Here is a 288,358-nt window from a genome sequence, read left to right as displayed (position 1 = left end):
ATATGAGGTAGATAATTTGGTATCTGTCCCTCTCCTGTCCAATTTTGCTTATCCAGGTATTCTCCAGCATCAAATTGTACAATATTGTCTTATTGCTAAGTAATATTTCATTGTATTTATGTGCTCTACTTTCTTTATCCAGTCATCTGTTCTTGGATACTGGATTGTTTCCAGATTTTGGGCTATTATAAATAGAGCTTTAATTGAACATAGGAAAATAGATGTCTTTTATGAATAGAGTTTTTGGTCTCTTGGGTTATATGGCAAGAAGTGAAATTGTTAATTCATATGAAAGATCAAGTCCTAACTTTTTGAGAATTGTCCATGATGTTTCAAAAAAGACTGAACCAGTCAAGATTCCTACCAGTCAGATTGAAGATTCATATTTCCACACATTCGTGCCAACACTGTAATTTTTTAATCTCTGTGATGTGCTTCAGTCTCATTGGTATGAAATTATTTTTCTCATTATTTTGATTTGTATTTCATAAATGATAAGTCTTGCAATTTTTTTCATATACCTTTTGATCATCTGTATGTCTTCTATGAGAAATTTCTGTACATTTCTTCCCCTGTTTTTCTATGGGGTTTGTTGAGTTTTTTTCTTGTAAAGCTCTATTAGTGCATTACTTTGCTTAAAGAACCCTAATGCATTCTACAAAATATTCACTCCAAACCCCACAAAAATCTGGATTCAAACGTTTAATTAAGTCTTTCACCATGATTCTGAAAAGTGGGTACTACCATTTCAGTGGGAAACTAAATTGTTGAAATACAAAAGTTATTCCCTAAGAACATACAATAGGACCCGGTAGGCTTCAGTTTGAATCCAGATTTTCATATCATAACAATAAATTCATTCCATTATGCCCAGCTCCTTTCATCATGGGCATCATGAATATTTTAAAAAATGGACTACAGTCTGTACACTTGTTCTCCTAGAAGCATTAGCCACAATACCAAATGGTTAAAACAACCCAAATGTCTATTAGCAGATAAATGGATAAACAACATGTGGTATATCTATATACTGGGATATTATTCAGTCTTAAATAGAAATGTAAATATTTTACATGCATATATATTAGAATGTATATGAATCTCAGAGACATTATGCTTAGCAAAATAAACCAAACCTAAAAGGCTTTATTGATGACTCCAGTTACAGGATGCACTTAGAGTCCATTGTTGAGATATAAAACAGAATTATGGGTGGTTTCCATGGGTCATGCAAGAAAGGGGAAATAAAGGTTATTGTTTAATGGACACAGAGTCTCCAGTTAGAGATGATGCCAAATTCCACAGATGAAAAGTGCTGGAGCTTGCACAAGAATGTTAATGTACTTAATGCCAATAAATTTTATGATCAAAATGGTAAATTGCATTTTGTATATATTTTACTTTACTGATATAAAAGTAAATACTGGGCTATAATTCAATTGGAAGGCCATAGAATATTATTGTAGAGATAATAGACTAAGGTAATAGGAAATAGTTACTCATCTGAAGGTCCTGAAATCTAAAGCAAAGGTATGTATATCTACTTTGATTCTATGCTTCTGAGTTACAAACATTTTGCATTCTTCAAAAAAAAAAGTCACATCAGGGCCAGAGCCAGAGTGGAAGTTATGTATTCACTAGGAAATACTTTCATGCAAGACATGAGAGATAGTCTCATCAGTAGTACCCGAATTGTATGTAGCAGGTACAGCAAGGCATCCCAAGAGCTGCAAGTAATACTTTATTCACCAGGGTTCAAAGTGGCTCCTAGTGAGGCTTACTCAGTGTTTGCTTCCCAAGGAGTCTGCTGAGGTGCCCCAGGATTGGCCCTGCTGTTGTTGTTCAACGCTTGATTATTGTTCACTGATGTGGATGAGTACCCTGATCTGGGAGAAATCCAGCCAAGTGCAATGAGTCAGATACAGTCACAAGACAACCTGGAGTCCAGGCTCGCCTAAAGCCAGTCCACTTCTTCGACTTAGCAATGGCATTTAAGGAGTAGAGTGCTAGAAATGTTGTTTCCTGAGCTATGCAGGGCTCTGTTACTTTGCTTATTACTTTGGTGAGATGTGTGGTAACTGTGGACCCCTAAGATATATTATCATCTTGTGATCTTGTAAAATAATGTTACCTAAATGAAACTTAAATTAATAAAAATCTAAGTAAAAGTTATACAAATTATGCTAAGAAAAGTTGAATTTAATATTCAATGTACCAGTGTAGAAATAATTTTAAATTATTCAAGTGACAATAGAGAAGACAAATTTATGAAGTATTAAATTAACTTATTTTATTTTCTATTCTATTTCTAAATAACAAAATATTTTGTGTTTAGTGAATTGAAAGTAAATATATCAATCAATAAATATATTTTTAAAATTCACCCTAAAGTTACTTTCTACTATTATAAAGAGAATAAGAATTTAGTTGCTTTAGAATTGAAAATATTGTATAGGGGCCGGGCGGTGGCGCTGGAGGTAAGGTGCCTGCTTGCCTGCGCTAGCCTAGGATGGACCGCGGTTCGATCCCCCGGCGTCCCATATGGTCCCCCAAGCCAGGAGCGACTTCTGAGCGCATAGCCAGGAGTAACCCCTGAGCGTCAAATGGCTGTGGCCCAAAAACCAAAAAAAAAAAAAAAAAAAAAAGAAAATATTGTATAAGGGAAGAGCTTTCCTTGCATACAGACCACCATGTTTGATCCCCAGTATCCCATATGGTACCCAAGCACTGCTAAGAGTGATATGGTGATCAGAGTGAGCAGTGCATTGTGAGAGAGCCAGGAATAAGCCATAAGAACCACCAGGTGTGACCCCAAAATCAAGTAATAATAATAATTTAGTTGCCTAGTTTTGTATGGACAAATTCATATTAAGTCTCAGAAATTTACTGTATTGTATTACAGGGAAGCTTCATTGTATATATATTTAGAGATGACTAAAGGTATAATAATCATACAGGTAATTATTATTTTCAACTAAAACATTGCTCAAATACTTTGCTGCTACTATCCCCCAAATATCTTTGCTAGCTACATAATTTCACCAGTTCTCTAATTTCACTACTACTAAAAAAAAATGTTAAAAAACTATGAACATTTTGTTTTATATTAAAAACCATGAGGCTTAATAATATAAAATAAATATAATTTTTAAGGGAAAGTCCTTTGTTTCTCTGACTAACCCATATGGCTTTCAGGTCACAGTGCTGATGAATGTAATGTTCTTGTTCAGTTCTTGTGGCTCAAGCTTCCCTCTATGCTTTTACTATTAAGGACACTCTGTACCTTAATTTTCCTCTGCCTTTGTCTTTTTAGAGTTGGAACCCAACACTGTTCCTCCCAATACTTGCTTCAGAACCATCAAGACCCATTTCTCCTAGTGTTCTCTTTCTGTCAGCTTCACAACTCCCATGACAAGTTTCTGTTTTCTGTTCACTTTCCAAATATACAGGAACAGAGGTAACGCAACAAAGTTTCACTCGGAACGCATTGAGGGGTACTGACCATCTCATTAACAGCTAGGGAGGTCATCTTTCTCCCTTTAAAGGCCTGAACGGGTACTTTCCAGAGAGGGCACCAGGCACCACAGGCTCAGAAAGGATAAATTGTTTGCCTTGTGACTAAGTGACACCCCGCCCCCACATTCATCAGAGTGTATGCCTATTTCTTTTCACATTGCTCTACTTTGTATTTTCTCTTATATTCTTGTCCCCTTTCTATCCCCTACACTAAAGGCATTGCTTGGTTTCATCACAATTCAAGCAGGTAAATCTTTCCTTCTCTTAATTGTATAATGCACCTTCTAAAGTCATGCATCCATTTACTCATTTATTTACTCATATTCGTGAAGTACCTACTTTGTAGCAGGTAAGATAGATAATGATAGCAAAATTCACCTATTTACTCAATAAATATTGACTCCTCACAAAGTTCAATACGTTATGGTATTTGCTAGGAATACAAAGATAAGTAAGGCAAAGTCTCCCTGCCCAAATGCAGACTACAAATTCAATACTTATGCCTTAAAAGATTCACTGCCCAGTATGGGTGAGAAGCAAGGACTAAGCAAAGGATTTTGGGTCCAAAATTATCAGAGTGAAATTGTCATCCCGAGGAGAAGTAGAAGGACAGAAGGCCTGGGCAGGGGGTGGGTAACCAAAAGAGGCTTTGCTAAGGGCACTGATGTCCATACTGATATCTGGATGGGAAGATACCTTAGCCAGTGAGAAAAAATAAAATGGAACCAATTGCTTCCAAGAAACACAAGTAGTATATCCAAATATTTAAAAGTAAGAAGTCATGATGACTGAAGAGGTCACAATTTTAGGGACTGGGATGGAAGTCTGAATGTGGGATGCAGAGGATCCTCAGCTTAAACTCAGGATCAAATTCATGGTTTGGAGTTCTCCAAGGACCCTATGGCTGCTGCCTGCACCCAATTGGTGAATGGCATAGATATAATTTGGAATAAATCTATAGCACTCTTATTCATAAATCACTGGCAAGAGCTCATAACTGGAATATAGTCTTTGATCCCAAGGAGAAAGTCATTTTTGGAGACAATTAGAACCAGAGATGTTTCTCGAGAAAGAATAGAGAGAGTTGTGCTGGCATCACCTATCCCAGCTCCTCCAAATTACTTAGATATGACTTCCAGGTAAAATCATTGAGCAGAGACAACTAAGGACCTAAGAAAACTGGAACCCAGGGGTGTATTAATGAATTTAAGTCACTTCAAGTAGTCTTGTGGAATATAAGATCTAAACTTCCAGAATGGAGTTTGAAAATTGCATGTTCAAACACTCGGAAGTAGATTTTAATTATGGAGACTGTGAAAACTAAGGGCTATACCTTGTTTGTAAGCTAATAAGTAACTGGTCACAGATTTGTAGGTGCCAACAGAAACAAAAGATGCCTAGGTCAGAGATAAATATTTTTTAAATCACAAAAAAGTACCATGGACCCAGCACCTTCTCCCCATTACACCAATTCTCAGATGTGAGTCCAAATGGAGGAATTTGCACCCACCTACCTGGTGGATTGGTTTCTGAGAGGAGAAATCTGGAGAACCCACATTTTTTATATGGGCCATATATATGCATGCTTCTGACTCTGGAGAAAGGCACAATCTCTATCTGTTGTAGCTTTAAGCAATTTTTCATTCTAAAGATAGACAATATCCCTATCTTCAAATTCTCATTTTGCAAACATCCTTGTACAGATAATTAGTATTAAATACTATCAGTTCCTTGGCTTGTGTGATACACAAACATAGGAAATTAGAACAAAGATATGTTCTTTTTTGGGGGGGCAGGAAAAAATGTTCTTTGAAGAGTAGCTTCTTTTTTTTTTTAAATAATATATTGATTTAAACACCATGATTGTGATTAGGTTTCAGTCATGCAAAGAACACCCCCTTCACCAGTGCAACATTCCCACCACCAATGTCACAAATCTCCCTCCATCCCACCCCACCCCCACCTGTACTCAAGACAGGCTTTTCACTTCATTCATTCACATTGTTACGATAGTTCTCAGTGTAGTTTTTTCTCTCACTGCACTCACCACTCTTTGTGGTGACCTTCATAAAGTGAACTGGAAGTTCCAGCCCTCCTCTCATTGTCTCTGAGGATTGTTACAAAAATGTCTTTAATTTTTCTTAAAACCCATAGATGAGTGAGACTATTCTGTGTCTCTCTCCCTTCCTCTGACTTATTTCACTCAGCATGAAAGATTCCATGTACATCTATGTATAGGAAACTTTCATGACTTCATCTCTCTTGACGGCTGCATAATATTCCATTGTGTATATGTACACAGTTTCTTTAGCCATTCATCTGTTGAAGGGCATTTTGGTTGTTTCCAGAGTCTGGCTATTGTAAATAGTGCTGCAATAAATATAGGTGAGAGGAAAGGATTTTTGTATTGTATTCTGTGCTCCTAAGGTATATCCCTAGGAGTGGTATAGCTGAATCGAATGGGAGCTTAATTTCCAGTTTTTGGAGGAATCTCCATATCGCTTTTCATAGAGGTTGAACTAGACAGCATTCCCACCAGCAGTGAAAAAGAGTTCCTTTCTCTCCACATCCCTCCAGTACTGATTGTTCTCATTCTTTGTGATGTATGCCAATCTCTGCGGTGTGAGATGGTATCTCATAGTTGTTTTGATTTGCATCTCCCTGATGATTAGTGATGAGGAGAATTTTTTCATGTGCCTTTTGGCCATTTGTATTTCTTTTTTTTTTATCAAAGTGTCTGTCCATTTCTTCTTCCCATTTTTTAATGGGATTAGATATTTTTTTCTTGTTAAGTTCTGTCAGTGCCTTGTATATTTTGGATATTAGCACCTTATCTAATGAGTTTTGGGTGAATATGAACAGTAGCTTCTTTTACTGCATTCTTCTCCTCTTGCCTGCCAGACTTATACAGTTCTCAGAGACCCTTATTTTAAACAAGTCCTTACTTGGGGATCTAATTTGGCCCCAGATTTTCAAATGTACAGTTTATAATTTAACATTGTCCCCATTTTCAGACTAAATATGAAATAGCCTATGTAATCTCTTCTAAATGTGAATCTCTTTCTCCCCATGAAACCTAACCTTTCTCTAATCCTTCTCAGTCAGTAGAATCAGAGAGTTTCTCAGGTCCTCAAAATCTTTGTTACATTCACCTCTAACTCACAAGCACATTATTTTATTAAAATACTCACACTAACATAAGAGTTGTATATCTCATAGTATTAAAATTTAAAAACACGAGTTGTTCAAACATTTTATTAAATTATTGCTATTGAAATAAAAAATTATATTGTTTATCATTAGCACTTTTTCCTTCATCAACAGCAACAGCATCCTATACCAAACATCTAGCTTCTGTCTTGAACAACTCAGTAGGATCTGGTCTCCCATGTTCCAGTCTTGGCCCTTAAACTGACCTCCATAGAAGCTATAGTGATTCTTTTTAAAATGTAAATTAAATAGTCATTTAGCCTTTCGTGACCTCCCAAGATATTTAGAATAAAAGTCAGGGTCAGGAAGACATCTGTTCTGCCTCTGTCCCTATAGCAGACCTCATTGGCTATTCATTCCCGTCCTTCTTATTTTCCACTATCCTTGCAATCAGTTGCTAGTGTGAGATAGATGCAGGCCCTCTGTGTTTTGTCACCCAAATAACTTAGGATCTGTTAGATGTCAACTGATCAGAAATGTTCTTCCAAAATAAAACAAAAGACCCTCTTGCCCTATTTTTAGACACTTTTTGGAGTCCTTATCATAGCCTAAATTTAAGAATCTGCCTTCTCCCACGAATCTATCTGCCCACCCATTTCTTCAGGCTACAATACATGATTCATGAGAAGAAATTTGTCTTGTTAAATGACTTATTTCCTACTTCTAGTACAATATTTGGCTACAATAGATGCTCATTAAATATTTATTGAATTAATGTATCATAGTTGTTACTTAATTTTTTTAAGTTGTGGCAAGATGAGGGTCACAAATTATTTGTACCTCAATCATTTTTCTTCATGAAAAAACTACTAATATTATAGAACTTTTTTACTTTCAACTCTTTAGCAGTTTTGTTTTGTTTGTTTTCCCTTACAGGACTCTTGTCATGTTCTTCCAAGTTTTTATAGAGATGGCATTCAAAACTGAACTTAGTCTTGTGAGAAGAAACTGAGCAGTCTGAGTCTTCTCTTCATGGGTTTCACATGCTTCACTGAAAATAGACCTTTAATATAGTGTTCCAAGACATAAACCAAGCCTCAACAAAGTATAAGGTCAGAAAGTTTGAAAAATGGCAAAATTAATATTTGATTATTATCTATTTGCAGTTTCTACAAATTCTAAAATTTCTCCCAAATACGTTAGGGTAAAAGTTAAAAACCACATGGCACCAGAGAGGCAACAGAGGGGTTAAGGTGCTTGTCTTGATCACAGAGGACTCCAGCTCAATTCCTAGCACCACATTTGGTCTTGAAGCATTTCCAGGAGTGACAGCTGACACAGAGCCAGGAGTAGACCTTTAGGTATGGCACCAAACAAAACTTGACAATAAGTTTACAGTATACTTTTTTTTTTTTTACCTTTTTTCCCCCAAGAAATAAATACCTTCTGTATTCCAAGTGGTGAGTTTGAAGCTGCGTGAGCTGGTATGTGAATTGGTATCTATTCGGAGGGATTCCGGTTTATTGCTGTTGCTTTAGAATTAATTTTTACCTAATTTGATTTTCCTGTGTCTTTTTTTCCAATAATGTATCTAAATCAAGAACTCTAAGCTTATAATAGAAAAATATCACACATCTGTATTGAAACACAAAGGAATACTGTGTTTAATTTTCCCTAGTTTGTTTTCTAATTTGACTATAAAATAGTAATTTTTGCTTTTCAGAGCTCATTAAAATTTTCTGCAACGAATTTAATGATGGAAAACAAAAATATCAGGTATTTTCATTTAGCTCATTTGAAAAAATGTGCCAGATATAACCTATAGACTTGTGTTTTATTTCTATGCTCATTAGTTATTATTTCATTAGTTAGAAACAAGTTAGATCACATTTCAGTTATTCTTGACATTTCACTGATCAATATTTCACTTAAGATATTAACTTTCTCTAGGCTAGAGAGAAGCTAACAAGAATTAACACAAAAATATCTAGTGAATGAATTTCCCCACCTTCTTGTGATTATACACCTGCCTTCCTTATAAGGAGAACAAGGAAGTAAATCATGTTGAAGTTGCTTTTAAACACAGCTTTTCTTCTTTACCTGTTCAGGCAGCCTCTGTTTTCATTTCAGTCTTAATGAAAACTTTATTTACGTCTCAAGCTTCTTTTCTAAACAGTGTAAGTAGTACTTAATTTTTACACTTCGAGACAGACAGATTTCTTTGACGATGTTGAGATTTGGTTTTGTAATTTTGAAGATAATTTATGTTTTACTCTGTTTGAACAGCGAGAACTGAAACGAATGGGGATCCAACTGCTTTGCCTGTTCTTTCTAATTCTAGGAAGGAATGATCACGTACAAGGTAAGACCTGAGTTCTCTGATATATTGCTTTTGTGGTATACTTGACAAACCTGTCATTTGTTTCAGAAACTAGATCGGACGTCATTTTTACTTGATCTCTTTCGATTACTCTTTTGCCATTGAGCGAACACTGTAACAATTACAGGTGAACACCGAGCTGTTCCCACAGTGAAAGCTCTAGGCTTAAGGTAAATAAATACAAAGGTTGCGTGGGCATTCTAATGAGGAGAATTAAACAGCATTACTGCACAATAGGCCTTCTTAATACCTCTGTGGCAGCTATTTCAATAACTTTTCCAATGATTATATTGTAGAACAAAGTCTTCTACTTAAAAACTTACCTGGAGAGAGAAAGGAAACTTATTAAAGAAAGGAGAATTGGTTTTTTTTTAATAAGAGAGAAGATTTTCTTAACCAGTGCAAGTAATGTTTTAAGTGGATGATATAGAATGAGGATACTTAAAATGATTCTGTATTTGTGAACAGTGAGATAGTTTCATAGGTAAAGGACGAAGAGAAGCATCATGATTTTTTGACTAATAAGATGTGTGTTTTCAACATTAAAATTACAAAATAACTATATAAACTGCTAACATTCTGAAGGTTAAAATTCAGGCTGATATTGCTTTGTTCAAGTACTTTATGAGCCATAAGTCTCAAGAGATGAGGAAGAATGTGTTGAATTCCTGTGTCTTACTGGGTTTAAACATAGGTGGCTGTGCTGCGGGAGGTGCAGAGACCTGTGAAGACTGCTTACTCATTGGACCTCAATGTGCCTGGTGTGCTCAGGAGGTAAATGAGCTCAACATGTTTGTAAAGGCCACACGTTCATTTCACCTGCCATTGTTCTCTCGGTAAGGTACTTTCTGTGCAGTTAAGGAGGAAAACAAAGAAGGAAGGGAAATGTAAGCATTCCCAGAGCCAGTCACTTGTGACTACTTTTCAAAGTAATCTGCGGAGGGAGTGAATGGTAATTAACTGTAAAAACTTAACGCCTGGCCCTTTATTTAACCTAATCCCTCCTCTTCATTTTATGGCCATTTCTAACTGGTTATATATAAAATGTCAAGGCTCTCTCTGGGTAATCAAATTGCTTAATGTCATTTTTTTTTTAGTTCCTCATGTATTTAACTTTATTATCACAGGGAATCTCAGGTGAAAAGTAGATTCATTTTATATTCTACTAGATTCTAAGATAAGTTTTCTAAGTTTGGGGATAAATTATTCAGAGATTATGCTGTTTTCTGTACAGTTTTGTTGTCAAAATATATTTTTATGGTCTTAGTTACTTTGTCATACCAATGACAAAGCCCAACATTGATAGTATCTGATCAAACAGAATGATGGGAAAGTAGATTTGGGGGTCTGGGGAGCACAGAATAAGCTATCCTGAGTCACTGCCTCCTACTTCACTATCTTTGATAAGGAAGAACTGCTTGCCTTGGTTCTTTCTGGATTTAAAACACTTTTCTGTTGAATCTTGTAAATAGAATCTAAACACAAATCTAATTGTCTTTAATGCCAAATTTCACAAGTATCAAACAAATTTGGATGTGCCACTCAGGATGACACTGTAACAGTTAAAACCCAAATATCAGCTAAGGGAGTATTCCAGTTGGAGGAATATCAGAGACAACTGAGCAAAAAATTGAGCTCCCTCCCTCACTGAACAACTGCCTATACCCAGCAGGTACTAGTGAAAAAAGAAAAAAACTTGGATTTTCTGAACTTATGTTTCAAAGGCAGTTTTGAGAATATATAGAAGATCAAGTCCCACGTTTTATTGATAATTTTAAAATCAGTTTCATATCACAGATGAAAAAAATTATCAAATGTCTCTAATAAAATTTTGGTCTATACAATTTTTGTTTAAATGAGTTTTAAATATTCATTACTGCTGAGAACTTTATTTGTGGCGGATACTCGGTAGTCAAGTTATTGTCAATATTTTTTGTTTGTTTTTTTGGTCACACCCAGCAATGCTCAGGGGTTACTCCTGGCTATGTGCTCAGAAATCGCTCCTGGCTTGAGGGACCATATGGGATGCTGAGGATAGGACCCAGATGCATGCAAGGAAAATGCCCTACCACTGCGCTATCGAGCCAGCCTCAATTATTGTCAATTTTAAGACACTTAATCTAAGTTCACACAAGCAATAGTTATAGAACTCAAAAAAGTTGAAGCAAAAAAAAAAAAAAAAAGATCAGGCTTTTGTTGAAAGCTGACAGAAAACAGGCTAGAGGGCTCTACCACCTCTGATCCTTTAGTAGACATTGCTTATACATATGTAATAACAGAGGCACCATATTGAGCAGGGTTCTGAAGTCTATCTAGTTAGTCATCACTTGACTCTGTGTTTTAAGGAAAGTTACGGAATTTGCTATGACTTGCCAACAGTCTCAAATATACACAGACACATGACTGGTAAATAAAAATATGATCTCAAAGATAAGTTTTATAAGTTATAAATTTTCTGGTTGGTAAAAAAATGTTGGGCCGGAGAAATAGCATGGAGGTAAGGCATTTGCCTTTCATGCAGAAGGTCATCGGTTCAAATCCCGGCGTCCCATATGGCCCCCCGTGCCTGCCAGGAGCAATTTCTGAGCATGGAGCCAGGAGTAACCCCTGAGCACTGCCGGGTGTGACCCAAAAACCACAAAAAAAAAAAAAAGTAAAAATGATTTAGAAACCTCAGGGACAAGACAATAATGAGCATAGCTTTGATTTTAAGCACGAACGTCAATAGGTCTCAAGTACATCTTGATCTAGATTTCTAGAAAGACCTTAGCTGTCGAATAAAGAATATTTTTATGTCTTGATTTCATTTGTCTGTTCTGGAGGTATTGTAGGGTTGAAAGGCCATGCTTATATCTGGCAACAATTCACCTTACAGTTTATTTAGGTGGATGAGAATAAAGACAGGAAACTTTTAAATCCTAAACATAAAAAGTCTCCTTCACCAAATTCTTTTTTATTCTCCACCTCCAGGCCTTAGAGAAGGTTCTAAATACTTTAAATAGAAATACTTTAGACAACAAGCTTAAAGCCCAAGAGTCAACTCTAGTAAAATAATGCTTATATGCAAGTGTCAGACATTTATAATTGAACCAGGACAAATAGCTACCAAGGGAGATGTCACAATTCTTGCCTTTTATAAAAACGTTTAAAAAATTGTCACTTAGTTTGGCAAATAGAAAGTTTTTGATGAAGAATTCCATAAACCTACGACCACTCTGAACATATAAAATCACTGGTTAATGTTTACCCTGACTCTTTCAAGGATCTGGCTATTTACCCTTAAAGAAGCGAATATTCAAAAACAGCAGTTTTTCAGTTACAAATACAAATTTTATTACCAGAATTATTTTGTTCTACAATGACTTTAGACCTACATTCAAATGTCAGGCACATGAGGATATAATACACTTGGAATGACAAGCTGTCTAACCAGCAATGAAAAAAAAAATCAATGCAGGGTTTTCTTATTTTCTTTCTCTCTCTCTTTTTTAGAATTTTACTCATCCATCTGAAGTTGCTGAAAGATGTGATACCTCAGCAAATCTTTTAGCTAAAGGATGTCATCTAAACTTCATAGAAAACCCCGTCTCCCAAGTAGAAATACTTACAAATAAGCCTCTCAGTATAGGCACACAGAAAAATAGTTCTGACATTATTCAGATTTCACCTCAGAGCTTGATCCTTAAGTTAAGACCAGGTATGTTATTATTTCACTTGGGCCTTGGCTTATGCCAACACATCTAATGTCAAATATAAGGAACACTGTGCTATTCCACTCATATACCGTGTATTCGGTTACAGATCACTGATTATGGGGAGTCATATTTCCCATTCTTAGGAGAAACAATTGCTAGGTTAATACTTTATTATTATTCACATTGGTTACTTATACACTCAAAATGTGTTACTATTTAGCCTTTATCTGATAGCAACCATTTGAAATACTCAAATGTCATTAAGGCTTACCTCATTTCTTTGAAGGATGTAATGTACCTTCAAATCCTTCTTTATTTTGCTCCCTTTTCTAAAATCACCTACCAAAAAAATTCAGTTTATCTTTCATCTAAATGGATGCTTGTTCTCCCAAGGAGATATAAAATATCCCAACTTTTACCTTCTTTAGTAGCTGTACACTCACTGGTACAAGATTTTCATGGGCTCTCCCACTTATATACTTAACTACAGAGTTTATTAAATTTTAAGTATCTTTAGCAATTTGTCTTATAAAGGGGATAGACATTGTGGCTAGTCATAAAGAGTCTAGATGCATTTTTGTAGATTTGCTTTCCTTGGTGGGGGGCTTTGCAGGTAGCGAGCAGACTCTGCAAGTACAAGTGCGCCAAACTGAGGATTACCCAGTGGACTTGTATTACCTCATGGACCTCTCAGCCTCCATGGACGATGACCTCAACACAATCAAGAAGCTGGGCTCCCTTCTTTCCAAGGAGATGTCAAAATTAACAAGCAACTTTAGACTAGGCTTTGGCTCTTTTGTGGAAAAACCTGTCTCCCCTTTTATAAAAACAACACCAGAAGAAATTGCTAACCCTTGCAGGTAAGTAAATGATTCTCTGGCACCTTTAAATACTTATTTGTGGTAGGAGTAGCCCTGCTCTCTGCTGCACTTGGCAGGAGTTCTGTAAATGATCTCCCTACCATTGCTCTCCTGTTAGGTGGTAAGTCAGCAGTCCTTAGCTCCCTAGGTTTGGCTGTAGGGTAATTTTTTTTCTTTATTAATGTTTTTATTTATACAATTTGGTTGCAAACATGATTGTAGTTGAACTTCTAGGATAATATCATCTTAACCACATATTGATCCTTCAAGAATCTGTGAAGAGACGTCTGGATTATTCCAGTTCACCTTTGTGTTAAGAATTTTTTTATCTCTCACTGTAGATTATCTAGCTTGTGCCCATCGCCTAGTGCTCAGAGACCTTTTTTTTTTATCAATTTTCTGAGAGTACCCCCACACTTTCTTAGAGGATCCTTCACTACTGTAATGATGTCTGTGAAATGTTTTGCAGTTATTTCTTACATATTTTAGAAATTATAGCAATCCCTTATTGTCTAGGAACAGACTTTTTAGTCCTTAACTGACAAATTCAGTAGAATTTTTTTCATTAATGCTATTACAATATACTATGATCAGATATATTAAAACCATGTGTTATCCATGGTTAAAGGCAAGATGCTTTATGATAGCTTACCTATACTGACAATGATATGTTCACAGTCAAAAAATCCAATGTCTTCTGTAGAAAACATACAATTAATTTTGCACCATAGCCTATGCTTTTACATTTATCTTTGTAATAACAGCAGGTTAAAACAGGTTTCATCTCTATATAGAAGCTCAGCAATTAGTAAAGTTTTTCTGTACTGCCTGAAAGAGTACTCCTGGTAGATTGTTTTGGGATAAACTTACATGGAAATATTTGAGTACTTTCAGATTCCCAGATAGCCTACCAAAACATAACACACAAGAGTATTCAACACAGAAAATACCTGTAATTTGCCTAAGGTCACTTGACTCTTAGTCATCTATACTAAAATTGGATGAGCCTCGAACCAAGCTATTCACTATTCTGAATTTATTGTATATAGACTTTAAAAACAGATTTTAAACTTTAAACACCCATTAAACATTAACCTATGCTTTACATTTTGTTATGTCTTAAGATGTTTCAGAGTGGTTTTCATAGTGTCTGACATAGTTAGAAATAATTTGACCATGAAAGGAATTCATTTCTGATTATAACTCTTAGGAATTATGTTTGGTTGTAAATATCTTATAAGATAATGTCTCCCTCCTAATTCCCTTTTTGTGATATATAATTGACATTAACTAAATTGTATACTTCAGAAATGTTCAGTTTGATTAGTTCTGACAACCAAATGTACCAATATAATCATCTAAAACAGGACGTAGAACATTTCTACCAAGTTATAGTTTCCTTATGCCCCATTACAATCAGCTCTTCGTCCCCGGAGGCGATCACTTCCTGATTTACCAAGTTTTAATTTTGTTGCTGGTGTGCTATATTTTTTGTCTTAATATATCTTTGCCTTTCTAGTGTCAATGATTTCTCTTACAATTTCTTTTGGAAATTGTATGATTAAAATTTTTTAACTATGATCTCTGGTCTCAAATTCACTTTCTATTATTTTATTAGTTTTAATTTGTATAAATGGGAGAAAAGCCTCAGTTGATACAGATAATCCTATTGATTCACACTAGTTACTAAGAAAGATTTTTGTTCCCCCATAGGATTATCTTGAAAGAGCTGTTAAAAAGCAATAGACTGAATAGTTGTCTAATTCTAGACACTATCTGTTTAATTGAAACTCTGAATATAAACCTGCCAACAGTTCTAATGACTATTGCTTTACAAAAAGTTGCAAAATAAAGAATGTCCTCTTCGTTTTTGTACCTTTGGCTTACCCAATCTTCTGTATTTCAAAGGAAATTTTGTAATAGGCTTATTGGGGTCTTCAAAACATAGTCTTATTTTTTTTTAAGATTTTCACTATAACCAGAAATAAATTTTGGAAGAAAGGCTATCTTAAATTTTAAAAAAATATTTCATTCATTGCATGTGAACTATATTACCACTTATTTACATTTTTCTCATTTCTCTCAGCATTGTTTTGGCATTTTTAGTGTAGTAGATTATAATAGACTACATAGGTCATAGGGAGCCCACACATCCATCTTTTTTTTTTTCAGGGTTTGGGGCCACAAATAGTTATGCTCTGGGGTAGCAATACTCCTTGCTGGCTATGATCTCAGAAATAACTCCTGGCAAGGTCAGGGTGTGCTGGGGATCCAACCTGGGTCGATTGTGTGTAAGGGAAGAAATATGCCTGTTATACTATCATCATTCCTGACCTGTTCTTTGTTTTATTTCTAGTGTCCTTTGTAAGCTATTAATGGTAGTAAAATATTTTTTATTTTGTACTATTTTTGATCACACAAAAATGAATATGATTTTATATTAAATAAGTTTAATTTCATTGCCCAAGTCTTAGTTATATGGCCACAGCTAGGAACAAATAATGTACATTGCTAAATCAAAACAAAATAAGAATTCTGTAAGTAGGAAAGAAAGTGATTAGAATTGTGTTGCATCTACTAGTTCTTGCACTGAACAAACAGATCCCTATAGTGTAATAGAGATTTATACCTTAAAAAATGCTGCATAGTAAATAGTAAAGTCTCATTTCTGTTATTAATTGTTTGATTCAGTTGTAAAAGGAATAATCTATGCTCAGAATCTTCTAATCATTTAATACATCAGTAATGATTTTTACTTTTTTAAAAAATCATAGAATTGTATACCTGTTTAAAATTATGTTCAGTTTTTTACATCTTACTTTTCTTTACCTGCAAGATACTTCAGTAGAGTTAACCTAAGATTACAAATCACTACCTTTGCCCCAGAAGGTTTGCTTCATTCTTTCATAGGCTGAATAAATTGTAGCAACTATAAAGAATAATAATAACCATGGGAAACATGAGTATGGAATGTTACCAAAGAAAATAATTAAATTGAGAGTTCTGCCAAACTGGGAATCTGTATCTTGGACAATACAATTCTGTCTTTAATCAGGCTTCTGGAAAAAGAAGACTTAGCTTTTGATAGCTCTGACTACATTTCATTCACACATTTGTTCATTCACCAATTCACCAAAAACTCACTGAGCTCCAACTATGTATCTGAATTTTGCTACCTGTGGGTAACGTGCAATAAAAGCAGATCTGCTCTATCCCTTAAGGAGTCTATCTCTTAAAATTCTTTGGGTGACCAGATACATGGCACATAGCATGGTGATTAAGAACATGGTCTTCAGAAAACAGCCACATGTTTTAGGTACCAATGAATCTAATCACTTAGAATGTGATCTTTGATAAATCATTCCCTCCTCCCAAGCTTCAATTCAGAAGTACAATCAAGATCAAACAGAATGATAGAAAGAATTGATTGAGCCAATGAAATCATTTGGTATTGAACTTGATCATAGACTTATCAATAAATAGTTACTATTATCAATGCTTAAGAGAGTGAGGTTAGATGAGATACAAGTACTACACATGTATCCTGGAATGTTGACCCAAAAATGATAATTACTTTTAGCTGTTAAATAATCTGTTTTCTTATTTTCTAAAGTACTTTCCTTTTATTATTTTTTTACTCTTACTCGAAAATTTTTTCATGCAAGTTATGAGCCATTTTTAATTCAACTATACATGAATACTAGTTCTGAATTAGGGATGGTGTATAGACAGAAACAGAAAACATCTCCAGAACTCAAATACCAAATACACATGTCAATAGTTTGATTTCTCTAAGCCCTATAATTATGAAATAAATGTTCCTTATTAGGAAGGCAGTGAAAGAAAAGACTAGGAGCTTTTCCAGTCATTTACTAGTCATTATCTATACCAAATAACTTACTTGCTTTGAGCTCAATTAACCTATAAATAGGAACAATACTCTTTATCACCTAGAAATAGCAGTATTAAATTTATATTATTAATATTAATATTTATACTTATATGATATTTAATAAGAATTAAATATGCTCAGAACATAACAGACATTCCCAACAAATCTCGATTTTCTTTCTCTGATGACAATAAATAGTCATTTTAATTGAATTGTGTTAAAACTTTTAAATACTGTAAGTCTTACACTCTGAAAAATTAAGATTTCAAAGAACTAGAATAGAGCAGCCTGGTAAAACACATGATATATTTGCATAAGGATCTAATCAGCACCTCTCATACAAAATTAAGATTACAAAGAACTTTAGTTTATGTAGATTATGACAATATTCAGCATATAAGAAAGTAAAACAGATAATTTAAAAATAACTACCTATAACTTAATAATTGCAATAATACATTGCATGCTATTATAAAAGCATTTTCTGAAAATTAACTATTCTACAAAACAAAACTTAGCAAAGAGAGAAGTGTTTCACATTTTTACAATTTTATTAAAACATTGTTTAACAGATTTTTATATCTGTCCCACACTTAATAGGTTTTAATATATGTTTTGGTTTAATTCCATGAAGAAATCAAGTCTTACATAAATATATAGTTGTAAAAAAGAAAATAATTTAATGATTTTACTTGAAGACTATATACTTTATTTTAATATTACATTTAAACTAAATAAAAAGTAAAGGGTTTCCGTTTTAATTCTGAAACTATCAGTGAATTTTTCATATTCTTTTACAGAAAAACCATTGATCTGCCTTGAATATGAATGACTTATTATTGTGCATGATTTTGATTCTAAGAAACAAGTACTTCACTGAGTAATGGCAGACCTTCCAAATTTTCATGATATAATATTTAAGAAATTCACATTTGAAATATCACTGTAAACAAAGTATTGGGAAGCCTTTAATCTGATAAAACATAGCCTAAAGTTTTCCAAATTTTTAATTTTCTACTTTCTCCAGTGTTTATCATTGACAACAAATACTAATAGCTGTTTTCTTGAAGTAACAGGCTAACTTCCTTCATTATTTAGAACATGCCTGCCTGCCAAATACAAAAATTGGATTCATAGTTTAGCTGTCAAGTGTTCTTTCAGGTAAAAACAGTGTTTAAAAAAAAAAATCGCTAGAAGCTCAAACAATCCCAAAGCACTTTCTACTACAAACATTATTCTTAGATGTATGGCAAGATAGTTCTGTGTTCTTTTCCCCTGTGCTCATTTAAATCATGCATTCAAGGGTATCAGCTTAATAAAATTACAACTTTTACAGTTTCATCAAGGACACTCAAGTTAAATCAGCATTGTGTTAGTATGTTGGTTGTAATAATAATGGTGATGGTGGTGGAATATGTTATCAATAACTGCAAGAGAGTTTTGAGCTAGTTCCCTAATCCATGCTTGTGTACCAGCAGTATACTCACCATCATTTTTTGTGTCATTGCAAGTGTCTCCCCTGTACAAATACAAATGATGTCTTTTATGGTCAAAATAGGTTTGTTTGGGTTTTGGGGGGGGTTGGGCACACCCAGTGACGCTCAGGGGTTACTCCTGTCTCTGCACTCAGAAATCTCTCCTGGCTTGGGGGATCATATGAAACACCAGGGGATTGAACTGCGTTCCGTCCTAGGTCAGCCACATGAAAGACAAATGCCCTACCACTGCGCCACTGCTCCGACCCCTGGTCAAAATAGTTAACCTTAAGGACTCTTGAAAGATCTCTTCAGAGACCTCTGGTATCTGTGCACAGTGCTTCAAAAACTTCTGTTTTTATCTAATCTCCAGTGCTTTTTGGAGAGCTTTATCTTCACTGTATAGTGAATTACTAAAATTTATTTTACCCTGTAAGAATGCTGAAGTGGCTTGCATTGGTTTATATGAGAGAGAAGTTTCCCTTATTCTGGTAAAAATACAGCAACAAAAGTATTTTTTCCATTTTCATCATTGTAGATTATCTATATGCACTTAAAAGTGTTTAATAGCACAAAGGTTACATTTTCTCTATTAGCCAAACATTTTGTAAGGGATTTAAAAAAATAAGAGTCTGATAAAGCCAAGAATCAAGTCTTAAATGTCAATTGAGCAAATGCTAAATTACTGCTCCTAGGGGAAGAGTCATGCTTCTGCGAACCTCGGGTCCTTGTTCTTGCCAGCTTATCAATATAAAACTTTGTTTTGTGTGTTTCTTTAAAAAAATAACATCTTAAATATGTGTAGATTTATTAGCAACAATTTTACAGCCAACATTATATTTCTTGTCAGAACAAAGTTTCACTGACACACATATTTTCTCCAAATGTTACATCACTCTCCTTGCACTTAAGAACACTGACAGCTTAACACTTGGAGGCTGTTTTAAAGAAAAAAATCACCAATCCTAAACAACCACAAGACACCAAATTGAACATGAAAATAATATTTATTTGTAGTAAATGTGCTGAAGCTAGAAAGAAGAGACTTAACGGTATTTGACATCAGAAACAGGTCTACTAGGTGTACCAGTTTTTCCTGTGATATGCATGATCTTGAGAATATTTCAAGTAGTGATTAGGGTTAAATTAAATGTAAGTCAGGCCCGGAGAGATAGCACAGCGGCGTTTGCCTTGCAAGCAGCTGATCCAGGACCAAAGGTGGTTGGTTCAAATCCCAGTGTCCCATATGGTCCCCCGTGCCTGCCAGGAGCTATTTTCTGAGCAGACAGCCAGGAGTAACCCCTGAGCACTGCTGAGTGTGGCCCAAAAACCAAAAAAAAAAAAAAATTAAATGTAAGTCAATATACTCATGGGCACATGGCCTGTAAACAATGAGGATTGACGGTTCATCAGGTAAACTTGGTGAAGAGGAACCTTTGTGTTAAAGACAAGATACACAGCTGAACCTGTAGATCTGCTCTTTCAAGAGTCAACCAGCGCTCTCCAGCCAGCACACTACTTCCTTTACTGGAACACTCTTATTTGTCTATTCTCTTCTACACCAAAAGCTAATGTTTCTGAAAGTGTTGCTTGTGTCAGAAAGACTTGGTACAATACAGCTAATTTAGGGATCACTCCTAATGTTTCTAACTCAGAGTATTATTTTGCATTTTTACTAAATATGCTTGTGGTGCTCACATGACTAATCCATGTAACACACACACACAAACTTTGCTGTGCACCATGACTTCCATTTTTCAAATGAAAACCCAAAGTTTAGAAAGTTTGAGTAACTTGTGCATAGGCACTAACTGATGTTCATAATAAGATGTGGTGAAATTTATGATCAGCATTGACAGTCTATTACAAGACTTTTGGGTATATTCAATAAAATGGTATTTTTCCCCATATGTAAACCATTTTAAATAGTGGCTTTATTCCAAGTCTGTCACACAAGAACCTGTTCTGTCATAGAGGAATTGGACTCTTGAACCAATCAGTTCTGATTTGGAGGGTGTTTACAGGGCAGGGCTGGGGCAATAGGAGTGATTAGAGGGGAGAAACATATTCCTTTCCAGTAATTTTATAGTGTTATTAACATTTAACAGTTTAACATATTATAATAAGGGGAGATAGCACAGCAGTGGGGCATTTGCCTTGCATGCAGCTGATTCAGGACAGGCTGTGATTCGAATCCCGATATCTCATATAGTACCTCATGCCTACCAGGAGTGATTTCTGAGCACAGAGCCAGGAGTAACCCCTGAGCGTTGCTGGGAGGGAGGGAGGGAGAAAGGAAGGAAGGAAGGAAAAGGAAGGAAGGAAGAAGGAAGGAAGGAAGGAAGGAAGGAAGAAGGAAGGAGGAGGGAGAGGAGGAAGGAAGGAGGGAAGGAAGGAGGAAGAGGAGGAGGAAGGAAGGAGGAAGGAGAGAAGGAAGGAAGAAGAAGGAAGGAAGGAAGGAAGGAAGGAAGAGAAGAAGGAAGGAAGGAGGGAAGGAGAAGGGAAGGAAGGAGAAGGAAGGAAGGAAGAAGGAAGGAAGGAAGGAAGAAGAAGGAAGGAAGGAAAAGGAAGAAGGAAGGAAGGAAGGAAGGAAGGAAGGAAAGAAGCAAAGATAAAAGCCTTACTGGCTACTGCTTAGAAAGCAATAAATGATTGACACACACAAATGATGAATGAATAAGGAATCGGATCACCTAATACGTTATCAGAGTTTAAGCTGGTATAAGACACAAAGAAAGCTTTAAATGCTAGCTAATATGGTCATTGTGACAGGAGTGAGTTTGTGACCTTAATAGTGAACCTTAATAAACTAGAATCAGGCATGTTATGAAAATCCTTAATTTTTTTTAGAAAATGTTGCTAGGCGATCAGAACTATTATGTGTGTGCTGATTCATTTTATTTTACTTTTGCAGTAGTATTCCGTACTTATGCTTACCTACATTTGGATTCAAGCACATTCTGCCATTGACAAATGATGCAGAAAAATTCAATGAAATTGTGAAGAATCAGAAAATTTCAGCTAATATTGACACGCCCGAAGGAGGATTTGATGCAATCATGCAAGCTGCTGTGTGTAAGGTACATTATGGGAATTTGCATTTTATTCTTTATATATAAAATATGTTACATATATACCTTATTAAAAATCTACTTTGAAAAGCTTAATTAACTTCATCTGTATGAAAACTGCTCTATTTCTATATTTTGATAATTCTCTTTAGAACAAGCTTTCTGTAGATGTTTAATTGAATCAGGCTAAAGTTGTTTTAATATTATATAAATACAATTACAGTTCTGTCAAATATGGGTTAAACAATAGTTGTGGTGTCTTGTTCTTGGTTTTTGAGGGACCACTTGTAGCTGGACTCAGGACATACCTAAGGGTCTGTGCTCAAGAATCATTTCTGGAGTAGTTTGGGGCACCACTGGGTCTGGTGCCAAGTTTCAAATTGGGGTTGGCTGTTTGCAAGGCAAGAACCTTACCCACTGGATTATCTCTCTAGTATTGATTCACTTTCAAAGGATGCAATAATGTTCAATTATCAAGGTGTAAAAAAATTAAGGACAAATATTATTTTGAAAAGTCAATTGATCAGCTACATATTAGGTAGATATTATTTGAACCAACAAAATCAGCAGGTCATAAGAGGTCATAAGATGTCCACAATAATGCAGGAACATGTATCTTCAGCAAAAATTTTCTACTTACAGTTCTTTACGGAAAATATCAGGTTATGGGTAGTGCTGAAGATCTTAGAAGGTGAATATTAGGGAGTAAAATGATGGCTAATGTGGAATGGTAGGACTAAGATGAACTTTAGTTCCACTAGTTCATGAACTAATAGTAATGAGAGTGAAAAATTCTATTAAAAACAGACCATATTAATAAGAAATTACCAAAGGTAATACTTTTAGAAGCAACCCTTATTCTAGTAATACTTAGATATTTTTATATCATTAGGAAGAGAAATACATGTTCCAATGTTGGGTGATGACTACTTTGAATTTATTTTGTATTTCATTCTTTCTAATTTTGCTTTAGTGTGGATTTGGGATATAAGGTATGACTTACTATACTACTTTCCCACATTTTTCTATTGAAGAGCTTGACAAAAAAATAATCATGTACAAGACAAGGCTGTCCACTCTCACCACTCCTATTCAACAAAGCGCTGGAAGTACTTGCTATAGCGATTAGGCAAGAAAATGATATCAAAGGAATCCAGATAGGAAAGGAAGAAGTCAAGCTCTCACTGTTTGCAGATGACATGATACTCTACTTAGAAAACCCTAAAGGCTCTACCAAAAAGCTTCTAGAAACAATAGACTCATATAGCAAGGTGGCAGGCTACAAAATTAACACACAAAAATCAGTGACCTTCTCATACACAAATTATAATAGAGAAGAAAGGACCTTAAAAAATAATCCCATTCACAATAGTGTCATAGAAACTAAATTATCTTGGAATCAATTTGACTAAAAATGTGAAGGACCTATTCAAAGAAAACTGTAAAACTCTGCTCCAAGAAATAAGAGAGGACACGCGAAAATGGAAGCACATACCCTGCTCATAGATTGGCAGGATTAACATCATTAAAATGGCAATACTCCCCCAAGGCATTATACAGATTTAATGCTATCCCTCTAAAGATACCCATGACATTCTTCAAAGAAGTGGATCAGGCACTTTTGAAATTCGTTTGGAACAATAAACACCCTCGAATAGCTAAAGCAATCATTGGGAAAAAGAATATGGGAGGAATTACTTTCCCCAACTTTAAACTTTACTACAAAGCAATATTATCAAAACAGCATGGTATTGGAATAAGGACAGGCCCTCAGATCAGGGGAATAGGCTTGAATACTCAGAAAATGTTCCCCAGAAATACAATCACCTAATGTTTGATAAAGGAGCAAGAAATCCTAAATGGAGCAAAGAAAGCCTCTTCAACAAGTGGTGTTGGCACAACTGGCTAGCCACTTGCAAAAAATTGAACTTAGACCCCCAGCTAACATCATGTACAAAGGTAAAATCCAAATGGATTAAAGACCTCGATATCAGACCCGAAACCATAAGATATATAGAACAACACATAGGCAAAACACTCCAGGAAATTGAGACTACAGGCATATTCAAGGCGGAAACTGCACTCTCCAAGCAAGTGAAGGCAGAGATTAACAGATGGGAATGTATTAAGCTGAGAAGCTTCTGCGTCTCAAAGGAAATAGCGCCCAGGATACAAGAGCCACTCACTGAGTGGGAGAAACTATTCACCCAATACCCATCAGATAAAGTGCTAATCTCCAAAATATATAAGGCACTGACAGAATTTTACAAGAAAAAAAAATCTAATCCCATCAAAAAATGGGGAGAAGAAATGGACAGACACTTTGACAAAGAAGAAATACAAATGGCCAAAAGACACATGAAAAAATGCTCCACATCACTAATCATCAGGGAGATTCAAATCAAAACAACTATGAAGTACCACCTCACACCCCAGAGATTGGCACACATCACAAAGAATGAGAACAAGCAGTGTTGGTGGGGATGTGGAGAGAAAGGAACTCTTTTTCACTGCTGGTGGGAATGCCCTCTAGTTCAACCTTTATGGAAAGCGATATGGAGATTCCTCCAAAAACTGGAAATCAAGCTCCCATATGATCCAGCTATACCACTCCTAGGAATATACCCTAGGAACACAAAAATACAATACAAAAACTTCTTCCTTACACCTATATTCATTGCAGCACTATTTACCATAGCAAGACTCTGGAAACAACCAAGATGCCCTTCAACAGACGAATGGCTAAAGAAACTGTGGTACATATACACAATGGAATATTATGCAGCTGTCAGGAGAGATGAAGTCATGAAATTTTCCTATACATGGATGTACATGGAATCTATTATGCTGAGTGAAATAAGTCAGAGAGAGAGAGAAAAACGCAGAATGGTCTCACTCATATATGGGTTTTTAAAAAAATGAAAGACATTCTTGCAATAATAAGTTTCAGACACAAAAGAGAAAAGAGCTGGAAGTTCCAGCTCACTTCAGGAAGCTCACCACAAAGAGTGATGAGTTTAGCTAGAGAAAGAACTACATTTTGAACTGTCCTAATAATGAGAATGTATGAGGGAAATGGAAAGCCTGTCTTGAGTACAGACGTGGGTTGGGTGGGGAGGAGGGAAACTTGGGACATTGGTGATGGGAATGTTGCACTGGTGATGGGTGGTGTTCTTTACATGACTGAAACCCAAACACAATCATGTATGTAATCAAGGTATTTAAATAAAAAAATAAACAAACAACAAAAAAAGAGGTACTACAGTGGCTATTGAGCATTCCTAGCATGTGCCCACCTAGTTTGATTCCTGGCACTGCATGGTCTCTTGCATCATCAAATGCAGCTTTGAGGATCCCAAACACTTCTTTGATGACGTAGTATCAACAAACCATTCTTGTACTCAATGACTTCTCAGGTTGGTAAGAGTCACTTAGGTGCCTCTAGACTCTCTAAAGCACTATTTAGGAGACACCTTTCTCCCACTCTCAATATCAAAATTAATATGAAGATGTCCTAAGACTAAAAAATTTATATTGAAACAAATCACTTATATTTCTGGTAATTTCTTAGGAAGGTTCAAAATTAAGACAGCATTATGCCTATTGTAATTCAGTATATTTTGCAACTGTACCATATTTCATTATTTAAGAGTTGATTTTTATCCTTGTTCATTTTATTAAAAACATACTTTAAAAAAAACTGAAAAAAATATCATGTAAATGTCAAGATCAAGAGATCACAGATACAACTATTAATTTAATGGATCTAATTTTTTGAAGCTTATCATCTAAAATGATATCTGAGAATATAAAATGTCATTTTAATTTATTTTAAACTTATTTATTTATTCAGACCAGAGCGATAGCACAGCGTTAGGGCGTTTGCCTTGCATGGTCTGACTCAGGATGACTCAGTTCGATCCCTGGTGTCCCAGATGGTCCCCATGCCAGGAGCGATTTCTGAGCGCATAACCAGGAGTAACCCCTGAGCGTCACCGGGTGTGGCCGAAAAATAAAAAAAAAGAAAAAAACTTTATTTATTGATTGATTGATTGGTTTTTGGACTTTACTCTGCGGTGCTCAGGGGCCACTCCTGGCTCTGCACTCAGAAATCGCCTCTGGCACACTGGGGGGCCAAATGGGATGCCAGGAATCGAACCGGGTCCTTTCCAGGTCGGCCACATGCAAGGCGAACGCCCTACCACTGTGCTATATCTCCAGCCCTAAAATGTCATTTTTGATACAGTATCACCTCACAATAAATGAAAAAGTTTAAAAGTAGATTGAAGTAGTTCTTTTTTATAATCTAAATGTGTCCCATCATAACTGATTAATACTTCACTGCTACTTCTAATGCAGTACAAACCAAATGCCTTTTAATGCCATATTTGGTGGTTTTAAGGAACATCTGGGGTGCTAGAAATCAAACCTGGGACAGCAGCAATCAAGAAAGATCCCTTCTCTGGTACTATCTCTTCAGTCCCACCTTGTAAATTCTTTTTTGTTGTAGGAAAAAATTGGCTGGCGGAACGATTCCCTCCATCTCCTGGTTTTTGTAAGCGATGCTGATTCTCATTTTGGAATGGACAGCAAATTGGCAGGCATTGTCATTCCTAATGATGGGCTCTGTCACTTGGACAACAAGAATGAATATTCCATGTCAACTGTCTTGGTATGTGACCTGTACTCTACATTATTGGAGGGACACAGGAGATAAATAAAGTGGTGATTTTTTGCCATGCGTGGCAGAATAACTCATTCATGGTGAAGGCAGTACATAGTTGTTTTGTTTTTGTTTTTTTGATGGGCCACACCCAGCATTGCTCAGTTGCTTAGGGCTTGTTTACTCCTGGCTCTGCACTTAAGAATCACTACTGGTGGGTTCAGAGGACCAAATGGGATACTGGAGATTGAATCTGAGTTGGCTGCATTTAAGGCAAGTGTCCTACCCATTATACTTTTGCTCTAGCCCTACACATATATCTTGTTTTAATCTGAGAAGAAAACCTTTCCTTCTCCTCAGACTCATCACACCTTTGAAGGTTTTCCCAGGAGCATTAATCTGTGTTAGGCACTAGTGGAAAGTTAGGATCTTCTATGGCATAAATAATCATAGAACTTCTTCGATTTTTCTAAGTTCTAAGGCCACAAAAAATAGTCTAGTTAAGTTTATCCTATTATTCACTACAGCCCTGGAAAGGGATGCTCAGACCAGAGCAACTGTAATGTAGGAAGCATTGTGAAGAATGGTTCCAGAGTCATGTCCCCTAAATACTATAATGTTTTTATCTAGCACTGGAGTCCCAGAGAAAAGCTGAATAATCAGGAGCTACTTGTTAAATGGCTATAATTTTGTCATTTCAAAATTTCTGATGATATTCAAAAAACTTTTTTTTTACTTTGTAAAACATGGTAAGATCTATAGAGCTCTTCACAGACACAATCTAGACACCAGAACAGCTTTCCTCTAACAGAGTATGAGGCTACCACTTTATGCTCTCATTATTCCTTGTGTATGAAATACTCTTCCCTTCTAGGCTGCTGAGAAACTCATAATGGGCCTTTAAAAGCTACTCAATCACAATACTCCCAAACTGACCTATTTAGCTTCCCCTAGCCTCAAAACAATCACTTAGGCCTCTCATATCTAAAGGCCTATGTAACCATCACTATATGAAAATATATTTGCACATACTCTTCTCCCTAATGCAGTCCCTTCAAAAGCCAAGAATAGTCATTATCTTTATTTCTTAATGGCACAATATCTGATACACTGTGTGTGCTGACTAATATAAGAATGAAAATTAAGGAACTATTAGGAAGGCCAAATTGTCTTCATTTGCATCTGGGTGAAATATGATACAAATAATTTAATATACTAAAAATTACAATAGTGTAAATGCATCTGTAAAAGAAAGCAAACTTCAATTTCTAGAATTCCTATACCAGATTGTAAAAATCATTATCCCTAAAACAATTTGGTTAAATTATATATAGTAATGCTTAATACAGTAATGAAAACAAGGTTTTATTATTTTTTATTTTTAATTTCTTATTAAAATTTTAATTCATAAATTATCTACCATTCTTGATCTAATTTTTAATCTTCAACTTATTTCCCATAAATTTTGTTAAAAGTAAGAGTCCTGGGGCTGGAGTGATAGCATGGAGGTAAGGTGTTTGCCTTTCATGCAGAAGAATGGTGGTTTGAATCCCGGCATCCCATATAGTCCCCTATGCCTGCCAGGGGTGATTTCTGAGCATAGATCCAGGAGTAACCCCTGAGCACTGTCAGGTATGACCCCAAAACCAAAAAAAAAGTAAGAGTCCTAAAACATGTATTGATCATCTATATTTTACAGTATAATTAAATGATTAAATTATTCTTTAATCATAAAAATAAGATTTTATTAAAAGGTAAATGCAGATAGCCATATTTTATCTTTTAGCCAAAAGACAAAAAACTGAGAAATTGATTTTTTTCCATTGCCTTTTTTTCTTGTTACTATTCAAATGTCCCACAATAGACATCTCCAAAAAAGTAGTATCACAGAAACAACATCATCTGTTGCCCAATAAGACCTTCTCATCTAAAAAATATTCAACTGATTCCTACAAAATAAGTTGCCACATTGCCTGTCTGCCATATAACTGTTGTATCCTTAGCATTCATTCACCAATTAGCCTACATTTAATGCCACTAGATAGCAGGACATAGGACATGTTCCATGATGATAAAGAGTTTACAATTGTAAAAATTAAGTTAATATATATGAATTAAATAATAAACTACATTTCTCCACCAACATGAGTAATGGTATATCCTTACCACAGTGTTCTAAAGGCTAGGGAGGTGTGGACACAGAATTGGAGCAATTCAAGTTTTGAGTAGCTAAGAAGCAGAGGAGAATGAAAATGCCGGCCTCTTATCTGACTCCTTTGAACATTTACTGGTAAAAGTACAAATACAAAGGAAAGTACCTATTTAACACATTTGCAGCTGGGTCAAGTGACCTAAATATTGTAGAGAAAAATTTATCTTTTTCCCTAGCCTTGAAACTTGCGCCTAAGAAAGACTTGAAAGTACTACAAAATAAGCTAGCATTTCACATTAGTGTACAGAAAGTTTTTTTTTTTCCTTCAGGTTTCTTCACCTGGGTTACTTGAGTCATAATGTATAAATTCCTAGTGTAGTTTGCTACTAACTCCTTCATTTGACTTTATTCTTTGTATTTTTCCTACATTTGGAATTAGATAACAGATAACTGTACTCCATATTTCTCCAGCTTTGAAAAAAACATAGGCTACCTTAAAATTGATAATAACTCTTTTTTTTAAAGTAGGGATATCACCTTGGAATGTATATGTCAGTAGAAAAGTCATGTTTGAATAAAAAAGTTCATATCTCATAAAATCAATTAATGATATATTAAAAAAACAAAATAACAAAAAGAACTAAGACTAAATCTAGGAATTGACTTAGCAGTGCCTAGATCAGAGACCTTTGAGGAATTCTGTCATTCTTTGGCAGGCTGTCTTTGTCTCCTTTTATTCCAGTAAGTGTTTAGAAACATCTCAGTCATATCTGTCAGTCTTAGTGCTCCTCTCTCAATTTCTTGAACCTGATGACATGTGGCACTTAGAAGAAAATAAAGGTGTCCTGAACACTTGGTGTACTGTAAGTCTTTATATAAACTTTAATTTGGATTTTCTTTAAAAATAGAATCTAATGTATATTACATTGATAGGAAGAGTTTTTTAGGAATTAATTGCCCTCATACTATTTATAAAATAATTATTAAACCTAGTAAGTGAAAATGTTAATATATATTGTTTACTTAAAATGATAGATACAATTACACCCACGAGCATTGCAATTTCCAAAATTAGTAAGATAGCTTTGAATTAAGTATTTCCTTATTTTTTCATACTTCTGTTAAGATACTTAAAATCTACATGTTAATTCTAGGAATATCCAACTATTGGGCAACTCATTGACAAACTGGTGCAAAATAATGTGTTACTGATTTTTGCTGTAACTCAAGAACAAGTTCATTTATATGAGGTAAGCAAACCTAATTTGGAACATTGCTCCAGGGAGACTTTCAATATGAAACTTGAACATTAATTCTGAGTTTAACATGTGGGGTATCATTAGCAAATAATTAACATATGAAATGTATAAGACCCTTGAAGTGAATTTAATGTCTATTTGCAATTTAAATTATAAATACAGAGGCACAGTAGGGAATGAAAGAGAGATATTGTGGAATAAAGAGGGAAGAATTGTGAAAATAAGAAAAATAAGTTGGAAAAGAGTGTCAATATAAAAATATGCATATCTACATAGGAGAAAAAACCCATCTGTTTTCCTTGAACTATATCATGTGATGAGAAGAATGTTAACAAAGAACAAAGAAAAGTATAAACAAGAGAACTGACCTTAAAATAGATATTTTAAACTAAGTACATATGAAATACATAAGGGGCCAGAGTGGTGACACAAGCAGTAAGGTGTCTGTCCTGTGTGTCCTTCCTAGGACAGACTGTGGTTTGATGCCCGGTGTCCCATATCATCCTCCATGCTAGTAGCAATTTCTGAGCACATACCCAGGAGTAACCCCTGAGTGTCACCAAGTATGACCCAAAAACTAAAAAACAAAAACAAAAACAAAAAAACAGACAAAAAAAAAAAAACCGTAAGTAGAGACCCAACTGCAGTTATCGAGAAGCGAAAAGTTGAAAAACAAAACTATGAGATGGAGAGATAGTACAAGGGCAGTTGCCTTGCATGGCTAAAATGGGTTTGAGCCTCGGCATTCCATATGTTCCCTGAGTCCCACCAGGAGTGATACCTGAGTGCAGCCAGGAGTAAGCCCTGAAAACCGCATAGTATTTGTATATATATATAGATAGATAGATAGATAGATAGATAGATAGATAGATAGATAGATAGATAGATAGATAGATAGATAGATAGATAGATAGATATAGATATAGATATAGATATAGATATATAGCCTAAAAATTAGAAAACAAAACAGAACCAACAAAAGTACCAACAATAAAAGAGAACCATCTCATTTATTCATAGATCACTGCATAAACTCTAGGACTAAAAGACTTCTGAGGCTTCTTTTTAGAGAAAAACACTGTCAAAATACTATGAATTGAAATTCTAATGACTGATAAAATTCTAGTACATAGTTGTACCCAAGAACTAAGTAGTCTCTAGCATGGGTTTGGAAACTGAAGAGAAATAAGGTGTATATTAAATTCTTTATACTTTCTCTGCTGAAACTTCAGATACTTCCAATTTCAAAGTCTGATCTCCCACTTCTTTGTAAAGGACCTCTTAATACCCTTAGTTGAAAAGAAAATGATTATTTCCAAGCAAAACTTTACAGAGTTCAGAAAACCCTAAGATAATTTGACAGAGAACTTTTCATCAAATGCCACTTAGGGCTAAGGCCAAGGCCGACCTTGAACTCCTATCCAGTTCTGCAGAAAGGATCCAGAAGGAGATGCTATCTTGCGTTTTTAATGAGAGGAATGCATTGTACTCCAGGTAAGATTGACTTCTGCTGAAAACCAAAGACGTTCCTTGCAATCCACCCACATACTCAAGGCCTTTGTTCAACTCAGAGTCCATATGGGTTTACCTGATCCTTTTTTTAAGATACTTTTATTCACAGTACTTATTTCTAGTGCTTTTAAGTAGTGGAGCTGCAGTATATAGTTTTTAAAATAAATATCCCCAAATACAATCGTGACTCTTATCTTGCCTTTGATCCTTAAGGTTAGAGGAAGTCTATCTTCTCTTAAGTGGGCTCTTATTTAGAAGGGGAACAAGGAGTTGCACAAAACTTATCAGAGTTTGGAAAATGCAATTAATAGTCATGAACACAGGTATCCATAATTCACTTTGGGATTGGTTTTTAAGACTAACAATGCATTTATATACCTACTTAAGACCACTATTAAAGAGACTGAAGAGAAAGAAATACAAAGCAAATCAAAATCTAGAATTTAAACTAGTTGCATCTAAGATTCCTATGTCATGAAGAAAATGATTATTTCTGAGGAAAATACTAGATCAGAGACTGTCTAGCATGTAGCAGCAGGACATTTACTTTGCCTGCCTGCTAATCTCATTATGAGTCAAATTTATGTTCAGTCATGATGGTGGTCTTTACGATCCAGATTCTGGTGAGTTTAAACGGACATTTTCAGGAAGCCCTGCAGCACAGACTAGGCAGGTCAGCAGTGCACTCTCAGGCTCAGATCCTTTTACTACTTTATTTTCATGTTGATGTACTCGTTAGTTTTAGCCTATATTGGTTGGGGCAGGAGGCAGCCCCATCTAAAGATAATGATAAAAATACTGCACTTCCTGGAAGTCGTCACACAGCACGGAAATGCTGATCTCTTATTTTATTTATAATGAAAACTGAAAATGTACAGATAATGGTTTGTGTTGCCTTTCCATTTAGATCTCTTAGAAGGAGTCGTGTGTTTACAGGAGTCCCATGCAGCCTCATATTTCAAGAACAGTGGTTAGATAGAACAGAAATACAGAAGGCAAGTGGCACCAGTTCTGTGAAAAGGATCTGGGCATAAGCAATACCAGAGTTGGCAGGGATTGGGGTTGGGTGAGTTAATGGAAGCTTTCTCTTATAGAAGATAAGACTTATTACACCCATATGTAGGAGAAAGTGATTGTTTTTAAAATAATTTTAGTAAGTGCTTTGAACTGCTAAGGTGTGCAGTATTGTTGAACTTTATGGCAACAGAGATGAACAATGAGGAGAATAAAACAAACAGTTTTGTCTTCAGTGTGCACCCGACTCCAACAGATCATTTTAACAAACTTATTATTATGAATAGTTTCCTGTTTGTCCAATTATAGGGTTCAAAAGATAATGATAGATAATAGACTGTGCAGTAGGTAGTATATTATATTCTAGTGCTAAACACCATTTTGAATCAGGATTCAATTACCCAAATGTAAAAACAATTTTTATCTTCACTGTTATTTCCAAATGTTTGTTAATTTACATTAGATAGTATCAGAATATTAAATTGCTGAATTTAACTAGTTTTGCCCTCCTGGTGTGAAACTGAGATAAAAAGCAGTTAGGTCAGTGTTCTTTACTGTCAAATCATATTATTAATCACCTGGGATTATTTGCAAGACTTTCAAAATGTCTATATCTGGCTGGGTAGGTTTTGTGAAATTAGCAATAATAATCATTATATGACTCTAGTTTTATGATGTAATATTGAAACATACACTTAGAAAGTGAATTAGATATGCTGATAAAAGCACTTTGTTTAATGACTACACCTGTGACATCTATAATCGATGTCTCTGTGGTTATCGGGACAGAATGATGTGTCTAAATCAGTGCTTTTCAATTGTTCAAAATTGTTCAAAAAGTTCATAGGTGTAAAAGGGTTGCAAAGTCCAGCATGGAAATAGGATTTTTCTACTATCAAAGAGTCCTGGAGGCAAAAATACTCACTTGTTAGCTCTCCTGGGTAATGGTGGGTGGGTCTTAGTCACTTCTCTGTTTACAATTCTCATTACAGATATTCTAGTAAATACGTTTTGGGTGAATATTTTAAGCAACTCAGATTTCCTCCAAAAGGGTTAAATTTTCTGAAGAGGAAACTGGAGTTGGGGTAACAAACAGCTGTCAAGGGTGAGGAGCTGCAAAGTAAAGGGCACGTGGGAACACCTACCCATTGTGATCATAATCTGCAACCGTTAAGTTACTTTTCAATTTCTTCCACTTTGTACCTATAGTGAAAAGGGACAATTGCCATGTACAAGTACATTATGGTCAATTTGTTGTATAAGCTCCAAAACCTTACATGGACATGACATTGCTGGTCATTTCATCTAAAAACAAGAATAATGTTCTATGACCCTGGTGTTATGTTAACTAGCCTGTGAAAATTATCTACCATATGCAAGTTTCAATTTTTCAGGAACAACCCAATTTTTTCCCTACTCCTTTTTTCCTCATTTTCACATGATATTAAGAGATTTGAAAGGAGGCAGAAATTAGAGTGGAATATAAAATGGGTTTTTTTATTTACTTATTATTTGGTTTCATTATAGTCACAGTTGGAAAAAATCAAAATAATTTTTATCAGATTAAAATATCTTTATCTTTTTCTCTTTCCTTAGTTTCTAGAATACAAAAAGTCTGGGCAAAATAACCCTAATAACAATGATTCAGTCTGGAAGGGGATTAGGGATATCACCAAAAATTCCAGTGGTCACCACATAATAAACTAGAGCTACCCATTATATAGATTATTTGGGGGCATGTTTAAAAGCTATTTTATAATCTACCAATTACTTCCTACAAAGGAATATTCCAAACTCATGATTTTAGTGAAAATAAAATCATCCAGGGATATTTTTAAAAAAGACAATTGGATTATAAATCAATAAATTGCTTTGTATTTAAGTATAATGGAAAATTTGTTTAATTTTTCTGGGAGAAAATGGGAGGAGACTGAGCTGCCTACAATTCATTATCAATAATTTCCAAAAGGGGAAGAAAGGATACCCTAAAAAAATTCTATCTGGAGGCCAGAGTGAAAGCACAGTGGTAGGGAGTTTGCTTTGCATGCATTGAGCCAAGACAGAACCAGGTTAAATTATCAGCATCCCAGGTCCCCTGAGCCTTCCTGGAGCAATTTCTGAGCGCAGAGCCAGGAGTAACCCTTGACCATCACCGGATGTTACCTAAACAATAAATATAAAATAAAATGAAACTATTATTTAGTTATTATGCTGTATTCCAACCATAAAGAATGGAGCCATAAAATTAATACCCATGTCCCACTTTCACAAATTTTAACATTTTATGACATTTTAACATAAAAAAATGAAAAAAACTTAGTAGTTTACAAAGTTATTGATAGTTTTAAATAGATTCAGTCATATAATACTTCAACACCAGTTCCACCTCCAGTGTCAATTCCATCACCAGTGCACCACTCCATCATCTCCCATCCTTCATACCATTCCCATAATCCCTCCCCCACCTGCCACTTTGGTAAGCATGCTACAAAGTTCTGTGGTTGCTGCTGAGATCACATGTTTTCAGTGTTATTGAGTCTGTGCTTTAGATATATGGCTATTCCACTCTCCCACGTCACCAACAAGGCTCCAACCCTTGTTTCCCCATTATTTCTTATTCCCATAGTTTTCCTTCCTGCCTTGATTTATTTTCTTCTGACTTTCTCCTCCCTAGGCTCTGGAGTCCAGGGTGATCTAGGCTTCACCCTTTGCTCATTACATTTGATTATTCTATTTAGCAAAGACAAGTAAGATCATTCTGTGTTTATCTTTCTTCTTCTGACTTACTTCATTCAACCTGATCTCTTCCAGTTCCAACCAGGTTGCAACAAATTCCATGATTTCATTGTTTCTTGCAGCTGCATATTATTTCATTGTGTATATGTACCACATCTTCATAATCAATTCATCTGTCATTGGACACCTAAGATGATCCTATATTTTAGCTATTCTAAGTGCAGCAATGAATAATTGTGTATCTAAGTCCTTTTGAACAAATGTTTTTTAATTCTGGGGATATATACATAAAAGTGAAATTTATGAATAAAATAGCCACTCAATTATAAGTTTAATGAGAACTCTCCATACCATTTTCCATAGGAATTAAACCAGACAACATTCCCACCAGAAGTAGGTGAGAGTTTCTTTTTCACCACATCCCTGCCAATACAGATTATTCTGACTAGTTTTGATATGTATCAGTCTTATTGGTGTGAGATGATGTATCATTGTTGTCCTGATTTTGTTTTGTTTTATGTTGTTGTTTTGTTGTTGTTTGTTGTTGTCTTGATTTTGCTTTCCCCAAAATAAGTGGTGCTGAGCACTTTTCCATGTGTTATTGGTGATCTATTTGCCTTCCTCTGAGAAGTCTCTATTTATTTCCTCTTCCCCTTTTTGATAGGATATTAAATTTGTTTATCTTTCTAAATATTTTTATGGAGGATAGTCATGATTGTGAATCTTATTTTTTTTACAAGTATTTCACAGTTATATTTAAGTGCATAATGACAGTGAATTGGGGCAATTCCCACCACCAGTGTTGATCTTCCTCCGAACCTGTTCCCAGAATGCTTCCCCTGTCTCTACCCTTAGCCCCCTGGACTGCTAGTGTAATGAGTCTCTTTTGTGTATAGCTTATTTTAGTTTGGGTCTCTTGATTCTATTGTCGTTGTATTTTATATATTCTGAATATCAAGCCTTTATCTGAAGTGCTCAATGTAATTTTTCCATTAATTTAGCTATATTTTAGTTTTACCCTGTGTTCCCTTTGTCATGCAGTAACTTTTGATTTTATATAGTCCCATTTATTTATTTTTTTATGTGATTGCCTTTGCTAGTGGTATCAGATACTTGAAGATACCTTTGAGATTCAAATCTTGGAGTGTTCTGCCTATGTTTACTCAATGTTCTTTATACTTTCTGGTTGAATCTCTAGGTCTTTAAACCACTTTTAATTGACTTTGTGTAACGTATGAGATATGGATCAAGCTTTAATTTCTTACCTGTAGTTATTCAGTTTTACTAGCACCATTTGTTGAAGAAGGCTACCTTTACTCATTTTCATGTTCTCAGCTTCCTTATCAAAGCAAAGTTGTATATATATGGAGGGGTTGTCATTGGATACTCAAAGTTGACCCATTGACCAGAATTTCTCTTTATTCTAGTACTATGCAGTTTTGTTCACTATATCTTTATAATACAATTACATATTAGGTAAGGAGATACCTCTGCATTTTCTTTTTTCAGGGGGGAAGTTGGGCCACACCAGGAGGTGCTCAGGGGTTACTCCTGGCTCTTCACTCAGATGTTATTCTTGGCAGGCTTAAGAGACTAAGATGGATGCCAGGGACTATATGGGTCTGCTGTGGTCAAGGTAAACACCCTACTACTGTGCTATCACTCTGACCTCAGCTCCCAATTTCTTATTTTTTCAGCATGACATTGGCTATTTGGGATATCTTCTAATTACAAACTTAATTATTGACTTTTCTAATGAGGAGTATTATCTGAATTTAGATGGAAATTGCATTGAATCTATATAATAGCTTAGGTAGTAGAGTCATTTTAACAATATTAATTCTCCTAGTCCATAGCCTGGAATATTTTTTATTTTCTAAGGTCTTATTTTATCTCTTAAAGTGATTTAAACCTATCATAGTTTGGTTTTCTACATCTTAGATTAAATTTATTCCTAGATATTTTATGTTTTTGGATGCATACCTATATGTGATAGACTCCTAAATGACTTTCTCACCTTATTCATTTTGTATATAAGAATGCAACCAATTTTTGTTTATTGATTTTATAGGCAGTTGTTTTGCTTTATTGGTTTATTTTTTCAAGGATCTTTATTGTAGAATCTTTGAGGTCTTCTATGTATATTATCATGTCATCTGCAAATAGTGATCATTTGACTTGTTCTCCAAATTGGATCCCTTTGACTTATTTTTCTTTCCTGATTTCTTTAGACAGCAATTCTAATGCTATATTGAATAAAAGTAGAGAAGTGTGCATACTTACCTTATTCCTAATTTCAGATTAATGTTTTCCTTTTTGTTCACCTTTATGAATGATACTGACTGTGGGTTTGTCAAAGATGGGCAATACTAGCTTGAGAAAAGTTTTATCTATAACCATATTGTTCAGGATTATTTTCATGAATGGATATTAAATCCTGTAAAAGCTTTCTCTGCATCAATTGATATGGTAATATAGTTCTTATATTTTTTATTATTGTGGTATATTATGTTAATTTATTTTGCATGTTTAATCATACTTGCAGCTCTGGGGTGAATCCTACTTGATTGGGATATCTGAATTTTTGTATGTCATTGGATTTAGTTAGCTAAGATTTTTTTAAATTTCTTTATTTATGGGCCAGAGTGATGGTGCAAGCAGTCAGGCATTTGCTTTGCATGCACTAACCTAGACAGACTGCAGTTCATTCCCTTGGTGTCCCATATGGTCCCCCAAGCCAGGAGTGATTTCTGAGTGCATAGCCAGGAGGAGTAACCCCTGAGATCATTGTGTATGGTCCAAAAACAAAAAAAATTTTTTTACTTAGGCACATTGGTTATAAACATGTTTGTAGTTGCTTTTTAGTCATATAAAATACACCCCCTTCACCAGTGCAACCTTTGTGCCACCAATGCCCCTCATTTCCTTCCTCCCCCACCTCTGCTTGTCTTTGAGACAGGCATTCTATTTCTTTACTCACTACCGTTGTCTTGATAGTTATTGGTGTAGTTATTTCTCTAACTGCATTCACCAATCTTTGTGATAAGCTTCATATTATGAGTTGGTCCTTCCAAACCTCATCTCTATTGCCTCTGATTATTACCATACTGTCTTTTATATTTCTTAAATCCAACAGATGAGTGAGACTATTTTATGTCTATATCTTTCCCTATGACTTATTTCACTCAGCACAATAGTTTCCCATGTACATCCATGTATAGGAAAATTTTATGACTTCATTTTTCCCGACAGCTTTATAGTATCCTTTTGTATATATGTGTCTATGTACCACAGGTTCTTTTTACTCATATGTTGTAGGACATCTGTTTTTTTCCCCCCAGATTCTGGCTATTGTAAATATAGCTGCAATGAACATAGGCATGCAGAGGACATTTTTGTATTGTGTTTTCATGTTTCTAGAATATATTCCTAAGAGTGGTATTGCTGGATAATATGGGAACTCACTTTCCATTTTTTTGAGGAATCTCCATATTGTTTTTTGTAAAGGCTGGACTAAATGGCATTCCCACCAGCAGTGAACGAGAGTTCCTTTCTCCTCACATCCCCACCAGCACTGATTGTTCTTGTTCTTTGTGATGTGTGCCAGTCTTTTTGGCATGAGATGGCATGTCATTGTTGTTTTGATTTGCATCTCCCTGATTACTAGTGATGTGGAGCACTTTTTCATGTGCCTTTTGGCCATTTGTATTTCTTCTTTGAGAAAGTGTCTGTATATTTCTTCTCCCCATTTTTTTAATTGGACTAGAAGTATTTTTCTTGTTAAATTCTGTCAGTACTTAGTGTATCTTAGATGTTAGCCCCTTATCTCATGGTTCTTGGGTAAATAGTTTCTCTCATTCCATGGTCCGCTTTTGTATCCTAGTCACTGTTCACTTTGAGTTGCAGAGCTTCTCAGTTTACTTTAGTCCTATTTGTTTATCTCTGCTTTCACTTGTTTGACAGTGTTATTTCCTCCTTGAAGATGTCTTTAGTCCTAATGTCATGGAGTGTTTTACCTACGTGTTTTTCTATGTATCTTATGGTTCGATCTGATATCAAGGTCTTTAATCCATTTGGATTTGACCTTTGTGCATGATGTTAGATGGAGGTCCTAGTTTGCTTTTATACATGTGGCTGAGAAGTTGTCCCAATATCACTTGTTGAAGAGGATTTCCTTTATCCATTTCTTGCCCCTTTTTATCAGATATTAATTGATTGTATATCTGGGGAATAGTCCCTAATACTCAAATCCATTCCATTAATCTGAGGGTCTGTCTTTATTCCAATGCCATGATGTTGTAATGGCTATTGCTTTGTAATACAATTTAAACTTGGAGAAAGCAATGCCACCTATCCTCTTTTTCCTAAGGGCTGCTTTAGTTATTCATGGGCATTTATTATTTCAAATAATTTCAGGAGTATTTGATCCACTTTTTTGAAGAATGTCATGGGTATCCTTAGAGGAATTGCATTATATCTATACAATGCTTTGAGGAGTATTGCCATTTTAATTATGCCAATCCTCCTAATCTATGAATAGGGTATATGTCTCCATTTCCTTGTGTACTCTTAGTTAATGAAGCAATGTTTTTTTTGTTTTTTTTTATTATTATTTATTTAAACACCTTGATTACATACATGATTGTGTTTGGGTTTCAGTCATGTAAAGAACACCACCCATCACCAGTGCAACATTCCCATCACCAATGTCCCAAGTCTCCCTCCTCCCCACCCGACCCCCGCCTGTACTCTAAATAGGCTCTCCATTTCCCTCATACATTCTCATCAAAGATTCAAAGGGTAATCAGAAGCAATGTTTTGTAGTTTTCTTTGTATAGGTCCTTAACATTTTAATTAAGTTGACTCCAAGATAATTGAGTTTCTATGACACTATTGTGAATGGGATTGTTTTTTAAGGTCCTTTCTTCTCTATTATAATTTGTGTATAAAAAGGCCACTGATTTTTGTAACTTAATTTTGTAGCCTGCCACTTTGTTATATAAATCTATTGTTTCTAGAAGCTTTTTGGTAGAGTCTTTAGGGGTTTCTAAATATAATATCATGTCATCTGCAAACAGTGAGAGCTTGACTACTTCCTTTCCTATCTGGATGCCCTTGATATCTTTTTCTTGCCTAATTGAGTTAGCTAAGATTTTATGGATTTTGGCATGAACGTTCATCAGGGAGATTGGTCTAAAATTCTCTTTTCTAAAAAATCTCTGTCTGCTTTGAGTATTAGTATAGTGTTAGCTCTATAGAAAGTGTTCCTTTGATGTTTTAGGTGTGCTTAAGAAGTAAAAGCATTAAATCTTCTTGAAAGGTTTGATAGAACTCGGGGCCAGAGCGGTGTAGCTAGAGGTAAGGCATCTGCCTTGCAAGTGCTAGCCTAGGATGGACAGTGTTTCGATCCCCCTGCATCCCATATGGTCCTCCAAGCCAGGAGCGATTTCTGAGCGAATAGCCAGGAGTAACCCCTGTGCATCAACCAGTGTGGCCCTAAAACAAAAACAAAACAAAACAAAAAAAGAACTCACCAGTGAACCCATTTGGACCAGGACTTTTGTTTTTAGAGCAAGTCTAAAGTTCTGATTCAACTTTCCTTGTTTATGATTGGTCTGTTTAAGCTTTCTATTTCCTCCTCATTCAGCTTTGGGAGATTACTGGACTCTGAATCCATCCATTTTTCCTAGGTTATCCAGTTTAAGAGTAGAAACTTGTTCATAGTAACCTCATAGGAACCTTTTGAATTACCGAAAGATCCATTGTCATTTTTCTCCTTTCATTTTTGATCTGACTTATTTAAACTTTTATTCTTTTTTTGGTTTTGGGGCCACACCCGGTGACGCTCAGGGGTTACTCCTGGTTATGCGCTCAGAAATCACTCCTGGCTTGGGGGACCATGTGGGATGCACGGGAATCAAACCACAGTTCGTCCTAGGCTAGCACAGGCAAGGCAGATGCCTTACAGCTTGAATCATCACTCTGGCCCCTATTTAAATATTTTCTAATTTTTCTTCATGAGTGTAGCTAAAGGTTTATCTTATTTATTCTTATAAAGAATCAACTTTTCATTTTTCTTTGAATTGCTTTCTTGGTTTCTATATTGTTGCTTTTTTCTCTTGTTTTGACTCTATACTATCTTTTGGATTTATTTACTTTTTCATCTCAAGATTTTTGTTTATGTTGTTGAATTGGAATTTTTCTTTATTGTTAATGTAGGCTTGCATTGCTATAAATTTCCGGTGCTATTCAGTTTTTGTTGTATGCCATAGGTTCTGTTACTTGTATCTTTAGTATCATTAGTTTCCAAGAATATTTTTATTTCTTCCTTGATTTGAGTTGTGACCTTATATGTGATCTATCCTGGAGAATGCTCCTAAAGAAGAAACTGTATTTGGTAAATGAAGAGCCCTACATATGGCAAAATTTTAAAAAATTGTTATTTTTGTTAGCTCCTCATTTAGGGCTCTTATCTTTTTACTGGTATTCCATCTGGTTGATCTGTTTAGTGGTGAAAGCAGAGTGTTGAAGTTTCCCACTACTGTTAAATTTCTGTCAATGTTTCTTTAGCTTTGTTAGCAGAAGCTTCATGATCCTTTCTGGGCCTTAATTTGGCTCATAAATATTGATGATAATTATTACTTCTTGGTCTATTGTTCCCTTAACCAATAGGTAGGGTCCACCACTGTCTCGAACTACCTTCTTTATATTGAATACTATTTGGAGTGATATAAGTATGACTTCCGAGCTTTTATTTATTTTTTCTGTTAAATTGTATTATTGTTTTCCATTCTTTCACTCTGAATTTATGTTTATCCTGTGACTTTGGGCATGTTTTCTGTAAACAATAGATAAATAGATTTTCTTTCCTGATTCATCCAGCTATTCTGTGCCTTTTAATAGAAGAGATTAGTTCATTGACATTAAAAAATATTCATGAAATTAAGGATTGTGTTGCCATTTTTGCTTATGTTTGTGCAACGTCATTTTTCTAAGAGCCTGTTAAACAGACTTTAGAATTGCTGCAGGATTGGTTTAGCTGTTACAAATTCTTTCAGCTCATTGTCTCAAAGGTTCTGATCCATCCTCGTCTAAATGATAGTTTTCTAGTGTAGTGGATATAGTCTGGAAGTTTTTTCCATTCAATAATTTTAATATATCATTCCAATATTCTTGGTTTATAAGTATAAGTATTATATGTTGCAACTCTTTTGTTGTCTCCCATATATTTAAGGATGTTTTTCTTGTTGCTGCTTTAAATAGTCTGTTTTTGCATTTGATTTTATCATTTTGATTAGTATTTATCTTAGGGTTTTGTTTGATTCCATTTTATTTGGTACTCTGATCCACTTAAATCTATAAGGATGTCTTTCTCCAAAGATCAGGGAAGTTCTTGGTAATTATTTGTTCCACTGCAGTTATTCCCTTTCCTTTTGCCTTTCCTCCTGATATTCCTATAATCTAAAGGTTATTTCTCTATCACATATTTTTTTTTTTTTTTTGGTTTTTGGGCCACACCCGGTGACGCTCAGGGGTTACTCCTGGCTATGCGCTCAGAAGTCGCTCCTGGCTTGGGGGACCATATGGGACGCCGGGGGATCAAACCGCGGTCCGTCTCCTAGGCTAGCGCAGGTAAGGCAGGCACCTTACCTCGAGCGCCACCGCCCGGCCCCCTCTATCACATATTTTACATTCTTTTCCAATGTAATAAGTAATATTACATCACCTATGTAATAATTCCCTCCACCCTGGTCCATAATTTCTCAGCCTCCCCAACGCCTGCCCTTTGGCAGGTCTGAAAAATTTACTTAATATATGATTTGCACAACTAAATGGTAATAGAACTATTGCAAAAACTGCATTAAAAGAAAAGTTGTGGGCCCTGAGAGATAGCACAGTGGCGTTTGCCTTGCAAGCAGCCGATCCAAGACCAAAGGTGGTTGGTTCGAATCCTGGTGTCCCATATGGTCCCCCGTGCCTGCCAGGAGCTATTTCTTTTTTTTTTTTTTTTTTTTTTTTGGTTTTTGGGCCACACCCGGCAATGCTCAGGGGTTATTCCTGGCTGTCTGCTCAGAAATAGCTCCTGGCAGGCACGGGGACCATATGGGACACAGGGATTCGAACCAACCACCTTTGGTCCTGGATCGGCTGCTTGCAAGGCAAACGCTGCTGTGCTATATCTCAGGGCCCCGTCCAGGAGCTATTTCTAAGCAGACAGCCAGGAGTAACCCCTGAGCACCACCGGGTGTGGCCCAAAAACAAAAAAAAACAAAAACAAAACAAAAGTTGTGAAAATTGTCATATTTTTCAATGGGGCTTATGTTTTTGTCTGAAGGTCTAATATACTAAACTGTATATTGCCATTATGCAAATGAGTTGTGTGTTGAATTTATGTGGCCTCTATGAATCAGTATTAAAATTGTGTGGTGTTGCACACTGCATAAATGACTGTGCAGTCCCTGTATCTGAGGATCTATGGAACTAGGCTGTTGAGCTCATAAGCAACAGTGGTGATTTGTAGGGGCAGCAGTTGGGTGGATCTGTGTGTGCAGTCCCCAGGCCTTCAGGGCATGGGGGAAAGGGTTGGGACAACTTTCCCCACTCCACTGATGAAGTGTATTTTTATGATTCAACAAAGAGTTACTCTCTGTAATCTATTAATCTAACATTGTTGTTGCCTAAACATGCTGTTCAATGTTTATACAGGTGAATAACTAATCATCTAATTTGCATAGAGGGTAATTATGGAGGTATTTGAGGCAAGATATCAAAACCTGAAACAGAGTTAGTGAGGTAGTTAGCCAGGTTGAAAATATGAAGTTGAGTATTATGTTTTGAATTTGAGAGGTGGGCAGTGACTTGGGACTTTCTGGTGCAGGAGAGCTGAGAAATGGCACAAAATGTAAGGGCAAGGGGTAGGCCTCAAATTTCAACTTTTCTCATCATATTTGCTGATTATGTTTTTTGAAAGATCTCAGTATTGTTGTCTGTTTTGTGTCTACCTAACTCTGACAATATGCCTCTTTCCTTTCACCGAAGTAATTAATATCCTGAACTGGCTAATCATCCAATATATGATTTTGCAATATTAAAAATACATGTATATCAATAAATAATTATGTAGTTTAAACTTCGGTTTAAATTTTCATGTTGCATAGAATTATAGAACTTGTTATTTTCTATAATGCTATATTTTAACTTTAGTTTTTATATTATTTATTGGGTGGAGTATGTTAGTCCACACCTGATGATGCTCTGTAATGCCAAGAATCAAGCAGGTTTGTCTGTGTCAAGACTAATGCCTTATTCTTTGTCCTATTTCCCCATTCCTATTTTATTATCTTATTAAGGTAAAAACATGCTTTATACACAATTTGGCATTTAACCTTTATACAGTCTGCATAACTGGATCATTAAATACACTTACCCTGCTACAGTTCAATGTTATGCTTTTTTTTTTCAAAATATAAATTACTTTAATTAAAGACCATGTATCACATAGTTGACATAGTTGATAATACATTTGCTTCCAGGCAAGTGGGTGCAAAATTATTAAGAAAAGAAAAGGGAAAAAGAAAAGAAAGAAAGAAAGAAAGAAGAAAGAAAGAAAGAAAGAAGAAAGAAAGAAAGAAAGAAAGAAAGAAAGAAAGAAAGAAAGAAAGAAAGAAAGAAAGAAAGAAAGAAAGAAAGAAAGAAAGAAAGAAAGAAAGAAAGAAAGAAAGAAAGAAAGAAAGAAAGAAAGAAAGAAAGAAAGAAAGAAAGAAGAAAGAAAGAAAGAAAGAAAGAAAGAAAGAAAGAAAGAAAGAAAGAAAGAAAGAAAGAAAGAAAGAAAGAAAGAAAGAAAGAAAGGAAGGAAGGAAGGAAGGAAGGAAGGAAGGAAGGAAGGAAGGAAGGAAGGAAGGGAGAAAGAGAGAAAGAAAGAAGAAAGAAAGAGCAAAAGAAAAAGGAAGAAAGAAGGAAGGAAGGAAGAAGGGAAGGAAGGAGAAAGGAAAGAAAGAAGGAAAGAGATAGAGAAAGGAAGAAAAGAGAAGACAAAGAAAGAACAAAAGAGAAAAAAGAAAGAGAAATAAAGAAAGAAGAAAAATTTGTGAAAATGTATTATATCTCACAAATGAGGTCTATTTTGGACCACTAGCTTGCTTCAGATACACATTGGTGTCTAAACTGGTGTGCTCCTACAGGGATGACAGTATTTTAAAAATTAGAGTTGCTACAATCACATTAACCTTTGCAGGCCTTTGAGGCCTTGTGGTCCAAGAATTTCAAGCACCATTGTCGATACTGTGGCTTTTGAGGGGTGTATTTTCAGCTGCCAAGGCTTCCTAGAATAGGCAGGAGATGGGGAAGAGAAGGTGCCCTCACTTACTCTAAAAAAGTCCTGGTGACTATTTTTGGTCAGCTCAAATACTGGCATAACTGGAAGTCAGATTGATGTTTCTGCAGAGATGTAGAGTTGTGAAGCAGGGCCATTGGCAAAGTGGCAATTGTAAGTGATGGGTGCAGCAACTATGGCTTTGGCAGGGCAGGGACTTGGCTTGCCTTCTCCTTCCAAGATTGCCAGTTTTCAGCTTTGTGGCCTGTCAGTGTCCCCATAATTTTTCATGGCTTGGTTATAACATTTCTTTCAAGAACAGAGTAAGTCTATGGAGCTAGCTGAATGCAGACATAGCAAATACATTTGTCAGGATGTTTTTTAAGTTAATCCATGAAAACTGTATCATTCTATTTTCCTCTGTTTTATTACTATGCATTTTCCATGAAGATCTTGTGCTCATTCTATTATCAATGTCATTGGATCACTTCTGATTGTGCAACATTACATTATAAATGTTGCAACTATCACATTCTTGCACTAATTTTCTCTTCTTAAAATGTGTGAAATCCTAGGAACACAGAGAAATAGCACTTTTAGGGCAGGAGAGATAGCATGGAGGTAGGGCATTTGCCTTGTATGCAGAAGGAGGGTGGTTTGAGTCCCAGCATCCCATATGGTTCCCCGTGCCTGCCAGGAGCAATTTTTGAGAGTAGAGCCAGGAGTGACCCCCCAAAAAGAAATAGCATTTTTAACTCTCCAGGTTCTTTCCTAAGTAGTTATAGAAGTTTAATTTCTACCAATAATGTAAAACTATAATGTCACACCCCACTCCATGGCAAAAACAAACACTATACAAACTACCATGCTTTACATTATTATTTCCCAATGGCAAATGTAATCCATACTATTTCAAAAAAAGGGAGGGGAAGAGAGTAAAGCAGATAAGGTGTCTGTTTTGCATGAGACCAGCCCAGGTTCAATCGCTGGTACCACATATCGTTCTCTAAGCACTGTTAGGAGTGATTTCTGAGTACAAAGTTGGGTGTAAGACCTGAGCAATGCCAATTGTGGCTCCCCCAAAATAAGAGAATACATGATCAACACAAAGGGAATATAAAACCAGTCATGGCTAAACATTCTTGATATTTTAGAGTAACATTTTTCCTTGAATATATTTTATATATTTTATTAATTTATTAATTTATTTATTCTAAAGTCACAGTCTAGAACTGAAAACTGGCTGTCATTTATTTTTTTAATGGTAGGGCAATTGGGCCACACTCAGTGAGTCTCAGAGGTTTCTCCTGGCTGTGGGACTCAGGAATTACAATTGGCAATGCTTGAGTGGACCATATATGGTGCTGAGGATGGAAACCAGGTAGGCTGCTTACAACCCTTATTGCTGTACTCAGGGCCCCAATATTTAAATTCTTTAACACAATTGACACTATACTAAACTCATTAAGTATGCTAAATTTTTAATGAGTTTACATATTTACAGTCTTAGAAAGACAAAACTAAACTACATTTAGTTGATATTGACCCAATACTTTTATTGACAAGAATAATATTAGATGAACTCATGGTCTTTCTGTGAAACTCTGAATCTATGATTCCTATGCTGTTAAGGTGCCTGCTTCAAAATTACAGCAAACATTATCTTCTCACCAATAGGCCCCAAACATCCATTTTTGTTGCCCAAGTTTCTCTTTTTTACCTAAAATTGTATTACTTCTTGCACATATATGTGATGAATTTAATCAGACCCTCAATTTATTTCTCATTTTCTTATTCCTAAAGTACTTCTTGGCTGGGTACTCTAACAATGGTAAGGAAACTGGTTTTTTTTTAATGTTTTTTTCTGTACCAGTAAATGCTAAAATTTGTCTAATTAACCTCTATAGACTCACTCAGGGTCCTTAAAGAGAATGACTCCATTCAACACTGTAAATCCTCTATTTCTGGAAGCCTTACCTCTGGTTCAGCTGGTCCCTTTTCTCCAAGTTCCCTAGACTAGTCCAAACTATAGCTGTTCTTAAAGGGAGTGCATCCTGGCTTGAATTACCATCTAAGAATCTAAGTATAATCAAACATTCTGTGTGCACTTTTAAACATTTACACCTAGTTTCAAGGCAAGAGGGCCAAGTTGAATGAACAATTTCCAAGATATAAGACAGTTTAGGAATTTTTGTACCCAACTATCTCAATGGGTATTAATTATAAGATAATATTAAACAGGGGCCGAAGAGATGGCATGGAGGAAGGATGTTTCCCATTCATGCAGAAGGATGGTGGTTCGAATCCCAGCATCCCATATGGTCCCCCGAGTTAGGAGCAATTTCTGAGCAGAAACCCAGGAGTAACCCAGAGCACTGTCAGGTGTGACCCCAAAAAACAAAAAAAATTATAACATAGCTAGATATTTTATGCCCCTGCTGAATTGAATCTTCAAGAAGTAAATAGTTTGCTTTAAAAAATATTTTATATATAGTTTATGTAACATGGTTACATAGTATTCATATTTATGGTTTTAATGTACAAAGTTACTATACCAATGTCCCAAGACCCTCCACCACTGTCCTTATGCCTCTTTTAGTCTTATTCTTCATTGCTACCTTTCCATTGCATGGATATCTGAGTTTTATAATCCAAGGCCAAAATTTGTCATTTGATACTAGCTTGTATTGTTTTTGTATTGTTTCCTGTACTGGTAGTTTCTTGTATTGTTGCTCGAGATAGCACAGAAAAGTGAAATTATCAGTATTTGTCCTTTAAATGACTTATTTAGCATGATGCCTTCCAATTTCATCTATAATGCTGTGTACGTCCAGATAATAGCTTATATTAACTACATATCATTTCATGTATACAACAATTTATTTATCTGTTTCTTTATTTTGAACACTTTGTTTCAATATTCTGGCTATTATACTTAGGGCCATAAATATATGTGAGTATATTTTGTGAATTATTTTTTTTATATTTTGGAAAAAGATAAAATGTAGGATCATTAGATTATTTGGAAGTGCAATTCTTATAAAGCAAATAATTTTGGAAACAAAATTATTTTGAAAAGTTTATACATACTTTGTTCAGGTGTTGGCATTTTTTTCTATGGAGATGCCAAATTAAGCACGTAAAAGTAGAGGATATCCATTAAAATTTGAAGTACAAATAAAAATCAATTTTAATATAATTATATCCTATGCAAATATGTTCATGCTAAAGTTTTGGGAGATTTTATGAAAACTAGAAAAGAATAATATATAGTGATGGAGAATAGGAGGGAAGAGAGTGAATGTTTACCTTGATAAGATTCTTTAGGAAAGGACCTCTCAAAAATTATCTTGAAGTCACAACATGTTGGCAAAGAAATTCTCAAGAAAAGGTAGGTGCAAAGGCCCTAAGGTAGGAAAGACAGAATATTTGGAAAATATCTCAACTGACATCAACTGTGATACAGGTGATGAAGTGGAGGAGGTAGACTAAAGGTAGTCAGTCAGTCTTGAAGGTCAATGGAAGTGTGCTGCTATTGTAGGCAATAAACTTTCAAACACACTCCTCTTTTTAAGAGAATTAATATTACTGGTGAACAATGTTGACGACTCTGTGGGAATAATGTAAGCACAAGCTTTAAAACATTATAAATTTAATTTTTAATGTGCCACAACTATTCCTGAGTACATCATTTCTTACTCATCATATAAATTAAACAAGTCTTCCTGAGTACACCATTTTGGACGCATCATATAAATTAAAAATGTTGATGCTCAAACTAATCTAGGGATCTTCCTAAGGATGAGAAAATTCCAATGATTAGACCATACTCTGATCCAATTAAATCTTTTCTCTAGGGCTGAGACCCAAGCATCAGCGCTTTATTTTTGAAGCTTGCTAACTTTATCTATTCTCAGAGCAGCTCTGATCCAAGCCCTGATGCAGAGGGTCTTGGCTGGGGACTTACAGCTTACACAGTTGGGTTGTTTCCCACAAAATATAGGGAGTAGAGTAGTGAAGGATCATCCCTCTATAGCAGTTCTTGTTCTATGCCTTCTATTTTCAGGCCCTTTTCATTGTGTCCTTAAAAGTTATAGTTCCAAGTACCGACTGTTTGGTCTGCAAAGCACATAGGCTTCCAGTAAACCCAACATCCCTTCCCATTTTAAAAGAGTTTTCCAAGTCTTTGGGACATGCATTTGCCAGCAAAGTCTATAATCTCTTTCAAAAGGCAGGGTAATCTTAAGCAAAGATCTGAAGTATCCTCACTAACAAACACTCAATGTGGCTTCTTTGTTCTCGGAGTCTCTGTTCTCCAGTGTCTCTCTGTGCATTTGTTTATCTTAGAAAAGTCATGCATGGTGGGTCCATTCGTCTTTCCTTATCACTGTTGCTGCTCTGGAACGACTCACTCAGTTGTGCACTACATTTTCTTGGCTGACAAGATAATTACATTCCGAGGCAGACTGAGAGAAAGACAGGTAGTGCTCAAAAGTTCCAAAGCCGACTACCTAGTCATTGTGGGTACAGACTCCAAGATCAAGCCACTGATCTAATTAGCACACTCCCATCACTGCCTGCCTGCCAGCCTGCCTGCCTATGGAATGCTGACAACTGAAAGCCTCAAGGCAAAGCAGATACCCTGAAACCCAGAGACAGACAGTCAGATACCTTGTGCCAGAAACAATTACATATTCTTTCTGGAATCTTGGGTGTCCTAGTAACGAAGTGAGCCTGGGGGTAAACTTTTGCATAATACTAGGAGCCCTGCATTTACCGATAATGAACATGAGAACCAATGGAATAAACCGCACACGAATGAAAGACCTCACGGGAAGAAAAACCTTCTGATTGCCAGATGAAGAACATTTTTCAGCAAACCCAGCCTGCCCCTAGCCCCATAAGACAGCACAACAAAAACCAGGCGTCACCAGCAAAGGGCTGTTTTCCTTTGACCAGATAAATGACACCATACAGTGCCCCTAACTGGGGAAATGTGTGGTGATATGGTTTTGCTACTTCTGTTTTTTTCTTTCAAAATGAAGCCTTTCAGTTTGAAAGTGATTACAGCTCACAACCTCTTTTCATCTTTTTGCTTTGTGCTGAAAGTGCTCAATAAGCCCTAAATCCCAATACACAAATCACAGATACTATTTATTATCTTAATTTTCTGAAGAGGCCTTTTCCCCACTGCTTCCTATTTGATTTGCAACACTTCTCTGCACAGGCCAGCAGGGGTCCCAAAGGAGTAGAATGAGCCTTGGCTTTGGAGACAAGACCTGTTTCCGCTAGCGAATGCATTTCCGTGACAAAGCCAAGAACTCCTTTGGTTCTCCTGCTATATCTAAGGTTTTAAAGCAGAGGATTTCAACTGCAAGACCACAGGTATAAAGAAGTGAAAGCCCACTGCTTTAAAGGTTAAAGGAATCAAAGAACTCAAAGCTGACTGTCTTGTGTTCAATTGTATTCCCACATGAAAGTTGATAGAGGCCTCCTACCTCAGACGGTGACCTTATTTAATAACAAAGTTTATTTGGGACAATAGTTAAGATTAAATCATACTGGAGTGGGGTTGTCTTTTTTTTTTATAGCTTTTAGGGAACAGTTGGCTGTGTGCAGGACTCACTGTGGGCTCTGCATTCAGGAATCATTCCTGGAAAGCTCAAATGACCATAAGAGATGCTGGGATTGCACTCCAGGCGAGCTATGTAGAAGGCAAGCACCCTACCTGCTGTACTTTGCCTAACATAGTCTTTGGTGTGGCATATTAATCCACATATGCTGGGTTCTTAGGAGACACAGAGACAGAATGAGGGAGAACCCCATTTGCCTATGCTGTCATAGAATGGGACAATATATTGACAAGCTAAGAGTTGAAACTCCCAACAACTGGAGAGGCAAGGGTCAATCTCTTCCCTGCACGTTTCAGAGGCAGTTCCACCAATACATTGGTTTTAACTTCTAGCCTCTAAAATTGTAAAAAAAAAAAAAAAACACAAGGATAGTATTTGAAGTAACCTGCTTGGAAAGGCATGCATCCAATGTACCGAAATCCAATGTAAGAAAGACATACCTCCAGCGAATTGGGGCCAATCACTCAACTCAATCCCATTTCATTTTGGGGTGGCATTACACTCTAATTACACATCACAGCAACACAAACAACTACACACCAGCACCATGACAAACTAGTCCCTAAGGGACTTCAACTAACCAAGAGCACCTTTGTCAAACACCCAACTTGGCAGACTAGCCAAGTGATCTGGCTCTAGACAGAGAATAAAAGGTAGATCCAACTCCTTTACTTCTTACCTGAATAGCCAAAGGCAAGAAATGACCTCAGCCTCTAAGAAGTAAAGAATAATAATAATGGTGTATCCACATAAAAGAGCTCTGCGAAGAATGAAAGAAATGACCTTTCCAGAAATAAATGTTAGCTCTGATTCTTCTTTCCCCACTGATGATGGTAGGACACCTCTAGCCTCTAATTATTAGTGATGTAGAAGGCTTTTTGAATACTTGTTTATCAAGATGTCATTTACTGTTTGTTTTGTGAGAGTTGCTTAAAGAATTTGGCATTAGATCAGATACATATATTATATTTACTTTCTTTTACTCTATGGTTCCATTTTCCTCTAAAAATTAAGAATTCCTATTCTCATAATATACCTTGAAGATGACACCTACTGTTATAGTGAAAATGATGGTATTGTTCTTGGGGGAAGAATAATGCCTGGAAGACAGTACAGAGAAGATTCTGGGGGATGATTACATTATATTTCTTTCTTCTTAGTGTTACATGTACTATTTTACTTTATTTTGGGCACTAGAGAGCAAACCTTGCATGTAAAAGCAAGTCTTCTACCAATGGAGCCACCATCCCAGCTCTCTTAACTTCTGTATACTTTTACTCTGGGTCTTTTGTTTCCTTGTTTACTTTTTAGAAATTAATTAAACTGTATGCTTATAACTTGTACACTGTGCAATGGAATCACTTAATGTAAAGATGCAGATAATGACACCTCTCCAAAATACTTTAAGAGGTTAGAAAAATAATTATGAATAGATTATATCACATCATAGATTTTCAATTTACATGTAGCAATCATTTAATAAACAATAGTCAAACACATTAACCTAATTTAAGACCATAAATTATGGTATTGGTTAAAACATGGAATTGAACATAAACTGTGCTGAGAAAAATATTTCTCATCTTCAGCAAGATGTCACAAAAGATCTGAGCAAGCAAGATCCTCCAGAGAAGCAGCAGGTTGTCTAAAATAATTGGCCCTACAAAATTTTTATTAGAATGCTTCTAGTGAATATGTGATAATTCTACTTCTATTTTACTAGTGCTGGCTGAGGGGATGAGTGATATGTTCCCTATAAAATGATAGCTAGTTGGAACCAGTGAGACATAGAAGTCAAGACAATTAACTTGCATGTGGCTGGCTCAGTTCAATCTCAAAAACCACATGCTCTCTGAAGCACTGCCAGATATGACCCTATGCATAGAGATGGGAGTAGCCACCAAGTATTGTCAGGTATTGCCCCAAATACATACTATAAAACAAATGACATCCAGAATGCCTGTTGAGTGAGCAGTCAGAAACTACAGTAGAAACTTTAATAGACAGAAGGTCAAATAAAATTACTATCAATGTAGAAAGCAAATTAAGAGCCCAAACAAGGAAATTGTTGGAGCAAACCATATCCTAAACACAGTCAAGTTCTGGACTTAAAGATGAGAATGAACCAAACAGGAAATATAAATCAAAGTACCAGTGGAAGCCACATTAGGCATTGCATCATCTATAGGTAGAAATGCCAGATGGCACCCCAATCCAAGGGTGAACTAAGTTTTTTTGAAAAGAAAATCAACTCATAGCCTGATGACAGCTAGCTGGGGTGCTAGGTGTGTGCCCTCGATCTGGTTTTTGTAACTAGACTCCAAGTAGCAGTGAACATGAATGTGGTCTGAGAGGAAGCTATGTATGCAAGTGGGTTCTCAGGATACATTCTTCTGTACTCTTCTATGCTTATGCACTCAAAGAATACCCGTACCTCCTGTCTGCTCATTTTCAGCCTCTGTGATAAGAGAGAACCTTTCAGTATGCAAAGGTAAACTATTCCAAAAAACAAGCCCTATTTTTGGAAATGGGAATAGAGTGAACAAATAGATAAGTATAATGGAAGGAAGCTAAAGGAGGCCATGAGAAAAGGGCAGCCTTGCAAATATGAGTGAGAAAAGACACCTCAGACCCTCCTGTGTAGTATTTTGGTGGGAAGAGAAAATCTATAATTAGGATAATTTGTGAACAGATAACAGGGAAATCAAGCTGAAGAAATTCAAGCCCAAGCAAATTTTGCATTTCTAATCAGCTCACACAACATGATGGTTTCAGAGTTCACCATTTCTAATATCCAGACATTGTCTTTAGAATCACAGTGCTATAATTTATCATACTCTTGCATGCAAAATCTTTCTTTTTCTAACATCAAACATGTTTAATCAGGACGACTTATAATAGCATTTAAGGACTTTAATGAAAGAAAGACATTTGATACATGATATTTACAGTAAGCATAATGTCATAAGTTTAAAAGTATTTTAAAATATTAAATGTTTACAGTATTAAGGGCCGGAGAGTTAGCATGGAGGTAAGGCGTTTGCCTTTCTTGCAGAAGGTCATTGGTTCAAATCCAGGCTTGGTCCTCCAAGCCAGGAGCAATTTCTGAGCATGGAGCCAGGAGTAACCCCTGAGCACTGCCAGGTATGACCCAAAAACCACAAAAAAAAAATGTTTACAATATTAGATGAGAGCCAAATGGTTTATCTCTTTAATCTGTTGCTTGAATGCTTTGGGGAATGAGAACTCAGGAATGAATAGTTTTTCTCTACACAATTATTGTTATTACTGGTTACAGCTATTGGTCACCAACTTATTTAAAGCCTATTTTCCAGTAGAAATCAGCAAATATGATTAATGTTAAAATCCTTGTTCTAACAGCCAGATGCCAAATGTTTAGAAACCCCTCATATGCTTTAGAAAACCTATGGGTTCATTTTATTAACCAAGAATTTTACTTAAGATCTACATACCATTTGAACTGGTGCTTGTGAAAAATACTCTCAATAGCTCAGCCATTGGGATCCTAGGACATTTTTTTCAATAGTAGTCACTTCACACAAAGCTAAGAGACTTGAAATTCTTTCCAAAAGAATCTAAATCTTTGTCAAGCTCTACAGATTCTCCCACTGACTTCTCTTCTGGAACCAGTCAAATTTACACACATTCCAGGTCTACTTGAGTGAAATTCAAGTTCCTATTTAGATACTCACTGCAAACCACAGATCTCATGCTCCGTGGCCCTTTTGACATGTTTTTATTTGAAAAGGTGAATAGATGAGCTTGTGCCTCTCTTGTATCTGACAAATTCTACCTGACTCAGGGAAACAAATTGGGGCCTAAAATCCACAGGCAGAGATATGGGGTGCACAATAAAGCTAGAATGTCACAGCTTTATTTATGTCACAGCCATAGCTTATGACTACAACCCATAGTTCCTTCATTAAGAGAAGACAGTCTCAAAGTAGAGTGACAACTGACACTGCTAAAAAGTTGAGGTTTCCATTGACTTAATGCTTAAACACAATAGTGAGGGGCCGGAGAGATAGCATGGAGGTAGGGCGTTTGCCTTGCATGCCAGGAGTGATTTCTGAACATAGAGCCAGGAGAAACTCCTGAGCACTGCCAGGTGTGTCCCAAAAACAAAAAACCGCAAAAAACATAATAGTGAATACTGTAATAACAAAACATGACAAAACCCACAACTTAAAACCATAGCCCACTTTTTAAATATAGGACCCTGTAACAAACTTGAATATCATCAGGTGCCCATCTTTGGATTCTTAAAATATGTTTGATCTCTAACTTATTTAGGTCTCATTGTCATATTGATGGTTCCCTTGTCTTTATTTATTTTGGATTATAATAATAATAACAACAATAATTTGGAGATGGACAGGACCATACCCAACAGTGTTTAGGAGGGAACTAGATGTATTATGAGACTCAGACTGAAATGGGCCACATGCATGTGCCTTGCCTCTTGTACTATCTATAAAGCTCTCAATGATCATTTTATTTAGTTTTGTGCAGTCTTTAAGTATCCTAAAGTGTCTTTGACATAAGATAGTGTTTGAACTCTAGGAGGTGCCCTAAATCAAATTCAAAGTTTGTTTACTTCTTTCTATATACAATTTTAACAGATTCAGTCATATAATTTCATTACACACAGCAATTTGGAAAACCACAGCTGAGAAAAAGAATGAATTGTCTCTTTGATGATGCACTTCAGATTAAATCTAACTAATAGACATTGTTGAAAGCAACAATAAATTAAAAAAATGAATAAGCCTATAGGGGTATTATATCTTACAGCTTAACCAAAAATGAACAAAATAAAAGCAAAATACTAGGGGTTATTTGACCAACTTTCTATGCATTATTTGTTCTAATTAAAGTGAAATTTATGCCAATAATCACACACCAGTTAGATACCTAAGGATTCAACTCACTACTAACATTATCTATAAAGAGCAACAGATACTACAAATTAAGAAGTCCTATAAGACTCCCCTACACTGCAGACTTCAGCTACTAGTACAAGTTAACATGAGTGCTTCTGGTTAGATAGGAGAGTCCAATGACACCCTTTTGTTGGGTTTCATTTATTGCTGGCAAGTTCAAGTACCTAGACCACCTGAAGTCTGAGATTCTCAAGGTCCCCCCAATGGATTTTATTAAGTGTTGGAATGGTTCACAAAACTCAGAGAAATATTCACCTACAATCTTACCATTTAATTATAAAATACTTTTGTTTTATTTTGGGCCATATGCAGCTGTGTTCAGGGATAACTCCTACCAATATCTCAAAGATCTCTTTGGGCAGTGCAAGAAAAACCATTTGTGCAGGAATCAAACCCAGTTCGCTTCATGCAAACAAATAACTTAAGTCCTGTAACATCTTATCTCACCAGTTCTGGAAAAATATTTGTGTCTGAAAATCTCATATAAACCTAAGATAGAGGGAAAAGGTACAGAGCTCTTATACCCCTCAAAAGTGTAAAATTCTCTCTAAATTTCAATGTGTTTCCCAACTCATGAAATCTCCTTCAGCTTTTATAAAGACTTTATTACAACTCTTAGTTATTAAGTTATTTACAACTAATTCAATCCCCAGGTCCACTCCCCTCTAAGAAGGGAAGAGGCATGGGTGGGGAGAAAGGAGGAAAGTGACTTTGAAAGTTCCAATCCCCACATTAATCAGTCCCCATCTTTTGGTGGGTTCCGAAATACATTTTATTAAGCTAACAGGAGTCAATTTATTTCTCTTATCACTAAGTAAGTTAGTGTAAGAGAAGAATCAAGAGCTTTAGGAGTTTAATGTCAGAAATGCACACACACATATGTTGTAATAAAATGCAATATCACACAAAAGTACAGTATTTAAGTCTACTTGTTACAGATTAATTTTTAAAGTCTTGAATGATTATAGGACTATAGGTAATATTGATGCTTGACAATTCCTGTAAGGAAAAGTCAAAGCATGCTTAACAAAATAATGATGTAAAACCATATGCTCTAGAAAAATTTTTGTTTGAAAATAGTGTTGTAAAATATAAGACTTGCAGGCAATTTTCAACAGTCTAAAACATTCCTTTCTCTGAAAGGCCTCATCCCTTGGCTCTACTTGACAGTTGGAGTCTTAAGAAATTAATATTGTGAATTTTTGTCAGATGAAAGAACATCTCAGGATAAAATGGAGGGGAAGAATGCAGATCATTTTACAGGAATACTAAATCATGATGGGTAGTTCATGACACTAGTGAACCTAGCAATGTGTTATAATACTGAGTAGTCATTACTTCTGATAAGGAATAGTGAGAATCCAAACAATTCCCTCTTTTCACCATCAAATGACTGACAATGGTGTGTGTGTGTGTGTGTGTGTGTGTGTGTGTGTGTGTGTGTGTGTGTGTGTGTGTATTTGGGGTCTTCCACACCCAGAGGTGTTCAGAAGAGACCCTTGCCAATTCTTATGTGGTGCCAGAAATAGATAGATCCAGGGTCTGCGGCAGGTAAGGCAAATACCTTAACCACTATATTATATCTCCAGTTCTGTGACTGACACATTAATAATCTAGATTTCTGAAAGATGGAGAGATGATACATCAGGTAGGGCATTTGCTTTTGCTTGTGGCTGATCCAGGCTCTACCCCTAGTATCCTACATAGTCCCCAGATTCCTTCTAGAAGTGATCCCCAAACACAGTGACAGGAGTAAATCCTGAACACTGTTAAGTCTGGTCCAAATGCAAAAAAAAAAAAAATTGAATTTAATGGCATTGTGAGTGACCTGATGGTAGTAAGGGGGCTATGGGTGAGGGGGAAAAAGTATTACATGATGTTACAAAAGAAAAATAGTATACTCGAAATATGTTAGATAAAGGATGCTTACTAGTCTGGTGGAAAACATTACAAACATGTTTTTGAGACTTGACTCCTGCCATCATTTAAATAATAGATCTTTACTAATGCAACTATGAATGCTAAATTTCCACAGTGACAACTCTGGCTAGTTTATTTCTCACTTAAGTGCAGGAGGCAGGCCTAGAGTTTCAGGAGAAATGCCCATTTGTTATCAGGAGCCTGTTTCACCCAACCAATTAATTAGAGGCCATCATAGCTAGCAGGCTGAACCCTACATTTAATATGGCTCAATTATAGCGAGCAAAGATTGACTTATTTTTTTTTTATTTTCAGAATTATGCCAAACTCATTCCTGGAGCTACAGTAGGACTGCTTCAGAAGGACTCTGGCAACATTCTCCACCTGATCATCTCAGCATATGAAGTATGGTATTTTACGGTTGAGTTTTCGCTGGGCTTTGCTTTTGTGTGTGTGCTTATTAATGTTTTAGTTTTTATTTTCACTTAACATTCAAAAAGTAGCATTTTTAAAGCAGAAAATGCACTTACATTTATTGTTAGAAAAAGCTTACCTACAGAAAACCTCTGCAGCACTTCAGTCAAAACATAGACTTCATTCATTTTATTTGCAGGTATTTTTCTTGAAAGGTAGAACAAAAGGTAGAAAAATTATGAACTTGGTGCTAAGATTGTTATAATACTAAGGCTGCTCTGATAATAACAAAGAGTAGTGGGTCCACCAACTAAAACTTGTTGACTTGAGTGAAAACAGTTTAAATTGTCAATGAGTAATAGTTCTGTGAAGAATTAACTCCTATAGCATAATGAGACTCCTTTATACCTCAAAGAAAACACTAACAGTAAAGCCAGCAACAAAAGCCCACTTTGTAGAATAGCTACTTCTGAGATCCAGAGAAATTTTCTTGGCTTTATGGTTTATATACAGTCACCACACATATGCATGCTCCTATTTATATGAACATCTAAATGTATACATAGATTTTTGCCCTGGCTTTGTAATCAGTACAGAATTCCTCAGGTCAGAATTCCTCCTTTAAATTAGTTACACAACTATAAGATTACTATGTTCATTTTATTTATTTTTTGATTGAGAGTTAGGGATAGAAATGAGGAGGAGATAACTACAAGTGACACTTTGCCAAACTAGCCGGTAGTTCCATGGAAGGGACCAAGGATGCAGTGCCACTAATCCCAGTCATTCTCGGGATTACTAGACACGCTAAAGATTATTGATAGGGGAGGAGAATGTCTCAACAACACAACTATCAGTACTCAGGGGTCTCCTCCAGGACAGCATCAGGTGATTTTCGGGAGATTGTATTGTTGTTGTTTAAATATAAAATATTGAGTCCTAGGGTTGGTGGGTGAGGCGACTCTGCCCTGCGCCTGCAGCCCCTTTGCCTGGCAGGTCTGTAGGTTGCAGGTTAACAGTGGAGAAATGATCCACAGGCAGTCAGATGAAGTTTCATGAGATATTCAGCTTTATTCCATGGCTCTAACCACCATGTGCATATCCCACATGGCTACAAAGCTAAAACTTTCATGCAATCTCTCTCAATCGCCCTCCCAGCACCCCTGCTCCTTTGTCTCTGTCTCTCTCCTTCTCTCTTTACCCCTTCACCCAGCTCTCTATTATCCCAAACAGCAGCCCCTCCCAGGTGTGGGTGGGTCTGACCATCCGAATGACATTAGCATATGGATTTAGAGGAGGGGTAACACTGTGATTCCAGCCCTATGAGGCAGACATGTCCTAACAATTGTACTATGTCTGCAACTCCTACTTCTTTGGGGTTTTTGTCTCATTTTGAACTCAATCTATGGTGGATAACAAGTAATTACCAACTCTTATTTTATTGTGGTTCATGAATATCACCAGTTTTTGTCTTACACTGGGGAAGCCCCAAGTTCCAGTTCCAGCTGATTCCTGCACGTACTGGGGTAGCTCTGATGGCTCACAATGTTAGATGTCTCAAAATTACAAGTGATCCATGCACAGTGTGCACACTACTTAGCATATACTAAACCAGTGTTGGTTAATTATGTGATCTTTCATAATAATCTGGGAAAATTTCCAAAAACATGTGTGTCCAAATTTTCCTCACAGATTTCTTAAAAGAACTAGGGGGGCAGGAAGAGCTACATTTTGGGGTGGGGTGAATGAAATCCTTCAAATAATTTTGACATCATTTCACTAGTTTTAAAATTCACCCTGAGGGAGTAAAGCAATTCTTCTCAATTAACTTTTCTCAGTGAATAAAATACAGATGTGTCCATTAAAATTATAGCATGAAGCATTTTTTGCCCTAATTTTCAGAAACTTCAGTTTTCTAAGCTTACATCAAGAATTAATCACCACATTAGCTCATGCTTGAAATTCTTCCAGACAAGAAAGCTTGTCAACAAAATACTATAAAAGCCTTCTTCCCTCTCGTGCAGTAATTAAAGTTTTAATGTGTAGCATCAAATAAAATCACATAGCAATTCTTTACTGAATTAGAACACTCAGTTTTCTTTAACCCCCAATAAGTTCAAAGAGTTGACCACTAGCATCTAAACAGGAATTAAACAAATTAGGAAATACTAAATTAGTAAAACTATTTCTATTCTTGTCTGGCCAGCTCTCTTTAGGTCTCTGTTTACTGTGTCTAAAGTTAGGACTTAGTTTATGATCCCACACTACTCCTAATTTACTGAGTTGTTGAAATCAAGTCATCAAACATTTAAATTGAACTTTTTGCCCTTGTTTTACTGTTTAATAAAATATTAAATTTTAGTAAATGTTACTTATTTTACTGTCTACTAAAATATAAAGTGTATCTATTATATTGAAGAAATTTGCACTGGAATAAATTCTTGGAACTTTCTGGCTCATTGGATGAAGTAGACAACAGATCTTGGCACCAATTCAAGTTATGTTCCTATCACTTATTTTTTTAGTGTTCTAAATGGATATTTAAATGTGAAACTCCATAGACTGTATTGCAGTCTGAAAAGAGAAAATATCTGGATAAAAAGCCTCTGACTGACTTCTAGTGTGGCAGAATTAGTGACTGAACTTTAATTCAGTATTTTACAGTACCATGCTGGCATTCAAAATAAAACACCTATAGAGTGAGCAAAGACACAGAATGAAAGTTAAATCTCTTATCTTTCATGCAGTCAACATTGTTTTTATTATTAGCACCATATGGTCTCCAAGAATTTCCAGGTGCAGCCCCCCAAAGGTCCCTGGAGCACCACCAGGAAGGCCTAGGAAATCCCCAAGCCTCCTCAGACTCCTTCACTGAACAACTAGCTAGACTCCCTAGAAGAGATCCTCAGGTATCCTTAGTACTGCTTGAGAATAGGCTACCCACCCCCAAATAAAAAAATTTAGATCTCACATACTAATATTAACTTACTATTCATTAATTTTTTCCTTCCCAAAGAAAACTACTGGCATATCAATGACATCAAGAAGATAAACTATATTTTACATTTTACCACTATAATTTAGTTCCCCTCAAAAATGCAAATTTTTTAAGTTCATAGTAACTGCTCAATGAATTTAATGAATCAGAATATTATTAATCTGATAAAATATACAAGTAAATGTATATAGTATGTCCATTCTTTGAACATTAGAAGACCACATTGAATTATCCTAGATAAAATTTTCAACAAGATATTTTAATTATAAACATGCTGAAATTTTCCTTTTTTTTTTTTTGCTGGTTTGTGTCACCCTCTACTCCGAATTGCTTGACAATAGACATGCCTGTCATATTCCTTATTTATTTTTTTGTTTTTAATTCATAGTGCCACTCTACCCAGAGCTACTCCTAGCTTGATTTTATTTCACTAAAACCGTATATAAACACTTAAACATACATGTTTTAGTATAGTTATGCAATGTGTGCATGTGTAAAGGCAATATAATAGAATATAAATATATCACTCTCACAGCCTCTGGTCTCTTAGTTTCTTCACATACATTCCTAAAATAATGTTGTGTCTTCCCTAATATACACACTATTAACTTTTTGTACCTTCATCCATTTATCATATCTGAAACCTTGTCAACTGCCAACAAATTCATCCTAATCCCAAATGTATACAACTTGTTGTATAAACTACTGAAATTTCATATCTTTTTATCTTACTTCTGCTAGTCCCCCTAACATTTATCCCAACCAATCATAACCTCTAATTATCATACAATACCCTCTCTTCACAGAAACCTAACCTCTTGATATTCTCTCTTTCCTGGTCCCCAAATTTAAGTTCTATGGCCTATCATCATAGAAGGCAGCTATGCTCACCACTAGACCACCAACACTCCATGGCCTATCATCATAGTCAATATATATCATCATATATCATCCATTATATGTGCCCTCGACACACCACCCTGAAGAGATCTTTGAGTTTACTTGGCAATCAGTGTCCCAGTTAAATATATCTATTCATTCTGCAGAGCTGAGTGAGATTCATGCCAATTCATTCTCATTTACATCCAGTAAGCCTTCAATCCTGCACAGAAATAAAGCCATATTTTTCTGCAGGTACATAGGTGGAGATATCCTGGAGTTAGCACAATAGTTGGCAATCCAAGAGAAAAATCCAGATTCTTCCAAACATATTTCACAGAAAATTTTCTCCTTTCCAATTAATGATGCTTGGCTCATGTTTTAAATGGCCCATAACTCACCTCTTTCTCATACTTTACATGCAAAATATTTCATTGACATAATTTTACATATTACCTAAAATGTAGTTCAACTACTATCTTTATTGCTATCATCCTAGTCAAGGCCACCTATTGTCAATTACCTAAATTATTAAAAAAAAAAAACCCTGCTGAAACTTTTTTCCATTGCCATCATTGGTTACCTATATTTTATTTTTAATAAAACAGAATTTTTCTTGAAAAATATGAAAAACATCACTTCTGTAAATAACTTCTCTCTCTCTCTCTCTCTTTTGGTTTTTGGGTCACACCTGGCAGTGTTCAGGGGTTACTCCTGGATCTATGCTCAGAAATCGCTCCTGGCAGGCTCAGAGGACCATATGGGATGCCAGGATTTGAACCACTGACCTTCTGCATGAGAGGCAAACGCCTTACCTCCATGCTATCTCTCCAGCCCCAACTTTTCTCATTTTATATAAAAACCAAGTTCTTTGTAGCAGCAGTCTGCTGGAACTTTAGCATATTAATCCCCACCTTCACTACCCTGACAACTTTCAAATACTCTCCTCTTGCACTGATCTTGTCAGAAACGCTGGCCTACATGCTACTCTTTTCAAAAATCCAGGAATACATTCTTCTGCATGGATCTTTGTATCAACTGTACCCTTCATATACATATGCATGAGAATTTTTCTTTTATGGTCCTACTCTGACCACCTAATATTTTATTGTTTTGGGGCCAACCCAATGGTGCTCAGGGCTTACTCCTGACTCTGTATGTGGGCTTACTCTTAGCTTTTCACTCAGAGATTACTTCTATGTGGCTATGAGGACTATGTGGAATGCCAGGGATCTAGCCTAGGTTAGCTACATTCAAGGAAAAAACACTACCAGTTGTACTATCTCTCCAGGCTCTCACTCTGACAACTTTAAGAAAAACTATAGGGCCAGAGAGATAAAACAATGGAAAAGATGTTTGCCGTACATGTGGTCATACCTGGTTTGATACCCATCATACCATATGGTCCCCCAAGCACCACCAGGAGTAATTCCTGAATGCAGAGCCAGGAGTAACCCCTAAGCACAACGGGTGTGGTCCAAAAACAAAATAACAAACAATATGGCTTGCAATATTTTTTTAATTTTTATTATCCTATCCTAATTTTTATATTTATCACCTAGCTAGCTATATATTGAACTTTCTGATTGTTATAGTCTTTTTGAAGAGCATTTGATACATACATAGTGAAATGTCAATAAATGCTTTCTAAATCAAAAAGCTAATAAAATAGCTAGTAGAAATACACAGGTTTTCAAAAATTTAAATGATACATGGAATGAACTTAACGTGAAGTCATGATGGACAGCTCTTTAGAATTGAGATTTGATGCCTTAATTTGATGCAGAAAAATAAGCCTCAGTTTATTTACTAAAAAAAAATGGGTGGAGAGACAAGATACACTTATTTAAGGAAATAAAAGATGAAAAGGAAAGAAGAATGACTGGAATGTATAGTCAGCAACTTAGAATTTAGAGGAACACATCTTATTATGTAGTTGACAAAATTATACTAAAGAAAAACTTGAAGCTGAATATGCTAGTTTTTAAAATGCCAACAATAAAATAGTATATACATTTCAGGTGACTTGAAGTATAATTTATAATATTCTATAATTCACATTTATCATTTTATTTTTAGCAATGTAGTTTGTTTCCCAAATGCAGACCTCATTTTTTCTTTAAAGAAGAAGGACTGGACAAAATCTAAACAGCAATGTTAATGCTCCCCCAAACAAAATACAGCACTTTATCTTCCTTGAATTCTCTAGAAAACCTTGACTTGCTCTGCTTGACTGTCCCAAACAAAGGCCAAAGAGCCAATTTTCTTTGCCTTCATGCCATCACATACATACATACCCCTGTTCCTGATCCTCACATCTCAGACCAGCATGAAGGCAACCACCTGTAGGCTAAACTTAGGTCTAAACCCCTCTTCCCAGTTTGCCTTGCCATTAAAATGTAATTAGATTGGGTCCCTGCATCAACATTGAAGAAATGTTTCCCACATCACTAGTTCTCAACTCATCTTCCCAAACCTCCAGGCTCAGGCTGCCTGATATGTCCTAGGACAATATAAGTACTGGCTTGGCACTGTTCCTATACTTCTGAATACAACACAGCACCTAAGGACCACTCACCTAATACTTCAACCTGCACTGACCCCCCTTCTTTTCTGCTCATTTAAGTGCAACTGCTTGATTTTTTTCCAATAACATTTTTCCAATAATCATTCTGAGGATAGACCAGCAGTCTTGTTCTAAGTTCCTCAGCCCAAACTCAACACTAAATGTACAGTAGGTTCTTTATAAATTAAAATATAGGTTTTAAGGCAGGTCTAGTTCACATTTTATTATTTATGAGGTTGGAGTTCCTTTTATAAGGAATGATGCCTTAGAATTGTTGTCAATCAGGCTAAATGTAGTTCATGTATGAATTTCCCTCTAATGGGAATACTGTCGAGTTTAATTGCCACTTCAAAAAATTTCAAAATAGATCCTCAAAATATATTCAAAACAGATAATCAAAAATATCTTCCAAAAATGTGCACTGTGGTTCAATATTGAAATCAAGAGTTATTGTATATGCTGAAATATACCAAAACAGAACAAGCAGCATGGCGGAAATTTGGTAGCAGTGAAGCAAATTTTCATTGCTGGAGAAATAACTTTAATTTTACTTCTTTTACACATCCATAACCAGCTGTCTTATATCAGTAGAATCTAAGAAAGGATGATATGTATAAGTAAATTAAGCTATTTTTACACATTGTTAATGAGATACAAGAAAATTCCCTTTTGTTCTTATTTCATTACTCTTGTTTGGATACCAGGAGCTAGAGAGAGGAAAGAAAGAAGGGAGAGTTTGTATGCTTTACTTTGTTTTTTGATGTTAGTGACTGAGGCTAGGGCTTCACACATGAAAGATATATTCTCTATTACTGATTACAATCCTATACCCAAGAATATCCTTTTAAATGCTAAGCAGTGAGTGCTAGGGAATTGTTCAAGTCCCTTAAAATATATAAAATAATTTCAAAGTCACAAAAGACTGATGGGACTGATTCATTATTTGGCACACAACATTTTAAGGGTATTTTGATAAAATTTTATATCTTATAATTAATTTCCATTATAAAAGAAAATATGGTTTGTGTGTGTATATGTTATCCCTTGCTTGACTAATACAGTGATTTTTTTTTGGTAGACCCAAATTTATTCATTTATAGTTGAATGAGTATGATTCAGGTTAATAAATAAGATTCATTTTCTGGCTCTATTCTGGGTTGTGAATTCATTTAACTCCTTATGTCTTACCTAAAAGGAACTACGGTCTGAGGTGGAATTGGAAGTTCTAGGAGACACAGAGGGACTCAATCTGTCATTCATGGCTATCTGCAACAATGGCACAGTTTTTCCACACCAAAGAAAATGTTCCCACATGAAGGTGGGAGACACAGTAAGTAATGGCCAATAATGGTCTAAAAACACGTTGAAATAAATCAGAAGCTACCTGAATATTCTGAAACTAACTGTATTTTTCCTTTCAAGAATTTTAAAAGCTATGTTCAAAGCCTTCCTAATAAGTGCTTTTGGCAAAGCTGATCCTCCTGCAGCTTTTTGCTTCCTCCCATGTATTCTGTGGAGAAGAGAAGCAGATAATTAGTATTTTCTTTTGCAGGCCTCATTCAACGTGACTGTGAGCATTCCCAACTGTGAGAGAAGAAGCAGGCACATTGTCATAAAGCCAGTGGGATTGGGGGACACCCTAGAAATCCTTGTCAGTCCAGAATGCAACTGCAACTGTCAGAAAGAAGTGGAAATGAACAGCTCCAAATGCCATAATGGCAACGGTTCCTTCCAGTGTGGGGTATGTGCGTGCAACCCCGGCCACATGGGTCCTCGCTGCGAGTGTGGGGAAGACATGCTGAGCACAGATTCCTGCAAAGAGACCCCGGAGCACCTCTCCTGCAGCGGAAGAGGCGATTGCTACTGTGGGCAGTGCATCTGTCACTTGTCTCCCTATGGAAACATTTATGGGTCTCACTGCCAATGTGACAATTTCTCCTGCGTGAGACACAAAGGGCTGCTCTGTGGAGGTAGGCTATGTCTGAAATCCACCTGACACCATGGGGATCCCGTATCAGGAAGGTGCTTTGCATCTATTGTTCCTAGCACAATTGTCTATGCCTAGCAGGCCACTTAATCAATACTTGCTGAATTGCTCAATGAGCTAACCTTGATACCAGTGGTGACTGATGGTCCCATATTTCTTCTTGGTCTTACTTTCACTTAAGATGAGAACTTTATCAACTGAACCTACATCTTTATAATGATTGTTTTTCCCAAATTAGTTGAAAGATTGGAATGCCTTCTTTTTATTGTCCAGACACCACAAAGTACATGTAATTTGATCGTCGTTATCTTCCACTTTTCTGGATCAGGCTTCTGGGTACCTGACCCAACTTTAAATGCTTTTACATTTTAAATGACCCAAATCTGTTAAAGGCACATACTACCAGATGAAGGAACACAAAATATTAAACAACCTTTCAAGTCTTCATTTACTCCACAAAAATTACTTATGATTTTGAAAAAAAATGTGATTTGCACTTATTACTTATATATTATGTGATAAATACTAGGTAGGACTCTAGGCCAAATAAAGATGAAGGCTATAGAAAATAAGAGATTAAAGTATTTTGATATTGAGGAAGTCCTACTAGCAGAAATATTTGTATTTTAATGCACTTTGTAGATGTGAAATATTAATTCATAAATTTGCATATCACTCAATTAATGTAAGATCATTTATTATTCACATACCCAAGCATAAGCCACCCAAACAGAAATTATAAATTGAATACACTAATACACTACTATACTAATACACTAATATACACTATATAACATACTAATATATAATATAAAGTATATGTAATATATAATATAATACTAATATAACAATATACACTAACATATACATTAATTACTAATATATTAATACACTAATATACTAAGATAATACAAATGTATGTTACAATTGAAATATCAACTGGCTGCATAATTTATGACCCAGTGTCTCTCTATTTCACAGTGTGGAAGCAAGTTAACTCTTTGAATAAGACAATTATTATTTTGAGAGAATACTAAATCAGTTTTGTTTTCAAACCAGTGTCAAAAACATAGAATAGCGATTGGTTTTCAGAAGAAAAAGTAAAGAGGTATGAGAAAAGAATTCCCAAGCTCTTATAAAACCACTCCACCTCCAAGGAGTAAAAAAATATAGGATCTATCCAAATTGAGATAGATTTCTCACTCTTATCTAACAAAAGTATATTTTATAATTTAATAGCTGTATTTCCAAATCTATACAAGTCCTCTTGTCTTGAGATACAGATAAGGCATAATTTAAAACAAATGTCTATTACTATGTCTTAGAAAGAACATATTCAAAGGAATGCTTGCGTCCATTTTAATAAGTCATTTCATAAGCTGTATGCTCAAAACATTAAAAATTACCTTTTAGAAAATTATAATTATAATCTAATACTATATAATAGTAATTATCTATATTTTTTAAATAATTTTTATTTTGACAAAAATGGATTACAAATCATTCACAGTAGTATTTTAGGTACATAGTGACTTAAATCAGGGACATTCCCACCACCAATGGTGTCCTTCCTCCACCCTTGTTCCCAGCTTGCATCCCATATCGCCCCTTCTTTGCTCCCCTGGCTGTTGGTATAAGTGGTCTCTTCTGTGTCTAGCTTGTTGTAGATTACGTATCGATTCTGTTGTAGTTGGCTTTGGATTTGGTGTTTAAGTCTGATTATTTTTTATTTCTACTGAATGTTCATACAGCTGTTTGGTCTTGGTGCCCTCCATTATTTCCCTTTCAATTTGTGAGGCAGAACAAGATGGTTCAAGTTATGTGTTTTCTTTGAAGGTAAGAAAAAAAAAGAAAAAGAATAAAGGGGGGCAAAAATTCAAACAAGCAAAATATGAGAGGAGATCTTCTAGAGACTATAAAAATCAGCTTAAAAAAAAAGAAAGGGAAAAAGGAAGGAAAATATAAAAGTAATACAAAAAAATCAGCCCCCCCCCCCCCAAAAAAAAAAAAAACAAACAAAAAATCTGAAAAGCACCACAGCAATAAAGACAACAACCAAACACTAACCACAGTCCTGAAATAAAGATGAATCAAAGCACAGGGGGAAAAAAAGGCAAAGAAAAGAAAAAAAAAAAAAAACAAGCAACAACAATTACAAAAAAATTTTTTTAAATCAAATTTGTGTTAATTTTTTTTTTTGCATAGGCACAGTAAAAATTGGGGAGATTAGAAAGGGAAATCCCCTGGCCTAAGAGATACAGGGTTTCTATCTTTAAGAATTTTCTTTTTAGAGAATGAATTACTGATATCTAAACTGTAAAAGATCCTTTATATTTTAGATATTAAGTCAAACACTTTTATGACCATTAGCTTGTCAAACTATGTTTAGCAACACATTCCTTATACTTTTTAGACGGTCTTTCACTTTATTTTAAGCTTGTAATAAGCAATAGACTCAGTAGTAATTCCTGAATGCAGAGCTAGAAGTAACCCCTGAGAATCTCTGGCTGTGGCCGCAAAACAAACAAAAAGCATTGTTTTATAAATATAAAACAAACAAAATATAATACAAACATCTGCACATTGCAGCTTGGAAGATCTGATTATAGTACCTCTCTAAAGTAGATAAGTGATTGCTAAAGCAATTCTACTTAGAAAATATAATTATTCTTCGTAATTCACTTTGGTCACAATAAAAATTATTAAAATAAAAAGAAAATATAAATATTCTTGGACATAGAAAGCTTTATCAACGTTATTTTCCTTCTTACTTTTAGGATGCTTTAAAATCATTAGTCATTATTATTTCTTATAAACTTTCAGCAGGGATGACCTGAGCTTAGAGTCAGAAAAAAGCCCCAAACACTCAAAGCTGTATCCCAAAACAAACAAAAAAGCTACTTGTTAAAGTAGTAACACAAAATAAAAAGAATGTCACTTTATTTTTTGTTGTTGTTGTTGTTGTTGTTGTGGTTTTTGGGTCACACCCGGCAGTGCTTAGGGGTTGCTCCTGGCTCCATGCTCAGAAATTGCTCCTGGCAGGCACGGGGGACCATATGGGACGCTGGGATTCGAACCGATGACCTTCTGCATGAAAGGCAAAAGCTTTACCTCCATGCTATCTCTCCGGCCCCAAGAATGTCACTTTATTAATAGTAACTTTTCTTTTTAAATAGATATAATAGTAATCAGTGCAATTATAATCTTCTGTGTCTTGCAATATGCTTATTGCCCAGATTAATATTTTTCATGCAGCTGTGTGATTATACTTTTGCTATTGTTTGTAACAGAGGATGGAATATGCCACAGTTTCACTTTTATCAACTAATTAACTGCAATATTTCAATTATCTGAAGACTTTCTATCATAATGTCTTCATCGTGTACCTTCTTGGGTCCATCTGCAAACACTCAAAGATATAGGTCTCCATTGATTATTTTCTTTGCCCAAATTCCATTAGTCTTTTACATTCTGATTCTAAAAGACTGGCAACTTGTAAGAGGCAGATGGTGTAGTAGGGAAAAAATAAACAACTACCTGTCATTATGTACTTACAGTTATCAGTATATGGCATTCCAGAAAGTTCTACCCCTCTGTAGAGTCTGATTTTGGTTTTCACTCTTTAGTTATCATCTTGAACCTACTTGAAAACATAAAAAAATTTGTGCTTTTATATAAACAAATCTTTAACTGTTTGCTTAAAGATATCAATTGGCAATTTTTGTATTCAATTTGATGCTCCTGAAAAACACACAGAAAGGAGGTTTTCTAAATTCTGAAAAATTTTGGAAGCACTTTTTAATTTTCTTCCAATTCTTACATACAATGATATATATATTTTTTACTTGCAACACTAATGACTTGTATTAATTTTTCTAATTCAATTTAATAGGAATATCTTCCTCTGATAAAAATATTGCCCCTTTTTCTAAAGAATTAAAAAGGTACAATAGTTTACATATAAATAGTTTACATATAAAATGTTAAGGATATGGTCTAATACATCCATTTTAAGCTTTTAATTCATTATGAATAAATAGGCTGTAAGCTGCAGTTGGGATGTTTTAATGTCATAATATGGATATATTATATGTTTTTCTTTCATCGTAGGTAAAAATCTATTTCCTGTGCATGCACATGTGTGTGTGTGTGTGTGTGTGTGTGTGTGTGTGTGTGTGTATGTGAACTCTTCTGTCCTCTTTTCTTTGTTTTGTTTGGTGACACACCTGGCAATGCTCAGTCCTGACTGCACTCAACAATTATTCTGGTAGTGCTCAGGAGACCCTATAGGATGCCATGGATCAAACCAGGTTAGTTGTGTGCAAGGCAAGCATCTTCCTCACTGTTCTACCCTGTTTTAACCAAGCAGAACATTAAGTCAAGGATTACTTCACTTCTTATCTTTTAAGGCCAGATCTTAAAAACAAAGAAAGTCACTGTCTTTAACATCAAAGATTTTGAGAGAAAGATAACCAAGATTCTTTCTTCTACAGTAAACTTGACAAAGTATCCTACAATGAGCTTTCTTGAGGTTTATTTTACATCTGTTAAGTTTACAATTATTGGAATTTTAACACTGATGCATCAATTTGCTTTCATTATTTTTCAAATGAATTATTTTACAAATAAAAACAATAACTTGCATTTATATATGATTTACTCATGAGTTGAACATAGTTTCAAACAAGTTTATATGACCTTACCAATTTTGGAAACTGAGGCTAAGAAATGTTAAGAGATTCCCCTCAGTTGTCACCCAACAAGGCTATACTGCAGCCAGGATTTAAGACTGAGCTGCTTGGCTGTGCATGGAACTATTGCATCAACACCATTTCTAACCACTTTTGGGATGTTACTAGAAATGCAAGCCTTGTTCACGAGGCCCAATGTATAGTCCTTTTTATGCATAAAAGTGTGACTTAAAAGAGTTTGGAAATAAGTATTATTTGTTAGGAATATCTTATACCTGTTTTAGTATCTTGGGTATGGTAAGTATTCAAAATTATTATGGAAAAACACAAATACATAATCTTAATCTATTATTTTATGTTAATTAATATTACTCTGTGTGTACATGTCATATTTGATGAGGTACCTGTCTGCATTGTCTCCACATGATTCCTTTGATCTAATTATTCTACCTTCTTTGCCACATTCCATGCCTACATTTTAGGCTTAGGAGTCCTCTTTCTGATCACATTTTAAATGTAGGCCTTTTCTCAAACTCTCTGCTTTTCCTGAATGACCTGATTCACAGTGGCTTCACTGCCATGTACTTCCAATAGAACTCTAACCAGATATATCTACATCCATATACAACTACAAGCATGTGAGATTATGTATCTACATTATAGACACATTATGTGTCATGTATATAGATGCCCACATTTATAAATCATATGCTTTTGTATGTACTTAGACACAAGCCATTTACTATAATATTCCAAAGTTTCTTCAAACTCAAAGCTAAAAATGAACCCTTTATCTTTACCTATAACTGCTTTTCCTTCTCTACAGAATTATAAATTTATTTTATAGCTAAGTATGATCACATGGAAGGAATTGGGGATTAGGTCATGAGCATGAACATGAACCATCCTCTATTCTCAGTCAGCTCCTCTAGCATTCAGACTGGCCACTTGTCACTTGAGCTTTTCTTTCCTCTCTCTCTTTTCCCTCTTCACTTCAAAAGAGTGGCATATACTCACTGTGCATTCTGTTCTCTGAACTATACACCTTTTCTCTTCATTCTCTGGAGGGTGCCTTTTGGGCTCCCCGATCTTCCTGATTTATAGCTGCACCAACATGCTACATAGTTTTCCTAATTCTAGTTTAACCTTCTCTACCAATACCAGAGTAGAGTGTCCTATTCATGTCTCTATACTCTTTAAAATGGAAGAATTTAAGAATAAAAGTTGCTACTTTAAAGTTCCTACATTTCTGACTTTGATGACATTTCCCTCTTCTCCACCTATTATAATACAAATGCTCCTTTGGCTCTATTCATCTAAATATAGCGTGGAAATATTTATATCTCACACAGCTATTCTCTTTTCATTTGCCTTTGCCTTCTTTTTCTGCTTAAATGGTATGTAGCCCTTTACTTTTATTCTCTTACCTTTATCTTCCAAAATTCAGATCAAGTATCACTTCCTCTGGAAACATGTTTCTCCGAATTACTCTAACACAAAAACTTCCTCTGCATTAAAAGTATTCATCACATTCTATTGTGTTTCTCAGTATCAGTGGTTATTTGTCTCCTATGCTTGACTATAAGTGCAGTCAATTTTTTCTTTTATTTTTCTTTTTTTCTTTTATTTTGTTTTACTTTGTTTTTTTTTAGGGTTTTTTTGGGGGGGGAGGGGGGACCACACTGGTGATACTTAGGGATTACTCCTGGATATGAACTCAGAAATTGCTCCTGACTTGGGGGACCATATGGGATGCCGGGGATCAAACCACGGTCCATCCTAGTTCAGCCACCATATGGGATGCCGGGGATCAAACCACGGTCCATCCTAGTTCAGCCATGTGCAAGGCAAAGGCCCTACCACTGCACCATTACTCTGACACCAAGTGCAGTCAATTTTTTCTTACCTAATTTTGTATCCTCATGCCTAATATACATGATATATGAACAATTAACCTTTGTTAATTTTTTGAGCACTGTAAATCATCTAACTGGTAAACACAAAAAGAGTAGAGTCACACATCATCTCATCTGACCATAACCACCAGAAATAGATTTTGTTCTATTTAGTGGATTTTGCCATCATTTCATTACTTGAGTGGTTGGGATGTTATGCATCTTGATTATAAGCAAAATCAAATGTACATATATTTATACATGTAATTATAAATGTTTACATATATGCATATTTACATTTATATATAATGTTTGTAATTTTTTATTATTTATAATTTGTAATTATAGTCTTCAAAACAATATTATTTCATCTGATTATGAATTGTTTTGATACATTATAAAATCAAATTGGTCATCAGTAAAGAGACCAAATCAATAAATATGTACAGTTGGCAAAACACATTCCATAAAATCTATTCATTCTCACTCTGTAATTCCAGTGCCATGTCTGGAAGTGTTCAGAGAGTACCACTGGTTCTATGTCCAAGGGTTATTCCTAGTAGCATTTTGAATACTATAGAACTACCAGGATCAAATTCAGGCAAAACAAGTCCCTTACATGTTGTATTATCTCTCTGGCGCATCTTCAGGATTTTGGGTGGTGTTTAAAGGCAAAGAGGAAAAATGGCTTCCTAAATCTAGAAGCAATGTGTCCTTAAGAAACTGCACTTTGTTTTACAGACAATGGCGACTGTGACTGCGGTGAATGTGTGTGCAGGACTGGTTGGACAGGCGAGTATTGTAACTGTACCACTAATACAGAGACCTGCCTCGCTGAAGATGGGGTGCTGTGTAGTGGGCGAGGTGACTGCATCTGTGGCAGGTGTGCTTGCACAAACCCTGGTGCCTCCGGACCAACCTGTGAACGATGCCCGACCTGTGGTGACCCTTGTAACTCTAAACGGTAACACCTCTACTTTCTTCCGTGCCGTTTGTTCTAAGGCTTCATAATGATCAGAGAAATAGTGACATTTTAAAAATTTAGATCTCTGATAAGTTTGGTGTGTGTGCTCTTGAAGCATCCTTTCATTCATAAAAGCCCCTGGGATCATAGGGTGGAACATCAGTCTCTCTGGCCCCTTTCTCGCTTCTGATTCCCAGGACCACAGTGTCGCTTTTCTGCTCAACACCAGCATAAGGAAGCAGAGCTGATATTCCATACTGATATCAAATCACTATCTCTCAAAACAATAGTAACCCACATAATAGTGCACTGGAAGGAGATATCCACATTGAATCTTTTCAGGGAAATAGACAAGCTTTTCTCTTACCTAGAAGTTTATAGTTTGGCCCTACTAATTCTTTTCTATCTATTGCCTAGAGGAAAATTGGCAGAAAAATGATCTTATATTTCATTTCCTTTTCATTCCTGCTCTTTGGCACCTTTGTTTGGTTGTCTTTCTACTTGGTTATTGTTGTTTATAGCACCAAAGAAAATACACAAAAATATTTTTTCCTGAGTTTAAAACTTTTTTATACTTAGTTGGCAGCTAACTTCTTAATGATATTGGGGTCATATTGTAGGTCAAATGAAGCAAGCTCCTGGAAGCAGTTATAACACTGCAGTGTCTAATTAGGAAACAAACATGCTTACTCAGTTGATACTTTCATTAACTCTGGTCCTCAAAATGGTGACATTTGCTTTTCTGAGGTAAAACATGTTAAGAAAATCAATATTCACCCAGTGATCATGACCAGTTCAGGTATCAAAACTTCCCTCTTGTGTTTGAATATATGCCAGAAAACATGTGGCAATGGTTAGATTACTGAATAAAATTCAGTGTATAATGTCCTTTTAGTGCATTTCTTTTTTTTCTATTTTTTTTTTTTTGAGGGGAGGTCACACCCGGCAGCACTCAGGGTTACTCCTGGCTCTATGCTCAGAAATCACTCCTGGCAGGCTCGGGGGACCATATGGGATGCTGGGATTCGAACCACCATCCTTCTGCATGCAAGGCAAACACTCTACCTCTGCGCTATCTCCGCAGCCCCTTTTTTCTATTTTTTGTTTGTAAACAGGATCCAATATTAAATCTGATTTATAAGAGAGGACATTAACAAGAAAAATAGTTTCAATTTGGAGAGTTAGGTAGGGTGACCTCCTTGATATTTATATTGGTTTACAGATGAGACACTCTTATTTATTCATTCATGCATTCATATATCAAATAGATTTAAGTTCCTGTGTTTACCAGGAATAATGTTAAGCTATGGACATGCAGAAATGACAGAAACCATTATATTTCCTGTTGTTTTCATTGTGTGCTATGAATCTGGTGGTAAAGACAGATTCTTTAAAATTAATTATGTCCCAGAGAAACAGCTCAAAGTGCCAAAACAGTGCTTTTCAAACTTTCACATCCAAGGACTTGCATCCTGTCCTGCATACTTATTCACAAACTAGCAAGACATCAAAGCAGTAAACCAGTGGTTTTCAACCCTTCTAAAGCAGAAAATCAATACCAGTTAATGGACTAATGGTTGAAGACCAGTTGGCTAGAGTTCATGTTTACTGGAAATACAGATTCAAAACTTAACACTATGGTTCCATAAGCTCATGGGATCTGCCCTAATGAACTAGTGTGTGTTTGGTCCCAAAACAAAAATAAAATTTTAATGATACTAACAGGTGTAAGAGAAAATATAGAGGATGATAATATCTGGAGATAAACTTAATACCAGTTTGAGCAGTCACCAGTGAGAAAAACTGAGAAATAAGGGTTCCTACAATCTTCAGTGAAGTCACTCAAATAAATTTATACGTTAATTTTAATATATTTGCAATACAAAAACAATCTGTAGACAAGGCCTCTGTTCACATTTCCACATAAATTACAATTCTGAGTCCTTTCCTCTGAGGACTTAGTTTCCCTGCAAAGGAACTACTAGTTAAAGGGCTTGGAAAACTTCCTAAAGAAAGGCAGTTTCAACTGCATTTTCATAAAGTAAGGTAAAGTAAGTATTTGGGAAGTGGACAGGGGAATAGTTCAACAACTTAAAAGATTTGTACATTTCCATGGCCAGAAAAAGAACTATCAATATTTCTTTTTAAAAAGAAATTGTGCTGTTTAATGTGACTTGAAGCACTATCTATTTGTAAAATAATTTTCAGCACAAGATTAACATGGGGTCTAAATTTTATTTTGCTACATAAACTTTATTAACTTAGTTTAGTTTCAATGTTATGCTCTTGGAAATATACTTTTCAAAATAGGCATCTTTTATTTTAAAACATCCTATAATAATACTCTGAAGTTTTCTGTAATGCTCAGTTTTTGAAAATTCTTCTATCAAGGTTCAGACTTATTCAAAGGAGTTACAGAAAAAAATTTAAGAGTCATTTGAGTTCTTGTTAATAACTGTAACCCATTTCTGTGTTTAAAAAATAAAGTCAGACTTTGAGACTGGAGAAACAGCAGTGGGATTAAGGTGCTTAATTTGCTCATGGTTAAACCTAGTTTAATCCTCAATACCTTCTATGATTCCTTCCATCCCACCACTACCAGGCAGGAGTGATGCCTGATCACAGAGCCAGGAGTAAGTCCTGTGTACTTCAGGGTGTAACCCAAAATAAAGAAAAAATTATTCAAACTTTATATGACCAAATTCTAGCGATATCAACCTCTTATAAAAAATCCCAGAAACATAGCTAAATTAAACAGCAAAGCTCAATAATCATTTTGGTTTGGGGACCACACCAGCAATTTTCTAAGCTGTTTCTGGTTCTGTGCTTAGAGATCACGCAGCTGTGTTCAAGGAATCATATTTTCTGAAAATTGAACTTGGGGTTCCCACCTGAGAAGCATGCTCCACCATTTAATATTTTACTTAACCAATCAGAAGCAATCATTATGATAAATAAGTATAGTAATGCTGGTTCAGGTAACATTGATTACTGAGTAGAATTCAGAATACAGAAGTTCCTCTTAGACCCCATGTAACAGCTTTCTGCAAGTAACTAATGACAATGTTTTCTGAGTCAGTCTTATAGCAAATCACAGAAACAGCATTAATGCAATATCACAGCTACAGATCTATTTTCTACAAGCATGAACTGATGATATACTATGTTGAATAATTTACAGAAGCTGTATCGAATGTCACCTATCTGCAGATGGCCATACCCAAGAGGAATGTGTTGAAAAATGCCTACTGGCTGGTTCAATCATCAATGAAGATGAAGGTTATACTTGCCTTAACTTTCTTTCATTTTCTCTTTATATGTCTTGAAAGGGGTTTTCAATAGCTTGTTCCCATTTGTTGCAGAGCATTAGTTCATTCACATGCATTTGCAAGGGTAAATGCATTCCAAAAGACTAAATATGTAACAATTTGGGGACAAAGACATTTAAAGTCATAACTACAGTACTCAATGTAAGTTCAGGTGGCAAGTCACCTATGCTTAACAAATGTAATTGTAGAGATTCCAGATTATTTTTCTAATTAGAAGAAAAGTAAATTGAAGAGGCAGTTAGCAATGTTAATACTTAATTCAAAATACCACCTTTATCATGTGATTACCCTATTTCAAGCTAATATAAAGTAGGGTATAAACTGGGTTTCCTTCTAACAGCCCACTGGCGTAGTACGATTTCTGGTTAGTGCTCATTTATCCTCACCTCCACTCTAAACACCTTTCCTTTCTTTCCTTGACCTTTCTTAGCATCCTAAAAACTCAGTTCCCTAATTAGGAGCTTGTTGTCACTCACTGCTAAGCAGTTGTATTCAGTGGCTTTGATTTCACCTGTACCTATCAAATATATTCATTTCAAATATATTCATTTCAAGTCAAGTTCTTTCTACTTACTGTCTCAAATATTACATGTACATATATATATATATATATATATATATATATATATAATTTTCAAATGTATACATCTGGTCTTGGACCAAACTACTGTTGTCTCAAATATTTTAAAATTTCTATTTATTTGAGAGAAAAAACACTTTGCAAACTTTAACACGAAGAAGATAAACTGACTTCTACTGGGACAATCTGAGTGATGCAGTTTTGCATTTTCATACACTCTGAATTACCATGCTGCTCAGGTCAGAGGCTGTCCTACACACATTGGGGACATATACAAGATGTATCACGGGCAAAGTGGAATAATCAAGACCATAATTCAAGATCCTCTAGAAAGTGGGTCTTGAATAAATGAAATTAGAATACAGAAATTAATCCATTCCCAAAATGGGATAAGTTAGTGACATATATATTGTTTTGTAAATTACCTACATTGTTTCAAAATTGAGATTTCTGACTGTGCACAGTTGAATAGTGCTATTTGGAAGGGCCTAATTAGATAGGAGCATAAAACCCCTCATCTATTTTTCTGGTGACTAAAGATAAATGTGCCAAATAGCAGTAAATTGTACAAGCTGGTGTATCTCTCACACTGATACCGAAGGGAAGCAGTAGCACTGATTGAAAGAGCATTTTGTCTACTGTTCACATTAGTAACCAGTACAAAGTCTCAGTTTATCCTTCTGTACTCATTTCACAACAAACACTGGCGATATTTATTAAGTGTTCCTGAGAAATGAGTAAAAATTGAAAAAAATGCCAAATAATAAGAACTCAATCCACATATAACATGGGAAATCTAATGTACTTTGTGGGGTAGGGTAATAGAAATATGTAAATCATAAATTTGAGATTATCGTATCTAATTACAGTTTTAAAGATGTTGTAAGTACTAGAATTTGAATGTAAGACTAGGTCTGAAATGGCATTTTAAATGTATACTGTCATTTTATCTAATTTACTAAAAGATCTTCAAAACAGATGAACACAACACTAATTGATTATACAGATCAGAGATAGGTTAAGACACTTGGCTTGCACTGAACGCTGGGGTTTAATTCCTAGCACCACATATGACCAATCTGGGTTTGATCCTGGTACTACATAAATTCTCCCAGTCCCCACCAGGAGTGATTCCTGAGCACAGAGCCAAAAGTAAGTCCTGGGACTTCCAGGTGTGACCAAAAACAAAGTACTGCTGGCTTGACACATCAGCAGAGGTCTTCAACACAAAGTAGTCATAATTCAATAATTCAGAACATTGATAGTCTCCTCATCCTTCCTGGACCTTCCCAGTCTCCCCATATTCTCGCTCCAATTCTCATCTAGCTTCTTTTTCCAGGTATGATTTTTGGACTCTCATGAGATCAAATTTTTATCATGTTAAACTAGACCAACACTGTGGAACTCATAAAGATGGTTTAAAATAAAAGTCATGTCTTTTATGTCACAAGTGAAAACTTGAACAGCCAAATATGAAAATTTCCATCTAGACCTTTCAGTTGCACATTCAGTAATACCATTTTTTTAACCCAAACATTACAAGACAGGCTAAACCTAGGGCTATGAGAGTCATCCGTTAGAGTTAAGTAATAAAAACAAAGCAGGGATTCGTGACTTAGAAGTCATAAAGCAATTCTATTTAAACTTAAATAATCCTGGTCAGATAAATTAAACCTGCCTGTGCTTTGGTGCAGTTTTTTAAAAGAAGAGGAAAAATTAAAGTAGTATTAACATTACTGAAAAGTATTGTAAGCCATTTACAGACTTTCTGCCTGAGAATAAAATGCTCTAGTAAGTTTTAAAGGAAGAATGGGATTGGACTTGAAGAAAGGGGGAGGAAAAAATAACCATTCAGCAAAACAAACTATATTTTTCTAAGTTTTCAATATCTAACAGGAGTGAGATGTTGTAAAAGGACATGCACTGAAGTCATATAAGAACCCCCAATGTATTATTTATTAACTATTATTGCTATCAATCAGTTGTAATTCATTAATGTAACACTAGACAAGTGTTGCTTAAAAATTCCCAGATCTCTTAACAGACTTTACATAGGTAAAAATCTTACTAAAATATAAGTTCCTAAACATATCACTGACCTTAATTATAATACCTGGTGGTACATCCTCAGATTCTCAATTTGAAACTAATTAGGTGATTTAAAGGATCATCAATATTAAGAATAACCAAAAGAAAATTATTTTGTAATTAGATTTTATTCCTTATGAACAAATATTTCCAATAATTGAAAAACAATTCACCACTCAGATCTACCATTTGAAGTCTGAAAAGTATTGAATTCTGAGCAAAAGCAATAGAACAAATGGATTAGGGTATTTACCTATCACACAGTCAACCCAGGTTTGTTCCCCAGCATCTCATATAATACCCTGAGCCTGCCAGGGCTAATTCCTGAATATAGAGCCAGGAGTACCCCTAAAAAATGCTGAGCATGGCCTTTAAAAAATTCTTACTAGTTTTCAAACACATCACAAGCATACTTTTCAAAGATCTTTACATTTTATTCTTTATGTTAAGTACAATAAATATGATCGTATTTCTGTCTTTCTATGGTTATGGCATTTTAAGTCAAGAATACTCCTTTTGGTTAGAATCACAGGAATACATGAAGATTCTATTTTGTAAATGTCTTTTTTAAATTAATAAGAAAAGGTACAAGTCTAGCAGGCATATATCTGAGATTATCTTGAATAGTTTCAGTTTTAATATTCTGATCATTGTGTCTTGAAAATTTTGGTTAGGAGAAATATTCTATTTATAGTTAGAGTATATTAAAATCTTTAATTTTAGAAGCTAGGAATTTAAGTTTATTTTTGTTTTATAAAGAAAATGTTACATAATTTTAGAGTACTGCTAGACTACTGGAATACTACCAGACTACTATAATTAATAAATATAGCATTGATATCTTAAATAGGCTACAATACAATTTGGGGGATGTTTGGGCCAAACCCAACTGCTCTCAGGGGTTACTCCTGTCTCTGATCTCAGAAATTGCACCTGGCAGGCTTGGAGACCAAATAGGATGCCAAAGATCAAACCCAGGTTCAACCAGATCAACTGTGTGAAAGGCAAATACCCTATTACTCTGGCCCATATTAATACATTTTATATTTCTATCATGACAAAATTTTCTGCCTTTTGAGTTATCTTAATGAATAAAGAATTCTTTATTTAGAAAATACTTAAAAATTTAGACCACATTGTTGTTTTAAATTTAAATTGGGGTTATATGGGATTATAATTCTTATAAGTAAGGTTATAATGTAAGCAAATTGTCTTCACAGATCTCTTTTAACCTGGGATGTATCTTGATCCTGTTGGTCTGAGCTACAGGACACTTAAATTTTTTTCTTGATATTAATTTATAATATTGTTGTGGAAATAGATTATCAGCAATCTTGACTATTGTATTGTTATTTAAAAACTTTTCTAGAAATTATTATAAAATTGATACTTATTCCCTCTGAAATATAACCTAGGCAACCTCTCATGGGCTCTCATTTAAGAATATATAATCCTGGTTACTTCTTTTTTTTTTTTTTTTTTTGCATCACACCCTGCAGTGCTCAGGGGCTACGCCTGGCTCTACACTCAGAATTCACCCCCGAAGGCTCGGGGGAACATATGGGATGCCGGGATTCGAACCACTGTCCTTCTGCATGCAATGCAAACACCTTACCTACCTCCATGCTTTCTCTCTGGCCCCTGTCATTCAATTCTTAAGGCAACTGTCTTGAGAGTAAGATATACTTTCACTCTCTTGAAATCCTTCCCCCATCGATTCAGTAAGTCAATGCATATGATGGTAAGTCCTGATTGATTGCATCTGGAACTGTTCTGCAGCATGAGTAAAATCTAATATCTTAGTAGAGAAAATCCTAGGATTTTTTTTTCTATTTCTATTCTGTAATGTTAAAATTCCAATTAGCATACTACAACATACCACAAGTCAATTATGCTGTTTTAAAAAAATTATGGAATGTCATTTAACCTAATGAATGACTTATCTGCAGATTTCTCAAAGGATACTTCTGTTTCCTGTTCTCTGCAAGGAGAAAATGAATGTCTTATTACATTCCTAATAACTACAGATAATGAGGGGAAAACCATCCTTCACAATATCAATGAGAAAGGTGAGTGCTTTATCATATATTGTCTATGCAAGAAATACTACCAGAGAATCAATTTGAAGAGCTGACCAGTAAATGCATTTTTAATTTTTTTACAGAGTAATTAATCTCTAATTAAAAGATAAATTTTGAGATTCAGTATGATCTAATGACCCAGAACAAGATGTGATATATGCATAAAATAGTATGTCTTGAGAGCTGAGAGATGAATCATAGAAAACTGGACTGATTATTTAAAATATAAGCAAAAAGTTTTAGAAAAGACAATAGGAAATAAGCTAATAGTTGAAAAGTATTAGTTCTGAATCAGGAAATACTTAGGCCAAATCCACTGCCATTAGTAATAGCTGCTTGATATTCTGGAAGATACTTGCCCTTCTGCATCTCTATATCTTCAACTGTAAAATGAGAGGAGAGGGTTTTAATCCTATGATTGACTCAAGGACAAAATAGAATAATGCATGTTAAATATGTGCCACTTCAAAACCTATAATAATGAGTCTTTAAATACAAATACCAAGACAGTAAGCAAGTGAGGGAAGCAGTGATCTGCAAGGGAAGTTATGGCTTCTTTGGAGTCAGAATTATCTTTGAACTCAAGAAATCTTTGAGTAAAAATAAACAAGAAAACCCCACCAATAAAAAACTCTTCATCATGAAAGATTCAGATTTCCTATGAAAACTTTAACGTACAAAAATGCTAGAAGCAAAATGACTAAAGGCAGTGACCACTAATTTATATGGAATCTTAGCATTTCAAGACCAAATAATCATCTATCAAATCATACCAAATTATACACATACAAAGACATTGACACATTGTAAAAGCAGCAATATATGGCAAATGCACAATCTGTATAAATAGGGAGAAAGTTAGACTCTGGAATCAAGACAAGTCTCCCATAGGAATGCTGGGACTGATGATGAGGGCATGTTTTAGGCTGGGCTCTTAGAAATTGAGATGTTGAGGACTGTGAAGACTAAAGGGTAGAAAACAAAGGAAGAGTATTTTATTAGCATCTCTAAGTTGTCCAAGTCTATCAAGACAGGCACTGAAGTCTATCAAACCTTTGAGCTTCACCATTATTGTAGCTGAATTGAAGGCTTGAAAGTCAACACTAGGCTTGACTTTTTGCCTCATTAACTACTGTATCACACTGTTCTTTTTTTTCTTAATATCTTTATTTAAGCACCATTATTACAAACATGTTTGTAATTGGGTTTCAATTATTTAAAAAGTGCAACCTTCCCACCTGAAAATCTGCCCCAAACTTTTGTATCTTTTCCAAACAAAGATCATAATTGGCTGTTATCATTGCATTACTATTGGTCACAGTCTAAATCTCATCCAAGGACTTAAAGTCCCTGAACATCTTCATTATGAATGCTTTTAGGTTTATCTGCTATCTTTGAACCAACATGCTAATATATGCACAAAACAAATTGAGATAAAGCTTGCAAATCGAAGTTCCGGTAAAATGCTGTTACCCTGTTGAGTTGTTGCACATGCTGCTACTCAAGCTGAGCCATTTGCTGCTCCAAAAGCAAAGTCACGTGTGTACAGCCTCAGAAACTAGCTCATTACAAAATAGGCTGAATGTTGGGGCCAGGAAGGTGGCGCTAGAGGTAAGGTGTCTGCCTTGCAAGCGCTAGCGTAGGACGGACCGCGGTTCGATCCCCCGGCATCCCATATGGTCCCCCCAAGTCAGAGGCGATTTCTGAGCACAGAGCCAGGAGTACCCCCTGAGCGTCAAACGGGTTGGCCCAAAACAGGCTGAATGTTGTGTTCTCTTCTCAAATTTTGTTATAAAAGTGAAAATCCTTTTCAGATATCTTTTGATTCCTAAAAACAAATACTAATGTAAGATGAAAAAGAAGGAGGAAGAGGCAGAGGAAAAATAAGGAAAAGAAGAGGGGGAGGAAGAGGAAAAGTAGTAGTAGTAGTAGTAGTAGTAGTAGTAGTAGTAAATGAAGAAAAAAGAAGAGGAGGATAAGAAAAGAAAGGAGAAGAAAAAAGAGGAAAAGAGAAGTAAAGGAGAAGAATAAATAAGAAAAAGGACAAGAAAAAGAAGAAAAAGAAAAGAAGAAGTAGAAGTAGTAGTAGTAGTAGTAATGGGCTTACAAACTTTTTGAGGCAGAGGATGATGGTAGGGAAGAAGTAAATGAGAAGGAAATTTTACTGAGTTCTCAAACTTTAATATCAGACACAGTTAGAAAGCTTACTACATTATTTTCATTTGATTGTGACCCTACACTGTGTTTGAACGCTTTCCAGATGACCTTAATAGAGTTACAGCTTGTGTCCTGACACAGTCCTGACTGTGATAATTGATACCCACAGGTGCCTGAGAATTTTGTCTCAAGGATGCATTTCTAAACCTTTCCTAAAAAATATCAACTGCATCAATCACATCTCACCAAACTATCAACAAACTCCTTATTCCAAAAGCCTGTAGTAAGTCCTGCCCCATAAAGTAGAAGCAATCATAGGCTAGCAGGTAAATGAACTTTACTGTACTGCCTTAATAATGTGTCAATAGAATGCTAAGTACTGAGTTTGAAACCAAGAGTATCAAGTTGGCAACACTTTGTGTCAAAAAAAAAGTAATTCCAAAGTAACTAAAGGGCCAGAGCAGTAGTACAGAGGGAAGTGCATTTACCTCCATGCAACCAACCCAGATTTGATCCCTGACAACCCATATGGTTTCCAGAGCCTGCCAAGAGTGTCCCTGAGCACTTCCATAATGTGGCCCCCAAAACAATTACATAAGTAAATAAATAACTTCAAGACCTTATAAAAGAAGCAATAAAACATTATTAGAAAATATATTTAGTTCTGAGCATTTAGAAAAGGAAAAAGGTACAAACAAGAAACAGACATGATGGTGAATGTGGCCTAAAAGCTCAGGTGGGTAAAAGTCACTTTGAGAATTAAATCTCACATAAGTCATGAGTCTTTCGAAATAATATCTAAAAATCACATTAGAAATAATTAAGAAATAGTTAAGAAAGGAAAAATTAATAATATTACCCAAGGAAGAATTACATTATAGAAAAAATGACAAAACAAACCTGTCTTCTCTTCCTCAGTTCTGTAAAGTCAAACTCTTCAACTACACTCACAATCTCCTATTTTTTGACTGTAAAATGGTTTTTGTAAATTCTTCTAAAATTGAAACTTCTCCTTGTAATATAGATTCTATTCAGAAAGCAGCAAAAACTAACTTTCAAAACAGGTTCTACTTTTATATTCAATGATTTTTTTTATTTAAGTCATGGAGTCTTAATACTTTTTAATTTGCAATTCCTCAGTGCTAAGAACAAACATCCCTGACTAATCTCCAGTTAATTTTTAATTACTATTTGATCATTACATTGTTCACTCAGAAGCCTTTTACTGTTACCAAATTTTCTTTTATTTTAATTTTTATTGTGGTAAAAGTGAATTACAAATCTTTCACAGTAATATTTAAGGCACATAGTGACAATGAATGAGGGGCATTCCCACAACCAGTGTTGTCCTCCCTCCATTACTGTTCCCAGCATGTATCCCACATCTCCCTCCTTTACCCCCCAACCCCGTAATGTTAGTGGAACTGTTCCCCACTTGTACAACTTGTTGTAGATTGGTTATTGGTTCTGTTGTCGTTAACTTTGGATTGGTATTCAAGTCTGATCATTTTTTATTTTCACCAAATGAACATATGACTGTCTGGTCTTGGTACCATGGGGGCAGGAAGGCAAACAAAAAAGAGAAAAACTAGGAGGAGTCCGTCTTGGTATTATAAATATCCATTTAGATTGGAGTCTCAAACTCACCATCGTTTGTGGCCCTCCATACAACATTTTTTGGCCCTACCCTAGAAGAATTTTTTTTGTTGTGTTTTGTTTGGGTCACACCCCCCAATGTTCAAGGCTTACTACTCAAAGATCACCCTGACTTTGCCTCCTGCGACCCCCAGGTAAATTGAGTTTGAGACCCCTTAAAGAAGGAAGGGAAAAAAGAAGAAAAGGTAACAAAACAAAACAAAACCAAAAAAAACAATAAGGGAGTAACAACAAAAGTACAAAAACAATAAAAAAAGAATAAACCAAAACCCAAAACCATCAGCTATGGCAAAACAAACAAACAAACAAACAAAAAAAAACCAAGCAACTTCTTAAAAAGGGGGTTGTGTTTCTTCGTCCTTTTTTTTTTTTTTTTTTTTGCATAGGCACAGTAAATATTGGGGAAATTAGAACAGGAATTCCCTTGGCCGAAGAGATATAGGGTTTTTCTGCCCTAGAAGCATACTGGCATGAAAACAACTACATTCTCCATACTCACTCATTTACAACACCCCAAGGTCTTTTTATCATGCTGGGAAACTTTTCAATCAGATGTGGGTGATGACATCCCGCCTCTGTAGCTGGAGCTCTTGTTATTTGCGTAGGTCATAGGGTGAAGGCTAGGAGAGTTTTGCTTTTTATGGTTCTAGGAGTTCTGTTCCATTACTGCTGTTGTGATCAGTCTTCTGTAATTAGTGGTCTTGGTTTTTGTTCAAATCCTAGGACAGAGCCTAGGGTATAGTCTTTCAGCATGGTTCCAGAACTTCTGCTCAGTCGCAGTTGTCAAATTAGGGATCTTGGTTTTTGTACAAATTCTAGGCCGAGGCCTAGGCTAGGAACTACCTCATTGGTCCCTCTATAGGTTCTGTCCAGACCATGTTTGTCAAAGTCAGTCTTCTGTAAATAGTAATTTTGGTTTTTGCTTAGGGCATAGGATGACATGTCTCCTGATATTATCATACGGTTTGGTGGTGAGATAGGGCAGCCCTCTCAGCTCAAGTTGTTGCCATTTCCTCATGTCAGGATGTCATGTTAAAACTGGTACAAGTTGGTGCCGGGACAGCATTCGGAGTTTCCCCGGGAGGAGTTTGGTTCCTGGTGCTGTTGCTGGAATCTGTGTCAGTTCCACGTCTGGGATCTGGGGTCCTGGATTGGACGGTCGCTGTCCAAACGCAGAGTCTAAATTGAGTCCACATGACACAAGCTCAGGGTGAGAGGCAACCCTGCATTATAAAAAGTATGAATTTTTATTCCTAATAGATAAGAGTTGTTTCTGTGCATAATATTTCCCTTTATTTAGAGTGTCTATGCAAAAGGGTATGGTGACATATTATATTGCTGGTGGATCTGGAGGCAAGAATGATAGTCTGCACCATCTCTGTGCCCTGGTTTTGACCCGAGCTTTTATCCCAGGTGTTGCCAAATTTTCTGTCACTCCTACATCCAGTTACCAAACTTTGTATGGGATCACAACCACAGTTTCAGAACCTAAGGTCTAAGTGGGTTGGTGTGTGTGCATTTGTGTGTATATGCACATATGTGTGTATTTGGAATTACCCAATTGGAATGCCCCTTTGCTAATAAATTACTTCACTGCATACAATGCATATACATCAAATTGCCATACTACTTTAGAAAGTGCTCATATTCTCTCAAATCTCATTGTTTAAAGCACTTTATTCTCCCACTTTTATGTAGCAAAATGAGAAAAGGATGACTTTTCTGCCACTTTCCAAGAGTCCCCTAGAAAGCTATAAGGGAGCTTCTAGGGCCCCAAGGGTAGAGCCCATTCACAGTCTGTGTTTTCTTTCACAGTTTTAAGACTCTGTAGTCCCAGGGGAATCTGCTCATAGCAGAGAAAATTAGATATAAAAGACAGACATTAACAATTCCTAGGGCCTACCAAATTGCAAAGAAACCAGTCTCTTCATGCAAATCATCACCATCAAATAAGGGGTGTTGTGTTGGTATTATATGCTCTAGAAACAATCGTTAACAATACTTTAAATCGCATCAATCAATTAAAACATTTAAGAAAAAGCATATTCACCAACAGAGCGCTTACCTTCATTCTTCTGCATCTGGAGTGACACTAAGAGGATAAGAACTACATTAAGAAGATCATAGTCAAGGATGATAGTTGGGAACACTTTCTGTGAAAGATATGAGTGTGAATGTTATGCCCCTGGATTCAAACATGGAAGTTTCAGACTCTTGGACTTTTGAGTATTAAAAAAAAAAGGAATAGTAAATATAATAGCAGCTCTTGCTTATTGAACCCTTACTATTATCATACTGTTCTCTGTATATTCCATGTCTTCATTCAATACCCTCAACATACACATAAAGCGGGTATTGCTATTATTTCCATTTTATAAGTAAGGAAGTTGAAATTTACTAATCTGCAAGGTCTTGGCACCAATTAAGCACCGGTTCTGGTTGGGTAACTGACAGGTTGGCCTGCAGCCCAGGCTCTTAACTACTATGCTATACTGCCTCCCACTGGCTGTATGATAATAATATCTAAATCTAAATATTGACAACACTGCCCAATAGAAATTATACTAACCAATTATACTAACCAATTATACTAACCAATGTCTTTTTTAAATTTTCTAGTAACTTCATTAAGAAGGAAAAGAACAAAACATAAATTTTAATATATTTTATTACATGATAGCCAATATATTCATTCTAGTATATAATCAAATTATAAATGAGAAATTTTATATATTTTTCTTACCAGACCTGTGGAATATATGTATTTTATTCGCAATGCACAATTGAATTTGGAAAAGTTATATTGTACTTAGTAGTGACATGGGGTACAGCTACTCAGCATCAGATACGAGATTAGAATTAATTAGATGCAGCTCTGAACAGACACAATGACAGAAACAGTCCTCTTCTCCCACCAGGTATATGTTCAATCTGAACATCTTAAGAAATACCAAACAGTGTTTATAAAATGGAACCTTTGTTGCAAGATATCTGTTCTAGTTCTTGAGTCAAAATCTTTTTTTTAGGTGAATGTTTAATTCTCAATCACTTGAAAGTTTTCAAATAATTATTGCTGCAGACCAAGCTTGCTCTTCTTTTATTTAAACCTTAATAGAAAACACTCCTAATTCACACTCTGGCTGCAAGATCTGAACCAGTTTCATCTTAATTTGAGCAGGAATAGACTGCACCCCACCCGAGATATTTAGTAGTCAAAGATGCAGACAGTATGTCTTCTCATTGACACACACACCTGCTGCGTTCTTTGCAGGAATGGTGCTAACCTATTAGAAGTAGTCATGGTTCATTTGCTATGTTAGAAACAGTCTTTCCATCTTTGTGTTGTAGTAGCTATTTCATTAGCTCCTTTATCTATTTTTATAATCTCCTTACAAAGATTTTTGGCCAGAGAACAGAAATGTGTGAGAAGCTCATGCTGTGAGGACATTAATCCCACATAAATTCATGTTAGCTGTAGATCCTTACCATGAAAGCAGCAAGAATAGTTTTGTGTGTATAACTCTCCTTATTAGATATACAAAAGCAAGAAGAGTCCATACAATCTAAGCATGACTCATTCCTTCCCCAGATGCAGTGGAATTGTCTCTTTTTCGCAGAGGGATACAGATATTTAATAATGCTTATGTGAATTTTTCCCTGTAAAAACAAGGGAGAGCTTAATTATAATGTTTCATTAAGAAATGTATTATCTCCGAGGCATATTATAAGGATTATTCATCATTGTGCTGTCAGTGAAGGAATGTGTTGAATAACTGTAAATCTGTGTTAATGTCATCAATAGAGTAAAAATAATATTTTATGGAATGTTCATATTAAAAGGACTAGAGATGGTCTAATTCTTTAAGCTTCTCTGTAGAAGAATAAGTTGTAAATTTTTCCTAATATAAAATTTGTGAACTCATTTGAGACCCACTGAATCAGAATTTCAGTAACTGGATCTAGGAAATTGTAGGTTTAATAATCATGACATCTAGGCTTAAATCATTTCTTTAGGAAATGAAGGGAAACCTGAAGTCCCATTTCTTTGCTGTACAAATGAGGGTCTAGGGACTCAGAGTGATAAAGGGACTTGATAGTAGTCACACAGATACTTACTATACATTTGATAGGATTTGAACCTACCTCCTCTGACTCTAGTCTGTTATTTTCCAGAACAGAGAATTCTTGTTTTCTATATTTTAAAAGAAAAACATAAACTATTCAAGAGAAGTTTTATATAATTTTGATAATATTCTTTTAGATAGGTAATTTTCATGTATATCATTGTAAAAACTTAAATATATGTATATATATTGTATTTATGCTTTATGTCTATAAAAGAGCATCTTCAGTGATGAAACTATAGTCTTTATTATGGTTATTAAATATACCAGGTGCGCAAAATGTCATGTTCACGACAAGCCATTCAAAGAATATACTCATTAGTTTTGAAAACAACTTCTTGCTTTATTTCCTGTTCTACTCATGTTGAATAAATAGGACATTTACTCCAACAAATAATTTGCTTTTAATTTGGCAAGATAAAATCTATTACTATTTTTCCACTATTCAAACCAAGTGTGGGCTGTAAAATGTAATGAGAAATGTTTTCTTACATCAAAATGTAAATTTTACTACACTCTTCATATAATTTTTATTGTTTCCCAGACTGTCCAAAGCCCCCAAACATTCCCATGATCATGTTGGGAGTTTCACTGGCTATTCTTATCATTGGTGTCGTCCTACTGTGTATTTGGAAGCTGCTGGTTTCATTTCATGATCGTAAAGAAGTTGCCAAATTTGAAGCAGAACGATCAAAGGCCAAGTGGCAAACGGTATGTGAACACTTACTTACAGTGTTATTCTTTGTAGAGGGTAAAAGTGATTTGGGAAGACAAAAGAATCTCCTCAGCTTTCTTCTGCTCTGAAAGAGACAGAGAATCTTTCTCTGTCCTCTTGCCATGTCCCCAGCATCTTTGATTTCTTTTCTATTTGGTTTTAGCAGTGCCTCTGGGATGAGACTCTGAGGAGCCTTATGCATATAGAGCATAGATAAAAAAATTTTCCGTTCACTTGGGATTTTCACCACTTGGAAGAGTCTCAAGAAACTCTTCATAGAATCCCTAGGAACATCAAAGAAATATATTCCTCAACACAAATGCCTCATTTAATGAGGTCTCATTTGATAGAATATAGGTGGTATATCTAAGCATCCCCAGGAATTGGTTATGTTATAGCTAATGTAATAATGTTCACGAATAGTTTGACAGTTCATGCCAATTTTCATGGAAATACTCATTAATCAGAATACAAAGTGGAGAAGACTTTTAAAATAGGATTCAGTTAGTCTTTCTGAATAACAAATTTTAAACAGCTAACTGAAGATGGATAAAACTGAAAGTAGAAATGTTTAAATAAATGTTTTCAATGAAAAGAATTTCTGTATCTCTTCTTTACACTAGACAAACAAAAACAACTCCAATTTCCAATGTTTCTATTTCACAGGAGAGATAATACTATTTATAGAGGCCCATAGAAACAATTTCATGGCTTTAATTTCATCTCTCTATCTCTAATGGTGTGTCCAGCTATCTAATAGCAATTATCTTACATTGCTCTTTCTAAAAAGAGTGATTCCTCAGAAGAAAATACAGGCAAAGTAAAATATCTTTTCAGTTTGTCTTCTTATATAAATTGATGTTAACACATTTTTCCCTAAATCTATAGTGATAACTTCAATTTCTAAAGCAAATGCAATTTACCATTTTAGGCAAACGTATTGTGATAGAGATATTTATACTTAATGTGGTTACTTTTAAATAATCATAATACAGAAGAAAATATGTACATAATATATAGAACATAATACATAATACAGAACAAATGAAAAATTTCCTCTGCTTCATATTTCCACTAATAATAACTTTAAATATAACAACCACAATTCAATGTGTGGGCTTTGTTTTGAACCTGAGTTGTATAGTTCAATAATAAAATATTTATTTGAGGGATAATTAGAAAAATGTTAATATAAATTGCTTGGGTATTATATTAATAAGAATGATTTATGATTTAGTTTCTAAAGGCCAAGATAAGGTTATAATCATGACGACTGCTATTTTGGAGTGAAGTAAAATGAAATTTTGTTTGCTTTGAAAGATTTCAAAGTGAAAGAGGAAGAATTAAAGCAAGTGTTATCAAATATTAAGAACTGTTGAGTCTGGGTAATGGGACTACAGAGGTTTGTAGTGTAATTTTTCCTACTTTTTGTGTATGTAGTAGTGTTGGGATTCATCACTAACAAAACTCTCTGGAAAAGTAAATAGTAGATTTCCAATCAGGATATCTAATATCCATCCTTAAGAATGTTAAATGTAGGGCTGGGCGGTGGCGCTAAAGGTAAGGTGCCTGCCTTGCCTGCGCTAGCCTTGGACGGACCGCGGTTCGATCCCCCGGTGTCCCATATGGTCCCCCAAGCCAGGAGCAACTTCTGAGCACATAGCCAGGAGTAACCCCTGAGCGTTACCGGGTGTGGCCCAAAAAAAAAACAAAAAAAACAAAAAAAGAATGTTAAATGTAAATTGATATTTTAATTTTATGAATTAAAACTCAATGCTGAAGGGATCAAACTCACTGGGACAGTTAACTTTACTAACCCCATAATCAAAGATGCTATTTTTAACTTTTATGAGGTATCTTGCATGAATTACACTTGATAACTGAATAACTTGCAATGGTCAAAAAGGCCTTTAGTTAAGTTAGCATAAAAAATAATAAGCAAGGCCCAGAAAGATAGCACAGCGGTGTTTGCCTTGCAAGCAGCCTATCCAGGACCAAAGGTGGTTGGTTTGAATCCTGGTGTCCCATATGGTCCCCCGTGCCTGCCAGGAGCTATTTCTGAGCAGACAGCCAGGAGTAACCCCTGAGCACTGCCAGGTGTGGCCCAAAAACCAAAAAAAGAAAAAATAATAATAATAAGCAAATACTAGAATCTAGGGAGTGGTTCTGACAATCTCATTTTGAATAAAATAAAAATTAAACTTAGAGCAGTTAAGAGTCTTCTGAAATTACTAGTCCATGGTGAAGTTGAACACCTAATTGCAGCTTCTTCCAAATACAGCCTTGACGCTCCTAGAAATAATAAGCAAGTGTCCTGCAAACAAGCACTTAGGCAATTATGGAATGTGTAACTATTAAAATGTATAACAGCATAATGTTCTCATACAAAAGCATGAGTACTGACAAGTGATAAATATATTTAAAATAACATTTTAATTAACAGCTACTTTTCCCAAAACATGAATATTTTTCCCTCAGGATGTAGAACATGACTTAAATTCAAATACTGCAGTTTTGCATTTTCTTTATCTAAAACAGAACAAAAATATGCATTAAACAAATACAAGCTTAAATGAAAAATACTATTCCCTTGTTAAATTGTGTTTCTTTGAATAACAAATGTTTGATGTTCTTGTCTAATTGATGACTGGGTAATAATTATTCAATTGAATGCAAAAGAGGTTTGATTTAAGTAATTCAGTTCAAATTTCACTAATATGGAAATAAAGAACCATTCAGTGCATCTATTTGGGGGTCCTCAAGTTGATTCTACCTTTTGTCTAAAATGTATTTCTGTAATGAATTTGGTTTTCAAAACTCAGAGAGCTCTATGGTTAGAGTAAATTCACTGGGGTGTCATTATTCATAGTGCCCCAGCCTATAACCTAAGATGACATATTTCAGGGTGAGAAAGCTTCTTCCTGCCTTCTGAAACAATGCCACATAGACACAAAGTCAAGTTACCGTTTTATCACACTGTAAAAAATAACCTTCCATATTTTTATGAAAACACAAAGGAAGGATCATTTAAATTCATCTTTGATTAGAGTTTTTTCCTAGAATGACAAGTCATTAACTAGAGGCAAAAAAATGTTCAGCCTGACATTTCTTGCCGTCATGGATTGATTATGTACTGTGCTAAGCAAATCAGGTTTGCGTCTGGCAGTTAGGCAGTCATTAAGAGAGCTGTGGGTCATGGCAGAGAGATTTCGTATTACCACTTTTTCAAGCCCTGAAATTGTGCCATTACATTTGCAGAATTCACAACCTAAATTAGTATCCCCAGATTTCTGGGGCAATCAAGTTTGATACTGCAGATGGTGCAGGAATTATGGGGGGGAGGGCGAGATTTGATCTCATATAAACAGTGTTGGAGTGTGAATCTTCCAGAATGGAGCCAAACCAGCATCCTTCTCAGCTGGAAATCCTAGATAGGAAGCACACTGCATGCAGAATACTGCTGGAGACAATAGCATCTATGGCCACATTACTGCCTGTTAACAGAACCTGATTTGAGCTTATTATCTTAGCTCTGGTTATCATCAGAAAGCAGAAATCATGGCTGTCATCATAGCAAACATGGACCTGCTCTTCCTTTACCTTTAAACTTCACCCTACCTTCTTACTTTGTTGGAGTTAGCTTTATATATTGCCTCTTATTTGAAAAACTAGACATTTCAACTAGATTTGAAAGAGACCCCCCAAATATTGTAGACACAAATAAATTAAGATTCTTTAAAATACAGAAAGAAAACTATACCAAATTAATTTTAAACTAAAAGTCTAAAAAATAACTGTATATTCAGTTGATTACAATACAAGTCACCTTCTTTAGAGTATATCTAAATTAAATTAATTGTGGAAAACAGGGCACTTAAATACATTTCATGTGATGTAATATGAGCCTACAAAAAGTCTATGATCCTGTGAAGATCTAAGTTGATCTTGCTCATTATTCATTCTGTCTCAGGATCTTTTCTGTTCCTTGGAGTTGCCTCTTCCTTCAGGACAATGTACCACCCATTATTCTAGCCTGAATATACTCTTCCATCTTTCCTCTTCAGTTGAGATCCTTATTCTTTTGTCCCAAACTTTAGTCTCCTGGCTTACAGTATCTTAAATTTTATAAAATCGCATGCCTGATTTTTGTTTCTAAAGAGATTCCACCTGTACATAAGATCACACCAACCTATCCTTCATCTTCCAAACCCCAAGTTCTATAAACTGCAGGACTAAATAGTTTCTTTAGAATTGTCCAGAATGATCTTAGGAGTCAAAGAAATGTGATGACTTGACTTTCATTTATCATTCTCCACCAAAGACCCTTCTTTTGTTCATTTGCTGTCATTACTTAGAAAGCTTCTCTCCTAAGATACATGAGCAAAGCTCACATATTGCCCGGTCACAGGTCAGACCAGTGACTCTAAGCGACTTAAAAATAGATACTGGCATGAGTTTTCTTCACAATGAACACCGGCAAACAGCAGAAGTACAGGTGGAAAAGGCCATGGAAGCGTTTATTTTATTCTGTTTTTCTGAGATTGGAGAGAAACATACTTAGAGAGCAAATGCAGTTATTTTGTTGGCTTTGTTTCTTTTATTTTTTAATTATATGTCATAAATGACATAATCTCTAAAATTCATGAGATAAGGAAAGTATTATGTAATATTTTGTCACTAATAGTCATTAAGAAATTAATGAAATTAAGAAAGTCAGAAATGATATCTAGACTCCATTTATATTCAGAAATGGGCTCAAAATATGAATATACTCCATATGAATGGCTCCAGGGGAAATTTTATAAGCCCTCTCCATAATTAAAAGAAATGGGGATTCTAAATATGAATAGGAACTACAAATGAAAACTAACTCTAAGTGGCATTACTGGCGCAAGAGTGATAATAGAGTGGGCAGGGTGCTTATCTTCCACTCAACTGGCCTGGGTATAATCCCTGGCATCCCATATAATCCCTTGAGCTTTCCAAGAGTGATTTCGGAGCCAGGAGTCAGGAGTCAGCCATAGCCAGGAGTCAGCTTAAGTACCACTGGCTGTGGCCCAAAAGCAAACCAAAAAAATCAAAGTGGGGGGCTGGAGAGATAGCATGGAGGTAAGGCATTTGCCTTGCATGCAGAAAGTCATTGGTTCGAATTCTGGCATCCTATATGGTCCCCCGAGCCTACCAGGAGTGATTTCTGAGCATGGAGCCAGGAGTAACCCCTGTGAGGTCAATGCTGCAAAATGATAAAGAAGAAACCATATCAACCTGATTGCCTTCTGCCTACCTAAAATAGTGAAAACAAAGAAGAGAGATTTGAAGATTAATCTTGGTGCTTCTCTGAAAATTTAGAGGAATCTCAGTCATTGGAAACATACTTGTAGCCCCAAACAGTACAGCTAAATTACCTAGGTATTGTGACACAAAACCCACTCACAAATACAAAATCACCTATATGAGCGACCTTGGAACCTGTACTTCTCATTGGTACTGTGTCTTCACAATATTCTCCTTCTACTCTCTGTTTTACACTTATTCTCTATTTTTTAAAATCTACATAGGTCCTTTATTCTCAAGAACATGGATTCACTTTTTTGAAGATTTTTCCATTCTTCAACTAAATAGCTAGTTGTTATTCCTTTTAAATTTTGATCTCATTTTGGCAAGGTTATTTATGCCCTCATTTTGTGTGTCTCACCAGTAACAAATTTCCTAAAAGCAGACACTTGTAAGTCATTTTTTCATCTACCTGAATCACATTTTTTATTGTTTATTTTATTTCTTTTTTCTTTTTTCTTCTTTTTGAGATGGTGTCACCTATTGGCTTATTTTATTCACTTAATAAATTAGTAAGAATGAAGCATTGTTTTCAGAGTTGGTAAAAGAGCAGTGAACAAAGAAAGCAGATGAAAATTTTGTTTTGTATTCATGAGCACATTACCTCAAAGAGTAAAAATTTTAAAATATGTAAGTGAGAAAAAATTTTATATTGAAAAATGAAATGGAGATATAGGCATTTACAATGCTGAAAGCATAAAATCACAAATAATCAAAACTGTAAGTGACCTCCAAAATTGAACTGACATTTTATCTAATATATAATTTAGAATGCAATTATTTTAATATATCAAAAGTATAATAACAAAATAAACATTATTTTATTTGAACATTTTTTGTGTTTTTTAGGGAACCAATCCACTGTACAGAGGCTCCACCAGTACCTTTAAAAATATAACATATAAACACAGGGAAAAACAAAAGATGAACCTTTCCACGGATGGATAGAACTACTTTATGCATGGAAAAGTCTGTTTCACTGATATAAAATGTTAATGCACTATTTAATTCTCTTTATTTTGTTTCTTCAATATGAGGTTGGCTTAAAATAATGATAGGTCATTTGGAGATCAGACATTCTCTGTATGAAGGTTGAGACTGTTGCCAGGTTTTAATAATCAAACAAAGAATTACTAGCATAAAAGTGAGTTTGGGTATCATTTGAGGAATACTAACTCTGTTGCATTAATACCTCAAAAATCATCAGAATGATTCACTGGGGCCAGATTTTATTTTTAAAAAATGTTTTGAGTTAGAATCACATTTACTACAGGAATGCAGCTACCTGAAATATTTGTCTCAGCAAAATCACAAAGACCATATGTTCATGTTGCAAACTCATGCTTACCAATTAATTCTAAACTTCTATTATCTCTGCCATTTTATAAGATTATTTTTAATTACTAGAACTGTAACTCTTATTTTACTTCTGCTGAGAGGATGTAATTCTTCTAAAAAAAGTCCCAAGTGTAAAAATGAAAGTTGTTAATGGTTTCTGTGGATTTGTATGTACCTAAAAGTCAAACATGCAAAAACATATTTTATTTATTTTAAAGATAAAGAAGTAAATTATAAATTAGGAAGTCATCTTTTAAAAAAGCAAGCCTATTATTTATTTTGTTATATGAAAAATATAGTCCATTTTGTTTCCCTCTTGACCCTGAATTTCAAACTACTATTACTTCACCCATATTTCTCTATGTTAGAGATTCAAGGCTTCAAACCTTGTACTTATAACATAAAAGTCTTAATCACTTGTTTTTTTTAAGAATGGTGATATTATTCATTCAAAAAGAGCTCTAGTAATAAAAAAGAAAAATTAAACCGAATAAAAATTTAAATCGGTTTTAAATTAACACATCAAGAATGCTTCAGGCTCTCATGAATAATACTTTTATCTAAATTCTCCTCCCATGAAAACTGCATAAACTACAAGTTGCATAATCCAGTGTTTATGTCTCAACTGCATCTGGCGACTATGCATCATCTATATATTTTTAACATGTAAGATTTGATGTGAAAAAAAGATACGCGTAAGTAGGGGTGCATTACTTAAAGAGAGGGACTGTAAAATATTAATATATGTAAATTTTTAACACTGCTTTGCAAGACTTTTGTTTCATATGATCCTTTTATTAAGTAAACTAAAACTCAGAGAGTGAGTAGAAGAATTCAGAATCTTAATTTTCTAACTCCAATCATGTTCTCATTCCATGGCATAAGAATAAGTCTCATCAGTAAAATCATTGCTGGTTTCTATTAGTTAAACAAAAACAATCATTTGTTGGTTGAAAATTACTAAGACTAAACAGCTAGAATTTGAACTACTGGATTATAGTTGATGTATTGTATTTTCATGCATTGTTTATTATATTTGGTTTCATCATCTGTGAAGCTTTGACTAGGCAAACACTTTATTTTGTAAAAGAGGCTTCATGTTTACCCATTGAATTGATACAGAATAATCCATGGTGTTACTTCAATTCTACCAGATAGGTCTATACACATCTGAATACTTGGAATATTTGTCTGGTTTCAAATAACTCAGGTTACTCAGATCCTTGAGGAAATCACAACTATATTCAAAGAACTGCTAAACCTTGCAAACCAGAAGCGCAATATACCTACTGTGTTTCTGCTTGAAGCCAAAGTCTGGCCCACCCAAAACTTGACCACCAAAGAAGTAGTTACAATACTGATGACACAGCAATACTTATTAACTCTTTATGTGATTTTTAAAAAATTTTATTGTTAGATTGTAGACTTTAGAAACTATAAAGTTCCTTTGTGCGTGTATAGGAGAAGTTAGAGAAGAATCTGCTATTTCTCTGAATATGGTTTTGACCGAGGCTGGACCTTGAAAATGTCAAAACTTTAACGGTAGTACTTCTGTTCACTGAAGAGATATGTTACATAAAGACAAAACGGGTTTTTTAAGTTCTTTTATTGTGTTTGTGTTGTCATAAATAAATGTGATAATTTAAACAATGCACCTTAGATGAATGATGTTTTGTTTTATTGATTTCGAGAAACACCCTCTGGGTTTCTCACCCTGTGTGGTCTACTCAGACCACCTTGCTGACTTCTACTTGGAGACAAAAGGAAATAAAAGATGAGGTAGCCATCAAAGGAAGGACACAACAAGACCCAGGTGCCATTAAAGGAAGGACACAAGAAAATCCTGGATGGTTACCATCATCACAGCACAAGGCCTTTTAAAACAGTTCTTAATGTTACGAAACATTCTGTAAAATCAAGTTCTTCCAGCTGAATTCTGGTCTCTCCAAAATACAATCTAATATAAGATATAAATTATATTAACTGCAAAGATAGTGCATTGGGTAGAATGCTTGCTTTACATATGGCCAAGCCAGGTTCAATCCCCAGTGTTCCTCATATTCCCCTTCTGGCTTTCCAGGAGTGATCCCTGAGCGCTGAGCCAGAAGGAAGCCCTGAACATTACCAGCCATGTGTGGTCTAAAACAAACATTAAAAAAACTAAGTAGTTGGGGCATTTGCCTTGCATGCAGAAGGACGGTAGTTTGAATCCTGCATTCCATGTGGTCCCCCAAGTCTGCCAGGAGCGATTTCTGAGCATAGAGCTAGGAGTAAACCCTGAGCACTGCCAGGTGTGACCCCAAAACAAATAAAATATAAGTAGTAAATTATGCACTCAACTGGGTTGCAGGCCTAACCCAGAAGTTATTGCACCAGGATTATTTATGCAAAGTTTATCATACAGGATTTCTTGCAAATTGGTTCAGCTTGGGCTGAAGACCATTGGCAAGAAATTTTCAGGGAGAAGGACACTGGCCTTAGGGGCTTTCTTTGGTCCTTTTGTCTTTCCAGGGAACTCTTTCCACATGTCAGTTACTTTTTGACTGTCTGATTCTAAGTAATGTATAGCATATTCCTTTGCAGAACGTATTTTTTGACTTTGAACATTCTTCCTCCTCTTTCTTCCTGATTTGGGGTACACCTGGAAGTATTCAGGGCTTACTAGTGGCTCTGCACTTAGAAATAACTACTGGTAGGCTCACTAGACCTTATGGGATCCAATCCAGGTTGGCCGCATGCATGGCAAGCACCCTAACCACTGTACTATGGCTTTGGTCATCCTTCTCCTCTTCCTCCTCCTCTTTTACTCCTCCTCCTCCTTCTCATTCTTCCTTATTCCTCCTCTTTATCATCATCATCTTATCATCATTATCATCATTATCTCTTATACATTCATTTCCAAGGGACCTTGAGTGCCTGATTTCTCAAATCAGGAAAGCAGTGAGAAGCCAAAACAAACTGCTTTATATATACTGCTAATCAGAAACCCAGAAATTCAAAAACTGCCTTCATTTTGGTAGAATACTAAGAAAGTTATTTTTCCTTCTCTTTTTCACTGGTGAGATGGGGCAAGGCCTGCCTCTTCTACTACCTTAACAATCCCTGTCAAAAAAGACTCAAAAATTGTGTCATTTTGCCACCTGACTGGGAAATACAATCTCTCCTCCCCTTAGATACAGAAACTGATCCTTAGGACATGTTTTTGAGGTAAGCTATACATACACACACCCCACCTTGTCATAAGCTAAGAAGCTTTTTGTCAAACAAATGCCTTCCAGCCTACACAGATCTGCTAGCAGAAAAACAAAACAAGTTAAATAAGAATGTCCCCTGCATACCTGCTTAAGAACAGCCAGTTATCAGGACGGCCCCTCTGTCTTCTGTGCTCCTTCAGTTCTAGAGAATATGGCTGTGACTCAGGCTCCATTCTCTTAAGCATGCCCCTGCTTCTCACAGGTTACCGAAGCATACGATGCAGTCCTATGAATGGGCTACCTTGCACCGGCAACTGCGAACCCCCTGGTTTCCCCTCAGACACTTTTGATATTGCTGCAGAGGTACCCTGGGAGTCTTGTTGAAAATGAAATATGAATGATGAAATTGAAATATATTAATCATGCTTCTGTTCACAGGATTTGTTTAAAATTTAACTAGAGCCCCAAAGCCAGAACAATGAACAGGACATACCAGCCCAGGCCTGTGCAAAGGGCAGAACCTAGAGGCATCTAAGGATGCCTTACCTTTGTCATTTTTTTAAACTAGGTATTGTCCTAGGTATATCTTAAAACAAACATGAAAATAGTTGAAGGGGCAATAAGCTGACATACACAAAATTCAGATGAGATGGTAGAGGATGTTTTTGGTTAAAAATTGAAGGAAGTATTGTTTCAGAATTGCTGCATTGTTTCTGATGATTTATTGAATGACATATGTAGCATCTCAAAAACTGTATGTTAATAGCAATTGGGGTCCACGGACCACTGAACATTGTCAGACCCTTTGGCCAAGGTAATTAAAGTCCAGTTGCTAATAGCATTACCGACTGGTTGTCTTTCTCTCAGATTGGTGGGAGGGCACCCAGATTCTCAACTCACGGGCCTGTCTTTTTTTCTTTCCTGGCTTTCTATACCTCTAACCCCTCTTCACTGGAGCAGCCTGAATATCCCCTTGGGAATGGGTCTTCCGAATTATAAGCTCTTAGAGCTGGAGGCCAAGAAGGCACCCATGACAGGATAAGGAGGCTGTGAGCAGGTCTCCTCAGATAAAGACCTGTCCCCCCAAGAAGAAAAGCCATGCAACATTGATAGGTACACATTGATTGAAGCAAAACACTGTCCCAAAAATTATTTGGCAGACTGCTCCTCTTTTACTCTTGTCTCAGGCTTCTCTGACTCTAACAGGCTCACAATCTTAAAGCCCAAGTCAAGTCACTAGATAATATTTACTGGGTATAAATCTGCCTCCAGAAAGGCACAAGTCTCAATTCCTGGTCTCCTCTACCCCAAGGACAAGGAATGAGTGCAAGGTGCTCTCTCCCAGGCACTGAGCTCCTTGTATCTCATATTGTTCCCACACACGGTTTATCAAGCTCAGCACAAACTAAGCTCAAACAGCACTCAGCACTGCACAATTGTTTTATCTCAGCCCTAATCTCACACTTGTTTATTCAAAGATGGCACACAGTTGCATCATTACTTTGAACATATGAATTTACAGGAGGCCTGTTCACACTTGTTATAACAGGCCTTACCAAACATCCACAATGTTACCTTAGGGGACACTACTTAGGTCTCCTGGACCTGGTACCATAGATGCTGCCAAATATTGACAAACACAACTTGGAAACCACACATAATGGCTAAATGGTACAGTTGCTGTCAGGCACTTCTGTCTGTGAACTGCCAGTCATTGCCCATTATTTATTATTATAATAATAATAATTATGCAAAGCACATCCTATATCTTTTATTATCTACTCCATTAGAAGCTGGTATTGTTTCCCCCATCATCACTACAAATGTTAAAGATCATTTGCAGAGTTATAAATGTCAAGAGCAAAATTTATATATGAGTTTATCTTGTGCCAAAAGTCCTTCTTTAAAACTACACTGTATAGAAAGTTATTGGCAGTACTCACCATTTGTTATTCCCCTTTTTGATATGCAGCCTCATTAGGACACATCTTAATTAGAGTTATTTCCCTAGAGTTGTATTGGGCTTGCACTGAACTACAGAGGTTTAACTATGAGGTGAACATAAGATCAGCACTGAAATTAAGACCCTTTCAGGGTAATATCATTACCAATAAATGTTCCTCAAAGTTTTTTATGTCATTGCTCCTTCTAATCTTATAGCATTCGATGATGATGATGATGGACATTAGTCCCATGCTGTAGGCCCTAATTTATGTGAAATTTATCTGTGACCTCCTTCGAATAGCCTAGAGGCTCATAGCAGACCATAGGGCAACAGTTGAGAAACTGTCCTAATCAACCAACTGACTGAGTATTAAAAGGGGAAAGAGGAAGAAGCTTTCAGGTTCTTCTCTCACTCTGTACCCTAGCAGCCCCTCTACACAGGAGAGAAGTGCAACATGGGGTGGGTAATGTGGGGAGTTTAAGTGATTTTAGAGCTAGTGGTCTTGGCATCTCCTCTCAACAACAAAGACTTCCACATCTGCAGCGTCAACTTGTCAAAGTGCTAATGTTGTTTTGTGGATATGGCTTTCTTCAACAAACTGGATAAACTGTACTCTGGCCTATTCAACACTGAAAAGCAAGTAGCATAGCAGAGAGCTGCACTGGTTTAGAAGGCAGAAAATCATGGTGATAAGGGCTGCAGATTGAGCAGAAGTCTGCAGAGGAGCCACAGAGGATGACAGGAAGTGTGGTCTGCAGTTCTCAGCTCAGGCATTAGGCTGTGGAGCAACAGTTAGATCTGGATGTGGCACCATGGAGGCTGCTGATATAAGATGACTGTCTAAAGAACCCAAAGCAGAAAATGTTGAGGTTTCCCAGATACAATGTTGAATGTGAAACTCAGAAAAGAAACCTAATGCCTTGCAGTTATCATGATGAAAATCCTAGCCAACAAAATTCATTCTGAGAGCTGAAGAGGTAATATACAGTGAGTAAGAAACTTTGTGAGAATTTAGTAAACATAAAGCTCTAATTAGTTAAGTCATAATTAACTTTAAAGAGGGGGTGGTATTTGTTTAGTGGGCATGGCCATGTTTTTGTGTTCAAGTAAAACAATACTTTGCCTAACACTGGTTGACTACCCAGGCTTTATCCCAGCAACTCATATAGTCCCCAAAGCACTGCCAGGAGTGATCCCTAATGCAGAGCAAGGAGTAAAGCCTAAACACTGCTGAGTTTTACATTTTGTTTTACCAAAATCACTAACACAAAACTCATTTGAATTTTAAAGAGGGCTTTTATATGCTCCTAACTAAAAAGGTGTGGGACTCAAAGACAGGGATATTGGAAAGAGAAGCCTATCAAAGAAAAAAAATTTAAAGCAACATTTCTCCAATGTACACATTTGAGAACCTGAAGAAATTATTACATAATACTAAGAATAATTTCACAATGTTCCTCAGTATTTTGCAGTCAGTTTTTCTAGAGGGACATAACAAAACATGGGTGTTCTGAGAACTAGAATGGTGGTAATAAAGTCATAAGAGAAAGAATAATATAGGTGATGATGACCTATGGACAAAATTTATAAGGCCACAGCTATTTATGATAAATAACACACAGAAATGACAGATTTAGATAGTTAGCGATTGGGGGATTTAGGCAGCCCGCACCTTTTACAGATACCAAGGAGAGCTGAGGCCCGACTATCAGCAGTCACCATTGTCAGTGCTTGGGGGACTCTGGCAGCCCACCCTTTCACAGGTACTGAGGGGAGTTAAGGTCAGACTACTGGCAGTAGGTGGCCATAGTCGTGCTTGGGGACTGCATCCTCTCATAAGTATCAGGAGGGAGGAGGCCTGAGGGCAGGGCCAAACCTCCACAAGTATCATCATCATCCCTGCCTAGGGCCGCAATCCAGAGTAGGGACTCAGCAACATGCCACAGGTGAGAAAGGAGAGCTGAGAACAAGGGTAGAACACTCTGAACCACCAAATGCAAAGAAATATGGAAAAACTAAGGAAGACACTAGCAGCCAGGGATATGAAGATAAATCCTAGCAAGTTTCCAAGTCCACCAAAATACACGAGCGCAATAGATGAGTACATAAAAGTGGCAATGAAAGCAATGGCAATAGAAATCAAAGAACCACTTGCCAGCAAGTACAAGAAATCTATAGATGAACAAGACAACCAACTCAAAGATGAACTTTTACAGATGAGAGAATCTATACAAATGGAATTAAAGGAAATAGAAAATGTCTTAGCAAGCCATAACAGCATAATTATACAATTGAAGAATAGTATAGAAGAGCCTGAAAAATAAACTACAAATCAAAAATGACAAAGAAGCCAATAAGGAAATAAGAGTTAAAACATTGAAAGAAAATATTAGATATTTAATTAACAAAGACAAAAGAAATAATCTACGGATTATCGATATACTAGAGGGGAGGAAATAGGGAAAGGGGAAGAACAAGTAGTGAGGGAAATAATAGCAGAAAACTTTCTGACCCTCTGGAAAGAGGCTGTGGTGCAAATCCAAGAAGCAAAAAAGAGTTCCTACTAAAATAGTCCCTAACAAACCAATACCAAGACATATAGTAATTCAAATGGAAAAAAAAACAAAAAAAACAAAGAGAAAGATGAACTTTTTAAAGCAATAAGGGATAAAAAATATCCTCAAGTACAAGGGAAGGAACATAAGAATCAAACCAGATCTCCCATTTGAAATAATTTAAGCAAGAAGAAAGTGGAATGACATATTCAAACTACTGAATGACAGAAACTTCGAACCTAGAGTCCATTGCCTGGCAGAACTCTCATTCATAGGGGAGGAAGAACTAAAAACATTCTCAAACAAGAAAGAACTCACACTATTTGTGCTAAAGAAACCAACTCTAAATAAAGTACTCAAAAATGTATTACACAATCCCAATCCCTGATTGTAACAACAACCACTCTCTCTCTCTACTCAATATAATAGCACAACAACCCACTCTGTCAATAATCTCCTTAAATGTCAATAGGCTAAATTCCCCTATTAAAAGACACAGAATAGAGGGTTGGATCATAAAACAAAAACCAGATACCTGCTGCCTGCAAGAAACACACCTAACAGAACAGGATAGACACTGGCTTAGAATAAAAGGATGGAAATCAATCATCCAAGCCAATAGAAAACAAAAAAATCTGGGACAAACAAAAAAATCTGGGATTTCCATTTTTATATCAGATCAAATTGCATTCAACCTCAAAAAAGTGCTCAGAGAAAAAAAGGGTCACTACTTACTGATCAGGGGAACATTAGACTAAGAAGTACTAACTCTGATCAATATATATGCACCAACTGTAAAGCCAGCATAATATGCCAGGCAATTGCTCACAAATCTAGAGAAACATATGGAAGGAAACATAATAGTAGTAGGAGATTTCAATACTCCACTGTCACCACTAGGCAGATCCACCAGGTAGAAAACTATCAAAGACATAAGAGCCCTAAATAAAAAATTAGAGGAAATAGGACTAATGGGTTCTCCATCCAAAGAATGCAGAATTCACATTCCTCTCAAGTGCACATGGAAACTTCTCTAGAATAAACCATTCCTTAGGATATAAATTTAACTTGCACAAAGTCACAAATATAAGGATTATTAGAAGCACCCTATTAGATCATTATGCAACAGAGATCAAGATTGACTATAAAAAGAAACTGTGGAGAAAATCCTACACCTGAATATTAAACAACATGCTACTCAACAACACTTGGATCAAAAAGGAAATCAAGGAAGAAATAAAAAGATTTCTTGAGATGAATGACAATGAAGAGACAAATTGTCAAAATCTGTGGGACAAAGCAAAAGCAGTGATTAGGGGAAAACTCATAGCACTACAGGCCTATGTCAGGAAAGAAGAAATGACAAAATCAACATTTTAAAAGGACACCTTAAGGATCTGGAAAAACAGCAGTAAAGAAATCCAAACACAACCAGAAGAAAAGAAATAATAAAAACTAGAACAGAAATAAATAATATGAAGCAAAGAAAATAATACAAAAATATCGAGACCAGGAGTTGGTTTCTCGAAAGAATAAACAAGATAGACAAACCTCTAGCAAGATGCACCAAAAAATGGGAAAAAATAAATATGATCACAAATGAAAAGGGAGAGATTACAACAGAACCCCAAGAAATCCAAGACATTATGAGGGAGTATTATGAACAACTATACTCAGTGAGGCTAGAGATCCCTAAAAAACCAACAGATTTCTGGGGAAATATCATCTTCCAAGACTCAGCAAGGAGGATGTAGAAAGCCTAAACAGTCCAATCACTTCTAAGGAAATTGAAACAGTAACTAAAACACTCCCCAAGAACCTAAAGTCCAGCTCCAGATTTATCAAACATTCCAAGAACAGTTACAAACACTGATCCTCAGGCTCTTCCAAAACATTGAAAAGAAAGGAATCCTTCCTAACTCCTTTTATGAGGTGAATATCACACTCACTTCTAAAACTGGCAAAGACACCACCAAGAAAGTAAACTACAGATCTCACTAATGAACATAGATTTTAAAAAATCCTCAATAAAATCTAAGCAAACTGAATCCAACAATAAATCAAAAAGATTATACACTATGACCAAGTGGGTTTCATTCCAGGGATGCAAGGATGGTTTAACATATGCAAATCAATCAACATCATACATCACATCAACAAGAAGAAAGACAAAAACCACATGATCATATCAATCGATACAGAGAAGGCATTTGACAAAACCCAACACCCATTCATGCTGAAAACACTCAACAAAATAGGATTAGAAGGAACCTTCCTTAAGATAGTTACAGCTATCTACGAAAAGCCCACAGCCAACATTATCCTTAATATTGAAAAACTGAAAACATATTCACTAAAGTCAAAACTAAGCAAGGCTGCCCACTTTCTCCACTCTTATTCAACATAGTTTTAGAAGTACTAGCAATAGCTATCAGACAAGAGAAGGGAATCCAAGGATTCTAAAGAGGGAAAGAGAAAGCCAAACATTTTTTGTGGATGATATGATGATATACATAGAAATAACTAAAGAGTAGACAGGAAAACTCCTAGAAACAATAAACCAATTCAGAGACATACCCAAAAATATATGGTCAACTAATATTTGACAAAGGATCCAAGAACCTGCAATGGAACAAAGATAGTAGCTTCAACAAACAGTATTGGAACAACTGGATAACTACCTGTAATAAATTAAAGATTGATCCATACCTCACACCATACATAAAAATCAACTCAAAATGGATTAAAGACCTGGAATTCAGACCAGAATCTATAGTTCATTGAGGTGAAAATAGGCAGAACACTTCAAGATGTATACCTGAAAAAAGTCTTTGATGATGGAATGCCAATGGCAAGAGTAATAGCATCAAATCTAAATAAATGGGACTACATAAAACTAGAGAGTTTCTGTATGGCAAAAGAAACACTGGCTAAATCTAGAAGATAGCTAACAGAATGAGAAAAAATTTTCACAGTCGACACATTAGATAAAGGATTAATATCTAGGATATACAAAGCACTCAGAAAGGTGAACTCCACAAAACCTAATAAAGCCATAGAAAAAGGGGGATGAGAAATGAATAGGCACTTTTCCAAAGAAGATCAACAGATGGCCATGAGACACATGAAAACATGTTCACCATCACTCATCATAAGAGAAATCCAAATCAAAACAACAACAATTAGGTACCACCTTACACAAGTGAGGATGGCCCACATCAAAAATAATGGGACCAATCTCTGTTGGCAAGAATGTGGTAAGAAAGAAACTCTCATCTAATGCTGGTGAGAATGCTTCCTGGTCCAACCCCTATGGAAAACAGTATAGAGAGTGCTTAGTAAACTCAGAATTAAGCTGTCATATGACCCAGCAATTGCACTCCTGGATATCTACCCCCAAGATGGAAGAATATTCACCCCAAAGTATGTAGGCCCTCCACTATTTATCACAGCACTCAGCACAATAGCCAAGATTTGAAACCAACCTCGATGCCCAACAACAGATGATTGGAGTGTGAAGATGTGGTATTTACACACAATGGAATACTACATAGCAGTTAGAAATGATACAATCATGGATTTTGCAGCAACATGATGGATCTTGAAAATATTATGTTAAACAAAATAAGCCAGAAGAAGGATAAATACAGAATGATAGCACTTCTTTGAGGTATTTAGAATATATACCACATTTACATAAGTAATCCATGAACAAATATAAGGGTCAAAAGGGGAGAAACTCTAAACACTGTAGGTGCCAGCATATACCTAGAGGAAGTGTTCAAATGAAGTGGAAGGAGGGCAACACAAAGACGTGAACACCCATTATAATCTAAAAAAAAAAATCCTTCCTCACACCTATATTTATTGCAGCACTATTCACAATAGCCAGGCTCTGGAAACAACCAAGACGCCCTTCACCAGACAAATGGCTAAAGAAACTATGGTACATATACACAATGAAAAATTATGCAGCTGTCAGGAGAGATGAAGTCATGAAATTTTCCTATACATGGATTACATGGAATTTATCATGCTGAGTGAAATAAGTGAGAGGGAGAGAGAGAGACGTAGAATAGTCTCACTCATCTATGGGTTTTAAGAAAAATAAAAGTCATTTTTGCAACAATCCTCAGAGACAATGAGAGGAGGGCTGGAACTTCCAGCTCACTTCATGAAGCTCACCACAAAGAGTGGTGAGTGCAGTTATAGAAATAACTACACAGAGAACTACCACAATCATGTGAATGAATGAAGGAACTGGAAATCCTGTCTAGAGTACAGGTGGGGGTGGGGTGGGATGGAGGGAGATTTGGGACATTGGTGGTGGGAATGTTGCACTGGTGAAAGGGGTGTTCTTTACATGACTGAAACCTAATCACAATCATATATGTAATCAAGATGTTTAAATAAAGAAAAAAAGTTTCAAAAAAAAAAAAAACCAGCAACGATGGAAAGAGCAGTCCAGAGTGAAAAGGTGTGCAACAACCTCTAACTATGAAGGTCCATTCCTAATTTATTTATTCACAGAACCAGGTGCAGAATAGAATTGGAAACTTGTACTTCCACTATAGTAATTACTAACAATAAGCTTTAATGCCTTAATTTTCCAAATATAAAATAACCCTTCACTGGCACCAACTTGCATCCATTTTGATATGACATTCTGACACGAGGAAATGGCAACAACTTGATTTAAGAGAGGGTTGCCCTATCTCTTTACCCAACGGTATGATGTAATGAGGAGATATGTCATCCTTTGCTCTATGCAAAAACCAAAATCACTACAGAAGCTGACTTTGACAAACATGGATTGGACAGAACCTATCAAAGGAGCAATGAGAAAAATCTTAGCTTAAGCCTCGGCCTAGGATTCATACAAAAACCAAAATCTCTAACCCTAGAGCTCTGACTTTGACAACTGTGACTGAGCAGAACCTCTGTAACCATACTGAAAGACTCTATGCTAGGCTTTGTCCTAGGATATGAGCAAAAAACCAAGACCACCAATTACAGAGGACTGATTACAACAACAGTGATGGAACAGAACTCCTAGAACTGTAAAGAAAAACTCTCTCCTATCCTTCATCCTATAACTAATGCAAATAACAAGATCTCTAGCTACAGAGGCATAATGTCATCATACACAACTGAGCTGAAAGTTTCCTGGCACCATAAAAAGGCCTTGAGATGTGAAAATGAGCGTGTACAGAGCATGTAGCTGTTTCCATGGCAGTATGCTTCAAGGGCAGAGAAACCCTGTACCTCTTAGGCCAAAGAAATTTCCTTTCTAATTTACCCAATATTTACTGTGCCTTTGCAAATAAATAAGAAGAAGAAGAAGAACCAGAACAACAAGAAGAAGAAGAAGAAGAACAACAAGAAGAAGAAACAAACCTTTTTTTTTTTTTATGGTTTCTTTTTTTTTTTTATAATATATATAATTTTTATTTTGATCATAGTGTCTTACATATTGTTGACAATAACATTTTAGGTACATATTTACATAAAATCAGGGGGGGATTCCCATCACCAATTTGTCCTCCCTACACCTCCGTTTTTGTCCTACCTCCCATTTCCTCTTCCCTCACCCCCAGGGCGGCTAGAATATGTGGTCCCCTCTGTATCCAACCCACTACTTAGTAGTCTTGCCCCTGTTTGGTCTTAATGCCTCCCTTATCTCCCCCCTCTAATTGTAGGCAGGACTAGCTAATTCAAGTTGCATGATTTTGCCTGAAAAAGAGAAGATAAATAAACTGGGGTAAGAGTCTAATACTCCAAAAATGGATGGAATCCTTCTAGAGGCTCTCATCATCGATTTGGGGGATGAAGGAGAAAAAGAAGTTGAAACACTCCACCAGTACCAAAAAAAAAGAGTCAATTATCCAGTGGGGACTCCATCTATATCGGTAAGCACCACAAAAAAAAAAAAAAAAAAAAAAAAACAGATGAAAAAACAAAGCAAAACAAAACAAAACAAACAACCAAAAACCAAACAAACAAACCAAAAACACGCCATGGTCTTGAAATAAGAAACATGGCATAGTATGGAGATGCTAGGTTTTTTTTTACTCTTTTTGTTTTTTATAGTGTTTTGTTTTTGTTTTTGATGTGTTTTTGTTGTTTGTTTATTTGTTTCCTCGTAGTTGATGGTTTTGGTTTTTGGTTTGGACTTTTTGTACTTTTGTTGCTACTGCTTGTTGTTTTTTGTTTTGGCTATTGTTTTGTTTTGTGACCTTGTTCTTTTTTCCCTTTTTTCTTCTAAATGAATACTTATAACACCTAAACAGATACCTTCTAGTTTTCTCTCTTTTGTTGTTTTGTTTTGTTTTTGTTATTATTTTTTTCTTCTCTTCTACCTTATCTTTTCTTATGTTCCAACGGAACCACAGTACTGGAATCATATTGTTCATCCTCATAATTTGAGGGGGGAAAAATGGATGGAATCAAGGCCAGACTGTAGTATGAACATTTAAAGGAAATAAAAAAGATCAGACTTGAATAGTAATCCCAAGTCAATGACAACAGAATCAATACCCAATCTACAAAAAGCTGTACAAGTGGGGAACAGTTACATTAGCATTGTGATGGTATATTTTTATTCCAAGACTTCTTAAAACCTTTTCCACTTGTAATTCCTTTTCGCCTGAAAAAATGCAACACAGGTCAGTGCTGCCAGAAACAACCCATATTCATGACACATTTAATTTTAAAATAATTTTTGGTCATAATACATTCAGCTTTTCACTTTTTTCAGTTGTTTTCATGATCACCATATTCAGTTATACTATACCATATGGGTTCACAACCCAGTACTTAAGAAATTAGGTTTGCTCCAAATTCACCAGCAATATAATTTGTCACCATACGCTTTTACATAGACACTCTAAATAAAGGGAAATGAAAAACTAGGGATAAGAACCCATACTTTTTATAATGCAGAGTTGCCTCTCACCCTAAACATATGTCATGTGGTCCCAACTTAGACTCCATGTGATCGGATAGAGACCATCCAACCCAGAACCTCAGATCCCAGACGTGAAACTGACATAGGTCCCAGCAGCACCAGGAACCAGACTCTGCCCAGGGAAATTCTGAATGCTGATCAGGCACCAACTTGCACCAGTTTTATCATGACATCCTGACATGAGGAAACGGCAACAAATTGAGCTAGGAGAGAGCTGCAGTATCTCACCATCTAGTGGTATGATACAATTGGAAAACATGTCATCCCTTGCCCTAAGCAAAAACCAAAATTCATATTAACAGAAGACTGGCCTTGACAAACACGGACTGGACAGAACCTAGCAAGGGACCAATGAGGAAGTTTCTAGATTAGGCCTCAGCTTTGGATTTGTACAAAAACCAAGAGCTCTAATCCCAGAGGTCTGACTTTGACAACTGCAACTGAGCAGCAAATCTAGAACCATGCTGAAAGACTATAGCCTAGGCTCTGACCTAGGATATGAGTAAAAACCAGGTCCACTAATTACAGGAGACTAATTACAACAATAGTGATGGAACAGAAATTTTAGAACTATAAAAAACAAACAAAAAAAAAACCCCTCTCTCCTACCCATCGCCCTATGACCTTTGCAAATAGCAAGGTCTTAAGCTACAGAGGCGGGATGCCATCACTCACATCTGAGCAGAAAGTCTTCTGGCATCATAAAAAGAACTTGGGGTGTGTAAAAGAGTGAGTATATTGAGCCTGTAGGGTAGGGCACAATCACCAATCAGGGTAAGGTCAGTAACATAATCCCATTAAAATGTTTACATACACAACAGTGGTGGACACATATTCTCAATTTGTATGGGCGATTCCTATGTCTTCTCAAAGGTCCAAGGTTGTTTGTAGTTTCCTTTTGTCTTCTCAAAGGTCTAAGGCTGTTTCTAGTTTCCTTTTGCAGTATTTTTCTGTGATAGAAATTCCATATTCTATAAAAACTGATAATGAGCCAGCCTACATTAGCAAAACTTTTGAATTCTTTTGTAGAGTGGAAGATAAGACACCTGAGGGAGATTCCTCATAATTGTCATGGACAAACAATTGTGGAAAGGACTCATAGAGCCTTAAAAACTCAATTAGAAAAAAAATTAAAAAAAAAAAGGTTTGCCACCAACGGACTTGCTATCATTGACTTTAGTCACATTAAACTATTTAAATTTACCCCAAGGGAAAATTTACACAGCTCAAAGACATTTTAAAGAAGACATTGAGAAACAGGAAACAATCCATACACCTGTTTGGATTAAGGAGGATGATAAATGGATAGCTGGATATCTCCTCCTGAGAGGGAGGGGATATGCCTATGTTTCTACAGATGACAACCCTCCCAAGAAATTTTGGGTCCCATTACACCTAGTGGCAAACAGGGCAAGCACAAGTGATCATGTACAGACTGCCATGACTACAAACTCTCCTTCCGATCAAATACAAAATATTCAAAAGACTGACAACAGTAACATTGCTGAAACCTCCACGAATGGTAACAAAGATTTAACACTCAAGGCCACAACTTGAGTGAGACTGATAATGGTGATAAGCACTTACACTCCAGGACACAACAGGAAAGACAGGAACCTGTCCTAACTGGGCTCCACAATGTAGGAAATTCTTGCTACATGAACTAAACATTGCAATGCCTGTATATTTCAGACTCGACTCAGTATTTTTATCAAGATTATTATAAAAAGGATGTTAACAAGAAAGATCCTCTGGGACATGAAGGTAAATTAGAAGAATTTGGCCAGATCATCAAAACCATGAGAAATGGATATCATAAATATATTAACCCTGAAAGCTTCAAAATAACAATTGGTCAACTTAATGACCAGTTTGCTGGACACCACCAGCAGAATCCTCATGAACTATTGATGTTTCTTATAGATGGCCTACACCAGGATTTGTTCAAAGAAATTTCTGTGACAGGTAAAGCTAATTGCCTTATGGACACTGAAAATTACAAACAATCTGGACAAGAACATAAAAAGACTCACTAGTCTGTTATTTATGGTCTCTTTCAAGGACATTTCAAATCTATTCTTCGGTGCCTCACATGTCACCAAAAGTCTGAGGTTTGTGAGATGTTTGTTCATTTGTCCCTGTCTGTCATGTCTATCGATAAATGTACATTACAGGAATGCCTTATCGAATTTTTCAAAGAAGAGTTGAGAGACAACAACAAAGTGCATTGCAAATTCTGCAACATTAAGAGAAATTTTTTTGAAGAAAACACATACATGGAAATTGCAACCAGTTCTGATAATATATTTAAAATGCTTTTCTTTTGATGGCAAGCAAATAAAAAAACTGCACACCTATGTGGATTTTCCTTTAGAAGACCTCAGTTTAGCAGAATTCACCCCTGAGTATAAAGACAAGATTGAGAAATACAACATCATCAGTTTCAAACCATTATGGTAAAGTTCACTATGGAACTGTACATCATATTGTAAAATTGCTGCAAGACAACATTGGATCAATTTTGATGACAAGAAGATCAAAAAAGTCCCCAACATGTCAGTGAAATCCACAGCAGCATACATTCTTTTTTACACTGTTCAAAGACCTACAATGAATGATGTGATTTTTTTCCAGCTAATCATTTCCCTTCTTTTTCAGTTTTTACTAGTGATCTATAGTTTTCTCCACAGGTATACTCATAGAAAGGGGTTGAAAACGCTGATCCTCATGGTGAATCTTGTCTTTCTTTTATTTCTCTCCAAGATTGTAGCTACTTATGAATTTTATATAATTATATTATTTCTTTTTCATAGGAATTTTTCCAAAAGAAGACCTCCACATTTTATTAATGTTTTTTCATATCAATTTGTTAAGATATATTTCTCTAAAGAGTTTTTAGTTTTATATTCTGATACTACTGCTTTATTTTCCTTAGTTTAGTTCTCAGGATGGAATTCAAGTGCGTAATTTTAGCAAATTATACTTTTTGATATGGACTCCCTTTTCAGTGTTCCTCATCTTTGCTTAATATATTATTGAGTTACTGTTCATTATATGCAGTATAGTTCTCCATGCTTGTATTGTACATAAAATTCTCTTTCAGATCTCTCTACTCGACATTTGGAAGACATTTTTGTGAGTTTAAAGTTTTTCTTCTACCTAGGTTGCTGGCTATTATATTTTGAAGCACTTTTTTACCATTTCAGCTGATTTTTCTTTTGTTTCATTTTGGATCCATTCCATTGAATTTTTGGCTAACCTATTGTATGATTGTGAGAGTGTGTGGTGGCCACCTCTATGCTTAATGTTTGTCCATATTATATGTAATGTCTGTCCATATTATATTTAGTGTTTCCTTCTTGTATATGACCATTTCTTTTTCCTGGGAAGAAGATGATGCCACTGCTGCCACAGTGGTTGTGCTGGTGTTTATGGTACTGATCCAGTAAAAGTTTGTAGGATCTACATAAATCGACCCCACTGAAATTACTGAAGACCACTCACTTTATGGAATACGGGACTCAGTCAACACCTTTGGCATGTGTTCATGAACTGTTCATGAACCTCTTCATGGTTCATTATACATGAAGGTCTCCTGCTCTATGTCATCACTCTGTCTACTACTGCTGCTGTCGGAGTTACTTGAGTTCTTGAACATTATTGAGAGAACTTCGGATTTAGATCTCCTGATCTGTGAATGCTTTGAGCCATTTTCCAGACTCCACAAGACTGCGTTGCAGACTACATTTGGAATCCAGAATTTATCTGCTCTCCTCAGACTATTTCAAAAGACTTAGGAGACATGTATAACCTCTTTGTCCACTTCTTAAGTATATTGTACCTCTTTAACGTGTATATGCTCTATGGTATATTGTATAACCTCTTTGTATACTTTTTAAGTGTATTGTATCTCTTTAACATGTATATGCTCTATGGTATATTATGCTTTCCCTTTTAATTTTGATATGCTAGTAGGAATTCTTAGAAAAGTATTATAAATAGTACTCATAAAGTCTTTTTGTACTTTTGATAGGATCTGTTGATTATCTTCCCATAGGCCACTATAGTATCCTATGACACTGTTTCTTTTGCATAGGTGCATTAAAATGGGAAAATATTAGAAATTAAGAGGAGTTATTATCCATTAGGGATGAAAACTCAATAATTTCTTACTACAGGGGGCATTCCACTCTGAACATTTGCCTTGATGGCTTGACTTAAACATCAGTTATTTACTCCTGAACCTTGAGACCAGCACAGTTCTCTGCACTTACTCTAGGAATCGACCATCTACCAGTACAAGACTCTGGATAGGCACTAACTAGCCACAGTCTGGTCTTCCCTCTCTATGCCTATAAAAGTTCTGGAAATCAGAGTCTATCCCAATCCTGAAGAGAAGATCAAATTACTGTCCCTGGAGCCTACAGCTGGCACTAAGGCGGGATGCTTTGTGAGTAGGAATACCCTGTTATTAGGCCAAAAGGTTTATTTTTATTATTTTTATTATTTTTCCCCAAACTTTTGCTGCACGTATGCAAAATACTGCCAATCTTTATCTTTAGAAGTATATGCCATAATCTTGGAATCTTGAGATATGAATTATTTTTTATTTTATTTTATAAGTTAAACAGGGGGAGATGCTGTGTTACTGATCCTACCCTAATCAAGTATTGTACCCCACCCTAGGGTGTGGCCTGGTGATAGTATATTGAATTATTCCTTACTTGGTATTCTGCTCCCACCCTAGGGTGATACCTAATTCTTGTCAGTAAAAGCAAGGGTCTGAGGAAGGTTGAGGCTCATTCTTCGGTCTTCTTCCACTGAGCTGTACTCCATCTTAGGAGCAGAAAGCTTTTGTGGTTTGAATTCCTTACTTGAGCACTGAATTTCCTAAACCCATTCTTGTACCTTCTCACTGTGTGAATTATTTTCTGTAGATCTCTACAACTGGAATTGTTCCCCCTGACCTAGTCAGACAGGAGAATAGGAATTACCTTTGCTGTCTGGGAGCTTGGTGGGAATCAAACCTTAACCAATCTCCTAGAGATAAAGACACTTCAAATATCAGCAGCTAAGAAAAAGATCAAGAAGCTCCTAGATAAGATAGAGAAAACATCTAGGAAACAAGAGCTGACAGAAAAAGTTTGAGAGTAATGACCAACTCATCAGAGAACAATTTGCTGAGACCAAGAGGAATAGTATAAGAATCATCAGAGTCTCAGAAGAATAGGAAGACAAATTCTATGAGGAACCAATAGTTAAAGAAATCATAGATAATGGGGGCTGGAGAAATGGTATAGCAGGTAGGGCACTTATCTTGCACAGGGCCAAACTAGTTTCAATTCCTGACATCCTAAATGGTCACTGGAGCACCAAGAGAAGTAATTTCTGAGTCCAGAGCCAGGAGTAATCCCTGAACATCATCAGGTGAGTGACCCAAAAACAAAAATCATAGGTAAATACCAGAATTGAGGAGTGCAGGCACTCAAATATAAGAGGCCCAAAGGATCTAAATAGAAATAGAACCCAAAATAGACTCAAATAGAAAAATTGTAAGATACATTTTAACCACAATGACAAAAATTCATTGTGATTTCAAAAAAAGAAGAGGCAGAAAGTTTAAAGCAGCAAGATAAAAAATGGAATTTACTTATAGAGGGAAGCCCATAAGATTCACAGTAGATCTATCAAATGAGTCTCGAAGAGAATGTTTTTTAAAAAATAGTAAAAACAACAACAACAAACTCAAAGAAATGAATACTCTGTCCAGATAGATTATCATTCAGCTTTGAAGGAATACTACAGGAAACAGCTTGGGGATTCATAAACTTGAAATTAATTTTGCATAAATTGCATAAATATTAATGGAGTTCCTTTAAAAGAAAAAATACATTTCTCAGTACTTTATCATTGGGTGTGGCATTCATTTGTAGTGCTTGTAGTTGCCCTCTACAAGTTAAGGAACAGTCTGTATATTTGTAGCTTGCTAAATGATTTTATACTTTTTCCAGTAATGAATTAGAATTAATATTTCATTATGTTGAATGGTCTATTCAGGTAGTTTTGTTGTACTTATAGAGAATTTTATTAAAATATTTTACTTATTAATGTATATACTTAAGCATTATACATAGATGCTCTCTTACATAAAGCTTAAACAACATTTTTAGGATAAAACAGACTTTTATACTTTTAATTTTAAATTTATATTTAAAATTTAATTTAAATTTATACTTTAAATTTTTCTTAACTCTCCTCTCTTCACTCTTACTAAATTGTATATCTGTAAGATTAATCTATTTTAAACTTAATTTTCTGGGGGGCGATCACACCTGGCAGTGCTCAGGGGTTACTCAGAAAATGCTCCTGGCAGGTTCAGGGGACCATATGAGATGCCAGGATTCAAAACACCTTCCATCCTGGATCCACTGCGTTCAAGAAAAACACCTACCACTGTGTTATCTCTCCAGCCTATTTTAACTTTAAATTTTTAATTAATTTTAAAATCTATTAGTATAAAATTTTATTATTTTAATATTTAAAAATATTTATTCCAACAAAAGAGAAAAATACAGGTTTAAGTATCAACTTATTACTTATTTCCATTTTGTAGAATTTCAGGAGTCTTTTCTTTAATTTTTATTTTGATCATATTGGCTTGCATATCTTTCACAGTAGTATTTTAGGTACATATTAACATTGAATCAGGGGAATACCCATCACCAAATTTGTCCTCCTCCCATCCCTGTTCCCTTCCTGCAACCCATATCCCCCACCATTACCTCCCCAGGCTGCCAGAATAGGTGGTCCCTTTTTTGTCTAGCTTAATGTTATTGATCATATATCTGTTTGTTCCTGGTACCCTCCCTTGTTTTCCCCTCTATTTGAGAGGCAGAGCTATATAATTTCAGTTATGTGGTTTTGTTTGAAGGAAAGAAAAGCAATAGAATGGGTTAAAAATAAATAAATAAATAAATAAATAAATAAATAAATAAATAAATAAATAAATAAATAAATAAAAGAAAAATCAAATAAGCTAAAAATGAGCAGAGTCCTTCTAGAGGCTTTCAACCTCAGTTTGAGAGAGGACATGAAAAAGGTAATTGAAGCACCACCACAATACAGAAAGAAATATCAAATTAAATATCCAGTGAGCACTACAGCAATAGAGACAAGCACCACACAATAGTCTCGGTCTTTCAGGAGTCTTTTAATCATCTATAATAGGCGTGTAGCAGCCACTACCTTCATAATAATTTTTTTCAAAAATATATTTCTCTTTTTTTCTGGGATATATAAAACATAGTAAGAGAAGAATAAATGGCCAATGTAATAAGAAGTAAAGATTTTGTCTATAGAACTGAATTTATATGGGGAGAGGAGTGACTTGGAAGGGCTCATGAGAAACCAATGAGGAAAGCAGGCACTTGGTGATGAGTGTGGTGTTGGAACTATATATGCATGTGAAGTATAATTAACATTACTATAAATTTCAGTACCCCAATAAAAATGGTTAATTTCTTACTAATACATATATAATTTAATTTCAAAAAAGAAGACAGGAGGCCAGAGAGATAGCACAGTGGTAGGGAGTTTGCCTTGCACGCAGCTGACCCAGGAAGGGCCTGGGTTCAATCCCCGGCATCCCATATGGTTCCCCAAAGCCAGGAGCGATTTCTGAGCGCATAGCCAGGAGTAACCCCTGACCTCATCGGGTGTGGCCCAAAAACAAAAAAAAAAAAAAAAAGAAGACAGTAAGTTTTGCAAATCCCAATTTAATTAGTAGATGACTCCAATCCCAAGATAGCAGAACACATATACATTTTTTTATTTGTTTTGTTTTGGGGTCACACCCATCAGCACTCAGGGGTTACTCCTGGCTCTGTGCTCAGAAGTCGCTCCTGGCAGGTATGGGAGGGGGGCTATATGGGATGCCAGGATTTGAACCACCGTCTGTTCGAATCAGCTGAGTGCAAGGCAAATCAGCTGCAAGCAAACGCTCTACCGCTGTGCTATCTCCCCAGCCCCTGAACACATGTACTTTTAAACACTTAAAATATTGAATAAGTAAGCTCACATAGGTAATCATAAACTATTTCTCATTAAATTTTAAAGTAATCAAGTTATACCATGTATATTCTTTGACCATGTGAAATTTCTTTATAAATTAATAGCAAAAAGATAGCTGGACAATCCTTAAATATGTAGAAGCTAAATAACACATTTAATGACCCAAAGATCAACGAAGAGCCCAAAATGAAAATTAGAAAGTGTTTTGAAGTGAAAATAAAACCATTATATTAGGATAGATAGAATGGATTTCAATTAAATGGTACTGAGGAATAATGTATAGCAATAAATATTTAAATCAATGACCTCAATATCTACTTTATGAAACTAGAAAAAGAAGAGAAAATAAAATCCCAAATAAATAGAAGAAATAATAAATGGGTAAAACATAAAAATAACGACACAAAATTTTTTATAAAGATTAATAGAATTGGTAAACTTCTAAACAGATTAACTAGGGAAATAAAACAAGAAAGTGTAAATTACTCATATGAGAAAAAAAATAGATGACATCACTATAGCTTCTACAGAAACCAAATCGATAAAAAGAAACATTATAAACAATTTTGTGCCAAGTTATTAGAAAATTTATGTCACATGAAAAATTTTCCCCAAAACAAGAAATACAGATCATCCAAGAAAAAGAAGTAGCATTGATTGCCCTGTTGCTATAAAAAATATTTTGAAATAAAATAAAATTTCACCCAAACTCTAACAGTCTGAACTTTAAATGAGACTAATATGCTGGCGGGCTGGAGGGCTGGTGTGGAAGCATGGATGGACTCTGGGAACACAGTAGATTTGCTCTGATTCATTGTGTCTGAAAACACAGGACTTTGTAAGGACTTTGTAAATGACACCGATTTGAATAAAATTAAAATTAAATAAACAAAATTCTACATACAAATGACTTTAAAAATTATTTTTACAACAGAACAATCTTAAAAGAGCAAATGTACAAAGTAGACCAAAAACAATCGGATAGTCTCTTCTCGTACCTAGTCCATGGTACTGGCCAGGGTCACACACTTTGATAGAAGTCCCCATGCACGTGGCGACAATGTTTTGTGCACATTGCTATCGTTCTCATATACATGCCTACCAGAGCTTGCTAGCTGGCCAGTTGCTTGCACATCTTGGATCAAAGTGCTCACATACCTGGTCTAGGTATGTTGACTATCACACAGTGTTTGCCAAGTGTTCCAAACAGAAGGATTATAGGGATTCGGCATATGTTGGCAACTCCAGGGATCAAACTCACAGACTCATGCTTCCAAAACAGGACTTTTGCAGCTTACCCATGGTGAATTCAGAACTTTTACTTTAATACATTTTAATTGAATAACCATGAAATAGTTACTAAGTTTTTTTAAATTATTTTTGTTAAGTTTTGCCAGTGCCTTATTTGTCCTTTTTTGTTTTTTGTTTGTTTGTTTTTAGTGTTTTAGTTTTCTTTTGGGGCCACAACCATTGATGCTCAGGGGTTACTCCCAGCTCTGGGCTCAGAAATCGCTCCTGGCTTGGGGGACGATATGGGATGCTGGGAGATCAAACTGTCGTAGGCTAGTGCTTGCAAGCATAGATGCCTTACCTCTAGCACCACCGCAATGGCCCCTTACCAGTGCCTTATTTATCTTAGACATTAACCCTTTATAAGATAGGAATTGGATGAACTGTTTCTTCCAATACATGGCAGTCTTTGGATCCCGGTCACCATTCCATGAAGGTGCAGAATCTTCTTAGTTTAATGTAGTCTCGTTTGCTTAACTTTCTCCCACGTGTTTGATCAAAGGTGTTTCATCTCTAAAGACGCCTTTAGCTTCAATGTCTTGGAGTGTTCTCCCTATGTTTCTCCTCTCTGTATCTTATGGTTTTAGGTCTAATATCAAGGTCTTTAATCCATTTTACTTTTACATTTGTGCATGATGTTTAAAAAAAGGTCCAAGTTCATTTTGGGGGGAATGTAGATGACCACATTTTCCAGCACCATTTGTCGAAGAGGTTTTCCTTAGTCCAGTTTATATTTCTTACTTCTTTATCAAATATTAATTGATCATATACATGAGGATTTGTAACAGGATATTCAAGTCCATTCCATTGATCTGAGGGTATGTCTTTATTCCAATATCATGTAGTTTTAATTACTACCACTTTATTTATAGTACAGTTTGAAGTTGGGAAAGGTGATGACTCCCATCTTCTTCCTAAGGAAAGCTTTATATATTTGTGGAGCTTTACTGTTGCATATGAATTTCAGAAGTGTTTAGTCTATTTCTTTGAAATATGTAATGGGTATCCTTAAAGGGATCATATTAAATCTCTATAATGCTTTAGGGAATGTTGCATTTTAATTACATTAATTCTCCCAATCCGTAGTCGGAGATGTGTTTCCAGTTCTTTGTGTTCTCTTTTATTTCTTTAAGCAGTATTTTGAAGTTTCTTTGTATAGATCTTCTGTTAAGTTGATTTAGCTAAGTTGATTCCAAGTTGATTTTCTGAGGTACAATTGTTAATGTGTTTGTTTTTTAAATATCACTTTTTTCTCTTTTATTAATTGTATATAAAAAAGCCATAGATTTTTGTGTATTAATTTTGTAGCCTGCCACTTTAACATGCAAATCTATTGTATATTATGCGATTGTTGATTCTATTGTTTCTAGACTCTTTAGGATTTTCTAAATATAGCATCATGTCTTTCACAAATAGTGAGAGTTTGAACTCTTTCTTTTCTTTATGGGTGGCTTTGAGATAATTTTCTTGCCTAATGCTTTTGTGAGTACTGTCAGTACTTTATTGAATAGAACTGGTGAGATTAGGCAAAATTATCTTATGCCAGATCTAAAAGAAAAGGTTTTTTAGCTTTTCCCCATTGAGCATAATATTTGCTATGGGCTTATGGAATGGCTTCTACTATTTTGAAAAATTCCTTGATTTACCATCTTGTTGAGAGTTTTTAATCATGAATGGATGCAAGATCTTGTCAAATAGAATGCAATTTTTAAAAAAAATTTTAAACGTCCATGACTATATTCATTCTAATTCCCATTATCTCCTATATTCTCAGTTCTTACTTCTTAAATTGGTATGGAAATAAATTTTGATGATGGCTCAGATATCTGCACATGTGTGATAGAACTAGTATAATTAAACCAGGGGTTTCTTGTTTCTGGTTCATTAGGATAATTTCCCTCCTGCAGTCATACCTTTATTCCTGTCATTTAACACACATTCTTTCTCATCTTATGATCACCCAGAAAGATAGGTTTTATTGTACCAAGTAGAGAGGAAACTAAGCAAGATTATGTAATTTGACCAAAGTTAGTTACACAATTTACATATAACAGCAGGATTTTTTTAATTCATTGATTTTACCCTGTTTTCTGACTGTTTTCTTCTCCCCTTACCTACTCCTTCAAGATGTCAACACACCCACAAGCCCTTCTTCAATTTATTGAGAAATCCTTTGGTTGAAATCAATAGAGTTTGGGCTATATTTGCTGTATTAGACTCTCTCTCTCTCTCTCTCTCTCTCTCTCTCTCTCTCTCTCTCTCTTTTGTGGTTTTTGGGCCACACCCAGTGATGCTCAGGGGTTACTCCTGGCTATGTGCTCAGAAGTCGCTCCTGGCTTGGGAGACCATATGGGATGCCCTGGGGATTGAACCGCGGTCCATCCAAGGCCAACACAGGCAAGGCAGGCATCTTACCACTAGCGCCACTGCGCCAGCCCCACCACTAGCACCACCGCGCCGGCCCCAAGACTTTTAACAAGCACCAAAAGGAAATTAAAAAAACGTAAGAGAAAAAGAGTAGAACCCTCAAAGGTTAACACTATATGTTTAATAAAGCTAGACTTTGGAGTGCCAAAAATCCTTTTACATTTGTCATTTGTAGTGAATGACTGTGATTTTTTTTAATTGTGATCTACATTGAGAGCAGGGAGAGGGGGCTCCTCCAAGAGCAGCTAGTTGGGGGTGCAGTGATTAATAGGACAGCTAGAGGGAGACAAGTGCCTCCTCTGTGTCCCATAAAAGCTGAACAGAGGACTGAGCACCGGAAAGCAGCATACCTGGCAGCTGAATGAGATGTGGTACTTGATAACTCAACTCTTCTGTGTGCCCTGAAAGATGAATCAGGACAAGCAGAGGACTGAGCACACTGGAAAGTCGCATACCAGTGATGACACCTGACGGCTGGATGGGATGCAGCACTTGGTAACTCGGCTCCTCTGTGTGCCCTGAAATATTAATCAGGACAAGCAGAGGAATGAGTGATGACACCTGGCAGCTGGATGTGATGCAGCGGTAAGAGGGGGACGGATCACTCATCCCTGAAGCTGAAGTAAGTTTCAGCATGCCATACAGCATATAAGACAACCCCCAACTTTTAAGAAGTTTTTCATGGGTTAAAAAGTCATCTTATATGCCAGAAAATATGGTACATGACATAACTTAGACAAAGCATTGTCATGCAGAAATGAGGCTCTCATTAAAGGACAGACACCCTGGACAGATACTATTGAAATGAAGTTTCAACTGCAACCTCAGAATGAGGGGAACTTTTTTTTCTGATTAAATACCACACACTGAAAGCTGTTAATTGAATTAAATTGAAATAAACTTCTGCCTAGACTAAGGTAAAAAAAAAAAGTAGTTCATTAACTCCCTGCTGAAATTAGCCCTTAACCAATGAATTTTCATTCTTTTACCCCTTAATATTCTAGTCACTATGTGTATTATTAGTTAAAATATCACAGTTCTGCTAAATATAACATAAAGTAATATTTTGAACATATGCAGAAGTGTTTAATAAATGACTGGAGGAAAGCTGCTAAAAATAGCTATTAAATGTGTTAGAAAACTCATGTCTCATATAAACCAATCTTCTCTTACCTACTTAAGATAATATCTTCTTAATGAGATAGCTTATTGTTATCTGCAAGCAAGAGCCCACAGCAATATGCACATAAAAGTCAATAGTTCTATAAAACCAGCTGCTGAGAAAACAAAGGAGTTTATCATCTTCTGAGGAGACTGAAGACAAAGGATCAAATCTATCTCCTGGATTTGGACCTAGACTATTTGAAGATTAAGCAGGGTAGAGGTATAATATAACTTATGTAATTTGTTTGAAATTTTTAGACTGGTTTATAGAACTCTTTAAACAGAATGTTGTGAGGCCAGAGTGATAGCAACAGTTGCTAGGACATTTACCCTGCACACAGCCTACCTGGGTTCAATCCCTGGTATCCCTTATGATTCCCTCAAGTCTGCCAGGAGTGATTTGTGAGCACAGAATCAGGAGTAACCCCTGAGTGTCTCAGGGTGTGGCCACAAAACAAAACTCAAACAAACAAAAAATAAAACCAGAACATTGTAATTGATGGGGTGGTTCCCATCAACCTCCTCCCCTTGTAGATACTGTTGTGATGACTCAGGGTCTCATACACCTTCAGTTGTGGTACTTAAACATTATGGTTCTGCTGCTCACTGGAGTATGTAAGAACAATGTTCTCAAAGGAAGTCAAACTTCCTGGCTGTGGGGCTTGCACATTTCTTTTTTAAGTTCAGTGCTCACAAGGTGTAACTCTTTAGTTTGGGTGCTTTTACACATGACTAAATTTAGTAGAACTGAAACTTGCTTGTGGCACTTAAGATCCCAGACAGGAGTTTCTTGGCACAAGCAGAAGAACCATCAAGAAGCCAACAAGCAGGGCTGGAGCAATAGCACAGTGGTAGGGCATTTGCCTTGCATGCTGCTGACTCAGGACAGGCCTGGGTTTAATTCCCAGAGTCCCATATGGTCCCCCAAGCCAGAAGCAATTTCTGAGCACATAGCCAGGAGCAACCCCTGAGTGTCAGTGGGTGTGGCCCAAAAACAACCCCCAAACAAAAGAAAAAAAAGAAGTAGGAGGAGGAGGAAGAGAAGGAGGAGGAGAAGGAGAAGAAGGAGGAGGAGGAAAAAGAAGAAGAAGAAGAAGAAGAAGAAGAAGAAGAAGAAGAAGAAGAAGAAGAAGAAGAAGAAGAAGAAGAAGAAGAAGAAGAAGAAGAAGAGGAAGAAGAAGAAGAGGAGGAGGAAGAAGAAGAAGAAGAGGAAGAGGAAGAAGAAGAGGAGGAGGAGGAGGAAGAAGAAGAAGAAGAAGAAAAAGAAAAGAAGAAGGAGAAGGAGAAGGAGAAGGAGAAGAGGAAGAGGAAGAAGAGGAGGAGGAAGAAGAAGAAGGAGGAGAAGGAGAAGGAGAAGGAGAAGGAAGGAGGAGAAGGAGAAGGAGGAGAAGAGGAAGAAGAAGAAGGAGGAGGAGAAGGAGAAGGAGAAGGAAGGAGGTGAAGGAGAAGAAGAAGAAAAGAAGAAGGAGAAGGAGAAGGAGGAGAAGAGGAAGAAGAAGAAGGAGGAGGAGAAGAAGAAGGAGGAGGAGAAGGAGAAGGAGAAGGAAGGAGGAGAAGGAGAAGAAGAAGAAGAAGAAGAAGAAGAAGAAGAAGAAGAAGAAGAAGAAGAAGAAGAAGAAGAAGAAGAAGAAGAAGAAGAAGAAGAAGAAGAAGAAGAAGAAGAAAATTGTCAGTCATGAATGGATGTTCTTTCTGCTAGTAGAGCTTCCTTTCTTGGCATTTTTAATTTCTCTGAATGTCAGTTAGAGGCAAGCCTAGTCTGATTTGTGGGCTTTGAAGAGACTAAGGCAAGAATATGGTAATTCAGATAACCTGACTGAATTTTGGATCAGTACATATAAGGGTCTTCTTTGTTATGAACCTCTTACTTTAGAATAAAAACTGGTGAAGCAATTAGAGACAGACTTGATTTTGCAGACAATAAAAACATGGATTTACTGTGATGATAAGGCCCTCTTATCACTACAGAGAAACTTAGAGGCTCTGAAACAGCTTGTGCATAAAATAGGGTTGATTTTGTTTAAACCAATCTGAGATAGTTCTGCCATTGCACTGAAATTTAATGGGTAGTTCATGGTAAAACTCTAAAAAAAAGCCATTGAAACACTCTTCACAGACAATAAGTACTGCAGTGTTCCCTACCTCATGCTCTAATTATTGTGATTATTATCTATTATATCTTGTCACTCACTATTTCTCGAACCATGGATGTTTTCCAAGTATGTGATGGAGTAGACACTCAGGGCTCCATTTTGCAGGAAGGAGACTACAGCAAGTCATTGCAGCCAAGTTGAATGACTTGACTGCCTCAGAGCAGATTCTGCCTGAATTATGGCCTCTTAACTAGGAGACAGTGAACGGAGTCAGAACCCACAGTAAAGTACCACTACTAAGAAGAAACTAGGACAACTAGGTGACTTTTCTCTCCCAACTCAACCAGAAAGACATGGAGTCACCACAGAACTTCGTCACTTAGAATGGCTAGGTTCTTGGGAATTAAGAATTTAAGTGAAATGACATGAAAGGAAATTATTTTTACTGGAAGCTAATTGACAAATAAACAAGATTCCATGGCTTTATTTCTGTATGCAAAAGAAATCACTGTACTTCCATATAAAGACACCAAACACTCCCAATATTAAATGATCCTCTTTCTTCATCCACTTATTTCTTTTCCAACCCACTTTCTCTAGTTAGGGTCTCAGCAGTCCTGAACCTCTCTGGAAGCAACTGTGCAGAGCAGATCCTAGTGTCTCATTTTGACTAGAGCAACTAAGATGCACAGTGAGCCTGAATCACATAGGTTTGAAATGAGACAGAAACTAGAGGGAACCCAAGCAGATATTTCTTGATAATACAAGGCCCTGGCTGGGAATTAAGATGTATTTTCTCCTCAATATTGTACTAAAACTGTTAAATGAAACATTATTTGAGGACCTATCATTATTCTATATAATTTAGCATGATATCAATAACTAAAAAAAACCTTTGAAGACATTTTATGCCATCCTCATGGTTCTAAGAATTTTCCAGATATTTATTTATTTATTTATTTAATCCCCTCAAAAATCTAGTGAAATGCACCAATTTTGCAGATCCACTCACTAAGGAGGTTACATGTGGAAGTACACATCTCACAATGTGTGTACAATTACCACAAACTGTCACTGTGACTTTTTAGTCTAAATAAATACCTTCTCTTTATCTAGTTACTGCAGCAGCCTCAAAAACCCTCATGAACTGCTTGTCTCTAAACAATTCTCCATACTATAAGAATGTGCTGTTTAATTCTAAAATGTATCTGGTCACAAGAAGCCTTTAATAACTTTCTATTTGGTTTATGTGTAGACTTTTTTTATTTTTTTGTTTGCCTAGCTGCTTGGGACCACACTTGACAGTATTCAAAGATTAATCCTGATTTTGTACTAACTGCTTACTCCTGATAGTGCTCAAAGGACCATAAATGGTGCCAAGTATTCAATCCAGGTTGGCCACAGTCAAGGCAAGAGCCTTATTCTCTGTACTATCTCTCCTATATGCATAAATATTTTAACATGATTTTGGACCTAAGCTCAGTTTTACTATTTAGCTTCAATGATTCTAGAATGTCTCATCTCAGTACCCAGTCTCTTGACTAACAGGAGTTTCTCAAGTTCTTTATGTCCATTTTTGCCTCTGATTCTTCTTCCCAAGAAATTTGTACATTCTCTATTTTAGCTCAATTATGTATCTCTCCTCCCATGGGGTCCCAAATTTTCACAAAGTCATTGATATGATTTTTGTCACTGCCAATGAAATTACATTTTCTATAATTTTACAAAAGTGGAATTAGCTCTAAATATTTCTTTTACTCAGCATATTTTGAAATAGTTGTGTTGTTTGTTGCATGTGTCAAAAGTTCTTTGATCTTTATTGTTGAGTAGTATTCCATTATATGGTTTTAGTTGAGTTGGTTTTAGTTGAGTCTATTTACCCATTAAACCCTTGAACAGCATCAAAAACATATCCAGTTTGGGGTTATTACTAAAAGCTTCAATGAGCATTTATTCTGAAACTTTACATGGAAGTGCACTTTCCCCTCTTCACCAGGATAATTCCTGGGAGTGGAATAATTATATATTTAGTAACTGAATTAAATCAAATAGTGTCCTCCAAAATTCCTATCTATCTAGAACCTCAGAAAGAGACTTTACCTGGAAATAGACTTTCACTGATCTTATTAGCTATGATAAGGCAATTCCAAGTTAAGATGAGTCCTAAAACCAAAGACTAATAACTATTTTATATAAGAAGACCATAGAAAAACAGAGATATTCAGGGAAGAAGACCATATAATGCTAAAAGTACTGACATAGTGAATGATGCAGCTTACAAGCCAAGCAATGCCAAGAATTTCAGCAACCACCGGAAACAAGAAAAGAAAAATACATCAGATTCTCCCCCAGACTCTTGAGAAGGGACCAAGACCACCAACATCATGATTTTGTACTTTTGGTCTATAAAACTTTGAGAAAAACCATTTTACATGCTTAAGCAATCCAATTTGTAATTACTTAGTTATGAAAGCTCTGAAAAATTAAGATAGCAATTTTGTTTGTATATAATATTATATATTAGCAATTGCCATATATGAAAATTTATAACCACTAAAAACTGTTTTCTAAATTGAGTGTACTGATTATATTACTTGCCATTCCTCTTAACAGAGTTATGGCCAAATCCTTACTGACAAATAGTCATCTTTTTTATTATACTGATAGTGGAAGTATATCTTTGTGGTATAAATTTGCATTTCTTTAATGCGTAGTGGTCTTTTTCTTTTTGTTTTTTGGACACACTCTGGGATGCTAAGGTTCTTACTCCTGGTTTTACACTCAGGAGGAATCAACCACATACAACCTTTATCTGCTGTACTATCTGTCTTGCTCCTAAAAATCTTGCTAAAAGTTAAGTCTTTAAAAATCATGTCCTGTGGGGGCCGGAGAGATAGCATGGAGGTAAGGCGTTTGCCTTCCATCCAGAAGGACGGTGGTTCGAATCCTAGCATCCCATATGGTCCCCCGCGCTTGCCAGGAGCCATTTCTGAGCAGAGAACCAAGAATAACGCCTGAGCGCTGCCGGGTGTGACCCAAAAACATAGCAAAACAAAACAAAAAACAAAAACAAAATAATTATGTCCTGTGTTTGTCATCTGTATATGTTATTCAGGGAAGAGTCTGTTCAAATATTTTTCCCATTTTCTATTTTAATTATTTGTTTTCTCATTACTGAGTTTGCTAATATTGAATTTGAAAATTCTTGGTATAGTCTAAAGGCAAGATCTTTCTAAAATATATGATTTGTAAATAGTTTGTCCCAATTAGTAGCTTTTCTTTTCATGGTTACAACTGCATCTTTTGAACTCAGCTCAGTGTGTGAAGGAACAAATTGAGCACTACACTCTCTTCTTTGAGCCTTGAGCCTTGCACAGTGGCCTGGCTTTCTAAATACTTGCTGAGTTTGAATAGTTTCATACCATGACTCACATAGTGGTTTATTATTATCTCATAGTTCTGTTTGTGTCTTCCATAATCTCTAAATTCTATCACCATGGCAAGGAATTTTTCAGCATTCCCCTTTGCTGTAATTCCACAAAGATATTTTATGTCTTGCACTAGACATTCTGTTTTTCTATTTATTTTCATTGTTTATAGTTCTCCACCCTGCTCTATGTTCTAGAAAACTGAATTCTGTGGACTGGGTCCAGCCAATGGGAAGGGATCAAAGGCAGAAGAGAGAACCAGATATTTATTCTCAGCTTCTTTTCTTGAAAGTTATAAATCAGTAGCATTGCTCTTCTCTCCTTTTGGTATGTTCCCTGCCCCAAAATTTATGTTCTTCTGCTTCCAAGGCTTCTGTAACTGCTTTCTTATTCTTTCAGTACAGAATTTTTTTAGTACTTGCTAGAAGCTATGTCTTTATCAACCTGTTTTGGTTTTTTCTTTACCTGCTTATATCTTTGTAAATAATTTCCTGCTGACATCTTGATTCAAACAATGCCTTTTTATTTAAAAAAATAAAGATGCTAATTTTGACCTTACCACAACACTCTTATATTAACCTTTAAATATATTTTTTATTTTATTCACTATTACCATTAACCATAATTCAACTTTATAATTATTCTCAAGTTTCAAATACCCCAAACACATATTCCTTTAATTACATTTTTTTACTGACTTTATTTCATTCAGCAAAAATATTTTGAGCATTTCCTAACTTCCCATAACTGTGCTTTGTTCTAAAGATTCAAAGAAAAGACAGATAAAGTGAGTTTCACAAGAAAGTGATATTCAAGTGAAAAACATAAATTAAAAATGACCTAATTCAGAATGATAAACCAAGTGATAAACCAAGTGATGAACAAACATACCAAGGTCAGCAAATACTGATCCAGAAGACAGTGACAGTGCTTGTGTCTGACTTCATATGCTCTTTGCTGCCCACTCCTTTCTCTTGTTCTCACAAACCTGTAAACCAGCCCTATCCACACTGCTAGACTCTGTGCTAAACTTCTCTTACATGACATTTAATTGAGCAACACTATTACTATGTGCATTGTCACACTGAATGAAATCAGGTTCTAGGAAACTGATTGAAAAGCCAATACCTTGTTTCCCCAAAAATAAGACAATTTTTTTTTTGTTTTGTTTTTGGGTCATACCCGGCAGTGCTCAGGGGTTTCTCCTGGCTATCTGCTCAGAAATAGCTCCTGGCAGGCACAGGGGACCATATGGGACACTGGGATTCAAACCAACCACCTTTGGTCCTGGATCGGCTGCTTGCAAGGCAAACGCCGCTGTGCTATCTCTCCGGGCCCAAGACAATATTTTATATTAAATTTAGCTCCCAAACATGCGCTACGTCTTATTTTCAGGGAATGTCTTGTTTTTCCATGAAGAATACTGTATACATTTATTGTTAAATGAAAATAAGGAAAATTTATTATCTGTGTATGGTACAGTTATATGGTATTTGTCAACACAAACCAGACAAACTGTGAATCCTACACAGTGAATCCTAGACAGTCGGGACAGCCCCAGCAACCAGTTTACAGTAAATTAATTTTTATTCTGAAACAGAGCCCAAGGGGGTTTTATTTGGGGTGGGGATGTTTTATATTTCACCCAGAGGGAAACCCGTAAATAGATCTTATATTCCGTGGATGTTTTATTTTTGGGGAAACACGGTAGGCAAAAGTACTTCTTTATTCATTACCAGACCCAGCCTTAGATCTGAAAAATGCAGCCCAAGTATGAGAAAGGATCATTATTTCAAAGACTGGAAATTTCTTGACCACCTATTTTCTCCTCAGTCATGACACTTCAGGAAAAGATATAAAGCAGGTCCCAACCCCACTCCACTCCCAGGGTCTTATAATTGTTGACTAGGAAATGTGGTGTCAGCAGGCCAGGAAACTGTCGTTAGCATTTTCATTACACTAATTGCTCTAAAGATGAAATATACTTCCCCCTATATCCTAATCATGCTTTTATATAGCATCTTTGCTTTGTAATACATCTGCTATGAAGCAAGAAAGACTTCTATTTATCTATTTTACTTTATACTCTTTTTTGTTATGCTTTTGGGCTATACTCAAAGGTGTTCAAGGCAAAGTCCTATCAGGAAATTTTATGGGGAGCAGAAAACAAAACCCAGGTTGACTGCATGAAAGGCAAGTACCTTACCTGATCCAATATATCTTTGTTTGTTTTGGTTTTTGGTTTGGTTTTTGGGTCACACCCGGCAGCAATCAGGGGTTACACCTGGCTCTATGCTCAGAAATCGTTCCTGGCAGGCTCAGGGGACCATATGGGATGCCGGGATTTGAACCACCATGCTTCTTCACGCAAGGTAAACGCCTTAGCTCCATGCTATCTCTCTGGCCTTTGCCAGAGAGATATTTTTTACTTTGTTTTGTTTGTTTGTTTTTTCAGAGGCTTAAACCCATAATGATAACAGGGTTAGTCTGGTGGAAACCCAAAGCGGACAAAACCCTGATAATCCCAAAGAATGGCCATTATTCAGGGCTCCTCAATAGTTGTTCTTTGCTCCATTTAAGCCTGAATCTTCCTTTTGACTCAAGACAAGGGCATTTTTCACTCTAATTTTTATATTTATTTTCAAAAGTTCTCCCCATCTTATATGCCCTCTCTCTTCCAAGACCCACCACCCTTATCTTGAGCACAGAAAAATCACTGTTAGTCCTCAACTAACACTATACTTAGTATCCTTAACTCTATTAGTGCTCACCAAAGATTAGTGTTAGTGTTGTGCTTTACCATATAATTAAGGCATGTGGATTGCGTATTGGGAGGGAAAAGGTCACTCGTGCAAGATTTAATTATTTTCTTTGGAGATACTCCCATATTACACAATGTAGTTCAGGGGCCACAGGAGAATTTGGTAAGTACCTTATAACTGAAGCCTAAGTAGTCTGGTTTTATGAAAGCATTCCCACTCTGTATGCTTTCAGGCAAGAATGCTAACTTCTAGCAATAATGGACATGCTTAGAAAATGTTCACATGTTAGAACTTTCAACACCTTCATGATTCATCTCTATTTCCTATCACCACTGTGACAGTCAGCTCTACAGAGTCATCCTCCATAGGTTCTCTGGAGAAAACATCACTTTTGGTCATGCCATGTACCTACCCGTTTCTGCCCATCACAGTGTTTCTTAAATGCAAAAGCATGGGACCATTCTCAGAGTTTATTTATCACTGCTGTGGAGGTGGGTAAAAGGGTGAGTAATCTTTGATCATTTGAAGGATCAGAAACAATTAATTATTCCATGTATATAGTCTTTGCTCTTTTGTCCCAGGGCAGAAAGATATGGTGTGTTCTGAGCTTCCTATAGAATTTGAGCACTTCCTTTCCTCGTTACACTCTCATTTCTAATCCCATGCCCTACCTGGGATTTTATACCAGATCCTGCTTTCTGATGAGCCAGCCTATGAACTGGGATAATTTCTCTGTTAGGGTTTTCCTAACAGAATATCATAGAGTGGCTGATTTAAACCACAGAACCTCCTAAAACCCCTACTTTTTTAGAAAAAAAATTTTTTTATTGAGAACATTGTGAATTACATGTCTTTCACAGTTATATTTCAAGCATTTAGTGACAGTGAATTAGAGCCATTCCCACCACTAGTGTTGACCTCCACCACCCTACTTCCTCCTCACATGCATCCCCTAGCATGTACCCCTAGCTCTCAGGACTACCAGTGTAACAAGTCCATTTTGTGTTTAGCTTGTTGTAGTTTGGGTCTCTTGATTCTATTGTCGTTGACTTTGGGATGGGTATGTAGATCTGACCTCTTTTTTTTTTCCAACTCAATGCTCCTGAGACCCTTTAGCCTTCGAGCCCAATCCACTTTTTTTTTCTTTTCTCAATTTGTAGGAAGACATAGAAATATGAGACAGATCGAAATGACTCAGGGTCTATGGGTTTATAAAAAGACAGAAGCCTCTATCTAGAATATAAGTAAAATTAAAAAAAAAAGAAAAGAAGAGGCCGGCAAGGTGGCGCTAGAGGTAAGGTGTCTGCCTTGCAAGCGCTAGCAAGGAAGGACCACGGTTCCATCCCCAGACATCCCATATGGTCCCCCCAAGCCAGGGGCAATTTCTGAGCGCTTAGCCAAGAGTAACCCCTGAGCATCAAATGGGTGTGGCCTCAAAAACAAAAGAAAGAAAGGAAGGAAGGAAGGAAGGAAGGAAGGAAGGAAGGAAGGAAGGAAGGAAGGAAGGAAGGAAGGAAGGAAGGAAGGAAGGAAGGAAGGAAGGAAGGAAGGAAGGAAGGAAGGAAGGAAGGAAGGAAGGAAGGAAGGAAGGAAGGAAGGAAGGAAGGAAGGAAGGAAGGAAGAAAAAAGAAAGAAAGAAGAAAAGAAAGAAAGAAAGAAAGAAAGAAAGAAAGAAAGAAAGAAAGAAAGAAAGAAAGAAAGAAAGAAAGAAAGAAAGAAAGAAAGAAAGAAAGAAAGAAAGAAAGAAAGAAAGAAAGAAAGAAAGAAAGAAAGAAAGAAAGAAAGAAAGAAAGAAAGAAAGAAAGAAAGAAAGAAAGAAAGAAAGAAAGAAAGAAAGAAAGAAAGAAAGAAAGAAAGAAAGAAAGAAAGAAAGAAAGAAAGAAAGAAAGAAAGAAAGAAAGAAAGAAAGAAAGAAAGAAAGAAAGAAAGAGAAAAAAAGGAAGGTGGGGAAGATGAGCAGAAGAGGCTTTTTTTTCTTTTACAGCAAACATTAGGGAAATTACAAAAAAAATTTCCATTGGCCTAAGAGATACAGGGTGTCTCTACCTATGAAGCAAACTGCAAAAGACTGTAAAACTCATATTTTTAAATACAATTCACCCAACCTAAAATGGTAGGCTTATAGCTTCTAAATACAAATTTGTGCAGATTTGGGGTTAAATGACCAATTCACTCTAGCTAATAGAGTTTGCACCTAAACCAGGAGTGACCATCTTCAACCTGGAGAACTCCAAATAAATATATTTATTTGGGTTGGGCCAGCAAGCCGGTGAAAAAGGAAAGATTCTTCAAACCCTCCCAATTTCTCTTAATTTTTGAAACTCCTTTTGCTTTCTTTCCATCACGTTTATCTTAATGGCCCATATTAAGAACCTGTTTAGAAAATGTGTTCTAGTTGCTTATTCTCATAAATATTAAATATTTTCAGAGTTCTAATGTTTATTCAGAAGACTACAATTAGGACTCCATTTAAGTCAGGGTTTCTTCCTAATTAGTTTAGGAAGTAATTTACAAAATAGAGCAATAAAATCATTTTGCCTTTCTGGACAAGGTTTCTCAGCTATAAAATGGGATAAGAGCAAGGTGGGGCCAGCTTTTGGGCTGAGATAGAAGGGAAAGATTATTTTAAAACAGAAAGAAACATAACGTTCTTTCTTTAGGGTCTTCTGAGGTGATCAGGGTGGGGTTCATGGAACATTCTAGCAACCTCCAGAGTTCCATGTGAAGATCCAGAATGTCCTCAATGTTTTTGAATTCTCGGAATATTCTTACTCTGAGCAGCCAGATGCTCAATCCGCAGTGTTTACAGAAACCTGGGGATTTGCAAACCCAGATAGGAGAATTTCTGTCCTGGAGGTTCTCTAATCTCTCTACCCCAGACTTCTGTTGAGCCTGCCCCAGATTAAAGGGAGTTGGGCAGGACAAAGGAGGAGAGTGCACCCTCCTTCCCCCCACCCCTGCCCCCAAGGCAGGAATTTATGGGACGGGCTGATGATCCACCCCCTCTTCTTCCATCTCCTCCTCCTCCTCCTCCTTGTCGCTGTGAGTGGGGCCCCAGAGCACCTCCACTTCTGTGCCATCTCTCAGGCCACAACCTCACACTGAGCTGGCCATAGGGGTGAAACCGCAGGGGCGGGGAGGCCTCTGAGAGCAGCGGGGAACGGAGGGGGGCTGACTAGGGCCCCGGTGGAAGACCCGCGAGTTCAATGGTTAGCGATGCTGCTGCTGAGATCGCCGCTGCTCGTACTGCTGGGGCTACAGCTGGCGCGGTGCCCGGGCTGTGTCCACTGTGCGGCGACCGTTCCGGTACCCCAGCAAGTCCAGAAGTGGCAGGGTGAGTGTCCTCCGGGGCGCGGGGCCTGACCAGACAGACAGTCAGACAGACAGACAGGTCTGGGGCCTGGGGCTCCAAGGATAGGAGGAAGGGGTGACGCTGGGGGTGAAGCAAGTGGCTTAGGAGGCCGCGCCTCTTCTATCCCAAAAATACTCTGCAGATGGGCTTGGGTTGCCCGGGACCCACCGGCACACGCTGCTCCTGAGCAAGGAAACCTCCAGGCTCGCTTCTAGGGCGCGGCGAGAGGCGGGGTTCGGGTTTGCCTTAGTTCCTGGACACCAGAAGGAAAGACTTTTTCGGGTCTGCTTCTGAGTGATGTTCTTTGGGAAGATCCATTTAATGGTTATGGTTAAAAGATGGTCCCGTTTGGGTCCCTCCCGAAGCAAGCCTGGAAGATGTAAGCAGCCACTTACAGAGTGACCAAGGTCAAACTCTCCTCCAGATCCCTTTGAGAAGTTAACAGCAATCTTCTGGGTGGGACAGATAGTCCAACTGACTGTGGCAAGCTTTGAGCACAGAAAGTGGAGATTCCTGTCCCCTTCCCACACTGAGTTCAGTGGAAGAGCCCGGAGCAACAACACTGGATAGGGTCCAAAAAGAAAAAGAAAACTTACTCTTCCCTATTAATGCCTCAAACAGATGCAAGTTGAGCCTCTAAGACTCCCCTGAACAATAGGTTTCCTAAGTAATCCTTACTGAAAAAGTTGGTGTGCGACATCACCAGGATCGTGAGGCATAAAAGAAGCAATGTGGCATTCTGGTGATGGGAATGCTCCCTAAAAACTAATCCTGCAACTCACACTTGCAGACGCATGTCAATTCAACTTAAGTTTATTTAGAGTGTGATACATTTTTAATTGTTTTTGCTTTCCTGTAATTATTTGCTACAGTCTTGCCTGAAATTATAAACTTTAGGATTAGTGAGAAATGGATGTTTCTCTTGAGTTTAGAAATCATTTAGAAATTTTTTTCCTCTTTTATTATATAGCCATTCAAAGGTAATAAAACTATCTTGATTTCAAGTCTCAGAAAACTTGGACAAGAGTTTTGAAAAGTGCATGAATCAAAGTACAGTTTAAATACGAATAAACAATTGTCCCATAACCCAAAAATATCTCACACAAATACTATTTCTTCCCTACAATACAGCCTTTAGAGAACAGTGGTTCTCACCTGAGAGGCACCTGGTGACAATGTAACTATGGTGAAGAGGTGATACTAGTAACCAATGGGCAGAACCAGGGATCTGTTAAACATCCTACAATCTACAGGATGAACCCCACAACAAAGCATCCATAAGTTTATTTAGAACTTACTTGATGCACATAAAGACTTCAATAAAAAGACTTGGGAACAATTGTCCCAGCTCTGTGAATTGTATTGAGTGGCCTCTGAGGCTGAGCAGCCAGAAAGGAGATGAGAGAAGAGGAATGGAAGTTAGACATGGGAGAGGCTGCACAGTCTGTCCTCTCTGCCTTTTGTAAAGGAAGGTTTAAAAAAAATAAAGTGACCCATTTATGCTTTCACACACACACGCACACACACACACACACACACACACACACTGCCTCTTCAATATGTTTATACATTTTATACATTTTGAGGTTTTCTTTTCTGGATCCTACCCCTGAGGTTTTATCCTATCCTTGAGGTATTATCTTAAACAAACCGAGCAGTTTCTGAAGGTACCAAAAATTACCTCTTGAACAATTTGAAATGTGAATTCTGTCTGATGGTTGTCTAAAATAGGGCAACCGCCCCTGAGCCAGAAGCCACACAGAGACTGAGTTAGTTCCTCTGATCCAGGGTTCACACTAATGGCTAATCCTTTATAAAAGTTACACGTCCAAATCTCAGCTTGTGAGATTTCTAATCAGTGCCTTCTTTAGCAGTCAAGAATGCTCTGAAGTTAGAACCATCTGCTACTTCCTGCAAGGTGACAGCTTGAAAATCTGAAGGTTTATGCCATAGCTAGTGGGGATTCTTAGGGTATAAAATGCTTTTATTGATGTCCTAAAGAGCATGTAGACTCTGTGGCATTGAATATACCAGTTATTAGGCAGACTTGCTTCCTTACCTCCAATCTCCCACATTATTGGAATTTCGGAATAATCTAAGCAGACTTGAAATCAAGTTTTTCCTGTCTATACAAGATGGGAAAGATAAATCTTAACATTGGAAGTGATTGCAGATATTATCTCTATACTATAACTTACATATATATTTCAAATGTAGAAACTGGGAAACAGCAGTAGTTTTCTCTTTTATGTAGAGATATACTTTACAGTGGTAAGGGGACCATATGGAATAAAACTCAGGTCGCCTGGATTTGCTATGTGCAAGGCAAACTACTTACCTGTTATTCTATTGCCTTAGCATAGTTGTGGTTTTCCTAAGCCATGTTTTGGGAGTTATAGTCATGTTCACGTTACTTTAATGTATGCACATTTATTTCCTTTAGTGTTACTGATATCTATAGAGCAAGCTGGAAAAAATATTAATCCAGTTTAGCTGGATTAAGTTAGCATTTACTAATAATAGATAGGTAATGATGCAAAGCAGGCTATATATGGGATTTTCTTTTTTTTAATAATATCTTTATTTAAACACCTTGATTACATCATGATTGTGATTAGATTTCAGTCATGTAAAGAACACCCCCCCCTTCACCAGTGCAACATTCCCACTATATATGGGATTTTCATCTAAATTGATTGCATATATATTGTTTGATAAATTATTGATTAATCTCATATACTATAAGTATATATACCTTATACCTTGGTAGGTAGATTGTTTATATTGACTTTTTTACCATTTTTATATCTATACAACACACACACACACACACATATATATATATATATATATATATATATATATAATTTTTGGTTTGGGGGCCACACATGGCAGCTCTCAAAGGTTACTCTTGGTTTTACACTCAGAAGTTACTCCTGGCAGGCTCAGATTATATGGATGCCAAGGATCCAACCTGGATCAGCCACTTGCAAGACAAATACATTTCCCTCTGTGCCATCTCTCGGGTCCCCATTTATCCATAATTTGAATTTAAAAATCAAGAAGTGCTGGGGCTGGAGGACAGTGCAAGGGTAGGGCATTTGTTTGCCTTGCCAGGACAGACCTAGGTCAATCTGCTTAGATTATTCCTGAAATTCCAATGATGTTGGAGATTGGAGATAAGGAAGCAAGTCTGCCTAGTAAGAGGTTCGATCCCTGGCATCTCATATGGTCCCCCAAAGCCAGGAGCGATTTCTGAGCACATAGCCAGGAGTAACCCCTGTGTATCACTGGGTGTGGCTGAAAAACCAAAAAAAAAAAAAAAAATCAAGGGGCCAGAGCAGTGGCCAAGCAGTAAGGCATCTGCCATGCCCACACAAGCCTAGGACGGACCACGGTTCGATCCCCAACAACCTATATGGTCCCCCAAGCCAGGAGCGACTTCTGAGCGCATAGCCAGGAGTAACACCTGAGTGTCACTGGGTGTGGCCCTAAAACAAAAACAAAATAAATGAAGAAGTGCTGTTTTTTATATACTAGTTAAATTCATGGCACTAGAAATACTTGAGTTCAAATCTTTGTTCTTTTACTTGCTATGTGCTTTTAGGCAAGCAATTAACTTAACTTCTATGAGCCTTAGTTCTCATATATTAAAAATAACATAGTACTTTTAAATAATAAAAATAATAGTACTTTTAAATAATAATAATAATAATAATAATTAAAAATAACAATAGTACTTTTAAAAGACTCTTCTTTTGTTTCAATATACTCTTCCTCTGGCCAGTCCCAACCATCTTATAGGCTGACAAAAGTCTTATAACAGTTAAAAATTATCTTGTGCATGAAACTGTACTTGGTGTATCCTAAAAGACTCTGAGTCCTTAAAGTAAACGCTGAAATTTAGTAACCATTCATTCAAGTACTCCAGATACTAGGAGGGTCCAAAATAATAAAAAAAGATCAGGAAGTTCCACCGTTAAATGTATCTTAGTGAAGCATTCTAAAAGATATTAACTGGAGGCAAGTAAAAGGACTTTGAGACAATGTTAAGAGCTAGAAATTATAGAGGTGATGCCCCAACAAGTATTGAAGCAGAACTCCGGCTGCTGCCCTCAGATTCCCACAGGCTGAAATGCTGGGAGTCTGAAGCTGTGTCTATAACTGAAGATACCGGAGATGCATTTCTAAAAGACTTGTAAATACCAGTGAGTGTGCTGATAAGCATGAAGTCACAGTGCTTGACCATGGAGGTCCGATCTGTAAGAAAAAAGTGAATTGAGGAAGTAGCTGAGAGAGGTCTCCACATCTTGTGTCCAAGGGAAGAGGCTGAACCTTCATTCATTATCACATACCATGTACTTTTCCTCCTTTTTCAGTTTAGGTTTGCTCAGAAACAATCTTTAAAACATACAATTACCTGGATGTACATAGGTTATTGAGGAAGTGTCTCTGGAAATGAGAGGGAAAAAGGGCAAATAAAGAAAGAAATCCATTATAGATAATTAGTGCTCAGCTTCACAAGAAGCTCTGAAAGGATTGGGGAGAAGTAGGAGAAGGTATTGAGTAAGTGGAATTATTTATCTATCAAAGCCAACTTCTCACTGATGAATGAGAACTTCTGAAATTGTGGCTCAACTATGTGAGGTCTGTATCCATTGTATGAGCAGGGCAGGCAGTGTGGGTAGAGAACCAACAAAATTCGTTGAAGAAATAAAGGGGTGGAAAATTAGTACAGAGGTTAAGGTGCTTGCCAACCCAGGTGCAATTCCCAGCAAAAGCATATTCCCCTAACAGTAGTGGAATATCTTTAGGTATGATACATGCCCTAAGTAAAAAAGCACATAGAGAACCAGAAAGATAAAAAAACATGAGTAGGATATGAAACTGCTCAAGAGACTGAGAGTTCAGTTACATAAGCAGAAATATCAACAATAGTAGGTGTTAAGATAACAAGTAATGAAACTAAGTGCTAAAATGATAATGGAGGGTGATCTAAGGGGCTAAGTGTTTGCAAAGGTCATTGTATTTCTGAAAGATATGTTACTGGTTATCATGTGAGAAAGGAGGATTGAGTGGAGCTTCCAGGAAATATAAACTATTTGCAAAAGCACAGAATTATGTGCCCGTATTTAATGAACTGAAATATCTAGTTTGGATGCTTTGGAACAATGAAAGAGACCCTCTAAAAGCCACTTAGCATATAGACATTAGATGTCAAGGTACTAGGATTTCAAAGTGATCTTAAGATTCTCCTGTACTATCAGAATCTCTGGGCCCTGAGAACTGGCCCTTGGGATAATTGGGTCTTTCTGTTTGTCAGGTAGTCCATCTGATTAGGTTCTCTTTCTTTCACTTGCAGGACACTTCGTGCATAGCTTCCCCAGCATCCCTGAAAAAATTCCTTCTTTTCATAGGTGAGGCCATGGTAGGGAGCCAAGATGCACATTTCTGGGGCAGGGAGAAAAGCAAATTCTCAGAATAAGATCCCAGCAGGACAGAAATCTGGGAAATACTTATTCAGCTGTGTGAGATAAGTGGGGGAATGAAGCACTTGGTTAAAGGCACTCTGCTTAAGGAGAGAAATATCATGTTTGAGTATATTAGGAACTAGATCACACTTTTGTTTTGTGGTCTCACCCAGTGATGCTAAAGACTTATTCCTGTTTATGTGCTCAATGACCATGCTGAGCAATAAATACTCCTGAAGGGGCTCTGGGACCCATGTGGTGCAAACTTGGATTGCACTTGTACGATGAATGTGCTTTACCTGCCATTCTCTCTCTATAGTACTCCCAGATCATGCTTCTAAACTTAGAAATGCCAACATCATTTGAGAAGAATTTGGGGGCAGGAGTGATAGCACAGCGGTAGGGCATTTGCCTTGCAAGCAGCCTACACTGGATGAACTCTGGTTCGATTTCCACCATTCCATATGGTCTCCCAGCCTGCCAGGAGTGACTTCAGAGTACATAGCCAGGACTAAGCCCTGAGCACTGCCAGATGTGACCCAAAAACCAAAAACCCCAACAACAACAAAAAAGAATTTGGTAATAATTACCGATGAAGAAACATGTCAACAATCTAAAATCGGAGCTTAAATGTATTGTAATAGGAAGAGTGAGGTACTTGTATCTCTGAGAAATTGTGTATATCTAAAATATGGGTTAAGAAAAAAAGAAAATTTAAAAACAGATTTAATGGAAGTTGGAGGTAAAAGGATTCATGAAGGAGTTGTAACTACACATTAGAAATTGAGCATGAAGAAGGTGGAGTCACTCTCAGCAGTAATCAGATCAGAGGTTGAGCTACAGAAATGATGTCCAAAAGCAGCAAGCAAGTAAGACAAGGAATAAAGGAAGTGGAGCAATCAAGTGTCTAGTACTGTACAAATGTATCCCTCAGAAGTCTGAGTTCCATTTTTGAAATTTATTAACATTGTGTTCACTTTTTTACTTTGTTTTATTCATTTTGTTTTGTAATCTTGCTAAAGACACCATTAACTTGATTTATAACACCTCTCTGGGTGGTGGAACATGTGAGGTAAAAGCTTTGGAATGGAGAGGACAACAGAGAGCCTGCTTTTATCACATAGCAAATATGAGAAGGAGGTTTAGGGTTATGTGACCCTGTGTGGAGGAAGGGTCCCAATGTAGAGATTATTCAGAAAGAATGACGAAAGCAACCCACTGGGGGCAGTGAGAGAAGTCTTGACCCTGCTTTTTACCCTAACATCCATTCCTAATACAAAGGTAAAATGACTCCTCTCAATGGCATTTAGTATTTGGGAAGTGAGTGGTTCATTTTACATTCAACAACACATTGAATTTTCACCACCATCAGGTCATACTATTAGTACATAGCCTCTTGAGCAGATTTAAATAAATGTACCTGTGGGAAGCATCAGTAATGGGCACTTTAACCAGGTACTCAAGCAGTAGTGCCAAGGATCTGTAGATGACCTGATGACTCCATCAAATAATTTATTCTGTATCCCAGGGCTTGACAGGAGCATATTATCTGAGTTGGGGTTCAGAGGAGAAGATGAAGACCCACCCTTACACTTTGCAACTTGTCCTTTTTAAATTGATACTTTTGCATAGGAGAATAAAGATTGTCCTTAACCAGAAATGTGCAAATCTACTGGTGGTGCTTCTGGTAGTAGTGGTGATGGTTGTTGCTGTTGTTGTTTGTAGTTGTTGTTATTGTCCAAAAATCTTACACCCCTGAGAAATGCACTATTTGGATATCTAGGTATTTGTGAATTTGGGAATCTGGGTATTTGGAATTTCAAGAAGCGTGATGAGATGTGGATTTAGAGATCCATCTTAGTCATAAATCACTTTTGTTACCATCCCTGTTCATCATTTCTCATAATCTCTTTCTCTTTACACTTTTCTCATTCCAGCTTCAGCTGGATCTTTTTCTCAGGAACCTTGGAGAAGTATGGACTTCTCCATACTTGGAAGTATGGACTTCCAATTTTTCCTGGTCCATTTCTCTTTCTCATTAAACAAATAATTGATGTTGATTGATACTACACAATACAAAATCTAAGATGGTGGTCAGAAAGATTGAGTTGCACAGAGATCGGTTGTTCCCTCAGTTCAGCTTCCTTAACCCAGGCTTTTGAATAAATGATTCCTTTGTATTGTCTCTTCCAAACTCATCCTAGATGATCAATCCTTGTACAGTCTAACAAAGCAGTATATTCAAGTTTTAAGGCTTTTCTTCTACTTTGTTCCAGAAATGATTCTTGAAAGTCTTCTTAAATGTTCCTGTGAAAAGCTAGAAACAATAATTTATATTATATTTTTAATTGACCAGAGTGAAAAGAAACATTATCCAAAGTATCCAAAAGGAGCAAACAAAAGAACATGTTAATCGCTCCACACTAAATCACTTAGGAAAATATTTTTATATTTATATTTATTTATTTTTATTTATTAATAAACCTTTTATTTTATAGTCACTCCATAAAAATAAAAGAATACTTTAAAATTTTCTATAAATTTGTTTCTTGTTGGTGGGGGAGAGAGGCCAGTGTTTGGGTCTAGCTATACTTACGAGTTACCACTAACTCTGCACTCAGAAATTACTTCTGAGTTCTAGAAGAACCAGAAAGGAATACCACAATCAAACATGGATTGTTTGCATATAAATAAGTGCCCTATCTGCTATACTATCTCTCTAATCCCTATCGATTGGGTTCTGCAATATAGCACTAAACAAAGCAAACAAGTTTCTGCTTTCACATATAGTCATGTGACTTTTTAATTTATACTTTAAAGACCATAGTCCCAAAGAAAGATGCTAATTAGAAAAATTTTTTGAATTTTGCATTCTGTGGTTGAGAAATTTCATTTTCAATTGTGAATATGTAAACAGGAAATGCTGGGATTATCTAGCAGTGTGGACTTATTTTCTTACCATTTTCATAAATCTTGTTAAACATTAAAATCACTTTTCTTTTTTAACATTTTTAAAGTGACCATTGAGACTGAGCTAATCCTTATCAAAATTCTTTGGGGTCTTGGAGCCAGCGAGATGGCATGGAAGTAAGGCGTTTGCCTTGCATACAGAAGGATATTGTTCGAATCCCGGCATCCCATATGGGCCCCCGAGACTGCCAGGAGCGATTTCTGAGTGTAGAACCAGGAGTAACCCCTGAGTGCCGCTTGGTGTGACCCAAAAACAAAACAAAACAAACAAAAATTCTTTGGGGTCTTGCAGCCTAGATAGTTCACTCAGTGGCTAAAGCCTTGAAAGGTTGAAGCTATGAGTTAGAAGCCCATTACCTTCTCACCCCCTCATGATCCCACACTCTCCACTCTAATCACAGTGTTAACATTAGACAATAGTCTAATGTAAAAGCACTACAATCAGTGTTTATGTATTCCCTAGTTACTGAAACAACAACAGCAAGAATGATGTAGAGAGGAAGGAGTAGGTGGATTTTAATGAATTTAGCACTATATTAAATCCATTGTGCAGATCGGAAAAGCAAGACAGATACTATTTAGCTTCAAATAGGTTTGCCATAAACAAAGTGCTTAGTTTGCCAATCTATTTTTCCATCATGTTACCCTTCATTTAATAAGACCAGGTGATATATAAAAGTGTAGATGTCACCAGAGCCTCATAATCAGCAGAGTGACCCAATGGGTATAATGCTCTGTGGATTGGTGTCTGGATAAGTAATGTTTATGTACAATCTCTCTTATGTATTATAAACAACGCCAATAATTATATGTAAATATAGAGAACTATTGAAAGTTAATAATGTTGTTTATATGTCTATATGTAATAGTAATATATAGAATATTAATATACAATGTAACTTCAATTAAAATAATTTATTTTCTTGTTTTGGGGTCATCGCAAACACTGCTCAGGGCTTATCTCTGCTCAGAGATAATTCCTGACAGAGCTCAGGGAACCAAATGTGCCAGACATCAATGTCAGTTTGGCTACATGCAAAGCAAATGCCTTACCTGCTGTAATATTAATCTGGCTCTAAACTAATTTTTATGTTTGAATTTTTGCTTTGAACATTAAGGCACATAAGATAATGGGATGTGAGCCAGGGTCTTAGAAGCCTACTTCAAGACCAGTCTCACTTCAAGTCACCTCCTCTCCCTATTGGGTTCTCAGCCTAGATCCCTCTCACCACTTGTGCCCTACACTTTCCATGACTGCCAGGTATTGGGATTGGGACATGGGGGACCAGGATCTGATCGGAGGCATGGCAATACAGTGACTATTCCCCCTTGGAGTGCCAACACCCCTGCAGGAGGCCCTGAGGAGGAACCTATTACCTACCTCCAATCCCCATATTAAGCATGTTTTTTTTTCTGGAAAAGAGGTTTATTTCTCATGGACCCATGAGAGCAGAGATTAATTTGACCTCCTTGATCTATCATGACCTCACATTTTCATTTCACCTTGGATGCTGAAAATTAGGCAGCCAGAGAATCAGATACTATTATTGGTTGAATTATATCACCTTCAATTTCTTTCTTTTTTTTTTTTTTTGGTTTTTGGTTTTTGTGTGACACCTGGCAGTGCTCAGGGGCCACTCCTGGCTCCAAGCTCAGAAATCACTCCTGGCAGGTTTGGGGGGACCACATGGGATGCCAGAATTCGAACCACCATCCTTCTGCATGCAAGACAAATGCCCTACCTCCATGCTATATCTCCAGCAACATCACCTTCAATTTTTATATATTGAAATCTTAACATCCCCCACTCCAATACCTCAGAGTGAGAATTTTTTTTAGAAAATAGGGTCTTTATAGAGGTAATCAAGTCTAAATGAGGTGATTAATGGAGATCTTAATTGTATATGAATGATGTCCTCATAAGAAAGGGCAATTTGGACACAGAATTATACTTTGAGAGTAAGTAATATTAAGAGACAAAGAGATAATAGTTTTCTGTAAGTCAAGGACAGAGACCTGAAACAGATTATTTTCTTGCACACCCAGGAAGCAAATCCTGTTTATACCTTGACTTTTGACAGTCTCCACATATGTAAAAAAAAAATCTTTTGTTAAAGTCATACTCAGTTTTTGGTACTTTGTTTATGGCAGTTCTAGTAAATTGATCAAGATTAAACAATATATCTACTATAAAAATATTCTCCATGAATTTCTACTCTTACAGAAGTTTATTTTTCTAGTGAATATATTCCCAAAACAATTACAATTATTAACTGAGCGCATACTTCTATTTTAAATATTATCACATTTTCAGGTGGTTTTCAGTAGTTGGTAGAGTTGTTTTCTATATTGTTTAAGTGACCCAGTCTTTGAGTCCTATTACCCCTGTGGCTTCTAATATCAGGTATTTGTATGAAAGCTTAACAATGTCTTACTGTATCTTGTCATAACTTGCTTCCTGGCAGCTTAGATGATATACTTGAAACATAGTATATAGGACTCTAACAGAGCCACCACAAGTAATAATTTTTGACGTAAGCATTATCTTTGAGGTACTTCCTAGTTAAACACAAAGTGATAGCAGGTTATACTACAAAGGGAAAAAATAAAACGTTTCAACTCAATTCAAAAATTCATTGGTAAGTGAAGAGAGAGTGCAAGGCCTTTGCACAGATAGTAAAGGTTTCTGTAAAGGTCAGCATAGGCTAACTGAGGGCAGAAAATGAGGAACAGGAGGTATGAGAATGAGCAGGGAGTGATGAAAAAGTTAACCCTCTTCACACAGAGCTTGATTGGTAACAGTCAATTGCAATTTGAGTCCTCACAACTGCAGCTGATTAAGCAGGGTTTCATTTTTCCTGCTTGTGAGAAAGAGTATTGTATGCCTACTGGAACTTGGCGAGAACATTTGGGAAGATTAGAGAAAAAGGGGAAGGTAACATGTAAAAAGATTTAGCAAGAGGGGTCCCATGGGCCTGTGGAGGTGGTGATTACCCAGAATCAGAAGCTGTGGGAGAGGAAAGACTGAAAATCAAGGACAATGCTAGGACAGAGAAAGATGAGGAAATCCTGCAACAGAAGCAGGAGATATTTTTCAATGTCTTTCTTTGCTTTTTAGGTGATTAATAGGAGGCAATTGCTAGGAAGCCATGACTTTGTTAGGTCTGTCAGATTAGAACCAAGTCTTAGATAAGATGATATAAAATCTAAATATTTATGCTGATGAATAAGAATTGCATGTTGCCCTCATGCCCCCATTTTTTCAATACATGCATAGCAAGCATCAGAAATTTCTTGGTTATTTGGTTTGGTAAAGTCATGGGTGTTCTTTTGGTTGTTGTTGCTCAGGAGTTACTTCTGGCTCTGCGCTAATGAATCAAACCTGTAATATTCAAGAGATCATATGGAACTCTAGGGATCTAATCAGAGTCAGTCACGTGCAAGGCTAACAAGCCTCCTACTGTACTATTTCTCTGGCTCTCTGGAAAAGTTCCATTAAGAATGCAGATTTTCTGGATTGTTCAGCCAGGAATAGTATATGATTCAATTGTTTGTGGCATACTTTACTACTGACTATGGTGTAATCTAAGTGAGAAGTACAGTCAAATATCAACCAATTGTTCACTAGATAAAAACCCAAACTCAGCTGGTAAAGGTCAGTTGATCTCAGGGGAGAAACTGTTCACCTCCAGATTGGTTTCAGGGCAAAGATGCTCTCCCCGTATCTACTGGACTCCTTTCTACAGAACAAATCATACAGATTAGAGAAATGATATGGAGACAAGAGCATAGTGAGACCAGCATCAGCTGTGTGGATGGATGAAATAGAAGAAATTTAAGCTCAAGGAAACTTGGGGTTTATTACCAAATCCACGTTAAATTGCTGTTTTAAAGCCAACTTGCAAAAGACAAGAGTTGTTATAAGTAAAATAGGCTTATTTGGGTGCTAGCAATCTGAGATGGTCATGAATTCATTTCCAAAAACTATCTCACTCTCAGGCTGGAATTTGGGGTTTATTTTATAGAAGGCAAAAGAGTAGTGAGTTAATTGACATTGGGAAGAGTCCAATCATGCTATTGTCTTGTTGGTATATATGGTTTGATGATGGAGATTTGTTTCTGGTAAAAGTATTGAAATAACAATCTGCTTTTCATCTGTGTGACAGCCTGCAGAAAGCTCTTTTCCAAATTACTTGTGATTGTTCTGGGGCCGGAGAGATAGCATAGAGGTAAGGCCTCTCATGCAGAAGGTTGGTGGTTCGAAATCCGGCGTCCCATATGGTCCCCTGAGCCTGCCAGGTATGATATCTGAGCATAGAGCCAGGAGTAACCCCTGAGCACTGCCGGGTGTGACCCAAAAAACAAACAAACAAACAAACAAACAAAAACCAAAAAACCAAAAAACTTGTGATTGTTCTCTCCCATTTGTCCATGGCTGACTCTTGGTCTAACATTACACACACTCTATTAAAACACTCCTGTGTGAAAAGAACAGGCAAATCAAAGGTCAATGGGGAGAGAGAAGTTATGAGAAGTAAATAAATATGTGGAGAACAAGATGGAGTCACTAATGCTTACTCACTGGGAGGGGTCAAAACTGGATTGTAATTTACAAGGTATAATTTCCTAATAGTTTTCTCAAAAACATTGCCCTTGGTGTGAGTCTTGCATTTGGACTTTTTCTTCTAGTTCCCTTAATATAAAACTTCTCAGACTCATTTTAAGTGTGCCCTGAAGTAGGCAGCCACCATCATGGTGTAATAATATACCAGAAAACCCTGAAATCTACCTCTAACAGTATTCTTTAGAACCTGTTTCATTGTTCTTTTTAAGTGTTTTTATTAAATAATTTTTAAAAAACATAAAGCAGAGATAATTCAGCTGGTAGCATACTTGACTTGTATGAAGCTGACCCAGCTTTAATTCCTGTCACCCCCATATGGTCTCTCTCAAGCACTGCATGGAGTCTGCCATGAGTGCAGAGCCAAAGATAAGCTCTTAGTCCCACTAGATATGTTCCCAATCACTACTTCCCCCAATTCAAAGTTCTGATTTATTTTCTTGCTTAAAATCACTTAGATTTTTGTTTTGTTTTGTGTGATGAAATTAAACTCAGAGCCTCACAAACTCAAATCTTGTGCCAGTCACATCAATGGCCACTACCACTTGTTTTTAAGGGAGTCTTTTAAACTCAATTAAAAATTTTTTTAATTTATTAGTTTTCTTAGGAATTTATAGAACTACTTTTATTTCATTAACTAAAGAATTTCTATGATTTCAAAACAAATAGTTTTAAAAATAGATATTTTGGCAAATATTTCCTCTTTGTATCTACAGCACACTACTTAGTATCTACCACAATGCTAATACTCTAGGTATGTTTGTTATCTAACATCTGGATAGATGAAATAATATTCTATGTGCACTTACTTAGGAAATAGCCTAATAGTTCAACACTATCAAGGAAGCACTGTTCTCTGTTTCCTTAGAAAATGCATGCCATTCTCTGAAAATTTTGGGGTCTTCTTGGAATAGGAGTAGGCAGTTTTCCCTCCCTCATACAGCTAGAAGCCATGGCCACACCCATATCTCACAGCTAATGCCATGTCAACTCAACTGCTCAACTCTACAGATTAATAACTAACCTAGAAGTGCAAACCAAGCCCCTAAAATTCATATGTACAGTGATATTCTGACTGAAAACTCTGGCAGCCACAACTGTACTCTATAGCCAACACCATGGTCAGTCTCACTGTTTCATGGGTAATTTCTGAAGACACCAAACTGATAAAAATCAAAGGTGCACTGGTTTTTGGTTAAAAACACTGGGGTCTTTTTAAAGTGAGATGAGCAATCTCTCTCTCCACCATTCCCCTACTGTCTGAAGTCCCAGCAGCCACATGCACATCCCATTGGCATCACTATATAAACTTAGCAGCCCAGTTCTAGTAGGAGAATACCAAATTAGATGGAAAAGTAGCATTGAAGCTATCATGGCTCAATAAACAAACAAACAAACAAACAAATATAGAATGCTCAACTAGGAAACAAATAACTTAGCAAATCCTCAGACAATGACAGCATTAGTTTTCACAAATATTCTTTTACTATAGTATTTTTCAATAATTCTCCTTAGTTGTAACAAACAATAAAAAATAAATTATTTTTTTGCCTACTAACAGGGTAGTCTTGAAGGTAGGTGGAAAACCGGTGATAATGGTGGAGAAAATGTTACACTGATGATAGGATTAGTGTTGGAACATTAAATACCAGAAGCAACATTATTATGAACAACTTTGTAAAACCCATTGTTTAAATAAGGTAATTCTATTTATTTATTTTTTTGGTTTGGGGGTCACACCGGTATGCTCAGGGGTTACTCGTAGCTCTGCTCTCAGAAATTGCTCCTGGCTTGGGGGACAATATGGGATGCTGAGGATCGAACCCGGGTCTGTCCTGGGTCAGTCACGTTCAAAGCAAAAACCCTACTGCTGTGCTACCACTTTGGCTCCTAAATAAAGTCCTTTTTTCAAAAAAACAAATACATGCCATTTTGTTTGACCAAATTCTGGGTTTAAAATTTTATCATCTACCAAGAAATTCTTCCCTGGATTTATTTTTGGAAGAAAAAAATGATAAAAATTAGCTTAGAAGTTTCTTTTAGTAAATCAATTTTTTCCTCCTAAACTTATAATTATGAAGAGAAGTACAATAACATTTTATTGCAAAGAGATTTAGTAATTCTGGCAGTACTTCATTAATCACTTAATCAGTGTTCAAGCAGAACTGATGTCCTTGACATATATAATCAATCTTGATTCCTCCCACATTTGATTTTCATCCTTCTTAGAATCTTACTACAGACTCTAGGTTTAGTAGCTTATTTTCATGTTATGTTTCTGTTACTGACAACCCACATATGCATTTACTAACCATCAAATTCTTGGTGTCTATGTTAGGATCCCTCAAAGTTTTTATTCAAAACAATTGTTTTCTCTTGAGTGAATTCATGGAGATTAATAGTACTATGATTAGGCTCTGCTATAACTTGATGGGAAAATGAGAATGAATCATTTTTAACTTAGTATAGCATAATATTCTTTTGTAGGTGGCAAGTTTATTATTATTATAGTAAATTTTAAAGAATTTTTCTAAAGGCACATTATAAAAGACAGTTGGACATTGGTATGTAATAGCATCCCAAAACTGATCAATGTGGGATTGAGTTTATCTAGTGCTTTCTTCTTTGTAAAGGTATTTTTATCATCACTTGTATGATAGCTTTTGATTCTACCACTCCTTATCTCATAGCAATTAATAACTTAAACAATAAAAACATTATTCATCCAATTTTTTGTGATATATAAATTATTTCAAATATATACTTGTCACCCATTCATGCATTCACAACTGCTTTCATTATCATGTATGTATCCATAAAAAGAGCTGCCATGTAAGTTTGAAAAGTAGATGAACAGATTCTATTTATGGATAACCACACATGTATTTGAACAAATGAAGCAAGAGTTTTATTTATCTGGTTTGTCTGAAGAGCATTTTTCTCTCTATAAAAGATGATAGCATAATATTCCAGTATTATCTAAAATTAAAAATACATAACCACTATGAACTACAAAAACAAAGTAAAAATTAACATTTGTCTATAATGTTATAAACCAGTGTTACTTCATTCAAATTTTGTTTCTAAAACTAAGAATTTTTTTGGAAGGGGGGCTAGAAAAATAACTCAAATGGCTACTTGAGCTACAGAAGACCCTGAGTTTTATCCTCAGCATTATATGACCATCTGAATACTTCTTGGGATGGCCCAGCTAGCCATCAGTACTACTGGTCCTGAACAGCATCTTGCAAGTCAAACATTGAATAAATGGATCAGCACAGCCATGCTAAGTAAGCTAGAAACACCACCTAGTTTCATGCTCTGCTTAAAAGGCCCTATAATTAATAAATAGAAAACTTTAATCAGGTACAAATGGTAGTTATAAGTGAGGCCCTGAGCTCTATACCTGGCAACCCCCAACACACATATTGAAACATCATTTTTATGCTAATAATAGAGTTTTTAGAGTTTGACCAAATTAGCATTATAGGCATTCAACCAAATCTATAGGTGGATCTACAGATTGAGGATTAGAAGTCAGAGCATAATAATTACAAGAATAATAATAGCCCTCATTTACTGAGATATTCCCAGACCAAAGCAGAGTGCAGTAACTTGAGTAGTTTATTTAAAATAACACTCTGGGAATCTCTATGAAATATTCCCAGTTCAAAGAGGAAAAATGCAAAATCCATAGAGATGAAGGAATTTGTTCAAGTTACAAGGGTGATCTGTGGTAGGCCTGCCTGATTCTTTGGCTCTTAGTCACTAGCTAGATAATTTACTTAAGTTTCAAACTATCCTAATAATGAGAATGTACAAGGGAAATAGAAAGCCTGTCTAGAGTACAGGCGAGGGTTGGGTGGGGAGGAGGGAGATTTGGGACATTAGTGATGGGAATGTTGCACTGGTGATGGGTGGTGTTCTTTACATGACTGAAACCCAAACACAATCATGTGTAATAAATTTGTTTAAATAAAAAAATTTAAAAAAGAAAGAAAAAAATGTATGAACTGGGTTCAGCAGCAAGTCACAGAGCTGGATATATTTGAATATTTGCATTAGAAGGTAATTTTTAGAGCAATTATTGTAAAATAAGTCTGGACTAAACAAAACATGACAAATAGGGACATGAGCGATAGCACAGCGGTAGGGCATTTGCCTTGCATGCGGCCAACCCTGAATAGTCCTGGGGTCAATTCCCGGCATTCCATATGGTCCTCCAAGCCTGCCAGGAGTAATTTCTGAGCACAGGAGTAACCCCTGAGTGCCGCCGCCACCGGGTGTAACCCAAACTCTCACACCCCCATAAAAAAGCACATGACATAGATTACAATAGAAATTAAGGTTAACATTCTAGGCAGTCATGAAAAGGTATAAAGAAGAGTTTGGGGTGAAGATAAATATCAGAGTTAACAACACTTAGGCTAGAGGTAGACTTCAATTTTTGGAATAACCTTTACTAATCATACAGACATGAATAAATTTCCTGATCTAAATAAAATATCTTTAAATGCATTCAATTCTCACTATTCTCCTCCTTAACCTCATCTACTTCCTTCCCCTTTTCTCTGATACATGATGATCAAATCAACTTTCTAACAACTTCTCAGACAGAAGGTTATAAGTAAGCCTATCAATTGTCAAATAAAATATAGTTTTCCTTAATACATTGGCAGTCTTTCTAGTGGAATCTTAAAATATTTGGCTAATGTAAATCAGTTTCATTCTGAGTAATTGGGAAATACAAAATGAACTTTAAGTATAAACAAACATTGATCCTATGGACCCATAAATAAAGACCCTTATTTTACTACTGTTCCTAATTTCTAGAAGGCCTCTGCCCTTTTCTGCTATGTATCTTGTCCTGAACCCATTTTAATGAAACCTGATAATATCTTTTCAGAGGTTTGAAAAATATGTAGAAAGCAAAATGTGAGAGGAGAGTGTAGTTAATGGTATGAGTGTGTGTGGATGGGAGACTGCGAGTGAAAAGCTACTGGACCTAATCAGGCATTCTAGATTGAGAAAGCAGGGCAACTATAGGCATAAGCTATCAACACATTAAAGCACTGTCTAGTATTTACTATACTTTCATATTATGCTTAGTACACTTTGCATTGACTTAAGAAATTAGATAATATTTTCATCTTCCAACAAGCTATGGGAGTACATAACTGAATAATAGGCACCTTCCAAACCTGATACCTGAGGAAAAGTCAGGTAACAGAGAAATAGCTAGCATGTATTCCCCACAAGATTTCTATGGGAAACACCACCCTAAATCCCTCTGAAAACAAATATTTGACTGCTGAGAGGTATATTACAAGGGGCTACTTTCTACAGATGTCCTTGTGGCTGTGTGGTTCTGTCACCACTTTGGTGTTCTAGTTCTTCTTCTGATGCAGACACTAGGTCCAGCTTGTGTTCAGGCTCTCTGATGCTGCTCATTCCACTTAACTATACTGTTTCTGCAGAGCCTGTATCCATAACAAATGTTCCCACCTTTGTATTTATGTAAAACCACGCACAGAAAGCAAGTGTTTATTCTCATCAGCACAGTCTCATGAACAAGTTTCATGCACTTCACTTAGATCCTCTGGTTGCTTTTATTTTTTAACAGAAGTTTGATAGTATGATTTTTTAAATGGCTCTTGATTCATTTTCTGATGTTCCTAATATTAAAAAATTTGCTTGAATAAAATGACATTGTCAGGACCAGGAAGATAGTACAAGAGTTAAGATGCTTGCCTAATATGTACTCAAATCTGGTTGATTCCTAGCACTGCATATAGTCCCATAAGCACTGTTAGAAATAATTCCCAGGCACAGGACCTGGAGTGGCTCCTAAGCACTGATGAGTCTGTCACCAAAATCCAAAACTAATGAAATAAAAAGTATCACGATAACCTTGGATATTCAATGTCCATCTTCCTGTTTCCTACCCCTTATGTCATCCAGTTATGGTAAGTTCTTTTCTATCAGTTCCATCCTAGTAGAATAATAACTATGTTCCCCTGGAGGTCTCTTATGAAAGATCTCCCATAATCTATAATAATTCCATTTATATTTCTTAAGAAATACCTCCAGTTTTTCTTGTATATACAAATAAAATCCTTTCAGTGGACCTTCCCATCAGCTCCAAATGTGATTTATCACAGTTTTGGCAAGCACACTTACTTATTATTTATGAAAATCTTATGCATATCTGTTTGCTATTTCAGATCAAGGTATATTCATTATTCAAAGTGAAAGCACCAAGAAATGCATTCAGACTGACAAATCTGTGCTGATCCTGCAGAACTGCAACCAACCCAACAAGTATATGCTGTGGAAATGGGTTTCCAACCATCAACTCTTTAACATAGGAAGCAGCGGTTGTCTGGGCATGGATTTTTCTAACCCCAACCCTGAGCAGTCATTAAGCATCTACGAGTGTGATTCCAACCATATTTCTTTGAAATGGCACTGTAACAGGAAGACAATCATCAACACCCTCCTTCAATACATGATCCAGGCAACGGAGGACAACCTGGTTGTGGCCTCATTGGAAGATCGTCATAAATGGGTTCCCTATATGTCCAATAGTGGAGACATTTGCGAATACCTGAACAAAGGTAAAACAATAACAGATTAAAATACTCAAAGTTTGCCCTTATATACAAGTTTGTGTTAGTTTGTGTAGGAAACTATGTGAAGGAAATACACAGCAGTCAATTTCAAAGGACTTCTACAACAGACTGACTGCTTACATGCATATTGTATAGGGTTAATAAAATCTAAGTCTGGGCTTAAAGGTATGACATGAGAAAACACTTAAATAAATTTGAAGTCTAATAGAAAGAGGAGAAATAATAGAAGAACAAGTAGAAGAGAAAAACACAGGTGGAAGGAAAAATAACTTTGAAGTAAATACTTGTTAGGATAACTGGTGTGGCAGTTTACCCTCATGATGTCCTGTGGAATGAAGCCTTCATCAAAATAGTCTTCCAAGAACTCTCTACCAGATTTAGGAAGCAAAGACTTCTAATAATACCCTTGCTCTTCGGTTACCCTATCCAGGTCATATTTACTGTTATTTTTGCCAGACCAGGTATTTTCTGAAGACTTTTGCCCTTACTTCTCCCACTTACTGCATCTCTTTTCTTTATCTCACAAATATACAATCATTCTTTAGTGTGTTTTATTTTCTTATCATTGCCTAAAATTATGTTTACTTACATATTGTTTTCTCTTTGTCTCTACACTGTAGAACAAAAACTCCACTAAAAAGACAATGATTAGTAGTTTGATCACCAAAATATATCTCCAGTTTTAGATACATTAAGTGTTTTATTAATATAAGTTGGATGAATAAATTAATCAATACAATATTTGTATAGATGCTGACAAATATTTAATCTTTCCTTATTCATTTATAGAGATGCTATGACAGCATTGTCATTAGTAAGAAAGTAGATCAATATATAAACAGATCATTTACCTGCACTTCCTTCAAACTCAGAACTCAACTTGCACTTCCTTTTTTTTATTTTTCTTTTCTTTTTTTAATTTAAACAACTTTATTACATACATGATTGTGTTTGGGTTTCAGTCATGTAAAGAACATTACCCATCACCAGTGCAACATTCCCATTACCAATGTCCCAAATCTCCCTCCTCCCCACCCAACCCCCGCCTGTACTCTAGACAGGCTTTCTATTTTGCTCGTACATTCTCATTATTAGGATAGTTCAAAACGTAGTTATTTCTCTAACTAAACTCATCCCTATCTGTGGTGAGCTTCATGAGGTGAGCTATAACTTCCAGCTCTTTTCTCTTTTGTGTCTGAAAGTTATTATTGCAAGAATGTCTTTCATTTTTCTTAAAACCATAGATGAGTGAGACCATTCTGCATCTCTCTCTCTCTCTCTCTCTCTCTCTCTCTCTCTCTCTCTCTCTCTCTCGCTGACTTATTTCACTCAGTATAATAGATTCCATGTACATCCATGTATAGGAAAATTTCATGACTTCATCTTTCCTGACAGCTGCATAATATTTCATTGTGTATATGTACCACAGTTTCTTTAGCCATTCATCTGTTGAAGGGTATCTTGGCTGTTTCCAGAGTCTTGCTACGGTAAATAGTGCTGCAATGAATATAGGTGTAAGGAAGGGATTTTTGTATTGTATTTTTGTGTTCCTAGGGTATATTCCTAGGAGTGGTATAGCTGGGTCATATGGGAGCTCGATTTCCAGTTTTTGGAGGAATCTTCATATTGCTTTTTATAAAGGTTGAACTAGATGGCATTCCCACCAGCAGTGAATAAGAGTTCCTTTCTCTCCACATCCCTGCCAACCCTGCTTGTTCTCATTCTTTCTGATGTGTGCCAATCTCTGGGGTGTGAGGTGGTACCTCATATCAACTTGCACTTTCATATGTACTCAACAGTGAGGCCCTAGAGGTCACAGTTGTGCCAAAAACGTCTTGTCCTGCATAGGATTTTTAGTCTAAAGAAATAAATGTGTTCCCTTTATGGCAGTGTCAAAAGATAAATCTGTCATAATGTTCCTTTAACATAGTATTTTCTTTTCTCCTAGATGTGTATTCTATCAAAGGGAATGCCCATGGGTCACCATGCATGTTCCCCTTCCAGTATAACCATCAATGGTATCATGAATGTACCAGGGAAGGAAGGAAAGACAAGTTACTGTGGTGTGCCACGACTAGCCGATATGAAAGAGATGAGAAGTGGGGATTTTGCCCGGATTCCAGTAAGAATAAATTCTAGCCTTTCCTATATGTTGTGAATGACTCATAGATGATTATAAAGTTTTATGTATCTAAAGAAAAAGCCTAAAGCTTTAGGCTTGATATATTGAAATCTAAATAAGTACTTCTAATTCCGTTTACCCAGATTTTGATTTTGTGTTTGTTTTTGCCTTGAAAGGACAATCCTGGTATGGATTTCTTTTTTCCTTTATGTTCAAAAGATGTTAATTAGTCATTCTTCATTAAGCCTGGTGCATAAGGAAGCTTTAACTGGAATCAAATTATAATGCTCTGTGATCTCATTAATCCCAGCTTCTGGGCAGAAGAGTTCAAAACAAGTCTGCGTGCATATAAAGCTTAGTTATCCTTTCAATCCACTTCCTCTTGTGAACTGCCATCATTTCTTTAAATCCAGACTGCTTGTCTTGTCCACTCTCAAGTCCAGGCATCAGCTAAACCCTTGATGATCTTTCTAAAATTGCAGTACCCTCATTATTTCTCAACAGTGAGTTTTCACTTTCTTCTCTTTCCTTGTTGCTTAGGTCTCACCTCAGAATCCTTTTCTTTTTTTAACTTGATTTTCACGGTCCAGAGGCAGATGTAATGTTCAAATTTCTTTTCCCGGGAGAACGCTATTGTTTTATTTTATTTTTATTTAATTAAAAAAAGTTTCCAATGTATGGGGCTAGAGTGATGGTACAGCAGATAGGTCATTTGCCTGGCATGTGGATGACTTAGGTTTGATACCCAGTACCCCATATGATTTCCCAATCTCCAAGGAGTAATTCCTGAGCACAGAGATGGGAGCCACCTCTGAGCACCAAATACCAGGTATGGCCCAAACCCCAAAAACAGTACTTTCCAATGGAATTTATTGTGCATTCTATTTTCTAACTTTTCCATCACACTGGTTTCTGTGAGTCAAAATGTATAGCTTTTATAGTCTCTTCATCTTGCTTGTCTTCCTTACACCAAGGCATCTAATAAAATTCAATGACAAATTTGAACAAAAGTAAATTTGAAGCAAAGAATATGATTATATAAGTCACTGTAGTCAGGGTCCAAGTGATAGACAGCAAGTAAAGTGCTTGCCTTTCATGACCAACCTGGGAGTAATTCTAGCATCACAGGTGGTCCCCTCCAGGAACCACCCAAAATCATTCCTGAGTGCAGAACCAGGAGTAACTCTTGAGCATTACTGGGTGTGGCCCAAAAGCACAAAAGTAGAGTTGTTTTCTAATCTAAGCACCCATGCTGCTTAATAAATAAGAAAGAGTATAGGATTTGAACTCAGTCAAACTAATTGTAGCTCTTCCTTCCAATGTACTCATGTGTACAATGTACTCAGTTTCATTGCCATAAAATAAAGATAATAACAGTGTTTGTGAAGGTTTTTGGCAGGGACCAATGAAATAATGCATATAAAGTATTGTGGTACCTGCTCATTGTAAGCATTCACCAGGATCTGCATCAGTATAGTGAAACCTAACTTATTCTCTCAGTATGTTTCTCTGAATATTGATTCCTCTTCTTTCTTTTATGTCAATAAGAACAAAATTCAAAGTCAATATTAAGAGTAATAACTTAATAAACATATTTATTTATATATGGCTATATATAAATAATATATAATAAAAATGATATATAATAGTATATAATATAAAATAATATAAATATATTATAATGTAAGTTTATATAATATATATTAGATATTCTATATAATGCATATTTATATAAATATATGTTATATATAAATATATGTTATATTTATATAAATTAAACTTAAGGTTAACTGAATATTGAATATTATTATGAATATTAAGAGTTCTATGACTTAGAACACTCTCTTTGAAGACCATGGCATTTATTTGTAATATAAGACAGAGAACCCAGATAATGCAGACTAGAAATGTTGCAGAATAAGCTTTGAAATGTCTGAAAATGCTGTCTTGACCCTGTCCAATAAGTCCAGTGCAATAAGTCCAGTGAGTGGGATGTAAACATTTGCATTTCTGACAAGCAGAACACATGGTCCTTTATTGTCTGTACATAATTTGATACAACATGCCTCTATATGCACAGTTGATTTAAGACATTTAATAAATAATAATATTAAGGGTTTATGAACAATAAGGTAGGACTTTTTTTAGGGGAGAAAAAAACTGGGACCATGCCCAGAAGCGATGAGAGCTTAATCTTGCTCTGTGTTCAGGGATCATTCTTGGTGGTGCTTGGAGATTCATGTGTCAGGAATCAAACCAATGTTGACCACAGCACCTTAATTCCTGTCCTATCTTTCTGACCCTTATGTGAAAATATGAATGTAGAAATTAGGAGTCTTGAAATCCCCCTATTGGTATTAGCAACTTAGCTGCTGGCTATGAGCAGGCTGAGGAGGGAGGGAGTGTTATGGAGAAGGAGAGTGCAGTGAAACTTGGCACCAACCAGGAAGACAACATTTTATTACCTAATAATTTAGATCATCAAACTTCTCTATGTCAGTCTGAATGTGCATGTATGTTTGTAAATGGAACTCCTTAACCCCCCCCTTTGATTCGTGTATCACATCATAGTATTTTGCCAACTTATCTTTCTAGTTCTATCTCCAGTAGATGTTATTATTAAAAATAAATAAACCAGGAATTGGAACAATAGCACAGTGGGTCTTGCACTTAGCTGATAGGGATTCAATCCCTGACATCCCATATGGCTTACTGCCAGGAGTAATTGCTGAGCACGGAGCCAGGAGTAACTCATAAGCATTGCCAGGTATGGCTCAAAAATAAATAAATAAACAAGAAAATATATAAATATATATAAATCAGGGCCAGAAAGGGTAAATTAGTGGCTCTCAGATCTTTTCACATCATTCATTCTATTTTCTACAGCCCAGATAGTTCTGCCATTTGACAGCTTACTGGATTTTCTTTTTTTTTGGGGGGGGGGGGAGGGGGCCACACCCAGCAGTGTAACCCAGGGTTACTCCTGGCTCTATGCTAAGAAATCGCCCCTGGCAGGCTCGGGGGACCATATGGGACACCGGTATTCGAACCACTGACCTTCTATATGAAAGGCAAACGCCTTACCTTCATGCTATCTCTCTGGCCCCAGAGAGCTTACTGGTTTACACCTCTCTTGATCTTTACTAAATCAAAGGTTTATTTGTGCAGTGCTCAATTACAGTTCTAGGTTTTTTTTTCTTTATTATTATTTTTTTTGTTTTGTTTTTGGGGCCACACCCATTTGATGCTCAGGGGTTACTCCTGGCTAAGTGCTCAGAAATTTCCCCTGGCTTGGGGGAACCATATGGGACGCCGGGGTCCTTGGCTAGCGCTTGCAAGGCAGACACCTTACCTCTAGCGCCACCTCACCATCCCCTTTTTCTTTTATTATTACTTTTGGTTCCTATAAGTGAACATAACTCAAAGTGATGTGTCAAAATGTAAAATTGGAGCAAATTTCAAAAAGATTTCATCTTTTGTAAAAGTGAGCTCCTTCTTTTTTTGAAATGATCAATAGGTGTATATGACAGTGAGGCATAAAAAAATAATGAAGAAAAGTTCTACTTATGTTTCTCATCAGGGTTTACTCCTGGCTCTTCACTCAAAAATCACTCCTGGCAGGCTTGTGGGGCCATATGGGGTGCAGGGGATTGAACCTGTGTCCATCCTGAGTCTGCGAAAGCAAGGCAGCTGCCTACTGCTGTGATATCGGCCTGGCCCCCTCTCATCATTTTTAAATGGAAACATTTTATGATTTATAATTTTTAATAATGGTCATTAAATTTCTTTAGCTGGGGCCAGAGAGATAGCACAGCGGTGTTTGCCTTGCAAGCAGCCAATCCAGGACCTAAGATGGTTGGTTCTAATCCTGGCATCCCATATGGTCCCTCATGCCTGCCAGGAGCTATTTCTGAGCAGATATCCAGGAGTAACCTCTGAGTATGGCCCAAAAACAAAAACAAAAAACCAGAAAAAAAATTTTTTTTTAGCTGTGTGGGGACCAAACCCAATGGTGCTTGTGAGGGGATAAGATTAGGGAAGCAATGCCACTCAGGCACTCTAGAGAATTTTGAGAAATATTTATAACTATTAATATGAGGCAGCATATCAAAATTAAAATTCTAGGTCTTTTTGTATAAATTGGTGGACTTATTCTAAAGTTCATAAAAAAATTCAGAGGTCCTAATAAGTATAAAAATACTTATGAAAGAGGTGGGAGAGATGGCATGGAGGTAAGGCATTGTGCCTTGCATGCAAAGGGACGGTGATTAGAATCCTGGTATCCCATATGGTCCCCCGAGCCTGCCAGGAGCAATTTCTGAGCATAGAGCCAGGAGTAAAGCCTGAGCGCTGCTGGGTGTGACCCAAAAACAAAACAAAACAAAACAAAAAAAACTTATGAAAAGGAAGAGTTGGAGAATTCACACTTCATTTTTTTTTTTTTTTTTTTTTTTTGGTTTTTGGGCCACACCCGGCATTTCTCAGGGCTTACTCCTGGCTGTCTGCTCAGAAATAGCTCCTAGTAGGCACGGGGGACCATATGGGACACCTGGATTCGAACCAACCACCTTTGGTCCTGGATCAGCTGCTTGCAAGGCAAACGCTGCTGTGCTATCTCTCCGGGCCCGAGAATTCACACTTCTGATTTCAAAGCTTAAGCAAGCCTACAACACTTATTGGTGGTTGGTTTTCTACAAGAATATGACAATTTAATAAAAAAAAAAACAGGAGTCTTTTAATAAATGAAAAAATGAATATATGACTAACTACATTCAAAATCCCAAATTCAAAAGAGTTCAAATTTATTTAATTGGAAGAGCTGAAAATTTAAAAGGACTTTTAGAAGGATAAGATTTTAAGGCAAAAAAAATCATAGGGGTAAATTTTAATATCTTGAATATAGCAATGGACTCCTAAATATTACACTAAATAAGAACAACAAAAATGAAGATAAGTTGGACTTATAATGGAACTAAAACATTTTTATCTAAAATATACTATAAAGAAAATTAAAGGCAGCTCATTGAATTACTCAAATATATGTATTAAATAGTTGCTTCCCTCATTTAGCCACAGAAGAAATATTAAAACAATAAAGGACACAAAAAACCGTAATATGACTCTAGCCCTTATAGCAGAATTTTTCAAGAATAATTAGATATGCGTGACATACAAACTTTCATCCATCCTTGTATTTCTAATGCCCTGGAAAGATAGCTTTTATATATATATAAAAAAAAAAGAGCAAAAGTAATTGCAAGTGCATCTGTTCATAATGGGAGTCTTTGTCCAGTAATTTCCTAGGGAGGAGTCACCAAGGCAGAGATAAACATACTCAGGTCTCTTGGAGGATGTTTCCAGGACCAATATATGTGTAAACAAAAAAGGAAGAAAGCATGGTTATGCAAAGGGAAGTAGACAGGCCAGATGACCTGTCTAATATGAGTGTTATCAAGCTGAATTTGCTTCCATGTTGGGGTGAGAAGTGGGACTTATACCTCTGCACTGACCAGTCATGGTTTTCCAGCTGCCCATGTGGGAAGGAATACTGGCATGAGGCAAAGAAACACTTCAACCAAGACTATCTTTGATGATGCTTAATATTAAGAGGTGTCTGTTGGTAGCCAAGTAACTACAATCTTCTAGCCCAAATGGCATCAGGACAGAACATGACAACACAGGATTAGCACTTTTGTTTCACATGTTACCAGACAACCTTCACACAAGACCCAGGGAATAACATTCATCCCAGGTAGGGTAGGGGAAAGAATTTGTGTCTGCCTATATAGGAGTACAGCTTTGTATATTTTATTTAAAACTGAGTTCCATCCAATGACAATTGAACTCACTGGTATGTGGGCAACAGTTGCAAACAATGATGGCAAGTTTCTTTTTGATTAACATTGAGAATTAGATACAGATCATACAAAATCTAAGAAAACTGGGCTATATAACAGTACAGATATTATCACCTTACGTCATAACTGGACTATTTACTGTACAGTGTTGAAGCAGGTTACTTGCAAATATTCATGTATCTATCCTGTTGAAAGACTTAGTTCTTGGAGAGACACAGGTATGAAGTTCCAGATCTTTCCTTCTAACATCTCCCTATAGTTTCCTTTCTGAAATCTTTTAGTAATCAAAGGCAACTTAGACCTACTATCCTTTGCAAATAATTTAATTTTTTTCTGTTTAGGCTAGTGTTTCTCAGTGTTTGTTCTGTTAATCAAGTGCATTAGAATTAAGAATACATTTAAATGCATTCCAGATCTGCTGTTTAGTCTATCTGCCACTTAGAATAGGAGGTTTACTATTTTTTTAAATATCTAATCTGACTCTTTCTCATCACACACTGATGTCCTGCACATTCTTCATGTCCCCAGTGATCCCAGGGGTTGAACTTATGCTGGATGTCACATAATGAGAGTGTGTTCCTCATTTCAGCTTTGGCCTAGTATTTTGACTGAAGACAATCTCCAAGGACTCCATGGTAATAAGAAAATTTCAGCCACCAGGGCAAGATGATTACTAAAATTCCATGCCATTTTTCACTCTCCTATCTCTTCAGCTTCCATGACTAGAGACTTGTCTTACCTTAACCACCTTCAGTCTTGGATCCTTCTGTAAATACATGTCAGTGAGGACACTATGGAATACTTGTAGCTTAACTGATTAATACAATTCTGAGGAAGCCACATCGCAATTAGACATGAAAACCAGGCTTTTATATTTTGAAGGGATTCATCTAAGTATTAAGGTAAAATTGAAACAAGCCAAAATTTTTTCACTGCCAAGTAAGTGAGAACACTGAATTAAAATATAACTCTGTAAACTCTGGTCTTCTCTGAGACCTTAATATGCTAGTGTATCTTTTGAATTTCTTAGAGGATGCTGTATATTCATTATGTTCCATGGTCTCTTGGTGGAAAGGGGCATTTGAAGCTGTTACTCTGTGGATTATATACTGGGAAAGTTCTAGATGTCAGGAAAATTTCTTGTCCATCCATGATACTTATGTTGGAACATGGTTCATATTTTCAACACACAAAAATTATTTGGCTTAGTTTACTTCCAGGTAATTTGTGTGTCCTGTAATTATCCTTGGGTTTTTATGGAAAGTTTTAACAAAAGGATAAGTAGGTCTTCATTTTCTGTTTTTGCAATATGCTTAAGATTTTCTCCCTTTCCCTCCCCCTTTTTATTGTTTTTCCAATTAACTGGGGCTGTCACACTTGATTGTCTAAATTGTGCACATTAGTCATAGTACTCAGTGGAGATGGCACACTTTAGTACTTGACCCTTTTAATTGTTGTGTGCTGAAGATTGTACACTTCTGTCCAGAATCAAGGATTCACATGACAATGTCACTTGAATCACCTTTGACATGCAAGGCAACAACAAAGATTAGAGTTATGCTATTATGTCTACAAGGCAGACATTCTACCACTGATCCCAAATTTAAGATTTTAGATAAGCATTTAAATACGTCATTAAATTTACTTTTGAGTATATAATGCAGTTCTTGTTCAGTGTTATTTGTATATGATGTGTTTTCCTCTTTTTTGGTTTAAAAGAACTTTATTAAACCAGGTATCATTGTTCTCATTCTCAATGCTTATTTGAAAACATGTTTATTGTAAGAAACAACATTGCTTTTTCTTTCAAATAGTATTTTGGTATTGAGGAAGCAGCATATTAAAACATTTGCATCTGTCTCATGATTTTTCATTTATATTGTTTTCAGATATGATTCTAACTTCTTTTCCACAAAATCAATGTTTTTTTTTTCACAAAAGTTTTACTTCTATTGCTCTCTCTTGAAATGGTTTCTATTGTTTTCCCAGAAAGTATCAGAGCTTCTTTATTGATAATTTCTTGAAAATTTTTTTAACCTTGAAAGAGTTTAACCACTTAGTGGCAATGGGGTAATAATATAAAGATTATCATAAAGAACATACCAAGGATAAATAAGACTGAAGTTTTTAGAGGCAGCAAGTTAGAATCACTGCTATCAGATTCATATTAGAAGTAGATTAGGTTACTTCATAGATAAAATAATATTATAATTATGTTTTTATGAACTTTCTTTTCAGCATCTATGGAAGTGCTTTGTGACACTGTCTGGGAAAAGGACAACAATTCACATATTTGCTACCAATTCAACCTGCTTTCATCTCTCTCCTGGAGTGAGGCACATTCTTCATGTTACATGCAAGGAGAAGCCCTACTAAGTATTGAAGATGAGACTGAGGAGAATTTCATACGGAGTAAGTAGATAGGTAATACATATTAATACTGATTAAAAACAAAACAAGTGTTGTTAATATTTATGTCTATATATGCAAAGATATATTCTGAAAAAAGAAATTCCCTGGAAGGTACATTTTTTTTTTATCAATATGGTCCAGACACATTAGAAATTTTTACTCAAATTCTAGATCCTTTTCAGGGACAGAGAGATAGCATGGAGGTAAGGCATTTGCCTTTCATGCAGAAGGACGGTGGTTCAAATCCCGGCATCCCATATGGCCCCCTGGTCAGCCAGGAGCCATTTCTGAGCCTGGAGCCAGGAGTAACCCCTGAGCGCTGCCAGGTGTGACCCAAAAACCAAAAAAAAAAAAAATTCTAGACCCTTTTTTCCATCTATCAACCTAATTCTTTCTTGTTTTCTCCCCCCTAGAGAAGAGAAGTTGCGATCCTAGTAATATACAAAGAGTTTGCAGCTTTAATGAGTATATCTGGATTCTTCTAACCTTAAGTTCAAGTTCTTGATCTTCTAAAGATATTAGCTATTAAATTTTCATAATAAATAAGTAAAATGATATTTATTATTCTTTGTGTGCCAACAAGTATAGTGGGGTGTCTGATAAGTATCAAAGAACATAAAATTTAGTTGTAGAATTAAAATCTCACTCTTGTTCACTGGCATGTAAAACAATACTTTCAAACTGATTGTGCTATTGAGTTGGATCTTGAATTTCACCTAGTATCTAAAATTTTATTTCTCTTTTATAGGTTGAATATTTGTATGTAGGTCCATACTTTTTGTTTTAATTTTGGTAATATGTCAGTGATTCAAAATCAATCACTTTCATTAAAAGTTACACTCATTAAAATGATACTTTTTAAGGGGAACAGAGGAATAGTACTATGGGCAGGGTGCTTATCTTGTGCACAGTCGACCCAGTTTGATCCCAACACCTGATATAGTCAGTTTACCAAGAGAACAAAGCAAGGAATAAGAACTGAACACTACTAGATGTGACTCAAAAAAAAAAAAAAAGTTCCTGACACTTTTTTCACACTTTATATCATTAACAGTATGCTTATTCTAGAATATTCTCTAAATTCCAAGTATACAGAAAGAATGGCATGGGAGAAAAAAAATCTCTCAAATTCCACAATTCAGAGATAGCTGTGTTTTTCAGGGATGGGAGAACCACATAAATGCATGCTTATTTACATAAAGGTTAAAGGTAAATTAAATGAAAAAATTGAGGGGCTATTGCACAGTGCTTAGGGCCAAAGACAAAAATCTCACCTTCCTGGGTTGAATCCTATCTCTACTGTTTTTGAGCAGGGCTACCCAGGCAAATAGCTGAGTCTCTCTGTGCTTTCGTTTCCCTCTCCACCAAATGGAAATAATGTTTATATACTACTATATGTATAAAAGTATCTGGCACACACAGGAGACTGTGTATTAACCATTTAACAATATCATGCACTCAGCTTATTAATAGTCTTGTTTTCTTTACTGATAGCTTATATATGATCATACCCATAAGTCTAGCTCTACATCGTCATTTTTAATGGCCACATAGTATAACTTAACAGCAAGTTATTTATCAGAACTTTATGATTACATAATGAGAGATAAAATTACTTAGTTTGCTTTTATCTTTTGATGTTGATATAAACCATTTCTTCAGAAACTTTTATGTATTCTACAATTATTTCTAAGTTTGTAGAGGAGATTTCATTGGGTAGGAGAGAAAACACAGGTTTTTTTTTTAATTAAATCTGAAATTTATTCATTTTATATATAATTTTTTTCATTTAAGCACCATGGTTACAAACATGTTCATTTTTGTGATTCAGTCATAAAATGCACACCCTTTCACCAGTGCAACTTTCCTGCAATAGTCCGCCCCCTTTGCCCCCTTTCATTTTCCTCCTCCCTCAGCTCTTGCCTGTCTTCAAGACAGGCACTGTATTTCTTTCTCTACCATTTTCATAGTAGTTGTTAGTGTAGATATTTCTCTAAGTGCACATAGCAGTCTTTATGATAAGCTTCTTGTCATGGGCTAGTCCTTCCAACCCTCACCTCTATTGTCTCTGGGTATTATTATTATACTTTCTTTTATTTTTCTTAAATCACACATATGAGTGAGACTATTCTGTGTTTATTTCTTTCCCTTTGACTTATTTCACTCAATATAATAGGCTCCATATTCATCCATGTATAAGCAAATTTCATGACTTCATTTTTTAAGAGCTGCATATTATTTCATTGTATAGATTTACCATAATTTCTTTAGCCACTCATCTGTTGTCTGGCATCTGGGTTGTTTCCAGATTCTGCCTATTGTATATAGCAATGCTATGAACTTAAGAATACAGAATGCATTATTGTATTGTGTTTTTGTGGTCCTATCCCTAGGAGTGGTACTGCTGGATAATATGGGAGCTCAATTTCCAGTTTTTTAAGGAATATTTATATTGTTTCCCAGAAAGGCTGGTCTAGACAGCATTCCCACCAGCAGTGAATTAAAGTTCCTTTCTTTCCACATCTATGCCAGCAGTTGGTTTTTCTTGTTATTTGTGATGTGTGCCAGTCTCTGTGGCATGAGATGATATCTCATTGTTGTTTTGATTTGCATCAGCCTGATGATTAATGATGTGGAACATTTATTCATGTGCCTTGTGGCCATCTGTATTTCTTCTTGGAGAAAATGTCTGTTCATTTATTCTCCCCATTTTTGATTAGATGCTTTTTTCTTGTTAAGTTCTGTCAGTACTTTGTATATTTTAGATATTAGCCCCTATCTGATGATTGTTGTGTGAGTAGTTTCTCCCATGTTGTGGATGACTTTTTATCCTAGTCACTGTTTCATATGAAGTGAATAAGTTTCTTGGTTTAATGTAATCTCATTTGTTTATCTCTGCCTCCACTTGTTTAGACAGTGGTGTTTCCTCTTTGATGATGCTTTAGTATATATGAGAAAACACACTTTAAAACTTTTTAAAGTCTTGACTACTTTTCTGAAGGGTTGGTAACAGTATTTTTCTTCTTTTCAGAGCACTTGGGCAATGAAACAGTGGAAGTGTGGATGGGTCTGAATCAGTTGGATGAAGATGCTGGCTGGCAGTGGTCAGATAAGGCACCTCTCAGCTATCTGAACTGGAATCCAGGTACTCCCATTTACTAAATTTCAACAGATAGCAAAATCCCATAGACACAAATAGTAGTAGTATATCCCCTATGTTTGTGGTATGTGTATTTGTGTTTGTGTGTGTGTGTGTATGTGTGTGTCCATATTGGATTGTGTGCTGGGCTTATATCTGGTTCTGTGCTTAGGGATCACTCTAAGTTGTGCTCAGGAGACCATATGGGTATCAAACTGTACAATCCCTTCAACCCCAGCCATGCTATTTTAAAGGTAGTGAAGAACCATTTCTAAATCCTCTTTGAATTTCTGTATGGCAAATTTTACCCAAAAAAAAAAGTAAAACCCAGGTCTGTAGTAGTGGTGCAAGCGATAGGGTGTTTGCCTTGCATGTGGCTGACCTAGGATGGACTGCCGTTCAATCCCTTGGAGTCCCATATGGTCCCCCAAGCCAAGAGTGATTTCTGAGTGCAGAGCCAGGAGTAATCCCTGAGTGTGGCCACTGGATGTGGCCAAAAAAAAAAAACAAAAAAAAAAAAGAAGAAAAAAAAATGTGGAGCCTAACATACATAACCAATTTAGCAAAATTTTAGTAGGATTTGGGTCAAAGTCAAAATCTAACTAATTGGGTTTTTATTATTATTTTTATCATTGGGAGCACACACGGCAATTTCCAGGGTCCATCTTGTATAGTCTGGTGCTGAAGGGGCAAGGATAGATTATGTTATAGAAAATCAGATTCAAAGCTTTGCATGAGCTAAGCCTGTGCTTGACCACTTGAACTATTTCCCCAAGCCTCCAGCCAGTTGTTTTAAAGAGAACAACAAGTTGTAAAATATAATTCTGATCTAAAACAATAAAATCTGCTTTTTCTCTCCCTGGAGAACATAACTTGGTCATGCTTTAGCTACAAAATCATGTAATACGTTTTAGAATTTACTAAATGTTACAACTTCATAGCAATCTATATTAAAGATTTCACTTTGACTTCTAACAACATGCACATATTATTTTTTTCAGAAGTAAATTTTGATCCATTCATTGAATATAACTGTGGCACATTCAGTTCATTTCTGCCAAATGCTTGGAGGAGCCGGAATTGTGAGTCTACTTTGCCTTATGTATGCAAAAAGTATCTAAAAACTCATCATGAAGTGTCTGGTAAGTATTTTATATTTTAAATGATTTTGAATTGCCTACTTGTCCCTTGAATATATTCATGTTCCTCTATTACTTTTAGCTATTTATTTATTACAAACTTAGCTAAAGCTGATTTTATATTTATATTAATGTGTAACCAGATAGTTTTTATTCCAGCCTCCATGAATTTAACAAGTGAATTTAAGTGTTTACTAAAAAGAGCAGAATTACCTAAGCATAGAAAATATTTTTCTCCTCTAAAAGTTATCATTTTAGTCATTATGCATTAAAAAACAAACATGTGCTTCTTTTTCTAGTTTAGTTTTAAATTTTATTTATGTTTACTCTAGAAAACAAATATACATTTGGAAATAGTTCTATAAAATTTCTTACTTCATCGTGTCCTGTTCTTGCACCGCATATCTCTTACTAGTAACATCTCCTCCACACTGAAGTTGAAGTGGGAAAATAAAAGGCAAAAGTAGAAAACTAGAGGTACGACTTCTAAGTGACTCATTCTAAGATCTGGGCAAAGATGAATAGGTCATAACTCATATGGTTAGGACAAGAGCAGACAAAGTGAGCAAGTTTGATCAGGCTGCTTGAGCAAGAATGAAATGGGGTCACAGAAACAATTAATCAATGTCATGTGGCATTTAGCACAAATTGCATTAGTTACTGACGATACCAACTATGTATATGTTAGTTATCATTGTGTATGTTAGATAAAAAAAATGCTTACTGAGAAGTAATATGACCTGGATAGTTTAAATAAGCTCTTTATGAACTACATTTGGGGCTCGTTCCATTTTGACAATAGCCAGATAAAGTCCACATGCATAATAAAACTGGATTGTGTTCCTCTAACTTCCTGAAATCTGCTTATCACTTGCTCAGAGTTTTATAATAAAGCCTCATCCAAAAACTTTTGTATGAAAGTCACTTTTTGCCAGTATCCATGCCAGTACTGATTGTTCTTGTTCTTTGTGATGTGTACCAGTCTCTGTGGTGTAAGATATCTCATTGTTTTGATTTTCATATTGATTTTCTGATGGTTTCTTGATGATTAATTATGTAGAACATTTTTTCTTGTGCCTTTTGGCCATCTATATTTTTTCCTTGAGGATGTATCTGTTTATCTCTTCTTCACATTTTCAGAGGGGATTAGGTGTTTTATTCTTGTTAAGCTCTACTAGTGATCTTAGATCTTAGATATCATATGGGTATTAGGTGAATAGTTTCTCCCATTTTATGGGAAGTCTTTGTATTCTAGTGAACATTTTCTTTGAGTTGCAGAAGCTTCTTAATCACAGCTGGTGGGAATCTTCACTGTTCCAGCCTTTTTTGAAAAATAATACAAACAATAGAGACATTTCTCAAAAAACTAAAAATTGAACATCACTCTAAAAATTGAATACCACTCCTAGAAATATACGGAAAGGGCCTAAAAACACAATGCAGAAAAGCCCTCTACTCCTATGTTCATGCAGCACTAGTCACTATAGCTAGAATCTGTAAATAACCCAAGTGCCCTATAACAGATGATGGCTAAAGAAACTGTGGTATATCTACACAATGAACTACTACACAGATGTTAGGAAAATTGAAGTCATGAAATTTGCTTGCACAAGGATGAACATGAAGAGTATTATGCTAAGTGAAATGACTCAGAGAGAGGAATAAACAAAATGGTTGCACTCATTTGTGGGATATAAAAATAATATAGTATTAATATTCATAGACAATAGATATGAGGATCAGGAGGCCCAATCCATGGTAAGAAACTTGCCACAAATGGGGGAGGAGTAGGGCAGAGTTAGGGCAGAGAAGTAACCATTGATAGTTGGAAATGATCACTCTAAATGTGAACTGAGTACTGAAAGAAGATGGAGAGAGAGAGAGAGAGAGAGAGAGAGAGAGAGAGAGAGAGAAAGAGAGAGAGAGAAAGAGAGAGAGAGAGAAAGAGAGAGAGAGACAAAAGAGAGAGAGAGAGAGAGAGAAGAAAAATGCCTGCCTCTGTGGCAGGAGAGAGGGTTGAAGGAAAACTGGGGACATTGGTAGTGGGAAAAATGTACTTGTGAAAGGTTTTGTACATTGTATGACTGAAACTCGATCACAAACAAATTTGTTATTCTGTAGCTCATGGTGATTCTATTAAAGAATTAATTTATTGGGGCCGGAGAGATAGCATGGAGGTAAGGCATTTGCCTTTCATGCAGAAGGACGGTGGTTCAAATCCCGGCATCTCATATGGTCCCCTGTGCCTGCCGGGGGCGATTTCTGAGCATAGAGCCAGGAGTAACCCCTGAGTGTATATGTACCACAGTTTCTTTAACCATTCATCTGTTGAAGGGCATCTTGGTTGTTTCCAGAGTCTAACCATTGTAAATAGCACTGCAATGAATATAGGTGTGAGGAAGGGATTTTTGTATTGTATTTTTGTGTTCCTAGGGTATATCCCTAGGAGTGGTATAGCTGGATCTTATGGGAGCTCAATTTTCAGTTTTTGGAGGAATCTCCTTATCACTTTCCATAAAGGTAGACTAGATAGCATTCCCACCAGCAGTGAATAAGAGTTCCTTTCTCTCCACATCCCCACCAGCACTGCTTGTTCTCATTCTTTTTGATTTGGCCAATCTCTGTGGCATGAGATGGTATCTCATAGTTGTTTTGATTTGCATCTCCCTGATGATTAGTGATGTGGAGCATTTTTTTCATGTGTCTTTTAGCCATTTGTATTTCTTTTATGTCAAATTGTCTTCATTTCTCCTCCCCATTTTTTGATGGGATTAGATGATTTTTTTCTTGTAAAGTTCTGTGAGTGTCTTGTATATTTTAGATATTAACCTATTATCTGATGGGTATTGGGTGAATAGTTTCTCCCACTCAGTGGGTGGCTCTTGAATCCTGAGCATTATTTCCTTTGAGGTGCAGAAGCTTCTCAGCTTAATATAGTCCCATCTGTTTATCTCTGCTTCCACTTGTTTGGAGAGTGCAGTTTCCTCCTTGAAGACACCTGTCATGGAGTGTTTTACGTAAACTACGTGTTGTTCTATATACCTTATGGTTTCAGGTCTGACATCAAGGCCTTTAATTCATCTGGATTTTTCCTTCTACATGATGTTAGCTGGGAGTCTGAGTTTGCTTTTTTGCAACTAGCTAACCAGTTGTGTCAACACTACTTGTCGAAGAGGCTTTCCTTGCTCCATTTAGGATTTCTTGCTCCTTTATTAAAAATTAGGTGACAATATGTCTGGGGAACATTCTCTGAGTACTCAAGCCTATTCCACTAATCTGAAGGTCTGTTTTTATTCCAATACCATGCTGTTTTGATAATTGCTTTGTATATTGCTTTTGATATTGCTTTGTAATACAGTTCAAAATTGGGGAAAGTAATGCCTCCCATATTCCTTTTCCCAAGGAGTGCTTTAGCTATTCGAGGATGTTTATTATTCCAAATGAATTTCAGAAGTGTTTGATCCTCTTCTTTGAAGAATTTCATGAGTATCTTTAGAGAAATTGCATTAAATATGTACAATGCTTTGAGGAGTATTGCCATTTTAATGATGTTGATCCTGCCAATCCATGAGCAGGGTATGTGTTACCATTTCTGGTGTCCTCTCTTATTTCTTAGAGCAGGGTTTTATAGTTTTCTTTGTATAGGTCCTTCACATCTTTAGTCAAGTTGACTCCAAGATATTTGAGTTTGTGTGACACTAATGTGAATAGGATTGTTGTTTTTGTTGTTGTTTGTTTGTTTGTTTTTTGGGTCACATCTGGCAATGCTGAGGGGTTACTCCTGGCTCTACACTCAAATTGTTCCTGGCAGTCTCAAGGGACCATATGGGATGCCAGGAATTCGAACCACTGTCCCTCTGCATGAACTGCAAACGTCCTATCTCCGTGCTATCTCTCCAGCCCCGGGGTTGTTTTCTTAATGTCTGTTTCTTCCCTATCATTATTGGTGTATAAAAAGGTCATTGATTTTTGTGTGTTAATTTTGTAGCCTGCCACATTTCTATATGAATCTATTGTTTCTAGAAGCTTTTTAGTAGAGTCTTTAGGATTTTCTAAGTATAGTATCCTGTCATCTGCAAACAGAGAAAGCTTGACTTCTTCCTTTCCTATCTGGATTACCAGGAGAGAGTTTTGAGTGCAGAACTAAGCAACAGCTGAGCACCACTGACTGAGGGTAAAAAAAAAAAAAGTTTATGACTTTGGGGGTTTTGTTTGTTTGTTTGTTTTGCCATACTTGGCAATGCTCAGGGGTTACTCCTGGCTCTGTGCTCAGAAGTTATTCCTGGCAGGCTCAAGGGACCATATGGAATGCTGGGGATCAAACCTGGGTCAGCTGCATGCAAGGTCCTGTGACTTTTTTCTTTAGATTTAAAATTACCATATTCGATGATAGCCACTGTCACTGTAATTCTAATTACTGCTGGAGTTCTTAAAGTAACTTTAAGAGAACTATATCCAAATAGTAGGGAAGGTCTTACCAAATGAGAGATTATGAGGAGGCACCCAGTAGCAGTTAATAAAATAAAGTAAAAATGCTGTGACTTAGGATGAATATCACATAAAGTGGCCAAGCTCCCAAAAGTAAGAGCCCAAATCTTATGTGCACAACACTGCCGCCAGCAAAACCAAAGCATTCTGGCAGCCAGAGTCCATGTGACACTGCTGACCCTATCAATGAAACCAATTTGTCATCTCTGAGCTAGTGGAGATAACCAGGATTTCAAATGGTTTTCAACTGAGAATAAATCCTTTTTCCATCTCCTCATCCACTCCTCTCTGGGTAATTTAAGGGGTTTAGTTCCTCACAGATACTAAGATTCTCATAGACTCAAATCTCATTTATAAAATGACATTATTAAATCTTATGAAGGCTAAATGGGATTTAGTGAGTTTGTATGTCATTCTCCTTGTCTTTTTAAGCTGTCCTTAGCCAAATGAAACTATTTCCAATAGGTTCCATTTCCAATAATTTCTTATAAATTTATTTTTATACTGCCTTACTGTATATGCTCTTACCAAACACTACCATTAATTCCTTTGGGGGATCAAGTTAGTCTGATCTACATTTCCTATAAAAATATAGGCTGAGGTGTTAGGTTTGTGTTAGGGTATGTGACTCAAGTTCAATCTCCAGCACTTTAGATGTTCTCCTGAGCTATACCAGGAAGGATTCCTGAGTGCAGAGCCAGGAGTAATCCCTGAACACAGCCATATATGGCCCCTAAAACAAAATTATTTTTACATAAAGATATCATATTTTCATATAATTTATGCATAGCTTCCTATATACTTCTTTTTAAATTTGAGGCTTTACAATTCAAAATAATGTTCATGATATACATAAAGATATCATATTTTCATATAATTTATGCATAGCTTCCTATATACTTCTTTTTAAATTTGAGGCTTTACAATTCAAAATAATGTTCATGATATACCCAGAGCCACACAGATAGATCTTGAATAGGCAGAGGAAGCACAGATCTCAGATTATGCTTTCTTGGGATTCAGTAGAGGGTGTTTAAGGTTTCACAGGTTACTCTTTTTTTGGCAATTTAAAATGCAAGCACTATAATTAAAACTGTGGAAAATGTGGATAGTCAAATCATCAGTTATTAAGGTGACCAGATCTCTGAACCAGGGACTTTTCCTGTGCACAGCAGCCTGACTTTGTATCTAGTTAGATTGCTAATGCTGTCTTTATTTGAGACAAATAAAAAGGTTAATGGCAGGCACTAAAAGTACAATTTCAAAACCTGACTTTTGGATTGAAGAGAGAGCTCTCTAGTTAGGTTCACATGCCATACACATAGCAGGATTTGAATTCAAACTTTGGCACTACATAATCCCCAAACATCCTATAAATATAGCTTTGGAGATCTCCAAGCACCACTATGGTGACCTCAATGATCCATGAGCACATGGATTTGATCATCTATATGTTCCTTGGGTTCATGAAATGAACTATCCTGCCCAGTTGGCCAAGAACGACATAAAATGGCCTCTGACTCCCGTGAGTATTACCTTGGAGGACCACATCCCCAAAATACCTAATTGTCAGACACAATACACCCTGGCTCTCCAGTTCGGTTGTATGACCTCACCATGCTCCTAGCATTTTTAGGCCTTGGATATCTTACCTGGAGCATGAAGAGCTGATTCATCAGCTTCTTCTCAACTCTAAAGATATAAAATTCTAGGTTTATATGTCCTATGTTTCTGTATTTCAAAAATGTTAATCATGTATTGATAGATATTTATATTAAGGACACTAGATCTTCTTTAAAATACTTGTGAAAATGGCATTGACTTTTTTTTTGGTTGCTTTGAAAAAAAAAAAAGATGTTTGGAAGTATCATGCTACCCAATGTGAGCCTGGCTGGAATCCCTACAACCATAACTGCTATAAACTTCAGAAAGAAGAAAAAAACTGGCATGAAGCTTTGTATTCTTGTCAGTCTAATAGCAGCATGTTAATAGACATAACTTCATTAGCAGAAGTCGAGTTTCTTATAAATCTCCTTGAAGATGGTAAGTGCCAAATGTCTGATTTTAAAAGTATAAAGTATAATATATTTACTGTATTAGTGAAGTTGAAAATAATTAAGTTATTTAAAATTGATTATCTATGGCATATATACATGAACCTTCAAAATAATATCCAAGGGTGACAATCACTTAGTTTTGATACCTGGCACATAATCAGAAACTTTGTAACCTATCACATATATACCAGAAATAGTTTGCCTTTTTAAATTCACTTTCTAAAACTTTTAAGAACAAGGTTAACCTGTAATTTTGGTTTATGGACACTAGAATCCAAACATGAAGAAAGGAAAATTCTTTAGACAAAATGGATTTAAATAATTTCACTCTGTTGGAAAATGGAAATGGATGCAGTGTTTTTGTTTATTTGAGCAGGGAGAGAGAGAAAGCAGAACTTGGGTATCAAGCCCAGGGTTCTTGTATGCAAAGCATGGCTCCATGCTTTTGAGCCATCTCCATGACTCAAGGTGCAGAGTTTCAATAGTTTTCTTTTTCCTATATTTAATTTGTTACTTTCTTTCAATGGTTCTTGGGATTAAATCCTCAACTCTACTACAGTATTACACCCCAGCTCAAAGGGGTTTTTCCTGGTCGTATTCAGGGGACCATGTCATTTCAGAAATTAAATGCAGGCTTCCTCCATGTGAAGCGCATGGTCCACTCAGATGAATTCTTCCTCTACCCCACAGTTTTGTAAGTTTAAGTCATATGACATGTTCAAACTCCTATGCTTCCATCATGTAAATTTCTTTTACCTCTATATACATAGAGTGCTGAATTATGTTAATTTTTCAAAATTCTAGTTTCCATAATAAAATACATGTTATTTTGTAATAATAATATAGCCTTTAGGCTCCACTTGGAATAGAGTGAAAACAAAAGCCTTTTCCTTCATTTTTCTTCATTCTTTGCACTTGGGATTAAAAGAATTTTGTGGCTGTCCCAAACTCAGTAGTGACATTTAAGTATCTCCTTCAGCCTGGTGGAGTCTTTTTCCCCTGACTGGACTGTCACACTTTTTGACTTTTTCAGAAGTTCTTTTACCCCTGTGTTCTAAATGTTTCTGCTCTTTTTGTTTGCTTGTTTGTTTTTGCCATGGGGGAAGAAAAAACTTTTAAAGTTAGACTAACATTAAAAGTTTTGTTGTTTGCTTTTTAAAAAAAAAGAAACAAACATAAAGAATCTTCACTATTTCTTATCCCGGTAGTTTATTTTGCTATATAGGCTAAAACAAAACAAAACTTTAAACTTTAAAGATCTACTTCCAATACAGTTTCAGAAATAATTAGTGGTGCAGCAATCCAGTTTGCTTTAACTCTTCCTACAGAATTGTCTTAAGGGCTGGAAACATAGTACAGTGGGTAGAGTGCTTGCTTTGCACATGACTGACCTGAGTTGATCCCCAGAACATCATATGGCCCCCAAATCCTAACAAAAGTAATCCCTGAGGTCAGAACCATGAGTAAGATCTAAACACTGCCAGGTGTGGACAAAAACAGCAAATCATTGGCTTTAGTTCACAAAACTTCTAAGTCTCGCTTAGAAGGTATCAGTATCCAATAGATTCAGAAAATACAAGAATAAAATGATTGAGCAGCTAGTTTATACTAAAACTTAAACCAGTCATATTGCATGAGAAAATGAAAAAAAAAATCACACCAAGGTAGTGTGTGGTATTTACCCCAGTGCATTTTCTCTTTTACAGATGCTAGTGTTCACATATATAATGTACATTTATCTCTTACAGAAAATGCTTCAGAAACATGGATTGGTTTGCACAATAGTAAAATTCCAGTTTCCTTTCAATGGTCTAGTGGCTCTCCAGTCACCTTTACTAATTGGCACACACTTGAGCCCAAAATTTTTCCAAATAGGAAAAAACTATGTGTCTCAACTGATCAAACTGTAAGTTAAACTTGTTTCAGTATTTACTTTCACAGACTTGCACTGAATCCTCTGTGTCAACCCTGTATCAAGGGCATGGCAGGAAAGTCGCATTGATAAAGGGGGTTGTGCATTTGTTGAAACCCACTACGAACGTGTTTCTAACCATGATGCTTAAAAAGACAATAATTCTTTTTTAAATAATATTTTATTTAAACACCTTGATTACAAACATGATTGTGGTTGGGTTTCAATCATGTAGAGAATGCCCCCATCACCAGTGCAACATTCCCATCTCAATGTCCCAAATCTCCTTCCTCCTCACCCCAACCCCGCTGTACTATAGACAAGCTTTCTATTTCCCTCATACATTCTCATTGTTAGGTTAGTTTGCAATGTAGTTATTTCTCTAACTAAACTCATCAATCTTTGTGGTGAACTTCATGAAGTGAGCTGGAACTTCCAGACCTCCTCTCTTATATCTCACCACAAAGAGTGATGAGTTTAGTTAGAGAAATAACTACATTTTGAACTGTCCTAATAATGAGAATGTATGAGGGAAATGGAGAGCCTGTTTAGAGTACAGGCGGGGGTCGGATGGGGAGGAGGGAGACTTGGGACATTGGTGATGGGAATGTTGCACTGGTGATGGGTGGTGTTCTTTACATGACGGAAACCCAATAAAAAAAATATTTTTTTAAAGAAAAAAAAAAAAAGATACTTCATGTCGCCCTGACTTCGACGTAGGATTTGTACAGAAACCAGGATCTCTAACTACAGAAATCTGACAGCAACAACCGTGATTGTAAAGAGCTTTTACTGGGATCCCAGAGAAAGACTTTGGGATTAGACACCCTAGTATGCCTGGAACCTGAAGTTGGTCTTATGCCAGAATACTTCATAAGTAAGGTCTCCCTGTTTGGGGGCCAAAGGTTTTTCCTTTCTATTTCTCCCATATTTTGCTGTACCTATACAAATAGCAACAACTGCCACACACATACTTTTTTTTATTGTAAGAATTTATTCAAGGGACAAAATTGATTAACATAATGAGGTAAACTAACATAACATAATATAGTAACATAACATAACATGTAATATATTAATATACTATAATAATACATGTAAGTTAAAGAAAGTTTCTGATTAAAACACAAATTTATTTTCATAATGGCTTACATATCTTTCACAGTAGTATTTTAGGTACATATTAACATTGAATCAGGGGAACACCCATCACCAAATATGTCCTCCCTCCATCCCAGTTCCCTTTCTACAACCCATATAACCCACCGTCACCCACCCCCCGGGCTGCTAGAGTAGGTGGACCCCTCTTTGTCTGGCTTACTATTAATGATCATATATCTGTTTGGTCCTGGAACCCTCCTTTGTTTCCCCCTCTATTTAAGAGACAGAGCTAGATAAATCAAGGCATGTGGTTTTGTTTGAAGGAAAGAAAAGCAATAGATTGGGGTACGTAATAAGAGAAAAAAAAAGAAAAAAAATTATTGCAAGAATGTCTTTCACAAATTTTCTTAAAACCCATAAATGAGCGAGACCATTCTACATCTTTATCTCTCCGACTTATTTCACTCAGCATAACAGATTCCATGTACATCCATGTATAGGAGAATTTCATGACTTCATCTCTCCTGATGGCTGCATAATATTCCATTGTGTATATGTACCACAGTTTCTTTAGCCATTCATCTGTTGAAGGGCATCTTAGTTGTTTCCAGAGACTTGCTATGGTAAATAGTGCTGCAATGAATATAGATGTAAGGAAGGGATTTTTTGTATTGTATTTTTGTGTTCCTCGGGTATATCCCTAGCAGTGGTATAGCTGGATCATATGGGAGCTCAATTTCCAGTTTTTGGAGGAATCTCCATATCACTTTCCATAAAGATTGGACTAGACAGCATTCCCACCAGCAGTGAATAAGAGTTCCTTTCTCTCCACATCCCTGCCAACACTGCTTGTTCTCATTCTTTGTGATGTGTGCCAATCTCTGGGGTGTGAGGTGGTACCTCATAGTTGTTTTGATTTGCATCTCTCTGATGATTAGTGATGTGGAGCATTTTTCATATGCCTTTTGTCCATTTGTATTTCTTCCTTTTTAAGTGTCAGTCCATTTCTTCTCCCCATTTTTTGATGAGATTGACAATTCTTAAAAGTTGGACTAAAAAGGGACTGAGAGATATCACAGTGGTAGGGGGTTTGCTTTACATGCAGCTGATTCAGGATGGACGATGGTTCAAATCCTGGCATCCTATATGGTCCCCCATGCTTGCCAGCAGCAATTTCTGAATTCAGAGCCAGAGGTAACTTCCGAGCAACACCAAATTGCCCCCCACCCCAAATTGTCCATGAGCGATCCCTAAGCACAGAGCCAGGAGTAAGCACTGAGCACAGTTGGATGTAGCCCAAAAACAAACAAACAAAAAAAAATAGACTGAAAGGAAAGAACATGTTTGTAGCAGAGACCAGGACAAGTAGTCATTGCTCCTTCTGAGGTTTCTGTGCTAGTCAGTATACATGAATACATAGGGAAATATGTGTTAGCTATAGTGATGAAAATAGCACTGAGGAAGTAAGTGACATATTAGTGAGAAATGTGCACTACCTGATTTGCACACTGATCAGAGGAAGCACTCCACAGTAGTCACACTGAAGCTAAGACTTTAAGGGGAAGAGAGGTCCTTGAGAGAAAGGATGAACATTTTAGTTAGAGAACTAATAGTGTAAAAGCAGAACAAGGCATGTCATGTCATATCATTGTGAAAAGAACAAGTGGACCATGAAGGTATAAATGGATAGAAGATGATAGGAGATGGGAAGAGAAGTGAGACTTAAGGGTTTAGACAAAATAAATCATCAAATTAAAATTAAAGGAAAAAAAGGGACATAATCTTTGGAGTTGGATAAATAGTACAATGGGTAGGGACTTGTCTTGCATGTGACCAATTCAGGTTTTATACCTAACACTCCATTTGTCCCCTGCCCCTGAATTGTTCAGGAGTGATCCCTAAGCACAAAGCCAGGAGTAAGTACTGAGCACAGTTGGATGTAGCCCAAAAACAAAATAAAGAAAAGAAAAGAAAAGAAAGAGGGGCATAATCTAATTTTCATTTCTAAAGTAACTGTGGTGCAAATTGTGCATTGGTTGAAGAGGAATAAAAATGGGTGCAAAGAAGGCACATTGGAGGCTCTTCCAGTGGCTGGATAAGTATAATGAACTTCGGGAAAAGGCTGACAAATTCAAGGATCTTTTGAAAGATGAAGGATTATTGCTCAATTTGATTTGGTAGATTGATGGTTGGTTAGGGCCTTGAGAAGAACCCTTTGCATGGTAATGTCATTAAGCACCATAGTGAAAATGGAAGGAAGAACTGAGAGTTGGGAGATTACTTTATAAAGGCTTCTAAGCTCCATTATTTTATTAATATGAAAGGGTTTCAACACCACATGTAGGGGATTTGAAAACCATGAATCAACAGAAAATTATGGGATGAATGTAATGGTCCCGGAGGCTTAACATCACACTTATATCCATGTTTCCACTTTTGTCTCTCATATTTCCCAAAAATCTGATAAAACAAAATTATTTTAGTTCTCAGTCATTTGAGGGTTTATTAATTATTTAAGATAAGCTTAATCTCTTTGATCAGATACCTGCTGAAATCATTAGCTGAGAGTGAGAGCAGTGCTGAGATTTGGTAGTTTCTTACTCTTTCAGACCATCAGGATATCATACTGATTTCCCCCAAAGAAGTTTATTAAATGTTATTTAAATAACTTGACAAAGTAATTATGCTTTTGCCAGATAATGTATCTTTTAAGGCATCATCTTTTAAGACTATTATGAATTGTAGAGACAGACTCAATGCTAAGGCAGTGTTTCAGAGTCACATCTGAGGATGAAAAGATCTCTTCAAACTCTTCAGCTTGGAACAAACTCTTCTGAAAGCCACCAGAGTTTACCCCCATAGTATTTGATGCTTTGCTGGTTTGTTAGTTTTGCTCTCTTTAAGATGACCTCATTTCCTGTTGACATAGATATTTCCCATAGCATTTTCACGGAATAGAAGCCAACAATTGTATACACAAACTTTTTTCGGTGCTGGGAATTGAATCCAGGGCCTTATACACATTAGACATATGTTCTATGGCTGACTCAATGGAATCTCAATCCCTACAGAGAAACTATTTATGAAAGTAAGAATGTGTCATTAGGGGCCAGAGAGATAACACAGTACTAACATAAACTTTTAAAATGAGAATAATAATGCCTTTCTCACAGTAATTTTGAGATAATATGTAAAACCATCTAAAAGAAGCCTGGTACACACCAGGAAAGATTTGTTGCTGCTCTCTTCATGTTCCCCCATCCCTTTTGGGGATGTTCTGTCTTGGAATTGTTTGTCCACTAACCATTCTAACTTGTCTGCACAGAGCAAATCAATTTATTCCCTTGTGTTACTACTAAAGACAATGCAAGATCCTGAAAAAATTTTATCCTGAAATTTTTTCAAATTTATTATAATTTAACATTTTTTAAAAAAATTAGACATCATGATTTGTAAAGTTATTTATAATTAAGTCTTAGATACACAGTATTTTCAACTCCAATCCCACCACTAAGGACCCGAAGTTTCCTACATCCTTTCACAGACAAATTTTAAGTTTAATAATTGTAGTTAAAATCAGTTCTACTTTGTATTTTACCCCTACCCCAGACATAAAAACATTCATTAGAGAAGATATATGGAAGATATATGTTCTTTGAAGCTCTTAGAACACTTACTATTAATCATTTTTCTTCAGAATAATAGGTTTGCCTATCATTTTCAATGATGAGTTGTACTCATTAATATTTTCTCCTTAACAGGGGTACTGGAAAATTAAACACTGTGAAGAAAATCTTTATTATATTTGTAAGAAACCTGGCCTTGTCCTTTCTGAAGCTGACTTGGGTTGTCAAGAGGTAAGTGCTGCTCACAGTGTGACTGAGTCCAGGGACTTCACAGCTAGAATAATGTACCCACTGTCCATTTAAAAGTTACTCTTTCCAGCATCCTTCTCCCCTTGTGTATACTTTCTTCCTTCTTTTTTATTAAAATGTGTGTGGGCTACTTTTACCAATCCATGACCAACTAGGCACATGATATAAATTCATAAAGGATTTATAGCTTTGCAAGAATTGTCTTGTACCATCAAGTTTGACCCCAGACAACTTTCCTTTGGCAATTTTAAAAAAATGTAAACGATCCTGTTACAACATCTGTCAAGTAACTTTGACATGATGCCTTGTCTCACACATGGTCTCTATAGTTTTCCAGGCAACATCAGAATGATGGTAGACACTCTTTGAGTCACAGTGCAAACTTCTGAGCCTTGCTTTCTTTTTCTGTCTTTCTATTCTTGGATACCAAACAACATATAATGAAAGGAAATAGTGCATGTTATAAATCTACTTAATATTTGGAAATGCAATAAATAATATTTAATTAATATCATATTTTGTGTATTCTAATAAAGTACTTAGTACTGTAGTCTTAAATTTAAAAGGTAGAAAGTGCTTGTTTAAATTCTTAGAATAAGTAAATTATCCTGCAGTAAAATGACAAGTTTCCTAATCAGTGTTCATCCTCAGTCTATCTCTTTGCCACCCTCAGCTCCCTACCCACCCTGACTCCTCTTTCTCTCTGTGTCACACATTTAAATCTAAAAGTGAGATTTGGGGGGCCCTAAATGGCTTAGCAACAGAACACCCACCTTGAGGTGAGCCTACTAATACTATCCCGTGGTCTCAGATCTACTCTACATGTGATGTAAATGGTTCTGTTGTTTGGGTCTCAAGTACCATAAAAAAAAGTTTAATGAGACCAGAGAGATAGTAGAGCAGATGCTATGCATCATCAATCCATGTTCCCTGCATCCATATATCTCCTTGAGCCCTGCCAGGAGTGATCCCTGATCACAGAGTCAGGAATAAGCCTACATTGCTGCCAGGTATGGCACAAAAACAGAAGACAAAGTTTTGGTTTTTGTTTGTTTGTTTTTTTATCATCTGTGTGAGCACACTGAGAAGTGTGCATAAACCCCGGGGCAAGTATCACAATTTAAAGTGTGAAAACCCCCCACACACTGTGTATGATCAGAGGCCATGTACATGTGTCCTGCTGATCATTACAAAAATAACAGAAAGAGAAAGGGACAAAAATTCCTTAAGAAATTAAAAATAAAGTAAATAAGTAAAAGGGAGACTTGAATGGGGGGGGGCAAAGTGATTACATAGCGGATACAGCATTTGCATTGCAATACAACCAACCATGTTCAATGCCCAGCATTCCATATGGTCCCTGAGCCTGCCAGGAGTAATTTCTGAGCTCAGGGATAGGAGTAACCCCTAAGCATCCCTGGGTGTGGTCCAACCCTCCCCAAAAGGGAGAATTTTCACAGAAGGAATAACTGAAGTTTAAAAAATAAATTTTTAGAGGCTGGAACAATAGCAATAGCACAGTTTTTCTCATGGCCAACCCGGGTTTCATCCTTGGCATTCATATGGTCCCCACCCCCAGCCTTCCAGTAGTGATTTCTGAGCACAGAGCCAGGAGTGCTGCTGGGTGTGGCACCAAAACCCCAAGAAAAGGAAGTTTTTATTTTTAGATTTTTTTTAGATATCTGTGAGTGAGTGAGTGAGTGAGTGAGTGAGTGAGTGAGTGAGTGAGTGTGTGTGTGTGTGTGTGTGTGTGTGTGTGTGTGTGTGTGTCTGTGTGTGTGTCTGTGTCTGTATGCATTGCTCAGAGCTTATTGTTGACTACGCAAAGATCATTACGGGGTAGGCTCAGAGAACTACAGGTGGTACCAGGAATCAAACTCAGGTCAACCATGTGCAAGACAAGCACCACACCTACTATTATTCCAGTCTCACAAAAATAATTTTTTTTTATCTTTTCTTTTTTTGTTTTTGTGCCTCTAATCTGTAAGAACTGTAAGATCTGGCTGTGCTCAGATCTTACTCCTGGCAGGCTCAGGTGGAGGGTAGAACTCAGATCAGCTGCATGTAAGTGCCCTTTTCACTCTACTATGACTATGACTCTGGGCTTCCCAAAACACCTTTTTTTTTTGGTTTTTGAGTCACACCTGGCAATGCTCAGGGGTTACTCCTGGCTCTGTGCTCAGAAATCGCTCCTGGCAAGCTCAGGGGACCATATGGGAGGCCGGGATTCAAACCACCATTCATCTGCGTGCAAGGCAAATGCCCTACCTCTATGCTATCTCTCCGGCCCCCACCCCAAAATACTTTAATATAAATACTATATAGTTGTAAACTACATAAACTTTAAAAAATTTTAAATCTAGTTTTTATGCAATTTTGATTTAATTCCTTCTCTTTTAATCCAATCTTTTCAGTTCCTACTAGCAATGGTACCTCTTCAGCAACTGCATTGTGGTCATTAATGTGCATGTAAACATAGGCACTCCTTTTTATACTGCAGCTGAATAGACAGCATGTGGGCCATGGTTGACATGTTTAGAGTCTCTTTCCAATGATTAGAGTTCCTGAAGTAGAAATAGCTCATCACTGAGGTGATCTCTTTGATCAGAAATACTGGCCAAAAGTGTATTTTAGAACAACTCAACATTTTTTATTTGTGATTAACCTCTTACACAACAGAAACAGAAATAATGTTGTGTTCAAACTTGTATAAACTATTTTCCTGTTCAGGCTAGAATTACCAATTTTTAAATATTCTATATAAGAGTGTGATCTTTAGGGGCTGGAGTGATAGCATAGTGGGTAGTGCATTTGCCTTACACTCAGCCACACACAGCCAAACTGGGTTCCTGGCAATGCCTATAGTCACTGGAGCCTGCCAGGAGTAATATCTAAACACAGAGCTAGGAGTCACCCCTGAATACTACCGAGTGTGGCCCAAACTCCCATCCCCAAAATTCTGTTCTCTAACTTTATGTTGAAGTTTCTATTAACTCTCCTTTGCCTCAGTCTATGAGTATAACTCTTTTTAGCAATTACTCTCTATTATGCAATTGTCTGAAGGGTCTCCAAATGCAATATTAAGTCAAAAATAAATTTTAATCATTTTAGAGCAAAAAAGAAAGATTTCTTCTCTCCTGAGTTACTTTTTGCAGTTAAACAATTGTGTGATTGTTTCAATGTTGTCGTCACCATCATTTCACTTAAGATGAAATGGCACCTAATATACAAAGAATTTTTATGGATACAATCAATTATTCTTTCAACTTTATAGTGTGGAGTAAGGCCTGAAGCAGAGTCCTTTGTTTTGCTGGTTATTATTATGCTGCATTTTCCTCCTTCTTCAGCCTGTTTAGTATTTATTTTGTTTTGCTAAACACCTGGGATCTAAATAATAATGGAGAAAGAATCTTTTGTCCAAAACTCCAGAAGGTCAAATTGTCTAACTTTCCTTTTTTTCTCCTGTTCAAACAAATACACAACATCTGAAACACACTCAGTAATCCAGGGAGGGCTTAGGCTGGAGCTCTCCGTAAGTGTTGGTGGCAGAAGTGTGGGAATTACATCCTGGCTGATGGTATGTGGAACTCCTGTGATCCACACTTCGTTTTCTAATATAGTTTGAACTCAATCAATTGGCCTGAAACTAAAGTCAGATTCTCTTTAATTTACTGGTAAGACTAAGACCCTTTCTAAGAAAAATAGCAGAAATCATTTTTTATCTGATTAAACTATGGCAAATATTAGCACAGCATAACATAAAACTTATTGTAACTGTTGAATATATAAAAATAAATTGAAATAAATTATGTGATTTAATAAGACTGGGAGAAAAAAGTTAAAATAACAGTGGCAATAGGGGGGCCGGGCGGTGGCGCTAGAGGTAAGGTGCCTCCCTTGCCTGTGCTAGCCTTGGACGGACCCGTGGTTCGATCCCCCGGCGTCCCATATGGTTCCCCAAGCCAGGAGCGACTTCTGAGCGCATAGCCAGGAGTAACCCCTGAGCGTCACCGGGTGTGGCCCAAAAATTAAAAAAAAAAAAATACACGGGCCCGGAGAGATAGCACAGCGGTGTTTGCCTTGTAAACAGCCAATCCAGGACCAAAGGTGGTTGGTTTGAATCCCGGTGTCCCATATGGTCCCCCATGCCTGCCAGGAGCTATTTCTGAGCAGACAGCCAGGAGTAACCCCTGAGCACTGCCGGGTGTGACCCAAAAACCAAAAAAACAAAACAAAACAGTGGCAATAGGACAGGAGGTAAGGTTCTGATTGTGAGAAATCTCAGAAAAAGTCTTACCTGCAAACACAATCAAGGTGTTGCTCAGAGTCTATTCCTGAACAAGAGGCAAGAATAGCCTCTGAAAAATACCCTAGCACCTCCTGAAATGTAGAAAGCTAATGGCTCCAGTAACATGATTTTAAAAAAGAAGCCCCCCTGCCATTGTTCCTAAGGCTCAGCTATACTTCTGTCATCTTTGTCCAAGCCTGAGCATAATTACTTTCTCCTTAAAAAAAAAAGACTGTTGATTTAGAAATAATCTTAACTTAAAGGAATATTTTAGCCAGTCCCTACTGTTTATTTTAGCCAGCCTCTATTATGATTATGATTCATCTAAGAGCACTGTGGAACATACCCAAATTGAGTTCCAGGTCAGTTTACTCATTAATCTGTGACTTTATCCAAGTCCCTAAACTCAGTAATCTCTAGGATCATTTATAAAATAATAAATATGAAAGAAAGTTTTAAAAGTCTGATTTTACCATCCAAGATGAAACAAAAGTGTTCCATATACCACAAATGCACCGAGGGGAGAGTAAATGATCATACAAGGAGACTATAGTTAATCCCATGACAGTATACTTCAGGGGTGGAAAACCCTGTAACTCCTAGGCCAAGGGAATTCCCTCTATAATATTCCCAATACTTAATGTGCCTATGCAGGGGGAAAAAGAAAAAAAACACAAAATAATTATCTTTCCACACATTTATTTATTGACTGATCAATTTTTTTGACGTCTTTATTTGGTGTAGATATTGAAGTTGATATCTCCAATTTTATTTTATTTCATTTTATTTTATCTTATCTTTCTCTTTCTTTTTGCACTCCGGCATGATTTGATTTCAGAACCAAGACTATTGTGTGGTGCTTATCTTTGTTGCTGTAGTGCTCACTGGATATTTAATTTGATATTTCTTTCTGTATTGTTGTGGTGTTTCAATTACCTTTTTCATGTCCTCTCTCAAACTGAGGTTGAAAGCCTCTAGAAGGTCTTCACCCATTTTTAGCTATTTGACTTCTTTTTTTGTTTGTTTTTTGTGGGTTTTTTGTTTGTTTTTCTTATTTTGTACCCCATTCTATTGCTTTTCTTTCCTTCAAACAAAACCACATAACTCGATTTATCTAGCACTGCCTCTTAAATAGAGGGGGGAAAGGGAGGGTAGCAGGACCAAACAGATATATGACCACTAATAGTAAGCTAGACAAATTGGGGACCACCTACTCTAGCAGCCCGGGGGTGATGGTGGGGTGGTGGGTATATGGTTTACAGAAAGGGAACTGGGATGGGGGGACGACAAATTTGGTGATGGGTATTCCCCTGATTCAATGTTAATATGTACCTAAAATACTACTGTGAAAGATATGTAACCCATTATGATCACAATAAAAATTAAAAAAAAAAGTACACACTATTATCTAGATACATATGTCCTCTTAGCATGTACTGAGTCCCAGCTCAAATCTAAGATTGCTACCTGATTTATTTCCCTACAGTTCTCAGAGCAACCATGAGTATTATTATAATCCCCATGTTACAGAAGAGAAAACTAAATAAAGTAACATAGGATTCAAACCTATGCACCCTGTCTCACTTCATTTCTACAGCTTGTCAAAAGAATCTGTGTGAAATTCTCTGAGTTTGAACAGTGCATATATGAAAGACAAAAGGGAAGAAAGAAAATGTAGGAGAAAATGGAGAGGAATATACTGAGTGAAGGAATGTACCTTTATATTTATTTGCTTTGAAGTTTTAGGTTTTTAGGTTTTCAGTTAGTTAAAACATTTTGCTATAAGAATTAAAAATAAATACAGTGACCTAGAGAGATAGATAGGGGCATCTGCCTTGTATACAGAAATTCCAGTACAGCCTCAGCATCACATGGTTCCTCAAGTACCACCTCAAGCAAGTGGGTACCCAACCCCCCAAAATAAAAAAATAAATAAGTAAATATAAAAACAGAAGTGAATATATTACAAAATATAATAAATAGAACAGCATCAAGACAAAACTTCAAGTTTGGAGTTTAGAGTGAATCAGAGGAGAATGTATTTATGTGTTTCATTTGGCATGTGCAAACAAAAAAATATTTTGGGGGATCCACACCCAGCAGCGCTCAGACAGTTACTCCTGGCTCTGTGCTCAGAAATTGCTCTTGGCTCAGGGGACCATATGGGATGCTGGAGATCAAACCCTACCACTGTGCTCTCTCTCTGCACCCACAAAAAACTATTGTTATTAAAATCCTATTATATATTTTAATTTTTCTTTTTCATTTTTAAGGGATGGGAGAGACATGGAAAATTCTGTTACAAAATTGACATAGTCCTTCGAAGCTTTGACCATGCTTCCAGTGGTTATTATTGTCCTCCTGCACTTGTTACCATAACAAACAGGTAAATAGACATTTTCTTCTGTCATTAATGTGACTGTACTTTCTGAGCTCCTTATCCTAAAACCTAGCTACCATCAGTAATATGCCAATAACTAAAGTTTGCCATATATTAGGGTATTAAATTATTTGATTATTGATTGAAGTGAAATAAATCATACAATTGTTATTCCTAAATTGATTTTTGAGTCTCAGCAAAATTTAAGATGACTTATTATTTACTATACAAATGCATTATCTAGCTTTTCTGATACATTCAGTTATACTGAGATCTTACTCTTCTCTGTATCTGCAATAGACAAAGAAATATGTAACAATTAAATGTGGAGTAGGGTTTGTTTTTACTTTGATTTGGAGGTCACATCCAGCAAAGCTTATTGATTACTTCTGAATCACTTTTCCAGGTTTGCCCTTGGCTATGATAAGGGGACCTGTAGTGCTGGATATGAAACCCTACTGTCCTGCTTGCATTTGTCCTCTGAGCTCTTTCACCAGCACCAATTGTTGTTGTTTTAATCTCATGTATTATGAGTTGTGGTTTGCTTTTGTTTCTGTTTTTAAGAGCAAACACATTAAATCTAATGATACTGAAGAGTTTTTTCACTTATTCTCAAAACTGTGTTTCTTTGACGTCATTTCAATGCTGACAGAGAAATTGCCCTTTTTAACAATCAATAGAGTTCAAGGTATGCTACAATTATGTAATTGGGGATAGAAATGTCAACAGCAGCAGTGACTTCAATGTCACTGTCAGTGCCAAAAGAACTGGGAGCTGGAAAATTAACTCCCACAAATAAGAGATACAAAATAGAATTCTGCAGTCTTTCTACTAAGACACATACTTACAAAGCAAGTCACTTGTTTTTTCCTGTAGCCATTGCCTTTTAAAATATTCACTATAACAACTGGTGGTAGGCAATTAAGCCAGAGGCCCTTAACATTAACATCTAACTGGTCACTAGAATTCCTGTAGACTTTCTCTGGAAGTTCATGTTCAAAGCCATCTATGTTTTCATCCTCCCTCTAACCTTCTGCTTGCTTTTATAGACCCACCTCCGGACAAGACAGAGAAAACACAGACTTACACACACAATAGGAATAGAATGACAACATTGTGCAAGCCAAATTCCTTATATAGTATGTTATTTTCAGTAAACCTTCTTTACAAGCTCCAACCACACCTTAGTTCTTCTCAGTGTTGTTTTAATTTGATCTTTCTGCTTCCTTGAAGAACCACCAGGGCAGAAGGAAGTCTAAAGGCTTCAACATGTCAACCTACCTAAAAACTTTAAAATACTTTGGACTGGAATTCATTTAGTAGGTGAATACTGAACTTGATTCAGTAGCCTAAGTACTACCCTTTTGGCAATTATAATTTAAGATATTATTATCAAAGGCAACTTTTGGTAGAAGTGAGTGCTTGGACTTACTTCTACTTCTGTGTCCAGGGATCACTCCTGGCAGTATTTAGGGATAATCATATGCTGTAACAAGGATCAAACCAGAGTTTGTTGTTTGTAAGACAAATGCCTAAACCCTGTAATATCTCTGCAACCTCAAAATAAGTCTAATTAATTTATCTGGTTTTATGCCTTATTTTCGTTCCTTGTGTGTGTGGGAGGGAGGGAGGGTCTGGGAGGACAATGGTAATACTCATTACATTAAGTGCCTGGAACAGAGCTAACAATTAATTTTCATTTGTAACTTGACTATAAAAGTCACTCTGGGTCTGTTGGAAAAGTATTTCTTAAACCCTGTTTTCTGAGCAGCTCCATGCTGTGTTTCTCATTAGCATGCTGTGCCAAAAAAAAAAAAGAAAAAGAAAAGAAAAGAAAAAAGAAAAGAAAATGAAAGGTGTGTGTGATTGTAGGGTATTTTTCTGTGTGTGTGTGTGTTAAGTAAAACAGTTTTTATTTGGAAATTTAGAAAAAGAGAAGTGTAAAAAATATATATTTGCTCACATATGTATAGTGGAAAATGATTTTAAGTAAAATGAAGTAAAAAATAAAGAGGTAGTGTTATACAGGTCTTATACTTATGATGGAAGTATAGGTTTCTCCATTGCCTTTTGAGATTTTCTTGTGGGGTCTGGGTTCCCAGGCACCTTTTCATCGCACACCCTGTCCTTCTTGAGATTGGTAAAAGTTCTTTCTTTCTTTCTTTTCTTTTTTTTTTTTTTTTTTTTTTTTTTTTTTTTTTTTTTTTGGTTTATGGGCCACACCCAGCATTGCTCAGGGGTTACTCCTGGCTGTCTGCTCAGAAATAGCTCCTGGCAGGCATGGGGGACCCTGTGTGACACCGGGATTCGAACCAACCACCTTTGGGCCTGGATTGGCTGCTTGCAAGGCAAACGCCGATGTGCTATCTCTCCAGGCCCTTTTTTTTATTTTTATGGTTTTTGGGTGTGCGACTTGTTTCTCTGTCCTTTTCACCCCCAAATGCAATGGCAATATAATGAAGCACCATTTCTTCCTGCAAAGGCACACTAAAAAAGGGGAAATCCCACGTATATAAACAAACTCTTATCTACTAGGGATAAGAACTCATACTTATTTACAATACAGGGGAATCTCCCACCTTGAAAATATGTCATGTGGACCCATCTTAGACACCAGAATATTATACACCGACAGTCCAGACTTGAATCCTGAACCCCAGACATAGAATCGACACAGTTCTTCACAACAGCTACAGGAACCAAAGCCCACCTGGGACATTCTGAATACTACTCGATCTCCAACATGTGCCAGTTCTAATATGATATCCTGACAACGAGGAAATTGGGAACAAATGGACATAAGAACAGATTATCCTACCTTACCAACTAATGATAAAACAAAATCGGAAGACCTACCACACTATGGGCTGTGCAAAAGCCAAGAACATGATCTACAGATGACTGGCTGATAGAACCATGACCAGGCAGTATGTATTCTGGGACCAACAAGAAAGCCCTAGTCTAGGGTTTGGTCTACGTCCTGCATAACAATCATGACCTCCAATTCCAGCGTCCTGACTGAGGCAATTGCAACTGAACGGGTCTTCTGGAAACATAACGAAGGACGATATCCCAGACTCCAACCAAGCTTCAGCGCAAGGGCCAAGACCACTAACCACAGAAGACAGATTAAAATGACATCGAGGAAACAGAACTTCTAAAATCACAAAGAAAGTCTTCATCATAAGTTCCACTCCTTGTCCTGTGCACAGACTGAGACCTCTAGATTTAGAGGTCTGTCTTTATCATCCAGATCGGAGCAGAAGTCTTCCATTCGGCCCAAAAACACCAAGGGGAGAGTAAATGAACGTGAAAGGAGTCTATAGATCATCCCATGACAATATATTCCAAGGGTAGAGAAACCCTGTATCTCTTAGGCCAAGGGGGTTCCTGTTAAGGATGACCCCAATATTTACTGTGCCTATGCAGGGGGGGGAAAGACAAAAAACACTAAATAATCCTTTTTTATTTTAATTTTTAATTTTTTATTATTTTTATATCTAGTTTTTGTTGATTTCTTTGTTTTGGGGTAGATATTGAAGTAGTTGTCCTTTTTTATTTCAATTATATATTTACTTTTTCTTTCTTCTCTTCTCTTCTTCCTCTTTGCACCTTGTCATATTTCCTATCTCAAGACCATGGCAACTATGTGGTGCATACTTTTAGTGCTGCAGCGCTCACTGGATATCTTATTTGATTCCTCTTTTTGAACTGTTGTGGTGTTTCACCTTTTTCTTTTCCCCATCGTCCCTCAAACCAAGGATGAGAGCCTCTAGAATGACTCTGCTCATAGTCGGTGTAGTCAATTTTTACCCCATTATATTACCTTTCTCTTCCTCAAACAAAACCACATAACTTGAGCTTTCTAGTCCCGCCTCCCAATTAGAGGGGGCAATAATGGAGGCACCAAGACCAAACAGTTATAAGACCACTAAGTAATACTAAACACAGAAGGGACCACGCATTCTAGCAGCCCCTGGATGGGGGAGAGTGGAGATATGGGAGGCAGGATGGGAGCGGTTGTGGGAGGACAATTCGGTGGTGGGAATTCCCCTGATTCAATGTAAATATGTACCTGGAATATTACTGTGAACGATATGCAAGCCACTATAATTAAAATTAAAATTATATTAAAAAAAAGAAAAAGGGAAGTGAGCATATCTGTGGGGGGGGATTGTAGAGTATTTCTTAACAGATCAGTAGCTGAAAGGAAAGAGTATAGACTTAAGAAGCAAATGAAGAAAGTAGAATAAGGCAAAAAACAGATAAACATAAAATGAATTTTAGATAACTCATTGAAAGCTGAGTTCAAAGGCTTCCTTTCATAAAAATAAATAAATAAAAGAAAGTCTGTTCTGTTTCCATTATCTCAAAAACTGGAGTATGCTGGTGCACACTTAACTTTTTCTTTGATAAACTATATTTAGTAGTTTATCTTAATGTTTTAATGCAGAACTAGCGCATAGATAAGTTTGTTTTCATTCTTTCCTCAAATCTAGACTCACTCAGATGCCTCTGGCATGCTGCTTTTAGTCACCAGCCCAGATGCATTTGAGCTGCAGGGAGGTCTCTCTCCCAGGAGTTAGCATGCATGTACATCACCCTACAAACACATCTATCAAAGAAGAGACAAGGACCATGCAAGTGAAAGAAAGGAAGGGCCTCATGTTCTTGATTTTTATCAACTCGAAACTCATCAGATGGGAAACAAAGACCCACATTGTCTTGTTCTTTGAGTGACAATGAGTGCTCAAATATTTTTCCATAACATCTTTGACTCAAAAAGATTGGGTAGTAGATGGAAAGTCTCCTAGGATTTAAGAATGTCCACTAGCAAGTTTGGTAATTATTTTCTTCCATTACTGATTTCCTGTTTGAGTTAAGACACTCCTGTCACTCATCAGCAACCAAGCTTGTAGTTGCTAATTGATTTTCCACTCTCTTGCACAATTGAGTGACAGGTTTGATGGGCACAATTACAACCACCTGCTACAAATTACTTTTTTGTTATTGGGCAATTGCTCCTGGTCTAGGACTTTTTACACTTTGTGGAATAGAGAGGGGGAGAAAAATAGATTCATTGCTGAGTAAATTTTTATTAGCTTGCTGTTATAGAATGTTTTTAGACATGACCACTTTGGTTTCAGGCAAAGTATAATTTCATTTCTTTTTTGAGGAGGCAGTCCTAGTGATGGTTAAGGAATACTCCTGGAATTGTACTTCAAATTACTCTTAGAGGTACTGAGGGGTCCATTTGTGATGCCTGGAATTGAACCTGGGTCGGATGCAAGGCAAATGCCCCCTCTACTGTATCATCTCTTTCTTTCTTTTTTTTTTATTTTTCAGTTTTGAGTCACACCAGGCAGCACTCAGAGATTATTTCTGGCTCTGCGCTCCTGGCAGGCTCTGGGGACCATATGGGATGCCGGAGATTGAACCCATTGAACCTGGGTAGTCCCAGTTTATCCACATGCAAGACACCCTACCGCTGTGCTATTGTGCTGGCCCCTCAGAAGTGATTTCTGAGTGCAGAGCCAGGAGTAACCCCTGAGTAACCACCAGATTTGGCTCAAAGACAAAATGAAAAAAGAAAAAAAGAAAAACAGTGAGATTTCATGGGGGAAAGGGGCATGCAGTAGTGCTTAGAGGCCATTCTCACTCTTTGCTCAGGGACCACTCATTCCTGGCAGTGCTCCAGGGACCATACAAGGTATTAGGGATCAAACATGTCACCTTATTCTCTGTACTATCTCTACAATCCCAGAATCTTGGTTGTTTTTTTTTTCCTAGCTTTTATTATCAATTATTTTACATACTTTTTGCTACATACTTTTTACAACTATCATATCTCTCCATGATTTTTCAATAAGCTTTTTCAGTAAGGGCTTCCAAGCAGTGATTGGGGTAAGAGGTGAGTGTGGTGCAGGGGTCAAAATCAATGTACTCTACTATGAGCTACATTCCTGGCCCAGTTAGCTCTTTTCATTATGGCTATATATATATATATATATATATATATATATATATATATATATATAACAGAGAGAGGATCGTTTTAACTATTTCTTTTGCTTTGATTTTCATCACATCTAATTGACTTTACTCAATGACTTGTAAATTGGGTCCGGAATGTAAATAGATACTACAAGAAGTAGTGTAAGTAGAAGAAGGTTTGGCAGACAAAAGAGGACCAAAGTTTAGAAATATAAAATATTATTTCAGGTAAAATTTTTGGAAAAACAGGGTGTTCTTATAAAATTTGCCTCACTTGTCCGGATTTGGAAACTCCAGATTTCTTAAGTATTATATTCTTAAAATAAGTTGAACATGTATTTGAATTTGTTATTAAATTTAGGTGTCTCCTCATCATTTGGGACCATTTTTTCTATTTTTTAATCTTCAGATTATTATATACTAATATAATATATTCTAATATTTGTATTGAAAAAGCTCTATTATAAAGTTACTCTCAATGTGTTAATTTTTTTCAGTCTATTGTTTTAGGTAATACAAAAACAGTTTTTAGAGATCCTTCTAGCATTGCTATCTACTAAGGATTATGTCATTCACAAACAAGAAACATCTTTTCTTCAGCTATATATTTAACTGGTTAAATTAACAGGAAAATGCTATATTGAATTAAAATTTTAATATAAAATATCTCCTTAGGAAGTATATTTTTTGAAATGCAAAATAGTTATTTTGAAATGAAAAAATTGATATGTCAAAGGCTTGTATTGATATTTTAAAACACAGTTTACTTAAAATTTAATATTAACACCAAGAATAATATTATTTTGCCAGAGTGATGGAAGATATATTTTTCTAGTTTGTACTAATGTTGGGGGCAGTACTAAGGGTTTACTCTTGGCTCAGTGCACATAGATCATTCCTGGCATAACTCTGGGCACCATATGTTGTGTTGAGAATAAAGCCCAGGTGAGCTACAGGCAAAGAAAGCACCTTACCATCTGTACTATCTCTCTGGTCCTTCCTAACTATTTAAGTAATTGATTTGAATCGTCTATTTATTTTGATTCTAAAAACAACCACCCTACAAATTTTGGCTTTATAAGTAGATATGCCCAAGAAAAATATTTTATTATTTGTTTTTCTAAAGATCATTATCTGGGAAGATCATTTTTGTTTCGGGGGTGGAGCCCAGCTAGATATGCCCATGGGTTACTCCTGGCTCTGCATTAAGAATTACTCCATATCCTGACTTCAATGTAGGATATACAGATTCCAGGATCTTCAGTACAGAAACATGATACCAACAACAGAGACTGTGAAAAATATTACTGTATGGGCACTGCAGACAATGACCGGGATTGGACAAACCGGGATTAGTTTGCCTGGAGCCTAGAAATGGTCTTATGTCAGGAAACTTCAGGGGTAGGGTCTCTGTGTACTTAGGCCAAAGTTTTTCCTTTCCATGACCCCCATACTTTGGTGGGCCCATGCAAACGATAATTGCCACTCAAACATTGTTTTTACAGTGCTCCTTTGACTCTAAACCTTTAAGAAACCACTATTAAAAATATCTGGAACTGCATATATGCTTTTAGTTACACTAGCATTCTGGGGGATAAAGGACGGAGATAAAGGATATATGCTTGGGAACAGGGATGAAGGAAGGACAACACTGGTGGTGGAAAGGCCCTCATTTAATGTCACTGTGTACCTTAAATATCACTGTGTAAGATTTGGGAAAAAAAATTAAAAATGCCTCTAATAATGTAAGTCATTACAATCAAAAAACTGTGTTTTAATCAGAAATGTTCTTTGACTTACATGTGTTATTATATTATATTAATTATATTATATGTTATGTTACTATATTATGTTATTTTAGTTCACCTCAATATGTTAATCAATTTTGTCTCTTGAATAAATTTTTACAATAAAAAAAAGAAAGAATTACTCCAGGTGGTGTAATTCATATGCCAGGATTGAGTACAGGTCAGCTACATGCAAGGCAAGTGCCCTACCTGTTGTCTTATCTTTCCATTTTGTTACTTTATTGAATTCTTTATAAATAAATAATTAATAAAAATATGATTTAAAAGAAGTAAATATTTAGAAATAGAATTATTTATCTAATTTAAGTAAAAAGATAAACCCTATACATTTACTTACTTTTTGTACTTAAACTATCTCATTTGATCTAAACATCCTCTGCAAACCTTCCCCCACTTACTCACTGCCAAATGCTAGATATAAAAAATCTTTGGAATATTTCCAAATAATTGATTTTAAAACACTAAAATACTTTAAGAGATCACCCACCCTATTACATTAACTGGAGCTTTTAAACCTTCGAAATGTTGAAACCAGATAACCAATGGTAAAGAATATAATTTGTTCTCTTTTTTCTTTCTCAATAGAAAATAGACACGCTCATTATTGAATGTCTATTCCTACTATCTAGCTTTGATTTATTACAATATAGTTCAGAATAACTATTTTGCTGAATGTCTTTGTTAACAATACCATCTTCTTTTTTTAAAAAATAATATATTTAAGCACCATAGTTACAAACATGATTGTAGTTGGGTTTCAGTTACATAAAGAACACTCCCCTTCGCCAGTGCAACATTCTCATCACCAATGTCCCCCATCTCTCTCCTCCCCTCCCCCACTTCTAATCAAGACAGGCATTCTACTTCTCTCACTCATTGACATTGTCATGATAGTTGTCAGTGTAGTTATTTCTCTAACCGCTCTCACGACTCTTTGTGGTGAGCTTCATATTGTAAGCCAGTCCTTCCAGCCCTCACCTCTATTGTCTCTGGGCATTATTACAATAACATCTTTTTTATCCTTATTCATCTATGGGTTTTAAGATAAATAAAACAATGCCATCTTCTTTCTTTTTTTTCCGGGCCACACCCGTTTGATGTTCAGGGGTTACTCCTGGCTACACGCTCAGAAATTGCCCCTGGCTTGGGGGACCATATGGGACACCGGGGGATCGAACCGTGGTCTTTGCTTGGCTAGCGCTTGCAAGGCAGACACCTTACCTCTAGCGCCACCTTGTCGGCCCCACAATGCCATCTTCTAAACCAAATAAACTAGAGTCCTATTTACTTTGAAGTTTTTAGGACTTAAGAAATGAGTCTTATGTGCAACTGCTTGTCAATGATATTCTTGCCAATTTAGGAAATAGAAAGCTTTATTTTTTATCATTTTAAGAAACTATAACTGGAGATAAAATAGCAAATTATAGTAGACAAATAAGCCTAAGATCAACAAAGAACAATTATAAAATGTTCTCATGAGTAATGATACCAGAGCCTAGGTTCACAGACAATCGTATTACCTGCCATTAACTAATAAATGCCAGAGTACAAGAAATTAGCTATACATCCTGGATTTAGGGAAGTGCTGTGAATAAACCAGTACTTTCATGGTATAGTGTCTTGCTGGCCTTCTAGCACTACAATTTCAAGTATCCACTGACATGATAGTTAAGTAACTCTTTAAGAGGGAAGAAAGAAAAGCACATCCTATGTTATGAACACATGAACTAATGAAAGTTTAAGGAAAATTACAACAGCCTTTAATATTACGTAGCCAGATAAACTTTGCTTTTTATGTACTTTTATATAAAGTTATGCTGCTGCATTCTTGTTAAAAAATACTTTTCTAAGTCAGAGAGATAATTAACCCAGGGGTGATGGTACTTGCCTTTCATGCAGTCGATCTGAATTAAATCTCTGGCATTGTGTGGACCATGAGTATCCTCAAGCATTTCTGGGTATGACCCCCAGATTATAAAAAAATAAAATAATTTTCTAATTTTAAATATGTGTTATTTTGATTAGTAACTTGTTGGAAGAAAGTATTTACAAAAACATGAAGAAACTTTATGTGCTCTTCAAAGAAAGATATCATAGATTCCTAAGATCACAAAATGTTGCTAGTGATATTTACAGAGCAATGAAAATTTTTACTTTTGTATTTCTTTTCTCTTTTCTTCTCATGCATCTTTTGAAAAGCTTTTACTTTTGAATAACCCCACTGCATTTGCTTCCACTTGCTAGTTAAATATCCGTGGCAATGAAAAATATTTAAAATGGAATAAAAAGTCTAGCTTCCTTTCTTCGTAGGTTACCTGGGTAACTTTATCAGTCTTCGCCTTTCCCATTGACTAAAAATCACTATTAAAAATACTTCTTCTAAACTTTAAATGTGTTTAAAATAAAATTTCCAAGGTTCTTTCCAAATTAGCTTAACATTTCAATGTTACTTCAACTTAAATACTAACATTTTCTATTCATTATTCATGTGGAAGCACATTGCATGTTTTCTAGATTTCTAGATTCTGCTTTTGCTGTATTCATGCCCAAAAGAGGACATTGCTACCAATCAATGAAAACTAATTCATTCTGCTGTTTGGAAAAAATAAGTGGATGTACTTCCTTGGATTTGTTTCTACGGTTAGGGCTTGAAATTTATCTTCAGTGAATATATGCCTGAGAATACACTGAATATGTCAAGGACTCCATGTGCCTGCAAATAAACTAATTTGGAATACATACAAGTGCAACTCTAGTCTCTATTTCACTCTCAACAGGCAAGGGTGGTGGTGGGTGAACATATTCTCTTAATTGGCAGCTGTACATTCAGAAATGGATGTTATTCTTTCTGCTATCCCATGCCAACTGTCCACCTCACACACATGACATGCAATACGATGTGTGGCCAGATTAAAATAGGGAACATGATGTATCAAGAAAAGTATTGATGTCTTTATGTCCTTGACTATCTGTTCTTAAATAGGTGAAGCAATATAATTTTTATTGAAACTTATTAAGAATGATGCGAGGAAAGAGAGATAGAGATAGAAGTGTGTTTCCGAGAGAGAACACAGGCTTCTCCAGAGTGGAAATAGGCAAGCAAACAAACAGAAACAAACCAGCTAGATCTGTGTTCAAGGGAAAATAGGATATCTGTAACCAGCACTAGACACTTTATTGAAAGAATTAATCCTTTTGATGAGAACCAAATTTTTCTGACTGTTTTGGAGAATCATATTGACATTTGACATTTAAAAATAATGATCAAGGCCTTTGTGTATTTTTTCTGCTACATCTTTTAAAGAATTCATAAGAATACTTATGTTGGTACCCTTCTATGCACCTGAATCTATCTTAGTATCATTTTATTTTCCCAGAAATGTATTATAACCATTTCCTCTCTCTATTTTCCAGGTTTGAACAGGCCTTTATTACCAGTTTGATCAGTAATATAGTAACAACTGAAGATAGTTATTTTTGGATAGCTCTTCAAGACCAAAATAATACAGGCGAATACACTTGGAAGACTACAGGATGGAAGTCTGAAACTGTGAGGTACACACACTGGAATGCACATCAGCCCCGTGAGTAGGAGGAACTGTATGTGACATCACCTGTATCTTTTTATGTCTTTGCCTAAACTTTCTTCCATTTCAAGTAATAGATGTGATTAAAAAAAAAAAGTTCACAATCCCGATCTGGTTTTATTCTGAGAATCTTATAGGGTCCCTCAAGCCTACAGAAGTATCCCATGAGCACCATCAGGTGTGCACCCTCCATTTTTTTTCTCTTTCATTTGCTTTTCTACTCCTTTGATTCTTCTTTAGTGTTTTCATAATGACTAAATCAACAAAAATAACTAGAACAGTAGGTGAAAGATGAAAGGGTGTTTTTTGTTTTGTTTTGTTTTTGTCCCAAACCATATTCAAGAATTACAGTGGGGGGAAAAGAATTTCAGGGGTTCCTTCCCACAATTCTCAGCCAACCAGGCATATGGCTCTAAGCTAAAAGAGATGGATTTAGTGCTGTTCAAGCACTGCAGCACCAGGAATTATCTGAGTCATCCCAGTGGTGCTCCTGGGCCTTCAGAGTCATGCTGGTCCTTACTCAGTGTCCTCTTGGGCAACATCAACAATGTTGAAGGACCATGTGATGCCAGGTTTGAACTGGAGTCAGAAATTTATAAGGCATGTTCTGTAATACTATATCTCTAATCCTTGCTTTGTTTTTTGTTTTGTTGTTGTTGTTGTTGTTGTTATGTTTTGGGCCACTCCTGGTGGTGCTCAGAGTTTACTCCTGGCTCTGTGCTCAGAAATCACTCCTGGCAGGCTTGGGGACCATATGAAATGCCAGGAATCTACCCAGGTTCGACCCGGGTGGGCCGCATGCAAGGCAGACGCCCTATTGCTGAGCTATCACTCGGCACCACTCCTTGGTTATCTTTTTTAATATCTTTATTTATACACCTTGAATACAAACATGATTATGGTTGGATTTCAGTCATGTAAAGAACACCCCCTTCACCAGTGCAACATTCCCACCACCAATGTCCCAAATCTCCCTCCTACCCACCTGTACTCAAGACAGGCTTTCTACTTCCCTCATTCATTCTCATTGTTAGGATAGTTCTCAATGTAGTTATTTCTCTAACTACACTCATCACTCTTTGTGTGGAGCTTCATAAAGTGAGCTGGAACTTCCAGCCCTCATCTCTTTTGTCTCTAAAAATTATTGCAAGAATGTATTTCATTTTTCTTAAAACCCATAGATGAGTAAAACTATTCTGCATCTTTCTCTTTCCCTGACTTATTTCACTCAGCTTAATAGATTCCATGTACATCTATGTATAGGAAAATTTCATGACTTCGTCTCTCCTGATGGCTGCATAATATTCCATTGTGTATATGTGCCACAGTTTCTTTAGCCATTCATCTGTTAATGGGCATCTTGATTGTTTCCAGAGTCTTGCTATGGTAAATAGTGCTGCGATGAATATAGATGTAAGGAGGGGATTAATGCGATCCCTCTAAAGATACCCATGACATTTTTCAAAGAAGTGGTTCAAACACTTCTGATATTCATTTGGAATAATAAACACCCTCGAACAGTTAAAGTAATCCTTGGGAAAAAAGAATATGAGAGGCATTACTTTCCCCAACTTTAAACTGTATTACAAAGCAATAGTTATCAGAACAGCATGGTATTGGAATAAAGACAGACCCTCAAATCAGTAGAATAGGCTTGAGTTGAATAGGCTTGAACATTCAAAGAATGTTCCCCAGACATACAATCACCTAATTTTGGACAAAGGAGCAAGAAATACTAAATGGAGCAAGGAAAGCCTCTTCAACAATTGATATTGACACAACTGGCTAGCCACTTGCAAAAAATTGAACTTAGACCCCAGCTAACATCATGTACGAAGGTAAAATCCAAATAGATTAAAGACCTTGATATCAGGCCTGATACCATAAGGTAAATAGAACAACACGTAGGTAAAACACTCCAGGACATTGAAACTAAAGGCATCTTCAAGGAGGAAACTGCACTCTCCAAACAAGTGAAAGCAGAGATTAACAGATGGGAATATATTAAGCTGAGAAGCTTCTGCACCTCAAAGTAAATAGTGCCCAGGATACAAGAGTCACCCACTGAGTGGGAGAAACTATTCACTCAATACCCATCAGATAAGGGGCTAATATCCAAAATATACAAGACACTGACAGAACTTTACAAGAAAAAAAAATCTAATCCCATCAAAAAATGGGGAGAAGAAATGGATAGACAAATTGACAAAAAAAGAAATACAAATGGCCAAAAGGCACATGAAAAAATGCTCCACATCACTAATCATCAGGGAGATGCAAATCAAAACAACTGAGGTACCACCTCACACCATAGAGATTGGCACACATCACAAAGAATGAGAACAAGCAGTGCAGGTGAGGATGCGGAGAGAAAGGAACTCTTATCCACTGCTGGTGGGAATGCTGTCTAGTCCAACCTTTATGGAAAGCGATATGGAGATTCTTCCAAAAGCTGGAAATTGAGCTCCCATATGATCCAACTATACCATTCCTAGGGATATACCCTAGGAACACAAAAATACAATCCTTGGTTATTTTTTAAAGTGTAATCTACTCCAGTTATTTGGCATATTTTGTCTAAATTATTGCTCAAACTCACACATATCTATAAAATCAGAAAGTTCAGGAAGTGAGTGAATTTTAACAACAGTATCAAAAATATGAGAGAAAAACCAATAGAGCTGCAAGGAGAAATAGATGAGAATATTATTATAGTTGAAGTGGTTAACAGTCCTCTATCAAAACTGAATAGATCCAGCAGGCAGAAAATCAGTAAGGCAAAATTAAACTCAATAGCACCATCAATCAAATATATATAATTGACATCCATAGACTACTTCATCCTACAACAGCAGATTATATGTTTTAAATGTCACATGAAACATTCACCTAGATTGACCTATTCTGGGTCATAAATCACAGCTTCACAAATTTAAAATGATAGAAATTATACAAGATCTACTCTCAGAACACAAAGTAATTAAACAAGAAATCAATAAAAAACTATAAAAATCCCCCAAATCTTCACCAATGAACAATATACATAATATGCATTCAAATTATTTGTGAACCAAAAAAGGAGAAATCTAAAGATTTTTTTTAAATTTTAATTAAAAATGAGGGTTAGGGACCAGTTAGGTGGCGCTAAAGGTAAGGTGTCTGCCTTGCAAGCGCTAGCTAAGGAAGGACCGGGGTTGGATCCAGGGGCAATTTCTGAGCGCTTAGCCAGGAGTAACCCCTGAGCATCAAATGTGTGTGGCCCAAAAAAACCAAAAACCAAAACAAAATAAAAATGAGGGTTAGAGAGACAATACAGTGAATAAAGCACTTGCCTTGCAGGTGGCCACTCTGCATGTGATACTAAGTACCCAATGTGGTTCTTCTCATACCTTCAGGAGTTATTTCTGAACACAGAGCTAGGAATAAACCCTTAGCAAAACCAGATATAATCTATAATGTCTCCAAAAGTTAAATTGGCAATTTATCAAAATGTCTGAAATGTAAACAAAGAATGAAAGAAATATATAACATTACTGTCTACATTAGAAAAGAAAAAATATCTAAAATAAAACATCTAAGTTAAATTCCTGATATATAAAAAGTAGAGATTGAAGTACAAATAAAGTCTTAAGTAGAAATAAAGGAATGAGAACAATTAAGAAAAAATTAAATTTTCAGTCCAATTGAAAAACCAGTGCATGGGTCAGAGATATAGTACAATGGATAACACACTTGTCTCACACTCAACAAACCTAATTTGAACCCTGCCACCTCATCTGGTCCACTGATCATTAGCAACAGTGGTCTGTGAGCACAAAACCAGGAATAAGTCCTGAATACCACTGAATGTTGCCTAAAATATCAGTGAAATAAAACATTCTTTATAAAGTTCAAAACAACTGATAAGCTCAATAAGAAAAATAAAAAGCAGTAGGACATTTGCCTTGCATGTGCTAACCTAGGATAGATCGCGGTTCAATTCCCCGGCATCTCATATGGTCCCCAAACCAGGAGCGATTTCTGAGCACATAGCCGGGAGTAATTCCTGAGAGTCACTGGGTATGGCCTAAATAGCAAACCCAAATAGCAAGAGAGAGAGAGAGAGAGAGAGATAAGAAACCACAAATGAAAAAAGAGGATATTACAGATCTCCTGGATGGTAAAATGATATTAAAGAAATATTATAAGCGATTTTCAGGGAGGGACTTCAGAGCATAAAAACCGGCTATCCTTTGCAAAAGCTGGCTCCCTGTGTGTGACACCAGGCGGGGAAAATCCGCGAAAGTACACCGGCCCAGTGGGGCTCAGCTGTGAAAGACTGTGAGTGTGACCTTTCTATGTCTGTCTACTGTCCTCTTGCGTGAAACTCTTGCGAGTGGGGCAAAAAGAGCCTCCAGAAACCTCGCTCGCCCAGACGCCATTTTCAGGGAGGGACTTCAGAGCATAAAAACCGGCTATCCTTTGCAAAAGCTGGCTCCCTGTGTGTGACACCAGGCGGGGAAAATCCGCGAAAGTACACCGGCCCAGTGGGGCTCAGCTGTGAAAGACTGTGAGTGTGACCTGTCTATGTCTGTCTACTGTCCTCTTGCGTGAAACTCTTGCGAGTGGGGCAAAAAGAGGCTCAGAGGAGCACGGCCGCTCCGCTTCGCTACGCGGCCGTGCACTCTTTCTAAGGAAAGAACTCCATTGCAACAAGAAGGAAAAATCACACTAAGAACGGCGCTATATCACAGAAGCAAACATTTCTCTCTGGACTGTCTTCTCTGTTACATGCTCGGGCCTAAGATTTGACCCAGTGTGAGGCTTCATCCACGGAGGACTCCCCTCCCTTAGAGGCAAGTCAGCCCATCCAGAAAGGGAGGAGCCAGAGGAGTGTGCTGCCTACATCATATAGACAATGAATACCACTACAACACGTAGAAAAACCCACAATACAAATGTGACAATGGGGAAACAGCGCAGGCCAGCATCAGACATAGAGAATGAAGATGACAATTCTGAGGACCAGATAATGACTGAACAACTAATCAACCTCTCAGTTAAGGACTTTAGACTAGCAATATGGAAGGTGCTCAACAGACTCCAAGAAACCATGGGATCGAGTTGAACAGAACACTAATAAGAACCAAGAAAATATGAAGGCAGAAATGACAAAACTCCAAACTGAAATAACATGTCAACTAACAGGCCTGAAAAACTCAGTAAACGAAGTGAATGACAAAATGGATAAGCACTGGGACAGGGTATCAGAAGCTGAGAATAGACTTGGTGCTGTGGAAGATGAGATACATAACAATTCCATACAGCAGGAGAGATTGGACAAAAAACTTAAAGCAAATGAGCAGACAATGGAAAAATTAGTCAAAGAATGGGAACAGACGAAAATAGAAGTCTATGATAAGATCAACAGAAACAACTTAAGAATCATTGGAGTCCCAGAGACCCAGGAAGAAAATTTCCAGGAAGAATCAATGGTCAAGAACATCATTAAAGAGAAACTTCCAGAGCTAAAGAATATATGTGATCAAATCCTGCATGCCCGAAGAGTACCAACCAAAAGAGACCCCAGAAAAACCACCCCAAGACACATCCTAGTCACAATGACAAATCCCACAGATAGAGACAGAATTCTGAAAACAGCAAGATCAAAAGGGGAAATCATGTTCAAGCAAGCTTCCCTGAGATTTACAGCAGACCTGTCACCAGAAACGCTCAATGCCAGAAAGCAGTGGTGGGATATTGTGACAAGACTGAATGAAATGAATGCTTCACCCAGAATACTATACCCAGCAAAACTCACTTTCCGGTTTGATGGAAGAATACATGGTTTCACAGACAAAAAACAGCTCAGAAACTTCACAGACACAAAACCAGTCTTAAGAGAAAAAACTGAAAGACCTAATCTAAGACAAGACTACCCAAAAGACACACCAAATTTTGAAATAAAGATGGCGTTAAATCCCAGGACAATTCTTTCTCTCAACGTCAATGGACTAAATGCACCAGTTAAGAGACACAGAGTGGCTAAATGGATCAAAAAACTCAATCCAACCTTCTGCTGCCTACAAGAAACGCACCTGAATAGTCAGAACAAACATAGACTCAAAATAAAAGGCTGGAGAAAAGTTATCCAAGCAAACAACACCCATAAAAAAGCTGGAGTGGCCATACTAATATCAGATAATGCAAACTTTATACTCAGGAAGGTTGTAAGGGACAAAGACGGACATTTTATATTAATCAAGGGGTACGTAGAGCAGGAAGAATTCACTCTCCTAAACATATATGCACCGAATGAGGGGCCAGCAAAATATTTAATACAACTGCTGACAAATCTGAAAAATAATATCAACAACAACACAATAATTGTGGGGGACCTAAACACGGCTTTGTCAACACTGGACAGGTCAACCAGACTGAAACCCAACAAGAATATACTAGACCTGAGGAGAGAAATGGAAGAAAGAGGCCTAGTGGATATATATAGGACACTCCATCCCCAGAAACCTGGATACACATTCTTCTCCAATGTACATGGGACATTCTCCAGGATAGACTACATGCTGGCACATAAAACATACCTCCATAAGATCAAGAGGATAGAAATTTTGCAGATTACCTTCGCTGACCACAAGGCTCTGAAATTATTTGTGAACTCCAAAGGGACTCAGAAGAAACACTTTAACACCTGGAAGTTAAACAGCCTCATGCTCAATAACCAGTGGGTCCGAGATGAAATCAAGGAGGAATTAAAAAGGTTCCTGGAAACAAATGACAATAAAGACACAAACTCTCAGAACTTATGGGTCACAGCAAAAGCAGTACTGAGAGGAAAATTTATAGCTTTGCAAGCACACATCAGGAAGGAAGAAGGAGCTTACCTGAGTAGCTTAATGACACAGCTAATAGAACTAGAAAATGCTCAACAAAAGGACCCAAGAACAGGAAGACAGAAGGAAATAACAAAGCTGAGAGCAGAAATCAACGAAGTGGAAACTCAAAAAACAATCCGAAAGATCAACGAAAGCAGAAGTTGGTTCTTTGAAAAAATAAACAAGATTGATAGACCACTGGCAAACCTAACAAAGAAAGAGAGAGAGAGAAACTTGATAACTCGTATCAGGAATGAAAAAGGAGAGATCACTACTGATATGACAGAGATTCAAAGGGTAATCAGAAACTACTTTGAAAAACTCTACGCCACTAAAAATGAGAACCTGGAAGAAATGGATAAATTCTTGGACTCTTATAATCTTCCACGGTTGAAGGAAGAGGATGTAGCATATCTAAACACCCCCATCACCATTGATGAAATTAAAACAGTAATCAAATGTCTGCCGAAAAACAAAAGCCCAGGTCCAGATGGATTCACTAATGAATTCTATCAAACTTTCCAAGAGGAACTACTGCCAATCTTGGCAAGACTCTTTCATGAAATTGAACAAACAGAAACACTTCCAAATAGCTTTTATGAAGCCAACATCACCTTGATACCTAAACCAGACAGAGACGCTACCAAAAAAGAAAATTACAGACCAATATCACTGATGAATGCAGATGCAAAGATCCTCAACAAAATCCTGGCAAATAGGATTCAATGCCTCATTAAGAAGATCATCCACTACGATCAAGTAGGTTTCATCCCAGGAATGCAAGGCTGGTTTAACATCCGTAAATCTATCAACATAATACACAACATCAATAACAAGAAAAATAAAAACCACATGATCATATCAATAGATGCAGAGAAAGCATTTGATAAGGTCCAACACCCATTCTTGATCAAAACTCTCAGCAAGATGGGAATGGAGGGAACCTTTCTCAATATAGTGAAGGCCATCTACCACAAGCCAGTGGCAAATATTATCCTCAATGGAGAAAAACTGAAAGCCTTCCCTCTAAATTCTGGCACAAGACAAGGCTGTCCTCTCTCACCACTCCTATTCAACATAGCACTGGAAGTACTTGCTATAGCGATTAGGCAAGAAAAGGATATCAAGGGAATCCAGATAGGAAAGGAAGAAGTCAAGCTCTCACTGTTTGCAGATGACATGATACTCTACTTAGAAAACCCTAAAGACTCTATCAAAAAGCTTCTAGAAACAATAGACTCATATAGCAAGGTGGCAGGCTACAAAATTAACACACAAAAATCAATGGCCTTTCTATACACCAACAGTAATAAAGAAGAAATGGACATTAAGAAAACAACCCCATTCACAATAGTACCACACAAACTCAAATATCTTGGAATCAACTTGACTAAATATGTGAAGGACCTATACAAAGAAAACTATAAAACTCTGCTCCAAGAAATAAGAGAGGACACACGGAAATGGAAACACATACCCTGCTCATGGATTGGCAGGATTAACATCATCAAAATGTCAATACTCCCCAAGGCATTATACAGATTTAATGCCATCCCTCTAAAGATACCCATGACATTCTTCAAAGAAGTGGATCAGACACTTTTGAAATTCATTTGGAACAATAAACACCCTCGAATAGCTAAAGCAATCATTGGGAAAAAGAATATGGGAGGAATTACTTTTCCCAACTTTAAACTGTACTACAAAGCAACAGTTATCAAAACAGCATGGTATTGGAATAAGGATAGGTCCTCAGATCAGTGGAATAGGCTTGAATACTCAGAAAATGTTCCCCAGAGATACAACCATCTAATTTTTGATAAAGGAGCAGGAAATCCTAAATGGAGCAGGGAAAGCCTCTTCAACAAGTGGTGTTGGCACAATTGGATAGCCACTTGCAAAAAATTAAACTTAGACCCCCAGCTAACATCATGTACAAAGGTAAAATCCAAATGGATTAAAGACCTCGATATCAGCCCCCAAACCATAAGATATATAGAACAGCACATAGGCAAAACACTACAGGACATTACAGGCATCTTCAAGGAGGAAACTGCACTCTCCAAGCAAGTGAAAGCAGAGATTAACAGATGGGAATATATTAAGCTGAGAAGCTTCTGCACCTCAAAGGAAATAGTGCCCAGGATACAAGAGCCACCCACTGAGTGGGAGAAACTATTCACCCAATACCCATCAGATAAGGGGCTAATCTCCAAAATATACAAGGCACTGACAGAACTTTACAAGAAAAAAACATCTAACCCCATCAAAAAATGGGGAGAAGAAATGAACAGACACTTTGACAAAGAAGAAATACGCATGGCCAAAAGACACATGAAAAAATGTTCCACATCACTAATCATCAGGGAGATGCAAATCAAAACAACGATGAGATACCACCTCACACCCCAGAGAATGGCACACATCACAAAGAATGAGAATAAACAGTGTTGGCGGGGATGTGGAGAGAAAGGAACTCTTATCCACTGCTGGTGGGAATGCTGTCTAGTTCAACCTTTATGGAAAGCGATATGGAGATTCCTCCAAAAACTGGAAATCGAGCTCCCATACGATCCAGCTATACCACTCCTAGGAATATACCCTAGGAACACAAAAATACAATACAAAAACCCCTTCCTTACACCTATATTCATTGCAGCTCTATTTACCATAGCAAGACTCTGGAAACAACCAAGATGCCCTTCAACAGATGAATGGCTAAAGAAACTGTGGTACATATACACAATGGAATATTATGCAGCTGTCAGGAGAGATGAAGTCATGAAATTTTCCTATACATGGATGTACATGGAATCTATTATGCTGAGTGAAATAAGTCAGAGAGAGAGAGAAAAACGCAGAATGGTCTCACTCATCTATGGGTTTTAAGAAAAATGAAAGACACCCTTGTAATAATAATTTTCAGACACAAAAGAGAAAAGAGCTGGAAGTTCCAGCTCACCTCAGGAAGCTCACCACAAAGAGTGATGAGTTTAGTTAGAGAAATAACTACATTTTGAACTGTCCTAATATTGAGAATGTATGAGGGAAATGTAGAGCCTGTTTAGGGTACAGGCGGGGGTTGGGTGGGGAGGAGGGTGATTTGGGACTTGGGTGATGGGAATGTTGCACTGGTGATGGGTGGTGTTCCTTTTATGACTGAAACCCAAACACAATCATGTATGTAATCAAGGTGTTTAAATAAAAAAAAATTAAAAAAAAAAAAAAAGAAAAAAGAATACTCAGTAAATGACAACATAAAAAAAAAAAAAAAAAAAGAAATATTATAAGCAATTAACTCCAAATTTGATAGATATAAAATATGGATTCCTTTAAAGGCATAGTCTCAAAATTAACACAGAAGTAAATATGCTATCCAAATTTGCCTAATGCTATTAAATAAATTGAATCAACAATTAATAACCTCTCAAAATAGAAAGCATTAGGCCCTGAAGAATTTACTGAATTCTACAAAAAAAAAAAAAAAAAACCTAAAGAATAGGAGCCAAGAGATAGCAGTAGGGCATTAGCTTTGCACACAGCTGACCCAGAACATATGGTAGTTTGAATCCCGACATCACATATGGTCCCTAAGCCTGCCAGAAGCGATTTCTGAGCACAGAGTGATGAATAATCCCTGAGTGCCACTGGGTGTAACCCCTCTCCCAAAAAAAACCCTAAAGAATACATAGTAACTACTCTCTACAGCCTTTTCTGTAAAATAGAAGCAGTAGATAAAACTCATACTGTGACCAGGTTATACTAATATTAAAATCTGACAATGACATTCTAAGAAAATAAAGACAATATTTCAAGTTAATATAGACTGAAATTTTTGATAAAATATCAATAATAATTGATAATGTATTAAAAGAATTTTAGACCTATTGGCTAGTACAATTTATCCAAAGTATTCAAGGATGGCTCAGCAAACAAAAAGCACTGTTTTGTTTTTTTGTTTTTTTTTTTTTTAGAAAATAAAATAAAATAGAATCTATCACATCAACAGACTAAAGAAAAATATCATACAATCATATAAATTACTTTTTTTTTTTTTTTTTAGTCTTTGGGCCACATCTGGTGGCACTCAGGGGTAACTCCTGGCTCTATGCCTCTATGCTCAGAAATCGCTCCTGGAAGGCTCGGGGACCATATGGGATGCCAGTATTCAAATTGCCATCAGAGAAACCATGGAATGAACAGCCAATAAGATTCAAAAGGATATAAGAGTAGAAAAGAGATAACTTCAAACAGAAATGACAAAACTAAAAAAAAAAAAACTAAAAAAAAAATTGCTGGAAGGCCTCACCTGCAGAGTAACAGCTGCTAAGGCAGAATCCGGTGAACATGATGATGCATAACACTTCCATACAAGAGCAGTAGAAGATGGAAAAGAATTAAAATAAACAAACAAGATAAAAAGTCCTTAAAGTTAAAAAACAAATGAGAATAGGTATTTGGGATAAATTTAACAGAAACAATATCAGAATCATCAGTATTCCAACAGGCTAGGAAGAAAATTCCTATGAAGAAGGAAGAGTCAAGAAAAGACATCATTGCTGAGAAGTTCCCAGAAACAAAGAGTGCATGCACCCACAATCTGGATGCCCAAAGAATATTAACTAAAAGAGACCCAAATAAAAACACCCCATGGCACATCTTAGTCATGATAATGAAAATTATAGAGAGACAGAATATTGAACGCAGAAAGATTAAAAAAATAAAATTACATACAAAGGAGCATTCTTAAAATTTACTGCAGATTGATCACATGCAATCCTTCAAACCTGAAAGCAGTGGTGGGATATGGTAGAAACTCAATGAAATGAATGCCTCACTAAGAATAATTCAGCCAGCAAGACTTTCTTTCAGTTTTGAAGGAAAGATACATATCTTTACAGATAAACATCAGCTCAGAACTTTATAAACTCAAAACAAGATTTAAATTAATATCTTAAGGGGATTCTTTAGTCAAAAAAATTCTACAAACACACCAAACTTCTACAAAAAGATGACACAAAAATTCCATTACAGTAATATCTCTCAATGCACAAATTAAGAAGTAAATCATCAATTAAGAGATAGAGTGGCAAAATTGGTCAAAAATTTGAATCAAACATTCTGCTGCCTTTAAGAAACAAATTTAATAATCAGAGCAAACACAGACTCAAAGGCTGGAAGACAATCCTTCAAGCAAACAACTGGGGTGGCCATATTAATCAGTCGACATAGACATAAGGCTAAAAAGGATTATAAGAGAATCCAATATGAGTTAATTTTTGAGAATAGTTTGTGATATTATTTAGTATATATTTTAAATATTTTTAATTTATACTTATTATTTAATTTTATGGGATTTTAATAGTAATGAATTTTTCATTGTAAATTCTATTTTTCATTGTACATATAGGAAAGTGATTAAATTTGAACATTAATCTTGCATCTTCTAACATAAGATGTTTCAGACATTTAAAATAAATTTTGGGGGCCAGTGAGGTGGCGCTAGAGGTAAGGTGTCTGCCTTGCAAGTGCTAGCCAAGGAAGGGCCGTGGTTCGATCCCCCAGCATCCCATATGGTCCCCACCAAGCCAGGGGCAATTTCTGAGCGCTTAGCCAGGAGTAACCCCTGAGCATCAAATGGGTGTGGCCCAAAAAACAAAACAAAACAAAACAAAAAAAAGAAACTCAGAGCAGATTGAAGAAGTTTTCCTGTTTTCTTTCTAAGAGCTCAGAAATTGCCTCACTGGCCCCCAAAAATTATTTTTAAATGTCTGAAACATCTTATGTTAATATGCAAGATTAATGTTCAAATTTAATCACTTTCCTATATGTACAATGAAAAATAGAATTTACAATGAAAAATTCATTACTATTAAAATCCCATAAAATTAAATAATAAGTATAAATTAAAAATATGTAAAATATATACTAAATAATATATAATACCTTTGAGATAAATCAAATAACTAAATATTAGGATCTATTACATGTTCATGCATTGAAAAGTTAAATATTACTGAGATTTCAGCTCTTCACAAATTGATCTTTAAATTCAATTCTATCACAAATTATTCTCAAAAATTAACTCATATTGGATTCTAGACCTAAATGAGATACAAAGATATAGCAATGCTAGAGGATAATAACATACAACCTATATGTTTTTATGTATTTAAATGATTTTAAATATAACTCCAAAGTTCCAAGTAATAAAAAATTAATGATCTGTACTTTATTAAATCTTTGCTCTGAGAAAGTCAATGGTATTTTAAAATAATATATTTATTTAAATACCATGATTGCAAACATTGTAGTTGGGTTTCAGTCAGTGTGAATGATCCCCTTTATGTCTAGCTTGTAGATTGGGTATCGATTCTGTTGTCATTGACTCTGGATTTGGTACCTAAGTCTGATCATATTTTATTTCTACTCAATGTTCATATGACTGTTTGATCTTGGTACCCTCCATTATTTCCCCCACAATTTGTGAGCCAGAACAAGATGGTTCAAGTTATGTGGTTCTGTTGAAAGAAAGAAAGAAAGAAAGGAAGGAAGGAAGGAAGGAAGGAAGGAAGGAAGGAAGGAAGGAAGGAAGGAAGGAAGGAAGGAAGGAAGGAAGGAAGGAAGGAAGGAAGGAAGGAAGGAAGGAAGGAAGGAAGGAAGGAAGGAAGGAAGGAAGGAAGGAAGGAAGGAAGGAAGGAAGGAAGGAAGGAAGGAAGGAAGGAAGGAAGGAAGGAAAGAAGGAAGGAAGGAAGGAGGAAGGAAGGAGGAGCAAAAATTAAATAAGCAAAAAACGGAGGAGTCCTTCTAGAGGCTATAAATATTGATTTAAGAGAAGAAAAGGAAGAAAGGAAGAAAAGCATAACAATACAAAACAAAAAATCAAACAAATAACCCAAAAAGCACCACAGCAATAAAGACAACAACCAAACAATAACCACGGTCCGGAAATAAAAACAAAACAGAGCAAAAAACAAAACACAATAACAACTAAAAAATTAATTTGTTCTTTTTAGTTTTGCTTTGCACAATAAATATTAGGGATATTAGAAAGGGAATTACCTTGGCCTTAGAGATACAAGGTTTCTCCACACTTGAAAAATACTGTCATGGGAATAACTCCAAGCTCTGTAGATGCTCTTTGACTCTCCCCTAGGTCCTTTAGTGGTGTATGGAAACTTTCCACTCAGTTCTGGATGATAAGCTCAGGCCTCAGTAACTAGAGATCTTGGTATTTGCACAGGCCATAGGATGGAGTCTTTCTTTTCGGTTCTAGAATCTTTGGGCATTGTTACAATAATGTCTTTTATTTTTTGAGAAAGATAGTGATAAGGGAACAGAAAAACAAACCAAATACTTTAAATATTTACATACGTGATAAAGGACTTTTTTTTTATTTCTGATGATCTCTTAGAACTCAACATAGGAAAATATAAAACCCAATTTAAAAATAAAAATATCTTGGGGCCAGAACGATGGCACAGTGGTAGGGCATTTGCATTGCACACAGCCAATCCAGAATAGATAGTGGTTTGAATCCCAGCATCCCATATGTTACCCCAAGCCAGGAGTGATTTCTGAGCACATAGCAAGGAGTAACCCCTGAGTGTCACCGGGTGTGGCCAAAAAATAATTAAATAAATAAAATATATGTGTGTCAAAAAGTATATAAAATATGTTCAATATTACATCATTAGGAAATTACAAATTAAAACAAAAATGAGATACCATATACACTTATTAGAATTAACAAAAATAAAAAATACTAACACCAAATGGTGACAAGAATGAATGTAGAATAGCAAGAATGCTCATATATTGTTTGGAGGAATACAAATTGGTATTACTACATTGGAAGACAGTTTGGGATTTTCTCGTAAAGTGAAACAAACTATTACAATTCAAACCAGCAATCACTGTTCTTGGTATTTACATAGATAAATGGAATACTTAAAAACCTGCACATGGATTTTTATAGATGCTTTATTCATACTTGCCAAAAATTTAAAGTAATCAAGATGTTCTTCAGTAAATGAGTGGATAAATATACTATAGTACATTCAGCCAAGGTAATGTTGTTCAGCACCAAAAAAAAAAAAAATGATGTATCAAGCCAGTAAAAACTAGGGAGGAAACCTTAATACATATTAATAAGTGAAATAAGCAAATACAAAAAGGCTACATACTATTTTATTCCAACCACATGGCATTCTGGAAAAAGAAAAACTATGAAGGCAATCAAAAAAAATAGTGCCAGGAGTTAGGAGGAAAGGAGAAATGAAGATGCAGAGCACAAGGAAATAAATTTTCAGGGATTGAAACTTTTATTCTTATATAATAACTACAGTGGTGTGTATATGTCATTATACATTTCCTTTCTCATAGAATATATAGCATAATAAGTGAAACCTGTTTTAAGCCATCTGCTTTGGATAATAATGAAGTGACAATAAAGATTTATCCATTTTAACAAATGTAATACTGTTGTACTAAGGGTTTGTTACTTGGGGGAATGTTAGAGAAGAGAGAATAAGGAAACTTACTCTCTGCCCAACTTTGTTGGCTGAGCACCTGAAATGATCTAAAACATATAGTTGGTTTTTTTGTTTTTTTTTTGTTTGTTTGTTTGTTTTTTGGTTTTTCGGGCCACACCCATTAGATGCTCAGGGGTTACTCCTGGCTACGCGCTCAGAAATTGCCCCTGGCTTGGGGGGACCATATGGGACACCGGGGGATCGAACTGTGGTCCTTTCCTTGGCTAGCGCTTGCAAGGCAGACACCTTACCTCTAGCGCCACCTCGCCAGCCCCTATAGTTGGGTTTTTATTTTAATATTACTTTTTAATTTTGTTTTGTTTTGGCTTTTGGACCACATTTGACTCTATAAAATCAATCCTGGTGGGGTCAGGGAACCATATAAGATACGGAGGATTGAATCCAGGTCTGTCCTGTGCAAGGCAAATTCTCTACCTGTATTATCACTCTGGCCCCTCATTGTACTTTTTAAAGATACTTGCAAAGTAAAGTCAAGACAAACTAGATCTTTTATGTTTAAGCAGTGATTAGCAGCTTTGTGTACAAACTAGTAACTTTGAGTAATTCTAAAACACAAATGTTACAATTCATTCACCAACCAATCTTTTCATTCTACAAATCTGTCAATGTTATTAAAATGAAGAAAATATTAAAATCCCATGTCACATTATTGCTGGAAAAATGCAGTTATCATTTCTAATATACTTTGGAATTTTGTTAGGAATGTCTATACCTGTCAAAATAAATTAATACATTTTGAGTAGACAAAATTCTTGGTTTTAATGTTACCTTCCTTGGGGCATATTTGGAGTCTAAAATCTGGAATTGAAGCAGAGCTCCTTGTCATTCATAAGTTTCTGCTGTAATTTATTTGAGTGGCACTACTCGTTTTCTTTTTTCCCCGAAGCAAAAATAATACAGTGATGCACAGTTTGGCTGCTCAGACTGATTGACATTGAATAAATTGTCTCGGAGTAAGATGAAAATGTAAATTTTTTTGAAGAAAATGGTAATATAAAAGCCCCTGTGTTTCCTTTTTTCTTTTAAATTGCAGTTTGCAAATACAGCATCCTAAATCACATTTTTTTCTGCTTGTCACAAAAGAATCCATTAGTTTGGCCCCATGTCAGAATCTTAATCCAGCCTAGACTGTCTATGTAAATTCACCACTGAATAGTCAACCTGTTACTTTTCATAAACTAACCCAATACTATGTACCTATGTCTTAATATCACAATATTAACCTGTGTGATAGATTAATACTTGTGTCATTTTCAGATTTATATTATGTTTCTAAATAGTGATACACTTATATTCACACCAACTATATATATCATCAATTTTATAATACATAATCAATTTTAGTTCTTCTATAGCCCCATCCACACCCCAATACTTCCCAAATTTTTCATAGTGAATCTCAGACACTGTATTATTTCATCTATAAATATTTTAGTATTGTCTCTAAAATTATTATTTTATATTTTTATATATTTTATATAAAATATATAATATATATAAAATATATTATAATTATAATTATTAAGAACCATGAATATAAAGTAACACACCTCAAAGTGATTAATGATAATTTAACAACACCAAAAGTCAAAACTGAAGGATTTTTAAAAATATTATAACAATTAAGACAAACATACTGCATATGTTTGTCATTGCAGTTATTATTACATATATTTGTATATTTGTATATATTATTATACATATATATGTAATTATATATTATATATAATTGTTATTGAAGTTATTATTCTTTGTAGTTATATTTTTATTTTATTTTCAATAATATCTTTATTTAAAGTCCATGATTACAAACACAGTAATTATCTTTTTTAAAGGGTAGTTTAGGTCTCTCCTGAGTCCTTTAAATATAATATGAATTGTCTTTAATACCTTCCTTTTTATCAGTATTACAACATGTATATTTTTGCTCTAGTGATCTAGAACTATCCATTTCATTAAAGAAAATCATTCATCTAAATGAGAAAAGTATTACTTCACTATCACAATATGAGCATATGAATGATCTTTATAGTCTATTATTCTCAGCCATTTCCATGTACAGAACTGAAAAGTGTGTGTGTGTGTGTAAAAGGTCAGCTTCTTCAGTTCAAAGTCTTACATTCAATTCAAATTCACAACTATTAACTTTTCCTTAACTTGTCATATATCTGCATTTTCTTTGCGTAAAAACATAAGGAAATTCTGCCTTTTTCTCCTAAAGCAAAAACAAACAAGAAATTGGAAGTTCATGGTCTAAGGGCAGTAACTATTCAGGTAAAACAGGAAACTTAGTCTTGATTCCTATTAATTAATGCCATTAATTAAAGGGAAGATGATAAATAAGGCCTTTCCTATTTGGGGAGTAGTTAACACATTAACAATTAAAATGTCCTTTGTTATTAGATTTAAAGATTCATTACAGGGAGCTGGAGTGCTTTACAGGACACAGCAGTTGAGCATTTGCCTTGCATTTGGGCCATCGAGGACAGACCCAGGTTCATTATTCGGCATCCTAAATGGTCCCCCAAACCTGCCAGGAGCGTTTTCTGAGCACAGAGCCAGCAGTAACCCCTGAGCATCACCGGGTGTGCCCCCCAGCCCCAGAAAAGATTCATTATATATGGAAGCTACATTATGGTAAAAGAAAATATGTGAGTTCATCTTTGTGAAACAAGCTTTCTTAAGTTAAAATGATATGTCATAAGTGTCTGAACAGAGAAGACACACTTTCTGATTTCCATGTTGCCTCTATCCATAACTTAGACATGAGATAAAAGTTTTGTTTCCTGGGCCGGCTTGGTGGCTTTAGAGGTAAGGTGCCTGCCCTGCCTGCGCTAGCCTAGGATGGACTGCAGTTTGATCCCCTGGCATCCCATATGGTCCCCCAAACCAGGAGCGACTTCTGAGCGCATAGTCAGGAGTAACCCCTAAGTGTCACTGGGGTGGCCCAAAAAAAAAAAAAAAAAAAAAAAGAAAGTTTTGTTTCTAGATAGATACCACTGCAGAAAAGATGTGTTCTACCACAGGACACTTTTGATACAAATCCGAGGCAAATTGTCCCAAGTCAATGGAATCCTTCTGTCAGTAAGAAGGAAAATTGGGGTCTTGGTAGAATAGGTTAGATCTGTTTTCTTAAAGTACTTCATATACACATAATGAGGAGAACTCTTTGGCAGGTGGCCAGAAGGTGAGCTGATTGTAATACTCAGGGGAGTACTGGTATGCACTTTTACAAAAGTGAGAACTAAGCTGGTTGCCTTTCAGATATTACCTTATTCTTTCATAATCCTATAATTATCGTATGATGTAAAGTGTAGCAATAGGGCATCTTCAAAGAAATGCTGTGGCTATACAAAGAAAAATGACCAGAGGAATGGGGGTTGCTCTGTGGAAATTCTGAGGTGTAATTTAAATCATCCACTCAAAATATACTGAATGCCCTTATATTATCTTATACTTGACCACATAGAGCTAGTTTCAAATTTGGATCAAATCATGACTCCCTGTGTGAACTTAGGAACTGACTAAGTCTCTGTGCTGCAGTGTTTCCATCAGAAAACTAAACATTAACATCTGACTCTGAGTTGTTTTCTTATTTTTTAATTAAAAACCATTCCCCATTCCCTTTGTTGCTACTGGTGCCATTTCAATGACCAGAGTACTCTTGTATACACTTGCTTGCCATGTACCAAAGAGCACACAAATAGTTGTGGTGCCGGGGATACCAATAGTACCGTATTTCCGGCGTATAAGACGACTTTTGAAACAAAAAAAAGTCAACCGAAAATCGGGGGTCCTCTAATATGCCGAGTATAACCCGAAAAATGTTTCAATATGACGCTAAACGAAAACTGTCTGAATATTGCTACAAAACGAATTTTCCAACTAGATCCTGCACCAATCACTGCCAGGCTGCTCCAACCGCCTCTCAGCCAATCCAAGCAGGCTTTTTATGCATGCAAATTATACAGTGTTCTGTACCCATATCTACACTGTAAAAAGCCTGCTCAGATTGGCCAGAGTCAGAGAGGAAGTCTATCACAGCATAACCTTTGAACCTTTGCTTGTTGTGACTGGCTCACTGTGGTACATACAGTTGCAGCACAGGAACATTCTGTCTTACACAGCGAATATAGGCCTAAACCTATGTTTAACTATAAAATTAGGGGGTCATCTTATACACCCGGTAGTCTTATACGCCAGAAAATACGGTACTTGGTATGCACTGCCAAGAATCACTCACAACTTTACTCATGCCAGACAGGCACTCTACCACTGCACCACTTCCCCAGACCTCCGAGAGTTTGTTTGTTTTAGTTTAATAGGGAAAACAATAAAAATAAATACATGATGGGGCCGGAGAGATAGCATGGAGGTAGGGTGTTTGCTTTCATGCAGAAGGTCATTGGTTCGAATCCCGCATCCCATATGGTCCCCCGAGCCTGCCAGGAGTGATTTCTGAGCGTGGAGCCAGGAGTAGCCCCTGAGCACTGCCGAGTGTGACCCAAAAACCAAGACCAAAAAGATGCTTTGCACTCATGAATGTCCACTAGGTTGCCCTATTTATTAACTTCACTTTTCTCCTTGAAGAAGCAGAAGCAAGAGAAGAGTAGGGTGAAGGTCAGAGAGGTAAGGATTTGACTTTTCTGCAAGATTGGAAAAATAACTAGCAGACTCAAGTTAAAATCATTGTCTAGTAGAGTATCTGAGGCACAGTTCTAGATTCTCCCTGTCCTAAGGCCACAAATAATTTTTTTCGGTTTGGAGGCATTTGCTTTGGGAGGTGAAAGACAACAGCTTTTCCAGCTCAGTTCATTTTACATAGGTAAGTTGTTTTGCTAAATGGAGATGGGAATTTCTTGATCAGTTGAGAATGTTCCCATTCATGATTGATAATAATAGTAATGGAGATTAGAAAGAGAGCATGTTGATGCTGGATCGATAACACAGTAAAGCATTTGTTTTGCACACAGTCAAACAAAGTTTGATCCCTGGCATCCCATATGGTCCCCCAAGGCTGCCAGGAATGATTTCTGAGCCCACAGCTAGAAGTAATCCCTGAGCGAGAGAGAGAGAGAGAGAGAGAGAGAGAGAGAGAGAGAGAGAGAGAGAGAGAGAGAAGAAGAAGAAGAAGGAGGAGGAGTAGAAGGTGGTGGTGGTGATGGAGGAGGAGGAGAAGGGAAGAAGAAGGAGGAGGAGGAGAAGGGAAGAAGAAGGAGGAGAAGGAAGAGGAGGAAGGGAGGAGGAGGAGGAGGAGGGAGGAGGGAAGAAGAAAAGAGAGTCTGCAGCTAAGAAGAAGCAGTTTAGATGTGAGGTTAGCACTAAAGAATAGAATGTGTTTTTCCTTCCAATGGGAAATGAGTTATCAAATTTGCAAACAGTTTCTCTGGGAGAAAAACTATTTTTGCTCTTTCCCATACCCTCGTCTTATTATTTGGCCTTGCAAACACCCTACAATATAGGTTTGTAAATTCCATTTATATCTTCCTTAGCCCAGACTCCCTTTATTACACCACTTTACTGCTTCTTTGAGGCTGAGACTCTAAAATTTGGGTCAAATATTCCATTAAGTTAACCACTTTAGAATACCAATAACACTCCTGCAGCACTTTTCATCTTCATAGCAGTTCACAAACATCTCCTTCTTCACTAATGAAGATGAGTGGAATATCTATAGTGTCTAAAACCAAAGCTATTTAATCATTGTCTGATGTGTAAAAGTAAGACAAAATGCAAGACCAACAAAAAAGTATATTGCATTTTAAACTTGCTGATTCTAGCCTTTTAAAAAAAAATTCTTTGAACATGCAAGCAGATCTCATACCGCAAAATCTCAGCTTTTAGAATGAAAGCAGTCACAATAAGAGCAATAGTAATGACTTAGGAGATATTTCAGCCCTTCCTATCTATCAGAGTGTTTTTAACACATTATTTTATTTGATCTTCATGACAAAAAGTGAATATTATTCCTATTATTTTAGTCAGGTTTTTTTTTCATGCTTGTGATGAAGCTGTTTCAGTTTTAAATTAAGAAATAATTGTACTGGTACTAGAACCCCATAACTCAGACTCAAGTCAAATTGTGATGGAAAAGTAAGGATGCAACAGTGAGGCAGAAGTATATGCCACTCTTTCTCTTCCAACCAGAAAACTCCGTTTATGTATTTCATTTGGAGCCTCCAAGTGAATTTCCAAAGTTTTATTTCATTAGACTTTCACTGCACAGAACATGTCACATCCTCTCTCATCTATGATACAGCTCAATTGTTGCTGCACGTCAAAGTCATACTCTACAGAACTGCAAAGCTCCATTCATGGCAGGAGCAGTTACATGCTTACTCTCGCTTTCCTGTTGACCTCCATGCTTCCTTCTTTAACTCAAAATGGCAGTCCTAATCAACAGAACCAACTAAAAATCTTTATACAGACCAATACCTCTTGACTTCTCTGTCATAGTAATTATATGTCTTAATTTAGTCCATCTTTTACATCTTTTCTGTGTCTCATTGATGTAACAATGCATACACACACAGTTAATAGCTTCATATGGATGAGGACTGTCTTATCACTTGTGTCTAACCCATTACAAGCCCTTCATCTTTATTTCCTTATATTTTCTCCCTCTTTTACATTCCTTAATGAAAGTCTCTGTAAGTCTTCCTCTGCTCTTTTTTCTTTGTTCTTACACTCATTTTCCCTCTCTTTTGTCTTTCTGTTAGCATAATACTAAGAAAACATTGCTAACCAGGATAATGCCAGTTAATCTTCATCTGCAAAAAATGTAATCTGGTTCTTCTGAATGAAAATGAAGAAACATAAATATCTCTTATCTAGTGGCAATATTTTAAAACATAACTTAAAATTGCCTTATGTCTTTAGAGGTTCCATCCATAATTACTTGCCTTTTTAAAAATAAATTATGCCCTGGAAATTCTTCTCATGTTATCCCTCCTCAATTTCTTTCAAATGTCACTTCCTTGGCATCCTTTATTAATATAGCCAATTCCTTAATGTTTTTGAAATATCCCCATAGGAATTGGAGCACACTTTACTATTGTACTCCAGACTGTTTATTGCAATTAATTGCTTATTCAGTATCTGAGGTCTCACACTAAACTATAAATTGAATTTTATTTTATTTTATTTTATTTTCTTCTATCACGTATAGATAAACCCTAGATTAGTATATTATATATGAGAATTTTTGTTATTGATATTGAGTGTTGATTTAATTGAATTGTCATCCTGGAGTCAAAACATGTATTCTTACATACTTTTAATACTCTTTGGAATTAGACTGTTTTCTACTCCTATTTTCCACTGGAATTCAAAGTAGATACATATTTTAAAGTTATATGAGGGGCTCTATAAATTTGATGACAAACTTGAGATTCTGAACTCAACTTGAATTTCCATAAAAGAATATGTGTCATATTTTAAATATTCAAATGTGTACTGAAGAATAAAATGAAGGTTTGTTGCTAATCAGCATTTTTTCCATTTTTCTAGGTGTCTTTCTCTATTCCAATCTCCAGGACTCACTTCATTCTCTCTATTCCACATAGTTTCTATTCTGATCATCTATAATATATCTTAATGTCTACCTTGAATTCACCACTTATTTCCCCTGCTGAGTCTTTTATTTTCTGAAGATAAATACTGCATGTTTTCACTGGTTCCTCACAATGAGGCCTAATACACAGCATGCAGAGTAGGTGCTCAATAAATGGTGAATTAAAATTTTATTTTCACCTCAAAAACTCAGTAATTGAAAGTAAAGGGAAATTAGCTTGGATTAGATAACAGGGGACATTTTTGGAAACTTAACTGGAGCAGCTGTGAGTTTCCCATCCTTTACTATCTGAGCTCAATATGTTCCCAGTTCAGGTTTAGGTCTCACTTTTCTCATTCATTTTTTAAAGTTTCCTCTGCAGAGATTAGGAGACATGGAATTGCATCCATGAAATATCTCTTTTCACCTTTATTGTTCTTGTTTAGTCACCACTTTATAAGATGTCAATATTTCAACACACTGAAGAGCTCTTTCAATAAAGAAAAAGATCTGATGATTGCATGGTAATCTCATGGTTTTCTGCTTACAGGCTCCAGTGGTGGCTGTGTTGTCATGCGAGGAAGCAGTTCTCCTGGTTTCTGGGAAGTGAAAGATTGTAGAAACTTTAAGGCAATGTCTGTGTGTAAGCAGCCAGTGAAATATCAGAAGAAACCTGAAGTTGAATTAAAATTGCCATTTTATCCCTGCTATTTAGACTGGGAGTCAGAACCTGGACTTGATAATTGCTTCAAGGTAATGCCAATGGGCATTCATTCCTAATGGGACTAATATAATTTTAATTTGATTCTTGTATTCCAAACTCCTTTAAACAAGAACAATGCTAAGAAACCACAAGAACTTAATTAATATTTCCTGTCTCTATACTCTTGGTTATATTCCAAAATATTTTAGGCAAAAACATTGTGAGATTCCAGGGACATTGAAATTTTTCTCATAAAGCATATCAAAGTCCCAGTCCAAACTATTTGTATTGTCCTTAATGTATATATCAAATGAACAAAGCAAGACGTTCATGAGGCATTCAAAGAATACTAGTCTGCATCATTTGTAGCCAGGTAAATAAAGTCCTTATTATGAGTCCAGGTCAATCGATGCTAAGGATAAGTTTTGCAACTTACCATATACCTAAAGATCAAACAAATTAAATATATACAAGTGTGTATAAGTGTGTATAATGTATATGAAAATAAATGTCTGCTTGCAAATTTATTTAAGGAAATGTCTACATGCAAATTAACTTTAAATTCCAGCTTTAAAATAAATATCTACAATCTCATTGCCATAAAAGAAATTTTGAAATAGGATATTTCAGTTTATTGTTTTGTATTTAGTTTATTTTAGGAACTTTGAAAATCTTAGAGGAAAGGCCATTGCCACATGGGCACAAGAACCCAGTGAAATAACTTCTATCTTTAAAATACTGCACTCTGGTACATGTTATTAAGTACTTATGGATGCATAATAGGATTTGAAGTGACTCCAAGTAATAAGTTAAGCTTTGGCAATTAGTAAACTAAAGCAGACTAGATAAAATAATTTTCCTAATATTACATTCATTATTGATAGAATTGGAATAATTCCCAGGTCTTGAGACTACTAATCTAGTGCAGTTTTTAACGTCTTCATTTTGGCTTTTTGTTTGAGAGACCTGACTCTGAATATTGATCACTTTCAGTGAAACTCAAAGTGTCCATGTGGTGCTGGGACTAAACCTGGGCCTCCTTTGAGCTATCTCTTTGCTTCTTAATTCTGTGCCTTTTTTTCTGTGTTTCACCCTAATGTATCAACAGGTATATGCTGTGGTGTACATGCTAGTAGAATTTATGAATTTCATTTAAAGTGATTCAAAATAAGTTTCCATAGGAAGCAAAATTTTACATATAATTTAAAAGATGGAAAGGCTGTGCTATGGTCTGCACAACTGAGAACTTTTTCATTCTGGGCTTAGCAAGTCAGAGCCCGGTGAATGTTGGCTGTAGTGTGACTCTGGCATCAGGTTCAGTGTTAGTCAATGAAAAATAAAGACCCAGGATCTAGATCTCTAGGTTCTTAATTCCCTCATCATGGACTCTAAATAAACTCAGAAACCTTCTTCCTGGGGCCGGAGAAATAGCATGGAGGTAGGGTATTTGCCTTGCATGCAGAAGGACATGGTTCAAATCCCGTCATCCCATATGGACCCCGGGCCTGCCAGGGGCGATTTCTGAGTGCAGAGCCAGGAGTACCCCCTGAGTGCTGCTGGGTGTGACCAAAAAAACCAAAAACATAAAATAAACAAAAAGATGTTTGCAAAAACCTTCTTCCCAAGTCAGTGAAGGCAGCTGAAAAATAGCAAAGAATTTAGATACAGCTACAACCCAAAGACCTTAGAACTCACTTGCCCTAAGACCCAGGTGTCATTTATTACTATTACTCAACCAGCTTTATGATCATTCAAACAATTCCAATACGCCTGATGTCTGGGGCAATGGGAAGTCATGAATTTTCGAAGCAAAGAGCACTGTGTTGAATTATAACCCTGCTAGTTTTTAGCTGTAATATTTGAAATATATAAAGTCTTTGAGCCTGAATCTCATCATCAATTGTGATTTATTAAAGGAAAAGTATATATCAATAACTGACAATTCAGAGTTGCCAAATGAGAGTCCTCAGGAATTCATTTAGAAAATTGAGTTATCTATATCCATCTCTTGAGTTTGTTCTGAGAAAAAAACTAAAACAAAATTTAAAAAATTTTAGAAAACAATAATTTTAAATGAGTCAGTATAGTCTAATTCAATAAATGTGATTTCTCAGTATTGCGTCAGATTCTTATTATAAGATAATGACAGCAAGTATATAACTGACATTTCCCTATCTTGAATTTAAAATCCGTGACATGTAAAGAAATTATTTTTCTTTCACTATACAGGTATTTCATAGTGAAAAAATCCTGATGAAAAGAACATGGAGAGAAGCTGAGGCATTTTGTGAAGAATTTGGAGCTCATCTCGCAAGTTTTGCTCATGTTGAGGAAGAAAATTTTGTAAACAAACTTTTGCATTCAAGATTTAATCGGTAAATATTGGTTAATTTTGAAACATCACAGTTAAAATATCTGGTCTCCCAGTAACTGTTAACTGTTCCTTAGGTCAGGAGACAGATAACAAAAGTCTTGCTGACTTTCAGCAAAGGACAAACATCTATGGGCACTTTGAAACTTCAGTCTGGAAGACATAGACCTATAAACAGCTGGGTTTGGATAAGAAAACAAAAGGTGGCATATTCCACAGTTAGGTTTACTTTTAAAAAATGAGGTTTTCCAGCAGTGCAGGTCTGATAGGTGGAAAGATTGTCAAGCAATGAATAGTTGTAGTTCTAGCCTAACTGGTCCTTTATACACAAAAGTTTTGTTTTATTTGAGGCAGCAGGTTTCTCTGGACTTTACCTTGCAGGAATTACTCGATATGCCTGTTAGCTAAACTTCTACAGCCTCCAGATCATTAGGTTTTGACTCATATTTATGATGGCTATGCTTTTGACTACTTTATGTTGTCATAGGTGAATATTCAAAATATTGCTTTAAAATCTTAAATATTGGCATATCCTGATTCTGGAGTCACCTGCATTTCAACTTAGCATGTACAATTCCTTTCTTTTCCTTTGTGGGGTAATTTCAGTTCTCTTTCTTTTAAGAGCAGTTCACATTCTCTCTTGAATTCTCTGAATAAAAATTGACTTCAAAAATACATAAATAAACTCAAATATTGGTTGTAAACCTAACACAGCCTTCCTGTCTCATTAGAAATTGTCAAACCAAAATTTTCTGCAACTGATGAAAAGTTCAGGTGGCTCCCTAGTTAGTTGAGTTGTTAGCTTGGTGTGGGGCTACTGCTCTGAGGGAGATACAAACATTTCTTCACTGTTTGAAACTATAGTTTTATTGATGATTTTAGCTCCTTGCAAAACATACTTTCAACGTTTAAAATTTGCTTATGGGAAAACTTCCACATGCACACTGCTTCCAACTTTGCTACAAGATCGAATATCATTATAGCATATTCATTTTAGAAAGTTGAAAGTTTTCTTTCCAGTACTTTCTCATTGAATTTATTACTAAGAAACTACCAAAGTATTGATCACAATACTTATCACAAAAGCTATGTATGTTTTTTCTTTTTGCCCAGACTGCCAAGGAATTCAATCAAATTTGATGCTTATTCATTGCAATTAAAGCAATTCTCATTATGAACATACATTTTTGTTCCATTGTATTTCTCTCCCATGTCTAGTATATTAATCAAGCATATATTTGTGTGCTTACTTCAAAATTGCATAATTGTGGCTGAATAAATAGTACAGCAGGTAGGGTGCTGTTTATCTTTCACACAACCATGCGGGTTCAATTTCTTTCAGTGAATATCATTGAGCACCTCCAGAAATGATCCCTGAGCACAGAGTCAGGAATAAACCCTGAGTATTACTGGGTGTGACCCAAAAAAACAAAAACATTAAAACTAAGTAAAATTTTCTAATGTTCGAAAATTGATGATGAGACTATAAATACTAGATTATTTTCTAGACACTAGTCTATAGCAGGAAAAATATAGAGCAATGAATTCAGTGAGGAAAGGAATAAAAAGTCCTCAGTGCAGAAGGTAATAGCATGGCTCTCCAGCGGGGGCCCCCAGAGCTGCATACGCCTGGCTGCATCTTTAGGCAGCAAACTACCTCCCCACAACCTTGGATGTAACATTTAACCACAGCAGCATCCAAGAAGCACCAGCAATCTGCTGGATTTTCAAAGGCATATTTTGCTTTTATTTGTTCATTTAGGCAAAGATGCTCAAAGATCGAAGGGAATGTTTTAGAGCATGCTTTCCATGCTGCTCCAAGGAAAAGAAAGCATCTGTCATGAATTCTGAATCTTTTAAATCCTTAATTCTTCAAATTTATTCTTAGAAAATGATCTTAGTTGGCTGGTTCATGGTACAATTAAACTTTATTGCTTGATTTGTTGAGTGTTCTGTGGTTTGATGTATTTTCCTCAACCAAATAAGAGGAAAGATGGTTCTTGGTCGGCTTCTTGCCAAGCAGAACTCAGCAGTGACTTCAGAAGTCAGTCTCCCATGTCTCACACTGATTGACTTCAAAATCGTTTACTTGAAAATCTGGGGAGGGTGCACCTCTTTTTAAATTAGGTGGTGTTGTATTAGCCTCCAGACCATTTGACAAGTTAAAATCTCATATGATATAAATAGTTCTGTAAAATGGTAAATAAGCAGAGCCTCCTCTAGGGAAGAGATGCTCCAGGAGCTCTTATCCTCATTGAAGTGGTAGCCATCCCTGACCACAGGAGAAAACTGGGCTTGCCATATGGGATGATTTGTGCCCTAACTGCATCTCTGATGACCACACAATATGACAAGAGAAATAGGCAGTGAGGCTAACTCCCAATGCGGCACCAATGTAAGCTCAGTCCAGGAAATGTGTTCTTATATCTTGTGCATAATGTGAATTCAATAGAAAAAGGCAAGTGGTTTTTTTTTTTTTTGGTTTGTTTTCTTTTTTTTACAGAACAGAAGAAAGGCAGTTCTGGATTGGTTTTAATAAAAGAAACCCACTGAATGCCGGCTCTTGGAAGTGGTCAGATAGAACCCCAGTAAGTTTTTCCAAACTGTAGTAAAGGAAATGAATTCAAAACAGGCAGCCCCAAAACCATGTAGTAAACCTATTGTGAGGGCTTTGAAATAATGACTGCCTTTCCCATGCCTCCCAGCCAAATAAAAACCAACCCATGACCTTGGAACCAATTTTATTATTTTTTCAATATTATGCAAGACCTTTGCAAGGCAAATGGCTCTAAAGTCAGCTGTAGAACCTACTGAAAAAGACTCAAAATCTCCAAAAGGAGCCCACAGTGAAGAAACTTCATCAGGGAAGCAACGGTTTTTTAATATAAAACCAGACATCCTCTATCCCACATTCACTTTCCTGACTAGCACCCGAGAATGGGCATGTAAGGCCGTAGGCTGTGGCGGCATGAAAAGAACCCTTTTCAGTGTATCTCATGCTAAAGGAACAGAAAGGCCAGTCTTAGAAATAGCACCTTTTTTATTAGACATGGAAGGGAAAAAAATGACTTATTTTTCATTCAGTCTCATGCTTGTTCTGAAATCTTTGTGAAGGAAAGGAAACTCACTGTTACATTATGTTGCCAATTCAAATAGGCATTCTGTTGCCTTCCCCAAGATGATGAGGGTGGTGGGTGATGGATACAGTGTCAGATAGAAAAGGGACCCCTCTGTGCACCAGGAGGGCAGCTGGAGCCTTCAAAGAGCATTTAATGCAGCTTCTCACAATGAATTACAAATTTACAAAGAGATTTATAATTATGCTTTAGGTGTACAGTACTCCCAGCATCAATCTCTTCACCAGTGTCCACTACCCTCCATCAATGGCCACAGTTTCTTTCCCATCCTCCTACCTCAATAGTAAGCACTTTTCCCCTACCCCTTTGCCCTAGTGTTCCCTTCCCTAACTTATCCCCCACAATCTCACAACACTGGTCAGCTTTCTACAGAAGAGCAGTTCTCCTGCTCTTTGTTTTTACTGCTATTTGGCATTTGATATCCCATATGAAGTTTCTTTATATCACACATATAAAAGAGATCATTCTGAGTCTCTTCTTAGGCAGCTTCTTTATTTTTTAAATCATAAATTAAGTACCAAACTGAGCTAAATACACTCATTTCATCTTTAAGAAAATGATTCACTGCAGTTGATATGAAGATGATTGAATTATTTGCCTAACATAGTACATAGGAGAGCCAGGATTTATGCATCAATAATCTAGCTACAACGTCACAAAATTAGAGTATCTCCTACTGGGCAAACTATCCATAGTCAAACTTTGAAAATGTAAAAATCAACAGAGAAAAGAAATGTCTCCACACACATGGCAAAAATTGTTGAGAATTGTGGAAAAGTTAACCTTCAAGTGGGAACAAAAGCAGTAAAAACATGCTAGTTTTATTTTTAATTATATTTAGACACCATAAATTGGCAAAGTTATTCATGAAAGTTTCAGACATACAATGTTTCAGTACCAACTCTTTTAGTCCACTTCCCTACACTAATTCCCTGTTCCTGTCTCTATGCTTCTTTCTTTCTTATAAGTTTTTGTACTATTGTTTATAGTACTGTTACTGATAGTGTATCATGCATAATACTTCATTTAATTATTTCTAAACCAGTATTGCTTCTTTGAAAAAAAGCTTCAAAACCAGAGAGCAGAAAATAAGATCTCAGAAATCTCCCAGTTTCTCCACCTACTTTACTGATTATTAAGTTAAGATCTAGAAAGCAAAAGCAGTGTAAGAGGGCCCTAAGTAATCTTTATCTATTTTAGACTTGCAAATTGATTCTGTCCTGGCAGTAGACTAGCAGTTTTCAACCTTTCTTTACTTGTCGCCCTGCATCAGTCTGTGGATAGCTGGTTTAAAATCGCTATCTAAGAGGAAATCACTACCACATAGCACAGTGGCCATTTAATGTCAACATGATACTTATAAATTAAACTGGGCTTATGTCAAAATCGAATGCTCTAATTTTTTTACTAAAACAAATTCATTATTAATAAAAAAAAAAAAAGGAATGGAGCATTTGGTTCAAAATAGATGAGATAGGAACATGAACCACTGCATTTCCCACCACAGCCCCTTAGACAAAACGAATAATCCAACATCTTTTAAAACTTCATGAAGCCATATTCACACATCTCTGCAGCTCTTCCAGTTGTGTCTTAGGGTTAGGGGACCGCATTTTGAATCTTTTAAAACTTTATGTGGGGACCATCATTGAGAAATAATGAACTTCATCTTCTGCAGGTTGTCTCTTCATTTTTAGACAATTCTAATTTTGAAGAAGATGCAAGAAATTGTGCTGTTTATAAGGCAAATAAAACACTTCTGCCCATGCATTGTGGTTCTAAACATGAATGGATATGCAAACTTCCAAGAGGTAAAAAATCTAATGAGATTTTCACTTGTTTTTGTTCTGCAACCAATATTCCCAAAAGGAGAAACAATTGAATCTAAATTTTATGCACCATTTGGGGCCAGAGAAGAGTATAGTGAGAAGGGTCCTTGCCTTAATGACTTGGATTCAATCCCTGACACTTGCCTTGAGCCCTTACCAGGAGTTATCCCTGAGTGCAGTGCCAGGAATAAGTCCTGGGCACCACCAGGTGTGGCCCCAAAACAATAAATAAATAAACAAATAAATAAATGAATAAATGAATAAATAAATTTTACACACCTTGGACCACAATACTTTCACCTTTCTAAGGGACTAATTGTACTATTTTAAGGTATAAAGCAGATAATACACTAGATGTGGTATTAAACAGTTGCAATATTTACAATTAATTAATAGTATGTAAGGAGAACAATGGAATAATAACTTTTACAAACTAAAATCTGTCTGTGGCATTATAATCAAACAAACTCAGATGTCAAATTAGAAGTGAGTGTGCCTAAGCAGATGCTTGACTTCACATCCTTCAGAACCAGAGAACTTTGTAACCTTGAGTCTCCTCTTTGAAAACCAATTGCATTCCAAATAGATCAAAGTATAAGTTCTTTTAAATTATTTTTTGTAAATGTCAAGGTATAAAGACAGTGTTTAGAGCTGAAGTAATTTGGAGATGGCCAAGAAATTTAACACTATCATTTGCTTTTTCTTTGCAGATGTAAAACCCAATATTCCATCCTGGTACCAGCATGGTAAGTACTAACCTGGAAATATAATGTGGTTTTAGAGGTAATTATTGCATTTTTACATTCTTTCTGTGTACCTTTCTTTACTTTTATTATACTAGAGTTTATAAATTAACAAAGTAGCATATACATCATTCCAGGATCTTCAAGTACAAGGAAAGGTATCTTACATGAGAAAAACTAAGGAAAGCAAGTCAATTTTATATTCAACTTTGTTTTATATATACATACATGGACATATGTAAATACATACACATTTAATGCCGAGACAGACCAAATTACAACTTGAGGGTAAACATAAACTTTCAGTCTGGATTATATTGCTTACTAATATTGAGATAATTTGTATTATTTCTTTACTTTCAGATGCGCCCTGGCTCTTTCACCATGATGCAGAGTATTTTTTTTATACTTATGCAGCAAAATGGCACTCTACTGAGTTTGCTTGTGCCTGGATGAGGAGTGAAATTCTTACAATTAATTCAGCAAATGAGCAAGAATTCATCCACAGCCAGATAAAAGTGGTAACTTATATACAATTAAGCATGAAAATCTCTGTTTTTTTAACTTGATACCAAGCATTTTTTATTTTGTCAAAATGCTGAAAAGATGTTTGAGAATTGTTTTTACTTCTTATAATAGATAGATAGATAGATAGATAGATAGATAGATAGATAGATAGATAGATAGATAGATAGATAGATAGATGATAAAATAATAGAGAAGTATGTTATGTTGGTAAGTTATTCCATTTCTCTTTTTTCTTTACTAGCAACAAAGGCATATAAATTATTATTATTTTGTGCTTCATTTGTTTCTTCAATACTCGTATTCAGAAACTACTCTCCAGGGTATGGAGTTCTACATTGTTTAAAATGGAGCAAAATGTTTACCGTTCAGTGGCTCAGAGTTCAATTTGGGAAGAAATATCATAGTCAATATAATTAAATAATATATTATAAAACAGACAAATGCATAAGTGCCATGGAGTAAAATGAAACTTATGTAAGTTATAAAAAGTACCTAGGGAGAGAGGAATAAGTGATAGCACAGCAGGTAGGTCATTTCCTTTGTACATGTCCACAGTATTTGCCTTGCATGCAGCCAACCTGGGATTGATCCTTGACATCCATATGTTCTCCTGAGCTTGACCAAGAAAAATTACTGGGAATCACCAGGTGTGACTCCTCCCAACAAAAAGAAGTACCTGGAGGTGAACAGCTGTATTAAATTTTCAATTTCAGTTGCTAGAACATAATAATTTTAATTTTGAATTGCCTCCATATAAAAAACATAGTAATGGTTTTACATTTTTAGTTAAGATGGTAGGTAAAAGGCTAGATTGAATTTTTTGAGACCATGAATAACTAGAAAGTAATGTGCATAATCTGACAGATTCTGGGGAAATAATAGCCTAGAAATAGTTTATTTTCTGGGGATTTTTCCAGTGGGCATTAGATATATGCCAGGCACTATGATATCTATTGAAGATACAAAAAATATCAACAATGCAAAAATGAGATACAATCTCTGCTTTTTAAAGGCTGGAAATAAAATGATGTGAAGTAAAAAGTAAGGGAGCAACAATTTAAGGAGAGATAATTTACTATGAAAGGGAAACAGCCCCAATTTTTTCTAGGAAATATTGAAAGTAAGAAAAGATGTACCATAATTTGACATTATTTTATGATCTTCTAAATCTTTCATATCTTTTAAGTAGGCTATTAAAATTAAACTTGGTAGTAAGAAATCATGATTTTCTAAGAGAAATATCCTCCCTCATAGTTCATGGGAATTCTGTCATCCTATTTGAGGCACCATGAAGGTTAAGACAGAGCAACCACTGTGTTTTGATAAAAAGGCCGAGAAACAGGAGTTCAATGACAACCTCAAGGTCCCCAAGTGACTCAATGATGGATCAACCATTCCAACCAGTAGAACTAGGAGGCTTATCACCCTCCCTGTCCTACAAATGGAAAGTCCAAACCAAAATTATATATATAAATCAATAATAAATATCAACAAATTACATGTCATGATGTCAGAAACATTTGTTGCTTTTGTTGCATAGTCACTCTCCACCTCCCCACAGGCTATTACAAGATCAAGTGCATTTCCACTAAGGCACTGATTTTTGGTTCACACTATGTTAACAATGTCAAACAGTATACTAAATTCAAACTCAATCTTTTAAAAAGACTCTGGTGAGTCTCTCAGTATATTTACAGATAAGGGAGTTAGACTACAGAGTTAGAGCAATTGGTTATTTAGCATCAAACAAAGTGAAGTGAACCCAGGTCATCTGACTTTAAAGTTCCTTTAAAATATCTCTGCTGACATCAGAACAATAGCATGGATAGTGGGGAGAGTGTATACAAGAACACGTGTCTTCATTATATTAATATGCTAATCCTAAAATTCCTTCCAAGATGGCCCAACTCTGTATCTGTCATGAACAATGAATCTTCTTTCCTCACTTTTTTCTTACTTAATCCACTTAATTCAGAATTCCAGGTGATTGGAAAACCTATAGGGATAATGGGATTTCTATCTACAGTATACAAGGAATAAAAAACCCTCCAGATTTAGTAGTTTGAGAAGTTAAACTAGTTGTAATTTCAAACCAGTCAAAAGTGTAAGATTTGTCTAAAAAAATTGCTCGTCAGCCTATGACCTTGATATTTCAGAATTTCCTGTCAGTATGAGTAGTAATAGCTGATTGATTTACTACCACACTGTGCTACATAAGAAAAGTATTGGATAAAGGGACAAGGTCACTGAGGGACAAGGGTTTCAATTTAGGAGGAAGAAAGGCATCCGTTTCTACAGCAGTTCTTATTTCTGCACTATTTGTGGCTGTGTTGGGCACTTTCTGTTAACAAAAGTAGTGATATTTGTGGCAACCATTAATATTTTATAAGTAAAATATACCATTTATAAGAACTTCCTAGTGAACTGATCAGTCTACATGTTTTATTATATTATTCTAGGATGAATGCCAAACAAGTGAAATCACACTGCTTACTTTGTAACTTAACAGTCTTTTTTGTGTGCAGAAAGAACCAGAACAAAGTCATTTCAGTAATTTTAATTTCGGTTGATTTTTTTTCCATACCTGGCAGTACTCTGGCTTTGTGATCAGGAACCACTCCTAAAGGTGCTCAGGGGTACCATATTTGGTGCTAGGGATCTAACCTGATTCAGTCACATGCAAAGCAAGCACCCTATTTACAGTAGTATGAATCCCCTAAATTGTTATTTTAAAAATTACATATGTGTTGTATAGTTTCCCAAAGAAGAATAGTAAGTTAAAGATGTGAACACCAAAAATGACAGTTGATGTGTGGAACTAATTACTGAAAAAGAAATTGATCGTTTTTATAAATCTGAAGCAGTATTTTTAACCAAGTGTTTCCATCTTTTAAAAGTAATTTGTAATATTTTCTCTGAATAACAAAGCTTAAATAGAATACAAAGCTTTGAATAGAGTAAATTTTGAATACTTGTTTTCTGAAATTATTCTTTAAGTTAATAGGAGAAAACAAAAATTTCAAGAACTTAGAAAGTGGTTTGGCAAAAATAAGCTATGTATGAACCACTTAGTCCATTGGCTAAATTTTTATTCTGTAATGTGTGACATATGCACTTTATATATTATATTATATATTCATATAATTTAACTTTTGGATATTTATGATAAAATATATCAAATTTATCTTCATCTTCCAAAATTAAGGGAAAATGTAAGACAAGAGCTCTACCTCTAAGTTTACATTTCTGACCTAAAATCTAGTGTATGTAAGTCCTTAAAAATTGTTTTTGATTGAAACATTTAAAGATATGATTGTTATGCATAGCAGATTAGTACCCTGTGTTGCTGTGTTTTCTTTCAGTAAGTGTTCTTTCAATATGTTACTAAGATGGCTGATTTCAATTATAAAACTGTACTTTACATAATAAAGTCTATTTTTCTATCCCATTTCCTTATACAAAAGAATATCAATCCAGACTAAACTGAAATCGTAAACATTCATTTTTTCATATGGGGTTTTTCACTCTGGGCATCTTCTAATCTATCCTATGGAATTCTCAACAAGTTTTGTGATATGCAACATGGATGATTATTACCATAGTATAATTGAGGTGACAATAAATATGCCACTTAAGATGCAGTGGTTACAGTTTCTCTTTAAAGGTCCTTAATTGGGGCAGTGAGCAATCAGGTCATGATTTCCATTATTGCTTCCCATGAGACCTCTTTAGACTGAATGAAATTGTTGTGGTTTGCCCACTGAGTTCAGTCAGTCTCCATGGATCCATTCCAAAGCCTGACAATAGGACTCTAAATTCAGCATGTAAGAACACGTCTATGAAACAACACCTTAGGGATCCAAAATTAGAGTTGTTCCATCTTGCATTATTCTTAAATTGCTGATGTGGCAGACAGTCATACTGTTTATGAAACGAAAATGCCTCTTTATAAACTAGAATTAGGGAGGACTATATGGTTCGGACAGTTATATGATAGACAGAACTTCATATGCAAAAATGTTTTAAAATATATTCAAATGTCTTTGCAGAGAACATATAAACATACAGATATAATACCCTCAAATTCACAGGTTTTAAATATACAAAAGTTGTTGCTTTTCAACATATACAATGAAGTATATTAAATTAGGTTTGTCTGAAATCCTTACTGCCTCTTCCTCTTTTATAATTAAAGAGAGAATTTTAATTTCCTGGACATAAGTCCAGTATTAACTCTGCTCTAGTTTTCATGTGCATGCATATACACACATACACAGAGTGTTTCAATTTTATACTTTATGTAATTTAATACATCATATAAAGAATCATTTTAGTTGCCAAATAAAAAGCTGCAGCATTCCTTTGTTCTTTACAGTCTCTGTTTCTTTGGGAGAGTGCTAATATTTGGTTTTAAATTAACAGCAAATTAATGCCTAAAATTCAAAATTCTTCTCATTATTGATGGGTTTTTATGCTCCTGGATTGTTTTCAAGTTAGATTTGCTAGTACATATACAATGAAATTCTATAAGCTACTGAAAGAAGAAAACACCTAATTTTTAGTCAAAAGAAATTATACATTCTACTTCACTAATTCTATTACTTATTCAAGCTTATGGAAATTATAAATTTTACTTTTAAAAACCAGGAAAGTTGTAAGAAATATTTTGCGTGCCTAATGAAACTTAAATTAATTTTAATGTTTGACCCCTTCAGAAAAGAGAAGGAATATTCTATAATGAACTTTCTGGTTTTCTCATGATGCCAGACCTATGTGTACTCTTCTTTAGATAATTGGGTAAAATACTGAAGAATAGAAAGCTATTAACAGCAACCCCCATTAATCTTAATAGTGAAAAGGGAAAACAAGTAGAATAAATGCTGATGTTTTCTCTTTTTCTTTTTAATAGCTATCCCAAAATGGTTCAAATTGGTGGCTTGGACTTCAAGGAGAAAGCACCAATGATGGATTTCGGTATGGGCCTAGATTAATTTGCATTTAATTTTGTTTGACAGGTTTTATTTGCAGAATGATTGGACTAGATCTCAGTGGTCAATTTGTTAAATCACCTTTAATCATTATTTTTAACTTACACAATCTCAACTCTCTAACCAAACATGAGTATTTTTTAATTTTTAAAGATTTAATTAAAGTTGCTACTTTCTATTTGTACCCCAAAATTCCAAGAGTGCTGTTGGAGAATGAATCTTAAAATGTTTTCTTTTCCAGTATTTGGAAAGATGGATCACCAGTAATATACCAGAACTGGGACAAAGGAAAAGAAGAAGCCATGCATCAGCATAATCATAAAAAGAGATGTGGCTTCATTTCATCCATAACAGGTTGGTTTTTTAATTGTGGAGTAACTGAAATATAAAGTATGATTTTAGATACAATATACTAATTTTATATTTGCATATATTTCAAAGTGATTGAAACAATTAGTCTTAACCTCTGTCCCCAGACATATCTATACCATTTTTCTTTATGAAGAGCGTTAAAATCTACTCTGTTAGCAATTTTTGAACATGAAATACAAAATTATTAACTATTATCACCATGTTTTTATTTTATCTCCATAAAATATTTTATAATTTTTACTTTTTGACTGTCTTTTTGTGCTTTTCTTTTTTACATATGCACAGTAAATACTGGGGAAATTAGAAAGGGATTTCCCTTGGCCTAAGAGATACAGGGTTTCTCTGCCCTTAAAACATACTGTCATGGGAATAACTACAGGCTCCATGCACTCTCATTTTCACATCCCGAAATCTTTTTATGGTGCCAGGAAACATTCTGCTCAGTTGTGGATAATAGAATCAGGCCTCTGTAGCTAGAGATCTTGGTATTTGCACAGGTCAGAGGATAAAGTCTAGGATAGCATCTTTCTAGAAGTTCTTTTCCAACACTGTCGTTGTAATCAGTCTTCTTTAATTGGTGTTCTTGGTTTTTGCACATATCCTAAGACAAAGCCTAGGATAGAGTATTTCATGTTTCCAAAAGTTTTGCTCAGTTGCAATTGTCAAAGTCAGACCTTGGAATCAAAGATCTTGGTTATTGTACAAATCCTAGGGCAAAGCATAGGCTAGGGTCTTTCTTATTGGTCCCAGGATAAGTTCTGCCCAGTCAATGTTGTCAAAGTCAGTCTTCTGTAGTTAGCGATCTTGGTTTCTGCACAGATCAAAAGATGACGTGTCTTTGCAGAAGGCATTTTTGTGTTCTGTTTTTGTGTTGCTGAGATATATCGCTAGGAATGGTATGGCTGAATCATATGGGAGCTCAATTTCCAGTTTATTGAGGAATCTTCATATTGTTTTCCATAAAGGCTGGATTAGAAGGTATTCCCACCAGCAATGAATGAGAGTTCCTTTCTTCCCACATCCCGATCAGCATTGATTGTTCTTGCTCTTTGTTCTTTGTGAAGTATGCCAGTCTCTGTAGCATGAGATGGTACCTCATTGTTGTTTTGATTTGCATCTACCTGATGATTAGCTATTCATAAATTCTTGCCTTATGAACTAAAATAGCACCAAAGAGGACATTGAAATAGACAAAAAAAAATTGGCTGGAAATTATATTACTTGTGAAATTTTAGTATGCATTTTAAATCTCTTCCTAGTAGCTAGTTTTTAATTGCTCAGAACTTTAACTTCTCTTATAATTTTATGTCTGATTTTATATTTAAGAAAAATATGTCAAATTCAGTAGTCATTGAAATTAAATTATTTTACTTCTTGCTTGCTTTTACAATACCAACATATTCAGTTGGATTTAGAAGCACATATATATTTTTAAACTTAATACTTTATTTAAAGAGTATTATCACGTAGTTGACATAGCTAATCAAAATACATTTGTTTCAAAATAAGTGGTAGAAAAATTATTAAAAATGAAAGAAAAGAAATAAATATAAAGAAGGAAAGGGGAAAAAGAATACTACAAGCAAATTTGTGAAAATTATTCTATCTCCAATGAGGTTAGTCTTTGTCACAAGGTTTGTTAAGCTCTTGTTGCTAGTTGACCAGTCTGTTATTTCATTTGTTTCTGAACATTAGGTTGCTTCAGATACACATTGGCATTAAAAATGGTGTATTCCTATAGGTATTACAGTATTAAATAAAAATAGAATTGTCCAGGATTTCCAAGTATTATTGCTCATAAGTCAGATTTTGTGTTTTCAGATGCAAGGTCTTCCAGAAGTATGAGAAGGTGGGGAAAGGGCAGGAGAGAAGGGTGCCCACACTCACTCCAAAAAAAGTTCTAGTGATATCAGCCCAAATACCAGCATTCCTGGAATTTTGGTAAGAGTGGTATCTCTGCAAGCATCGTAGAGAAATGGGGAAGCAGGACCATTTGCAAAGCGGTGATTATGTGTGAAGGGTGTAGCAGGTGAGGCTTGGACAGGGCAGGGGCACATTTCCTCCCAAGAGTCCCAACTTCCTGCTATATGGCTGGTGTACCCATAATTTTTCACAGTTTGGTTTAGAGCTTTTTTCTAGAACAGAGTGAGTTTATGTAGCTGAAGAGGTGCAGACATGGAGACTGCGTTGGTGGGCAGGTGTGGTTTTGGTTCAGCAGCATATATATGTTAATGACAAAAATTTAGTTCATCAGCGTAATACTATTTGGGTTATTGTCCATTCTCTCTCTCTTTCTCACTTTCTCTCTCTCTCATAAAAAGAAAGTGTGTTTCCTGTTTTGACAGGTTAATAACAAATGTGTGCCTCAAGACAGGAGAGGGATAAAAATGAAAGCAATTTTTGGTATGAGGGCATCAATAGAGAAGGTATGGAGTTAAAAAAAAATACTGCTTAATGAGCTCTCTTTTGCCAGCAGGTGTCACAACAGCCTGCAGAAAGACTGTTTTGTGATTCTGGAAGAATAACTAATCTACATTGAAAATAACATTCCAGCCCTCCTTCAAATGCCAACATCATTTTGACTCCTATCTCTCATATCAGAAAGCCAAATCTGCCCTTGCAATTTACATACATCCTGTCCAATTTTAAAATTTATAACTTGAATGCTAATGAAATGTATTTGCTCTGAAAACACAGCTCTTCTAAATTAAAACTATCTTCTAGAAGACTTTGGCATGTATAAAGATATGTTTGTGTCCCTGTTTTATTTAATGGTCAGTTTTAAGAAATGCTTCTCTCTTAGAAGTACTTAAGTTAATTTTTTCTTTTTTTTTTTTTTTACTTTATTTAAGCACCTTGACTTGCTTACAAAGTTGTCATAACAGTTATTCAATATCCCAATACGAATTCCACCATCAGTATATCTTTCTTTTCAGCATTATTCCCATTTTTCCACCTATCCCCTGAACATGCACAAAATATTTTTTATTGCTCATTACAACTAAATGACTGATAAAATTATCAAAAAATACTTCATTGAAAGAAATTTGTAAAAATTGTTGCACAACAGGGTCATTCAATCATTGACTGAGGATTTACTAAGCTGTTTGTTGCTATATATTATTGTTTTGTTTGAGCTTATTGTTATTGTTGTATTGAGCTTAGTTGGCTTATGTCATGCTTTCCCCTCTAACTTGGTGTACTCCTACTAGAACTGGGTCAGGGAGTAGCATTACTCAGTAGCAGATGTGGTATGGGAATGCAGTGGCTGGGGCTTCTGGAAGTGCAGGGGGATGAGGACTCTGCACATCCCTACTTTGAGAAGACCCCAGAATTTTCAGCCCAAAAACTGAACCTGGAATTTTTATGAGTTTGGTGTCTGCAGAGATTAGACAAAAGATTAGACTTGATAAGCCTAAGAATAATGTGTAGAATGATTTTTTTTTACTTTTTAAGTATTTACATCAACATAGAAAGAAAAGATTGATTGTAAGACAACTATAATATGTAATAATTCTTCATAAAATGCCACTCTTGGGGAGAGTAAAAAAATGTCACTCTTTAGAAAAATTAAGCAGGGGCACACTCAGGAGGGAGGTGGGCCAAGTACCTGCCCTGACAAAGACCCAAAAGTTGCATTCATACCCCACAGCCACCACCATACCGAGGACCCAACTTTGCTGCTTCATGGCTATTTTTTAAAGGGATATGAAACCACTAAAAATTCTAGATATACCAGTTTTAATTTTTTGTTTGTTGTTGTTGTTGTTTTGGGCCACATCTGGTGACACTCAGGGTTATTCCTGGCTATGCACTCAGAAATCGCTCCTGGCTTCGGGGACCATATGGAATGCTAGGGATCGAACCCAGGTCTGTTCTGTGTCAGCCTCTTGCAAGGCAAATGCCTTACAGCTGTGCTATTGCTCCAGCTCCTAATTTTTTTTTTTTTTTTGTCACACCAGTGGTGTTCAGGGATTACTCCTGGTTCTACATACAGATATTATTCCTGGCAATGTGAAGGGAGCATATGAAATGCTGATTTTGTTTTTTATAACTTCCTTTTGTCCTTTTGTTCCTCTTGTGTGTAAGCAAAATTTATGCATTATTGAATTAGGATTGCTGATTTGAAAACCTGCTCATTTGTCTATTGTTACTAGAAAACTCTATGATTAGTGCTTTTGTTCAACTTCTAGATTTAAAAAGAAAATTATGATAAAGCATTGAAGTCATAAAAATATCAACATAAATGCCTACAAAGAGTCATCATTGTTTCTAAATAATTTTAATCTGTTTCCCTGCCAGGACTCTGGGCTACTGAAGATTGTTCAGTGCCTATGTCTAGTATCTGTAAGCGAAAAGAGATTTGGACAATTGAAAAACAAAAACCTGAGCGGAAACATGGATCATGTCCCAAAGGATGGCTTTATTTTAACTTTAAGGTAACTTATTTTAAAATGTTGCTTTTCCCCATAGATGTCAGTTAGAAAGAAAAGAAAGAGAGAAAAAGAAGGAAGGAAGGAAGGAAGGAAGGAAGGAAGGAAGGAAGGAAGGAAGGAAGGAAGGAAGGAAGGAAGGAAGGAAGGAAGGAAGGAAGGAAGGAAGGAAGGAAGGAAGGAAGGAAGGAAGGAAGGAAGGAAGGAAGGAAGGAAGGAAGGAAGAAAGAAAGAAAGAAAGAAAGAAAGAAGAAAGAAAGAAAGAAAGAAAGAAAGAAAGAAAGAAAGAAAGAAAAGAAAGAAAGAAAGAAAGAAAGAAAGAAAGAAAGAAAGAAAGAAAGAAAGAAAGAAAGAAAGAAAGAAAGAAAGAAAGAAAGAAAGAAGGAAAGAAAGAAAGAAAGAGAAAGAAAGAAAGAAAGAGAGAGAAAGAAAGAAAGAGAAGAAAGAAAGAAAGAAAGAAAGAAAGAAAGAAAGAAAGAAAGAAAGAAAGAAAGAAAGAAAGAAAGAAAGAAGAAAGAAAGAAAGAAAGAAAGAAAGAAAGAAAGAAAGAAAGAAAGAAAGAAAGAAAGAAAGAAAGAAAGAAAGAAAGAAAGAAAGAAAGAAAGAAAGAAAGAAAGAAAGAAAGAAAGAAAGAAAGAAAGAAAGAAAGAAAGAAAGAAAGAAAGAAAGAAAGGAGGGGCCGGGCGGTGGCGCTGGAGGTAAGGTGCCTGCCTTACCTGCGCTAGCCTAGGAGACGGACCGCGGTTCGATCCCCCGGCGTCCCATATGGTCCCCCAAGCCAGGAGCGACTTCTGAGCGCATAGCCAGGAGTAACCCCTGAGCGTTACCGGGTGTGGCCCAAAAACCAAAAAAAAAAAAAAAAAAAAGAAAGAAAGAAAGAAAGAAAGAAAGAAAGAAAGAAAGAGAGAGAGAGAGAGAGAGAGAGAGAGAGAGAGAGAGAGAGGGAGGGAGGGAGGGAGGGAGGGAGGGAGGGAGGGAGGGAGGGAGGGAGGAAGGAAGGAAGGAAGGAAGGAAGGAAGGAAGGAAGGAAGGAAGGAAGGAAGGAAGGAAGGAAGGAAGGAAGGAAGGAAGGAAGGAAGGAAGGAAGGAAGGAAGGAAGGAAGGAAGGAAGGAAGGAAGGAAGGAAGGAAGGAAGGAAGGAAGATAAAGTACTGTCCATAGTGCCTGTAATTTTCTTTAGAATATAGTCTTGACAGATTTGGTAAGTTTTAAGAAAAATCTAAGTTTAGGTTTGATTCAAAAGCTAAGAACAAGCCTCTTGATGGACTAGAGCAGGGCTCTTCAAACTTTTTAAAGTGGGGGCCGGATTACGGTCCCTTAGAGAGCTGGAAGGCCGGACTATATGAGCTATTAATTCCTTCTCACACTGCACATATCTTATATAAATAAAATGAAAACCATTTATAAATAAACAGATCACGCACCAGTATTTCAATGGGAACTGTGGGCCTGCTTTTGGCTAATGAGATGGTCAATGTCCGGTTTTATATTTGTCACTGTCAGCCGTAACAAGTGATGCAAGTGGGCATCAGTTAATCTTGATCTGGTTGGAGATTGCAGATGTTTCATTCTTGAAAAAGTCTGTTCACAGGCATAAGTGCTACCAAAGATGGTTACCATTTTGAGTGCATGGTTCCTGATATTTGGATATGTCTCAGAGGGGAGAGATGCATAGAAATTCAAAAGGTTACTTGACTTAAATGTGTCTTTCAGAGAGTCACAATTCTGCAGTTCAGCCAGTTCATTTGGTAAATTGTAAGGACATTTTCAATCTCAACAGAAAATGGGTTATGAAAAAGCTGTATGTCCTGTTCATGGAGATGAAGCTCTTTGAATCTAAATTGAAACTCCTTTTGCAACAATTCTAGTGAAGCCAGACATGTTTCCTTTGGGAATGCAACCAATGGTTTGTCTGCTGACAGCTTTTGAGTTGTTGGGAGATGAGTGAAGTTTTCCTCCTGTACTTGTTTGATGAGAAGGCCTAATTTTACTTCAAATGCTTTCACATGCGATGCCATATCACAGATGAGCTTCCCCTTGCCTTGATGTTGCAGATTGAAACTGTTGAGTAGCTCTGTTATATCTGTCAGAAAGGCAAGGTGCCATTTCCATTCTGCATCATTGAGCTCTGGTACTTCTTGGTTTTTTGAAAGTAGAAAAGCTGTAATCTGCGGAAGTAAGTCATAGAAACGTTTCAAAACTCTCCCTCTACTCAGCCAACAGACTTCTGTGTGGTACAGAACATCTTCAAGGGCAACATTTACCTCAGATAGAAATTCCTGAAATTGTCTGTGATTTAGTGCATGAGTTCTAATGTAATTAAACACAAGATACCACAATTTTCATAACAGAGTCCCACTTCAGTTTGTTGGTGGATGACGCAGTGTATGGCAATTGGATGAGGATGGTTATGTTTGTCCATCGCTTGTGTAATGTGAGCGATTACTCCTCTCTTAGACCCCACCATGCTAGGAGCACCATCAGTTGTTATACTGACTAGTTTAACCCAGTCCAGCTCCAAACCATTCACAGTTTGGCAAACCTTTTCAAATATATCCACTCCTGTGGTTGTACCTTTGATACTTTGCAGTGCAGCAAGCTCTTCTATGACTTCAAAATACTCATTTGTCCCATGCATATAAATGAGAAGTTGGGCAGAATCACGAACATCATTGCTTTCGTCGAGTGCCAAGGAAAAATAGCAAAAGTTTCTTTGCAGAGTTTTGCAAATGGTGCAGCAAATTTTCTCCCATTTCTTCAATCCTTCGTGTCATTGTAACTCCTGAAAGGCTCACTGTACTAAATAAATTGGCCTTCTCTGGACACATCTCTTTGGCAACAGAAATAAGGCATTCTTTAACAAATTCCCCCTCCACAAATGGTTTGCCATTGCGCGCTATTAGTTGGCAACTTGAAAACTTGCCTGCAGTAAGTATTTAACTGCTTCTGCTTCACAAAAGTATTTTGCTGAGTCGTCAGTGTATGTTTCAGTTGTAATATTTTATCTTTTCTCACTTCTCCAACCGAACATCATATTTATCTTTATGTTGAGTTTGATAGTGGCGTCGCAAATTGTATTCTTTGAACACAGCAACTATATTCTGGCATATCAGACACACAGCTTTTTCTTTGTACCGCATAAAAAAAGTAATCGTAAGCCCACTGTTCTTTGAATATCCTACACTCACTGTTAATTTTTCTTTTTCTTGACATCATTGTTTCCTAGAGATTCCAAACTGATATTAGTGAAATACAAATATGTGTGTATATGTACACACAGTGTATGAACTCCCATTAGTCCCTGATGTGAACACTTACCCCTTGCAGGCTTTTCTAAGCAGACCAGCTCAGTCCCTGATAGTTCAGTTATATCTCTCTAGATAATGCCCAAATTGATATGTTTGGAATTAGCATGTGAACACTGAAAAGGAATTGCAAAATGCATATAAAATTTTCAATGTAACCCCTTTAAAATGCTTCAGCATCGAACCCCTAATTTTCCACATGGGCAATTCAGCACCGAACCCCTAACCTCCCAACCACCGCCCACCCCCTAACTTTGATTTCAGCACTGAACGCCTCACCACCCCCAAAGGGGAATTTTCATATGAGTCACCCACAGCCCAATCGGGCAGAACCCCCCATCTGGCAAAAATTTATTTCTATGGCACTTTTGACTAACCTTTGGCAGTGGAGGGAGTGGAGAAAAACCTCACTGACAGGCAGGCACAGCACACAGACGCCACGTTGCCTGGGGGTGGAGCAGGTGCCTTTTTACATCATATAGTCACCCACATGTGGTACTCCTCGCCATGTGGCATCCGGAGCCCTCCAGTGACGTCATCAGCAATGCACATGCCAAGCGCCAGGCAAGGGTGCATCAGTGTCCCTCTTAACACCGCCCTCACGCCCACCCTCCCAGCACACAATATGCTGTGGGTGGAGGCGGTTGACGTTATCCCTGAGAAACAGTGACACTGAGTGTATATGCTGGCAGGTATCTTGGCAACCAAACAGTGCTCACTGCTGGCAGGCCGGATCAGACTCCTCTGCGGGCTGCATGTGGCCCGCAGGCCTTAGTTTGAAGACCCCTGGACTAGAGGGATAGCATAGCAGGGAGGAAATTTGCCTTGTCAACTCAGTGTCATTTGATACCCGGCTTTCCATATGATTCCCTGAGTACCCCAGTAATAATCCGAGCCAGGAGTATGCTCGGAACATGCCCAGTGTGGTTCTCCCTCTTCCCAAAGGAACAAACTTCTTGAATACAACGTTTTTGCTAGAAGCAGCCTTGACACCATCCTTTATTTGTTTCCAAACTTCTGAGAAAGCCATTCATTGTGTTATTTGACTTTCCCTGGGTGCAATGTAGTGTGTATGTTCACACCAGAAATGTATCCAGGCCCTGTTCCCAACTGAGCTGTCAGTTCCTTCTGGCTCAGTCCCCACTTTCTCTTTCTTTATAGTCTTAATCAGCCTGGAGCTGTCCCAGAGCTCAGCCTGCTTTATAAATTAGATGGGCTAATAACAGCTTGATCAAAGTCATCTTCATCTTGAGTCTCCCAAAGCTGGTGCTTCCATAAAGAATAGAAAACTTTTAGTGAGGACATTTTAGTTTAGTTTAGTGAGAACATTTAGTTTCCCTAGATTTCCCTCCACTACTTATATTTTTATGATAAAATAACTATAAGCCTTATGTAGAATTAATTAGAATACATCCCATTAAAAAGGTATAACTCTTAAATAATTAAAAACCTAAACTCAAGCATATGCTAATAGAAAGGGCCCTTTCATGCAGACAGCAGCTTTTCTGAGGGGAAACACCTGATGATGTTCAGGGCTTACTCCTGGCTCAGCCACTCAGGAATTATTCTTGGCATATGCTCAGGAACAGATGGAATGTCAGGGATCAAACCCAAGTCAGTGCATGCAAGGCAAATGCCTTATCCACTTACTATTTCTCTAACCCAGAAGATTCTTTTTAACCATTATATTCAGTTTTATTGACTGGGCATTCTCCATTATGAGCTTGTGGAAAGGGATCATTTGGATTTTACGCACCTTTATCATGCATCCATTATGTATGTGGAGTTTAATTTTTAAATTGTGGTAAAATTCACTTGTCATAATCATCTCTAATTATATAGTTAAATTAATTTTGCTCATATTGATGTGAAAATGTATTATTTCTTATGTTGCAAAAATAAAACTAAATGTATAAACAGCTGCTCCCTATACAACTCTCATTTAGACTCAGAGAACTATCATCTTACTTTCTATTTCTGTCATTTGACTCTTTACGTATTGTAAATTAATGAAATCATACAATATTTTGTAACTGAAAAGCTTTATTATTATTGTCAATGTTATACCACATTATAGCATATTTCAGAACTATATTTCTTTTTATTGCTTTGTAATATGTCATTGCATGTATATACTAAATACATTTAGTTTATCCAATTATCTATTGATGAGATTAAGCTGCTCTTATATTTTGGCTACTGTGAATGAACATGGGCACATATATTAGAATACCTATTTTCATTATTTGGGGTATATACCTGAGTATAGAATTGATATAATGTGTAGTGATTCCATGCTTAAACTGTTTTGCACAGTGGTTGAACCATTTCACAACCCTTCCAAAAGTATATGCTATTAATTTCTACCTTGAAATCTATTGTTATTCTATTTTATTGTTGCCATACTGCATATTCATACTACAATGAAATACTGGTCAGCTATGCTATCTCTCCAGTCCCTAAGAAAAATTTTTATTTTAGTTTTTTCCCCATTTTTAATTGTGTTATTTGTCTTCTATTAATTTGGAAGAATTTTTTCTATATTTGAAACATGAAAACCCTTAGAAGATAATATATTTTTCAAATATTTTCTCCCATGCTTTAGTTGAACTTTCATTTGTTTTGTTTTTGGTTTAGTTTTGGTTTTGGTTTGTGGGACATATCTGGTTGTGTTCAGGGTTAACTCCTGGTTTATAACTCAGGCATCACTCCTTGTTAGGGGAACCATAAATGATGCCAGGGATTATAACCCAGGCTGGCTGCATGCAAGGCATGTGCCCTACCTGTCCTCCCTAGCCCCCTGACTTTCCTCTTTGCTAGCTTCCCAGCTTGACAGCATAGAGGTGTTTGTAGTAACCTTTTATTAATCTTTGTATTTCTGGAGTGTGTTGTAATTTCCCTTATTTCATTGCTAATCTAATTTATTTGGATTTTTCTTTCTTTTTTTTCCTTGTGAGTGCTAAGAGTTTTGGATTTCCTCATTGCTCTTCAAAAAAACATCTCCTGGGGGCCGGGCGGTGGCGCAAAGAGGTAAGGTGCCTGCCTTGCCTGCGCTAGCCTTGGACGGACCGCGGTTCGATCCCCCGGCGTCCCATATGGTCCCCCAAGCCAGGAGCGACTTCTGAGCGCATAGCCAGGAGTAACCCCTGAGCGTTACCGGGTGTGGCCCAAAAACCAAAAAAAAAAAAAAAAAAAAAAAAAAATCTCCTGATTCACTAAACTATTTATTGGTTTCTTGATTTATATATCATTGATTTCTACTCTAGTTTTATTATTTCATTCCTTCTGCTTGTTTAGGGATTCATTTGTTGGTTCTTTTCTAGGGTCTTAAAATGAGTATTTAGGTTATTGATTTGAATTTCACATCCTAGTACTTCCTTTGCTCTGTCTGATAGATTCTAGAGGATAATTTTTATTCTCATTCATTTCAAGTAATCTATTTTTATTTCTTCTTTGATTTCCTTTATGACACAGTTTCTATTTAGTGGTATTATGTTCAGTTTCCAAGTATTGGAACTTTTCCCCATTTTTTTTTGCTTGTTTGTTTTGTTTTTTTAAACTAGGCATACCTGGGCCAGAGCAATTGCATAGCTGTAGGGAGTTTGCCTTGCATGTGGCTGACACAGGACAGACATAGGTTCGATCCCCAGTGTCCTATATGGTCCCCCGAGCCAGGAGCAATTTCTGAGTGCATAGCCAGGAATAACCCCTGAGTGTTACTGGATGTGGCCCAAAAACAAACAAAAATATCTAGGCATACTAGACAGTGAGTGCTCAGGGTTTACTCAAGACTGCTCGGAAATCACTCAGACTTGATAGACCATATGTCATGTCAGAATAGAACATGGATTGGTTGTGTGCAAGGCAAGTGCTCTACCCAGTCTACTCTGGCACCTCCCCATCTTCTTTTTATGGTTAATTCAACCTCAGAGCATAGTGGTCTGAGAAATTTCTTAATAAAATTTCTTAATTAAATAAAATTTTGAGACTTTTTGTATGTTTGCATTATGCCCTCTTATGAGGTCTATCCTGGAGAATGTTTCATGTGCACTAAAGAAAATATATACATTCAACTGTCTTAGAACCCTATATATGTCCATTAATCTTAATTCTTCCAGTTCTTCATGAAGGCTCTGTTTTCATTATCAATATTCTGTCTATCCAATGGAAAAATGAGTGTTGAAGTCTCTCACTATTATCATGTTTCCATTAGTATGCTTCTATTAGTTCTGTAAGCTGTGTCTTTATAATATTTGCTGCTCCTTAATTCTGTGCATATATAGGTATAGATATATGTTGATGAGCAGTAGGGCCTTGCTTAGCTGATATACTTCTACTGATCCCTACATATTATTCATTCTTATCTCTTATTAATTTGTGAAAGTGATTAGATCTGATAGAAATATAGCTGCCCCTGCCTTTCCCCCATCTCACATTAACTTGTATAATTGATTTCCATCTTGTCCTTTCATTCTGATCTTGTATCTATCTTATAAATTCAAGTGTGATTCCTATAAACAAGTTACTTCAGCAAAAGTATAGAGTGATCCATGCTGTTCCTCTGCTTATTTTTTGGAGGGGGTTGGGAGGTGGTTAAGTCAATGAATGTTCAGAGAAAGTATTGATATAAAGGAATGTGTTGTCATCTTTTAATGTGGAATCTGATATTTTTGCAATTGTCCATTTGCTTTTTATAGGTGGCCTTACAGTAATTCCTTCAGGGTTATTTTAGTTATAGCAAATCTCACCAGCACTTGTTTATCTGGGAATGTTTTCATTTCTCCCTCAAATCTAAATGCTAACTTTGCAAGGTCATAGATTCTAGGTGAAACTATTTTTTTATTCAGTATGTTGAATATGTGATTTTATTCTTTGCTTGCATTTTTGATATCACATGAGAGATATATTGTGATTCTTGTCATGTCCTTTGCATTTTTCTTCTCTCCTGATGTTTTAAGTAGTCTACCTTTCTCAATTTGCTTTTACTATTTTATTTTTATGTCTGCTTGATTCAGTTTTGTCTGTTAATTTTTGTAGCTCTTCAATCTGTGCAGAAGCTTCTCTCTGGAGACTAGGGAAATTCTGAGTTCTCTTCCACCAATTATTCATTCCTTCTCTTTTCCTTTCCTGGTAATCTTAGGATGTCAAAATTATTCTTCTTTCTGTTATTTATTAAGTATCTTACCATATATTCTTACCATATATTCTTTTATTTCTTTTCTTTTGCCTCTTAACTTGCATACTTTGTCAAATTTAATGGCATGGCTCTCACTCTCAGCATTGAGAATTTTGTTGCTGTGGCTTGCTATTGTATTCTTTTATTCCTTCAATTCCCTTTGTAAAGATTCTTTCATACTCTGAGTCAATTCTTTTTTTAGATGCTTGAGTTAAATTCCATTGCCTTCACAGAAAGCATTAGATTGAGTTACTCCTCTCCCAGGATTTCGATAAGAATTTTGATGAATTCAAAGACTTGCCTATACTTCCTGACTGCTAGACCAATTAAAATCTTAGTTTTTCCATTGTCCTTAAAAGTTTTGTGGGTGTTGATAGTAGATCTTTTGACTTCTGAGCATTTGAGAACTGACCCATTCAGATTCACTATTTTACACTAACAGGGCTTCCTTGGTCTCATTATCTCCATTATCATGTAAAGCTATGTCAGCAGGAAAAACTGGTGTGGATCTAGTTCTTTGTAGTTGCACCTTTTATGGGGGTGTTCTGGCACTGAAGTAGTACCCTGAAATTTCCTTCCCACCAGTTCTTTGATAAACAAGTTTTTCATTTTAATAAAATAAAATTTATTTATTTTTGCATTTTTTTAAGATCTCAAATCCCCAAATTCTTCATCATAAAAATCTACAAATTATGATTTCTTATGAGACCTTTATTATTTTAGTTCATATTTTAGATTTTGATATTGGGGTTTATATTTTTAGATTCTTGATTCATTTTTAACTATGTCTTACATATTAAAGTTTTACATAACTGTTATAACAAATGCATCCTGATGTAGTCTATAGAGAAAAGTACAAAGGATTTCCTATCTCATCTTAAACTCATAAATATATACAGTGAGCAAACCTGAACACAAATATTCTAGTTACTGAGCATAGTTTCTCTGATATATAAAAAAATAATATTTTAAGGAAATAAATGATAAATTAAATCCTTGGAATTAGAGAAATGCTCATAGATAAATAAATCATAATGGTTATTTTGGGTTTATTTTTTTTTTCAGCATTAGGCTATTATCTTTCTCCAAAACTTTTTTTATCCTCATAGCTTAGTTCTGTTCCATGTTTTCTCTTGTGTAAACACAGTGTATTTATACATAGAAGTGGTAATGGAGCAGATCCAGGGCAAAAGAGCAAAGGAGTGTTTCCTTTTAAAGGAATAGAAATAGCCACAAATAAAACAGAAACATCCAGGAGAGGAAAAAGATTTTCTGAATCTGCTATGGATTAAAACACCATATACAACAATATTTTTAAATAATATATGATCACTAAAAGTTTAATTACTAGTTCTCTACCCTGATCAAATATTTAGAATTTAGACTATATATAATGTAGGTAACATCTTTAAGCTCTATTAATTGATCTTGAAGTATCAGTATTTTGAAAAACTCCCTAGATTATTCTAATACACAGTCACTATTTTCCCAGCAACACAGTTGTCTTCACATCCCTCAGAGAATTTGTTTACTAAGTATTTGATTATATGAGAAGATAACCTATTTACAGAGCAAGGTTTCAATGTCCCCAAGTGTCTCCTCCCACCAGAGTGCTTCCCTCCTTTGTGTAAGTGAGTGCTTACAGTCACTCCTTTGCCTTCATGTGCCCTTTTATTATCTTAAAGAAAATATGAGGCTTTGGCATCTGTCATCTTCACTTGAGGATGCATTTATCAGATTTATTAGAGATTCTTGTAGTAAGACAGCTTGTTGAGAAAATCTGAGAGCATAATTTTCCCTAAAGAACAAAAAAGCAACAAAAGTAAAATTGGGAGATGACAATGACAGATATTACTAACATCATAGTCCTAAATGCACTTCAAGATATTGTGTCTTGTCAAATTTTGCTTCTTGCTTGTTGATTTTTGACTGATTTTATTGTTTATTTCTAGAAAAATTCCTAGTGGTTGACAAATTTTTAGAAGTTAAATTTTTTTTCTAATAGCTAATTATTTTCTCTGACAAAGTGAAAGAGGTTCCATCAGTAATTTGTTGAGGAAAGGTGACTCATCTAAGATATTTGTTATAGCTGAACTATAGAAAGAAGAAATTCTAATTCTAAGTATGTATGTGACTTAGATTTATCTTGTATGTTGACATGCAGACTTTTATTCAATGTATTGACAGTTTCAAGTATTAGCAACTGCTTGATTCCATTGACTTTATGTTTACCCAAGTTAGGCTTCATACACAACATAATTTTTCCTTAAAAAATACTCAAAATTAGGGGCCGGTGAGGTGGCACTAGAGGTAAGGTGTATACCTTGCAAGTGCTAGCCAAAGGAAGGACCGCGATTCCATCCCCTGGTATCCCATATGGTTCCCCCAAGCCAGGAGCAATTTATGAGCACTTAGCCAGGAGTAACCCCTGAGCATCAAATGGGTGTGGCCCCAAAAAAACAAAAAACAAAAAAATACTCAAAATTAAAGGAGAATTTTGATTCCATCCGTAGGGCTACATATGGCCTCCTGAGCATAGAGATAAGAATATTCCCTGAGCACATTATATGTGGCCCCAAAGTTGAAAAACTCTCTTTTCCTCCTTTTAAAAATAAAACAACTAAAGAGATTGTACAGGAGTAAGTGTTACGTTGTGTTGTAAGTGTTGATGCTGTCTCCAGTCTGATCCCTGGTACTGCATAGGGTCCCCTAAGTACTACTAGGAATGATACTGAGTACGATGCCAAAAGTAAACCTTAGCACTACAGGGTGTGGCCCAACAACCAATTATTAAAATCAAATTAAAATGAACTCAAATTTCTAGTTCTGTATTTGTTCATTTATTTAACTGTATTGAATATATATTCAGTAGTGAGAGAAAACAAATATAAACTTTTTATTTTGGAACCTACATGTTATTGGAGCACAAACAGTATTTATTAGGAAAATAGTTCTAATTTACATCTCTGATACATAATAAGGAGAGGATTTCAATTCTATAAAAGCATGTAACAGTTTGAGCAAATTAAGGTGGTCCGTAGGATAGGAGCATTGGAAGCAGAGGAAATAACATGTGGAAAAGTCTGATGGTAAGAAGGAAAATGACACTAAACAAGTATAAAGAATTATGATGTACTATGTTAAAAGACATAGATAATGGTGGTAGCCTATAACGTTTGCTAATTTCTATTCTAAGAACAATGAGAGATGTCTAAAGGTCTTTAACTGAAGAGGGATTTGATAAGGACTGAATTAAAAAAAATTAGTCAAGTACAATTGCAAAGATTAAAGAAAAGCAAGAACAGGGGCCAGAGATATAGCACAGCTGTAAGGCATTTGCCTTGCATGCAGCCAACCCAGGACGGACCCAGCGGATTCGATCCCTAGCATCCCATATGGTCCCCTGAGTCTGCCAGGAGTGACTTCTAAGAGCAGAGCCAGGAGTAACCCCTGAGCGCCATTGGGTGAGCCTCAAAAACCAAAATTAAAAAAAAAAGTAAGAACAGTTAGAAAGTTATTGCGGTAGTTGGGCAAGATTTTAATCATGTGGCTGGAGTGATAGTATAGCAGTTAAGGCATTTGCCTTGCAACCTGCTGGCCCAGGTTTATCTCCCAAGTGTGCTAGGAGTAATCCCTAAGTACAGAGCCAGTAATCATCTCTAAGCACAACCATATGTGGCCAAAACATACAAATTAATAGAAGTTTACTTACCTGAATTAAGGTGATGGTGACAAAGGTTGGGGGTTGTGGGATTGTGGAAAGGAAAAGAGTTGTGGAGTGGAATATCCAAATGATAGGCATGAAAGGGATCAAGTGGGAAAGTAAAGAAGATTCCCACCTGCTGTGCCATCACTCTGATACGATACTGCAGGATTTTAAGGACAAATTCAGAATTCCTAGCAATAGCCCCTGCCCAGAAGAGTTTTTTGATTGTTTTATTCTGTCCCACCCTCCCCTCCCCCCCGGAAACCAACCTTTTTCTGTTTTTTACTAAAATTATTTTTTAATATCTTTATTTAAGCACCATGATTACAAACATAATTGTAGTTGGGTTTCAGCCATAACAAGAACACTACTCCTTCACCAGTGCAACATTCCCACCATCAGTGCCCCCCATCTTCCTCCTCCTCCCACTTCCTGTATTCAAGACAGGCATTCTACTTCTCCCACTCTCAGGATATGAATCTCACCACAAAGTGTTGAGTGCAGTTACAGAAATACTACACTAACAACTGCCATGGTTTTAATTTTGAATTCAGCGCTTAATTTCTTGGAAGATATTGTCGATAAGAACACTAGGAAGGGTCAAGTTATTGTGAACTTCATTTTCTTTATATTCTCTGTTTTTGTTTTTGTTTTTAATTTGGGGGTCACACCCGGCACCGCTCAGGAGTTACTCCTGGCTCTGCACTCAGAAATCGCTCCTGTCAGGCACAGGGGAACCATGTGGGATGCCAGAAATTGAACTGGGGTCTATCTGGAGTTGGACACATGCAAGGCAAACACCTACCGCTGTGCTATCTCTCCAGCCCCCACTTTTATATTTTAAGTTCAAAATTTATTTGAGATAAAAGAAAGAAGTTTCATATTCAAAATTCATTTTTAGTCACATGTACCTAATTAACAGTAACAATCATAAATGAAATGAACTTGATCACATTTTGCAAATTAAAAAGTAAACAATTCTAAAATAATGTAACTCCACCTTGGATTTAGGTGTAGCTACCTGAGACCCACCCATTTCTGGGAGGGGTCTTGGGAACCAGATATTATGTGTGACCTTACCTGCAAGACCCCGCCCATTCCTAGGAGGGGTCTTGGAAAAGGTAGATAAGCCTTTGAGCCAGGGGATTAGGGGTTTCTGCCCTGCTGGGCTCTCTGGCTTTTGGGTCTTTGCCTCTTTTGGTCTTTGACCAGCATGGAGGTCAAAGGAAGATGGCTGAAAGGAATTAAGATGCAGGGTAGCTAAGAATGGCTGAATGCTTGAAAGGTTGTGAGATAGGCCACACACATGTGGTGAATAGGGCATGAATAAAGTTGATGCTTCCTGATGCCTGCCTGTGAGTGAGTTCAATACCCGTCGCTTTCCTGAACCCCAGACCCGCTGGCTGAATGGGGGATGAAGCCACGTGGCCGGGGCCTAAGGACAAAGGCCTCCATCCACCTCCATCCTTCACCATCCACTTCCATCAAGCACCATCTTTAATTATTTGATTCAACAAAATAATTTTAAATTTTTTTAATTTTAAAAATAAAAATAAACTATTTAAAAATAAGTACTTCATCTTGCTGCTTTGTTTTTATTACTAATAACATTTCAAAGTATGTTAGTAAATATGTATGTTATATACTGGAGACAATGAGGTCATGGTGATGAGAAGCAGTATTCCCACAGTTAATCAAGTAGATCTGTTCCTGAGGCCAATGTTGGTATAGTGAAGAGGATGAATCTTGTGTCTGTGTGATTTCTGGAGAAAGTTATTGAGCTAACTGAGCCAAAAGGTTCATTGGTATTTATGAATGGTTCATTAGTGTGACTAGCAGAACACAAGGTGATTTCACATTAAATGATAAGACTTTCCAATAATTAGCATGTGCCACCCTTTAGAATTTGTAATTAGAGTATAGAGGCAAAATAAAAGAAAGTAGATAAAGGACATTTGTTATAAAATTAAAATCTTTTAAAGCCAATTTCATTTTCTTTGTGGCACAAACAAAGCAAAGAAAGCCAGAAGGATTGAAAATATACTTTCTTAGTTGGTAACTCAAATTAAGGTTAGATCTGAGTTTCTTCTGTTTTTTAAACTTAATAAAAGTGAAAAGTTCCTTTAGGGTTTAAACTAAAGAGTTATATAATCAAGACTGAGCTCTAGGAAGCATTCCCTGAGCAGCACTGATGTTTAGGACTAGGTACTTTTTTATTGGGGAAACTAACCAGGACAACAAAGAACGTTCAGTAGCATCCCTAGTGTCTACCAACTGAATATCAGTATCACCCTACAAACATATTGGAAGCACCTCACAAAAATGTCTCCATTATCAAAATTATGACCCTTTTTGAGAACCCCTGAATTAAATCTAAAATGCCTGTGAATATCTTTGACAACCATTTCAAATCAATTGTTTTTTTATTTTGCTCAACAAATATTTATTGGGCACCTTTGTTGAAATATTCAGAAAGGGGCACATGAAACTGCTTTTTAAGGAACTATGATTATAGAAGAAAGGTGGGGGACCTATAAATAAAAACAATTAAAGAAAAATTTCACTACAAGGCAGAATGGAGAAAGATTCGTACATTTTTTAGCCTTTGATGCTAGCTAGCTTAGAGCTTTTTGACAGCTGGGTTTATCTTGAGATCTAATATTTCTTCCCAATAAAATTTGTTCAACCTTGCCTGATAGTTCAGTGTAGAACTGGTAGGGCCTTGCAGTGCCACAGACCACCAGGTGGCACTACTGGGTGCATGGGAAACTTGAGGGCTACATGGTGTCGGAGTTGAAACTCCAGTCTGGCACATACAGCAATAAGGCATCTCCTCACTCTAAAATCTGATCCATTAATGCTCACAATAAGAGAATATACCTCACTGGTATCTTTTGTATAAATTTGATCTTGAAATAGCTAGAACTATGCTTATCTAGAACATTTGACCATCATTTCCCTTATCTCCCGCTCCTTAGATTATACCTAATGCTAATATGATTAACTTTCATTTAGAAAAACATTTTCTTCAACCTTGCTAGTCCTGGCTGGCCTCATCATTTCATTTCTGCTCCCCAACAAATATCCCATGCCAGACATAATTTTCTCATAAGTAACAATCAACTCTCACTGCCAAATTCTATAGCCTTCCTTTTTGTGTTCTTTCAACATTGTTGTCTGGATCTGTCTTGGGTGTCTCTTTCCTAGGTTGCCTGCCCTTACTTCTCTTCCCACTGGATTTTGTTTTATTCTTTTTTGGGTCTTCCTTGTGAATTTATTGACCACACAGCTGCCTCCAAGTATTTAGTACATTTAAATAACTGATGTGATTTGATTCCTCAGTATTACTCTCACTTAAAGTGCAGACGTAATTTGCAAATAAAATTAAACAAAGCTGTGAATTGCCTCCCACAGAAATGTTTTTAGATCCAATCTGTAACTAAAAACTTTACAGTCATTCAGTGTCCTTTTTAGAAGAAAAAGCACAGTATTATTCATTGACTGGAGGACATTGTTCTCATATCCCACATGACAAAGCACAATCTCGCTTCAGTTCCTGCCTACTACAAAAGCAAAGCAAGCCATTGATTCACCCTTAAAGTTGTTCCTCTTTATTTTGATTTTATACCTTTGAAGCAGTTCTAAGGAGAAAAACTGAGTATTTCAACCCAAAAAATGATAAAGAAGTTTCAGAGTAGATCTTCCGTACATGTTTTTAGGAAATCTTTAAGTTTGTTTACAAAATATAGAAATTAAAAATATATTTTGATATTTAGTGCTTTTTGGTGAATATTCCCAAAGACCCAAGTGACTCAAGGAACTGGATGTCTGCTCAAGATTTCTGTGTTAAAGAACATGGGACACTAGTTTCCATTGAAAATGAGATAGAACAAGGTGAGTACTCAATCTTTTTTTTTGTTTTGTTTTTTGGTTTTTGGTTTTTGGGCCACACCCGGCGATGCTCAGGGGTTACTCCTGGCTGTCTGCTCAGAAACAGCTCCTGGCAGGCACGGGGGACCATATGGGACACCGGGATTCGAACCAACCACCTTTGGTCCTGGATCGGCTGCTTGCAAGGCAAAAGCCGCTGTGCTATCTCTCCGGGCCCAAGTACTCAATATTTAAGTGGACAAAACCAACCACTTTTATTCAAGTAGTCATTAAATAGTGTCACAAACAATAAAATTCCGAATTCATTATTTTTAGTAATGCTGATAGCACATGCATTTTGAGGTTCACTTATAAAGTTTATGTCATTACATGTGTAAAAGTATTGTCTCTATCTGCTAATTTGGGAGATTTTTTTTCCCTTACTGGTAATGGAGAAAATAAGGATATGAAGTTAAAGATAACTAAAGTAATATGAGAGCTACTCTATTATAATTGCTTGTGTAGCATTTGAGATCCCTCAAACATGCATTTTAATATTTTAAATATTAATTTTTAATTTAAATATCAAATTTATTTTTTAAATATGCACTTTTAATTAATGTTAGGTAACTGTATTATTTAAATACAATATATAAGTCACCTTTTATTTAGAAAAGCATTGAGTGAACACTGAAAATTGTTTTGCTAAATGACATGATGAAATCCCAGGCTCAACCAGACAATTTCTGTTGATTATATTATTTCATGAACAAAATAACAAATATCTACAATTGATTCATGATTTAAGTTCATTAGTTAAGTTTAATTATTACTATAAATAGAAAGAGATCCTTACCCAGATGATATTAAATTTGATGGTGTTTTTTTTTATGTTTTAGCTTTTATTACTATGAAACTTTTTGGTCAGACTACTGATATGTGGATAGGTTTAAAAAGTGATGATTATGAAAAATGGCTGAGTGGAAAGCCTGTTACATATTCTAACTGGTCTCCATCTGATGTAATAAAGGTAAGTCTCATAAGTAATTTTTATAAATCATGTTAGCAAGAAAACCTAATTGAGACTTATTTATTAAAGCATTTTTACTTCTTATGTTAAAATAATTTTTAATCTTGATTTCTTTCATTGGTGTTGTTGCTTTGATCAGGTGTTACACATACTTTGTTGTAGTGTTTGTAAATTTTTTTATATGCACACATACTTAAGTGAGGTGTACTGGAGAGCTCACACACTTTGTAGTGGGGCCAATGATCCAAAATAGCAATGCCAGCAGAATTATACTGGTCATTTGGGCTGATACCTGGGATCAAAAACCTAAACTCAAGCCTTCAAGGCAAGTGTTTTACACTGTGAAATAGCCTTTGGTCTAATATATTACTTTTCAAAGTGTAATTTCGTAGATTTCATATCTTCTATAAATGTAATTTATTTGCTTGTTATAATAATTGTTTTCTATGATATGAAATGATTTGTGAATAGGCTTGCTAAATGCAAAGAAAAAATAAAAGTTCTTGAATAAACTTTGCATCTTAAAAATGTTATAATAATGCTGTATGACAACACTTACAAAGCCTTTATCTTTTAAAGATTCCAAGTCAGAACACCACTGGGGTTCAAAATCACATTCTTTGTGCATTGCTGTCAACGAATCCTAATTTTTATTTTACTGGAAAATGGTATTTTGGAGACTGTGGTAAAGAAGGTTATGGATTTGTTTGTGAAAAAATGCCAGGTACAAAATTGTTTTTATTCCTTTTAGTTTCACAGTTTTTACTCTTCTAATTTTTTAATTGACAAAATTATAGTGAACAACCAAGCACTTATTATTTTAGGTTTATATATATATATTCAGTCATTTAAGCTTTATTACTTCAGGGTTATTCCCTTTGGTGGAGTTCTAAACAAAGAATATTTGAATGATGATAAGTTTATGTATTAATTTTGGTAATATTAAGACTGTCTTCTTTTATTCTGAGACAGCATATTGTTCACACACTAAAAAGACATTGAGAAAGTGTTTGCAAAGAGGCAAGGTAATAAAACAGTACACACATATTTTGGACCCATAAAAACATAGTTATGTAATTAAATATTTCATGTAATATGTTTCTAGATCTGATGATAAGAACCCAGTTGTTGGACTGGAGTGATAAAACAAGTAAGGCAGCATGCCTAGGTTCAAACTTTGGCATCTTTTGTAGTACCCTGAGCCCTCCAGGAGTGATTCCTGAGTCCAGAGCCAAGAGTAACCCCTGAATATCACCAGTTGTGACCCAGACCTCCCTCCAAAAAAATAAAAGCAAAGAACTCCCAGCTACTTCTGGTGTGAAATACAAAGTCATGCCATAACAATAAACCAATGGAATCAGTGGGCAGTGTGACTGCTCTATAAATAAGCAACTAAACTTGAATAACAAATATAAAGTAACAAGCTCATATCTCAATTTTTGTTGAGTGCTATGTTTCCATGCAACTTATGACCCTAAAAGGTTATGGCTTGCGTCTGGAGCTGTCTGAAGCTGTGTGGAACTCTGGGTATGTACTTTCTTGGAATAATTATACTTTTCAGTGTGATATTTGCTTAACAATTCTAAATATCAAGTCAAGCACAGAAACAGTTCCAGGGAAGTCCCATTTTCTAGATAACAATGATCAGGTAAGCAGAAAAGTGGTCATGAGCTGAAATGAGATACCAACAAGTGTACTACAGAAGTATAGTGTGTGGGGGAAAAAATCAACTTATCACTTGAACACTTGTGATATGCCTAGCACTGTGACTTGGTTCAGAAAGCATCATATAATATAAATCTTGTGACAGTTCTATGAAATAGGGCAAAGTTCACTTTACAAATGAGGAAAAGTTAAAAATTTTTTTCTAGACAGAAAAAATAACACACTCAAGTTCTCCCAGCCAAATGCAATGACTTTATTTTACAAACTTGATATAGGTTAGGTTCTTTCCTTAAAATGTGCTCACTGACTGCTTTGCTTTTTTGATAATTTGGGGAAATAATGCTGTATATGTTCTCTTGGAGGCAGTATAGTGTTGAATGAGAACAGTGGTATTTGAGCACCCACTTACCCCAATGGTGTTCTACTTCTCCTCTATAAATAAACTGCCAGTCAAGTTTCTTAGTTCTCTGGGTTTTGTGTTTCCCATTTGCAAAATGGGGCATTACTATCTCACAGACTCTTTATATATTAATGCTTAGAAAGATCTTACCTGATGTTTAGCAAATGGCAGTTGTTTTATTATTTGAAAAACTACACTCGCTACACTGATTCTCAAAGACTATAATGAATAACAAATTTTGTGCCTCTCTTCATTTGCCATATAAATATATTTTTACATTAGGCTTAGAATCTAAAGCTTTTTTGCCTAAATAAATCTGAACTGAGAGACAATAGCAAAGGCCCTGAATTTTTAACTTGGTTTCTAAAGTACCTTCAGATTCTTTGGTCAGGACAGTTTTTATAAAAATGATGTTAAAGTTATATACCTTAAAATGTGATTAAACAAATTACATAGGAAAATTTATATATGTGAAAATAAAGAAGCATGACTTAGTAAAGGATACAATTAAACTGATATTTAGGTCACACATAAAAATATTTTGAGTTACTTTAATTTTACTAATTGCTATTATTTTTAAATAATCTGATATTGTACTTGGTGTAATATAAGATGTTTGGGGGGGCCTTGGGACACACCCAGTGGTGCTCAGGGATTACTCCTGGCTCTGCACTCAGTAATCACTACTGGCAGGCTCAGGGGATTATGGGATATTGAGATCCAACCCAGGTCTGCCCCAGATCTGGCCGTGTACAAGGCAAATGCCCTACCACTGTGCTGTCTCTCAAGCCCAAAGGTTGTTTTTATTTGGGGGGGGTGGTTCTTTTGGGAGGAACACACCTAGTGACACTTTGGGGGTTACTCTTGGCTCTGCGCTCAGAATCGCTCCTGGCAGGCATAGGGGACCATATGGGATGCCAGGATTCGAACCACTGTCCATCCTGGATTGGCTGCTTGCAAGGCAAACTTCCTACCGCTGTGCTATCTCTTCGGTCCCGATAGCCCAAGGTTTTATATAACCTTAGACTCAGTACATAAGCTGAGTAATAGACATAAACAAAGAATAAATAGATAAAAGTACAGCCCATAATATTTAGCTGGTAAAATTAATTTTAATTTGGATTTCTACTAGGTATTACTACCACATGAGGTAATATTTTTAGGTATATGTCAAATTGATACTTTGATATTTTTTGATATTTTTTAATTGGGGTAGAGTAACAGAAAGGGGAAAAGGGAACAAGAAAATTTTATTGCGGGCTGCTATATTCCATGTGTCATAGTTAAGTACCCTCTCTGAATATCTTATTGAATTCTATCCACATCATCTCAGAAAGACTTTTATGAACTTTGAGAAGAAATTTGAATATTTTAGAGAGCTTCATTTTTACAAGATCTTTTAGCTATTTTGGGTTATGTTTAAGATTTAAAAAATAAAATACTCAGGGCCAGAGAGATAGCATAGTGGTAAGGCATTTGCCTTAGACGCAGAACGATGGTGGTTCAAATCCCGGCATCCCATATGGTCCCCCGAGCTTGCCAGGAGTGATTTCTGAGCATGGAGCCAGGAATAACCTCTGACCGCTGCCAGGTGTGACCCAAAAACAAACAAACAAACAAAAAATACTCAGTCTAAATATTTGGTATTGCACATACACTCATACATGAGAAAGCAAGATAAAGTGAGAATCTACAGCTGCAGAAGATGATTTTCAAAAATTGTCAAATAATTTAGAAATATTTGAAAATATGCACATCTTGTTTTAGTCCCCCACTCTATATATAACTATAAATCTTGTTCTCTATGTAAACAAAAAAAGACACGTAAGAGATTTGAAAAGTCTGAACATTTCCTTCCCAACAGATATTAAAGAGAATTATCTTTAATCTAAGACATTACACTTAAAGCACTATCATATTTTAAAGACAAGATCACTGTCTCCACAGGTTTTTAAAAATTAGAAATGCTATAAAACTGTATTAAGCAAAGCACTTATGGTTGAAATTCATATGGCCAGCCCCAGTTTTATCCCCTGCACTGGAGCATCTCCAGGAGTGATCCCAAACACAGAGCCATAGTCCCTGAACATGCACAGGATATGTTCCCACCCACCCCAAAAGAGAATTTTTGTGTATCCTGTGCCTTTATCAACTTAATTTTTTAACTGTTGAATTTATAGATGTAAATATTAAAACATAGTAACACTATGATTTTATCCAAAAATATGCTTCTACAGCGAGCATATTCTTGTAAGCATATACATTTGCATTACAGAATGTGACATTATAATAGACCCTTAGTAAAAATCACATACACAGAGGGCAGTGTGTTAAGAAAGCATGGTCAAAACAGGGGCACATATTTAATTCATGTTTATATTTTTAAGAAGCTCATTCATTCAAGTTCCTATTGTATTCTTAATTCTTTGACATTCCTACAATTTGAGGTCATGTCCTCATTTTGAAATAGTCCATCCTGGGAATAAAAGCTCTATCCTTAACACCAGTCCACACCAGTCATTGTGATAGTAACATATGTTAAAGTGTGCCTTCCTCTGTAATTTAAATGTTACAAATGAAATTTATTGTTGTTCTTATTCTAGATACTTCTGGACATGATGTATACATTTCTGATACGCATTTAATCCCCAAAACCTTAGAATTTGGAAACAGAACATACAAAATAATTAATAAAACTATGACTTGGTATACAGCAGTAAAAGCCTGTCTGATGCATGGGGCAGAACTAGTCAGCATTACTGACCAGTATCACCAATCCTTTCTCACTGTTATGCTTAATCAACTTGGACATACACACTGGATTGGATTGTTCACTGCAGATGTAAGTGCACTAAATCCTTTGCTTGCATAATAAAATGTCACATCTAGAACAGAAAATAAGCTCCCAGAAATAAGAGTATATGTAATGTATATAGTGCCAGTAATTAATCTTATGATCAACCTATGACTATAAAATAAAGGTGCACATTTTTTAAAGAAAAATTTCTAAGAACCTCAGTGAGTACCAGATGGAACAATGCCCAAACTCAAGTTTGTTGCTTTTAAGAAATCCCCAAGAATTGTACTTTCTTGTCTAGAACATTGATTATTAATTATTTCAGTGATCCCTTAGAATTTAACAATTGAGGGGCCAGAGAGATAGCATGGAGGTAAGGCGTTTGCCTTTCATGCAGAAGGTCATCAGTTCAATTCCGGCTTCCCATATGGTCCCCGGTGCCTGCCAGGAGCAATTTCTGAGTATGGAGCCAGGAGTTTACGGTCATCAGTTCAATTCCGGCTTCCCATATGGTCCCCGGTGCCTGCCAGGAGCAATTTCTGAGTATGGAGCCAGGAGTTTACCCTGAGCACTGCCGGGTGTGACCCAAAAACCACACACACACACACACACACACACACACAAAAAAAAAAGAATTAAACAACTGAATTCCCCCTTCAAGAATATAATTAAAGGGTAAATTTTAATAAAAGTATTGCACACTCAAAATAATGTAAAGTAAAATCTATTCTAGCCTAATGTTTTATTTCCCAATGTCAGTTATTATAAACATTTCTTGTATGTCATCTAGAAATTTTCATGCAGGGGCCAGAGTGATAGAGCAGTGGTAGGGTGTTTGCCTTGCACGCGGCCAACCCAGGACAGATGGGATGGACAGTGGTTCAATTCCCTGCATTCCATATGGTCCCCTGAGCCTGTCAGGAGTGATTTCTGAGCACAGAGGCAGTAGTAACTCCTGAGCGCTGCTGGGTGTGACCCAAAAACCAAAAAGAAAATAAAAAGAAATTTTTATGCATACATATATAGTGGATAAATATATCAATTGAATTTAATATGTAACTAAAATCAGAGTACATATACTGTCTATTAGTCTAGAAACTATAAGCTTTCTTTTAAATGAAATATGCCTTATATATCTTCCATGGTAGAACATAAAAATCTAATACTTTCTTTGAGAGAGAACATGTAAGAATATGCCACACTACAAGTTAACCAATCTTGTCTGATCCATTCTGTGAAATTATAATTCTGTGAATTATAATGCATAATTATAAAGATACAACAAATCTTTTGCAAGCAGGATAAATCCTAAGAAATAAAATTTCGAATTACACTTTCAATTTTTGAAAGAGTCCCTTTTTACCTTTCAAAGTTTGCACCAGGCTTTATGCCAATACTTATGTGTAATAACATCTAGTTTTTTACATTCTTACCAACACTGGGTATCATCAAATTTTTTATTTTTACCAGTGATACAGGTGAGGGAATTGCATTTCAAGGTTGTTTATTGAATTTTTATATAACAGAATGCTTTCACTCTATATAGTCTATATAAATTTTCCTTTATGCCTTCTGAAATCAGTTTCAAACTTGGGAAGATTTTTTTCCAAATGAAGTATAAAATATTTATTCAACTTTTAATGCTTACATGTTTTCATTCTTACATTTGAATCTTTGATCAGTCTGAAATTTAGTTTGGTGTAAAGAACAAAATGCCAATTCAACTTTTTTCTGATTACTTCCTGAAAAAGTATAATGGTAGGAAGCCAAAGATTTTCTAAAACTAAAAATACAATCTTATGACAGATATTTTTTTTGTCAGTCAGATCATATTCAGAAGCTATATTAGACAAGAAAAGTTACAAATATGTACATTTTAATATGGGAGTATAAATCTGTGAATGAAGTGAAAGCTGTTGAGCCAGCAATGGTTATACTGCCAACATAACTTGGAAAGCAAATCATGTTCAATTTACTTCCACAGAACGGCATTAATTTTGACTGGTCGGATGGCACCAAATTCTCCTTCACTTTTTGGAAAGATGATGAGTCACCCTTCTTGGGTGACTGTGTTTTTGCAGATACCAATGGACGCTGGAGTAGCACAGCCTGTGAGTCATTTCTGCAAGGAGCCATTTGTCATGTGCCCACAGGTAGGTTAATTCTATTCAACTCAAAAAAACAAAAACAAAAACAAAAAACAAAAACAAAAAAACATGCTGTTCACCTATCATATAGAAGGCACTGTATTAAACCAGGATATCATGAGAAGCAGGAATAAAAAAAAATGTCTGTAATCCAGACATTTAGCCCTCTGGTCTAGTACATGTACAATTACTAGGCAGGGTTATAATACAATGTAAGAGAGGTAGCAAGATTTCGAGAGAAAATATAGATCATTTTCACTTGAGGGAAAGACTTTGTTAAAAATACATTTTAATTAAATCATTGTGAGATACACAGTTACGAAGTTGTTAGGGTCTCAAACTCACGGCCTGCGGGCCGCAAACAGCCCTCTCTATACAACATTTTGTGGCCATGCACTAGAGGAATCTTTTTTTGTTTTGTTTTGTTTTAGTTGTTTGGGTCACACACCCCAATGTTCAAGGCTTATACTGACTTTGCACTCAAGGATCATCCCGACTTTGCCTCCTGCGGTCAGCAGGTAAATTGAGTTTGAGACCCCTGGCACTCATTACTTTTGTTGTCCAACACCAGTGCACTTTTCCTGCCACCAATGTCCCAGACTCAGAGTTTCTCATCCATTGACAGTGGGAATGTCGACTGAATTAGCTTTTTCACAAAACAGTATGAACAGTTCTCAAACCATTAGAAACTGAGCTTCCATATGACCCGGTAGAAAGACTTTTTGAAGGAAAAGACATGGTATACATTTTGTACATTTTGAATTACCATTGTCTTCAACTCAGCTGCCAGTATGTCTATCAACTACATCCTCCAGTTTTGAAAAGCAAACTGTAAGGATTCTAATTTGCAGCAAGGAAGACAGCCACTCTCTGCCAAACTGTACCTAAACTAACTCTAAGAAGCCATGTATTAGTATGCCTTGTTATGTCCTGTTGTATTCAGGTAAAAATCATTTCTGCCACAGAGCTAGAAATTTGCCCTAGATTTGTAAATTATCTACTAAATTATCTACTAAATACTCTATCAGAGAATTTAAGGAAAATTTTATGATATTTCTTTTTCACAATTTTATTTTCATAATTTTCATAATATTTTCATAGAATGTGATATACTTGTTTGAATAAATTAAAGTAGTCACCATCCTAAAATCATCAATAACTTGCTTTTTTTAATAAATATCTTTATTTAAGCACAATGATTACAAGCATGTTTGTAGTTGGGTTTTAGTTATACACATATTAAAAAAAAAAAAAAAAAAGAACACCCTCCCCTTCACCAGTGCAACATTCCCATCACCAATGCCCTCCATCTTCCTCATTATTTTTAGAAACAAGGCCAACTGGATATCCAAATCAGTGCTCAGAAACATCTATTCCTTGGGTAAAATTCAAAAATAATTGCTACAGTTTTTCCACCATCCTGGACAGTACAAGTTTTGAGGCTGCTCAGGAATTTTGCAAAAAGGAAGGTAATTCTTTATAGATGATAAAATGCTTTCTATGTGTTCCTTCTTGTCATTTCAGTAAACAATTTGGTTTTTATTTATTAGATATGTAATGACTGTAAGAGCAACAAAAAGAACTTTAAAATTCTATTAAATTTGCCCAAGTGGGAGGGGATGGCTAATGCTTAAAATTTAATTTCCAGCATAGAATTTGACATTTTAAGATAGTATTTTGGAATGATGCTTTTTAGATGTTATCTAAATGATGTTTTTAGAAAGTTATCCAATTTGGATGCATTTACTTAATAATATAATTTATATAATTTAATTATTAATATTAAGAATATTTCTTAAAGTTACTTTTGTTTTAGCTTAATTACAAATCTTGTATATTTTATTTATTAAGGATCTTTGCTTTAAGGATTTTTTAATCATAAATCACATAGTTACTGTGGAAATTTTCACTCTCAAAGCCTGGATCTTAAGAATGGTGATACAAGAGGCATTTGAAAAACTATTTTTACATGTAAATGCAAATATTTGTTCATTTCCTCTTTGTCTCTTATAGGATCTAATCTTTTAACAATCGAGGATAAAGATGAAAACTTATTTCTCCTAGAAGAACTTTCTACTTTTGGTTCTTATGTCCAGATGGTTTGGTTGAATGCTCTGTTTGATGATGACTGTAAGTAGGTTGGGTAAAGAAAAGAAGTTATAAGTAAAATATACAATATTGATGAAAATGATGTCTGTAATAAAAAACTGTTCTGTACACAATTGCTATGAAAAAGAATGTAAGTCCTGAAACCATTTCTTGAACATTACTAATCCTTTTCTCTATGTTTGCTTGTTTGTTTAGGGGCCACACTGAGCAGTACTCAGGAGTTACTCCTAGCTTTGTGCTCAAAAATCAATTCTGGTGGGCTGAGGAGACCATATGAAATGCCAAGAATCCAACCCATGTTGGCCATATGCAAGGCAAATGTCCTGATAGCCATACTATTGCTCGTTATTGCCTTTTGAAATAACTCCAGAATACTAAAAAATGAAATAAGCATAAATAATATAAATAATATTTACCTTCTCATCGTGACTGGAACTTTTTCTTTCCAAGCTTAGTTACAGACACCATTGTTTACATGAAAATACTTCAAGTTCCTAAATATTATAAAGGCACCTAAATAAAATATTATTTTCATGTTAAATTGTGCTCTTGAAACTACTAATAAAAACTAAAGCTATTGGGGCTGGATTGATGGCACAGTGGTAGGGAGTTTGCCTTGCCTGTGACTGATCCAGGATGGACCTCGAGTCCCATATGGTCCCTCAAGCCAGGAGTGATTTCTGAGCGCATAGCCAGGAATAACCCCTGAACGTCACAGGGTGTGCTCCTCCCCCCAAAAAAGAAAGAAAAGAAAACAAAAACAAAAACTAGAGCTATTAAGCAAAAAGAAAAAAGAAAAAGAAAAGAGCATGGTTTATTTAATGGTTATTGAAGTGAATTTTAAAGAAAGTTATTTTAATTGGCATAGAGGATTTATTATACTGAAGGGTGAATCCCCTTAGGCAAGTGACATTGATATTGTTTAGAATGTCAAGCACATGGTGATAATAAAAAAAAATTGGCCTGCCTTTCACTCCTAGTTTTATATTCTTTTTAGACTGTATGCCTCTTGATTGGGTCTAAATGGACAGAGTCTCCTATCATCCTTACCCCCTTGTATGCTACTGACTTCTACTGAGAATTCAAAGTATTGTTCTCTATATTGATTAGTTTTATTTTTTGTTTGTTTGTTGGTTTTGGTTTTAGATTACACCCGGTATTGCTCAGGGGTTACTCCTGGTTATGCTCTCAAAAATTCGCTCCTCGCAGCAGTAGGGCACTTACCTTGCAAGCGGCTGACCCAGGACGAACCTTGGTTCGATCCCTGGTGTCCCATATGGCCCCCCAAGCCAAGAGCTATTTCTGTGCTCATAGTCAAGAGTAACCCCTGAGCATTATCGGGTGTGGCCCAAAAAAACAAAACAAAACAAACACACAACAACAACAACAAAAATGAATCGCTCCTGGCTTAGGGGACCATATGGGATGCCGGGAGATCAAACCGAGGTCCGTCCTAGATCAGCTGCATGCAAGACAAACGTAACTACCACTGAACCATTGCTCCCACCCCAATATTGATTAGTTTTAGTTATTAAATAATTTTAGTTAGTTTAAGTGATATAGAACATTAGAAACATTTTGTTGTTGTTGTTTCTGGACCACACAGAGCTGTGCTCAGCAGTTCCTACTGGTTCTCTGCACACAAATGCAGCCTCAAGGATGATAGAATCGAAACCCAGGTAGACTGCATGAAAGACAATCACCTTGCTGACTGTACTATCTCTCCAGTCCTGAAACATGACATTTTAATGAACTAAATGATAACAATAAATCTAAAATAAATACAGACTATTCAGAGAAAACTGTATTAATACTTCCCTTTTGGTGTTAAGTTCTTAACTGTATTCAATGAATAAAATTCATTCAATAAGGAGTCTCATTAGATATTAGGGTTTCATTCCAATCTTAGTATGTTGATAAATCATGTACAAAATTTACAATAAGTAAACACTTTTCCACAGATGAAACTATAACGTGGTTTGATGGAACTCCCACCACCCTGTCAAATTGGGGCATTCGCAAGCCAGAGGTAGACTACATCAAGTCCCATCCATGCATTGCCTTGAAAATACCTGAAGGAGTATGGCAGTTATCCCCCTGTGGGGAGCAGAAAGGATTCATATGTAAAATGAAGGCAGGTGGGTAAAGTCAGAAGGTAATTCTTCATTTTGATTCTATCTTGACTGATATTAACCACTTCTTTAGTATTGAAAACATTTATAATTCTAGGTATTGGTGCAGCATTCAGATAGTCTATATATTATATATAGAGAGACATATATATATATATACATATTTGGTTTTGGCCACACCTGATGACACTCAGGGGTTACTCCTGGCTATGTGCTCAGAAATAGCTCCTAGCTCAGGTAACCCTATGGGGCACTGGGGTCAAACCCAGGTCCTTACTAGGTCAGCGCATGCAAGGCAAACGTCCTACCATTATGCTATCTCTCTGGCTTGCATTCAAATAGTTTTTGATATTACTATCTTGTTCTATATAATGCAAGTTACAGGAGATTTCAGCCTATTCTTTATCTAATATGAAGAAAAAATATATTGTAACTCAACTCAAAGTTTCTGGCATTCTTATGTCACCAAACTGTTAATCTCAAGAGTTTTTTCAAAACATCTTTTCTCAAGCAGATAGATCTAAAAATATAAACCGTCAATTTTCATTTTCCCAAATGCTACTTGAAATGGTTAAGGGTCTTCTTTAGACCCCGAAGATACAATGTAGGCTTAGTTATTGTCAGTTGAAAATTATAAAAGCCAATTTGGAGGACCACTCTGGGAGCACTGAGGTATACTCCGGACCTAGTTCCAGTTCTGTGCTCAAGAGTTGCTGTCAGCCGCACTCTGGAGCCTATTAATGCTGGAGATCAAATCCAGGGCTTTTTCATGAAAAGTATTGCTCTACTTCTTTGAGTCATCCCTCTACCTATTGTTTGTTTTGGGGTCAGATCAGGGGTTATTCATTGCTCAGTGCTCAGGAGAAAAGTATGTAGTAATAGGGATTGAAGCTGGGACTCTCACATGCAAATCATGGGTTCTAATTCTCTTAGCCATCTCCTTGGCCCTTAATAATCTTTCTTTTAATTAGGGGCTGGAGAGACATATTAGGTAAGGTACTTGCCTTGCACACTGCTGATCCAAGTTCAATTCTCCAGAACATAGGTGATTTCCTGAGCTCCACCAGGAGTGATCATTGAGTATAAAGCCATGAGTAATCCCTGAGCACAGCCAGGTATGGCCCAAATTCAGAAAGTAAGAAAAAAGTATCTTCACATTTACATAGTAACATATATTTAATAATATTATGTAAAATTATATTCTTTTTAAATTGCAAAAATGTGTTTTATATATAAATTACTTCATTTAAAGGCCATGTTTTACAATTGCTTATAAAATATTTCTTTCTGCCACTCATGATCTAGTACAACCCCACCACCAATATAAAATTCTTCCACCATTGTCCCTGAATTCTCACCCATTTCCAAGCCTACCCCTTTGGCAAGCACAAAATAATATACTTATTGTTTCTTTACAGTAAGTGGTAATAAAATTAATTTTAAAGTTACCATAAAGAAAATTTGTGGCAATTATTGTATTTTAATGAGGTCATTAAATCATTATTAGGTTTACTAAGCTATTTGTTGCTAGTTGATCTTTTGGTTATTTGCTTTGTTTCTGAACATTAGGTGGCTTTGAATGAATCCACATTAACATCTAAATTGGTGTGTTCCTACTGGCCACATGGTCCAGAAATTCCAAGCTCTGTGGACTATATTGTGGTTTTGTGGGACTTGGTTTCAAAGGTCAAGCCTTCTGGAAGTATGGGAAGGCACAACAGGGTGTCCTGGTGATGTCAGCCCAAATACTGACATACCTGATGGGTGAAGCTGGCCTGGCATTAGCCTGGCAATGACCTGACCTGCTCCTCCCTTCAAGATTGCCAGTCAAAAACAAGATCTGTTCAACTAGCCTGTTTCCTAAGCCCTACTCATATTTTGTTGAATTACAAAGAAATTCTTATCTCAGTATTTTTTGCATTTGATTTTAGATATTTACACAGTCAAGGAACAAGCAAGCAAAGGTAGGTTTAAAAGCATGAATATTTTATTTTAAAAGAAATAATTAAACTTGAAAGTAACTTGGTATTTTCTGATTTTATTTTCACTTGTTTTACTTTTTTTGCCCTCCCTTTTTTTCAGAACCCAGTCACAGCATTGTACCACTTACAGTTGCATTGACTGTGATAGTAGTTCTGGGAATTTCCACATTTATCTTCTACATATATAAACACAGAAGTGGTATCTTCAGGAGATTTGCAGAGATTGGAAATTCTTACTATTATATGACCAACATTAGTACATTAAATTTAGAAGAAAATATTCTCATTTCTGATCTGGAGAAGAATGATCAATAATAATAATAACGTCAGAGTATGACAGCCATGAAGCCAAATGAAGACTATCAAGGGAATTCCAGCTCCATTTTCCTTTACAAATCAGATGCCATAAAAATATGAATAATCACTATTTTAGTTATTTTTAGAGTAATTGCTGGTTTTTAATTGTAACAAAATGAGATGAGTGTCGTTCTATTCATTTCCTAAACCATGATCTATTCTTAAAAAGGAAAAGTCTTGCAGTGGTTTTTAATTCAGAACTCAAAGAGGGGATTTTTTAAAATAATTTATTTAAGTACCATGGTTATAGAAATGTTCGTAGTTGGGTTTCAGTCATAGAATGTATACCGCCCCTCACCTGTGCAGCTTTCCCACCACCAATGTCTTCCATTTCCCTCCACCTCCCATCCCTGCCTGTCTCTTGGACTGGCATTCTGCTTCTCTCTCACTCTCTCTTTCCTTTCTGACATAGTTTTACAATATTGTCAATGGGGGTGTGTGTGGTGTGCCATGCATATCACTTTATCCCCTTTCAGCATCTAGTTCTTGTCCAGAGTGTAATTACAACTGTAATTATCATGGTAGCTGTGCAGTTAGTATTCTAACTCCATTCACCTTTTGTGGCATGCTTCATATCCTGGACTGGTCCACCTGGCCCGCATCTTTATTGTCTCTGGATATTATTGCCATACTGTCTTTTATTTTTCTTATATCCCATAGATGAGCAAGACTACTTTTTGTTTATACCACTCCCCCTGACTCCATTCAGCATAATAATCTCCATGTCCATCCATATATAGGAAAATTTTATGACTTTTTTTTCTAACGGCTGCATAGTATTCCATTGTGTAGATGTACCATAGTTTCTTTAGCCACTCATCTGTTGTCAGGCACCTAGGCTGTTTCCATATCCTGGCTGTTGTAAATAATGCTGTGATGAAAAGAAGTTATAATCAAAGCACAAATTATTAAAAGAAACTTCCTACTGAAACTCCTTAACCACTGCAAATAATGGTTTTTACTGCTAATATGTTTCTACCAAAAAAAAAATAGGAAAATTCTAGCTGATCTGGTATGCCTATTCATATCTTTACCCATTGTCATTTAATTAAAAGTAAGAGGAAAGAAAACATCTCAAAATAGAGCATTTGAATATAAAAGGAAAAGGAAAAGTCTATGAGAGGTTCTTCATTTGTTCTTAATTCAATTATAGTTAGCAGCAGGGCTTGGGAAATGTTTAATTTCTAAGCCTAAGCACACACATATGAGTTCTAGCTTTAAACTAATAATTAGGTAATAATCATGTTTACTAGTTTTGACTTCTCGACTGAAAGTACAGAAAAATTACTTCTATTTAAGTCATTAAAATGGTCTGGAAAGTTAGCTCGATGGGCTGATGGCATATTTTGCGTACATGAATTCTATTCACAGTCAGAATAGTTACTCAGAAACTTCCCAGTATGTATGTGTGGTGGGGGAGGGGGGTTTTCAGTATGCAAAGGGACAGAAATGCTCCCTCTTCCAAAAAAGAAAACAATAAAAACTTGGTTAGCAATATGGTTTTAAAGTAACTACATATATAACATATAATCTTGAATTACTAAATGATGGCTAAGTTTGCTATCATAAAATCTTTTACATAAGGACCAGAGCACTAGTACCATGGATAGAGTGCTTATCTTGCACATGACTGAGTTGACTCTTTGACACTCATTTGGTTCCCTCAGCATGCCAGGAGTGATCCTAAGTTCAGAGCCAGGAGTAAGCCCTGAACACCACCAAGTATGGCCCCATTCCTAAAATATACAATCATGTTCATCAGTATTACCTCAATAAAAGATATTTTTAGAAAAAATCTCCTAATTTTAAGAAAATACAGTTTATTCTTAACATAATGCTTATTGAGTTATTTTCAAGAACCAAATACTAATGTAGAAACTGAAAGTACTAAGATGAGCAAGGCTGTGAGATCTCTGTTTTTATAGCATTTATTTTCTAATTAGGGAAACCTGATACTAGTCCTGTTAAAAACATGCATTAGTAGAAAATATCAAGTAGATATGAAAATTAAATAAGGTCCCATGACAGAGAGAGATTAGAGAAGTATCACAGTCTCCCTAGAAACTTATTTTAATTATTTCAACAGCTACCTCAAAACCTATGGCCACTAATCATAAGCTAGAGCTCTGGGAGAAACCATGAATACATTTCCTAGTGGAAATCCATCATGCTTAGAATACAATTTGAATAATATTCTTTATGAAAGATGTTCTAATGACCTGAAACAATTACTAAAGCTTCCAAAAGCAACTCTTGTTTCTGCTGTAAGATTTACATACCAAGACAATGTACTACCATATTTTTAAGCTCTGGGATCATAGTTTTGCATACTTTATTATATAGTATTTATATATTTATGACTCAAAAGAAATATTGACTTGAACTAACTAGATAATACAAAAGCTCATTTAACAATCTGCTAAATGAAATTAAAGTTCTTTTTTATTCAGTGGACTTAGTATAAACTATTAATCAATTATTTTTCAATCGAGGTATATTGAAGTAGAAGAGCCACACATTAGTAAAGTGGTTTTGTAATAAAGAAACTGTACAGAATGTCCAGGTTCTGTGCTTTGCATTTTATATGACCCACATCTTCAAGAAATTGCTGAAATTTCAAAAATAAAGTCTTAAAATTTTCTATATTATACATATATATGTGTGTGTGTTCTTAATAAAATTTCCACTTCTATTTTTAATCTAAACTAGATTATATAGTCACAACATAAAAAGAGGAAAAAAGAGAAAAAGTCAAAACTTTATTCATACAAAATGAGTCTCCCTCAAAAAATATTTAATATTATTTGGTTTAATGGGAACCTTAGACTTTTTCCATTTAAGTTACTCCGGACTCATCCAATGCCAACAGTATTGTTGGGTGGGGTTTTAAAGGGAGAACATTCACATAATTTTTATCACAGCATATTATTACATTTTTCTCCTTTATTGTGAATTGTTGTTGGTTATCTCTTACTGTGACTAATATTGTTGTTTTGTTTTGTTTCTTTGGACCACACCGGGTGACACTCAGCGGTTACGCACAGAAATCGCTCTGGCTTGGCGGACCATATGGGACGCCTAGGGATCGAACCGAAATCCATCCTAGCCTAGCACTGGCAAGGCAGACGCCTTACCGCTCCCAGCTACCGTTCCGGCCCCAGTGACTACTTTTTTTTTTTTTTTAGTAATTTTATTGTGACCGAACTGAATTACGAATCTTTCACAGTAGTATTTAAGGTACATAGTGATAATGAATCAGAGCCATTCCCACCACCAGAGTTGTCCTCCCTCCACCCCTGTTCCCAGCATGTATCCCATATCTCCCTCATTTGCCCCCCTGACTGCTAGGGTAACTTCTCCCCTCTGTGTATAGCTTGTTGTAGATTAGCTATCAATGCTGCTGTCGTTGACTTTGGTTTGGTGTTTAAGTCTGATCATTTTTTATTTCCACTCACTGTTCATACTACTGTTTGGTCCTGGTACCATCCTCTTCTCCCCCCCACCCCCCAATTCATGAGGCAGAAAAAGAAAAAGATGATCCAAGTTGTGTGGTTCTTTGGAAGAAGAAAAAGAAAAAGAAAAAGAAAACCTAGGAGGAGTTTGACTAGAGGTTATAAATATCAATTTATAAGAAGAAAGAGAAAAAAAAGGCAGAATGGGGCCGGGCAGTGGTGCTAAAGGTAAGGTGCCTGCCTTGCCTGCGCTAGCCTTGGACAGACCGCGGTTCCATCCCCCGGTGTCCCATATGGTCCCCCAAGCCAGGAGCAACTTCTGAGCACATAGCCAGGAGTAACCCCTGAGCGTTACTGGGTGTGGCCCAAAAACCAAAAAAAAAAAAAAAAAAAAAGGGCAGAAAAAAATAACAAAAAGCCAACCAACAAAAAGAAATAAAAAAAAGTAACTACGATAAAAAAAAGCACCCAGCAACAACAACAACAAAAATAAAATCACCAAATAATAACCACAAGAATAAAAAATAAAAGAAAAAGAGAAAAAGAAAAGGAAGAAAGAAAAAAAAGTAAATACAAACGAAGGGGAAAAAAAAAAGGAAGGAGGGCTGGTTTGGCAAGATTTTGTGCTTTCCCCCCCCCCCTTTTTTTTAAACTAAAATTTGTCACAGGGGGCCAGAGCGATAGCACAGAGTAAGGCATATGCCTTGCATGCAGCCAACACAGAATGGACCCCGGTTCGATTCCCGGCATCCTATATGGTCCCACGAGCCTGCCAGGAGCAAATTCTGAGTGCAGAGCTAGGAGTAACCCCTGAGCGCCACCAGGTGTGACCCCCTCCAAAATTTTTTTTTATCACAGGTGTGTATGTATAGGGAAAATATAACAATATCTAAGGTTGGCTAGTATCCATGGTTTCAAGTACCCATTGAAGGGTCTTATATATCAGATCCACCATAGCTAAGAAGGAGCTGCTCTTCATTCTTTGTCTTTAAACTGAGGGCATATATAAGGGTTCATAAGATTTCCAAGAGACACAGAGTCATGGACATTTATGTGAGTTTATTTCTTCTCTCTCGCTAATCTATTTTTTCTTTTTCACTAATATTTACACAATTCCTCTCTTTATCTTAAAAATAAGAAGGGCTGGGGATGGAGCAATAGCACAGTGGTAGGATGCTTGCTTTGCACGTGGCTGACCCAGAACGGACCTCGGTTCGATCCCCCAAGCATGGTTCCCCAAGCAGGAGCGATTTCTGAGCATATAGCCAGGAGTATCCCCTGAACATCACCAGGTGTGGCCCAAAAACCAAAAAAGGGGGGTCAGAGATATAATTCTGGGGTTACAGCACTTGCCTTGGGTGTAGCTGATCATGGCTTGGTTAGGGTTATCAAATATAGTACGTCAAGCATCACCAAAAACGATCTATGAGAACAGAGCAAGATTAATAGTAATCCCTAAGAGTAGTGGCCCCGAAGCAACGCAGAGTGTGGTTCACCTTCCCCCAACTCTGAAAATATAAAAAGCAAAACATTTTTAATTATTTTTTACTCAAAATTTCACTGATGCCTCAATATGGGAAGAGCCTACATACACCCAGAGGTTCCCAAACTTATTGTGCTTCCCCCCTCCCATCTTTTAGATAAAAAAAGTCATTCAACATACTCTAGAAATCAGCTCTCTTCAAGCAAACAAATGCAGTGTACTCCCTAATTGAACCCGAAGCTATAACCCACCTTCTTGATCACTCAGTACTCAGAGAGTGGTTTTACTCACTCTTGAAAATACTGATATCACTAAACAGAGAAAATATTAAAATAATTATGTCAATAAAATAAAGGAATTTAATGTATTCCTTTAGAAAAGTCCCCTTCAGCTAGGACATTATATTTTAACAAGTGCTTATTTATTCTTGTTAGAAATTAAGTAATAAGTAGAGATGCATTATATTGACCCAGATTAGGGTATTCTAAATTAATGTATCATATGTCATGACTATCTTCATTGGAGATTTTTATCTCATCCAAACCCTAACTGTTGCTTTAAAGTGTGCTTCTGGAGGGACCGGAATGGTACCACAAGGGTAGGGTGTTTGCCTTGCATGTAGCTGACCCAGGATGGATGCAGGTTCAATCCCCAGCATTCCATATGGTTCCCTGAGCCAGGATCAATTTCTGAGCACAGAGCCAGAAGTAACCCCTGAATAATGCCACTGATTGTGCCCCCCCCTCAAAAAATCCAAAATAAAAAGTATACTTCTGGAGATAAATTCTGGTGAAAAACAAACTCAATGTGTTACTCATTTTGCTTGAAAACCTTGAGTCAAGGCTCTGTGCTATACCTATATTAAATTTCTGAGATAGTTATAAGTATAAGGATGGGTGTTAGCATGCTTATGTAAATTGAGAAATGAAATAAGACTTACTGAACAGTATCTTATTAGGCTCATTGGTTTAATTATGAGAATTGGGTTTACAAATTAAGGGGTTTTTTGTGTTTTTTGTTTTGTTTTGTTTTGTGGTCACACCCGGTGACACTCAGGGATTACTCCTGGCTATGTACTCAGAAATCGCCCCTGGCTTGCGGGACCATATGGGACGCTGCGGGAACGAGCTGCAGTCCTTCCTGCGTGCAAGGCAGACACCCTACCAGTTGCACCACTGCTCTGGTCCCCTACAAAGTAACTTTTATTATAATAGTATTTAACTGGATAAAGTGTCTGCAGCCCTAATTTTCCGATAAAAGCATATATTAAGATAAAGACAGTTTTGGGGGTCGGAGAGATAGCACAGCGGTGTTTGCCTTGCAAGCAGCCAACCCAGGACCTAAGGTGGTTGATTTGAATCCCGGCATCTCATATGGTCCCCCGTGCCTGCCAGGAGCTATTTCTAGGCAGATAGCCAGGAGTAACCCCTGAGCACCGCCGGGTGTGGCCCAAAATTAAAAAAAAAAAAAAGATAAAGACAGTTTAACAGAAAAATTATAAACAAAAGTATGATGAAATTAACAATATTTTCTAGAAATAACCCAAGTGCCCAAGAAAAGATGAGGTGATAAAGAAACTGGTGCATCTACACAATGAAATACTACACAGCTATTAGGAAAAATGAAGTCATGAAAATTGCTTATAAATTGATATGGTGAGCGAAATGAGTTAGAGGAAGAGGGATAGACATAGAACCATTACACACATCATGGAATATTTTAAAAAGTTAGTATGGTAATATCCAAAGCCAATAGAGATGAGAGCCAAAATGATTATTCCATGTTAGAAAGTTTGCAACAAATGGCAGGGGAATGAAGTTACAACAAAGAAGGAACCTCCCTACATTCTCCTACTTCCAGGAGACCTGGCATCTGAGAACATGCCCACAAAGGCCACAGTATTAGTAACAGTGCTTTAAATTTTTGGATAATTTCTTTTATTTGATTGAATCATCCCCATAGGAACACATCAATTTAGATGCAAATGTGAAACTGAGGTCACTTAACATTTAGAAAAAATGAAATAAAAGAACGATCAGCTAGCAACAAGAGCTTACTAAATCTTCTGCCATTGTCTTAATAACCTCATTGTAGATATAATCATTTTCACAAATTTGCTTGTCACTATACTTTTTCTTTCTTCTTTTTATTTTTTTAATATTTTTTCTTCTCTTCTTTTTCATTTTGTATTTTTCTCCTATTCTTATTCTTAACAAATTTTCTCTCACTTATTTGAAAATAAATGTATTTCCTTATGACCTCATTAAAGATACATTAAATTTCATAAGTTTGTTTGTCACGATTCTTCTTTTTATTATTATTTTCTTTCTTCTCTTCCTTTTTATTGTTTTTATGGGGTGTGCTAGACCATATCTGGTAGTGCTCAGGGGGATACTATTGGCTCTGTGCTCAGAAATCACTCCTGGAAGCCTCAGGGACAATGTGGGATGTAAGGGATTAAACCCAGGTCAGCCGCGTGCAAAGCAAACACCCTACTGCTGTGTTATCACTCCAGCCTCTCTTCCATTTCCTTTTTCTTTCTATTCTTTTTAAAATAACTTCATTCTCACTTATCTGGAAACAAATGCATTATGGGTCAAGTAAAGTAAATAATAATAAATAAATAAAATGACAGAAGATCTAAACAGACAGTTCTCCAAAGAATATATACTCCAAAGATACCTAAAAAGATGTCTCTCGCCCCTTTTTATTAGGAAATTTTAAATCAAAACAATGAAGTATTACCTCACATTTATGAAAATTGCTTTTATCCAAAAGACAAAAATAGTGAGTGTTGGACAGAACGTGGATAAAGAAAACCTTCATGCATTGTGATGGAAATATTAATTGGTACAACCATTACGGACTGCAGCATTAAGATTCTTAAAGAAAATTTTAATTAAGGTTTTATATAATTCAGTTATTCTATTTCTGAATATTAAGGTCAAAAGTACAAAAATACTGACTTAAAGAGCTATATATGTGTTTATTGCAATACTATAATATCCAAGAACTAGAAACAAACTAAGGTTTGTTTGTTTAATACACTCATCAACTAATGAGTGGATAAGGAAATTGTAACATATACATACAACATAATACTATTCAGCTACAAATAAAGATTAAATCCTGACATTTTCAAGAACATAGATGAACCAAAAAGATATTAGTCTCAGTAAAAAAATAAAAACAGATGGAAAACAAAAAATACTGATTTACTCATATTATACTTAGAGAAAAACAAATTAAAGGGAACAATAAGATAAACATTTTCTTAGTTTGAGTTCAACAATAGAGTGAATGGACCAAGTTTATGAGCAGTTGACTTTTTATAAAATATTTTTTATTGAAGAAAATTGTTTTATTTTACATTACATAAGCTTCAGTGGTGGTGAGACAAATAAATGACATTGATGCCACGTAGCATTCAAATATTCTATTATATCATGTTTCAAAACCATATTTTAATATGTATTTTATGAGACCATAGTTAATAAATTCTATAGCTCTATAATTCTTAGGTGCAAAAATAATTTAAAGTTTGAAAAACTAAACATTTTATAATTGAAGAAAAGTAAACATTACAGAGTTATATCTATTTTAGAAATCTTGTTTCACAAAAGCATGATAAAATTTTGGCTATCTTAGCTTTTTCACGAGAATTTATAGCATTTGAAATTTTATTCTCAATATTTGCAATTCAATATAAAATGACTGAGCATTCATATTTTATTTTTGTTTTGTTTATTTGGGGGAGTGCACATCAGGCAGTGCTCAGGAATTACTCCTTGCTCTGTGTTCAAGGATCACTCCTGGCCGACTAAGGGGACAATATGGAGTTCTAGGGATCAAACCAGGGTCAGCCACATTCAAGGCAAGCACCCTACCTGATGTACTATCATCACTCTGGCCTTAAATATTCATTTATTATTCATATATGAAATTTGAAGTATAATAGCTTATTCAGGTTTTTAAATTTAGCTATAATATTAAGACAGTTAAAAGGCACAATTATGGACCATATATGAAGCATATATTTTATTTCTTAAATTCCATTAAATTTTAATTTCATTTAAAAGTTGTATTAAAACATCATAACATCATGTGCACCTAAATATTTATGCTAAATTTAAAAAGTAAAAGTTTGCATGTACTTATAAAACTTAATAAAGATTTCTAATTGCAGAAAAAAATCTATAACTAAAACCACAAAATAAGTTCTATGTATACCAGTGACCTTCTTTACTCAGAGTTAATTAACAAAAGCACTTGCTTCTTGCAGAGCACTTTGCTGTAATTTAGAACAGATTAAGGGAAAAATATCATTCAAGTGCCATTTTCTTCACACCATGAAGTGAGCATGGTGGGCCATGGCTAACTCATTTAAAATATTGTCATCTATTTCTTGTAATTATGAGTAGCGATACCATTACTTAAAAAAAACTGATTTTATGCAATTTCAATTTGTTTCCTGTGCTTCTATTTAATAAAGGAAATAGATTTATAAAGCTAATATCAAATGCCATTTTCCATTTCTTTCATTAAATTTCACATTTATGCTAAATTCAATCATTACATATTTTCCTGGATTTTTGTCTAAAGAATTATTTAATATGGTTTGTTTTTAAAGAACAATGCTAATATTTACTCTGATGTTTACAAAAACCTGAAGTTATAACTACTATTGATTCCACATGTGTCTTGTGAATTAATTTTAATTTTGTTCTGTCTCAGCGTAAGAGGCCATATCTCCAGGTAATTGTTTAAGCTACTCTTAACCTTCTTAGACAATAGATCTTGGTAGGAGTTGAAAGCAAAATGGAATCAGCAGGTCTGTTGCCACTATAGTTGGGGAAAAGAAACCCAGAACCAAAGGCAGAACAAGAAAACTTATTGACAAGAAGCCCTTAACAATAGTTGCAGTTTGATATCACAACAGTTTTGAAGTTGCCAATTCAAAATTTAGTTCTAGAGACTAACAAGAAACTTGTTTAAGTCTGAATATACCAAAATAAATGCAATATTTATCAAAACCATTAGCATTTCTACAAATATAAGCCCTTATTCTTGAGATCCCTTGATCAGACAAAAAATTGTCTTGCTCATTTGTATACCAAATAACAATTAAAGGTACAAGGGAACCCATCTCCTTGAACCCTGACAGAGTTCACATATGAATGAAGTAGCACCTCCTTAAACAGATAAGAGTCAGAGAGATTGGTGACATTGTTCATCACAGCAGAAACCCTTCACAACTTATATGTTCCAAAGGAAGTTAAAAGAACAAAATCAGGGGCTGGCGAGGTGGTGCTAGAGGTAAGGTGTCTGTCTGCCTTGCAAGCGCTAGCCAAGGAAGGACCGCGGTCCAATCCCCCGGCGTCCCATATGGTCCCCCCAAGCCACGGGCAATTTCTGAGCGCTTAGTCAAAAGTAACCCCTGAGCATCAAATGGGTGTGGCCCCCCCAAAAAAGAGAGAGAACAAAATCAATATTTTAAACAATACTTGTTTCATGTTGCTTTTGGATATAAACTATAATTGCTCATTAATAATAAATTTGATGTTACACTTAAATAATAAAGTGCATGTGTTAAAATACAGTTTTATGAATTATAGACATTCAAAGTATCATACTGTTAACAACACATTTGAATCAAACTTATCTAATTCAGGTGAAACTTTTGAATCAAAATAATACTTTAAAATCGTTGAAATAACAATTTTATTATAACTGTAAACAGTATATTAAAATAGCAGTTAATGAAAGGAATCATAGATATTAATAAATGAGGGCTATGGAGATAGCCCAAGGGGTTGGATTCCATGCCTGGTATGCACATGCAAAGATCCTAGATTCAATTTCTGATATCACATGATCCCACTAGTACCACCAGGGGAACCAGGATCTTGGTAGTACCAGAGACCCTGAAAATTTCTTGGTACACCCCCCAAAATTAGTAAGTATATGCTTAACTTTAAGCATTTTATTTTCTACTAGGGCTCTTAAAATACTTTATTAGGGACATAGACTATTACTTGAAATTTCTTGTCTTCTAGCTTTACTTAAGTCTGAAAGGAAAATTTTGGGGGGTGGGGAGATTGAGGTCACAGCGGGTTCTACCCAGGGTTTAGTTCTGGCTCTGAGCTCAGAGATCTATCCTGGTAAGGCTCAGGGGACCCTCTGGGAAGCTTGGGATCAAACTCAGGATGGCAACATACAAGAAAAATACCCCCAAAGCTGTCAACAATTGAACAAGAACAAAAAAAGGGTTAAAGATGTGATTCTTGGTACCTCCCTACCTTTGAACTACATAATTGATGCAGTGAGGCCACAGTACCTTTTGCTTGCCCCCACACACATTGTTTTCATCAGATACAGAAACTACAAAAATCTCATCTTCCTCAGGTCTTGAGTTCAAAGTGAATGGAGTTTCTATGTGTTTCACTGTTGTTCCCCATAATCTAATCATATCTTCATAAATAATTTCTCTATTAAATTATATTATTCTTGGAGCTGAGAGAGTTCAGTGGGTTGGCATGCATCCTTTGCATCCTAGATTTCATCACAGGTACCCCCATGGTTCCTTAGAATCAAACAGACGTCACTCTTGAGCACCACTAGGTTTGGCTCCCAACCAAAATAAATAAATAACTTTTTAATTCTACTTTACAAGAGCCATCCACTCCTAGAGATCTCTTTTCACATAACAAACTCACAAATATGGGCCATGCTTTAGATAGTGGATTGAAATGTTCTGATTCTTTAGCCTTCTACTTCATCTCTGTGTAAAGTTTTTCCAAGTCAGCAGTATAAAATTCCAATTAAACACATGTTCACCTTACTAGACTCTAAGAGCAAGCATAGTAAATCATTACCAATTAAGCTATTTTCAGACAAAAATAAAAACGGACATTTCCAAGTGGGGGGGAGGTTATTATAACCCCAAACTGTTAAATTATACTTTCTGACTGAACACAACTATAATCCATATTATTATCTTAAATTACACTATAAAAAGCAGTCATTCATCACCTTTCTAAAACATAGTGAGAATATATTACCAAATTATCAAGGGTCCCTTATTAAAGCACTTGAATTTGATTTATAATGCATGATGTAGTTTATCCTTGAGAGAGATCTACTAAAAGGTATACTTAGTCTTAAATCTAGTGAAATAAAATTTCCCTCTAATCAGTCGCCAAAAAGCTTCCGCTTCAATGGTTTGTTGATACTAGTGTCAGCAGGACATTAAAAGCTTGAAGCTTTTTATGTTTGATCAAATACCAGCATTATGCTGAAGCAGAAGTATTACTTCATAGAGTGAAGCTTCCAAAAACCACTCTAGCTTTCCTTCACACTCCTCCCTTCACCTCAAAGGTTATATGAAATCAAGGGGTCTGGGGACAAAAAAGAGACGTACATTTTATGAATGTTCAGTCTAAACAAACCTATTCTAGAATTCAAGAAAAACACAAGTACAAAAAATAAACTTTTAATACATGCCAATCATAAAAAAATAAAAGATAAAAAATGCCAATCATATCTTTAAAAGGTGAAAGTAAC

At 36.1% G+C, this 288,358-nt stretch overlaps 2 protein-coding genes across 3 annotated transcripts; both read left to right on the top strand.

Moving 5' to 3' along the window:
* Positions 1-8,801: 8,801 nt before the first annotated feature.
* ITGB6 (integrin subunit beta 6) lies at positions 8,802-97,610 on the top strand. 2 transcript variants are annotated; one of them, XM_049773347.1, is made up of 16 exons: positions 8,802-8,843; positions 8,953-9,028; positions 9,741-9,820; positions 12,539-12,743; positions 13,355-13,601; positions 21,883-22,048; positions 26,550-26,711; positions 30,009-30,104; positions 58,520-58,609; positions 66,257-66,391; positions 66,614-67,031; positions 74,376-74,598; positions 77,780-77,877; positions 82,545-82,664; positions 91,158-91,324; positions 97,512-97,610. In XM_049773347.1, the coding sequence occupies exons 1-16, from the start codon at positions 8,802-8,804 to the stop codon at positions 97,608-97,610; spliced, it is 2,424 nt and encodes an 807-aa protein (XP_049629304.1). The 2 variants fall into 2 exon arrangements, with proteins under 2 accessions (XP_049629304.1, XP_049629305.1); XM_049773348.1 differs by lacking the exon at positions 8,802-8,843 and having other exon boundaries at positions 8,968-9,028; positions 12,539-12,747; positions 13,359-13,601.
* Positions 97,611-148,410: 50,800 nt separating this feature from the next.
* Positions 148,411-275,882, top strand: PLA2R1 (phospholipase A2 receptor 1). The gene is made up of 31 exons (XM_049772865.1): positions 148,411-148,630; positions 156,534-156,926; positions 158,890-159,063; positions 167,160-167,333; positions 170,365-170,478; positions 171,474-171,614; positions 177,948-178,142; positions 179,905-180,062; positions 182,630-182,632; positions 184,931-185,026; positions 191,606-191,718; positions 202,929-203,098; positions 226,631-226,833; positions 229,013-229,158; positions 231,658-231,742; positions 233,970-234,102; positions 234,831-234,866; positions 235,227-235,384; positions 240,301-240,365; positions 240,621-240,733; positions 245,054-245,190; positions 261,148-261,265; positions 262,141-262,271; positions 262,851-262,995; positions 266,940-267,178; positions 269,118-269,286; positions 270,609-270,749; positions 271,294-271,410; positions 273,351-273,527; positions 275,453-275,485; positions 275,604-275,882. The coding sequence occupies exons 1-31, from the start codon at positions 148,411-148,413 to the stop codon at positions 275,816-275,818; spliced, it is 4,512 nt and encodes a 1,503-aa protein (XP_049628822.1). The 3' UTR covers positions 275,819-275,882.
* The last annotated feature ends 12,476 nt before the right edge of the window (positions 275,883-288,358 follow it).

Source organism: Suncus etruscus, chromosome 5 (genome assembly GCF_024139225.1).
Source record: "Suncus etruscus isolate mSunEtr1 chromosome 5, mSunEtr1.pri.cur, whole genome shotgun sequence".
Lineage (NCBI taxonomy): Eukaryota > Metazoa > Chordata > Mammalia > Eulipotyphla > Soricidae > Suncus > Suncus etruscus.
The sequence above is the reverse complement of the archived record's forward strand: the minus strand, read 5'-3'. Positions and strand labels throughout refer to the sequence as shown.

Coding starts and splice junctions, on each gene's coding strand:
- PLA2R1 (XM_049772865.1), top strand. CDS start 148,411: ATGAGGAACAGGAGGTATGAGAATGAGCAGGGAGTGATGAAAAAGTTA. Junction 159,064..167,159: donor GGGATTTTGCCCGGATTCCA/GTAAGAATAAAT, acceptor CTTTCTTTTCAG/CATCTATGGAAGTGCTTTGT. Junction 231,743..233,969: donor AGTGGTCAGATAGAACCCCA/GTAAGTTTTTCC, acceptor CATCTTCTGCAG/GTTGTCTCTTCATTTTTAGA.
- ITGB6 (XM_049773347.1), top strand. CDS start 8,802: ATGAAAACTTTATTTACGTCTCAAGCTTCTTTTCTAAACAGT. Junction 9,029..9,740: donor AAGGAATGATCACGTACAAG/GTAAGACCTGAG, acceptor GTTTAAACATAG/GTGGCTGTGCTGCGGGAGGT. Junction 77,878..82,544: donor AATCATCAATGAAGATGAAG/GTTATACTTGCC, acceptor ACTTATCTGCAG/ATTTCTCAAAGGATACTTCT.